The 288,358-nt window shown below is 43.1% G+C and overlaps 2 long non-coding RNA genes across 2 annotated transcripts; both read right to left on the bottom strand.

The window, feature by feature from the left end:
- Positions 1-116,105: 116,105 nt before the first annotated feature.
- LOC141110049 (uncharacterized) lies at positions 116,106-124,370 on the bottom strand. The gene is made up of 3 exons (XR_012236223.1): positions 124,252-124,370; positions 116,308-116,482; positions 116,106-116,209 (listed from the first exon to the last, which is right to left on the bottom strand). It is a non-coding gene; the product is annotated as an uncharacterized lncRNA (long non-coding RNA).
- Positions 124,371-127,613: 3,243 nt separating this feature from the next.
- Positions 127,614-226,870, bottom strand: LOC141110048 (uncharacterized). The gene is made up of 3 exons (XR_012236222.1): positions 226,774-226,870; positions 131,652-131,745; positions 127,614-130,396 (listed from the first exon to the last, which is right to left on the bottom strand). It is a non-coding gene; the product is annotated as an uncharacterized lncRNA (long non-coding RNA).
- Positions 226,871-288,358: the final 61,488 nt, after the last annotated feature.

Here is a 288,358-nt window from a genome sequence, read left to right as displayed (position 1 = left end):
GATCCATATACATTCAGCTATGGATGAGCAGAAACTAGAACCAGAAGCTGAATGTCTATATCAGCTTTTTTCAACCAGGGTGCCTTGAGGTTTCTTCAGGGTTGCCTTGGCAAAATGGCTAAAAATCGACAAAAAATTGCATACAAGCCGGCGGGTGTATAAAGACTTCCTTATAGTTACACAAAGCCACAGGTTTTCATTGTGCACCATTACGACCTTCTACCTGCTGACCAATGAAATCATCAGTTGATAAGGAGGATGAAGTGTGATGAAGAAAAACTGAGGGAGAAGAGAAACATTGGAATACTAGTCAGTACTAGTATGCAAAAGTGTATTTGCTTTGGAAGAATAAATCACCTCAAACCTTGGGATGTCGCATTATGTAAAACTATTAGAGTAGTTTTTACATTTTAGAATGGGGTGCCTCAAGACTATTCATAATTTTGGAGGGTGCCTTGAGATTGTCCATAATTTTAAAGGGTGCCTTGACTGAAAAAAAGGTTGAGAAACACTGCTCTATATGTAAAGGAAATTCAAATGGATGAAATGAGGCTAAGTTGATACAATGTTACTTGAAGGCTGAATCAAGTGCACATACAGCCTGCAAAACACACAGGTCACAAATGTATCCAATGCTGTACACAGAGGTCCTGTATCTGTATTTACAAGCAACCTGTCAACAATGAAAGTGGCTCACTGTGTATCAAATCATTACTTGGAAAGTCTCAGAAACACAGCACGTCTACACAGCTGTCATTACATAGTGAAAGCAAACTGCAATGAGCATGTGAACAGGCACAGACAGCAATGGCAGATTTATCTGAATGCCGGACTTTCAGTCCATTTGCCAGGATATCATGTAGCAGGTTTCTCTCACTACTATATACTGTATGATAGCCTCCTTCCACTTTCAAGGAAGTTAAGGAAGCAGTGGGTCCTACCACTCACAACGTCCTTACCAACCAATGACATTACCTTGCCCCATTCATTTACTGGCCATAACTACCTGGCCATGTAAACAAAGCCGCCAAGATAGTTTAAAGAAGAAGCAATCAAGCAAAAATCAATAATAAAAAAAAACAGTGTCCCTTCAAAAACTGTCGCAAGATCCTTATCTTATCATGCAGCCTGAGTAGCCAGGAAAGTGTAGATAAGCATGTGGCCCTCCTCTTGTGATCCATACCAACAACATGGGGGGGGGACCTTGCCATGTTTGGTCATTGACTTCACCCAGGAGACCCCGCCCCTTCGTTTACACTATCATCTACCAGAGCTGTCATTCGCAGGCAGCAGTCATTGAGATCAGATAGTGTCTGTGAGTTTTGTTAGTTTTTTTAGTAGACATTGCTCATTGCTATTAATGTGGGTTTGCATTGATGGTTGATGTGATTAACGACGGGGTACTTTTTTTTTTTTCTATTAAAGAACTTCTCAAAAAAATGTGTGTTTGTTTTGCTTTTTACTTTTTTTTTTGTGAATAAATACTATGTACTTGAAGATTATGATTGCCCCCCCCCCCCCTTCTCATCTGAAGACCTCCACAACCACCCAACCAGGGTTGCAGGGAGGAGGCCCTCCTCCCCCAACTTCATTTCATTTTTTTGCGTGAGGTTTCCAATTAACATCTATACTAGATCTAGAATAAAGGTCTGTAAGACCCCTTTCACACTGGAGGTGTTTTTCAGGAGTATTAGCGCTAAAAATAGCGCATGTAAAGCGCCTGAAAAACGCCTCATCTGCAATCCCAGTGTGAAAGCCAGAGTGCTTTGACACTGGGGCACTGCGCTGGCAGGACCTCCAAAAAAGTCCTGCAAGCAGCTTATTTGAGGCACTTTAGGAGCAGTGTATACACCACTCCTAAAGCGGCCCTGCCCATTGAAATTAATGGGCAGCTCTGCTGAAGCACCTGCAAAGCACCTGTAAAGCGCCTCTCCTGTCACTCCAGTGTGAAAGCCGAGTGCTTTCACACTGGAGCGGTGCGCTTGCGGGAGATTAAGGGCCCTTTCACACTGGGGCGAGTGTTGGAGGTAAAGCGCCCCTATTTTTGCGGCGATTTGCTGTTGTTTTTGTGGCGCTTTTTGGCCACTAGCAGGGCGGCAGCAGCACTTTGATGGCACTGCCCATTGATTTCAATGGGCAGGGGAGCTTTAGGAGCGGTGTATACACCACTCTTAAAAAGTGCCTCAAAGATGCTGCTTGCAGGACTGCCCTTGGGCTTTCACACTGGACTGACAGGAGAGGTGCTTTACAGGCGCTATTTTTAGCGCTATTGTGCCTGTAATGTGCCTCATTGTGAATGTAGCCTAAAAAAAGTCCTGCAAACAGCATCTTTGGGGTGCTTTAGGAGCAGTCACTTGGCGATCCCAAGCCTGCCTTCAACTGAATCCAGGTACATTTGAATCATCCTTATTGCTGATCTCCCCCAGGCTCTTTCAGTCACATCAATGTTTTGGGTCAGCTTCCTGACAAAATTAGGCCATGTCTGCCAGGGTCTATGGGCATGGCTACTTGTTGTCTCTTTTAGGGGTGTGTGTAGTAGTGTAACAATACAAGAGGACAATTGTCAACCTAGAGCAGGAAATTATGCTATTCTATCCTTCTGTAAGCAGATCACAGATTACCAATACAACTGTGATCAGTATTAAATAGAGCTGTGGAAATTAACGACTAATTCCTCGATTAATCGTTCATTTTTTGATCGATCAAAATTCTTTTGATCGGTACTCACCTCTCCGCCGGCTTCCGGGTCTTCAGGGAGTTCCGTTGGATATCCGGTGATGTTATGGACATCGACGTCACCGGACTCCTCCCCCCTTCCCCAGTCATTGATGGTGCCCACGCTGGGACAATGGTAAAGTAATGGAATACAACAGGCGCCTGACCTAAAAAGCTTCGACCGAGTGGGCGTGTCCGCGAATTGCAGAGGTGTGGCTGCGAGGCGGTTTTGTGATTGGCCGGACACGCCCCATGCTGATGATACCTAACCCTTGCTCTAAATAAACAAGCATTGGAAGGCATTATGAAGGTGAGTGTGTTGTCTGTACTGGACAGGTCAATTGTGGAGGAGGAATTGTGGTGATTTAAAGTATATATACAGCTTGAATCTGTATTTTAGTTTTAGATTAGGTCATGCAGAGAGAAAACACCTCTCGGTTTAAGCTTTGCCTTGTGCATCCCAGTGTGGAGCTTTCATTTCACTTCCTGTCCCAGAGACAAACGGGAGGTGAAATGGCATTCCCATTTTAGATGGTTGTCAACAGGACTGGTATACCCATTGGAGGCATTACCCAGATAGCAAGCAATTGAGCTGCAAGTTTGAAAATGTCTTGTTAAAGTGGAGGTCCACCCTAAAAACAAATTTAACATTAAAAGACCCCTTAAAATTTTTTTTTAAAGTTTTTTTTTTTAAAGTGTTAAGTCATGGATTGTAGAAACTAACTAGTGTCGGGTGATTGTATATAGTGTATACCACATTTACCACTGACTAATGCAAAATTGCAATGCAAGGAGATCAGCTAAAAGTAGTTGGATCTGTATGTGTGTTATAATTAATCAAAATTTTTAATCAGTAACAGCCCTAGTATTAAAAGTATATCCCCCTCCAAAGTACTGTATTTGTCAGAGTTTTGGAAATGACATAGGTGTGCATAGTGGCTGATCAAAAGCACTGTTTCCATTGTTGTGTACAGTTTCTAAGAAAAACAGTACTGGTGTATACTGTATGTAGGCTATAAACTAGTTTTACAATACTCTGTGCGGTCTTGATCATATGGTCATTATGACAGCTATGGCATTTTGATCAAAATGCAAATTGTCAGGCTTTTCATGCAAATAAATGTACAGCTTGCAAAAGCCTTGCCAGCCCTAAAATTGCAATGTGACCATATTTAACCACCTCCAGTCCAGGCCAATTCTGACATTCCTCTTATACATATAAAAATCTGGTATTTTTGCTAACCTGCAAATTTAATTTTAGCATACAGGGGGGAGATGCAGGCAGAATCTGCAATTTTAGCTTCTTGTCCTATTAAAGCCCAGGAACGGATCAATAGTGAATTAAATATTTTTACCTGCCAGTTCTGTTTGTTTAGGCAGCTAAGAACAGGCTACATTTTTTTTTTGTAAGACACGATATACTTATATTAAGAAGTATAGACTTATATCAGATGAATGTAAAGAATTTCACTTTCGTATCGTCAAACTGCATGCAATAGTCAATAACAGGCACCTATAAATTATGCTCATACATATTCCATAAAGTGCCCTTAATATTTTCATATCCGTTCACAAGCATATTGAATTTGTTTACTTGTGTATTTTGGTCTGTGTCACCAATATATCCCATCCTCTGCAAGCGAGACTAAATGTATCTAATATTAACTGAATATATGCAGGTCTAATGGGGAGCAGACATTAAGAACAAAATAAATAAAAGAAACCAGGGATTGTGAGGATTGAAGGGAAGCAACAAACTGTCTTTTTTGTGGAGCACTTCTCGGATATGAGGATCCAGGTTTGCAGTATGCATAGAGATAACATCAAAAGTTCTTTCATCTACTAATCCGTAGGGGAGATGGGGACAATACCGAGGATGCAAGCAGCCCAGAGAAATGTGCCACTCTGTGTCCTCCTGGGATAATACCAAGGTGTATTTCGGAGTGTAACCCTCAGGGGACAGATAGTGATCCTTTTTCCAAGTTATCTCATTTTATATTCCTCATACTGTGCTCCTCTCATTTTTCAGATGCTCTGGACTCAGAACTGCATGTGCAAATATTTACGAAGAAAAATGGACATAAAAATAGAAAGGAACAAAATCCGCACATCATTTAAACTGTTTGCAAGTAAGGTGAAAGCTCTAACATTTTCCAATATTTTCCATATAATGAGGAATGTACTGAGCTGATACTTCCAATTACATTGGAATCATAATTGCATTATTAGAGAAAAAAGTGCAAACTTGTCACATTAAAGTTGTAAAGGTAATAGGAAGTTAAGACCAAATGCATTTTTATTTATAATAAGGTATTAGTGTATTAGTAGATTTTTTTTATTTACAATGATTTTATTGAAGTTTTGCATCAATTTTAACACTAACACAATCTTTCACCTAAAGTGGAGTTCCCACTGTTATTTTTATTTTTTTTTTCCATATCTTTTATAATGCTTGATTAGAGCACTCACATTTGCCTGATTAATCGGCACTCGATTGCCGATTTTATAGAGGAATATATCTTATATTCCTGTTTCTTGTCAGTTTCCATAGTGCTTGTGGGCATGTGAAGCCCACAAGCATTATCTTCTGGGCTCTGGTGCAGCTGAGCGACCAGCATGCACTGCCCATTCTCGCTCATGCGTAGTATATACGGTGCAGCGCCTTACACTTCTGACGTTGCCATCACAACTAGCGTCATCGTCGGAAGTGTCCATCCCCGTTGTGATGGCAACAAAGCCCTCAGCGCTGCCCAGTGACGAGGGAAATGACAAAATGACGTCAGGCGCCTTGGTAAGGAAGAGGCAGATTATGAGGGACCCCCTAGCAACAGACCTGAAAAGGTGAGTAAAAAAAAAAAAAATTTTTTTTCCAAAGGTTGTTATTTATATTTAATGCAGCTGAATATTGTAAAAAAAATTATGTCTGGAACTCCGCTATAAAAAAGTCTTTTTTTTAATTTTTTTTTATTTTCTAGATTCATACTTACCTAGATGGATGCAGCATCAGACCGATGCTGCATCTGCCCCCTGCCATCTCTGCACTGAGAACCGAGCCATCGAACACTGCTGATGGCTTGTTTCTCTCACTTCACCAAGCAGAGAGCTTCTGCCTGTCAATCAGCAGCTCTCCTGCTCTGTTCCTCCAAGCTCAACGGAGCGCTGAGCTGTGGAGGGGCGGGGAGCGGCCATCTCAGCCTCTCAGCGTCACCCTGAGAGGCTGAGACTGCCATCAGTCCAGGCAGCTGGCAGATCCAGGCTTCCCAAGCCGTGATGACGTGGTGCCTGGACTGATTCCAGTGACTTCAGACTGATCTCCGCTCAAAACGAATTGCACTCCTGTGGCCGTTAGGAGAAGCCCAGCCTAAAAAGCTCAGGCTGGATTTCTCCTTTATTCTTCAGTTATGTGTCTCTCTATTCGTAAATAAATCTACCACATTCTACATTATCATAGAGAGGCCCGCATACACATTTATAGTCTCCCATAAGGGGAAAAATTCTTAAACATCTCCTCCTCCATAAACCCAACCCCCAACCACTCAGGGAATAGAGAAAAAAAAAAGGGGGGGGGATAATGAATTCATTCTCTCTCTCTCTCTCAGACAGTTGCAAGCCCCATCCTCTTTATTAGCACCACTGTCAGCACCACCTATTTTACTGAGCAAGTGCAGAAGTTACCCTCTTTACTCATTTCAGTTCAACTGAGTAAGCTCCTGGATTTTTTCATATTTCAAGAATTCCTGCCATCATTCCTATTTTTTTTTCATGTCCACCTGGTAGTATTGACTGTTTCCTCCTAACTCTCAGGTTCACAGCAGAACATGGTGTAAGAAAGGCTGGTTCCAGGCATGTCTCCCGCACTGTACGTGAACTCGCTGCCCTTGCGGTCTGCATGCAGGTGCCATGTATTGTTAATGGCACCCCAAACACAGATTCCAAATGGGCTGCGGTACTGTGTGGTTTGGTGCCATGCATTTTGAAAAAGTAGTTCAAACAGTTCAGCTATCAAATTGCATCACACAGGAATGCTCAGGGATCTGCAGCCTCTAATAACTCTTCAGCAGCTAATAAAAAAAATATTTCAGTTTTGAATGGACTGACCCATTAACATTTTTGGCTGCAAATACAAAAAGCAAGGATTGTGCCTTGGAAATGTAACAGTAAAATGACCTTTATCAACCTTCTCCTACTTACCGGCCTCACAAATGATCTAATATCTAGATGAGCACTTTACCAATCAAGAGAAAGAAAAAAAATGACAGAACAGAAGTTTAAAAAAAACCCATTCAGATGACCCATAAAAGAAAAAAAAAGGTAACACAGACATTGTAGTTGTCAGACATTTGTCATTTTTTATTTTTTTTTTCATGTAAACCTGCATCTTTGAATTGCATCAGAAACCACCTGCAAAACTAATCAAGGGAGCCAGTTCAAATCCAGCCAATGGAATTTGTTAAAATGGCTGGGATAGAAAAGTGTCTATAGACATGCCAATCTTTGCCCGATCCTGCTAAAGCCAATCATTGCATATCTTTCGGTTTATCTCTCTGCATTCTATACCTCCTTATTTTTTATTTTTCCTTCCACTTCCTTTTCCAACACTGGTCTGATGTGTTCTCAAAAACAAAATAGGGCTTTCACCAGGTAAGGATCTTATCAAGAAAGGAAACTAAGACAATAACACAAAATACTGAAAGTGGAACTTCATTTTTCTTAAAATAATCTATTGTTGAAAATAAAAAGAGCAGCTTTAGCTGCAATGCTCACATTCAATATAGAGCTGTCCCCTTCAATGCTTCTTCTCTTGCCGTAGTTGCCTACCAGCCTGTTTGCACCCACTGAAGGTGAATTCTGAACTGATCTGCTGCTACTTTCATATACTGTACATTGTAATGATAAATACTAGCGTTGCATCGGTGCCGATACTAAGCATTTGCACAAGTACTTGTACTCGTGCAAATGCTCCAATATCACAACTGATACTTTCAAGCTGGCCACAGCATATTTTTAAAAAGAGTAAGGTGCGATTTTGAGCATGGTTCAGGTGTGATTTCCATTGTCATTTGACAATTCGCACCTGAATCACTAAACAAAGTCGGGGCGGAGGGGCTGAAATCCTGCTGCCAAAACCGGCACAGCAAATAAGTGTAGTGAAGTAAATAAGTTAAAAACGTAACTAAAAATAGGTATTTTTAATTGGTATCGGCGAGTACTTGAAAAAAGTATCAGTACTCTTACTCGGTCTAAAAAAACTGGTATCAGTGCCTCCCGAATAAATACCTGTACTTATGCTGCCTTATTTTCTCCTGGGCTCTCCAGGGCTGCTCCTTTTTCATGTTGCAAGCACTTCTCATACTAAAGTGAGCATTCCTAATGCTTGTCACTATATAGATACAAATAGTATTTATCATGTTTGTATAGCCTAAACAACCTTCATCATGTTTTTTTCCAAAAACATCTGCCTTAGGCCCCTTTCACACTTATACGACTTCAAAGTCGCGCGATTTTACAGCGATTTCGCCGCGTTTTGGGAGCAGTACTACTTTGTACGACTTTGCCACATTTTTGGCATTAACAAATGAAAACATACAGTAGTTGGTATGAATCATAAGGGGGAACTCCACGCCAAGTTTTAAATAAAAAAACTGGTGTGGGTTCCCCCCCAGGGGCATACCAGGCCCTTAGGTCTGGTATGGATTGTAAGGGGAACCCCCTACACCGAAAAATCGGCATGGGGGTCCCCCCAAAATCCATACCAGACCCTTATCCGAGCACGCAGCCCGGCCGGTCAGGAATGGGAGTGGGGACGAGCTAGCGCCCCCCCCCCCTCCTGGACCGTACCAGGCCGCATGCCCTTAACATGGGGGGCGCCCTGCGGGCCCCCCCACCCCAAAGCACCTTGTCCCCATGTTGATGAGGACAAGGGCCTCTTCCCGACAACCCTGGCCGTTGGTTGACGGGGTCTGCGGGCGGGGGGCTTATCGGAATCCGGGAGCCCCCTTTAATAAGGGAGCCCCCAGATCCCGGCCCCCCACCCTATGTGAATGAGTATGGGGTACATGGTACCCCTACCCATTCACTTAGGCAAAAAAGTGTCAATAAAAAACACAGTACACAGGTTTTTAAAGTAATTTATTAGGCAGCTCCGGGATCTTCTTCCGACTTCGGGGGTCCTCTTCCGACTTCGGATAAGGGTCTGTTATGGATTTTGGGGGGTACCCCACGCCGATTTTTCGGCGTAGGGGGTTCCCCTTAGATCCATACCAGACCTAAGGGCCTGGTATGCCCCTGGGGGGGGGGGCCCACGCCGTTTTTTTCATTTAAAACTTGGCGCGGCGTTCCCCCTCAGGATTCATACCAGACAGCTGTCAGCACTGCCTGTCGCTCATCGCGAAAGGAAAAAAAAGTTTTCCTTTCCCGATCAGTGAGCCAGGCTTGTGCTTACAAAGTCATACTGAAGTCGTGTCTATATTATTCAGGCACGACTTGCATGCTACTTCAGGGTTTAACATTGAGGTCTATGGAGTACAACTCGCATAGAAGTTGGACCAAAGTAGTGCAGGGACTACTTTCAAGTCGGCACGACTTAAAGTCGTGCCAATATGAATGGTAGTCATTGAAAATCATGGAGAATGACTTGTCATACGATTTTGCAGTACAAAATCGTGGGACAAGTCGTATAAGTGTGAAAGGGGCCTTAGGCTCGGTTCACACTGCTGCGCTGTGAATTTGTTCAGTTTTTTGTCCTGTGTGAGGTGCAAATTTACCGCAAATTTACAGCGATTTTACCACGATTTTACCGCAAATTTCCGGAGTTGGACATAGCTGTGATTTATATTCTAGCCAATGGAATCATAATGTAAAAAAACAAAAAGGTGTCAACTTCCTGTGTACTTCCTGGTTTTTGTGGAGAGTACTGTGGTGGAATTCGCACATATGTGAACCATCAGTGCGATTCAAGAATGAATCACATTAATGTCTATGGAGACTAAATTCGCAACGCAACGCAGTAAACTCGCACAAGACCCTTTTTTTTTTATTGCATCGCATTCGTAGAGGAATCGCAACGCATTTATTTGAATGACCGTCATTGAAAACAATGACTTTAGGGATGACATGCCAATTTAAAGTGTTTTTGACGCATCACATTCGTTATGAACTCGCATCAGTGTGAACCGGGCCTTAACCACTTCAGCCCCGGAAGAATTTACCCCCTTCCTGACCAGAGCACTTTTTACAATTTGGCACTGCGTCGCTTTAACTGCTAAATCCGCGGTCATGCAATGCTGTACCCAAACGAAATTTACGTCCTTTTCTTCCCACAAATAGAGCATTCTTTTCATGGTATTTGATCACCTCTGCGGTTTTTATTTTTTGCGCTATAAACGGAAAAAGACCGAAAATTTTGAAAAAAAATGATATTTTCTACTTTTTGTTATTAAAAAAATCCAATAAACTCAATTTTAGACATACATTTAGGCCAAAATGTATTCGGCCACATGTCTTTGGTAAAAAAAATGTCAATAAGCGTATATTTATTGGTTTGCGCAAAAGTTATAGCGTCTACAAACTAGGGTACATTTTCTGGAATTTACACAGCTTTTAGTTTATGACTGCCTATGTCATTTCTTGAGGTGCTAAAATGGCAGGGCTGTACAACCCCCCCCCCCCCCCAAATGACCCAATTTTGGAAAGTAGACACCCCAAGGAAATTGCTGAGAGGCATGTTGAGCCCATTGAATATTATTTTTTTATGTCCCAAGTGATTGAATAATGACAAAAAAAAAAAAATTACAAAAAGTTGTCACTAAATGATATATTGCTCACACAGGCCATAGGCATATGTGGAATTGCACCCCCGTACGGGACCCCGAAAACCAATCACCGCCTTCAGGATTTCTAAGGGTGTAAATTTTTGATTTCACTCCTCACTACCTATCACAGTTTTGAAGGCCATAAAATTCCAAGATAGCATAACCCCCCTCCCCCCCCCAAATGACCCCATTTTGGAAAGTAGACACCCCAAGCTATTTGCTGAGAGGCATGGTGAGTATTTTGCAGTTCTCGTTTGTTTTTGAAAATGAAGAAAGACAAGAAAACATTTTTTTTTTCTTTTTTCAATTTTCAAAACTTTGTGACAAAAAGTGAGGTCTGCAAAATACTCACTATACCTCTCAGCAAATAGCTTGGGGTGTCTACTTTCCAAAATAGGGTCATTTGGGGGGGGGGTTTGTGCCACCTGGGCATTCCATGGCCTCCGAAACTGTGATAGGCAGTAAAGAGTGATCAAATCAAAAATTTACGCCCTTAGAAAGCCTGAAGGCGGTGCTTGGTTTTTGGGGTCTCGTACGCGGCTAGGCTCCCAAAAAGTCTCACACATGTGGTATCCCCGTACCCAGGAGAAGCAACAAAATGTATTTTGGGGTGTAAATTCACATATTCCCATGGCATGTTTGAGCAATATATCATTTAGTGACAACTTTGTAAAAAAAAAAAAAAGAAAAAAATGTCTTTTTCCCGCAACTTGTGTCACAATATAAAATATTCCATGGACTCGACATGGAAATAGCTTGGGGTGTCTACTTTCCAAAATGGGGTCATTTGGGGGGTTTTGAACTATCCTGGCATTTTATGCACAACATTTAGAAGCTTATGTCACACATCACCCACTCTTCTAACCGCTTGAAGACAAAGCCCTTACTGACACTTTTTGTTTACATGAAAAAATTATTTTTTTTTGCAAGAAAATTACTTTGAACCCCCAAACATTATACATTTTTTTAAAGCAAATGCCCTACAGATTAAAATGGTGGGTGTTTCATATTTTTTTTTTCACACAGTATTTGCGCAGCGATTTTTCAAACACATTTTTGGGGGAAAAAAACACACTTTTTAAAATTTTAATGCACTAAAACACACTATATTACCCAAATGTTTGATGGAATAAAAAAGATGATCTTAGGCTGAGTACATGGATACCAAACATGACATGCTTTAAAATTGCGAACAAACGTGCAGTGGTGACAAACTAAATACATTTTTAAAAGCCTTTAAAAGCCGTTACAGTTTACCACTTTAGATTTACAGAGGAGATCTACTGCTAAAATTACTGCCCTCGATCTGACCTTCATGGTGATACCTCACATGCATGGTGCAATTGCTGTTTACATTCGACGCCAGACCAACGCTTGCGTTCCCCTTTGCGCGAGAGCAGGGGGGGCAGGGGTGCTTTTTTTTTTTTCTTTATTTTTTTTTGCTTTTTTATCTTATTTTTAAACTGTTCCTTTCATATTTTTTTTAATCATTTTTATTGTTATCTCAGGGAATGTAAATATCCCCTATGATAGCAATAGGTAGTGACAGGTACTCTTTTTTGAAAAAATTGGGGTCTATTAGATCCTAGATCTCTCCTCTGCCCTCAAAGCATCTGACCACACCAAGATCGGTGTGATAAAATGCTTTCCCAATTTCCCAATGGCGCTGTTTACATCCGGCGAAATCGAAGTCATGAAATGCTCGTAGCTTCTGGTTTCTTAGGCCATAGAGATGTTTGGAACCACTCTGCTCTCTGATCAGCTCTATGGTCAGCTGGCTCAATCACCGGCTGCATACTCAGGTTCACTGTTTGGACAGGAGAGCCAGAGAAAAACATGGAAGACGGTGGGGGGGGGGGCATTCCCTCCCACTGCTTGTAAAAGCAGTCTAGAGGCTAATTAGCTGCTAGGCTTGCTTTTACATGAAAGCTGACCGCTGGCTGAAAAGAATTATACCAAGATGATACCTAAACCTGCAGGCATCTTTCTGGTATAACCACTCAAAGTCCAGCAACATACCAGTACGTTGCTGGTCCTTGTTGGGCATATATTGTAATCTTTTTTTTTTTCATGCAGCCTCTGGGCTGAACGAAAAAAAGAGATTAATCGGTGGGTATGCCCACCATTAGAATACCTCCCTTCATCCATGCATACATGCACCATTTATATATGCCGAAGCATGGGGGCATCCGCCCCAAAAGTTAGGAGCAAATCGCTCCTCCGCACCCATGCTTCGGCATATATCACCTCCGCTGGAGTCACGGCTTTTTATATCGTGGGAGCAAACGCTGTTGCTGTCAAGATAAATAAATCCGCGCTGCAGCTGAATGGTGTACCCGAACGCAACAAAATGGTTAACAATAAAACACAGTAAACAGTAAAGTATAAAAAAATCGCATACCTGAAAAGCAAACTTGATAAAACATAATAACAATAAAACATTGCAGAATAGAATATAGTAAAAAAGAGCAGAACAATAGAGAGAGAATAGAGAGAGAGAGAACAATAAAACGACAACTATTTTTGTTATTTTTATTTTATATATTTTTTTGTGTGTTTTTTTTTTTTTTTACACTTTTTTTTGTAACTGTAACCGGTTCCAGGTTCGGGTCTCTCAAAATGCGATGGCATCTTGGGAGACCCTGTGAAAGTGTGCCTAGTCTGTGCTATGCTGTACCCTACGCTAATACTCAACTAGTGTATAGTAGCGTTCAAAACATTCACCAATGCAAAGACCAGGATTGTCAGGACAGGAGGGACAATAATAGCGGGTGTCATGCCTATATGCGCGCTTGCTGCAGACACAACATCTTTTTTGGGGGGGATCGTTGGGTAGGGGTACTCGCGAGGACATAAAGAAAATGCCTCTCATGCAGCCGACTGCATTTGGTTGGGGATTTGAATGGGGGAAGTACGGGTGCTGCAGAAGTGGTGGGTTCCCAATTAGGATTGGCGAATGCAGCAGGAAGGGCATTATGGGCACGACGGGCCTGTGCTTGTCTTCTTCTTGGTGGCAGCGGGACACTACATGTGCTTGCCACCTCACCAGTTTGAACTGCACTTATGGGACTCGCCACATCACCAAATGTTACTGCAGTGCTGGTTTGACTATGCCCGGGGTGTACTAGGATGCTGGTGCTTGCCAGTTCACCAAAATGCTACCAAAAAAACTGTTAGCGATCGCAGGGATCAGGCCTGACTCTGCGAACGCTGCAGTTATGTGTTTAGTGTTTTGTAAGTGACAGTGATCGATCGATACTGCACTTGGGTGGGCTGGGCTGGGCCGGGTGGAGGGGCAAAACGCAGGTGTTAGCAGGTATCTGGGCTGATCCCGCTAACACTGCGTTTTTGGGAACCCTAAACTGCTGGGGACGCTAGTATAGATCTGATCGGATCAGATATTGATCCGTTCAGATACTATACCACTAAGGGAGGTGTATGCTGCGTGCGTGGGTGTTAGTGGTACTGTCGCTAACCTGACACTGCCTGGGGCGACACAGACCCTATCTGACCCTAAAACCTAACTTATATCACCGCCGGGCAATTAGGGGGCTAAACCTTTATTAGGTAATAAACGGCGGGTGCCCTGACACTATAAAAAATTAACTAACCAGCATCACCCGTAACACTTATACGGTGATCACTGGTGAAAGGGTTAACTAGGGGGCAATCAAGGGGTTAAAACCGTTATTAGGTAGTATATGGGGGTCCCTGACGCTATAAAACACTGACGGCGAACCTATATATTTACCTCCCTAACTAGCATCACCAGTGACACTAATACAGCGATCAGAAATACGATCGCTTAGTGACACTGGAGACAGGGGGTGATCAAGGGGTTAAAACTTTATTAGGGGGGGTTAGGAGGGTATCCTAGACCTAAAGGGGGCTAACACTAACTGCCCTAACACACTAACTGTCACAAATTGACAGCAATGCAGTAATCAGAAAAAAAAAAAAACTGCTTGGTGTCACTGTGACAGGGGGGGGGGGGGGGGCGGGGTGATTAGGGGGTGATCGAGGGGTGATTGGGGGGTGTAAAGTGTGCCTGGTGTGTTTTACTGTGTGTGTTGTGTTGTGCACTCACATCGATGTCTTCTCTCCTTGGCGCCGTAACGGAAAATACCGAGCCGAGGAGCGATAACATCACTTCCTCTGCCGCTGTTTACTATACAGCAGCAGAGGAAGATTGTCATTGGCTGGGAGCGATCGCGAGGGGGTGGCCACGAATGGATGGCCTCCGCCTCAGCACGGATCGCTCGGGGACAGAAGCCGACCACCTTGTACACCGGGGGGGGGTCCGATCGTTACTTTGCCTGCCCGTGCCATTCTGCCACAGTATATCTGCGTGAGGCGGTCGGCAAGTAGTTAAGGAAAACTTGCACTTTTCCCATTTAGGACACAGCTACATGTTTGCAGTAATATTCTAACATATACATGTACACGTCTTTTTTTTTGTGCTTTTATCTCCTTTATGAATCTACTCAGTGGCTTTAGCCAAAGATAATACCTAGTACTTTCAGGTAGAGAGGAGCATTGGACAGAAACCATGCGGCAGTACTGGGCTAGAAAAATTGTTAATAATTACATTATTTAGGGCTCATTCAGATGGGCAATGAGCCCTCTTCTCCAGGCAGGGTTGCATTTTGTTGCATCTGCATCCACCACGGAGCTACATACAGGCAGCCCATAGAAGTGAATAGTGATACAGTGGCCACACGAATACAGTTGCATGTCAAAATTAGACATGCAGGCAGGAGCAGGTGCACAGATCTGAACACATACACTGTGCATTCAGATCCATGAACCTGCTCTGGCTCACCTGCGCACTGGTCCGAGGTGGATGCAGATGCTGCAGCAAAATGTGGCTCTGTGCAGAGGACGGGGCTCATCACTCATCTGAATGAGTCTTTGTAATGGTCATAATTCCTATCGAAAAGGCAGTTTTGCATCAGATCAATAATAGATCAATTTGGTTTACTTTGCTGTGAGTCCATTTAAGCCTTTATTCTATTCTATTCTACTAAACCCTGAAGAAGTAGGAGTTTAGTGAGACAGTATAACAAACAATTTAAGGCACTTGAACAGTGCTGGGTCAGTCAATACTGTCACATCGAGAGACAAAAACTCTGTGTGAGCTATAGCACCGGTGACCCACTCCCAGCAGTTGAATAGATAACAAGGGAATAAAAAGATGTTGTGGGGAGTGCTATATTAGGATAAACCTGCTTTGTAGTCCTCCAACATGATAACTTTACCCACTTCAATACCAGACACCTTCACCCCCTTCCTGCCCAGGTCAATTTTTAGATTTCAGTGCTGTCACACTTCGAATGACAATTCAGTCATGCAGCACTGTACTACTAAACAAAATGCCTACTATAATGTACAAAATTCTCTTAAGCTGGCAAGTAATTTGGGCCCAGACTTGTCTGCTGGGCTACCCAAGAGTTTATTGGCTTCCTCTGAGAGAGACTCAAAGTCTATTTCCTCCTCAAGGAAGCTAGTCATAGCTATATATTGGACCCAGGCTCGGTCACTAGTACACACAGATTCTTCAAAAATGACTACTAAACAAAATGCTTACTATGATGTACAAAATTCTCTTAATCTGGCAAGTAATTTTACTTAAAAGACAAGAAACGGGGGTGTGCATGCTCACGCACCAGTGGCCAATAAGAGAGAATCAACCGTTGTTGGTTTTGAAGTATATGATGGGAAGGTAGAAGCAAATGAGTGTATGTGTATACTTATAGGATGGGAAGTGTATTAATTATGTAGGAGAGAAGAAGATAGAAAAATACCCCAATGATGCTAATAAGCTATTCTTTTATCCCTATGATATAGAAGTATACAGTAAATAATCACCATCTATAGGGAGGCCTCCTCAGACAATTTGACTGGCCAAATATGTGGTATGGTGTCATGCATCCAAGCCACTCGTTGACACTCGAGCTGACAGGAAGCACCGAGATGCAGAGTCGCACAAGTGCCTGGCGGGAGCGCTGACCCTGGAGCTGGATCGGAGCACTCGGCCGGGCTGTAGAGATGTCCGTAGGAATCCCAGAGCAGTGGCAGGCAGGTAGCTGGAGCGAGTAGACAACCGGTCCCCACAGGCAGAAGTGCAGATGCCGCAAAAGGGATGGTGGCACCCTCGAGGCTGAAGAGAAGGCAGGTACAGGCAGGCCGGGTCATACATAAACGGGCATGTCAGGAACAGGGGCTGAAGCAGAAGCGGAATCAGATTACAGGCCAGGTCATCAACAGGCTGGCAGCAGAGTGGCAGAAGGAGCAGCTAGTTGCAGCGTGGAGGACAAGCAGGGGTCGGATGCAGGCAGGAAACAGGAACGTCAGGAAGCAAGCCGAGTCACAACAGGAACGGAAATCAGGTAAGTAATTGCAGGATACACAGGGAACGCTGTAGAGCAGACAGCACTGAGTCTGGAAACTGGCTGAGCTCAAATAGCCTGTTTGGGCGGCAAAAGCTCTCACAGGGTGTGTGCGCACCAATGGCATCCTGACAGGGGCAGAGGTAACAGGTCATCTTCTTCTGCAGCCATCTTGGGTGCTGGCATGCCCTTCCGATAGGCAGAGGCAACAGGTCGTCTTCTTCGGCAGCCATCTTGGGTGCTGGCATGCCCTTCCTGACACTGCCCCCCCAAAGGGCAGCCTCCGGATGCCCAACTTGGCTCACTTGTCAGGATGGGAGTTCTTAAAAGCTTGAACCACGTTTCGGGCATCGATATTACCTTCAGGTTCCCAGGGAGTTGTCCTCTGGCCCATACCCTTTCCATTTTATCAGGAACTGGATCTGATTTCTTCTCTTCCTGAAGTCTAAGATTGTTTCCACCTTAAACTCTTCCTCCCCGTCAATAATTACAGGTTCAGTTTCCACGAGGGACAGGCCAGTTTCAAATGAGTTGCTAGCCACACTTGGTCATCAGGGTTCAAGATCAATTCTCCCCTTCTTTTCCTGTCAAAAACTTCCTTATTGTATGCCTGTGTTTTGGCCATTGTTTCCTGTAGCAGTTTGTTATTGGCATTGAAGAAATTTATAGTTTCGGAAACAGCTGGTACAGGGGAATCTGGAATTGTATTAGACAAAAAAGAAGGGTGGAAACCGTAGTTTGCAAAAAATGGAGATTGCTTTGTAGCAGAGTGTACTGAATTGTTATAAGAAAACTCGGCCAGGGGAAGCAGAGAAGCCCAATCGTCTTGAGAAAATGAGGAGAAACAAACATCGCAGGTACTGTTCGAGGGTTTGATTAGTCCTCTCTGTCTGCCCATTCGTTTGTGGGTGATAAATGAAAGCTCAATCCCGAGTGAATCACATAAGGCTCTCCAGAATCTGGATGTAAACTGCACCCCACGGTCGGACACAATATTGGCCGGAATCCCGTGAAGCCTTATGATCTCCTTGACAAAGGTTTGAGCTGTTTCTCGAGCAGATGGTGTGCCCTTAATGGGCAGGAAGTGTGCCATCTTAGATAGTCTATCGAAAACTACAAAAATGGTGTTATGGCCCTCAGATGGGGGGAGTTCTACAATAAAATATATTGAGATCATCTTCCAAGGTCTACTGGAGACAGGTAAGGGTTTTAGCAGACCCCAGGGTCTGGATCTGCTGGTTTTATTGCGGATGCAAGTGGTGCAAGATTCCCCATATTTCCTACAATCTTTTTCCACCCCAGGCCACCAAAATGTCAGTTATACTAATTCAGTTGTCTTGCCAATGCCAAAGTGACCTGCCAGCACATGATCATGGCACATCGCCCCAGGATGGCCATTCGGAGGTCTTTCGGCACAAAGACCTTAACTTCGTGCCAAAGTAGCCCATCCTTTGCCAGTCGAGAGACCCCGGCTGGTGAAGGGTTCTTCACTAGAGTTTGTTTAATTTGTTTTATTAACTCTCCTTGAAGTAACAAGAAGTTCCCAGGGGATAGAATGGTATCTGGAGATGAGATTTCTTCAGATTTGCTGAACATGCGTGATAGCGCATCAGGTTTTGTATCCTTGGATCCGGGCCTGAACGTTAAGTGAAAAGTGAATCTAGAAAAGAATAATGCACACCTGGCTTGTCGGGGTTTCAATCTTTTTGCTGTTCTTAAATACTCAAGGTTCTTATGATCAGTATAGATCAAGATTGGCTGTGCGGCCCCCTCTAGCAGGTACCTCCATTCCTCCAGGGCGGCTTTGATGGCCAAAAGTTCACGGTCCCCGACATCATAGTTCCTTTCAGCATTTGACAGCTTGTGGGAAAAAAAAAGCAACTGGATGCAGTAGAGCCTTAGCTCCCTGCCTTTCAGATAATATTGCTCCGACCGCTGTTTCTGAGGCATCTACTTCCAAGACGTAGGGCAGAGCTGGGTCAGGGTGTTTCAGGACAGATGCAGATGTGAAAAGTCTTTTTAGGGTGTCAAAAGCTTTCTGAGAGAATCTTGTACCTTGTAATGGGGGATATGATTGCAGAAAAATTTCTGATGAATTTTCGATAAAAATTTGCAAACCCCACGAAACGTTGGACACCCTTCTTATCACTGGGAGCAGGCCAATCCAGGATGGCCATAACCTTCTGGGGATCCATCTGGATGCCTTCGGTGGAAACGATTAAACCCAAGAATTGAATGCTTTGGAGTTCAAATACACATTTCTCTGGTTTTGCATAAAGTCCGTGTTGTCTAAGGCGACTCAATACATTCTTGACGTGACTACGGTGGTGCTCTAGAGAGGGAGAGAAGATTAGTATATCATCAAGATAAACAACAACAAATACATCCAGGAAATCTCAGAAGACATCGTTGATAAAGTGCTGAAAGGTAGCGGGGACATTGCAAAGTCCAAAGGGCATCACGAGGTATTCGAAATGCCCAAACCGTGTACGAAACGCCATCTTCCATTCATCCTCCTCTTGTATGCGAACCAGGTTATAAGCACCCCGAAGATCCAATTTTGTGAAAATGGTGGCCGTACCGAGTCGCTGGAATAATTCAGGCACAAGTGGAAGAGGGTAATGGTTTTTTACAGTGACCTTATTAAGTTCACGGTAGTCCACAGAGGGCCGTAATGAGTGGTCTTTTTTTTCTACAAAAGAAGATCCCGCACTGTCAGGAGACGTGGAAGGACGAATGAACCCCTTTTTAAGGTTTTCATCAATGTAGTCTTTCAAAGCAACAAGTTCAGATTCAGATAGAGGAAAGATCCTGCCAAAAGGAACTTTAACCCCAGGGAGGAGCTCAATTGGACAGTCATAGGCCCTGTAAAGAGGAAGCGTTTCTGCCCCCTTTTTGCTGAAAACGTCCAAAAAGTCGTGATATGCTACTGGGACAACTTGGTGGGCTTTAGACTCCACATTGATACACAGCAGGGGAGATTGGTTCTGATGATTCTCTTGCCAGCAATGCTGAAGGCAATAGGGAGAAAGAAACTTGATTTCTTCTGTAACCCAGTTAATGTGAGGGTTATGAGCTTTTAACCAAGGCATACCCAGAATGATTGAGAACAGAGGGGAGGCGATGGCATCTAGGTGTAGAAGCTCTTGATGGTTCTTGGCAATGGTGGTAGATAATTTCATGAGTAACCAATCCAGATTTAAAGGTGGATCTGTATGCCAGATGTACAGAGAGTCTCTGAGCCTTGGGTAGTAGAGGAATGTCATGTTTGGCAGCAAAAGCTAAATCTTTGAAACAGCTGCAAGCTCCAGAATCAATTATAGCAGGAGTCTGGATAATTCCTCCTGGGAGCTGCAACAAAATGGGAAGAGCAAGATGAGTTGTTGGGTAGAGATGGAGGAGAAGCGGATGTAACTGAGAGGCACTTACGGATTTGTCCTGATCCTCCACAGTACAGGCAATGATTTAGCTGGCATCTGCGAGAGAAGGGCAGAGGAGGCCAAGCTGCATGGGTTCAGGTGCGTCTGAAGCGGATGCGGCAGAAGCAGGTGAAGTGGGACTGAAAGAACCAGGCACTGAACCCAGAGTCCCAACTCCTGAAAAGTTCCACGGAGAACGCAACAAGTTCAGAGCCTTCCACAACACATGCAAACTCTATTTTGCGCTACAACCACGCACCTTCTCCCTGGAAGCCACCAAGGTTGCATCCATACTGGGCGTGACTGGTCGGTGGCTCGTTCTGACCTACATTCCCTTAGGCGGCGGTCAATCTGGATTGACAAATTTATAAGTGTCTCCAAGGTGGAAGGGACACCTGTTTGTCCTAGCTCGTCCTTGAGATGATCAGAAAGGCCCATGCGGAACTGGTAACGCAGGGCAGCATTGTTCCAGCTGGTGTCGGAACTCCAGTGCCTAAATTCAGAAACATAGTCCTCCACGGCCCTGTGACCCTGCTGAAGCATGTAAAGAGCAGCTTTCACAGTAGCGGCTTGCTGGGGGTCTTCATATAACTGGGCCATGGCTCCAAAAGAAGAGGCTAAGTCCCTCAGTGATGTGGCCTTTTGTTCAAGGAGCCTGTGGGCCCAGGCCTGCGGTTCCCCCAGAAGCAAGGAAATGACAAACCCAACCTTGGTGGCTTCCAGGGAGAAGGTGCGTGGTTGTAGCGCAAAATAGAGTTTGCATGTGTTGCGGAAGGCTCTGAACTTGTTGCGTTCTCCGTGGAACTTTTCAGGAGTTGGGACTCTGGGTTCAGGTGGTAGCATGACGACTGCAGGGGCTGCTGGCATCCCAGAAGTGGAAGGTGCTTGAGCAGGAGCAGAGGCAGACAAGGTCTTTATTTGGCCTTCCAGCTGGGTATAACCCTGTTGTAAGTCCTTTACGGCTTGTGTTAATCCGGCTAGGTGTTGGCAGAGTTCCTCCATAGGGGAGGGTCCTCGCACAGGCTCAGACATGGCTGTCTGCTACTGTCACGTACCCAGTGATGGAGCCTGATATGCAGAGGATGGCCTTTCTTACAACTCTGACTTGGAGCCTCTGATAGAGCTGACAGGAAGCACTGAGATGCAGAGTCGCACAAGTGCCTGGCGGGATCGCTGAACCCTAGAGCTGGATCGGAGCACTCGGCCGGGCTGTAGAGGTGTCCGTAGGAATCCCAGAGCAGTGGTAGGCAGGTAGCTGGAGCGAGTAGACAACCTGTCCCACAGGTAGAAGTGCAGATGCAGCAGAAGGGATGGTGGCACCCTCGAGGCTGAAGAGAAGGCAGGTACAGGCAGGCAGGGTCATACACAAACGGGCAGGTCAGGAACAGAGGCTGAAGCAGAAGCAGAATTAGATTACAGGCCAGATTGTCAACAGGCTGGTAGCGGAGTGGCAGAAGGAGCAGGCAGGTACGGAGTGGAGGACAAGCCGGGGTCAGATGCAGGCAGGAAACAGGAACGTCAGGAAGCAAGCCGGGTCATAACAGGAACAGAAGTCAGGTAAGCAATTGTAGGATACACAGGGAACACTGTAGAGCAGACAGCACTGAGTCTGGAAACTGGCTAGTTTAAATAGCCTGTTTGGGTGGCAAAAGCACACCAATGGCATCCTGACAGGGGCAGAGGTAACAGGTCAACTTCTTCTGCAGCCATCTTGGGTGCTGGCATGCCCTTCCTGACAGGCAGAGGCAACAGGTCATCTTCTTCTTCAGGAGCCATCTTGGGTGCTGGCATGCCCTTCCTGACATTATCTCTACATGTTTCGCTCACTAAATGAGCTTCATCAGGAATACCGGATAAAACACCAAAGTCAAAATAATGGGACAAACATATAAGGTCCATGGTGATGAAAGAAAAATATCAACCAATTGTTTGGTCACCCTGTACTTAGACCATTATGAGAAAAATGGCAACCAATGCATCTATGTGTAGTGATGTCATGACGTGCATAATGTCACTGCACAGTTACATCATCACACAATCACGCATTGGCGTTCGCACATGCGCAAATGAGAAATCGCTAGTGTTTAGGCAATATTTGTCCTAAACATCAAGTGAAGCTGGATTGCTCCTCAGTCCATCTTGGGGATGAAGGACAAAGTAACCCTGATCATGGAGCCAAGGAACCAAGCAGCCTGATATTCTCCAGGCCTGGAAATATTGATTCATTTAACCCCAGTGGCGGGGGGTCTCAGGCATCGCCCAGGGTGACTCACATTGGGGGGTGTCATGCACAGCCCAGGGACCCCAGGTGCATGTGGGGCCCTGGCATTTTCCCTGTCATTGCAGCTTTGTAAAAAGTTGATCGGATCAGCAGAGAGCCCAGCAGTGTGGGGGCGGCTGTCTGTAACACCCCCCTGTCATCTCATCAAGCCGGAGGTGGTGGGTGGGGTTGGAGTGTGGCTGCCTCTTCCACTCCTCCTACAGACTCCTCTCCTCAGGCTGACCCCCTCCCGCAGCTAAAGAAGAAGAGGAGGAAAGACCACAGCAGCCCAGCAATCTTCTGACATGCTGTAACTGACTGAGCAGTGCACACTGTCACTACATGCAGACCCAGCCTGGCACTATATATCACCCTGACCTGGCACTATATATCACCTAGACATGTGCGCCATCAATAAATTTGTTTCGTTTCGTTCCGTTCCATTTCGTATTAGCCGTTAATTTGTATTTCGTAATTTGTGTCCGAAATTCAATTTGGATTCGTACGAACTTCAAATTTTCCTTAGGTTCATTAACTTTTCGTAACAATTACTAACGTTCGTGATGCATTTAAAGAGCAAAAAATACCTTTCTCAATATGGCAGTCGTCGGACTCATTATGCTCATTATGAGGGGCTCCCACCATTCCTGTGCTGTGCTGACTTCCTCCTGGGGCTGTACCCCTGCTGTGCTCATTATGAGGGGCTCCCACCATCCCTGTGCTGTGCTGACTTCCTGGGTTTGTACCCCTGCTGTGCTCATTATGAGGGGGCTCCTACCATCCCTGTGCTGTGCTGACTTCCTGGGTTCGTACCCCTGCTGTGCTCATTATGAGGGGGCTCCCACCATCCCTGTGCTGTGATGACTTCCTGAGTTTCTACCCCTGCTGTGCTCACAATGAGGGGTTCCCACCATCCCTGTACTGTGCTGACTTCCTCCTGGGGCTGTACCCCTGCTGTGCTCATTATGAGGGGCTTCCACCATCCCCGTGCTGTGCTGACTTCCTCCTGGGGCTGTACCCCTGCTGTGCTAATTATGAGGGGCTCCCACCATCCCCGTGCTGCGCTGACTTCCTCCTGGGGCTGTACCCCTGCTGTGCTCATTATGAGGGGCTTCCACCATCCCCGTGCTGTGCTGACTTCCTCCTGGGGCTGTACCCCTGCTGTGCTAATTATGAGGGTCTCCCACCATCCCTGTGCTGTGCTGCCTTCCTCCTGGGGCTGTACCCCTGCTGTGCTAATTATGAGGGGCTCCCACCATCCCTGTGCTGTGCTGACTTCCTCCTGGGGCTGTACCCCTGCTGTGCTCATTATGAGGGGCTCCCACCATCCCTGTGCTGTGCTGACTTCCTGGATTTGTACCCCTGCTGTGCTAATTATGAGGGGCTCCCACCATCCCTGTGCTGTGCTCATTATGAGGGGCTCCCACCATCCCTGTGCTGCGCTCTGTATGAACAGACGATCTGTTTGTTCTCCCCTCAGAGAACCGGAAACTATGTGTTTACACACACAGATCCTGGGTTCTCGGTGTGCCCCGAGCGATCGAGGGAGCCCGGCGGTGATCGCGACCACCGGGTACTCGCATGGGCTCCGTGGGCAAGCAGGTGGCACGCCTGCTCCTCCGGTGACGTGCATGCGCCCCCTAGTGGCCACCTATGGTACTGACGTACCATGATGGCGCTTCACACAGCTGAGCCATGTTGCTGCAGTACGACTGCAGCAGCTGGTCGGCATACAGTTAAGCTGGCAAGTAATTTTACTAAAAAGACAAGAAAAAGGGGTGTGCATGCCCACGCACCAAGGGCCAATAAGAGATAATCAACCTTTGTTGGTTATGAAGTATATCATGGAAAGGGGAGTACAAATACAAGTGTGTCTTGCCTACAGTCAAGCATGGTGGTTGGAGTGTCATGATCTGGGGCTGCATGAGTGCTGCCGGAACTGAGGAGCTACAGTTCATTGAGGGAACCAGGAATGCCAACATGTACTGTGACATATTGAAGCAGAGCATGATCCCCTCCCTTCAGAGACTGGGCTGCAGGGCAGTATTCCAACACTTTAACGACCCCAAACACACCTCCAAGATGACCACTGCCTTGCTAAAGAAGCTAAGGGTAAAGGTGATGGACTTGTCAAGCATGTCTCCAGGCCTAAATCCTATTGAGCATCTGTGGGGAATCCTCAAACGGAAGGTGGAGGAGCACAAGGTCGCTAACTTCCACCAGCTCTGTGATGTTGTCATGGCGGAGTGGTATCCTGTGAAGCTCTAGTGAATTCCATGCCCAAGAAGGTTAAGGCAATGCTGGAAAATAATGGTGGCCACACAAAATATTGACACTTTGGGCCCAATTTGGACATTTTCACTTAGGGGGTGTACTCACTTTTGTTGCTAGCGGTTTAGACATTAATGGCTGTGTGTTGAGTTATTTTGAGGGGACAGCAAATTTACACTGTTATACAAGCTGTGCACTCACTACTTTACATTGTAGCAAAGTGTCATTTCTTCAGTGTTTATCACATGAAAAGATATAATAAAATATTTACAAAAATGTGAGGGGTGTACTCACTTTTGTGAGATACTGTAGGTATAGGGTGTGGCTTCAAGGTTTCACTAGCCACTATACTGTATTCCTAATATATTGGACGGTCTTTCGTGACACCTGCAACACTTTGGATACATTTTAACATTTGTAGCCGCACTCTATGTGTAGATATAATAGCTACAACAGATGTGCTTCTGCCATTCCCATTCTAGGTCTGATGTATTTCCCTGTACCTTTAAATCCAGGGTGTTTAGAGCAATTTAAACCTTCAGAATGAGTGGAGCCAATTCTGGGGATGGAAATCCAATGGCACTTTTCAGATTCCTGTGTATTTTTCATTTATTTTTCAATCTGCTGGTGAGTGAGAATACTTCACAGGAGGTTATCAAATGTGTCAGGTTTACACATCAGTTCACTTTGGGTATAATAAATCAGAAGGAAATTCTCCGAGCAGCAAGTTAGATACCGACCGACTAAGAAAAAAAAAAAGAGTGAAAGAAGCAGCAGACGGAAAGACAATGTTTTATCTCCCTCTCTAAATATACAAGAAAAATAAAGGACTATAGAGAGGATATTGGTTTGTATCTGATGTAGGATGCTCTGACTGTGATTTATCAGGATTGGCTCACCTACTGTATAGAGTGTTAACCCTACACCATCTAATTCACAAGCCATAAGTGCTTACTGCCTACCACCCTACTGCAGTCACAGTGCAATGTGATCGGAGCGAGTCTAGATTATTGCAAGTAGGCATCAAGAGCAATTTAGTTATCTAAAGAGAGTCAATCTGCCTACTAAACTGCAGACCTTTATCCGAAAATGCAGTCCGGCAGGTCAGGAAACGTGAGGGGACGAGCGAGCGCCCCCCCTGCTCCTGAACTATACAAGGCCACACGCCCTCAACATAGGGGAGGTGCTTTGGGGCAGGGGGGCAAACGCCCCTCCCCCTCGTGTGAATGAGTATGGCCTACCCATTCACCAAAAAAGTGTAAAACATGAGTAAAAACACTACATAAGTTTTTGACAAGTCCTCTCTTAACCCTTTCATGACTAAGCCTATTTTTGACATTTGGTGTTTACAAGTTAAAATCCGTATTTATTGCATTATATATAATTTTTTAGCAGAGAATCTAGAGAATAAAATGGCGATTGTTGCAATATTTTATGTCACACGGTATTTGCAGTGTGTTTTAAACGCAACTTTTTGGGAAAAGGGACACTTTCATGAATTTTAAAAAACGAAACAGTAAAGTTAGCCCAATTTTTTTGTATAATGTGAAAGATGATGTTACGCTGAGTAAATAGATACCAAACATGTCATGCTTTATAATTGCACGCACTCGTGGAATGGCGACAAACTACGGTACCTAAAAATCTCCATAGGCGGCACTTTTAATTTTTTTTACGGTTACCAGGTTAGAGTTACAGAGGAGGTCTAGTGCTAGAATTATTGCTCTCACTCTGACGATCGCGGCGATACCTCACATGTGTGATTTGAACACTATTTACATATGCGGGCGCGACTTCCGTATGCGTTTTCTTTGCTGTGCGAGCTTGCGGGGACAAGGGCGCTTTAAACATTTTTTTTCTTATTTATTATATTTTTATATTAATAAATTGTGTTTGAAAAAAAAAATGGTCACTGTTATTGAGGATGGAGCAAAGTGGACAGGAGAGGGGGTGAAGCCAGGTGGCAGGGATGGAGGCAAGTGGGGGGGGATAGAGCCAGGTGGACAGGAGGGGGGGGTGCAGCTAGGTGGACAGATGGAGCCAGGTGGACAAGAGGGGGGGTGCATGCAGCCAGGTGGAGGGATGGAGCCAGGTGGACAGGAGAGGGGGTGCATGCAGCCAGGTGGAGGGATGGAGCCAGGTGGACAGGAGAGGGGGTGCAGACAGCCAGGTGGAGGGATGGAGCCAGGTGGACAGGAGGGGGGATGCAGCCAGGTGGAGAGATGGGGACAGGAGGGCGGTGCAGGCAGCCAGGTGGAGGAATGGAGCCAGGAGGGGGGGTGCAGACAAGTGGAAGGGGGTCACACACCAGTGATAACATCTGATTAGAAGCCTTTATCCCCAGCGCTTCCCCCCACCACCTGACAAGTTCTTACCTTGGGGCACTTCTTTCCAGCTCCCTCCACATGTAAAGCAGTGGGCAGCAGTGGGTGTCACCAGTCCCAAGATCAGGAAATGGGGTCTCCTACAGGCTGTGACCCCATCCAATCAGCTGATCATTGAGTTCCATCCCCGGGCTCCGGTGGCCAGCTGCGAAGAGGCTGGGTAAGTAGGGCGGGCTGCAGGAGCAGCTTTGCTTTGGGCTCTTCCAGAAGAAGTGGCCCAGTGGCCTTGGCCCAGCGTGTGTCCCATGGTGGCCAGTCTGGACCTGGGTGGATCCATCCCAGATGTCTCTGTACACAATGTTGCCCACCCGGCTCCTCCAATGTCTGCACATCACCCAGGGAGGGAGGTGGGGCAGGCAGAGAGCTGACACCCATGGCTGCTGGACATCAGCATGGCTGCCCCTGGGTCCTGGGGAAGGTGGGGGGGGTCTACCTGCTCCTTCTTGCCGCCCAGTGACTCTGCAGCCAGCCAGATGGAGCTGCAGGAGCCACCTCCCGCTACACTCCGCACTGCCACCATCCGCCAGTGGAGAACGATCCTCTGGAGGGGACCCAGTGGCTGTGGCTGTGCCCCTAGGCAGCAATTCACCCTAGGCAGCCGCCTAGTTCGCTTAGTGGGAGCGCCAGCCCTGTGTGACACATAAACATTCTAGCAGTCAAAGATAAAAATAACTATACCAACTATACGAAGATTATTTAAGCCGGCCATACACTGAGCAAATTTCAACCACAGGTTGCAGGAAAGAAATTTGCTTGATTCCCTCATCAACACAGACAGTGTTGATGCAGGCATCACTCCTGCCAGGCTATTGTCTTGTGATTGTAGCGCTACCCCTGTGAGAGTCGCTCACAGATTCTGTACCCCACTGGTTGCCTTGACCTTGCAAGTCCTCCAACACCTCTGACACTCTGGGTTCTGACATTCTCGTTGTAAACAAAGGAACTTAAAGGTACACACATGCAAAGTAAATCAGTTAGATTTGTTTACTGACAGATTAATGGCAAATTAATTCAGCAACAGAGAATTTGTAACATATAGGAGATAAGATACGGTTAATAAGCTTGATGGCAAATCTAATTAAGAAAATAGAACATGTTAAAAACATTTAACCAGCTAAACTTATCCCTGAATAGGGTCTATGGATACAGGCCTAAAAGTGTAGAGGAATGATTAGACTTCCATCAGACCTCTCCCTTTAAACCTCTGACACCACAGCCCCAATAATGTATAAACTCTGAATTCAAATTAAGCAAATAACTCTAGAGTCCTTATCCCTATTCTCCAATAAGTATAGTCCTTGGTTGCTGTGTGGGCCTAGGTAGGCACCAAAGGTTCTTATCCCGTGTGTGTGTGTGTGTGTGTGTGGTATTCTGTAGTCCTTTGAAGTAAACGACTTGCATCTTCAGCTAGCTCTTTAGGGTAGGCACATGTCCTGGCAAGTAATATGAACACTAGATTCTCTCAGTGTGGAATAAAGTGTAGCAAGGATCCCCTTACGGGCTTGGTGAAATGAATAAGGCAACGGGTCTGCATGCAGCATCCTTTGTTGTAAAGAGAATGTTCTAGTGCCAGTCCCAGCAACCTTCTGGAGAATAGTATGAAGACACTGCAGAAGGCCCCTGCAAAGTCTGGCTCACAGGACAGTGCTCAACCCCGCGTCGCACCGCGCTACCGTTCAGCTGTATAGAATGTGATGAGGGTGGCCAACAGGCTGCCATTGAATGATCAGATGTTGCTGGCAACGGATGCACCAGCACCGGCTTGCGATGACTCTCTCTTCGTAGCACAGGCCACAACCTGGCCACAGAACCATCTACTGTCCGAGTCACTGCCTGAAGATCCAGGCTGTGGCCCCAAGAGAGCAGTCCCCGCACAGGCTTCATATTACCTCTCCCAGCATTCTGTTCTCCTTCTCCAGCCGGCTGGTACTTGAAGTCCATGGCAGTCGGATTTCAGTGTAAACCTGGCTCTTCGGACTAGATCCTTTGCTCCAATCTGCATTCAGAACATAACAACTAGGGATGAGCCGAACACCCCCCTGTTCGGTTCGCACTAGAACATGCGAACAGGAAAAAAGTTTGTTCGAACACGCAAACACTGTTAAAGTCTATGGGTCATGAACATGTATAATCAAAAGTGCTAATTTTAAAGGCTTATATGCAAGTTATTGTCATAAAAAGTGTTTGGGGACCTGGGTCCTGCCCCAGGGGACATAGATCAATGCAAAAAAAAAAAAACTTTTAAAAACGGCCGTTTTTTCCAGGAGCAGTGATTTTAATAATGCTTAAAGTCAAATAAAAGTGTAATATCCCTTTAAATTTCATAGCTGGGGGGTGTCTATAGTATGCCTGTAAAAGGGGTGCATGTTTTCCGTGTTTAGAACAGTCTGACAGTAAAATGACATTTCAAAGGAAAAAAGCCATTTAAAACTACTCGCGGCTATTGCATTGCAGGTCCGACAATACACACAGAAGTTAATTGATAAAAACGGCATGGGAATTCCCCACAGGGGAACCCCCGAACTAAAAATTTAAAAAAAAAATGACGTGGGGGTCCCCCTAAATTCCATACCAGGCCCTTCAGGTCTGGTATGTATTTTAAGGGGAACCTCGCGTAAAAAAAAAAAAAAACGGCGTCGGGTCCCCCCAAAAATCCATACCAGACCCTTATCCGAGCATGCAACCTGGCAAGTCGCAGGAAAAGAGAGGGGGGATGAGAGAGCGCCCCCCCCCGAACCGTACCAGGCCACATGCCCTCAACATTGGGAGGGTGCTTTGGGGTAGCCCCCCCCAAAAACACCTTGTCCCCATGTTGATGAGGACAAGGGCCTCATCCCCACAACCCTGGCCGGTGGTTGTGGGGGTCTGCGGGCGGGGGGCTTATCTGAATCTGGAAGCCCCCTTCAACAAGGGGACCCCCAGATCCCGGCCCCCCCTGTGTGAAATGGTAAGGGTGTACAAAAGTACCCCTACCATTTCACTAAAAAACTGTCAAAAATGTTAAAAATTACAAGAGACAGTTTTTGACAATTCCTTTATTTAAATGCTTCTTCTTTCTTCTATCTTCCTTCATCTTCTTCTTCTTCTGGCTCTTCTGGTTCTTCCTCCGGCATTCTCGTCCAGCATCTCCTCCGCGGCGTCTTCTATCTTCTTCTCCTCGGGCCGCTCCGCACCCATGGCATGGGGGGAGGCTCCCGCTCTTCTCTTCATCTTCTTCACTGCTTCATCTTCTTCTCCGGGCCGCTCCGCATCCATGCTGGCATGGAGGGAGGCTCCCGCTGTGTGACGCTTCTCCTCTTCTGACGGTTCTTAAATAACAGGGGGCGGGGCCACCCGGTGACCCTGCCCCCCTCTGACGCACGGTGACTTGACGGGACTTCCCTGTGACGTCACAGGGAATGCCACAGGGAAGTCCCGTCATGTCCTGTGCGTCAGAGGGGGGCGGGGTCACCGGGTGGCCCCGTCCTCCTTTATTTAAGAACCGTCAGAAGAGGAGACGCCGTCACACTGCGGGAGCCTCCCTCCATGCCAGCATGGATGCGGAGCGGCCCGGAGAAGAAGATGAAGAAGAGAAGAAGATGAAGAAGAAGATGAAGAAGAGAAGAAGATGAAGAGAAGAGCGGGAGCCTCCCCCCATGCCATGGGTGCGGAGCAGCCCGAGGAGAAGAAGATAGAAGACGCCGCGGAGGAGATGCTGGACGAGAACGCCGGAGGAAGAACCAGAAGAGCCAGAAGAACCAGAAGATGAAGGAAGATAGAAGAAAGAAGAAAGAAGAAGCATTTAAATAAAGGAATTGTCAAAAACTGTCACATTTTTGAAATGGTAGGGGTACTTTTGTACCCCCTTACCATTTCACACAGGGGGGAGGGCCGGGATCTGTGGGGCCCCTTGTTAAAGGGGGCTTCCAGATTCCGATAAGCCCCCCGCCCGCATACCCCCACAACCACCGGCCAGGGTTGTGAGGATGAGGCCCTTGTCCTCATCAACATGGGGACAAGGAGTTTTGGGGGGCTACCCCAAAGCACCCTCCCAATGCTGAGGGCATGTGGCCTGGTACGGTTTCCTGCGGCCTGCCAGGTTGCGTGCTCGGATAAGGGTCTGGTATGGATTTTTGGGGGGACCCCACGCCGTTTTTTTTTTTTTTTGGCATGGGGTTCCCCTTAAAATCCATACCAGACCTGAAGGGCCTGGTATGGAATTTAGGGGGACCCCCACGTCATTTTTTTTTTTTTAATTTTGGTTCGGGGTTCCCCTGTGGGGAATTCCCATGCCGTTTTTATCAATGAACTTCTATGTGTATCGTCGGACCGGCAATGCAATAGCCGCGAGTAGTTTTAAATGGCTTTTTTCCTTTAAAATGTCATTTTGCTGTCAGACTGTTCTAAACACGGGAAACATGCGCCCCTTTACAGGCATACTATAGACACCCCCCAGCTACGAAATTTAAAGGGATATTACACTTTTATTGTTTGACTTTAAGCATTATTAAAATCACTGCTCCTGAAAAAACGGCCGTTTTTAAAACTTTTTTTTGCATTGATCCATGTCCCCTGGGGCAGGACCCAGGTCCCCAAACACTTTTTATGACAATAACTTGCATATAAGCCTTTAAAATTATTTCTCCCATAGACTTTTAAAGGGTGTTCCGCGGCATTCGAATTTGCCACGAACACCCCAAATTGTTCGCTGTTTGGCGAACTTGCAAACAGCCAATGTTCGAGTCGAACATGAGTTCGACTCAAACTCGAAGCTCCTCCCTAATGACAACATAGGATCCAGGCTGAACACTAGAGTGAACAACCGCGCTGTAGCAGGTGCTGCAGAGTGTCCCCTGATAGCGCAGGCAATCTTTGCCAGCTCCTGGCTACATGATTATTGCTGGTGGCAATAGCAGCTGCTAGTGATAATCGCAGGTAAAACCTGGCATGCTGCTTGTACCCAAGTTTATAGATCGATCAACTTAGTGTATTCAGGCTGCCCATACACAGTTCGAATCTCAGCCAGTTCCTGCTGAACTTCGAACCGTTTCTGGCCTGCGTTGGTATAAACACATCAGACTAGCAAATTCTGATAAGCTACAGTATATAGGAAAGGAAAAAAGTCTCTATTCACAAATTCTTACCTTGATAATAGTATGAGTTGCTTTCTAATAGATGATTTACACATTATTTTCCTACTAGAGTGTTGATAGCCTGGTGATTGGGGTATAACATTCTGAAATGCACATGGGGTCTCTAAGGACTCTTTCAAATGAGCTTTCCAATCATGTCCACCTTTCAGTTTTTCTGGCAGATCTGAGCATAAGCTCCATGCAGATCTTTGAGCAGGCAGAGGACTGCGTCCTTTTCCATTTTTCTGAACTTAAACATGACACATCGGGTGTAGCCTGGTGTAAACTGACACATTTCCAAGATGGGGCCGTCAGTCTCCTATCAGTCTCCAAAAATTAAATGGACATAGATGTTGCAAAACTGACTTCCATCCCGTTCAGCTCCAATTCAGCAGGGGATCTGCTTATGGATCATCTGCACAATGAAGAGTAGAGTTCCCATCTGAAAGGATGCTAATAGTGGAAAGTTATTGTCCATTCACACCAGATGCTGTGTTGCTACACAATTGACTGCTGGGCAGTGCTAGGTGATGCCTTGCGCTGTGCTGTGGTGTGCTGAATTATTAATTGTTTTTATATGTGAGAAGCAATAAACAAGGCCGCGACCATTATTAATCCAGTTTGGTGTGTCTAGTGTTCTTTGTATGTTTGGAATTTATGCTGCCGATCGTTCCATGTTATATCACTTCTGCTTTCAACATGAAATGGATCATCATTTTCACACCTGCAAATCACGTAGTGTTTCCATATTGTTGTCCAACCCCTGTATGTTTGTAGGCCTTCTTGTCATGGCCAACGTGAAACAAATTTCCTCTGATTACCTGACAAAATAAATAATTCCTCAGATAGAGACACGGTAGTTTGAGTAAACATTGTCACCCTGGAGCAGGAAGTTTTTGTAAGCATAACAAGTAAAATAAATTATCTTTACTTTGGACTGTCCTAAGTCTGGATGGCTGCTAATTAGTGCAAAAATTATAACTGCTTTGATGCCAGATCCAATACACAGTGCTATAATTTTGGAGCTACAGGGTTGAAGAGCTATGGCTGTATTGTGCCTTGTATTCTTTTCACATGTGTTCTGTGAATGGACAAGAGGAGATCCTGTTCATCAGGGCCTCCTCTTCCCTTGTCTTTTCATAAAATGCCTTGCATTCTGTGAAAAAGAATACAAGGCTTTTTCTGAATGGCCAAGGGAAAAGGAATGGGAGGACAATCAATGACAGCCCTTCACTGTCACAGCAGCAGCTCTTCATCCCTGCAGTCTAGCACTGTATATGGGATCTGGCATCAGAGCAGCTATGATTTTTGTAGTAATTAGCAGCCACCAGGATCTAGGATAGTCTTAGCTAAAAATAACCTAATACATTTGTGCTGTTTACAAAAAAAAAAAATCTTAGAGTTCAGCTTTAATCTGCTTCCATTTCGCTTTCATTGGTTCTTTTCCCATCAAGCTAAATAGCACTTTAAAAAGTTTCTCTTTTCACCACACGCTTTTTTTACAACTCCGTGACCTTATCATTGGGTCTCTGTGCTTCTCTATGCAGTGCTCTGCACAGGAGAGGGACGGCTCTGTGTCCCAAGCCCACCCTTTTTTGAAGCCTATTAGAGCCCCTGGCTCTAATTACATGCTTCAAAGAAAAGAAAAAACCCCATTGGAATCCATGCGTCCAGTACCCAGCATATAGATTAGAGGGCCGGCGCATGGATGGGGGGCGGGGGGGGGGGGGCAGCGGCCGCCACTGGTTGATAGACTGGGTGGGAAAAGTGCTGTACATTGCTTCCTGAATCACAGTATTTTGTCTTATTACTTTTTCAATAGCTGTCAGCCCTGATGCAGGCAGCGGGCCATCTCTTGCAATGCCTTGATGGGTGGGTGCAAGTGTGGAGGAGTATCAGACTGCATTTACATTGCACTGTAATCCAGGTACACTAAGGCTAGATGATGATGGGTGTCCACCAGCCACAAAATAGGACAGACTGACTTAATGCAGCGCTTAATGCACACTTAGAGAAGCTACCAGTGTGCAGTACAAACAGAGTAAACAATTCTAAGTGCAGGAGAGGAGCCTGTATAACTGTGCATGACTGAATGTAAGGCTGAAGGACAGCTTTAAAGTGGTAGTAAAGGCTGAAGGTTTTTACCTTCATGCATTCTATGCATGAAGGTAAAAAAAACCTTCTGTGTGCTGCTCCCCCACAACTCCCCCAATAATTACCTGAGCCCTCTTTCAATTCAGCGATGTGTACGGGGCCTCGGCTGTTCCGGGTCTCTCTCTCCTCATTGGCTGACACAGCAGCGGGGGACATTGTCAATCACAGCCAGTGAGCCAATAAGAGGAGAGCAGGGGGTGGGGCCGAACCACGGCTCTATGTGTCTTATGGACGCATTAAGTAGGGCTCAGGAGCGAGCATGCACCAGTGCCTCCATAGCAAGTGGCTTGCTATTGGGAACACTGATCAAGAGAGAGGAGCGCCCAAGGATCAGGGCTGCTCTGTGCACAGAGCAGGTAAGTATGGCATGTTTTGTTTTTTTTGTTTTGTTTTTTTAAATAACAAAGTGTGAAGCTTTAATATCACTTTAATATATAATTTTACAGCTTTTGCAGGTTTGCAGCTGATTGAGTACGTTAGTCTGCATCTTGAGCAGCAAATAACATTTTCTAAAGCCACCATCTTCGGAATGCTTCACAATTATTTTAACGTAAGTATAGTATTGTGGCAGCTCTGAACAAGTAACAAATCCACAGTATATAAACAAACCATTTACTATAGGGTTCTCTTTAAACAGGCAAGCAAGATCGTCCTCACTTGGTCACCTCCGAGACTTTGAAACCACTAGCAGCAAAAATGTAATCCTTTTAGCAGAGAATAAGCAGCATAATGTTTTTACATTGCTATTTCTAAAGAGAGAGTAGTGTTTTGTTCATAAGGATTTGGCATGTAAATTATAAACCACAGCAATTTGTTACACTATATGGCCAGTAGAAGCAAAGCAGATTTGCTAAAAACTGTTACACGGATAAAAATGTCCTTTCTATTGGTTATTTAAAGCTTGAAAATGCACTATTCACCACAGATGTAAATTCGTTTAACCACTTAGAGACTGGACTGTTTCACCGCCTTCTTTCCCAGGCCATATATTCAAAATAATTTTTTATAATGTTTTTTAGAGAGATAGAGCTTTCTTTGGTGGTATTAAATCACGTCAGTTTTTTTTTATTTTTTGCTGTATAAAAGGAAAAAAAGGCCGAACATTTAGTGGAAAAAAAGAAAAAGTTTTTTTTTAGTTTCTTTTATACAATTTTGCAGACAGGCAAAATGTATTCTACTACTTTTTTACTTGGTGTAAAAAAAAATCAGTGTATATTTAATCTGTGTGAAAGTTATAGCGTCTGCAAGCTATGGTATATGTTTGAAAATAGATCAATCTTAAAGTGGTTGTAAAGACGGAAGGTTATTTTATCTTCATGCATTCTATTCATAGCAGCCCCCTAATACTTACTTGAGGTCCATCTCTATCCAGCGATGTGCACGAGTGGCTCCCACTGCTGTCAATGAAAGTCAGTTAGCCAATAAGGAGAGAGAGGGGGCGGGGCCAAACCACGGCTCCGTGTCTGAATGGGTGCCCCCATAGCCAGCTGCTGGCTGTGGGGGCACTCAACAGGAAGGAGGGGCCAGAAGTACCGAAGAGGAACCCGAGAAGAGGAGGATCCAGGCTGCTCTGTGCAAAACCACTGCACAGAGCAGGTAAGTATAACATGTTTGTTATTTTTAAAGAAAAAAAAAAAAGAAGAAGAGAGACTTTAGTATCACTTTAAAAGAAACAGGGTGGGGGGCGCCTCTCTAAGTGTAGTATTAAAACAGTATCATTTATTGCACAAGATTAAAAACACTTACAAGATATAATTTGGAGTAATGCTCGTCATAAGTATGTAGTCCTGGCAGTTCTACTGCATCCCACAGGCTCCTCGCACGATCCGGGTAGCTGGGAAAAGTTCTGGTGTGATGTTGTGCTGAATAGATGTGCATTCAGGAAAACCAGGAAGTAGTCAGCTCCATGCTGACCAGCTTGAACCAGAAGAGGAAATTATGTCACCAGCAGGGGGCGGAAGGAAGGGGTCAGGACTGTCTCTATGGAATGAAAGGCTACGCGCTCGGAGCTCACAGCTCCTTCTAATGGCCTGTTCTTCTCTGGAGGAGAGCATCATTAAATACACCCTCCTGGGCATGACGTCCGCAGCCGTAGAACTACAATGGTCAGGAGACTAAAGGCAACGGGATGAAAGAATTTTGGGAAAATAGTAGATTATAAACAGTTGGGCTTACAAAGGTTGACAGCTGCTGCAAAACAGAGCACAGATTTCACTAAAAAAGGCCAAAATCAAACTAAGGCTCGGCTTCCACTAGTGCAACCTATCATAGGGACTTCCCTATGACTTCCAATGAACACCGTTCACATCTGTGCAACTTCAAGTTGCAGCAACTTCAATGCAGTCCCTGCACTACTCTGGTCCCACTTTGAGGTCCATAGACTCCAAAAATACACAGGCACTGTCCACAGTCGCATCACAATCGCAGCAAAATCTTGATAAAAAAATGCGGGAAAATTGTGCGACTTTCAGGTCGCAACAGTGGAAACCCAGCCCAAGGGTGCACGATCTGAATATCAATATTAAAAAAAAAATATAACAGATAGATAGATAGATATTCTAGGGCTGTTACTGATTAAAATTTTCGTGTTCGATTAATCGATTTAATTTTAATCGACTAATTTTGATGAATTATAACACACATACAACTACTTTTAGCTGATTTAGCACCGTTGTTATGGCAACGGCCAAAGCCGGACATAGCGGTTCATGGCTAGGACGTCACACGTCATAAACTCAGCCTTACCGTGCCCATAATCGCAGCCTCACTGTAGTCAGTGCCTGTGCCTGGATTACACAGTCTGCAGGCATCTCCCGCTGTGTGTCTTTGAGCTGAGTGTGAAAACTTTGGCCGCGCTGTGAGAAAAGTCCCACCCTCCTCCTAGATCAGCTCGTGTGATAGACAGAACACTGCGTCTATCACACAAGCTGATCTAGGAGGAGGGTGGGACTTTTCTCACAGCGTGGCCAAAGTTTTCACACTCAGCTCTGAGACACACAGCGGGAGATGCCCGCAGACTGTGTATGACATATAGTGAAGGAGGAGGAGGGAGCGGAGCGCTGCCCTGCAGCCCCACAGCTTGGCCCAAAGCGGCCCCAGGGCAGGCAGCCTACCGATCAAAAAAAATAACAATTAATTGCTAATTTCCGCAGCCATAATTATAATATATATATATATATATATATATATATATATATATATATATATATATATATATATATATATACACACACACACATACATACATACATACACACACACACACACACATTAAAAATTTGTGTGAAAATGAATATGTAAGAATGACATTATGTATAGAATTCATATATTTGTAAAAGAAACATCATAAAATGTATTTTTGTATACTGCATGACCACAAATATGCAGATCCGTACCAATGTATGCTTGTGAGAGATATGTATTATTGTATACTGTATGACCACACAAATGCAGATACACACCAATGTATGTATGGGTGAGATGGTTACTTACAATCCCACTACCCCCAACCACAGACTACGATATCCAAATTTGAAGATGATGACCATACAGTTCTACTGTAAAAAATGAAATAGTATTAAAAAAGCTGGTATCTACGTACATGTATTATAACAGAGTATGTATCTCAATCTCTTTTTAAGCCCCCCTGGCAAAAGAGTACTTAAAGAGTATATCCAGAAGATCTCCTGCTGGCACAGCCATTTAAAATGCTCCGCAGCAGGAAGATCTCTGGAGATGGCCTCAATCACCCAGACCTGTAGATCCACAGTGGATTTTTTGTGATCCTTCAGCAAGTGTCTGGGGACACTCTGTTTGTCGCATCCCTGCACAATGAATCGTCTATGTTTACCAAATCGGTGGCGTAAGGGAAGATTTTAACAGTCTTCTATCCAGCATCATAAAAAGAAAACACTGAGGAAAGGAAGAAGAGGGGGCAGGGGAAGAAACAAAAAGGAGGAAAAATGTGGAGACTGTGAAAACCTTCAACCTCTCCTCCCATAATTGAACCCCCCAAGAGGTATCTTTATTAAGCAAAGGCTTAACTTTTGCATCAACACCAATCCCAATCCTTTGACACTTTTTAAAGATCTGAATACAATTTCATGATTGCCACAGAAAAATGGAAAACATTCTTATTAAACACTGGCCAAATTTTATTGGAAGGCCCCCTTCTTGGCTCGTCCCTTATGCAGACACCCACAGTGTCCTATCGTAGGGCTAAAAACATCAAAAGCCAATTAGCACCCAGCAGAATTCATAAGTCATTCTACCGACAGGCATGTTCCAATGCCAGAAAAAACTATGCCTTATGTGCAAATTTGTTCATCATGGGCAACAAACTTTCACCACAAAAGGAAAGACATATAACATCAAAGAATTCTATAATTGCTCCAGTGAGTATGTCACATACTGCCTGACATGTCCTTGTGGTCTCCTGTATGTAGGAAGGACCATCCGTCCCTTATGCCAACGATTTGGTAAACTGGTAAAGATTCATTGAGCAGGGATGCAACAAACAGAGTGTCCCCAGACACTTTCTGAAGGATCACAAAAAATCCACTGTGGGTCTACAGATCTGGGTGATTGAGGCCATCTCCAGAGACCTTTCTGCTGCGAAGCGTTTTAAATGGCTGCGCCAGCAGAAGATCTTCTGAATATACTCTTTAAGTACTCTCTTGGCAGGGGGGCTTAACAAAGAGATTCAGATACATTCTCTGTTATAATACATGTACGTAGATACCAGCTTTTTTAATACCATTTCATTTTTTTACAGTAGAACTGTACGGTCATCATCTTCAAATTTGGATATCGTTGGGTCCCTATTCTGCGGTTGAGGGTGGTGGGATTGTAAGTAAACATCTCACACATACATTCAATGGTACGTACCTGCATATGTGTGGTCATGCAGTATACAAAAGATACATTTTATGATGTCTCTTGTACAAATATATGAATTCTGTAAATAATGTCATTCTTACATATTAATTTGATAGATAGATAGATAGATAGATAGATAGATAGATAGATAGATAGATAGATAGATAGATAGGATTGGGGGTGACAAGCCGGCTCAGACAGTTCAGTCAACTTAAAAGGCTTTGTTTAGCAAAAAGCAACAGAGAATTGACAAGTTTTGTCTTGATAGGCAGTTCTAACAACACAAAAACTCTTCTTAGCAGTATAAGACAGTCCTTTTAAATAATGCTCAGCATCCCAGCCACAGCATATAACATAGCAAAGTCCCAGTTCAGGCAAGTTCACCCAGCAGGATCAAGTCATAGGTAACAGGGGTCCTTCCAGCTTCAATCTCCTTTCAGCTTTGATAGCTCAACAGCCATCTCTCTCCAAACACACTTCTCCTCTCTGACATTTTAAACTCAGCTGGCAATAAGCAGGTCTGAAGGGGAAGTACCTGCCCTCTTCAATCAACCCCTTCTAAACCCTGCCCCAGGCTGATGCTCCACAATATATATATATGTATGTGTGGGTCTGTTTATATGTATGTATATATTTTTAATATATTCCAGCCTTTAAATATATGATTAAAACATTTTTAATAGATTTTTTAATATTGATATTCAGATCGTGCACCCTTGGGCTGGGTTTCCACTGTTGCTACCTGAAAGTTGCATGATTGCCTTGATTTCTTAGGGTCTATGGACCTCGAGTCGCATCAAAGTGAGGACAGAGTCGCTGCAACTTGAAGTCACACAGATGTGAATGGTGCTCGCTGGTAGTCATGGGGAACGACTTGTCGTGCAAGTTTGCAGTCCCAAGTCGCATGATAGGTTGAACTAGTGGAAGCCGAACCTTAGTTTGATTTTTGGTCTTTTTTAGCTCAATATGTGCTCTGTTTTGCATCAACTGTTAACCTTTGTAAGCCCAACTATTTATAATCTACTATTTTTCCGAAATTCCTTCATTCCATTGCCTTTGGTCTCCCGACCGTTGTAGTTCTATGGCTGCAGACGTCATGCCCAGGAGTGTGTATTTAATGATGCTCTCCTCCAGAGAACAACAGGCCAGTAGAAGGAGCTGTGAGCTCCGAGCGTGTAGCCTTTCATTCCACAAAGACAGTCCTGACCCCTTCCTCTCGCCCCCTGCTGGTGACATAATTTCCTCTTCCGGTTCAAGCTGGTCAGCATGGAGCTGACTACTTCCTGGTTTTCCTGAATGTACAGCTATTCAGCACAACATCACACCAGAACATTTCCCAGCTACCCGGATCGTGCGAGGAGCCTGTGGGATGCAGTAGAACTGCCAGGACTACATACTTATGAGGAGCATTACTCCAAATTATATCTTGTAAGTGTTTTTAATCTTGTGCAATAAATGATATTGTTTTAATACTACACTTAGAGAGCCGCTCCCCCTCACCTTGTTTCTTTTATATGTTTTGCAGAGTTGCTGGACACACTCTGAGGATGGCTGCCTCTTTTTAAATCACCCCATTACCGTGGTTCAACTTTGTTTTTACCCAAAGACTGACTAATCAAATGTACATTATTACAAACGAAGGGTATTGCCTCCTGGAGCACCAGATACCCAATTTGCCTTCACTTTAGTATTACTTTAATGTACTGATTGCCTAGCTCATTTCTTAAGGCCCTAAAGTGCCAGGACAGTACAAATACCCCCACTCCCCCATGACCCCTTTTGGAATGTACACAGCCCAAGGTATTTGGTAAGAGGGAGTAATTTTTTGCCATTTTTTTTAAGTTTTGGAAAATCAAGAAATTAAATAAAATGTGTTTTTTTGTTTTTTTTTTTTTCTCAAAGCTGTCATTTTAAGTTAAGTTACATTTCTCACCTACAGCATAGACATGCTAACAATTACACCCCCAAAAAACATTCTGCTACTCCTGAGTATGGGGATACCACATGTGTGAGACTTTTTCAACACCTAACCACATAGAGGGGCCCAAAATCCAAGGAGCCCCTTCAGGTTTTCTTGGAATATAAACTACACATTTAATTTCCTGATTGCCCATAGCATTTTCTGAGGCCCTGGAGCACCAGGACAGTGGAAACATCTGTGAATACTCATACGGGTAAACAGCCTCGCACAGGGTATGCATTGATATGTCCTGTGTGAACAAGGCCTTATGGTGATAATGGGACTGGTGCGCTGGTGTTCAGGGACATTGTGACTGGCTGCACTGATGTGGGTATGTAAGGGTTTGTTTACACTTGCAGTTGAAGGGGCGGTAAAACCCTGTGAGTTGCATTTTTACTGGTCTTTAACAGCTCCCCTCTTAGTTGGGAAGGTAGTGGCTGAGGGTATACATGTGTCACAGCAGAAATGATACCCCCTGCCATGCTCACTTCACCTCCACCCCTGGGAGGGAGGTATTTAAAAAAAAAATTATTTATTTATTTTATTTATTATTAATTTATTTTTCATTCATACAAAAAGCAGAAGTGTCCTAATCTGTCTTGATCCAAGCATCCCCTTATCCCTTGTGTAAGAGCACTTGGACTGGAAGTGGCAGGGACAGAACTAGAAGCCTATCAGGCTGTGCTACATATAGCAACAGTGTTGAGCCTAAATGCCCTGGGTTTGGTTCGAATAGGGTTTGGCAATCTGGAAAGAAGTTTGAATGCCAAACTCCGCTGAAATCAATGGAAGCCAAATCTGTTGCACTAAAATGCCAATTTTCTGGACTAATATGTAAGGAGGTGTCAAAAATTGGATGGGGAGTGAGCACTGCCTTGGGGAACATTTACTAATTGAAAAAAACTTTTTTTTACAAATCCATTCAGCCAGTAGCAGTGACTTTTTAAATGCCTAAAGTGCACATTTTAAAAAAGAAAGTTGTAACCTAGAAATAAAGACATCCAAAGATTTGAAAAGTCCCTTGTTAAAAAAATAAAATCCCCCAAAATGTCCATTGTAAATCCATTATCAATCATGATGCCCCCTAACTTGCCCCAAAAAAAAACAAAAATCTGATGGTATGGCACCCCTAATGGATCACGGCGGTACATATAGCCAAATGACAGCTCCCCGAGCTATATAAGGGAAAGGAGGAGATAGTGGTGATATCATTGACCAATAATGGCCATGCTTGTGACACCACAGTGTGCCTTTAAGCCCAACTTTTGTAAAACAAATACCTTTTCCTGCAGTGGGGCTGAGAACACACTGCAAGGATTAACTGCTTATTTCTGTCTAGAGAACAGGGAAAGCACTTTTACTTACTTGATCTTTTATTCCACTGGCAGATAGCCCTCCCCTACACTTTAGCAGTGGAATACCCATCAGTATCCTCATCTTCAGTGCTGGGCTGTGGGCCCTGCAACCTTCTTGATGACATAAGAGAATATTAGGCCATCAGATCATAGGGAAATAAAGCTGTAGAGACTGGTCTAGCAGTGAAGGGTAACCTGCAAGAGCAGAGGATCAGGTAAGCAAAACTGCTGCCCATTAGGCATACACAAGCACTTTACCCTTGCAGTGCTGGCACAGCCTTTTTATATTTCCCAGAATCCAGCTTTAACTCTAATGCAGCGTACACATGGTCGGAGCTTTTGGACGGATAATCCAACCGTGTGTATGCCCCATCGGACTTTTTCTGTCGGCATTTCCGACGGACTTATATAGAGAACATGCCCTAAATTTTTCTGTTGGAAAGAGCTTGTCCCATTGGCAGGTCCGACCATGTGTACGCGGCATAAGAGAGAGTTCTTTTAGGGCTATTTCACACTTGTGTTGGAGTGCGGTGCCCTCTGAAGAGTGATCAGCGATTCGGATTGCATTTCAGAGAGCATTTGACAGGCAATGAGAAGGCGTTATATCACCTCCTCACCACCTGATTTACCATATAATGCTGCTTTACTGCGATTTCTTGCTTTTCACATGGTTGCAACGCGGCCCCATTGAACTCAGCAACCAGAGGGTGGTAAAACTGCAGCTCAGCCACCTGTTTGTACTGCCTGTCTGAAAGAGACTTTCCAGAGAACGTTGTGTACCGTCCTAGCTATGCTGCACAGCAGAAGTGTATGAATTAAATAGTGTCTGAACAGAACTATAAATCTTTTGACATATAAGTTAATTCACAAATGTTTATTTTAACTGTGTTTAACTGTATGTCTGGAGTTCAGTTTCGAACTTGCAATCATGTGAAAGAGCAACCCCTTTACACCCCTTAGGGTGTAATATTTTATATGTGTAGCGCTACTCTTGTAGAAGCCACAGGATTACTGTCCAGGCCTTCCCCTTAGGCTTTGCCTCACACAGCCAGGCATGCAGGCTCATTCACAAGTTTCTTCAATGACCGGTGTGTTGTTTTTGTTGTTTTTATTTTTGGAGAACTTGAATATGGTTAAAATAAGTAGGTGGGATGCTCAAAAAATAAGAACTACGTACACTTGAGGTATTTTTCCACTTGAGGTATTCTTCAGGATAAGCTATATGAAAGTCTGCATTTGTATCAAACAGTAGCTTTTAGGTAGTAGTAGTAGTAACTGTACATCTCTTTCTTAGAGCCACAAGAACAGAGTCCCTTTAAGTAGAGATTAGCTGGACAAAGCTTTTTCAGGACACCAGCCAGTATACCCTTTAAATACAGTATCTCACAAAAGTGAGTACACCCCTCACATTTTTGTAAATATTTTATTCTATCTTTTCATGTGACAACACTGAAGAAATGGCACTTTGCTACAATGTAAAGTAGTGAGTGTACAGCTTGTATAACAGTATAAATTTGCTGTCCCCTCAAAATAACTCAACACACAGCCATTAATGTCTAAACCGCTGGCAACAAAAGTGAGTACACCCCTAAGTGAAAATGTCCAAATTGGCCCCAAAGTTTCAATATTTTGTGTGGCCACCATTTTTTTCCAGCACTGCCTTAACCCTTTTGGGCATGGAGTTCACCAGAGTTTCACAGGTTGCCACTGGAGCCCTCTTCCACTCCTCCATTATCACAGAGCTGGTGGATGTTAGAGACCTTGCGCTCCTCCATCTTCCATTTGAGGATGCCCCACAGATGCTCAATAGGGTTTAGATCTGGAGACATGCTTGGCCAGTCCATCACCTTTACCCTCAGCTTCTTTAGCAAGGCAGTGGTCGTCTTGGAGGTGTGTTTGGGGTCGTTATCATCTTGGAATACTGCCCTGCGGCCCAGTCTCTGAAGGGAGGGGATCGTGCTCTGCTTCAGTCACAGTACATGTTGGCATTCATGGTTCCCTCAATAAACTGTAGCTCCCCAGTGCCGACAGCACTCATGCAGCCCCAGACCATGACACTCCCACCACCATGCTTTGTACTCCTCACCTGGTTGCCGCCACACACGCTTGACACCATCTGAACCAAAAAAGTTTATCTTGGTCTAATCAGACCACAGGACATGGTTCCAATAATCCATGTCCTTTCTTGTGCATCATCTTTAGAAGAGGCTTCCTTCTGGGATGACAGCCATGCAGACCAATTTGATGCAGTGTGCAGCGTATGGTCTGAGCATTGACAGGCTGACCCCCCACCCCTTCAACTTCTGCAGCAATGCTGGCAGTACTCATACGTCTATTTCCCAAAGACAACCTCTGAAAATGACGCTGAGCACGTGCACTCAACTTCTTTGGTCGACCATGGCGAGGCCTGGTCTGAGTGGAACCTGTCCTGTTTAACCGCTGTATCTTGGCCACCATGCTGCAGCTCAGTTTCAGGGTTTTGGCAATCTTCTAATAGCCTAGGTCATCTTTATGTAGAGCAGTGGTTCTCAACTCCAGTCCTCGGGACCCATAAATAGGCCAGATTTTAAGTATTACCTTGGGGAGTTGCAGACTAGAATACTGCAATCACTGAGCAGCAAATGATATCACCTGTGATGTATTTCAGCTATCTTGCAAACCTGGCCTGTTGGTGGGCCCTGAGGACTGGAGTTGAGAACCACTGATGTAGAGCAACAATTCTTTTTTTCAGATCCTCAGAGAGTTCTTTGCCATGAGGTGCCATGTTGAACATCCAGTGACCAGTATGAGAGAGTGAGAGAGCGATAACACCAAATTTAACACACACCTGCTCCCCCCCACTCACACCTGAGACCTTGTAACACTAACAAGTCACATGACACCAGGGAAGGAAAATGGCTAATTGGGCCCAATTTGAACATTTTCACTTGTACTCGCTTTTGTTGTCAGCAGTTTAGACATTAATGGCTGTGTGTTGAATTATTTTGAGTGGACAGCACATTTACACTATTATACAAGCTGTACACTCTCTACTGTGCATTGTAGTAAAGTGTCATTTCTTCAGTGTTGTCACATGAAAAGATATAATAAAATATTTACAAAAATGTGAGGGGTGTACACACTTTTGTGAGATACTGTAGATCCAAGCTGACTTTCTAGAGGGGTGGCAAAAGCACAGAGGTCTCCAAGATCATTCAGAGTGTCTGTACTCACACAAATCCCAAGGAACAGCTGGTTGCCTCCTTCCAACTTCCAAACAACACCTTACACCAGTAATGCCAGACTAGATCTTCTGTGGACAGCCTCCCCTCAGTCAACTTTCTTTAGCACCGGGGTCTAAGCATCTAGGCCCTCAGGTCACCCTCCTGAGGCCTCACAACAGCAGACATAACAGCAGTGCCTGAGAGGGCAGCGTGCCCCCCAGGCTGGACTAATCCTCTCAAGGAAAAGACCCAGAGCTCAGTGTGCTCACATAATATATACAGTCTCCCAGCATACCATCAGACCCTGCCTCTCTGGGATAGGCCAGGGCTGTTTCAATATTCATGCTTCCATCTGCATAGCTCCACACCTATCACCTAGAAACTCACCAAGTTCTCTAGAAGCAGAGGGAGCTCTTAAACCAGACTGACAGCAGCTGAGCACACTAAGCAGACCTAACTAGCAAATTGCAGTTTCACTGAGTAAAATGAGCAACTATACTTTTATCTTACAAACAATTACAGCCACACTGTCTACAGTGTGGTGACTAAATTTACCTATCAAAAACACACACTGATTCTAACTATCTAATTCCTAGCACTTATCTAGGATGGTATTACATCTGTAACCATTTGTGAGTAGGTAACAAGTGATTGCTCTGTATTTTAGCTAAGAGGTTATCATTGAGGGGTTAAAATGCTCCAAAGAATGCCTTCAAAATACAACATGTAGTATGACAGTTTTATGTTAATAAGAAGCCCAATATGCATGAATAGTGTGGCTATCGAAATGAAATGGTTGTTGACGGGGTTTTAACCTTCTGTTAAACATACAGAGAAAGCAGAGCATCTGCTGTAAAGTAATCTACATTATTATTTCTGGTGTTACAAAGCTTTCTGGCTACCAGACAATCTCTACCTCCTTTGCATTTTGAGTTTATAGTTGAAAAAATCAATTATCTGCGAAATAATTTGCCACGCTTGCAAACCTGTATAGGGTCATTTAAAATATAAAATACTGGTCAAGCCAACCAAGCAGCAGTGGGAGTAATTGCTAAACTCTTCTGGAATCATAGCAAATTTCCATATTGCTTCCTGCAATCAATAGAAAACATATACAATGCCCTAATGCCAGCAAAAAAAGCAAATGTTTCTGTTACAAAAGATGTGAGAAGCTGCCCTGCTAAGGCATCATCTTTGCTCCTACCTCATGTCAGGTCTCTAATCTTCGAGTCAAAAACCTTTAGCATACATGAAATATCAACACCACTACAGACATATACTTTGCTATTGTTATCTGGGATGGAGTCTTAAGAAACGGAAAAGTTACTAGGAGTGAGCTTCTTTCATGATGCTTTAAAACTTCATAAAGCCAGAAAGTGTCAGCCTTTCATATCAGTTAAAGCTTTAAGGCCTAAGTCACACAAGCAATCCTGCCATCAGCAACAACTAAACAGGATTGCTAAAGAGGGCAATATAAAACTCTCACCTGTTGACAGTTGTTAAGGCTGGTACACACGGCTGAATATCGGTCAGTCAGTTCAACAGAAACCGTCCAACATTCGGCCAGTGTGTACAGCAGCCTGTCCGGCTTCTGTTGAACATACATGCTGAAAAAACAGCAGGTGATCAGCATCAGATCAGCGCTTGCAGCCAATGATTGCAAGCGCAGACCAGTGTGTTCTGGCGGAGGGGGTGGTCCGCCCCTCATTTAGTGATGTAGGGATGGAGTTAGTGCCCCTTTATATGTAGTTGTGGGTGGGGCCCAATGTAGTTGGAGTGTGGGATCATGACACCCCTGATCTGCATGATGTAGGTCTGTGTGCTAAGTAGAAAGAGAGAGATAGCCCTCTGCAGGGCTGAACTACCAGGGTATCCAGAGGAGGATACATAGGGGGAAGAAGGAGAAACCTTGCCACCCATGACCTTTACCTATCAGGTCATGTGGCTTGGTGGCCTATGTAAGAAGTACCCTATAAGTGGAGAGTGAGGAACATCAAAAGTGATCATTTTTGAATTTAGCCTTGTAAAAAAAATAAAAATTTAGAGGGTGTCAAGCAGTGTCATCCGATACGACTTGAATGTCTGAAACGCTCATTAATGTTATAGATGCATTAATGCATGTCAAAAGCTGTCTTTATAGCATAAAATTCAATAGCCTTAGGTCAAATTCAATAGCCTTAGTGAGATTTACCCTCACTGCCTGTCCTGATGATGATTACACCAGGCAGAAAGTCAAGGAAATCTGCAAGAGCAACACAGGCAGAACTTTTTGGATCTATCACTCTAAAGAGTTATTATTCTTGAGTGTTACTCATATTTATTTGAAGTGAAATCTATGCAGAATTATTGAAGATATTGGTAAACACAACAGGAGGCATGAGTCTGTAATAGAAAGTCTTGCGAGCAATTAAAAAACAATCTGAGTAAAATATGCAAGCAGCAAGTAACACACTCCCAGATAAAAGTGCAAATAAACTCAAAACAAATAATGCTGCGCTAGTGATAATAAATGTATCCAACCACTTATGCCGCGTACACACGGTCGGACTTTCCGAAGTAAAATGTGCGATCGGAGCTTGTTGTCGGAAATTCCGACCGTGTGTGGGCTCCATTGGACAGTTTCCATCGGAATTTCCATCGCACAAAATTTGAGATCTGGTTCTCAAATTTTCCGACAACAAAATCCGTTCGCATAAATTCCGATCGTGTGTACACAATTCTGATGCACAAAGTGCCACGCATGCTCAGAATCAAGCAGAAGAGCCACACTGGCTATTGAACTTCATTTTTCTTGGCTCGTCGTAAGTGTTGTACGTCACCGCGTTCTTGACGTTCGGAATTTCTGACAAGAATTGTGTGACCGTGTGTTAGCAAGACAAGTTTGAGCCAACATCCGTCTGAAAAAATCCATTGATTTTGTTGTCGGAATGTCTGATCAATGTCCGATCGTGTGTATGCGGCATAAGTGTATCAATTCTCCTGTGCAAATATGAATGAAAACATAATAACATGTGATTCTGGTGGTAGGGGACTCAATTCTTAGAAGGACAGAGAGGGCAATCTGTAACAAAGACCTGAAGCGCCAAACCTTATGTTGTCTACTGGGACCTCGGGTTCGGCACATCACGGATCTGGTGGACAGATTAATGGGTGGGGCTGGGGAAGACCCAGCTGTCATGCTGCACGTTGGCACCAAAAACAAAGTTAGAGGTAGATGGAGTGTCCTAAAGAACGATTTTAGGGACTTGGGAGCTAAATTGAGGAAAATTACCTGCAAGGTAGTATTCTCAGGAATACTACCGGTACATCGAGCCACACCAGAAAGGCACAGGGAGATTAGGGAAGTAAACAAGTGGCTGAAGAGCTGTTGTAGTAAGGAGTTTGGGTTCCTGGAGGACTGGGCTGACTTCTCAGTCGATCACCAGTACTATAAAAGGGGACGGACTGCACCTAAATGAGGAGGGTGCAAATCAACTGGGAGTAAAGATAGCCAAAAAGTTAGAAGGGTTTTTAAACTAGGCGATGGGGGGAGGGCCCAGAGGTAGAGATAGTCAGCGTGGAATATATTCCAGAGGGTAGTATTGGGGGCATTAGTGGTAGGTTGACTAAAGCACATAAACCCAAGGTAAGTATAGTAACAAGTCCTAGTTGCAATCTCGGAACACCCAATAAGAGGATAGTCTGCGAGTCTAAACTACGTGGCATGTTCACCACTGCCAGGAGCCTGGCAGACAAGATGGGTGAACTAGAGATACTGTTGTACAGGGAGGATTTGGATTTTGTGGGAATTTCAGAGACCTGGTTCAACAGCTCTCATGATTAGCTGGCAACCATTCAAGGGTTTACCCTTTATCGCAGGGATAGAAAGGGTAAGAAAGGGGGAGGGACATGCCTATATATCAAGAATAATGTACAAGTGAATGTGAGAGATGACATCACTAAGGGGACTAGGGAGGAGGTGGAATCCTTATGTGTAGAGCTCCAAAGGGATGAAGCTAAGGGGAAAATATTACTGGGAGTATGCTATAGGTCCCCTAACCTGAGGGAGGAGGGGGAGACAGATCTCCTATCACAAGCTGGATTAGCAGCAAGGATGGGAAGTGTTATCATAATGGGTGATTTTAATTATCCAGACATAGACTGGGCGAGAGGGAACCACAAATTCGTCTAAGGCTTGCCAGTTCCTAAATGTCTTGCAGGACAATTTCATGGTTCAGATGGTAGACGCACCAACTAGAAATAAAGTGTTACTGGATCTACTGATGACCAACAATACAGACCTGATCACGGATGTGGAAATACGGGGCAATTTAGGAAATAGTGATCACAGGTCAATTGGCTTCAGTATAAATCACACAAATAGGAAACATTTTTGTAAGGGGAATACAAACACACTGAATTTCAAAAGAGCCAACTTCCCTAAGCTACGAACCTTGTTAGAAGGCATGATTTGGGATAAAATCTTAGGAACAAAGAACACGAGGATAGATGGGTATGCTTTAAAAGCATATTAAATAAGGGCATTAGCCAATGCATCCCATTGGGTAATAAATTTAAAAGAGCGAGCAAAAGTCCTGGATGGCTTAACTCTAATGTAAAAATGCATATAAAAGCAAAGGAGAAGACCTTCAAAGAATACAAGGTTGAGGGATTATCATCAGCATTCAAACTCTATAAAGAATGCAACAAGAAATGTAAGGGTGCAATTAGGGCGGCTAAGACACAAAAGACACATAGCGGAGGAGAGCAAACAAAATCCCAAGAAATGATTTAAGTATGTAAACAGTAAAAAAGGGAGGACAGACCATATTGGCCCCATAAATAATGAGGAAGGACATCTGGTTACAAAGGATGGGGAGATGGGGAAGGTATTGAATTGATTTTTCGCCCCAGTCTTCACGAGGGAATCAGGGGGCTTCAGTAACCAAAACTGCAGTGTTTATCCTTATGACACATCACAGGAAGCACCTCCATGGTTAACAGAAGACAGAATTAGATTTAGACTTGGGAAACTTAACATTAATAAATCACTGGGACAAGATGGCTTGCATCCGAGGGTACTTAGGGAACTCAGTTAAGTAATTGCCAGACCATTGTTCCTTATTTTTATTGACAGTCTACTGATGGTACCAGGTGATTGGAGAAAAGCACCAATATTTAAAAAGGGCCCAAAATACATCCCTGGGAATTACAGACCAGTTATCCTAACATCAATAGTATGCAAGCTCTTGGAGGGGATGATAAGGGACTATATACAAGATTTTAGTAACAAGAACGGTATCATTAGCAGTAATCAGCATGGATTCATGAAGAATCGCTCTTGCCAAACCAATTTTTAACCTTTTATGAGGGGGTGAGTTGCCAGAAAGGAAGGGCCATAGACGTGGAGTATCTGGATTTTGCAAAGGCATTTGACACAGTTCCCCATAAACATTTACTGTACAAGATATGGTCCGTTGGCACAGACCATAGGGTGAGTACATGGATTGAAAACTGGCTACAAGGGCGAGTTCAGAGGGTGGTGATAAATGGGGAGATAAATGGGGAGTACTCGGAATGGTCAGAGGTGGGTAGTGGGGTCCCACAGGGTTCTGTGCTGGGACCAATCCTATTTATTTTGTTCATAAATGACCTGGAGGATGGGGAAAAACAGTTCAATCTCTGTATTTGCAGATAATACTAAGCTAAGCAGGGCAATAATTTCTCCGCAGGATGTGGAAACCTTGCAAAAGATCTGAACAAATTAATGGGGTGAGCAACTACATGGCAAATGAGGTTTAATGTAGAAAAATGTAAAATAATGCATTTGGGTGGCAAAAATATGAATGCAATCTATACTCTGGGGGGGGAGAAATCTAGGATGGAAAATACCTGGGGGTCCTAGTAGATGATAGGCTCAGCAATAGCATGTAATGCCAAGCTGCTGGTAACAAAGCAAACAGAATATTGGCATGCATTAAAAAGGGGATCAACTCCAGAGATAAAATGATAATTTTCCCTCTCTACAAGACTCTGGTCCGGCCGCACCTAGAGTATGCTGTCCAGTTCTGGGAACCAGTCCTCAGAAAGGATGTACTGGAAATAGAGCGAGTACAAAGAAGGGCAACTAAGCTAATAAAGGGTCAGGAGGATATTAGTTATGAGGAAAGGTTGCGAGCACTGAACTTATTCTCTTTGGAGAAAAGGCACTTGAGAGGGGATATGATTTACCTTTCTAAATACCATACTGGTGACCCCGCAATAGGGATAAAACTTTTTCGCGGAAGGGAGTTTAACAAGACACGTGGCCACTCATTAAAACTAGAAGAAAAGAGGTTTAACCTTAAGTTATGTAGAGGGTTCTTTACTGTAAGAGTGGCAAGGGTGTGGAATTCCCTTCCACAGGTGGTGGTCTAAGCGGGGAGCATCGATAGTTTCAAAAAACTATTAGATAAGCAGCTGAATGACCACAACATACAGGGATATACAATGTAATACTGACATATAATCACACACACAGGATGGAGTTGTGTCTTTTTTCAACCTCACCTACTATAACATAACTATAACTATAACAAATCCCATGCTTGAGTGCAATCACATATTTAATTAATGAAAATGTCAGAAAAAGATTGTAACTTGTTGAGTCTTCACAAATCCTAAAAAATCTGTGCTTTGTATCTATTCACCTCAGTGCTCCCCCATAAGAAATGTTCTCACCTCACAGACTGTAACCTCACACTTAAGTTTGGTCAAATTGGGCTTTTTAGTCACCCCGGACTAACAGCTCATGCTTTCCTCCTCATTGCTCCATTGATGTGCCTCCATTATGACTTGATATATATGAGATTAAAAAAGGCTCCACATAGTGCTTATATTGTTTTTAAACAATATTCAATTTATTAAAAAATGTGCATAGAACTCACATTTAAAAGGTGCTCCAGCGCACCAACTGTATACAGCGTATATCATATAAAACCATGATGCTGCAGCTATTTCGTGCTTCTCTGTGAAAGATGCAAAAGTGTCTTGCCAAACAAATCTGCCCCTCCCCTACGCGTTACATTACAGGGTCTCGTGACTCATCAGGGGGATTCCTAAAACAGTTTTATTATTATTGTATATTCACATGTTATTATATTGGCACTCATATTAGCACAGGAGTATTGATACACTAAGTGGTTGGATACATTTATTATCACTAGCAAAGCATTATTTGTTTTAAGCATGAGTCTGTACTTTTTCCTACAAGGAGACTTGCAAGGGACGTGTGTGTGTGTGTGTGTCGGGTAATATAGCTAAACATCTTAGTAAAAAGTGTAAAGTAAGAACTATGTACAAATGCAAACAGTGAATGTTTCTTTTCAGGCATTGCCTTGTATGACTTCTCATGCCATCATAATATGATCTACAGCTGTCATTTAAGTCAAACTGTTCCTCCAAATGTAGTAAGAGATGTCCATTTCATGCAGTGCGTCAGAAATGCTACTGATCCATTGTCAGCAGTTGCCAATCACCATTTCTTTAATCCAGAATACACTTTTGTTGTTCTCTCAGATGGGAGACATGATGTATGGGTGTCATCTACATCAATGTCTTGTTCTGATAATCCACCTGAATCAGTAGAAACAACACGTTGTTACATCTCAAAACACTTGTCAGTTGAGCTAAAGTACTATATGCATTTTAATATGGCATGTAGTTCAACATACCATAGCAGGATTCACACATGGAATAACATTCTATTATAGCCAAGTACACATGCTTTTTAAAGTGAAGGTGTGCTTGGACCATGAAAAGCATCTTAACAAGTTTACTTTAATGGTGGCCTAAGTGTATCTACTTTATATTCACTTGCCTGCTGCTTTGTTTAGTCACTGGGAGCAAGAGGGATTAGGTACGTGAAAGATTTTGGTACATGTAATCTCCAGGTCTTGGGTTTACACAGAGAAGAGTACTCTCTGCCCATGTAGAAGTGTTGGATGCCTAAGTGGGCAACTTGTAGGTGGGGCCTAAGTTAAGTACCTTGTTTGGGAGGGATTACCCCCACACAGAATGTGATGTACTGAGGTATGTTAAATAAATCTTGAGTAGCCTTCTTAGTGCAACAGATCAATAATTCTTTGGCATTTGATAAAAAATACCGCAAATAATCAACCTTAGCATATGTCAAAATGTATTATTGGAGGACAGCTACGGGGGACAGTGTCCCTTGGCAGAATACCTAAGGAGTGATTTCAGCACTCTGCACTAGCTCCATGCTACTGCACCAGCCATCAGAATGGAAGTACTGATGAGGGAGCCTTCCTTGAAAAATATATGTGCAATCTCTATTACATGATGTAAAACCATTGTAACAACTTAATAAATAAATACATATTGATTCAAATACATGAAGTGACAACTCGATAAATTAAAAAATATATATATATATATTCAAATGTGTATAAATTAAATGTCAAACCAAAAATTCATAATCCACAAATCATCCAGAACTGGTACTGTATAATTTTCCAGCACTCGTAGTGCCTCTCAAAGTGCTCCACCACCTTTAAGTGCACAAACTCCTTATCAGAGATGTCAGACCTCTATGCTATAGAAGGTCAATATACACACTCAACACACTCTCAAGGGCTCCTTGATCAGTACATTTGACTCAGAGAAAGGAATACAAACTCCATGGCTCAGTATCAACAAAACCAAATGGTTTATTAAGCAAAGATACTCATAAGACTTTAAAAACATACCGAATCCAGCACACTACCCCACAACGCCACCTGACCCGAGGCGTGTGTGATGACGTCACAAGTAAATTCTTCCCACAATGTTTCATGTTGGAACACATATTTGGGAGACAGAGTAATTTAATAGAGACTGCACATCTATTTTTCACTATAAGCTTGATATATCTTGTATTCAGGTATTGGGTTGCTATACTCTTTGACAATTGAGTTTTTTCTGACACAGATGCAAATGGTTGAGCAATAAATGTTGGTTTAACTTTGCTGTGCTTTCCCTGTTCAACTTTCCATATGCTGGACACTGTCCCTCACAAGTGGTCCAACCTCTTGTGAAAATATGCCAAAATTACATGAGTTCCCTCTATTTAAATGGTTCCCTCACCCAAGATGGCCGCCAAGTCTCCTGAGAGTTCTGTGTCCAATCAGACAAATTCTCCTCTTGAGGCACTGGGCAAAATCTCCAAAGGGACCAATTCCTCTATAAAACAATGGCATAAGGCTACCCACAGGTGAAAAGACTAACTGCCTACAAACCGCTAAGCACAACCATAGTCATGTGGAAACAAGGGGAGTGAGTCACATGTTCCCCCATACCTGGAAGTACATGGTAAATTTCTACACAGCTAAATGGATTGAGAGAAAGTAAGGTGCCGATAGTGGGTCTGCAATTGTATCAAAGCTGTTGCTTTGCCTTACATGGGCCAAGCAAAGGTTCACTGTATGGATTAAGGATTTGAATACTTAAAATAGTTTCTGATTATGTTGGACCAAAACTGAGTTCCGCATACATTTTTCCCTTCACTTAATATAATTGTACCTTAAATGTTTATAATCTATTTGATAAATTTTGAAAGGAGATAAACACTTTTGTGCAATATAGCCTTCTGACAACACTGAAGTGTAAGGCCTGTTTCACATAGGCTTTAGCTTGTATAAGAGCAGTGAACTGCAAGCTTTTAGCAAGCTTTGTTGAAGCTTTTAGGCTGGGTTCACACCATCGCAAATTGGATGTAGGCTCCCCGCATCTAATCTGTAATAGCATGGGATTTTGACCACCTCTCTGTGGAGCCGGTTCACATATCTCCGCAGCAGGTCTGTTGTGATTTGCACAAAAATGCTGTGCATCTTTTGGTCCATTCCAGGTCCGAATTCTGCCCAAATTTCGGGCTGAAATCGAACCTGAAACGGTGAACCAGGATGCACCAGACCTCTGCTGAGAGTCGCATGTGGCTCATATGTGAACCCAGCCTGAGGCTTCATTTAGAAGGGAAACAAGTCCACCAAATGTGACACACTTAGGCAAAAGTGCAGCAAATGCCCCGCAACCACGTGCAATGCATGTGGCTGCAGCTCATTTGTTGGCAAAAATGGGGTTAAAACAGGCGATGAGAAGGCGTCGCATCACTTCCTCACTGCCTGTCATTTGCTTCTGAAGCACAATCCGAATGCGAATCATGGTTCAAAGGAAAGCTAGATTTAGACGCGCATAAACCAATCATTATACGCTTATTGGGATTTTTTTTACCAAAAATACAGTATTTAGCTGAATACATATTGGCCTAAATTGATGAAGTACGGTAATTCATTTTTAATGGATATGTTTTATAGCATAAAGTAAAATATATATATAAATATATATATATATATATATATATATATATATATATATATATATATATATATATATTTTACTTTATGCTATAAAACATATCCATTAAAAATTTTTTTTTTTTTTAAATTGTCGCTCTTTTTTTGTTTCTACCGCAAGAAATAAAAACCGCAGAGGTGATCAAATATCACCAAAATAAAGCTCTATTTGTGTGAAAAAAAAGAACATCAATTTTATTTGGTTACAGCATTGCACGACCACACAATTGTCAGTTAAATTAACCACTTCAATACGGGGCACTTATACGCCTTACTGCCCAGACCAATTTTCAGCTTTCAGTGCTGTCGCAGTTTGAATGACAATTGCGCGGTCATACAACACTGTACCCAAGCTAAGTTTTTATCATTTTTTTCCCACAAATAGAGCTTTCTTTTGGTGGTATTTGATCACCTCTGTGGTTTTTATTTTTTGCTAAACAAATAAAAAAAGACAGAAAATTTTGAAAAAAATAAAAATAATAGTTTTGCTTTTGTTTCTGTTAAAAAAATTTTGCAAATAAGTAAGTTTTCTCTTTCACTGATGGGCACTGATAAGGCAAAACTGACAGGCACTGATATGGCGGCACCGATGAGGTGGCACAGATAAACGGGCACTGACGATGGGCACTGATATGCGGCACTGATGGGTGGCACTGATATGCAGCACTGATGGGCATTGGTAGGCGGCACTGATGGGCACTCATGGGTGGCACTGGGTGGCACTGGTTGGCACTGATGGGCACTGATAGGCGACACTGATGGGCACTGAAAGGCGGCACTGCTGGGCACTGATAGGGTGGCACTGATAGGCAGCACTGATAGGCGGCACTGGTGAGCACTGATAGGCACTGATACGTGGCACTGATTTGAGGCACTGATAGGCATCCCTGGTGGCACTGGCAGTGGTAGGCATTGGAGTGGGCAATGATTGTCAGCTGCCTGTGCACATATTGGTATTTCCCTGGGGGTCTAGGGGGCATACCTGGTGGTCCAGTGTGGTGGCCATCCTGGTGGTCCTGGGTGGGATCCGAGGGGGGCTGTGCTGATAAACAATCAGCACAGACCCCCCTGTCAGGAGAGCAGCCGATCGTCTCTCCTCTACTCACGCCTGTCAGACGCGAGTGAGGAAAAGCCGATCACCGCTCTTCCTATTTACATCGTGATCAGCCGTGATTGGACACAGACTGACACCCCGCAACAACGGTCGCCGCGATGCGCGCCCCCGGGGGGCGAGCAGCGGCTCATTATCCTGATCACGTCATATGACGTCTGGGCAGGATAATGAAACCACTTTGCCGCCCTCATTTTGCTATATTGCGGGCGGCAAGTGGTTAATGCAGTGCCGTATCGCAAAAAATGGCCTGGTCATTAAGGGGGTAAAACCTTCCAGGGCTGAAGTGATTAAAGTACCAATCAGCTTCAGTTTGTTCATGTTGAACACAGATCCTAGTGGGAGTGTTGATTGCCATTTTAAGCAGGCTTCAGTGTTACTTGTTGAAAGCCTGCTGAAGCTTATTAGCAGCTTGTTTAAAGTGACAATCAGCACTCCCATTAAAATCTGTGTATAAAATATACACACGACCGGAGTCTACTCTGACGGGCTTTCCAATGGAGTTTCGCTGAAACGGACTTGCCTACACACGATCACACCAAAGTCTGTTCGTTTAGAAAGCGATGACGTACGACGGGACTTGAAAAAGGAAGTTCAATAGCCAGTAGCCAGTAGCTGCCCTTGCGTCGTTTTTGGTCCATCGGACTAGCATACAGATGAGCGGTTTTCCCGATAGGGATTGAGTCCGTCGGAAAGATTTGAAGATGTTCTATTTCTAGATCCATCAGAATTTCAGAAAGAAAGAGTCCGATGAAGCCCACACACGATCGGAATGTCTGACAGAATGATTCCATCTGACCTTTTCTGAAGGGTCTGGTATGGATTTCGAGGGGGACCCCATGCCATTTTTTTTTTAATTTTGGCGCGGGGTTCCCCTTAATATCCATACCAGACCTGAAGGGCCTGGTATGGAATTTGGGGGGACCCCCACGCAATTTTTAAAAAAATTTTGGTTCGGGGTTCCCCTTAATATTCATACCAGACACAAAGGGCCTGGTAATGGACTTTGGGGGAATCCCATGTCATTTTTTTCAATGACTTTTATGTGTATTGCAGAGACCCACCAATTCATTAATGGCCGCGTGTACTTTTAAATGACTTTTTTCCTTTAGAAATGTCATTTTGCTGTAGGACTGTTCTAAACATGGGAAACATGCGCTACTTTGCATACTATAGACACGCCCCAGGTACAAAATTTAAAGGAATATTTCACTTTTATTGTTTCACTTTAAGCATTATTAAAATCACTGCTCCCGAAAAAATGGCCGTTTTTAAAACTTTTTTTTGCATTGATACATGTCCCCTGGGGCAGGACCCAGGTCCCCAAACACTTTTTATAACAATACCATGTATATAAGCCTTTAAAATTAGCACTTCTGATTATTCATGTTCGTGTCCCATAGACTTTAATGGTGTTCACGTGTTGGAATTTTTTGCCTGTTCGCATGTTCTGCTGCGAACCGAACCGGGGGGTGTTCGGCTCATCCCTACCCTTTATTAGCTTTGTTGCCCTTCTTTGTACTTGCTCCATTTCCAGTACATCCTTCCTGAGGACTGGTGCCCAGAACTGGACAGCATACTCTAGGTGCGGCTGGACCAGAGTCTTGTAGAGTGGGAGAATTATGCCTTTATCCCTGGAGTTAATCCCTTTTTTTATGCATGCCAATATTCTGTTTGCTTTATTAGCAGCAGCTTGGCATTGCATGCCATTGCTGAGTGTATCATCTACTAGGACCCCAGGTCCTTTTCCATCCTAAATTCCCCCAGAGGTTCTCCCCCTAGTGAGTAGATTGCATCCATATTTTTGCCACCAAATGCATTGTTTTAAATTTTTCTACATTAAACCTCATTTGCCATGTAGTTGCCCACCCCATGAATTTGTTCAGATCTTCTTGTAAGGTTAGCACATCCTGCGGAGAAGTTATTGCCCTGCTTAGCTTAGTATCGTCTGCAAATACAGAGATTGAACTGTTTACCCCATCCTCCAGGTATAAACAAATTAAATAGGAATGGTCCCAGCACAGAACCCTGTGGGACCCCACTACCCACCCCTGACCATTCCGAGTATTCCATATTTATCACCACCCCCTGAACACGCCCTTTTAGCCAGTTTTCAATCCATGTACCCTATGATCCATGCCAACGGACCTTATTTTGTACAGTAAACGTTTATAGGGTATTGTGTCAAATACTTTTGCAAAATCCAGATACACCACAACTACGGGCCTTCCTTTCTCTAGATTGCAACTCACCTCCTCATAGAAGGTTAATAGATTGGTTTGGCAAGAACGATTCTTTATGAATCCATTGATTACTGATAATGATTTTCATTACTAATATCTTGTATCTAGTCCCTTATCATCCCCTCCAAGAGCTTGCATACTATTGATGTTAGGCTAACTGGTCTGCAATTCCCAGGGATGTATTTTGGGCCCTTTTTTAAATATTGTACCATTCCAGTCAGTAGACTGTCAGTAAACATTAGGAACAATGGTCTGGCAATTACTTGACTGAGTTCCCCAAGTACCCTCGGGTGAAAGCCATCTGGTCCCGGTGATTTATTAATGTTTATTTTCCCAAGTCTAATTTTAATTCTGTCCTCTGTTAGCCATGAGGGTGCTTGATGTGTCACAAGGATCAACACTGTAGTTTTGGTTACTGAAGCCTCCCGATTCCCTCATGAAGACTGAGGAGAAGAATAAATTTAATACCTTCGCCATCCCCCCATCCTTTGTAACCAGATGTCCTTCCTCATTATGTATGGGGCCAATATGGTCTGTCCTCTCTTTTTTACTGTTTACATACTTAAAGAATTTCTCAGGATTTTTTTGCTCTCCTCCGCTATGTGCCTTTTGTGTTCTATCTTAGCCGCCCTAATTGCACCCTTACATTTCTTGTTTCATTCTTTATAAAGATTGAATGCTGATGATGATCCCTAAACCTTGTATTTTTGAAGGCCTCTTTTGCTTTTATATGCATTTTTACATTGGCCTTAAGCCATCCAGGACTTTTGTTTGCTCTTTTAAATTTATTACCCAATGGGTTGCACTGGCTAATGCCCTTATTTAATATGCTCTTAAAGCGAACCCATCTCTCCTCTGTGTTCTTTGTTCCTAAAATTTATCCCAATGTATATCTTCTAGCAAGGTTCGTAGTTTAAGGAAGTTGGCTCTTTTGAAATTCAGTGTCTTTGTATTTCCCCTATGTTTCCTATTTGTGTGATTTATACTGAAGCCAGTTGACCTGTGATCACTGTTTCCTAAATTTCCCCATATTCCCACATCTGTATGTATTGTTCCACATCTGTCTGTATTGTTGGTAATCAGTAGATCTAGTAACGCTTTATTTCAGACTGTATCCCCAATAGCACAATATAACCCCAGACACAATTGTATTCTCCCAAAAGTAAAATATTACAGCTGAACAGGACCATTTAAAGAGGAAGTAAACCCTAATGGGTTTTGCTTCCTCTTTGTTTCCCTGCAAAGGTAAAGCATAATGGGCTACTATGCATTGCATAGTAGCCCATTACGTGTCACTTACCTGACACAGGAGCCTGCAATGTCTTTGATTTCCTCACTGGCAGCGAGCATCCATTCTTCACCCCTCTTCCTTCCGGGGCCACGAACTCTGGCTCTGTTACTGGCCGGAGTCGTGTGACGTCACTCCCGAGGATGCGTGCAGGAGCCGCCAGTCACTGCATGACCCCAGCTTGAAAGGGCACAGCGTGTCCATGAGCATGAGCCGAATACATCGGCTCATGCACAGAAGAACTCATCGTATGGAGAAATAGTAAATGTCTCCTAAATCGTGTAGGTTTAGGATATATTTCAAGCACCTACAGGTAAGCCTTAATCTAGGCTTACCTGTAGGAGAAAGTGGTCTGTAAGGGTTTACAACCACTTTAAAGGTTCCTAATAGGAACCTTTAATAGGACCCTAATAGGACCCAATAACATATTCCCCTCAAACAAGACCATATTCCCTCAAAAATATATTATTACCTCACCAACTTGACCTTATTTCCCTTCCCCCTTGCCTGCCACATTTGTTGTATTTATTAAATGGAAAATGTGACAGCTGGCACATTGTCAAAGTACAGTAAGCTGCTTTACACAGGTTTAACACACAGAGAATCAAGCATAATAAAAAAAAAAAACACAGACAGCTCTAGTCTGGTACTAGCCTGGCATACTAGGCATTGGGGTTGTGATTTGCAAGTCCATTTTGCTGCATTCACAACAGAGATTGTTGAGTAAGCCATAATGCAGAGGTTTCAAATTCAATGCATATGCAAAGAAAACTGCTGGGATACACAGCAATGCTCTGCACTGAATTGCACATGTTTTCATTCATTGCAGCCTAAAAAATACAAGATATTAAAGTAAAATCCACATAAAAACTTCAGTACATGTTCCATAAAGCACATGAAATAGTAAATGATAACTAGAATTAGCTTTGATTTTTATGCTCATTTAATGTGTGGAAGAAGCAGAATACTCACTCGTAGTGGTACAGCTGACATTTGTTTTAGGTATAAACAGCCAACTTTAACTTCTGAGAAGTCATATCAAAACTACCCACGCAATATCAGCAACCAAGGAGCTGGTTCCTCTCCAGATCTGATAAATTGGGTCTAAGATACAGTGGCCCAGGGGATCCAGGAAGATAGTTAGGTTAGGAAGAGACCTAAATATCTTGCCAGCATGAATTGGCGGATTTAGGAACAGTCTTTGCCAAGGACTCTGCGAGCCAATCTGGGCAATCTTGAGATTTCTTTGGATGAGAAACAGGTTGAGGTATTTCAGTATTATGATACATGGTGAGTTAATCATATATTTTCAGACATGTGTTTTATGTAAAAATGTGTTAATGTAGACCGAAGCGGATAAGTTAGGCATGTATAATTTGCAAGCTGGATTTAAAAATGTAGCACCTACAGTAAGCTGTCCAGTAATGAAATGAATAGAACGGGTGTATAATTACTATACCAGCTCATACATCAACACATTGCAATGACTTCTGAAGTGCTCTGGGGCCCTGAAAGTGAGTAAAGGCCTTCAGAAAACTAAAGGTTATCATCAGCTTGAAAGGAATGCAGAGCCTTTTTTTTTTAACTCTGCAGTAGTCTAAATCATGTAAATATGTGGTCAGCTCTATCCTTACAGTATGTTTGAATTTCTTAGACGTCCCCTTAGTGTTTAGAGAAGGGACTCATTAAAGGAGTTGTAAACCCTTGTGGTTTTTCACCTTAATGCATTCTTTGCATTAAGGTGAAAAACCTCCCGTGCTGCAGCTGCCCCTCAGAGACCCCCTTTTTATTGCCTGAACCTGATCATTCCAGCGACGAGGATGAGCAGAGCAGCTCCAGCCATTGTCTCTGGTCTTCATTGGATAGATTGATAGCATCAGGAGCCATTGGCTCCCGCTGCTGTCGATCAAATCCTGTGACATGGGAGCCGGGGGCGCGGCCATGTCCTGCTGCCTGTGTCAATTGACGCAGCAGCAGGACTCAGGAGAGCATCTGCACGAGTGCCCCCATGGAAAGCGACTCTCTGTTGGGGCACTCAATGAAGAGGAGGATCCAAGAGGGCCGCCAGGGGACCCCAGAAAAGGAGGTAAGTATAACATATTTGTTATTAAAAAAACAAACAAAAAAACAAACCTTTACAATCACTTTAAGATAAAAAATGAAGTACTTGGGGGCGTGGCTAGCGCGCAAGGAAAGTGGACTTTTGACTCTAGAGATTCATCCTGCAGAGAAGGAACACTATCTCCAGCGACGAGCTCAGGATTCACTCTTCTCTAGGAATGAGCTTCGAGTTTGAGTTGAACCCATGTTCGACTCGAACATCTCCAGTTCGACGAATTGCGAAGGTTATGGGCCGTTCGCGCCAAATTCGAGTGGCGCCTCATGGCCGGACAATTCACTGCGGCATCGCAGTGCATTGCTGGCTGATGATTGGCCAAGCATGCACTATGACCCGCATGCTTGGCCAATCACAGCGCCGTCTGTACAGAGAGCCGTAATTGGCCAAAGCCAGGGTGGTTTTTGAAAATTATGGCTCAGGGGGTTAGTACACACCCCAAACTATATAAGGCCGCCTGCGTGGCGGCCTTGTGTAGTGTGTTGCGGCGGCGGAGAGATAGACAGAGACAGTGTCATTTGATTTAAGTTAGAGTAGGCAGGCAAGTCAGTTAGCTGCACTTACAGTGTATTGTTTACATTAATATGTGTATATATATATATATATATATATATATATATATATATACTGTATTCAGTTTAGCTAGATCCTTTCCTGTTATTCTCTTTCTACTGACAGGCAGGTGTTTTTACAGTATTTACAGCTACCTGAAGAAAATTGCTGGTGTATTTCTGATCCTATTAGTACCACAGGCAGGCAGCTGCAGTATTTTCAGTTAGTGTATTGCATCCTCTGCACAGTGTGCACCTGAAGACAATTGCTGTTGTTCTGATCCTATTAATACCACAGGAAGGCAGCTGCAGTATTTACAGTTAGTGTAGTGCGTCCTCTACACAGTGTGCACCTAAGGCTACCTGAAGACAATTGCTGTTGTTCTGATCCTATTAATACCACAGACAGGCAGCTGCAGTATTTACAGTTAGTGTACTCTGTCCTCTGCACAGTGTGCACCTAAAGCTACCTGAAGACAATTGCTGTTGTTCTGATCCTATTAATACCACAGGCAGGCAGCTGAAGTATTAACAGTTACTGTACTGTGCCTCTGCACAGTGTGCACCTAAAGCTACCTGAAGAAAATTGGTGGTTTTCTTCTGATCCTATTAATACCACAGGAAGGCAGCTGCAGTATTTATAGTTAGTGTAGTGCGTCCTCTGCACAGTGTGCACCTAAAGCTACCTGAAGACAATTGCTGTTGTTCTGATCCTATTAATACCACAGGCAGGCAGCTGCAGTATTTACAGTTAGTGTACTGTGTCCTCTGCACAGTGTGCACCTAAAGCTACCTGAAGAAAATTGGTGGTTTTCTTCTGATCCTATTAATACCACAGGAAGGCAGCTGCAGTATTTATAGTTAGTGTAGTGCGTCCTCTGCACAGTGTGCACCTAAAGCTACCTGAAGAAAATTGCTGTTGTTCTGATCCTATCAATACCACAGGCAGGCAGCTGCAGTATTTACAGTTAGTGTAGTGCGTCCTCTGCACAGTGTGCACCTAAAGCTACCTGAAGACAATTGGAGTTGTTTTGATCCTATTAATACCACAGGCAGGCAGCTGCAGTATTTACAGTTAGTGTACTGTGTCCTCTGCACAGTGTGCACCTAAAGCTACCTGAAGAAAATTGGTGGTGTCCTTCTGATCCTATTAGTACCACAGGCAGGCAGCTGCAGTATTTACAGTTAGTGTAGTGCATCCTCTGCACAGTGTGCACCTGAAGCTAACTGAAGACAATCGCTGTTCTGATCCTATTACCACAGGCAGGCAGCTGCAGTATTTACAGTTAGTGTACTGTGTCCTCTGCACAGTGTGCACCAAAAGCTACCTGAAGACAATTGCTGTTGTTATGATCTTATTAGTACCACAGGCAGGCAGCTGCAGTATTTACAGTTAGTGTACTGTGTCCTCTGCACAGTGTGCACCTAAAGCTACCTGAAGACAACTGCTGTTGTTCTGATCCTATTAATACCACAGGCAGGCAGCTGCAGTATTTACAGTTAGTGTACTGTGTCCTCTGCACAGTGTGCACCTAAAGCTACCTGAAGAAAATTGGTGGTGTTCTTCTGATCCTATTAGTACCACAGGCAGGCAGTTGCAGTATCTACAGTTAGTGTACTGAGTCCTCTGCACAGTGTAAATATAAAGATACCTGAAGAAAATTGCTGGTGTTCTTCTGATCCTATTAGTACCACAGGCAGGCAGCTGCAGTATTTACAGTTAGTGTAGTGCGTCCTCTGCACAGTGTGCACCTAAAGCTACCTGAAGACAATTGCAGTTGTTTTGATCCTATTAATACCACAGGCAGGCAGCTGCAGTATTTACAGTTAGAGTACTGTGTCCTCTGCACAGTGTGCACTTAAAGCTACCTGAAGAAAATTGGTGGTGTTCTTCTGATCCTATTAGTACCATAGGCAGGCAGCTGCAGCATTTACAGTTAGTGTAGTGCGTCCTCTGCACAGTGTGCACCTAAAGCTACCTGAAGACAATTGCTGTTGTTCTGATCCTATTAATACCACAGGCAGTTGCAATATCTACAGTTAGTGTACTGTGTCCTCTGCACAGTGTAAATCCAAAGCTACCTGAAGAAAATTGCTGGTGTTCTTCTGATCCTATTAGTACCACAGGCAGGCAGCTGCAGTATTTACAGTTAGTGTAGTGCGTCCTCTGCACAGTGTGCATCTGAAGCTACCTGAAGACAATTGCTGTTGTTCTGTTCCTATTAATACCACAGGCAGGCAGCTACAGTATTTACAGTTAGTGTACTGTGTCCTCTGCACAGTGTGCACCTAAAACTACCTGAAGAAAATTGGTGGTGTTCTTCTGATCCTATTAGTACCACAGGCAAGCAGCTAAGGTATTTACAGTTAGTGTGCTGTGTCCTCTGCACAGTGTGCACCTAAAGCTACCTGAAGAAAATTGGTGGTGTTCTTCTGATCCTATTAGTACCACAGGCAGGCAGCTGCAGTACTTACAGTTAGTGTACTGTGTCCTCTGCACAGTGTGCACCTAAAGCTACCTGAAAACAATTGCTGTTGTTTTGATCCTATTAATACCACAGGCAGCTGAAGTATTAACAGTTAGTGTACTGTGTCCTCTGCACAGTGTGCACCTAAAGCTACCTGAAGACAATTGCTGGTGTTCTCATACTAATAATACTACAGGCAGGCAGTTGATTCTGCTAGCTGCAGTATCAGTATGTATATATATATATATATATATATATATATATATATATATATATATATATATATATATACACACATCCTAGCTTTGTGCAGCTACATCTCACTGCAGGCCATTAGTATGTCTGGAAGGCCAACAAGGGGAGGCATACAGTCACAAGCCAATAAAAGAGGGCAAGCAGAACCTGTGTCTAGAGGCAACAATGCTGGTCGTGGAGACGGTGCATCCTCATCAGCACATGGCCATGGGACACACTTCTCCTTTTTTCAGCAGTTGGCCGCATTGAGCCGCAACATGCAGAAGACTTGGTAGAGTGGATGACCTAGCCGTCCTCATCCGTTTTGAAGCCTCCGATGATGGTACCCAGCTAGAGGAAGGCAGTACCGTGAGCCCAGAGAGAGGGGGTGCCCAAGAAGGACAGCAATCTGGCAGTCATGATCCCCCAGCTGCAGCATACTGCCAGCTTTTCTCCAGTGATGAAGAGGGAGGGGATGATGAGGTCACTGACTCCACGTGGGTGCCTGATAGGAGAGAGGAGGAGGAGGAGGCACATCTCCAACGAGGCAGGATGCCCTCCAGGGGGCAGTACACCAATTGCATCACACCGCAGAGCTCTGCATGTGTAGGGCACTGCTGTCTCTGCGCATTATTCCAAAAGTTCTTTGGTGTGGGCCTTTTTTGAGACAAGTGCATCAGATCCCACCACTGCTATTTGCAACATATGTCTCAAGTGTATCTCGCGTGGCTAAAACATCAACTGCTTGGGCACCACATGCTTGACCAGACATATGTCGACCTGCCATGCAGTTCGTTGGCAAGCGTACCTAAAAGACCCACACCAAAGAACAAAGAGGACCTCTCCTTGCTTCTAATCAGCTGGGATCTCCAACCCCACTATACCTTCAGTCCTCTCTGAAACCTGCACTGAGAGGAATGAAGGTGTAGAATTAGGTGTGTCACAGCCAAGTACTTGCGGGCAATCTGCATCGGTGCACCAACGTCAGATTGTACCAGGCAAATTTCCCTGCCCCAGCTGCTGCAGCGCAGAAAGAAGTTCGCTCCCAGCCATCCACATGCCCAGCGGTTGAATGCTAGCTTGGCTGAATTGCTAGCATTTCAACTGCTGCCTTTTCAGTTGGTAGACTCTGCCCCTTCTGTGAGTTTGTGGAATGTGCGGTTCCTCAGTGGCAGGTTCCCAAACGCCACTTTTTCTCATCGAAGGCAATTCCGGCTCTCTACCAGCATGTGGAAGGCAATGTCTTGGCCTCGCTGGACAGGGCAGTCAGCGGTAAGGTGCATATTACCGCTGACTCATGGTCCAGCAGGCATGGACAGGGACGTTATCTATCTTTCAATGCACACTGGGTGACTCTTCTGGCAGCTGGGAAGGATGCAGGACAGGGTGCAGTAGTTTTGGAGATTGTTCCTCCACCATGCCTCCAAAATTCTACTAGTGGTGATTCTGCCACACCTCTCTCCTCCACCCCCTCCTCTTCTTCTTCCTCCATGGCCTCTTCCTGTGCTGATTTGTCCTCAGAACCAGCGGTGCTCTATAGGCGTTCAAGGGGCTACGCAAGCACGCAGGCAAAAAGATGCCATGCGGTGCTTGAGCTGGTATGCTTGAGGGACAGGAGCCACACTGGGGCAGAGATTCTGTCAGCTCTGCAGGGGCAGGTTCAGAGGTTAAGCCAGGTATGGTGGTTTGCGACAATGGCACCAACCTCCTCTCCGCCCTCCGACAGGGACAACTGACCCATGTGCCCTGTTTGGCTCACATCCTTAACCTGGTGGTGCAGCGGTTCTTGGGCAGGTACCCGGGCTTACAGGATGTCCTGAAGCAGGCCAGGAAAGTCTGTGTGCATTTCCGTAGGTCATATAATGCCAGTGCTCGGCTGGCTGACCTCCAAAAGGAATTTAACCTGCCCAAGAACTGCCTAATCTGTGACATGCCCACCAGGTGGAACTCATTGTTGGTCATGCTGCAGCAGCTGCACATGCAGCAGAAGGCCATCAATGAGTACCTATGCGACTATGGCACCAGGACAGGGTCAGGGGAGCTTGTTTTTTTTCCCCACACCAGTGGGCTATGATTAGGGATGCATGCACTGTCCTGTCACCATTTGAGGAGGCCACGAGGATGGTGAGCAATGACAGTGCATGCATCAGTAACACTGCCCCTCTTGTCCACCTGTTGGAGCACATGCTGAATGGAATAATGGGCAGGGCACTTGAGGCAGAACAGAGGGAGGAAGAGGAGGACTTGCTTACCTATTAAGGCCCCCTTTATCCAGACAGTGTTCCTACGTGCCCGCCGATCACACAGGAAGAGGAGGAGGATTGTGTCAGCATGGAGGTGGAGCCTGGCACTCAGCATTAGCAGCAGTCTTCAAGGGATCATTTACAGTCTGTAGAAACCCATGGACTTGTACATGGCTGGGAGGAGGTGGCTGCGGATCATGTCGCCCTTAGTGACCCAGAGGACTCTGGACCGAATGCCTCAGCAAACCTACGCTGCATGGCCTCCCTGATCCTGCAAAGCCTGAGGAAGGATCCTCATATTCGTGGTATCAAGGGGAGGGATGATTACTGGCTGGCAACCCTCCTTGATCCATGTTACAAGGGTAAGGTTGCGGACTTTATCTTGCCGTCGCAGAGGGAGCAGAGGATGAAACATCTTCGGGAGGCCTTGCAGAAAGGTTTGTGCAACGTGTTTCCAGAGCCTGGGAGGTTACAATTTCCTGGTCCTCCTGGACAACGTGTTGCTGAGGCTTTGGTCAGTCACAGAAAGAGCAGTGGAGAAGGTGGCCGTCTGACCGATGCGTTCAGACAATTTTTTAGTCTGCAGCCCCAAGGTCTGATCGGTTCCAACAACCATCTCCAACATCTGATTCATATGGTGCAGGATTACCTAGGGACAAGATCAGACTTGGAGACCTTTCCCACCGAAAATCCTCTAGGTTACTGGGTCTTGAGGATGGATCACTGGCCAGAGCTTGCACAGTATGCAATTGAGCTACTGGCCTATCCTGCATCCAACGTTCTTTCAGAGCGCACATTCAGTGCTGCTGGAGGCTTTGTAACCGATCATAGGGTGCACCTGTCCACCGAATCGGTCGATTTGCTGACCTTTATAAAAATTAATCAGTCTTGGATCACCAGCTACCAAGCACCTGATGCTGATATAACCAATTGATTTTTTTTTTAATGTGAGATCCCTTCAAGATTGCCTATGCTGATGTTGAGTGACTATCCTGTTATGCTAAGTGACAATCCTCTTCCACCTCAATTTTCATGCTGATAGCTTGTAAGAACATTTTTGATTCTGGGCACCGCCACCAGTGGCCAAGGCCCATTTTTTTCAGCCCCTGTTTAACAGGGGCGTGTGATTACAATTTTTGATGCAATACTTTACATAGTTACATAGTAGGTGTGGTTGAAAAAAGACACAAGTCCATCAAGTCCAACCTATGTGTGTGATTATGTGTCAGTATTACATTACATATCCCTGTATATTGCGGTCATTCAGGTGATTATCTAATAGTTTCTTGAAGCTATCAATGCTCCCCGCTGAGACCACCGCCTGTGGAAGGGAATTCCACATCCTTGCCGCTCTTACAGTAAAGAACCCTCTACGTAGTTTAAGGTTAAACCTCTTTTCTTCTCATTGTAATGAGTGGCCACGAGTCTTATTAAACTCTCCTCTGCGAAAAAGTTTTATCCCTATTGTGGGGTCACCAGTACAGTATTTGTAAATTGAAATCATATCCCCTCTCAAGCGTCTCTTCTCCAGAGAGAATAAGTTCAGTGCTCGCAACCTTTCCTCATAACTAAGATCCTCCAGACCCTTTATTAGCTTTGTTGCCCTTCTTTGTACTCGCTCCATTTCCAGTACGTCCCTCCTGAGGACTGGTGCCCAGAACTGGACAGCATACTCCAGGTGCGGCCGGACCAGAGTCTTGTAGAGCGGGAGAATTATCGTTTTATCTCTGCAGTTGATCTCCCTTTTAATGCATGCCAATATTCTGTTTGCTTTATTAGCAGCAGCTTGGCATTGCATGCCATTGCTGAGCCTATCATCCACTAGGACCCCCAAGTCCTTTTCCATCCTAGATTCCCCCAGAGGTTCTCCCCCCAGTGTATAGATTGCATTCATATTTTTGCCACCCAAATGCATTATTTTACATTTTTCTACATTGAACCTCATTTGCCATGTAGTCGCCCACCCCATTAATTTGTTCAGGTCTTTTTGCAGGATTTCCACATCCTGCGGAGAAGTTATTGCCCTGCTTAGCTTAGTATCGTCTGCAAATACAGAGATTGAACTGTTTATCCCATCCTCCAGGTCGTTTATGAACAAATTAAATAGGATTGGTCCCAGCACAGAACCCTGGGGAACCCCACTACCCACCCCTGACCATTCTGAGTACTCCCCATTTATCACCACCCTCTGAACACGCCCTTGTAGCCAGTTTTCAATCCATGTACTCACCCTATGGTCCATTCCAACGCACCTTATTTTGTACAGTAAACGTTTATGGGGAACTGTGTCAAATGCTTTCGCAAAATCCAGATACACCACGTCTACGGGCCTTCCTTTATCTAGATGGCAACTCACCTCCTCATAGAAGGTTAATAGATTGGTTTGGCAAGAACGATTCTTCATGAATCCATGCTGATTACTGCTAATGATATCATTCTTATTACTAAAATCTTGTATATAGTCCCTTATCATCCCCTCCAAGAGTTTACATACTATCGATGCTAGGCTAACTGGTCTGTAATTCCCAGGGATGTTTTTTGGGCCCTTTTTTAAATATTGGTGCTACATTGGCTTTTCTCCAATCAGCTGGTACCATTCCAGTCAATAGACTGTCTGTAAAAATTAGGAACAACGGTCTGGCAATCACCTGACTGAGTTCCCTAAGTACCCTCGGATGCAAGCCATCTGGTCCCGGTGATTTATTAATGTTAAGTTTCTCAGGTCTAATTTTAACTTTGCAGCAGGGCTTATTCCTGCACTCCAACTAGAGTATCTGTGAGGGGTTGCAGTGTTGTGGCACCAGCACCAGTGCCCAAGGCCCACATTTTCAGCCCCTGTTTAACAGGGGTGTATAATAACAATTTTTGATGCAATACTTTGCAGCAGGGCTCATTCCTGCACTCCAACTATAGCATCTGTGAGGGGTTGCAGTGTTGTGGCACCAGTGCCTAAGGCCCAATTTTTCTGCCCCTGTTCAACAGGGACATGTAATTACAATTCTAATCTAATGATCTGATCTAATATTTCACAGCACGGCCCATTCCTGCGCCCACCAAGAGTAACTGTGAGGGCTTACAGTGTTGTGGCAACACCAACACCTAAGGCCCCAGTTTCTGTAGAGTATATAGGGCAGGCCCCTACTTTCACACATCCAACTTACAAACGACTCCTACTTGCAAACGAAAGGAAACAACAGGAAGTGAGATGAAATCTACCCCTAGGAAGGGAAATTCTCTCCTATAAGAGTTAATATGGGAAAAACGTGTCTCCTCTTCACTGATGCTTTATCACCAATCCTTGTTTCACTAAAAACCCCAAATTTTCAATAAACATTTGTCATTGGGACAGAAAGTGAGGTGAAATCTTCTGAAGAGGTGCACAGACAGCAAAACAAATGTTACAGGGGTGATAACTCTTCCCTATGTTTTCCAAAAAGCTTAAAAATAGATTTTTTGGCTGGAGCTACACTTTAAAAATGTACCAGTTACAGTTACCACTTTACAGGCATACTAAAGACACTCCCCCAGGTACCATATTTAAAAGAATATTTTACTTTTCTTTTTCACTTTAAGCATCATTAAAATCACTGCTCCCGAAAAAACGTCCGTTTTAAAAACTTTTTTTTTGCATTGATACATGTCCCCTGGGGCAGGACCCAGGTCCCCAAACCCTTTTTAGGACAATAACTTGCATATTAGCATTTAAAATTAGCACTTTTGAATTTGAATGTTCGAGTCCCATAGACCTTAATGGGGTTCTAAAGTTTGCGCAAATTTTCGGTCCGTTCGCAGGTTCTGGTGCGAACCGAACCGGGGTATGTTTAGCTCATACCTACTCTTCACCCTAGATGAGGCAGTTTGCTCCCCGATCACCCAAGCAACATACCCTGCAGGAAAAGGGACTTTTCCCAGCCCAAGAAGCTTACAGCCTTCTTTCACCAGGCGGCCGGTGAGCCTAAGCAAAATGGTGCCGCATCACATACCTCCACAAGAGGCGGCCAACAGATACCAATTCTGACAACCATCCTGTTGGTTCTGGGCACAAAGGTTCTCTGTTTACCTCCCTCTCTCCTGCAGCATCTACACCACTACAGCCCTGCTAAGTCCAGAATCAGAGGGACACGGTGGGTGAGTTTTCTCTTTTTTCTGACTCTTGCAATATCACCAGAGAATTACCAGACTATCCTGTTATTCCCAGCTACTTGCCAACCTGTCTGAGAAACTGCACTAAACGGCATGCTAGTATTCCTCAGAGGAACTCTCCTTGCTGATATTATGCAGCTTACCAAGCACTTCACTGGAGAGATACAGGCTATTGGCAAAAGGGTTTACCATATAGAAACTAAAATGGATGAGTTTGCCTATACTATTAATGACCTTGTAGATGCTCATGATGACAATATGGAGGAGCATACCTGGTTTAAGGCTAAGCTGACAGACCTGGAGGATCGCTCCAGAAGAAACAACTTAAAAATCAGGGGGATCCCAGAATCTGTGAAACCTCGGGAGCTCCACCAATATGCTAGAAAACCCTTTAAAGCAATGATCCCTGAACTCACAGACTCTGACATGATAGTTGTCAGAAACCATGAATCAGACTAAGACAGAAGTACAGTTAAATCACACTTGTTTAATAATAATAATAAAAAAAAAGTTAAACAGAGTAAACGTAGTCAAAACATAGCCAGAGTTCAGGAACCGGAACGGATAGTCAGACAAGCCAAAACATCAGGGAGCCAGAGATGAGCATAGTAGAACAGCAAGCAGGATCTGGAGCCAGAAGGAATGTCAGCCAAGCAAGTCTTTTAACAGGAACACAGGAGAGCGTCTCTAGAGATGTGACCAAGGCGAAGGCATAGATCATCTGGACTGGACGGCTTAAAGTGGATGTAAACCCGAATTTTTTTTTTTATGTCATAATATAGAGTATAAGATTTCCTATCATTTGAGCCCAGTCTTGCCACACAGAGTTAATCCAGCTCTGAGCAATCCTCTTTTATTGTTCAGTGAGATAAATCTTGACAAACAGAGAAAAACTTTGTCAAATCCTCCCCCTTGCTGTGAGTGACAGGTGATTTTCATATCTCGTGCACTAGCCTAAGACATGCATTGTTTTCTAATTCCCACCCCCACTCCTTTCTTTAGCAGCTATGGATTGGCTCACACCTCAGCATGATTTGGCATCCTGAAGTCATGTGGTTACTTTCCTGTCTTTTCACTGGATGTTAGAGATCATAGCAGAAGTTCAGTGTAAGAAATATACACAGGAGAAAATGCATATTGACAAGGGGAGTGTAGAGGTGGGCGGGGAGTCTACTGACATCACAACTCCACCCACCGAGCTCCAGACAACAGACCCACCCACAGAATCTGCAGTTTTTTGGCTCTCATAACAGACAGAGGGGAGACATTTGACAGGTAAATATACATGCAGGAGGCATTTATATCCTTATAGATAACCCCTATGGCAGTAGTTTAGAAAGGATGACATTGGGTTTACATCCACTTTAAGTAGGCAGGACTGACAAGCAGGATATCGTCAACAGGTGAGTCACTGTGGAGAGATAGGAGCTAGCAATTAGCTGACAGCTGAGCGGCCAGCTTAGAGAAGGTAGGGCTGGGCCCAGCCCTGACAATAATAGATAGAATTCACCGTATATCCAAGCCATAATTCATCCCTGAGCATGTACCCAGAGATGTGCTCATGCGCATTCATTTTTACCATGTGAGGGAGCAGCTTCTAATCACTTCTCGCAACTTGGGTACTCTCCCATCTCCGTATGAGCATTTGCATTTTTTTGCAGATCTATTATAATCGGACTTTGGTGTGATTGTTTGTAGGCAAGTCTGTTTGTTCGTAAAGTCCGTCGGAAGTCCGTCGGACCAGTCCGGTCGAAAAGTCCTAGCAAAAAAATGGGGTTAGCCTGGATCAACCACCAAAATTATTGGATGTGAGTATTTGCATATGTCAGGCAATCAACCACATAAAAATGCGGGATACCATAAGGGGATGCCCTAATTGCATACAAGAAAAAAACTAAGGCACTGTCTGGAAAAAGCAAGCCAAATTTTATTAAACACAATAAGTAATAGACACCAAACAATTAAATACTACAAAAAGGTCTTACAGGCGGGCCATGGTAAGTACCTAACACAGACCATAGAAATTAAAAAATGACGACGTTGTCGTTAAAAACAGGGGAGCCACGGCTATGCATACCACATACACACACCATTCACCACTCATACTCCGATGATAAGATTCAAAGCAGCAAAGCAGCTGTTGGTGAAATTTGTGAATCACTCTTCAGAGGCGTGGTATAACGGGAGTTGTGGGTAATTGTGGATGGAGAGGGTAATGGAAGTCCATATATCGGGCTAGTAGTACCCAGTAAAGGGAACAGCAATTGAACTAGGCAATTGGGTAATGACCCAAGGCACACAGCAAGGCGAGACGGCAAGGTTTAAACAGATCAATGCAAGTAAGCAGATTAGCAGCAGTATAGAAAGCAGCAGCAAGCAGGGGTAGGGGGTTATGAGCGGCAATGGAGAGGCATATAAACAGTCATAGCAATGGTACTTCTCTCACCACCCGATCAGTGACCAACGTCCGCAGACCGCCGTGCTCAGCCCCAGGTTCTGGCTTGGAATATCAGTCCATACAATGCCATCTTCCTGCTAGAGAAACAGTGTCCACCCTGCGCTGTATTTGCCGTATAGTGAAGGCTGTTGAAGCGCCGGTCGTCAGCTGTTCGATCCCAGCTGTTCTTCCATCCACAGCGTTTGCACGTGGTTCCGGAGTAGCATGCTGACATCGCGTGCTGACGCGTTTCACCAGCCAATGACCGCTGGTTTCTTCAGAGCCAAACGACAACGTTGTAATTTTTAAATTTCTATGGTCTGTGTTAGGTACTTACCATGGCCCACCTGCAATACCTTTTTGTAGTATTTAATTGTGTAGTGTCTATTACTTATTGTGTTTAATAAAATTTGGCTTGCTTTTTCCAGACAGTGCCTTGGGGTTTCTTTGCCCTCTTGAGAGATATCTATTCTCTTTTTTTCCGGTCGAAAAGTCCACTCGTGTGTACGCGGCATAAGTCTCTGAGAAATCACATAATAAATTACAAATGGGGAAACCTGACCAAATGCCTTGTCTTCAGGAATGGGGACACTCATGTCATTTACACTCTGGAGAAAGGGTTGCAGCGCCTGAGGTCCTGGGGAATCCTAGATAACCCTGCATCATCTGATAGAGGAAATCGCACTCCTACCCATCTTTCTCTAGAATGGCAATAAGTGCCTTCAGCCATATCACCAACCATTTTAGTCGTTTAATCTACTATACAGCTTTACATCAATCTTATCTTCCTAGCCTGCTTAAGGAAATCTTCCTGCTAGCAAACTTTTAATCCGATTGCCTTTTGCAGTTCTTACTGCACATAGATCATCGATCTACCATTTTATGTCTAGTTCATTGACCATTGTTTACCTACCAGTTTATATGTTCTTTTCTGTCTTATTTTTCTTTGTCTATGAGTCAACCACAACTTCACAAGCATGGACATCAAACCTGTGTCCACCATACTCTACAATGATCGTCATCACTACTATAAGTCTTTGCATGCTATCATCCAGCCAAACTACATTCAATACGTGAGTAGCCCAGCATCTGATCTCAGCATACACAAGTACTTTTACCATGTCAATTAACTCACTTTCGATCAATGCTAAAGGGTTAAATCACCCAGTTAAACGCTCCTTCTTCTGGGCCAAAGCTCTTAAACACCATTCTAAAATACTATGTACGCAAGAAACACACTTCCATCAGTTAGCCCCTCCAAAATGTACGCACGCTTCCTTTCCCCACATCTTTTCTGCCTCCATCCCAACAAAAACGAGGGGAGTACTAATCACAATTTGCGACACTACCGCTTTCCTTTTGGTCGAGCAATTTATTGACCCAGGAGGAAGATTTGTTATACTAATATGCGATTTAAACTCAACAAGGTACACGCTAGTAAATCTGTATGCACCCAAGAAACATCAGATTAACTTTCTAAACCGATTACAAAAAAAAGTAGCTAAGATCAAGCAAGGACATTAGAAAACACAAACACACATAAAGCACTGGTGTAACTTTCAGTGCCTGATTATAAAAAATAGTGGAAGGACATGCATAAGTATACTGTTTCATCAATAGCAACAATAAAAATATACTGTAGAGGTAAACATTTAATAAAAATTAAAAAAAAAAAAAAGTTTTTGTTAAAAAATCGATCGCTCAAAGTCCTGAAATGAACAAGTAGAACATAGAGTTCTAGGGGGTGCACCAGGGGTGGATCCAGAGTCTAGTCTCGGGAGGGGCACTGCCAGAAAATATATTTTTTTGGGGTACATCTATCGGGGAAATGGCTGGTGTTGGCGCTTCAATCATCACGGCACCATGGTTGTTATGGTGTCAGGATGATTGAAGCGCATTATTACTATTATTACATTGTTATAGAAAATTAAATAGTTTAACTCACCATAATGCAGAATCAGTGGGAGCCCCGAGTGTGTCACTTGCCATGTCACCTGTCACCAGATGCATATTGTCACTTGCCACGTCGCCTGCCACATGTTGTGGATTGTCACTTGCCACGTCGCCTGTCACCAGATGCAGATTGTCACTTGGCACGTTGCGGATTGTCACTTGCCATGTCACTTGCCACGTCGCCTGCCACATGTTGCGGATTGTCACTTGCCACGTCACCTGTCACCAGATGCAGATTGTCACTTGCCACGTCGCCTGCCACATGTTGCGGATTGTCACTTGCCACGTCGCCTGTCACCAGATGCAGATTGTCTCTTGCCACGTCGCCTGCCACATGTTGCGGATTGTCACTTGCCATGTCGCTTGTCACTTGCCACGTCGCCTGTCACCAGATGCAGATTGTCACTTGCCACGTCGCCTGCCACATGTTGCGGATTGTCACTTGCCACGTCGCCTGTCACCAGATGCAGATTGTCACTTGCCACGTCGCCTGCCACGTTGCGGATTGTCACTTGCATGTCACTTGCCACGTCGCCTGCCACATGTTGCAGATTGTCACTTGCCATGTCGCCTGTCACCAGATGCAGATTGTCACTTGCCACCTGCTAAGGTGGTCTCTTGTGTCCCAGAGACAGGCAGCAGAGAGATGCTGTAATCTCTCTGCTGCCGCAGCTGCCTGCATGGTGGGGGGGAACTGCAGGGATGCAGGGCGGGCGGTGAGACTCAGAGATGATGTCATCTCTCTGCTCCCCCGCCCGCCTGCTCCCTGATTGGCCAGCAGCCGCTCACAAACACATGTCAGCGGTGGCTCTGTCACCTATGGAGCCGCCCGGCGGCTCTTTTACTCACGGAGCCGCCCAGCGGCTCTCTCTCTCACGGAGCCGCCCGGCGGCTCTTTTACTCACAGAGCCGCCCAGCGGCTCTTTTACTCACGGAGCCGCCCAGCGACTCTTTTACTCACGGAGCCGCCCAGCGGCTCTTTCTCTCACGGAGCTGCCCAGCGGCTCTTTTACTCACGGAGCCGCCCAGCGGCTCTCTCTCTCACGGAGCCGCCCGGCGACTCTTTTACTCATGGAGCCGCCCAGCGGCTCTCTCTCTCACGGAGCTGCCCGGCGGCTCTTTTACTCACGGAGCCGCCCGGCGGCTCTTTTACTCACAGAGCCGCCCGGCGGCTCTCTCACAGTGACACTCACCTGCATTTCTCGGAGGGGGCAATTGCCCCATTGCCCCCCCCCGGATCCGTCCCTGGGGTGCACCCCTGTCAACTCTGTGTCTCTGAAACAAATGCTGCAAAGGGAGCGAGGCTGCTTCAGGCGCGGTCTGGGGGACCCGACCACTATGGTAAAAGGAAGGCAAAAAAGTAATCATTAGTGGAATCAAGGCTGGGGTCCTAGAGAAGCGCTAGGCAAATCCTAGTGCAGCATTATTTTATTTGAATAAAATGCAAATTGTTGACAGTATAAGGTGCACTTGCATAGTGTTAGTGAGAGTAGGTGTTTCCAGATCCAGCATCACAGAAGATCCGCCGGGGTGTCCCTGTGGAAGGGTCCCTGAGAGCCGTGTGTCAGTGGGAAGCTGAAGCCTCGAGGGACCTGTGGAGGACGCCGGCTGTTTAACTCTGTGTAGAAGTGTTCCGGAGCTGTAAGAGTGGTAAGCTGCCTACCACTGTGTCTGGTCAAGCTTCCTGTTGTCACACGGTGCTCATGGACCCTTCCACAGGGACACCCCTGGCGACTCTTCTGTAATGCTGAATCTGGAAAGCACCTACCCTCACTAGTACTGTGTAAGTGCACCTTATACTATCAACAATTTGTATTTTAATTAAATAAAATAATGCTGCACTAGGATTTGCCTAGCGCTTCTCTTACATTTTGAAGATCAGTCAAGGAGCCTTGCTAGTGTTACCTTGGACCCTAGCCTTGATTCCACTAATACACCCAGACGCTCTACACCCTCGTTGCAACCCCTCCTAGGTCAAAATGATCTCTACGATGTATGGTGATGTCTCCACACGTCTGAAAAAGATTTCACCTTTTTTTCTCTGTGGCCCACACTACCTACTCAAGGATCAATTTGTTCCTAGTGGACAAGTGGCTTCTGCAAAAGATTCAGGATGCTTCCATACATTACATAACATGGTCAGATCATGCCCTTATATCTATGAGAATTACTGACTCCCGTGCTCCTCAATCCACATTCCTATGGAGAACTAATTGTACCCTACTGAACACCAAAGACTTCAAGGCCACAATGGAAAAGAACCTCCTAGAATTATTTCAGTTCAATGAAATGTCCATCACCGATCCATTTGTACTATGGAACTCTCAAGTCTTTTATGCAGGGGATATTTGTTTAATTGGGAGCTAGGGCTAAGAGAAAGAGTCAGCAGCACATAGACCACTTACTATTAGAAATAGAACAGTACAAAACAACAAATAAACAAATAAATCCAATCCTGATCAAGCCATAAGCACCAAACTTACTAACCTACGAAGAGACCTCCGCAATCTCCTATTGGAGAATTTTGAAAAACAATCTAAATACTTGAAAATTACCTACTATACTGTACCTGTGGTATTAAGGCAAACAAACTACTTGCCAGACAACTACAAGGTTACAGAACCAAGGCTAAAATATCTATCTTATGCCATCCTATTACCAAAAAAGTCCTGAACCCGCAAGAAATTGCTGATGCTTTTAGCTGCTATTCCAGCTTCTTGTACAATCTCCATGAGGACCCTATGACCCTGCAGCCATCACTAGATGACATAACACACTTCTTAGATAAAATGAATTTACCCTCTCTGTCACCTACCCAATTGGGAAACCTAAATGCCCCTTTAACATTAGCAGAACTAACTAAAGCAATTAACTCCCTCCCCAGCAATAAATCACCAGGCCCAGATGGGTATAGTGGGGAATATTTTAAAACATTTAAAACTATACTGGCAGCATTCTTAGTCAAAGTGTTCAATACTGCTGCAACCTCTTTCTCTTTTCTCTAAGAAATGTTGAAAGCTGTGATAGTTACATTGCCAAAACCTGGGAAGAATCCCGACACCCCGCAAAACTTTAGGACTATTTCATTGTTGAATAATAACCTAAAATTCTATGCACAATTAATAGCTTTTAGACTTGTGGTCATTCTGCCCACCTTGATACACCCAGGCCAATCCGGCTTCACCAAAGGTAGACAGACTTATGACACCACAAGAAGGGTTGTCAATGTTATCCACTATGCTAAGATGTCCAAATCGCCTTCTCTGCTTCTGGCTTTAGACGCAGAGAAGGCGTTTGATTACATCCACTGGACTTACCTTGACGAGGTTCTGAAGAAATTTAGTTTTTCTTGACACATACTTTCCTCAATTTTAGCGTTATATACTTGCCCCTCAGCCCAAGTGCTTTCAGAGAGTATGCTATCTCAACCCTTCCTAATTACAAACAGGACTAGACAGGGCTGCCCCCTGTCTCCATTAATCTTCAATCTTTTAATGGAACCCCTCGCCCCGTATATACGTTCCCACCCCAATATCACCAACTTTAAAACTGGCAGTCATGTCCTTTTCATCAGCTTATTTGCTGACGATATCATATTGATGCTAACAACAAACGTTACAACCTCATTGGGCACAGTCCAGGATGCTCTGCAGCTATTCCACACTTTTTCTTATTATAAGGTTAACTCATCTAAATCGTGTGTGTATGTATGTGTATGTATGTGTATATATATATAAAAACTTTCCTTATTTTTGGAAAGAGGAAGGCATTTCCAAACTGGGGACTACTCTTACTAGCTCAACCAAATCTTTGTTTAATGCAAATTATGCCCCTCTTTTACAAAAGGTACGTAACTAGTTGTCCCATATATCCAACTTTGAACTTTCCTGGTCTGGCCACCTTGTAGCTTTTGAAATGATGGTTTTGCCTCAATTAATTTATATCTTCAGGACATTACCGATAGTGGTTCCAGATTCTTTCTTTAAATCCCTACAAGCCATTGTTATTAACTATGTGTGGAAAAATAAAAGAGCACAATGTGCCTTCAACAAACTTATTAAGCACAGAAAGCTCCTACTGTGAAGAAACCTTTCCATATTTGGAGATTACAGTAAATCTCTTTTCCTCCAGACGTAAAGAGTGCCCCCTTGTCCTCTGTGATGACCTTAAAGCGAATAACTCAACACCAAGTTCACTATATGGATCACTTATGCATTTATACATGTTGATCATATCTCCCCTTAACCACTTCAGCCCCGGACCATTATGCTGCCTACGGACCAGAGGACTTTTTCCAATTTGGCACTGCGTCATTTTAACTGCTAATTGCGCGGCCATGCAATGCTGTACCCAAACGAAATTTGCGTCCTTTTCTTCCCACAAATAGAGCTTTCTTTTGATGGTATTTGATCACCTCTGCCGTTTTTATTTTTTGTGCTATAAACGGAAAAATACCGAAAATTTTGAAAAAAAATGATATTTTCTACTGTTTGTTATAAAAAAAATCCAATAAACTCAATTTTAGTCATAGGTTTAGGCCAAAATGTATTCGGCCACATGTCTTTGGTAAAAAAAAAGTCAATAAGCGTATATTTATTGATTTGGGCAAAAGTTATAGCGTCTACAAACTAGGGTACATTTTCTGGAATTTAGTTTATGACTGCCTATTAGACATGTGCACACTGAAATATTTTGTTTCGGAATTTCGTTTTCGTCTGAAAAATAAATTTATTTAGTTACTCCCGAAATTCGTTTTTATTAATTGCGTTTTTCGTTAAAAATTGCATTTGTCCGAAAATCCAAATTAAGGTTGAATCTGTCATTGAAGGCTTATGGTGTCTGTCGAATGTTCAAAGAAGATTCGACGGAGCAGCTAAACTGTACGACGCCGTATAGTTTACCTGCTCCGTCGAATCTTCTTAGAACTTTCAACAGACACCATAAGCCAAAGTACGTGTGTACTTAGTTCTAGCTATTTTACTGCTCCTCCTCTTTGGTTACAATCAGCCAATAACATTCATCATCATCATTATTTTTATTTATCTTTTCTCCCCTACGTCGAATCTTTTCTCCCCTACGTCGAATCTTTTCTCCCCTGCGTCAAATCTTTTCTCTCTATATCGAATCTTTTCTATGTAGAATAATCTTGGACTAATAGAGTTAAGGTTAGGCACATTCGACCACAGGTTTGATGGACACAGATTGTTATTGTCATCATCATGTTGAATCTCCTATCTATATCGAACTGTTGTAGCAACGAAAACAAAAATAAAGCATTTGTTTATGTCGGATCTTTCGTTTTTCGGATTCTGCACTTTCGTTATCGTTTGTTAAAACGATAACGAAAGTGCATTCGGACGAAAACGAATGCACATGTCTACTGCCTATGTAATTTCTTGAGGTGCTAAAATGGCAGGGCAGTACAAAACCCCCCCAAATGACCCCATTTTGGAAAGTAGACACCCCAAGGAAATTGCTGAGAGGCATGTTGAACCCATTGAATATTTATTTTTTTTTGTCCCAAGTGATTGAATAATGACAAAAAAAAATAAATAATTACAAAAAGTTGTCACTAAATGATATATTGCTCACAAAATTTACACCCTTGAGTATTTTGCAGCTCTCATTTGTTTTTGAAAATTAAGAAAGACAAAAAAAACATTTTTTTTTTCTTTTTTCAATTTTCAAAACTTTGTGACAAAAAGTGAGGTCTGCAATACTCACTATACCTCTCAGCAAATAGTTTGGGGTGTCTACTTTCCAAAATGGGGTCATTTGGGGGGTTTTTGAACTGTCCTGGCATTTTATGCACAACATCTAGAAGCTTATGTCACACATCACTCTTCTAACCACTTGAAGACAAAGCCCTTTCTGACACTTTTTGTTTACATGAAAACATTTTTTTTTTTTGCAAGAAAATTACTTTGAACCCCCAAACATTATATATTTTTAAAGCAAATGCCCTACAGATTAAAATGGTTAGTGTTTCATTTTTTTTTTCACACAGTATTTGCGCAGCGATTTTTCAAACGCATTTTTTGGGGAAAAAACACACTTTTTTAATTTTAATGCACTGAAACACACTATATTGCCCAAATGTTTGATGAAATAAAAAAGATGATCTTAGGCCGAGTACATGGATACCAAACATGACATGCTGTAAAATTGCGCACAAATGTGCAGTGGCGACAAACTAAATCCATTTTTAAAAGCCTTTAAAAGCCTTTACAGGTTACCACTTTAGATGATTTACAGAGGAGGTCTATTACTAAAATTACTGCCCTCGATCTGACGTTCGCGGTGACACCTCACATGCATGGGGACAGGGGTGCTTTTTTTTTTTTTTTTTTTTTTGCTTTATTATTTTTTTGCTTTTTAATCTTATTTTTAAACTGTTCCTTTCATTTTTTTTTTTTTTTTATCATTTTTATTGTTATGTCAGGGAATGTAAATATCCCCTATGATAGCAATAGGTAGTGACAGGTACTCTTTTTTGAAAAAATTGGGGTCTATTAGACCCTAGATCTCTCCTCTGCCCTCAAAGCATCTGACCACACCAAGATCTGTGTGATAAAATGCTTTCCCAATTTCCCAATGGCGCTGTTTACATCCGGCGAAATCTAAGTCATGAAATGCTTGTAGCTTCCGGTTTCTTAGGCCATAGAGATGTTTGGAGCCACTCTGGTCTCTGATCAGCTCTATGGTCAGCTGGCTGAATCACCGGCTGCATTCTCAGGTTCCCTGTTGAGACAGGAGAGCCAGAAAAAAACACGGAAGATGGTGGGGGGGGGGGCATTCCCTCCAACAGCTTGTAAAAAAAAGTCTAGAGGCTAATTAGCCACTAGGATTGCTTTTACATGAAAGCCGACCGCTGGCTGAAAAGAATGATACCAAGATGATACCTAAACCTGCAGGCATCATTCTGGTATAACCACTCAAAGTCATGAATGGCGTACCTGAAGACAAAAAAATGGTTAACAATAAAACACAGTAAACAGTAAAGTATAAAAAATTGCATACCTGAAAAGCAAACATGATAAAACATAATAACAATAAAACATTGCAGAATAGAATACAGTAAAAAAGAGCAGAACAATAGAGAGAGAATAGAGAGAGAGAGAACAATAAAACTACAACTATTTTTTTTTTATTTTATATATATATATATATATATATATATTTTTTTTTTACACTTTTTTTTTGTAACTAACTTTTATAACTGTAACCGGTTCCAGGTTCGGGTCTCTCAAAATGCGATGGCATCTTGGGAGACCCTGTGAAAGTGTGCCTAGTCTGTGCAATGCTGTACCCTACGCTAATACTCAACTAGTGAATGGTAGCGTTCAAAACATTCACCAATGCAAAGACCAGGATTGTCAGGACAGGAGGGACAATAATAGCGGGTGTCACGCCTATATCCGCGCTTGCTGCAGACACGACATCTTTTTTGGGGGGGTTCGTTGTGTAGGGGTACTCGGGAGGACATAAAGAAAATGCCTCTCATGCAGCCGACTGCATTTGGTTGGGGATGTGAATGGGGGAAGTACGGGCGCTGCAGAAGTGGTGGGTTCCCAATTAGGATTGGCGAATGCAGCAGGAAGGGCACTATGGGCACGACGGGCCTGTGTTTGTCTTCTTCTTGGTGGCAGCGGGACACTACCTGTGCTTGCCACCTCACCAGCTTGAACTGCACTTATGGGACTCGCCACGTCACCAAGTGTTACTGCAGTGCTGGTTTGACTACGACCGGGGTGTACTAGGCCACTGGTGCTTGCCAGTTCACCAAAACGCTACCAAAAAAACTGTTAGCGATCGCAGGGATCAGGCCTGACTCTGCGAACACTGCAGTTATGCGTTTAGTGTTTTGTAAGTGACAGTGATCGATCAATACTGTACTTGGGTGGGCTGGGCTGGGCCAGGCGGAGGGGCAAAACACAGGTGATAGCAGGTATCTGGGCTGATCCCGCTAACACTGCATTTTTGGGAACCCTAAACTGCTGGGGATGCTATTATAGATCTGATTGGATCAGGTATTGATCCGTACAGATACTATACCACTAAGGGAGGCGTATGCTGCGTGCGTGGGTGTTAGCAGTACTGGCGCTAATCTGACGCTGCCTGGGGCGACGCATATCACCGCTGGGCGATCAGGGGGCTAGACCTTTATTCGGTAATAAACGGCAGGTGCCCTGACACTATAAAAAATAAACAAACTAACCAGCGTCACCCGTAACAGTTATATGGTGATCAGTGGTGAAAGGGTTAACTAGGGAGCAATCAAGGGGTTAAAACATTTATTAGGTAGTATATGGGGGTCCCTGTCGCTATAAAACGCTGACGGCGAACCTAAATATTTACCTCCCTAACTAGAGTCACCAGCGACACTAATACAGCGATCAGAAAAATCACAAACTGACACCATGCAGTAATCAGAAAAAAAAAAAAAACTGCTTGGTGTCAGTGTGACAGGGGGGGGGGGGGTCGGGGGTGTAATGTATGCCTGGCGAGTTCTACTGTATGTGTGTGTTTGTGTAACTCACATTGCAGTCTTCTCTCCTCGACGCCGGAACAGAAAATACCGAGCCGAGGAGAGATGACATCATTTCCTTTGCTGCTGTTTAGCATACAGCAGCAAAGGAATGATTTGATTGGCTGGCGGCGATCGCGAGGGGGGGGCCACAAACGCATGGTCTCCCCCTCATCTCTGATCGCCGCTGGTCAGAAGTGGACCGCCTCGGGCACCGGGGGGGGGGTCCCCCGCCCGCGGGAGGCAGATCACGTATATGTACGTGATTCTGCCTGCCCATGCCACCTTGCCGACGTACATCGGCGTGAGGCGGCCTTAAGTGGTCAATCTCCTCTTCTCAAGAGAGAATAAATTCAGTTCCTCTAATCCTTTCTCAAAGCTGAGCTCCTCCATACCTCTCATCAGTTTGGTTGCTCTTCTCTGCACTTTCTCCAGTTCCCCAATTTCCTTTTTGTGAGCTGGTGCCCCAAATAGTACTGCATATTCCACATGAGGTCTTACTCATAGGCGCACAGCCTATTGCATTAGGGTGTGCACCCCAAAGCTCAAACACACATGCGTGTATGTATATATATATATATATATATATATATATATATATATATATATACTATATTTTCAAAAGTATTGGGATGCCTGCCTTTACATGCACATGAACTTTAATGGCATCCCAGTCTGAGTCCGTAGGGTTCAATATTGAGTTGGCCCACCCTTTACAGCTATAACAGCTTCAACTCTTCTGGGAAGGCTGTCCACAAGGTTTAGGAGTGTGTCTATGGGAATGTTTGACCATTCTTCCAGAAGCACATTTGTGAGGTCAGGCACTGATGTTGGACAAGAAGGCCTGGCTCACAGTCTCCGCTCTAATTCATCCAAAAGGTGTTCTATTGGGCTGAGGTAAGGACTCTGTGCAGGCCAGTGAAGTTCCTCCACCCCAAACTCGCTCATCGCTTTGTGCACTGGTCCAAACTATTTATTTGGTGGAGGGGGGATTATGGTGTGGGGTTGTTTTTCATGGTTTGGGCTTGGCCCCTTAGTTCAAGTGAAGGGAACTCTTAAAGGATCACTAAAGATATATATATATATATTTTTTTTTTAAATAACAAACATGTTATACTTACCTTCATTGTGCAGCTCGTTTTGCACAGAGTGGCCCCGAGCCTGCTCTTCTGGGGTCCCTCGGCGGCTGTCTCGGCTCCCCTTCGCAAGGACTCAACACCTTCATGCAAGCTCCCTTGCATGGAGTTGTGTGCTTGCGGGCGCGCTCCCGTTATACAGCCGGTGGCCAACGCCACTCACTGTATCACTCGGCCCCGCCCCTGGCGCGCCGCGTCATTGGATGTGATTGACAGCAACGTGAGCCAATGGCTTCGCTGCTTTCAATCCATCCACTGTAACCAATCAACGGTTGAGGCTGAGCGGCGAAGAGGATGTCGGGGGCGAGCGCGGGACTTTCGAGGGGTCAGGTAAGTAAGACGGGGGGCTGGGGGGGCCGGTATTGTCAGATGTTTTTTCACCTTAATGCATAGAATGCATTAAGGTGAAAAAACTTTTACCTTTACAACCCCTTTAAGGTGTCAGCGTACCAAGACATTTTGGACAATTTCATGCTCCCAACTTTGTGGGAACAGTTTGCGGATGGCCCCTTCCTGTTCCAACATGACTGCACACCAGTGCACAAAGCAAGATCCATAAAGACGTGGACTTAGTAGAGGTGGTGGAAAATTAACTTCAGGTGCAAAAATTTACATTATAATAGTAAGTAAATTATATAAAATGAAGTGTAACCATCTAAAAAATAAAAAATTCAAACTACTAAAATGGTGTGAACCTCCCAACTAAAAAAAAATGTTGCCCTTGAAGTTAATTTGTATTGCAATTATCTGTAGCGGGGTTTCCACCATCCCTGCTAAGTTTAAAAAAAAATTGTATATCTTATTCTCATTTTGATGTGCATTACATGTGAAATCACATATCACTGGAATTATTGCACTTGAATTTAATCTGTATAGCAAATATTTATAGAAGGCGTTTCCACCATCCCTGCTAAGTTTTATTTCTTATGTCTTTTTTCAGTTTGATGTGTATTATATGTGATGTTACATATCACTGAGACCAGTATTGTGGTAATATTGACGTTTATTGAGATTTACATACATTAGAGGGTTCCACCATTATTGTTAATTTATTGATTATTAAGTTAGAGCAGCAACTTTTTTTTTGTGGTGTGGGAACATTTAACAGTGCTTAGCAGCAAGCCTTTTACTGACACTTTTTTTATTTTACCTCCAGTAGTTTATTGTAAATAGTAGTGTTGTGATTACCTATTATTAATGATCGGCATGTGGCATTAATAAACATCAACAGATTTTAGTTGTGCCCCACCAGGCCAGCTCCCCATGGACAATGTGTCTGGCTGCTGAGTTCATCTTCCCATCCCTGCACTGATGGGCACTGATTGGCAGCACTGATGGGCACTGATTGACGGCACTGATGGGCACTGATTGGCAGCACTGATGGGCACTGATAGGTGGCACTGATTGAGAGCACTGATGGGCACTGATAGGTGCCACTGATTTGCAGCAATGATGGCCACTGATAGGCGGTACTGGTGGGCAGCACTGATTGGCAGCACTGATGGGCACTGATTGGTGGCACTCATCGGCAACAATGATTGTCACTGTTTGGCAGTACTGATTGTCACTGTAAGGCGGCATTGATTGGCACTAATAGAAAGCACCGATTGGCATCACTGATTGGCACTGATAGGCAGCATTGATGGGCACTGATAGGCAGCACTGATGGGCTCTGATTGGCACTGATAGGTGGCACTGATTGGCAGCACTGATTGGCACTGATAGGTGGCACTGATAGGCAGCACTGATTGGCACTGATAGGCAGCAATAATGGCACTGATAGACTGCACTGATTGGCACTGATAGGCAGCACTGATTGGCACTGATAGGCAGCACTGATTGGCAGCATGATGGGTACTAATTGGCAGCACTGATGGACACTGATGGGCACTAATAGGTGGCGCTGATGGCATTGATATGCAGCACTGATGGGCACTGATTGGCAGCACTTATGGGTATTGATAGGCGGCACTGATAGGGAGCACTGATGGGCACTAATTGACACTGATAGGCAGCACTGATTGGTAGCACTGATGGGCACTGATCGGAGGCACTGATTGGTAGCACTTATGGGCACTGATAGGTGGCACTGATTGGTAGCACTGATGATCACTGATAGGTGGCACTAATTTGTAGGTCTGATGGACACTGAACTGATAGGCATCACTGATGGGCAATTATTGGTGGCACTGATGGGCATGGATATGCAGCACTGATGGGCACTGATTGGCAGCACTGATTGAAAGCACTGATGGGCACTAATTGGCAGCACTGATGGGCACTGAGAGGCAGCACTGATGGGCACTGATTTGCACTGATTGGCACTGATAGGCAGCACTGATGGGCACTGATTGGCACTAATAGATGGCACTGATTGGCACTGATAGGCAACACTGATGGGCACTGATTGGCATGAATACGTGGCACTGATTGGAACTGATAGGCAGCACTCATTGGCACTAATATGTGGCATTGGTTGGCACTGATAGGCATCACTGATGGACACTGATAGGTGGCACCGATGGACATTGATATGGAACACTGATGGGCACTGCTAGGTGGTACTAATTGGAAGCACTGATAGGCACTGATAGGCAGCACTGATGGGCACTGATTGGCGGCACTAATAGGCAGCACTGATGGGCACTGATTAGCGGCACTGATAGGCAGCATTGATGGGCACTGATTGGAAACACTAGCACTGACAGAGGAGAGGGGGAGTTCACGTGCAGCTGATAGCCCCGATAGCCCGCACTGCCTGTGAAAGTTTCTCATTGAGCACACAGTGAAACCTGCCAGAGCCACTCGGTGTGTGAAACTGTCAGCTAATGTAACTACTTACAGGGAGAGAGAGTAGCTATCAAACACCAGCCAATGATTGCGCTGCTTAAGAAAGGAGGCGGAGCCACATACACGTGGCGGCCCTCCCAGACCCCATCCCATTGGCGGATGCTTGATAGCTGCTCGGTCCTGCCCACTCCTGACCGCTGAGTTGTGACAGCTGATTTCTCTCCCTGCAAGTAGTTACATTAGCTGACAGTTTCACACACCGAGCGGCTCTGGCAGGTTTCACTGTCGGCTCAATGAGAAACTTTCACAGGCAGCGCGGGCTACACACTCTTGGAAGCACCTTTAACAGCAGCCCAGATCGCTGGAGACAGCTGGCATGTAGCTACACTAACATGCATTGGGGTGTTTAGGGTGTGACCAGGCACATCCGGCACACTCAGTACGCACACCTGTGGTCTTACTAATGATCTGTACAGAGGCAAAATGATTTCTCTCTCTCTGCAGTCCATACCTCTTTTGATACAAGAAAGTATTTCGCTTTTACTGTGTTCAAAACTGAAAACAGAAACAAATATAAAAACCATATGTTGCAAATGTAAACATAATCACCAAAGTAACAGATGTGATATATCAAGGTAAAAATGATGGATATACACCAATAACTCTTTACGGATGTTAATAACTAGTGTCCATCATATTAAATCTTTTGGAAAAAAATAATTTTTTTCCTTGTTAAAAATGCATTTTTTGTAAAACTGGATAAAATCCAAAATGCTTAAGTCAGAAGTCACTAAAAAAATCGTATAATATCACCCAGGTGATAGCGTGTTCCACCACACATGTGGTTTACTTTTTAACGTGTCCATGTTGTAAGCAATATGTTGAAAGGACCACTCAGTCACTACTAGGATTGGGGAACATATTGCTAATATTTAAAAAAGGGCATAGTCTTTCAAAACATTATGCCTTACGGCATAATAAGGACCCATCCAGTTTGATGGTAATAGGAATAGGGAAATATTAACCACTGGAGAAGTGGAAAAAGAAATGAAACAGATCTTTGATTTAAAATCATATGCCCCATCAGTAACAGCTAAAATAGGTAGATATTAGCTGTGAGATGTTTATAGATTTTATTTATAAATTAGATTTTTAATCATTTTATAGATTTTATTTTATCTTGCTATTTCATTTATATGATAACATAAATATTAATCGCTTCTAATGATTGTGGTCTGGATTCCAAGTCACCAGGAAGTATATAGAGATGTATTACATCCTTTTCACCACTAGGGGAAAGATTTATATGTAATGAAACATCCCCCCCCCCCCTTTTTTTAAATTATATTCTATAGTAGAGAGGTGTGTGTGTGGGGGGGGGATAAGTGTAAGATAATTATTACCCTGCACAAGTACCAAAGAGAACATGTACAAGACTAGACCAAGATTTACTGGGACTTTACATGTACCTTGCAGGGTTTATCAAATGCACAAACCAAGGATATTTAAAAGAAAAATAAACAACATTTTATTCTATATATACAGAAAATTAGATAAAAAGAGTTAGAGACAAAACTGGTTAAAAAAACAGTTACAGTTAAATTGTCCAGCGCTGTCAGTAGAGAGAGCTGTAATTGGCCAAAGCCAATGTGGCTTTGGCCAATTATGGCTCAGGGGGTTTAGAACACGCCCCACACTATATAAGGCTGCCTGCACGGCGGCCCTGTGTAGTGTGTTCTGGCGTGCTGAGAGATAGAGAGAGTGACAGTGTCATTTCATTTGAGTTAGCTAGATTAGGCAGGACAGTCAGTCAGTTAGCTGTACTTACAGTGTATTGTGTGTGTGTGTATATATATATATATATATATATATATATATATATATATATATATGCATCCCAGGTCTTGCGTGTATATATATATATATATATATATACTGTATTCAGTTATATATATATATAGATATATATATATATATATCTATATATATATACTGTATTCAGTTTAGCTAGATCCGTTCCTGTTATCTTCCTACAGACAGGCAGGCTTGTCTTGTTATACCTGAAGAAAATTGCTGGTGTTCTTTTGATCCTATTAGTACCACAGTCAGGCAGCTAGACTACTTACAGTTAGTGTAGTGCGTCCTCCTCACAGTGTTCATCTAAAACTACAAGTTAGTGTAGTGCGACCTCTGCACAGTGTTCAGCTAAAGCTACAAGTTAGTGTACTGCGTCCTCCTCACAGTGTTCAGCTAAAACTACAAGTTAGTGTAGTGCGACCTCTGCACAGTGTTCAGCTAAAGCTACAGGTTAGTGTAGTGCGTCCTCCTCACAGTGTTCAGCTAAAACTACAAGTTTGTGTAGTGCGACCTCTGCACAGTGTTCAGCTAAAGCTACAAGTTAGTGTAGTGCGTCCTCCTCACAGTGTTCAGCTAAAACTACAAGTTAGTGTAGTGCGACCTCTGCACAGTGTTCAGCTAAAGCTACAAGTTAGTGTAGTGCATCCTCCTCACAGTGTTCAGCTAAAACTACAAGTTAGTGTAGTGCGACCTCTGCACAGTGTTCAGCTAAAGCTACAAGTTAGTGTAGTGCGTCCTCCTCACAGTGTTCAGCTAAAACTACAAGTTATTTTTTTGCGAGCTCGGCACAGTGTTCAGCTAAAGCTACCTGTAGAAGGTTGGTGGTGTTTTCCTGATCCTATCACTACCGCAGGCAGCTAAATAAGCTACAAGTTAGTTTTTTGCGAGCTCTGCACAGTGTTCACCTAAAGCTACCTGTAGAAGGTTGGTGGTGTTTTCCTGATTCTATCACTACCGCAGGCGGCTAAATAAGCTACAAGTTATTTTTTTGCGAGCTCTGCACAGTGTTCACCTAAAGCTACCTGTAGAAGGTTGGTGGTGTTTTCCTGATCCTATCACTACCGCAGGCAGCTAAATAAGCTACAAGTTCGTTTTTTGCGAGCTCTGCACAGTGTTCACCTAAAGCTACCTGTAGAAGGTTGGTGGTGTTTTCCTGATCCTATCACTACCGCAGGCAGCTAAATAAGCTACAAGTTCGTTTTTTGCGAGCTATGCACAGTGTTCAGCTAAAGCTACCTGTAGAAAGTTGGTGGTGTTCTCATACTACAGGCAGGCAGTTGATTTTGCTAGCTGCAGTATCAGTATATATATATATATATATATATATATATCCCAGCTTAGTGCAGGCCATTAGTATGTCTGGAAGGCCAACAAGGAGAGGCAGACAGTCACAAGCCAATAAAAGAGGGCAAGCAGGCTCTGTGTCTAGAGGCAACAGGTCGTGGAGAGGTGCATCCTCATCAGCGCGTGGCCATGGGCCCCCCTAGTCTTTTTTTCGGCAACTGGCCGTTTTGAGCCGCAACATGCGGAAGACTTGGTCGAGTGGATGACCAAGACGTCCTCATCCTCCTCATCCTCTCTCACCCATACTCAGGGTACTTTGTCTGGCAAAGCAGCTGCCAACGCGGCCTCTTCCCTCGGCTCAATGGCATCAGTGACTCCTTCCCTAGCCCCACCATGTCCTCCTGAGGAGTCCCTCGAACTGTTTGACCACAGTGTTGGGTACATGCTCCAGGAGGATGCCCAGCGTTTGGAAGGCTCTGATGATGATACTGAGCTAGATGAAGGCAGTAACGTGAGCACGGACAGAGGGGGTGCCCAAGAAGGACAGCAATCTGGCAGTCATGCTCCCCCTGCTGCAGCATACTGCCAGGTTTGCTCCAGTGATGAGGAGGGCGGGGATGATGAGGTCACTTGCTCAACGTGGGTGCCTGATAGGAGAGAGGAGGAGGAGGAGGAGGCACATCACCAATGAGACAGGATGCCCTCCAGGGGCCAGCCTAAGGGCAGCACACTGACTGCATCACACCCCAAAGCTCCGCATGTGCAGGGCGCTGCAGGCTCTGCATGTTATTCAAAAAGTTCTTTGGTGTGGGCCTTTTTTGAGACGAGTGCATCAGATCACACCGCTGCTATTTGCAACATATGTCTCAAGCGTATCTCGCGTGGCCAAAACATCTCCCGTTTGGGCACCACATGCTTGACCAGCCATATGTTGACCTGCCATGCAGTTCGTTGGCAAGCGTATCTAAAAGACCCACACCAAAGAACAAAGAGGACCTCTTCTTGTTCCTCATCAGCTGAGATCTCCAATCCCACTATACCTTCAGTCCTCTCTGAGACCTGCACTGAGAGGAATGAAGGTGTAGAATTAGGTGTGTCACAGCCAAGTACTTGTGGGCAATCTGCTTTCGGTACACCGACGTCAAATTGTACCAGGCAAATTTCCCTGCCCCAGCTGCTGCACCGCCGAAAGAAGTTCGCTCTCAGCCATCCACATGCCCAGTGGTTGAATGCTAGCTTGGCAAAATTGCTAGCACTTCAACTGCTGCCTTTTCAGTTGGTAGACTCTGCCCCCTTCCGTGAGTTTGTGGAATGTGTGGTTCCTCAGTGGCAGGTACCCAAACGCCACTTTTTCTCACAGAAGGCGATTCCGGCTCTCTACTGGCATGTGGAAGGCAATGTCCATGCCTTGCTGGACAGGGCGGTCAGCGGTAAGGTGCATATTACCGCTGACTCATGGTCCAGCATGCATGGACAGGGACATTACCTAAGTTTCACCGCGCATTGGGTGACTCTGCTGGCAGCTGGGAAGGATGCAGGACAAGGTGCAGTAGTGTTGGAGGTTGTTCTGCCACCACGCCTCCAAAATGCCACTACTAATGATTGTGACACACCTCTCTCCTCCACCCCCTCCTCTTCTTCTTCCTCCATGGCCTCTTCCTGTGCTTTGTCCTCGGAACCAGCGGTGCTCCGTAGGCGTTCAAGGGGCTACGCAAGTACGCAGGCCAAAAGATGCCATGCGGTGCTTGAGCTGGTGTGCTTGGGGGACAGGAGCCACACTGGGGCAGAGGTTCTGTCAGCTCTGCAGGGGCAGGTTCAGAGGTGGTTGACGCCACGCCAACTTAAGGCAGGAATGGTGGTTTGCGACAATGGCACCAACCTCCTCTCTGCCCTCCGACAGGGACAAATGACCCATGTGCCCTGTTTGGCTCATGTCCTTAACTTGGTGGTGCATCAGTTCTTGGGCAGGTACCCAGGCTTACAGGATGTCCTGAGGCAGGCCAGGAAAGTCTGTGTGCATTTCTGCCGGTCATATAATGCCAGTGCTCAGCTAGCGGACCTCCAAAAGGAGTTTAACCTGCCCAAGAACTGCCTAAACTGTGACATGCCCACCAGGTGGAACTCAACGCTGGCCATGCTGCAGCGGCTGCACACGCAGCAGAGGGCCATCAATGAGTACCTGTGCGACTATGGCACCAGTGACACTGTCCCCCTTGTCCACCTGTTGGAGCACACGCTGCGAGGAATAATGGACAGGGCACTTGAGGCAGAACAGAGGCAGGAAGAGGAGGACTTCCTTAGCTCTTAAGGCCCCCTTTATCCAGACAGTGTTCCTGCGTGCCCGCCGATCACACAGGAAGAGGACGAGGAGGAGGAGGAGGAGGATTGTGTCAGTATGGAGGTGGAGCCTGGCACTCAGCATCAGCAGCAGTCTTTAAGGGATCAGTCCCAAGAAACACATGGACTTGTACGTGGCTGGGAGGAGGTGGCTGCAGACCATGTCGTCCTTAGTGACCCAGAGGACTCTGGACCGCATGCCTCAGCAAACCTATGCTGCATGGCCTCCCTGATCCTGCAAAGCCTGTGTAAGGATCGTCGTATTCATGGTATCAAGGAGAAGGACCAATACTGGCTGGCAACCCTCCTTGATCCACGTTACAAGGGTAAGGTTGCGGACCTTATCTTGCCATCGCAGAGGGAGCAGAGGATGAAACATCTTCGGGAGGCCTTGCAGAAAGGTCTGTGCAATGCGTTCCCAGAGACTGGGAGGTTACAAACTCCTTTTTCTGGACAACGTGTTGCTGAGGCTTCGGTCAGTCAAAGGAGCGGTGGAGAAGGTGGCCGTCTGACCGATGTGTTCAGACAATTTTTTAGTCCGCAGCCCCAAGGTATGATCGGTTCCAGCAACCATTGCCAGCGTCTGTTTTACATGGTGCAGGAATACCTAGGGGCAAGATCACTGGCCAGAGCTTGCACAGTATGCAATTGAGCTACTGGCCTGTCCTGCATCCAGCGTTCTTTCGGAACGCACATTCAGTGCTGCTTGAGGCTTTGTAACCGATCACAGGGTGCATCTGTCCACCGACTCGGTCGATCGACTGACCTTCATAAAAATGAATTAGTCTTGGATCACCACCAGCTGCCAAGCACCTGATGCTGATGTAACCGAATAATTTTTTTTAGAAATCTCAGATCCCTTCAAAGACTGACTATGCTGATGCTGAGTGACTATCCTGAGTAATTATCCTCTTCCTCCTCAATGATCACGCTGATAGCTTGTAAGAACATTTTTGGTTCTGGGCGCTGCCACCAGTGCCTAAGGCCCAATTTTTCAGCCCCTGTGTAGCCTCCCTGGGAGTTTTCCCGAGTGTGGCTCGGGGTTAAAATTCAGCACCATTAGCGGTAACCCCGAGCCACACTCGGGATTACATTGCAGGATCCTGGTGCCTCCTTACTTACCTTGTCCCCGGGATCCTGCGATGTCCCCCGCAGTGTCCGCGGGCTGTGTCCTCCTCCGAAGCCTCTCCTTGCCAGGCTCCGTTCCCTGCGAGCCTCGCGACGCACGGGGGCGGAGCCTGGCGGCAAATTAAAAAAAAAGTAAAAATCATAACACATACAGTACTGTAATCTTACAGATTACAGTACTGTATGAAATTATTTCACATCCCTTTTGTCCCCAGTGCTTTGGCCCATGCCCTGCATGCAGTTTTACATGATATACACAGTTCTTTCTGCCTGGAAACTGGAGATTGTCCATAGCAACCAAAAAGTGTACCTTTACGTCAAAAGTGGCTTTAGACCAGCTAGAAAACAGCGATAGTAAATTAGAACACTTGCAGAATTGAGCGATAGTGAATCGCGGGGAAATTTATTTTATTACTATTTATTTTTATTTTTTTTAATTATTTATTTTTATTTATTATAATTTATGTTTTTGTGTTTCAAACTTTATCATACCCGGGATATCTACTAGACTCTGGTTTGGACAGATTTAAGTGCGTTATTGTTAAGATTTACAGACCTACAATATAAAACGCCAAATTTCCATGCAAAATAATTGTACCACTTTCAGCACCTAAAATCCGAAAGAATCGTACCGCCAGGGAGGTTAACAGGGGTGTGTAATTACAATTTTTGATGCAATACTTTTCAGCAGGGCTCGTTCTTGCGTTCCAACTAGAGTATCTGTGAGGGGTTGTAGTTTTGTGGCACCAGCACCAGTGCCTAAGGCCCAATTTTTCAGCCCCTGTTTAACAGGGGTGTGTAATTACAATTTTTGATGCAATACTTTGCAGCAGGGCTCGTTTCTGCATTCCAACTAGAGTATTTGTGAGGGGTTGCAGTGTTGTGGCACCAGCACCAGTGGCTAAGGCCCAATTTTTCAGCCCCTTTTTAACAGGGGCGTGTAATTACAATTTTTGATGCAATACTTTGCAGCAGGGCTCGTTTCTGCATTCCAACTAGAGTATCTGTGAGGGGTTGCAGTGTTGTGGCACCAGCACCAGTGCCTAAGGCCCAATTTTTCAGCCCCTTTTTAACAGGGGCGTTTAATTACAATTTTTGATGCAATACTTTGCAGCAGGGCTCGTTCCTGCATTCCAACTAGAGTATCTGTGAGGGGTTGCAGTGTTGTGGCACCAGTGCCTAAGGCCAAATTTTTCAGCCCCTGTTTAACAGGGGCGTGTAATTACAATATTTGATGCAATACTTTGCAGCAGGGCTCGTTTCTGCGTTCCATCTAGAGTATCTGTGAGGGGTTGCAGTGTTGTGGCACCAGCACCAGTGCCTAAGGCCCAATTTTTCAGCCCCTGTTCAACAGGGGCATGTAATTACAATTCTTGATCTAATATTTCACAGCAGGTCCCTGTGAGGTCTTACAGTGTTGTGGCCACAACAACACCTAAGGCCCAAATTTCTGCTGAGTATATAGGGCAGGCCCCTACTTTCAAACATCCAACTTACAAACGACTCCTACTTGCAAACGGAAGGAGACAACAGGAAGTGAGATGAAATCTACCCCTAGGAACGGAAATTCTCTCCTGTAAGAGTTAATATGGGAAAAACTTTTCTGCTTTCCACTGATGCTTTATAACCAATCCTTGTTTCACAAAAAAACCCACATTTTCAAAAAACATTTGTCATTGGGACAAAAAGTGAGGTGAAATCAACTGTCACAAATATCACAGGGGTGATAACCCTTCCCTATGTTTTCCAAAAAGCTTAAAATAGATTTTTTGGCTGGAGCTAAACACGCTAAAAATGTACCAGTTCAAAATTACAAACAGATTCTACTTAACAACAAACCCACAATCCCTGTCTTGTTTGCAACGCCTGTATACTGCTGTTCAGAGTACAGAGCCTGTATACTGCTGTTTCCTTTTTTAATTTGGGTGCGGGGTTCCCCTTAATATCCATACAAGACCCAAAGGGCCTGGTAATGGACTGGGGGGGTACCCATGCCGTTTGTCTCACTGATTTTCATCCATATTGCCAGGACCCGACATAGCCCCGGAAGGTTTTACCCCCTTCCTGACCAGAGCACTTTTTACAATTCGGCACTGCGTCGCTTTAACTGCTAATTGCGCGGTCATGCAATGCTGTACCCAAACGAAATTTGCGTCCTTTTCTTCCCACAAATAGAGCTTTCTTTTGATGGTATTTGATCACCTCTGCCGTTTTTATTTTTTGCGCTATACACGGAAAAAGACCGAAAATTTTGAAAAAAAATGATATTTTCTAATTTTTGTTCTAAAAAAAATCCAATAAACTCAATTTTAGTCATACATTTAGGCCAAAATGTATTCGGCCACATGTCTTTGGTAAAAAAAATGTCAATAAGTGTATATTTATTGGTTTGCGCAAAAGTTATAGCGCCTACAAACTAGGGTACATTTTCTGGAATTTACACAGCCTTTAATTTATGACTGCCTATGTCGTTTCTTGAGGTGCTAAAATGGCAGGGCAGTACAAAACCCCCACAAATGACCCCATTTTGGAAAGTAGACACCCCAAGGAAATTGCTGAGAGGCATGTTGAGCCCATTGAATATTCATTTTTTTTGTCCCAAGTGATTGAATAATGACAAAAAAAAATAAAAAATTACAAAAAGTTGTCACTAAATGATATATTGCTCACACAGGCCATGGGCATATGTGGAATTGCACCCCAAAATACATTTAGCTGCTTCTCCTGAGTATGAGGATACCACATGTGTGGGACTTTTTGGGAGCCTAGCCGCGTACGGGGCCCCGAAAACCAATCACTGCCTTCAGGATTTCTAAGGGCGTACATTTTTGATTTTACTCCTCACTACCTATCACAGTTTTGAAGGCCATAAAATGCCCAGATGGCATAAACCCCCCCCAAATGACCCCATTTTGGAAAGTAGACACCCCAAGCTATTTGCTTTGAGGCATGTTGAGTCCATGGAATGTTTTATATTTTGACACAAGTTGCGGGAATGTGACAAATTTTTTTTTTTTTTTTTGCACAAAGTTGTCACTTAATGATATATTGCTCACACAGGCCATGGGCATATGTGGAATTGCACCCCAAAATACATTTAGCTACTTCTCCTGAGTACGGGGATACCACATGTGTGGGACTTTTTGGGAGCCTAGCCGCGTACGGGGCCCCGAAAACCAATCACCGCCTTCAGGATTTCTAAGGGTGTAAATTTTGATTTCACTCTTCACTGCCTATCACAGTTTTGGAGGCCATGGAATGCCCAGGTGGCACAACCCCCCCCCCCCCCAAATGACCCCATTTTGGAAAGTAGACACCCCAAGCTATTTGCTGAGAGACATGGTTAATATTTTTCAGCTCTCATTTGTTTTTGAAAATAAAGAAAGACGAGAAAAAACATTTTTTTTTTTCTTTTTTCAATTTTCAAAACTTTGTGACAAAAAGTGAGGTCTGCAAAATACTCACTATACCTCTCATCAAATAGCTTGGGGTGTCTACTTTCCAAAATGGGGTCATTTGGGGGGGGGGGGGTTTGCCACCTGGGCATTCCATGGCCTCCGAAACTGTGATAGGCAGTGAAGAGTGAAATCAAAAATTTACGGCCTTAGAAAGCCTGAAGGCGGTGCTTGGTTTTTGGGGTCCAGTACGCGGCTAGGCTCCCAAAAAGTCTTACACATGTGGTATCCCCGTACTCAGGAGAAGCAACAGAATGCATTTTGGGGTGTAATTTCACATATTCCCATGGCATGTTTGAGCAATATATCATTTAGTGACAACTTTGCGCAAAAAAAAATTAAAAAAATAAAAAATTGTCTCTTTCCCGCAACTTGTGTCACAATATAAAATATTCCATGGACTCGACATGCCTCTCAGCAAATAGCTTGGGGTGTGTACTTTCCAAAATTGGGTCATTTGGGGGGGTTTTGAACTGTCCTGGCATTTTATGCACAACATTTAGAAGCTTATGTCACACATCACCCACTCTTCTAACCACTTGAAGACAAAGCCCTTTCTGACACTTTTTGATTACATAAAAAAATTATTTTTTTTTGCAAGAAAATTACTTTGAACCCCCAAACATTATATATTTTTTTAAAGCAAATGCCCTACAGATTAAAATGGTGGGTGTTTCATTTTTTTTTTCACACAGTATTTGCGCAGCGATTTTTCAAACGCATTTTTTGGGGAAAAAACACACTTTTTTAAATTTTAATGCACTAAAACACACTATATTGCCCAAATGTTTGATGAAATAAAAAAGATGATCTTAGGCCGAGTACATGGATACCAAACAAGACATGCTTTAAAATTGCGCACAAACGTGCAGTGGCGACAAACTAAATACATTTTTAAAAGCCTTTAAAAGCCTTTACAGGTTACCACTTTAGATTTACAGAGGAGTTCTACTGCTAAAATTACGGCCCTCGATCTGATGTTCATGGTGATACCTCACATGCATGGTGCAATTGCTGTTTACATTTGACGCCAGACCAACGCTTGCGTTCGCCTTAGCGCGAGAGCAGGGGGGACAGGGGTGCTTTTTTTTTTTTTTTTTTTTTTTTTTTTCTTTATTATTATTATTATTTTTTTTATCTTATTTTAAAACTGTTCCTTTCATTTTTTTTTTTTAAATCATTTTTATTGTTATCTCAGGTAATGTAAATATCCCCTATCATAGCAATAGGTAGTGACAGGTACTCTTTTTTGAAAAAATTGGGGTCTATTAGACCCTAGATTTCTCCTCTGCCCTCAAAGCATCTGACCACACCAAGATCGGTGTGATAAAATGCTTTCCCAATTTCCCAATGGCGCTGTTTACATCCGGCGAAATCTAAGTCATAAAATGCTCGTAGCTTCCGGTTTCTTAGGCCATAGAGATGATTGGAGCCACTCTGGTCTCTGATCAGCTCTATGGTCAGCTGGCTGAATCACCGGCTGCATTCTCAGGTTCCCTGTTGAGACAGGAGAGCCAGAGAAAAACACGGAAGACGTTGGGGGGGGGGGCATTCCCTCCCACTGCTTGTAAAAGCAGTCTAGAGGCCAATTAGCCGCTAGGATTGCTTTTACATGAAAGCCGACCGCTGGCTGAAAAGAATGATACCAAGATGATACCTAAACCTGCAGGCATCATTCTGGTATAACCACTCAAAGTCGTGAATGGCGTACCTGAAGACAAAAAAATGGTTAACAATAAAGCACAGTAAACGGTAAAGTATAAAAAATTGCATACCTGAAAAGCAAACATGATAAAACATAATAACAATAAAACATTGCAGAATAGAATACAGTAAAAAAGAGCAGAACAATAGAGAGAATAGAGAGAGAAAGAACAATAAAACGACAACTATTATTTTTTATTTTATATTTTTGTTCGTGTTTTTTTTTTTTTTTTTACACTTATTTTTTGTAACTAACTGTTATAACTGTAACCGGTTCCAGGTTCGGGTCTCTCAAAATGCGATGGCATCTTGGGAGACCCTGTGAAAGTGTGCCTAGTCTGTGCAATGCTGTACCCTACGCTAATACTCAACTAGTGTATGGTAGCGTTCAAAACATTCACCAATGCAAAGACCAGGATTGTCAGGACAGGAGAGACAATAATAGCGGGTGTCACGCCTATATCCGCGCTTGCTACAGACACAACATCTTTTTTGGGGGGGTTCGTTGGGTAGGGGTACTCGGGAGGACATAAAGAAAATGCCTCTCATGCAGCCGACTGTATTTGGTTGGGGATGTGAATGGGGGGAAGTACGGGCGCTGCAGAAGTGGTGGGTTCCCAATTAGGATTGGCGAATGCAGCAGGAAGGGCATTATGGGCACGACGGGCCTGTGTTTGTCTTTTTGGTGGCAGCGGGACACTACTTGTGCTTGCCACCTCACCAGCTTGAACTGCACTTATGGGACTCGCCACGTCACCAAGTGTTACTGCAGTGCGGGTTTGACTACGACCGGGGTGTACTAGGCCGCTGGTGCTTGCCAGTTCACCAAAACACTACAAAAAAAACTGTTAGCGATCGCAGGGATCAGGCCTGACTCTGCGAACGCTGCAGTTATGCGTTTAGTGTTTTGTAAGTGTCAGTGATCGATCGATACTGCACTTGGGTGGGCTGGGCTGGGCCGGGCGGAGGGGCAAAACGCAGGTGCTAGCAGGTATCTGGGCTGATCCCGCTAACACTGCGTTTGTGGGAACCCTAAACTGCTGGGGACGCCAGTATAGATCTGATCGGTTCAGATATTGATCCGTTCAGATACTATACCACTAAGGGAGGTGTACGGTGCGTGCTTGGGTGTTAGCGGTACTGGCGCTAACCTGACGCTGCCTGGGGCTGGTGCTTGCCAGTTCACCAAAACGCTACCAAGAAAACTGTTAGAGATCGCAGGGATCAGGCCTGACTCTGTGAACGCTGCAGTTATTTGTTTAGTGTTTTGTAAGTGACAGTGATCGATCGATACTGCACTTGGGTGGGCTGGGCTGGGCTGGGCCGGGCGGGGAAAAACGCAGGTGCTAGCAGGTATCTGGGCTGATCCCGCTAACACTGCGTTTGTGGGAACCCTAAACTGCTGGGGACGCTAGTATAGATCTGATCAGATCAGATATTGATCCGATCAGATACTATACCACCAAGGGAGGTGTACGGTGCGTGCGTGGGTGTTAGCGGTACTGGCGCTAACCTGACGTTGCCTGGGGCTGGTGCTTGCCAGTTCACCAAAACGCTACCAAAAAAACTGTTAGCGATTGCAGGGATCAGGCCTGACTCTGCGAACGCTGCAGTTATGCGTTTAGTGTTTTGTAAGTGACAGTGATCGATTGATACTGCACTTGGGTGGGCTGGGCTGGGCCGGGCGGAGGGGCAAAACGCAGGTGCTAACAGGTATCTGTGCTGATCCCGCTAACACTGCGTGTTTGGGAACCCTAAACTGCTGGGGACGCTAGTATAGATCTGATCGGATCAGATATTGATCCGTTCAGATACTATACCACTAAGGGAGGTGTACGGTGCATGCTTGGGTGTTAGCGGTGCTGGCGCTAACCTGACGCTGCCTGGGGCTGGTGCTTGCCAGTTCACCAAAACGCTACCAAGAACACTGTTAGCGATCGCAGGGATCAGGCCTGACTCTGCGAACGCTGCAGTTATTTGTTTAGTGTTTTGTAAGTGACAGTGATCGATCGATACTGCACTTGGGTGGGCTGGGCTGGGCTGGGCCGGGCGGAGGGGAAAAACACAGGTGCTAGCGGGTATCTGGGCTGATCCCGCTAACACTGCGTTTTTGGGAACCCTAAACTGCTGGGGACGCTAGTATAGATCTGATCGGATTAGATAGGTGTTATCCTAGATTCTGAACTCTCCTTTCAGCCCCACATCCAATCACTTTCCAAAGCTTGCCGCCTCAACCTCCGCAACATCTCTAAACTACGTCCCTTTCTAACCAGTGAAACTACAAAGCTCCTGATTCACTCCCTGGTTATCTCTCGCCTTGACTACTGCAACTCACTCCTCATTGGCTTACCTTTAAATAGACTATCCCCCCTTCAGTCCATCATGAATGCTGCTGCCAGACTCATCCACCTTACAAACCGATCAGTGTCTGCTACCCCTCTCTGCCAATCCCTCCATTGGCTACCACTCGCCCAACGAATTAAATTCAAAATACTAACAATAAGTTACAAAGCCATCCACAACTGTGCCCCCAGCTACATCACTAACCTAGTCTCAAAATACCAACCTAAACGCCATCTCCGTTCCTCCCAAGATCTCCTGCTCTCTAGCTTCCTCATCACCTCCTCCCATATCCGCCTCCAGGACTTCTCCCGAGCCTCACCCATCCTCTGGAATTCCCTACCCCAATCTGTCAGACTGTCTCCAAATTTATCCACTTTTAGGCGATCCCTGAAGACTTTCCTCTTCAGAGAAGCCTATCCTGCCTCCATCTAACAACTGCATTATTTTCTCCATTAGCTCATCCCCCACAGCTATTACCCTTTTGTATAACTTGACCCTCCCTCCTAGATTGTAAGCTCTAACGAGCAGGGCCCTCTGATTCCTCCTGTATTGAATTGTATTGTACTTGTACTGTCTGCCCTAATGTTGTTGTAAAGCGCTGCGTAAACTGTCGGCGCTATATAAATCCTGTATAATAATAATAATAATAATATACCACTAAGGGAGGCGTATGCTGCGTGCGTGGGTGTTAGTGGTACTGGCGCTAATCTGACGCTGCCTGGGGCGACGCATATCACTGCCGGGCGATCAGGGGGCTAAACCTTTATTCGGTAATAAACGGCGGGTGCCCTGACACTATAAAAAATAAACGAACTAACCAGCGTCACCCGTAACACTTATACGGTGATCAGTGGTGAAAGGGTTAACTAGGGGGCAATCAAGGGGTTAAAACATTTATTAGATAGTATATGGGGGTCCCTGACGCTATAAAATGCTGACGGCGAACCTAAATATTTACCTCCCTAACTAGCGTCACCAGCGACACTAATACAGCGATCAGAAAAATGATCGCTTAGCGACACTGGTGACAGGGAGTGATCAAGGGGTTAAAACTTTATTAGGGGGGGTTAGGGGGGTACCCTAGACCTAAAGGGGGCTACCACTCACTGCCCTAACACTGTAACTGTCACAAACTGACACCAATCAGTAATCAGAAAAAAAAAAAAAATACTGCTTGGTGTCAGTTTGTGACGGGGGGGGTGGTTGGGGGGGGGTCGGGGGGGATCGGGGTGTTTTATGTGCCTGGCATGTTCTACTGTGTGTGTGTAGTGTTTTGTGCACTTACATGTCTTCTCTCCTCGGCGCTGGAACGGAAACTGCCAAGCCGAGGAGAGATGACATCACATCCTCTGCCTGTGTGAAACTACACACAGGCAGGGGAGGATTCCGATTGGCTGGGAGCGATCGCGAGGGGGGGGCCACGATCGGATGGTCTCCCCCTCGCCTCCCAACGCTCCCAGTCAAATGCTGACTGCCGCTGGCACCGGGGGGGGGGGTCCGATTGGACCCCCCGCCCGCGGGAGGCAGATCACATACAGGTACGTGATTCTGCCTGCCCGTGCCATTCTGCCGACGTATATCTACGTTAGGCGGTCGGCAAGTGGTTAAAGCCGCAAGCAGTTTTAAATGACTTTTATTCCTTTAAAAATGACATTTTGTGCAGTAACTGTTCTAATATTGGGAAACACACGCCACTTTACAGGCATACTATAGACACCCCCCAGGTACAATATTTAAAGGAATATTTCACTTTTTTTTTTTTTTTTTACTTTAAGCATTAAAATCACTGCTCCCGAAAAAACGGACGTTTTTAAAAGTTTTTTTTGCATTGATACATGTCCCCTGGGGCAGGACCCGGGTCCCCAAACCCTTTTTAGGACAATACCATGAAAATTAGCCTTTAAAATGAGCACTTTTGATTTCGAACATTCGAGTCCCATAGACGTCAATGGGGTTCTAACGTTCGTGCGAATTTTCGGTCCGTTCGCATGGTTCTGGTGCAAACTGAATTCAACTAATATGAGCAGGCACAATCCTGCAAAAGCGGTATTTGACTATCTTTCCCAGGAATAAGGTCAAATAGATCTGGTAAGCAGATCACTTATCCAGTCACATTGGGTGTTGTTCGCCTGTCTGGTGAAGGAATATTCATTATCTGTCGGAAGATATCATCACAATTGGGAGATTAGGGTTTTTTCATTGTTATATGTGGACTGTTCCTTAAGACATTCACCGATTCACAGTTTGTTGTTATTTTGGATGGACTTCACTGATCTATGTTCAGGTGGACAATTTGTGAATACATTTTTATATACTTTTGTTGCTAAGATTGAATTTCTAGGATACTTCACTGTTTGGTTTAGATCACTTACTAGTTGATGATCACAACGCCCCCTACCCTCACATATTTTTACACAATACTGGCTTTGTGACGCTTTCAAGGCAACGAAGATGGGCAGGTAGGGTGTCAACCTGGACAGTCCTTTCCCACTTCAAACGTGCTCCTATCTTGATCAGGGCACCCCTAATTACTGGCTTGTGGGCTTCCCAAACCACAAATGGGTTATCCACTGAACCCTTGTTTAAGGAAAAATATTCCGAGAGGGCAGCTTCCAATGTTTGACGGACTTCGGGGGATTGGAAAAGGGCCTCATTAAGACGCCAGGATGGAGGACTTCGAATGGTGTGGCCCATTTGTAAGGTAAGGTGTATTGGAGCATGGTCTGACAGAAGTATGTCTCCAATCTGGGTCAATTGACCCTCGGGAGCTCTCTATGAGGAATCAGGAGATAGTCCAAGCGGGAATAGGTTCGATGTGCGGAGGAGAAAAAGGAGTAATCCCTGTCGTGCGAATGTGAAAGACGCCAAGGGTCGATAAGTTGTAAAAGGTGGAGTTCTGCCTTTAGGCAGGAATATGAAAGATGAGACACACCCCTAGATACATCCAAGGCTGGGTCCATGGCAAATTTTAGATCTCCACTGAAGATCAGGACCCCCTCCTGAAACTCCAAAAGCGGGATATAATTTATTTAAATACATAAAATGTGACAGACCTAGCCAGGACAGAGGCTTTTGGAGGGGACTGAATGCTAGCCTCTTGCCTATCGATCATGGGCCCTGGCATTTGGGGGAACGGTGCTCTTTGTGAGCTGTATGCCTGGGGACCCTTGAGGTGGTGTTACTTTGGATTCAGGTCCATATCCCCCCAAGACACACACAGACTCTGGGAACCCTGTATATGCCATATTATAAATAGTGACTGATTCATGATGATGGGGCTCATAGAAGATGCTGATGTCATCAACTCCAGCCACCTGTCTGTTATCTGCTATAATGTGCTTATTGTAAATACGTCTAGTGTGGGCTCTAAGAGTCTTTCACCCATTGTTGTTTGTGTTAATTAACTCTGCTATTGTGAGAAGGTTTTCCGTGTTTCTATTTATGATAATGTTGATTGTGTTTTCTGAGCTAAAAGATGGAAAGTCTGTCCTAAAGGTCATGTCTCTGGGTCACCTAGTCTGGGTAGATGATTTAGTAAACTAGCTCATGTTAATTAGGTTTCTGGTTACAGGTGTATTGTTAGGGTAATATGAGCAGGAGGTAGGAACCTCCTCTTTAACTGTATATAAAGATAAACAGATAAACAAGTATTGTCTTGTTTTGTGCTTGTGAGCGGTTGGAATATCTGATATCTATATTCAGACTGGGAGGAAGCGGTATATGACAAAAGCACTCAAGCGGAGTGTGTGACATTTCGTTACATGACTAAATTCACCTGTAAAATGTTGGTGACCAGCTTGATGGAGATTTTAGCCTGGGGAGCCCGTGGGGATTCGCTTTGCATCCTCTCAGCAAAAAGGGGGGAATTCACATATATTGATGATGATTTGTATAATCATGGTGAGATTGGCAACTATATCTAGTGAAGAAGCTAGAGTTTAGAATTTAGAAAAGGGGAAAAGAGGGGGGGGGGGACAAGGGGGGGGGGAGAGGGGGGAAGACCTTTTAAAGACTTGTTATACACCTCACACTCAGTCCATGTTGTGGATTAAAACAAAAGGAAGGCGTGTAATGTGTAAAACTTAGGGTTTTATTGAGCTCAGTATTGCTTCTCCAACAAAGTAATCAAGCATTAGAGAGGGGATAATCCAACCGCGGAATCAACAGCAGACCCAGACAATAGTCACGGCACGGCACAGCTCCTTCTCCTTCTGACGCGCTTCCCCATAAAAAAGGCTACGTCTGGGAATGGAGGAACTTATAGTATATACTTGAACTCACCCTACGATCAGGCAGCATTAATAATGCCATTATTGTGTCCTGTGTCCGGCCATCTTATCACCCGATGAATATGCAGTGTTGACATCCACCATCGGGTCACCCTCTATGTATGTGTTCATTCAGAGACAGTGTGTAAGTGGCATAGATTACAATTATGTAGTTAAAAATTCTGTAAAGGTCCTGAAGAAACTAATTGTCGTGAAATGCGTCAACCTATTGGGGTATTCCAGCAACTGTTATGGCAGCAAAGAGATCTGCGAATGGAAACAACACATATGGCCTACATTGTTTGAAATGGATTACTTCTCATGTTATTTTAAGAGTGATTTTAACTTTTGAGTACATTTTCTATTATTTTGATATATTTATGTGTCTGTCCTTTCTAGTACCAGTAAAGTCTGACATGATTAAAATGTTTACAGGCTTCAAGATGTCCATTTAAATGACCTGTCAGCACACTCAGCCTATCCCCTTGAGAATGTCCGTTTGGATGAAACATACAGAGTTTGTGCTGATGTCACCCGCTGCTGGAGCCAGTACTAGCGGCATAGTTTATGGAGTTTTATGTGATTCTTATCTGTTACATTGTAAGTAGAATTACAACTTTTTAGGAAATATTTCTGACGTTATGCTATAGAGGGTTGTTATGGGTTTTCCTTTGCTGGACACAGGCATACCCAACCTTTAAGTACACAATGGGACCAGAGCATGTATGTAAAATGAAAATGTACTTAAAGTGAAGCAATACCTTTTTTCACTTCTGGGGTGTCAGGGGCTGTAGTGGGGGTGTCAGGGGCTGTAGAGGAGGGTCAGGGACTGTAGTGGGGGAGTCAGGGAGTGTGTTTTCAAGTAGCAAGGGAATCTAAACTATCAGTGTACGGATTACTCAGCTGCAACCTTAGCTTGAGAGACACTTTACATACACTCGCGGGTATGTCCGTACTTGCAAGTGTATGTAAAGTGAGTGTACTTAAAGCAGGGTATGCCTGTAATATCTTTGGAGAGGAAGAGTATTGGACAGCCTTTCAGCCTTCTGTCAGCATATCTGTGATCCAGGAGTGGATAAAGTTAACATAGCAAGTCCGCACACCTCTATTCGCTGAATTGACCGCCTATAATTTGGAGTCTCCACTGTTGGTAAGAGGCTGTGTGTGACAGGTTAATAGGGAATCTGTCAGGAAAGAGGCAAGTACCAGTCTCGCCAATATCGCTGCCCTCCTTTGCACATGCGTGGTAAAGCGGCACTCCGGCGCATCCCTGGGCACAATACAGCGAAACAGCTAATGAGCGTGCGTAATTCGGCTAAACGGCTAATGTTTGCGTGCACTTCAGCGAAACGGCTAATGCGCGTGTGCGATTCAGCGGAACGGCGAACGCGTGTATGCAATAGCACGCACAAAATGAGCCTCCCACTGGCCTATAAAAGCCACTTTGTGCCATGACCAGATTGCTGGTTTGTCTTTCAGCTCCCCGTGTGTTTCCTGCTTGTATCCTGATTCTTGATTACCTGTTGTGACCCGGATTGACCTTGACCTGCTCTGATCTCTACCTGCATCTGACCCTTGGCTTGCCTCCCTGACTTCTCCACTTGCTTACTGTGTTTGACCCTCGGCCTGTCTACAGATATTGCTTCCTGTCTCCAGTGATTGACCCTCAGCCTGCTCCTGGACTTTGCTACTGTCTTCAGTGCTCGACCCCTGGCTTGCTCACAGACTTTGCTTCCAGTTACCTGTGTTTGACCCTCGGCCTGTTTTACGGACTTTGCTATCAATCTTCAGTACTAAGTCATCAGCCTGCTGACAGACCTGCTAACAGTCCTTTGCACTAGACTGTTTTTGCACTAGACTGTTTTTGCCTATCTAGAGACTCTTACTAGTCAACGGTGTTTGACCCCCGGCCTGTTGTTGGATCAGCTGTTCATCCTCCTTCTTGAGCTTCAGCATCTTCCAGTCCTGCACAGCTGTCTCCCTGTCGCTGACCTTCACGCAAGACCTGCCCAGCCTGCTGGTGACTCATGCCTCTTTGTGCTCTTCACCCCGTGTACCATCTGCAGGAGTGGACTGCGCTTAGTCGCAAGAGGTTACCGCTCTCAGCATCTCGGCCTTGCTGAGTACCCTTATCTGACAGAATCACAGGGAAATACACAAACGTTTGTGGATGGACTTTTTTAATTTCTTACATGTGGATTGTGGTGAATTTAATGTTGTTTACCGGGTGCTCGGTTTCGGCACATCGCGGATCGGGTGGACAGATTATTGGGTGGGGCTGGGGAGGACCCAGATGTCATGGTACACGTTGGCACCAATCACAATGTGAGAGGAAGGTGGAGAGTCCTAAAAAGTGATTTCAGGGACTTAGGGAATAGATTGAGGAGAAGAACCTCCAAGGTGGTTTTCTCTGAAATAGAACCTGTGCCTTGAGCCACACCATAGAGGCAGCGGGAGATTAGGGAACTGAACAAGTGGCTGAGAAACTGGTGTAGGAAAGAGGGGTTTGGGTTCCTGGAGAATAGGGCTGACTTCGCAGTCGGTTAACGGTTCTTTAGTAAGGATGGGGTGCACCTTAATGGGGATGGTACAGCTCTATTGAGAAGAAAGATGGTCACAAAGTTAGAGGGGCTTTTAAACTAGATGTTGTGGGGGAGGGATAACCGGCAGTGAGCATAGGACAGAGGGGATTAGTGGAGACACTAGTGGTATTATATCTGTAACATCTAATCTCAGGGTTAAGGGGTTACCAATTCAAAAACAAAGCCTGAGAAATCAAATGGAAATTAAAATATGCATCAATACAAAACTCAGGGGAATGTTCACAAATGCCAGGAGCCTAGTCAATAAAATGGAGGACCTGGAGCTGCTACTACATGAGGAGGATGTGGGCTTCATGGAAATATCAGAAACTTGGTTTGACAGCTCACATGACTGGCTGGCAAACATCCAGGGGTATTCTTTGTATTGGAGGGACAGGGAGGGTAGGAGAGGGGGAAGGGTGTGTCTATATATCAGGAAAAAAAGAAGGGTAGAAGAGTGGAATGACATCAGTGATGGGGCAAGGGGGGAGGTGGAGTCCGTATGGGTGGAACTCCAAAGGGTGGAAGTAAGCTGGAAATTACTAGTGGGGGTATGTTACAGACCCCCTAACCTGAAGGAAGAGGTGGCGTTGGATCTCCTTTCACAATTAAAAATGGCAGCAAGACAGGGAAATGTCAATTTCCCTGTCTTTCCTTGGGGGACTTCAACTATCTCGACATTAACTGGGAGGAAGGGACATCCCCCTCATTAAAGGCCCACCATTTCTTAAATGTTCTACAGGACAGCTTCATGTCCCAGTTGGTGGATTCCCCGACCTAGGATTAGCGCATTGCTAGATCTTTTAATTACAAATGATACAGATCTTATTGCAGATTTGGAAATATGGGACACCTTGGGAACTAGCAAGCACAAGATTATTACATTCGACATAAATCATAGGAAAGGGAGGCATGAGGGGAGTACTAATACACTATATTTCAAAAGAGAAAACTTTTCTAAACTGCACTCAATGCTGCAGGATATTAAGTGGGACCAAATCCTTGAAACGTTGAACACAGAGGAAAAATAGGAATGCTTTAGGAATACATTAATTAAATGTATCACCAAGTGCATTCCAAGGGGTAATAAATATAGAAGAACAAAGGTTAAACCTGGGTGGCTAAACCAAAAAGTAAAATGTCAAATGAAGGACAAAAAAAATGGCCTTTAAAAAGTACACAGTGGAGGGGTCAGTGTCAGCATTCAAACAATACAAGGAATGCAATGTGAAGTGTAAGAACGCAATCAGGGCGGCTAAAAAAAAAATTGAGAAACACATAGCGGAGTAGAGTAAAAATAATCCCAAGATGTTTTTTAAATATATTAGTAAAAGGCAAGGACGGAACACAAAGTCCCCATAAAGGACAAAGAAGGGAAGGTGGTTACAGATGACAAGAAGAAGGCAGCTGTGCTAAATGCTTTCTTCTCCTCTGTCTTCACACAGGAAAGGGAGGGGTATACCGACCATGACAGTATTGCTAATAACACACCACATGATCTACCCTTATGGCTGACAGAGGCTGGAATCCAGAAATGATTAGAGAAGCCTAACATAAATAAATCACAGGGACCAGGTGGCTTACACCCGAGAGTCCTTAATGAACTCAGCCAGGCTATAGCCAGACTGTTATTCCTAATCTTCATGGACAGCTTACTGACAGGATTGGTACCAGCTGATTTGCAGAAAGTCCATGTGGTACCATATTCAAAAAAATGGCAGAGATCTATTCCTGGGAACTACAGGCAGGTCAGTCTAACGTCAGTAGTTTGGAAACTATTTGAGGGAACCATATCCAAGAATTTGCTGATGAAAACAGTATCATTAGCAGTAATCAGCACAGGTTTACGAAAGGTCGCTCTTGCCAAACCAACCTATTAACATTCTATGAGGAAGTGAGCTGCCATCCAGACAAAGGTAGGACAGTGGATGTGTTGTATCTAGGTTTTGCGAAAGCATTTGATAAATCCCCCCACAAACGCTTAATCTGCAAGCTGAGGTCTGTAGGCATGGACCACAAAACTGGCTACGGGGGCATGTCCAAAGGGCTGATGTAAATAACGTATATTCAGAATGGTCTAGAGTGGTTAGTGGTGTACCCCAGGGCTCTGTCCTGGCACCAGGGCTTTTTTCAGGGGGAACTTGGTGGAACTCAGTTCCACCACCTCTGGCTCAGACCCTCTGCTCCCTGCCCACCACTATCACTTGTAAACACAAAAGTCCAGTTTCTGTGTTTACAAGTGACAGCTCTGCACTCTGTGTGTAATGCAATCCTGGTATTTAATGACCTTTAAGACCCTCCTACTGGTCGTTAAATTTGATTGACCACACAAACTATATGATGTGATTTGGAGGGTGTGTGTAGGGGGGTCGTGGTTGAGTTCCAGCACCTATTGTTTGAGAAAAAAAGCCCTGCCTGGCACCAATTCTAAATAGCTTGGTTTCAGTGTTTGCTGACGACACAAAAATATGCAGGGCAATAACAACACAGCAGGATATAGAAACTTTACAAGAGAACCTAAATAAATTAATGGAATGGGCTACTACATGGCAAATGAAGTTTAATACTGGTAAATGTAAGGTAGTGTAATGCACTTGGGGGTAAAAATATAAACGCAAGTTACTCTTTAGGGAGAGAATCTCTAGAGACTTCCAGGATGAAGAAGGATCTAGGGGTCCTAGAAGAAGACAGACTGAGCAATAGCATGCAGTGTCAAGCTGTGGCTTCCAAAGCCAGCGGAATATTAGCATGCATTAAAAAGGGAATTTACTCCAGGGACAAAACGATTATTCTGCCACTTTATAAAACATCTGGAGTATTCCGTCCCAATTCTGGTCACCAATACTCAGAAGGAAAAGGGATGTGCTAGAGCTGGAGAAAGTCCAGAGAAGGGCAACTAAATTAATATGGGGTCTGGAGGGCCTCACTTATGAGGAATGACTGACTACTAGGGATGAGCTTCGAGGTCGAGTCAAACTCATGTTCGACTCGAACATCGGCTGTTAGCAAGTTCGCCGAATAGTGAACAATTTGGGGTGTTCGTGGCAAATTCAAAAGCCGCGGAACACCCTTTAAAAGTCTATGGGAGAAATCAAAATTGCTAATTTTAAAGTCTTATATGCATGGTATTGTCATAAAAAGTGTTTGGGGACCTGGGTCCTGGCCCTTCCATACCAGGTCCTTCGTGTTGAATTATTTATAAAATATTATTAGCAAAAACTCATCAATGTGGTCTTTTGTAAAACTCTCAAGTATCTTCCTGACTATAGAAGTTAAACTACCAGGTCTATACTTATTTTGTAAAGATGTTGATCCCTTTTTAAATATAGGCACCACATTGGCACCTTGCGCCAACATTATAGTACAGTGTGTATATATATATATATATATATATATATATATATATACAGTATCTCAGAAACGTGAGTACACCCCTCAATTTTTTGGAAATATGTTATTATATCTTTTCATGTGACAACACTGAAGAAATTACACTTTGCTACAATGTAAAGTAGTGAGTGTACAGCTTGTATAACAGTTTAAATTTGCTGTCCCCTCAAAATAACTCAATACACAGCCATTAATGTCTAAACCGCTGGCAACAAAAATGAGTACAACCCTAAGTAAAAGTGTCTAAATTGGGCCCAATTAGCCATTTCCCTCCCTGGTGTCATGTGACTCAATAGTGTTACAAGGTCTCAGATGTGAATGGCGAGCAGGTGTGTTAAATTTGGTGTTATCGCTCTCACTCTCACATACTGGTCACTGGAAGTTCAACATGGCACCTCATGGCAAAGAACTCTCTCAGGATCTGAAAAAAAGAATTGTTGCTCTACATAAAGATGGCCTAAGCTATAAGAAGATTTCCAAGACCCTGAAACTGAGCTACAGCATGGTGGCCAGGACCATACTGCAGTTTAACAGGACAGGTTCCACTCAGAACAAGCCTCGTCATGGTCGACCAAAGAAGTTGAGTACATGTGCTTAGCATCATATCTAGAGGTTGTCTTTGGGAAATAGATGTATGAGTACTGCCAGCATTGCTGCAGCGGTTGAAGGGGTGGGGGGTGGGGGGAGCCTGTCAGTGCTCAGACCATCAAATTTGTCTGCATGGCTGTCACCCCAGAAGGAAGCCACTTCTAAAGATGATGCACAAGAAAGACCGCAAACAGTTTGATGAAAACAAGCAGACTATGGACTTAGATTACTGGAACCATATCCTATGGTCTGATGAGACCAAGATAAACTTATTCGGTTCAGATGGTGTTAAGCATGTGTGGCAGCAACCAGGTGAGGAGTACAAAGACAAGTGTGTCTTGCCTACAGTGAAGCATGGTGGTGGGAGTGTCATGGTCTGGGGCTGCATGAGTGCTGCAGGCACTGGGGAGCTACAGTTCATTGAGGGAACCATGAATGCCAACATGTACTGTGGCATACTGAAGCAGAGCATGATCCCCTCCATTCTGAGACTGGGCCATAGGGGAGTATTCCAACATGATAACGACCCCAAACACACCTCCAAGATGACCAGTGCCTTGCTAAAGAAGCTGAGGGTAAAGGTGATGGACTGACCAAGCATGTCTCCAGACCTAAACCCTATTGAGCATCTTCAAAATGAGGGTGGAGGAGCGCAAGGTCTCTAACATCCACCAGCTCCGTGATGTTGTCATGGAGGAGTGGAAGAGGACTCCAGTGGCAACCTGTGAAGCTCTGGTGAACTCCATGCCCAAGAGGGTAAAAGCAGTGCTGGAAAATAATGGGGCCACACAAAATATTGACGCTTTGGGCCCAATTTGGACATTTTCACTTAGGGTTTACTCACTTTTGTTACCAGTGGTTTAGACATTAATGGCTGTGTGTTGAGTTATTTTGAGGGAACAGCAAATTAACACTGTTATACAAGCTGTGCACTCACTACTTTACATTGTAGCAAAGTGTCATTTCCTCAGTGTTGTCACATGAAAAAATATCATAAAATATTTTCAAAAACGTTAGGGGTGTACATATTTTATTCATACGTAACACCATGCCGGGGATAATAAAAGCGGAACAGTGTATAAGCACCGTGTTGTGTGAATTATTCATATACGCTGTCTCCTATGCATAGAGATATATTTGGGTATGAAGCAACGGAATTGGCCGATGGTAAGGTAATTATAATTAGATAATAAGATAATAGTCAGGACTAGTGTTTAAAGGTGAAAATGCACCTTTCAGCTGGTTTTCTCTCCCACCACCTTTTTCATTAACTAATAAAAAGGGCCTTGCGGTGGCTTCTGTCTCTGTGTTTTGGCATTTTCAGCACTGCCATTAAAGGCCAATTTTTACCCACCCAAACCTAAAACCTGTAACCCCAACTTTTTAACAAAAACATCTGCCTGTGCTTTGTGTCTCTACATTCAAGCTTTTTTGAGTTGCCTTTGGCAAATTTTTACCCACCCCATGTAAGAGCTGAAGCTCTAATTTTATGAAGTACAGTAGATACCCTCTAACTATCATAGGGGGACTGTAAGGACTACTCGATGATACATAATACCAATTCAAATTAAAAGGATTACTTTATTATGCAAAAATAATAAAAACAAGTGCGGCTAAAGTATAGCAGTTTGCACATATAGTAAATTCCAATATTGCATATTCGTGATGGATTATACAGTAGTAGCGGAAAGGTAGCTGACGTGTTTTGAAGCCACCTTCTTCTTCCGAGGTGCCCCAAGCAGGTATATATAATAATCTATGATTAGAAAATGTGATAAACAACATTAATAGAAGACATGTGCCATGAAACAGAGTCAAAACAATATAATGTACTAGATCACGGTTGATACTGACCTATAGGTGCATAAAGGCTATACATGTACAGCCGCTGAATAAAAGTTTTAAAACCAGATTGATGACATTCCGAAGGTCCGACAAACAACGGGCGATGGGGAGCACCCCCAGTCCACAGACCCCCAACCAACTCACTGGGGCAGCGGCTAAGTACCCCCGAGGTGCTCAGATGTGACTGCCAAAGGGAAAAAAGTAAACACATACATATATAGTGATAATATATCTGTATCACAGGAATAGAAAGTGGTCAGGAGAGCCATACACTTACATGGTCCAAAATTATGGCTAATATATACAAGTTATTTACAGAGCAGAGTGGAGAGTTCAACCAAAACAGGTATGGGAATGAGATTCATCTAACAGACACATTTGTATCTAAAAATAGTGATAATAGAGGAACAAAGTAATTTCAGAAAAAGTACAACAGAAAATTATAAGGCTGTATGAACACAACAAAGTCATAACAAAGTAACCAAAGCTTGTATAAACAAGCCTAAACAAAAGTATTCCCATACCTGTATATGGTGGAAGGTATATATCACTGCATGGAAGCCATATAATGGGCACAATCACAGATCAAAGAAGTTGTAAACCTCCAAAACCCCCCCAACAAAAAAAAAACTGCAAGACAAAGGCATAATGAGCTAGTATGCATCGCATACTAGCTCGTTATGAAATACCTATACCTACCTTAGAATGATGCACTGGATCGGCGCCGACACACTGCTCACACGGCTGACATGTTTCCCGAAGTTACTTCTGGGTTCATGGGCTGTGATTTTCCGGAACCGCGATTATGTCACTCCTGCGCATGCGCACGGGTGCCGCCGGTCACAGCATGGGCCCTGAACGGTGCAAGTTTAGGAGATGTTTACAGTACATATGGGTAAGCCTTATTATAGGCTTACCTATAGGTTTAATTAAAGAGGAAGACTTTACTTCCTTTAATAAGGCCCGAGCTGAATTGAAATCTGACCAATCAAAACTGCACTGCATGGAAGACATGTAATGAGCACCAGCATTTTGTCACCTTTTTTGTCACTTCCAAATCTATATTTGAGTCTTTTGAGGTTTCATGCAAACATGTCTATTTCCAATCAAAAAAGAAGACTTTTGTTCCGACCTTAAAAAAAGGAAACAATTATAGTGAGGCTACAACGTCTGTCATTCTACCAAGTGATTCCTAGTATCAACAATTGTTCTCCACCAAGTTACTGTGGAAATTCTAAGGATCTTCAACATAGTGAACCACAATACTATCACCATAGGGTGAGTACATGGATTGAAAACTAGCTACAAGGGTGAGTTCAGAGGGTGGTGATAAATGGGAATACTCGGAGGTGGGAAGTGGAGTCCCCCCGAGTTCTGTGCTGGGACCAATTTTGTTTAATTTGTTCATAAACAACCTGGAGGATGGTATAAACAGCTCAATCTCTGTATTTATGGACGACACTAAGCTAAGCAGGGCAATAACTTCTCCGCAGGATGTGGAAAACCTTGCAAGAAGATCTGAACGAATTGGTGGGGTGGGCAACTACATGGCAAATGAGGTTTAATGTAAAATAACGCATTTGGGTGGCAAAATATGAATGCAATCTACTCACTAGGGGGGGCCTCTGGGGAAATCTAGGCTGGAAAAGGACCTGGGGGTCCTAGTAGACGACAGGCTCAGCAATAGCATGCAATGCCAAGCTGCTGCTAACAAAGCAAACAGAATACTGGCATGCATTACAAAGGGGATTAACTCCAGGGATAAAGCGATAATTCTCCCACTCTACAAGACTTTGGTCCGGCCGCACCTAGAGTATGCTGTCCAGTTCTGAACACCAGTCCTCAGGAAGGATGTACTGGAAATGGAGCGAGTACAAAGAAGGGCAACAAAGCTAATAAAGGGTCTGGAGGATCTTAGTTATAAGGAAAGGTTGTGAGCACTGAACTTATTCTCTCTGGAGAAGAGACGCTTGAGAGGGGATATGATTTCAATTTACAAATACCATACTAGTGACCCCACAATAGGGATAAATAAATAGGGAGTTTAATAAAACACATGGCCACTTGCTAAAAATTAGAAGAAAAGAGGTATAACCTTGAACTGCGTAGAGGGTTCTTTACTGTAATAGGGCGTACACACGGTCGGACTTTGTTCGGGCATTCCGACAACAAAATCCTAGGATTTTTTCCGACGGATGTTGGCTCAAACTTGTTTTGTCTACACACGGTCGCACAAAGTTGTCGGAAAATCCGATCGTTCTAAACGCAGTGACGTAAAACACGTACGTCGGGACTATAAACGGGGCAGTGGCCAATAGCTTTCATCTCTTTATTTATTCTGAGCATGCGTGGCACTTTGTCCGTCGGATTTGTGTACACACGATCGGAATTTCCGACAACAGATTTTGTTGTCGGAAAATTTTATCTCCTGCTCTCCAACTTTGTGTGTCGGAAAATCCGATGGAAAATGTCCGATGGAACCCACACACAGTCGGAATTTCCGACAACACGCTCCGATCGGACATTGTCCATCGTAAAATCCGACTGTGTGTACGGGGCATAAGAGCGGCAAGGATGTGGAATTCCCTTCCACAGGGCGGTGGTTGGACTTGATGGACTTTGTCTTTTTTCAACCTCACCTACTATGTAACTATTGACAAACAACTGTTACTATTACTTTCTATTATTACTAATATAAAGGATTTCTCTTTATGTTATTTTATTTTATTTCTGTTTTCATTCTTTGTTCTTTTTCTTGTTCTATGTTTCATTGTAGATCTCCTATACAGATGAATCGATTATATTAACAGTTAAATCCAAATTGCTCATACATGCTTCCACTATAAATGAATAATTTGGTAATAGTTACATATTTACATATATGCTAATGTGATTAAAATTGCATGATATCAATAGCAGTAAAACATTGGTAGTGGGTTAGATACAAGCTATGTAAATTTACCCCTTTCTGTTTCTGTTAGGCTTGTAAATTGCAAATTTTCAATAAAAATATTTGGGGAAAAAAAAAAAACAAGTAAAAAACAAACAACAAAAAAACACACATGTTGCTGCTAAAGCTACCTAACAAATACTCTTTTTAATTAAAATAATCAAATATTGGACTGGAGTGCTGCTGTTAAAAATAAATTAATTTCACAAACAAATTTGTCATTTCTCACCCAACCAGGGCTATAGGTTTAACTGTTAACTTTTATAGCAAAATAGCTTTAATATTCGCTGTGCATTTATAATACACTGTATTCATACTGCATATATACTGTATACTGTACATGTAACTTGTATCTCAGAATTTAGGCCTGCTTGTGCTCTTACATTCAAAGGTGATGCCACAGACTAATTGTTTCCTACCCAAACCTAAGGGCTGTAGCTCTATTTTTATAGGAAACCATCTGCCTGTGCCTTATGTATCAATATTTCTACCTGTTTGTGCTTCCATCAGACTGGTGCCATTATCCACCCAAACCTAATTCCTGTACCTTACAATTTTATAGAAATTCAGTTGCTTTGTACCTCTAGACTTGTTTGTGTTGCCATTAACTGTTGCTGCCACTGACCACTTTCTACTCAACCATAACTAAGGATTGCAGTTCTAAATGTTTCATTTTTAATATTTTAACAATTTGGAAAATGAGGGTGGGTGGTGAGGGAAATGTAAAATGCTCATATGAAATGTTTTAATGCACAGTGAGTTACATTTTTTAAATAATAAGAGCTTGCTTTAGCACTTTAGTTAAGTGCTGGGAGGGGAGTTCATGCCTCATGTTAGGGGATAATTTATGTTATACTTTGAACTGGGGATTAGGTTGTTAAAATGGAACTAAACAAAAAATGAATAGGTGGTAGAAATTTCTGGCAGAGGAGACATGCAAAGTTACCAGCAGTTGTCCAATGTCTGAAGAGCATTACAAAAAGATGGCAATTTAACTAACCTTTGCAGTAAGGTAAAAAAAAAACTTTCATGATGCAGTGCTAAATCCAAATTCAATGCTATAAACCAATACATAAAGAAATAAATATAATGCACTATACAATCCATGCACAGAAACAGTAGAATTATTAGTAGTCTGTGATTACTAGTGTTAAATCACAAGTGGTATTAGTGCAAAACCATGTGAAGTGAAAAGAAAAAGTCTAAACAACAATCTGTACTGAATGGCCACTTATGTGACAATTATATGTTGCTGGAAGTGTCCTCACACTCCTACCTCCTGTTGAAAAATGCATGCACCCACCACCAAGTGACACCGTATCTTACTGGACAGTATGGAACAATTTTCTGCCAGCGTTAGTTGTTTGCCAAAAAATAAAAATTGTGGTGCATACCCATAGTGAAGTATATAAAAATAAAATTTCTTAAAACATCACTTAGGAACACCAATTAAAGAGGAAGTAAACTTCCATCTTTAAGTTTACTTATAGGTAAGCCTATAATAAGGCTTACCTATAGGTAGTGTAAATACCTCCTAAACGTGCTCCATTTAGGAGATATTTTGTTTACATGCAGCCAGTGACATTACCTGCGCATGCGCTCTGAAGGAACGGCCGCCTGTGCTATTTTTTCAGATCCCTGTGCCATGACCGGTGGCTCGCGCGAGTGACGTCATTGCGGCTCTGACGAGTCACAGAGTCGGAGTCCCCCAACACAGAAGAAAGACCGGGTGAAGATGGACACGGTCTCCAGAGGTGACATTGGGGGTTATTTACTAAAGGCAACTCCACTTTGCACTGCAAGTGCACTTGGAAGTAAAGTCACTGTACATCCGAGGGAGACATGCAAGGAAAATAAAAAAACAGCATTTTAGCTTGCACATGATTGGATGCAGCAGACCTTCCACTCATTTCAGATCTACCCCTTAAATTTAGAGCGACTGAACTTCCAAGTGCACTTACAAGTGGAGTTACCTTTCGTAAATAACCCCCATTGCATCGTTGGAAGGCTTCATTTTGAGGTAAGTTTCACACAGAGGTGGTTATTTACTAAAGGCAAATCCACTTTGCACTACAAGTGCAAACTGCACTTGAAATTTCACTGGAAGTGCACATGGAAGTGCAGTCTCTGTAGATCTGAGGGGGACATGCAAGGAAAACAAAAAGCAGCATTTTAGCTTGCACATGATTGGATAATAAAATCAGCAGAGCTTTCTCTCATTTCGGATCTACCCCTCAGGTTTACAGCAACTGCACTTCCAAGTGCACTTTCAGTGCAATTTCAAGTGCACTTTGCACTTGTAGTTTGCACTTGTAGTGCAAAGTGGATTTGCCTTTCGTAAATAACCCCAATGTGCTAGTATGCAATGCATACTAGCACATTATGCCATTATGCCTTTGCCTTGCAGGTAAGAAAAGTGCAGCAGTTTACAACCTTTTTAAGAAAAAAAATAAAAAATAAAAAAAAATAAATAAATATATATATATATATATATATATATATATATATATATATATATATATATATATACAGTGGGACACTTAAAAAGATGAGAGAGGCCTGTAATTGTCATCATAGGTATACCTCAACTATGAGAGACAAAATGTGGAAACAATTCCAGACAATCACATTGTCTGATTTTTGAAAGAATTTATTTGCAAATTATGGTGGAAAATAAGTATTTTGTCAATATCAAAAGTTTGTCTCAATACTTTGTTATATATCCTTTGTTGGCAATGACAGAGGTCAAACGTTTTCTGTAAGTCTTCACAAGGTTGTCACACATTGTTGCTGGTATGTTGGCCCATTCCTATCTCACAAACGTGAGTACACCCCTCACATTTTTGTAAATATTTTATTATATTATATTTTATCACATATTATATGTGACAACACTGAAGAAATGACACTTTGCTACAATGTAAAGTAGTGAGTGCACAGCTTGTATAACAGTGTAAATTTGCTGTCCCCTCAACACAACTCAACACACAACCAATAATGTCTAAACCACTGGCAACAAAAGTGAGTACACCCCTAAGTGAAAATGTCCAAATTGGGCCCAAAGTGTCAATATTTTGTGTGGCCACCATTATTTTCCAGCACTGCCTTAACACTCTTGGGCATGAAGTTCACCAGAGCTTCACAGGTTGCCACTAGAGTCCTCTTCCACTCCTTCATGACGACATCAGGGAGCTGGTGGATGTTGGAGACCTTGCGCTCCTCCATGTTCCGTTTGAGGATGCCCCACAGATGCCAAATAGGGTTTAGGTCTGGAGACATGCTTGGCCAGTCCATCACCTTTACCCTCAGCTTCTTTAGCAAGGCAGTGGTCATCTTGGAGGCATGTTTTGGGTCGTTATGCTGGAATACAGCCCTGCGGCCCAGTCTCAGAATGGAGGGAATCATGCTCTGCTTCAGTATGTCACAGTACATGTTGACATTCATGGTCCCCTCAATGAACTGTAGCTCCCCATTGCCAGCAGCACTCATGCAGCCCCAGACCATGACACTCCCACCACTATGCTTGACTGTAGGCAAGACACACTTGTCTTTGTACTCCTCATCCGGTTTGCCGCCACACACGCTTGAAACCATCTGAACCAAATAAGTTTATCTTGTTCTCATCAGACCACAGGACATGGTTCCAGTAATCCATGTCCTTAGTCTTCTTGTCTTCAGCAAACTGTTTGCGGGCTCTCTTGTATATCATCTTTAGAAGCTCCCTTCTGTGACGACAGCCATGCAGACCAATTTGATGCAGTGTGCGGTATATGGTCTGAGCACTGACAGGCTGACCCCCCCCCACCTCTTCAACCTCTGCAGCAATGCTGGTAGCACTCATATGTCTATTTCCCAAAGACAACCTCTGGATATGATGCTGAGCATGTGCACTCAACTTCATTGGTTAACCATGGGGGGGGGGCGGGGGGCTGTTCTGAGTGGAACCTGTCCTGTTAAACCACTGTATTGTCTTTGCCACCACTCTGCAGCTCAGTTTCAGGGTCTTGGCAATCTTCTTATAGCCTAGGCTTTAGGTAGAGCAATATTTTTTTTTTCAGATCCTTAGAGAGTTCTTTGCCATGAGGTGCCATGTTGAACTTCCAGTGACCACCCTGAGAGAGTGAGAGTGATAACACCAAATTTAATGCACCTGCTCCCCATTTACACCTGAGACATGGAGGGTTATTTACGTAAGGCAAATCCACTTTGCACTACAAGTGCTGACTACAAGTGAAAAGTGCACTTGAAATTGCACTGAAAGTGCACCTGGAAGTGCAGTCACTGTAGATCTGAGGGGGACATGCAAGAGAAATAAAAAACAGCATTTTAGCTTGCACATGATTGGATGATAAACTCAGCAGAGCTTCCCCTCATTTCAGATCTACACCTCAGATTTACAGCGACTGAACTTCCAAGTGCACTTTCAGTGCAATTTCAAGTGCACTTTGCACTTGTAGTTTGCACTTGTAGTGCAAAGTGGATTTCCCTTTCGTAAATAACCCCCATTGCAACACTAATGAGTTACATGACAACCGGGGAGGGAAAATGGCTAACTGGGCCCAATTTGGACATTTTCACTTAGGGGTGTACTCACTTTTGTTGCCAGCGGTTTAGACATTAATGGCTGTGTGTTGAGTTATTTTGAGGGAACAGCAAATTTACACTGTTATACAAGCTGTACACTTACTACTTTACATTGTAGCAAAGTGCCATGCCATTTCTCATCATTGTGAGATACTGTGTATATATATATATATATATATATATATATATATATATATATATATATATATATATATATATATATATAAACGGGCGCAACTGCTATGAGACAATGTGTATAGCGAGCTAAAAACAGGGCTCCAAAGCCGCACATACCAAGCAAATATGACAACTAGTGTCACTTCCGGTATAGCAGGCTAAATTAGCTGTGCCGGGCAGTAAGGTGCACATGGAAGGGAAATGCACAACACAAACAGACAAAAAGTTCCCAGCACACTTACCAGCTGGAAAGAGGGTACTTCCACGCTACCACTATAGAGGAAATGAAAATAGATAAATAGTGCAACTACTGCAAACAATGATAGGTGAATTCAAAACCAAAAATAATGTGATATGCTGTAAATGGTGCTGCGCTGTTGAAAACTAAGTAATAAACTACAAAAACTATGTGAAATAGTTTTGTAGTTTTTGTAGCTTATTTACTTAGTTTTCAACAGCACAGCACCATTTACAGCATATCATTTACCAGCTAGCCTGCAAAAAGACCCAGTTGACCCTGTCTAGCAATTCAACATAAAAACAGAAGTTTTAGTTGCACACATTTGTAAATATGTGGAAGCTACAGTGCTTACATCAAGGCTCCTCTGTATACTGTAGTCCTAACTCTATAACTCAAAGTGGAAGTATACCTGTATATATCAGGTTTGCCTGGAGGGAGCCACTGCTCCTTAAAGGCACAGGGACACATTGGATGCCCAAGAAAGGCACAATGGCAGTTAAAGGCATCTAATATGTCCCCATGCCAAATCCCGCAAACAAGCTATACAAAAAGATAGCAACCACCCTGATTTATAACTAGCCTTTGCAGTAAGCCTCGGTTCACACTGGGACGACTTGTCAGGCGACCTAGGTCGCCTGACAAGTAGCGTCCCGTTCAGTACAATGAAACCGTTCTAAGGGGAGCGACGCAAGTCACGTACGACTTCGGGGGCGACTTGGGGCGACTTGCATAGACTTCTATACAGAAGTCGTTTTGCAAGTCGCCCGGGCAGTCGTGTGCAGGTCGCCTCGGTGAGGCGACCTGCAAGTCGTGCCGTCTCTGGTGTGAACCGAGGCTTAAGTGCACATGGAAGGGCAATGCACATCACAAACAGATACAAATTCCCCAACACACAGGATTGCAATCAAAATTTAATGCATATAAACAACACCACCAACCTGCTGTAGCACTGTTAACTAAATTATCAGTTAGACTCTAAATGAAAGAAATATTGCTTATCCAAGAAACAGCAGGTCTGAGGCTTTGTGAATAATATATCCCAAAACTGCAATATATACATTATTATTTTTGCAGCTGCTGTTTCTCTTAAAATAATTGAATGTTGTTGCTTCTATTGATCTCACGAGATTATCAGTTTTATTAATTTATAAGTTAAACATTGAATTCAAGACATAGAAGAGTGTTCTATAAGTAATGTAGATATGATATATAGACAAATACAGAAAAAGTGCATAAGTGGGCTCTATTGGTTTGTTCCAAGAATTCTGAGAGCATCTGCTTTGAAAGTAGCAGAAAAAATCCACATTAAATTGCTTTCTAAGAAAGGGCTTACTCTTAAGAAGATTGATTATAGGAGTGTGTTGAGTTTTATGCAGTGCAGATTCAAGAGGTGAATATGAAGTGAACTAAGAACAATCTTTAGATGTTTGAAGGTAACATATCTGTATATTATTCAATGAGTAAATCCTGAAATATGAAAAAGGATAGAACTATAGCTATACGGTATATATGTTATATATATATCCGCATATACAAGGGCATTTTAAACCATATCACTTTATTTAGGTCAGCAGATGAATGTTGTTGGTAAACATGATTCGTTTTTAGGAATCAAAGTGTTCTTTGATTACAATTCTAGTGTGGAGTCAAGTCTCCAATATAGTTAATACAAAACTATGCTTTACCTGTAGATCAATTAGTAAAAAGCTTTTTGTACAAAAATGATCTTTCAAGGCAAGCAAAATGGTAAAAAGCTGTCTTAGCTGAACGCAAAGGTCAAGGATTGCTATTTTTTAAAAGCTGAAGTATAAAGAAGAGAATATTCTATAGCTTTGTGGTCTTTGATTACAATTTTAGTGTGGAGTCGGAAATCTCCCAGATAGTTATACAAGACTATGCTTTAGGTGTAATGTAATTAGTTAAAAGCTTTTTGTGCAAAAATGATCTTTCGAGGCAAGTAAAATGGTAAAAAGCTGCCTAAACTGAACGCAAAGGTCAAGGATTATTATTGTTGAAAAGCTAAAGAATGAAGAAGAAGAAAATGTAAAGCTCTGAAGAAGAGAAATTAAATTGTCTACATTATAGGACATATATGGAACCAAGAGTCACAAGATGAGGAAAGGAAGGACATTTCTGTGCTCTTACTATAAAAGCAGTTAGTCCATAAGCAACTATTTATCAGCACTGGTTAGACTAAAGTATCTTAGTCCCTGTCTTAGTCTTTTTCCCTGTCCCTGAGTTTTGACATCTTTCCAAAAACTACCATGTCTCAGTGAAGGATACCACACTACTCCAATGCCCCAGGTAGAGTATTACATTCTCAAAGATATTCTTACTAGTAATGGGGACATACTGTATGTGACCATTGATGACATTTTGGCAAGGCCAGTACAAGGGGTGCATGGGAGGGGCGACTGCCCTGGACGGTGTCCTAATCTGAGGGGAGGGAGGGTGCACTGGGAGCTTCAGTAGCTGCTCTTGCCTCAGGAGGAGTGACTGTGTATTCACCGCATATCTACTGATTACCAGACTCATCCAGCTCTGCCTTATCTCTGTTAATTACTGCTACTAATGATCACTCTCTCCTCCAGCAAGCCACACTCCCGCCCTCAACTTGCTCTCCTTCCTGGGTCACTTCACCTTCTTCCCTGTTACACCTACTATGGTCTGGCTCATCTCCGCTCCACCCGTCTACACCTCTCCCTACCTTTCCTGCGTGATCACACAGTAAGTCAGCACCGATCCTCCTCACTCCTCTGCCTTGTTCATTTTTTCCCCTTCTCCTTCTCTTATTTGCTATCCTCTCCATAAATCTTCACTACACTTATCATGCAGTCTCCTTTCTCAGTTTAGCATTCCACATACAGATCTTACACCCTTTCCATCCCAGTTTGCTTTTAGCTCTCGTTATTGTCCTGTCCCCACCATGCAGCCTAGCACAGTCTCTGCACTCCATCACTTTGCTCTTCTTTAGCACATACTTTTACCACCCCAACCTCCTCACCGATTCTCTCTTTTCTTATCTCTTAGCCCCTGTTCAAATTGGAGCAATTTGCCATGCAATTTGACAAGTCACATACTATTGCCTGCAATGGCAGTGTTCAAACCAATGTGACGCCGACTTTGTGGTGCCGCATCAATTTGAAAAAGTAGTACATGCACTACTTTTGCAATTTAGGGTGCGACTTCAATAGACATCTGTGCATGAAGCCACACAGATATCTTCAAAGTCACAACCCAAAGTTGCACTGAGATGCGGCTTTAAAATTGTGCGATTTCAGGTGAAGTCATGCAGTTTTAAAGCCACAGTCAATGTGAACAGGGTCTAATAGCAGGTTCACACTTGCTGTGCTGTGATTTGGCCACAGCGTGATTTGTATATGCAGTTTACCCACAGTTTTAGGTGCACTCCCATTCAATTCTATTAGACTGTTTTCATGAAAGCAAATCACAGTCTTGCATGCTGCATCTTTAATGCGCAATCAGAAAACACACAGTCCAATAGAATTCATCAGGAGCACACCTAAAACTGCAGGTAAATCACACATACAATCGCATTGTGGTCAAACCACAGCGCACTAGTGTGAACCCGCTTTTGGGCTAGGTTCACACGCTTGCATGTCATGATCATGCACAAAATTGTGGTTTTCTTGACAAACACAGAAGCGCACTGTCCTTTAGTAGATGCACAGCAGTGCCTTTGATAGTTAAAGGCACCCCCACACATCTGCTAACGCACACATTTTCACACACACCAAACCACATGGTGCTGCAGCAGCATGTGTTTTGATGCAGGACATTTTTAGAAAAGGGTCATGGACTTCTTTTCCACATTTCCAAATTGACACCACCAACGACTACCCCATACTGTATGTGTGCACCCATTACTCTCAGGTTGCTGCAGTGCAACACTGTAAGTACTATTATAGTGCATGTCACAAACACTACAGACCTTACACCACTATTAGGGTCATTTCATACAGGCAGTCCACCCAATGGACTCCGCTTTACTCAGCGGGGGATCGTTCCACTGAGCCCCGCTGAGCAGGCGAATGACAGGTCTGTCTCCACTCACTGTGCTGAGATGGACCTGTCAGAGACCCGCTCTCCTCTATGGGGAGATCGGATGAAAATGGACCGCCTGGCTGTTTTCATCCGATTGCCAGATGGGTGGAAAATAGGGTTTCCATCCGCCTGGATTTCACGGACAGTATCGTAGAAGTGGGTGTCAGCGGACATGTCACCGCTGACATCTGCCGCACCAGAGGAGTGAATGGAGGTTCCGACCAGGTCCGCCTGAAAAACTGACAGACGGACCTGATCGGAAAGCCTGTGTGAAAGGGGCTCAAGTCCGAACCCGGGGGGGCGGGGGGCACACTTTGCCATCTTTGCCCTGGGCGCTGGATGATCTTGTCCCAGCACTGCATTTTGGGTAATGCTTTCTTCAGCGAAAGAAAGGCAACAGCTCAGTGAATTCTCCTCAACACACTGAACTATCTGACACCTGTAAACATTCCTTTTACTTCTTTCTCCCTGCCTTCAGACTTCTGACTGATTGGGAAAAAAGTATGCTATATGCAGCAATCTGCAACTAAACATTTCCACCATTACTGTCAGGTCACAGAACATCTCAAGAATCTCTAAAACCTCTTTGTTTTAACATTGCTAAAAAATTAACCACTTCCACACTGTGTGTCCCAATACCATATTTAGTTTGCATTTGTGCCCATTACTTACATCTATCACTGGCAAACATTATAGTTAAGATACAGTGCCTGCATTAACTGGGGAACATACATAGTAATGATTGAATCAGGAGATCAGACAATTCAAAAAATCGAAGCACTTGGATTCATGAATTTTATACTATTTCACAGACTGGACTATCCGCAAATGTATACGCAAGCCAAAAAAAAAAAGCCCTGCAAGTTACTGATTTCCCAATTTGCTAACTGATTAATAAAATTAAAGCCCTGAACATACTACATAAACATATGGATAGCACTATACATTCCCTATAGGGAATATCTTGCAGGGCTCTTCAACAGTGAGAACAGCATCTACACATATACTGTAAACTCAGGCACGATGTAACAGTATCTTCTTAAACCAGCACAATATTGAGGGTTCCCAATGTGCAACGGGGCTATAAAGCTGGAATGTAATCTTTTTCTTTATTGCTTTAAGCCAGCCATAACATTGGTTATTGCTAGAAGCTAAAGCTGTTGGCAATAATCGCATGAAAGATCACACAGGTTGGTGGTATCCAAGTTGATCAATCGATCAACTTGGGTACACTCAGCCTGCCCATACATGGTTTGCATCTCCTGGAACCTTTCAATGGGCCTTATATAATAAAGGCAAAAACCTATAAAAATATAATGCTCTTAAGCAGATGCATGGACTACCATTATCTCTTAATGGCAGCCTCATGCATTCACAATGTGGCGCTCTTCTGGGTGTGTGAACCGCATGGTGCAGCAGCACCATGTACTTTCATGCTGCTGTGGTTTTAAAAAAGAGTTGGGGACTTGTTTCTCTTTCATAGGGTACAGTAATCTATTTAAATAAATAGGCCATTGTACCTATCTTCATTCAAAAGGGACTATTTATTACTATACCACTGGTCAGTGTAATTTAAAGTCTGTAAATATTGGGGCCCTTGAGTTCCACATTGGAGATATCAATCTATGGGAAAGTACTTATAATCCAAAAGTAAACACAATACTCTCGCCTTACAAAAAAACTCCTTGAAGATAGTGACATGAACAACAGTAGCACATTATGGTAGCCAATAGGACTTTCAGCAAACCAATCTATAGTGAAATCCTCCTGGGTTGCAGCCCAATTCTAGCTTCATTCTCCCAGGGTAAAAGCATTGCTAATGAGTGCAGTCAGGTCGAGGCAGCCTGCCAGGCTGAATGGGGGTCCATTCTCTCTGAGTCTCTGCAACGCATGGCCCTTTTACTGGAACACTCTGGACACTGCAACAACTAGACTCTAGGACAACTGGACACTGCAGTAAGAGCATAGCTCAACACTTGTAGCCTTGGGGGGTTCTTTAGCCCACACCCAGAACAGCACAGCATGTTTCGCCCATAGATCAGGTTTCTTCAGGGGGGCTGTCTTTTGGAAGTACAGGCCTTCTAAAATAGACAAATGAACAAACAACATATACAAAAAATAGTAAGTGACTGAATACTAGTAGAAGATATATTATATATATATATATTACATATTTTGAAAAGCTGAGGTGAAAGCAAAATATTAAAAAAATATTATATATATATTATCGGGATTTTTTATCATGCTGTCTTGTTGAACATCGTAAAAGCAGTATTGTTCATGCCTGTGTCTTTTGTTTTTATATATATTTTTTGTTTTGCTCCTCAAAATAAGAAATAAATCTCCTTTTATTGAATATATTTGATGATATTTTTTCACCTTCAAAAATCCCTACCCCATCTTCCTACCGTTTCTATGTTTATCTGTACAGGGTTGCACAGGTGTTCTCTGCCTCCTTGTGCAGGCAGTCCCATTGATGTCATTTGGGATGTAGCAATTGCATGAACAGAGCCATTGCTCCCAATTTGACATCCATGTGGGTCTGGCTGCATGTCCCTGAGCTTACACTGTCTGCGTTAGGGGTTGTGCTCCCACACCCACATGGATGTCAGATTGGGAGCAGCCGCTATGCCTGTGCATCCCGTGCAGGTAAAGGCAAGAGTATATACTTTAGTACTCCCCTTGTGAATAATGCTTTCGTAGCAATTTAGCAGGAATTTTGTAAGTTTTATTGTAATTGTGTGCAATAATGATTTTAGTGTATTTTTTGTGAAAATAGTGATTTGATGAATATTTGCGCAATTATTGCGAGGCCCAAAAATCAGTAGCACTTTTTTTTATTCTATAGTTCATGTGCTTTCAGAAAATGTAAAGCTGTAAGTGAAAAATACCAGTACGTTGCTGATCCTTGTTGACCATATATTGTAATGTTCTTTTTTCTTTCATGCAGCCTGTAGGCTGAATGAAAAAAGAGATTTATCGTGGGTATGCCCACCATTAGAATACTGCCCTGCATCCACCCACTTCTATGGATGGGCACACATGCACCATTTTTTAGTCGCTTATTTACATATCGTGAGAGCAAATGCTGTTGCTGTCAAGATAAATAAATCAGTGCTGCAGCTGAATGGCGTACCTGAAAAGCAAACAATGGTAACAATAAAACATTAACTCAATAAAACAACAACAATTTGTGCCAAAAAAAGTAAAAAATATATGCCAAAGTATGGGGGCAATCAGCCCCTAATGTTAGGGGCAAATCACCCCTTCACCCCTGCCCCCATGCTTCGGCATATATGCTCATTTTTTTTTTTTTAACTGTGGTTGTGAAATCACCTCTTATAGCGCTGAAGTTGCTGATTTACGTAATGTGAGAGCAAACGCTGTTGCTGTGAAGATAAATAAATCAGCGCTGCAGCTCAATGCGTACCTGAAAAGAAAATAATGGTTAACAATAAAACACAGTAAAGTATAAAACAATTGCAAAGCAAACATGATAAAACATAGTAACAATAAAACATTGCAGTTAAAAAATACAGTAAAACAGAGCAGAACAATAGAGTGAGAACAATAGAGAGGGAACAATAAAACAACTATTTTGGGCAGGCTCTGGTCTGGCTGCACCTGGAGTATGCTATCCAGTTCTGGGCACCAGTCCTCAGGAAGGATGTACTGGAAATGGAGCGAGTACAAAGAAGGGCAACAACGCTAATAAAGGGTCTGGAGGATCTTAGTTATGAGAAAAGGTTGCAAGCACTGAACTTATTCTCTCTGGAGAAGAGACGCTTGAGAGGGGATATGATTTCAATTTACAAATACTGTACTGGTGACCCCACAATAGGGATAAAACTTTTTCGCAGAAGAGAGTTTAATAAGACTCGTGGCCACTCATTACAATTAGAAGAAAAGAGGTTTAACCTTAAACTGCGTAGAGGGTTCTTTACTGTAAGAGCGGCAAGGATGTGGAATTCCCTTCCACAGGCGGTGGTCTCAGCGGAGAGCATTGTTAGCTTCAAGAAACTATTAGATAATCACCTGAATGACCGCAACATACAGGGATATATAATGTAATACTGACACATAATCACACACATAGGTTGGACTTGATGGACTTGTGTCTTTTTTCAACCTCACCTACTATGTAACTATGTAACTATGTAAAAAGGTAACCTCCGGATTTAGTGTATTTTCAATAAAAATAGCAATTTGATGAACATTTGAATACTTATTGTGTGGCCCAAAAAATCTGTAGCATTTTTATTTTCTACAGGTCATGTACTTTCAGAAAATGGAAAGCTGTAAGTGAAAGCTGTAAGTGAAAAATAGTAACCTCCAGCTTTTTGGAGTAAATTGTCTTTTTTTTCTGTTTTGCGCACCATCAGTTTTCATCATATCAGTAGTGCCTTCTTTTTATTCTACTGACCATGTGCTTTCAGAAGTTATATGGTTTGGGGGGGTCTTTTACAAACTCTGAAAGCTGTAAGTGAAAAATTAAAACCTCCAGATTTTTTGAGAAATGTTTGCTTACGTTGATTTTCACCATTTTACAAAAAGGCGCAACTTAAAATTTACAAATATTTGTTATTTATTAACTTAATACAGGTTTAGCTTTTATATTTAGTAGGAATTTTTCAGGAATTTTGTAAAATGTGCCGTGTTTGTATCTGCTAATAATTATTTTATCATTGGGCCTTAAAAATCAGTAGCACCTTCTTTTTCTTCTAATGGTCATGTGCTTTCAGAAAATATATGGCTTGAGGAATCTTTTATAAACTCTGTAAGCGAAAAATGAAAACCTCCAGACTTTTAGAGAAATTTGGATATTTACATTTTTGCGTATGTTTGATTTTCACCATTTTCAAAAGGGCCCTATTTAAAATGTACAAATATTTGTTATTAAATCACTACAGGTTATTCTTTTATATTTAGTAGGAATTTAGCTGGAGTTTTGTAAAATTTGCTGTGTTTAAAATGCTAATAATATATATATATATATTTTTTTTTGCAAAAATGTTGTTTGATAAACATCTACAAAAATACCGCAGGGCCTTTAAAATCAGTAGCACCTTCTTTTTATTGTATTGATCATGTGCTTTCAGAAAATATATGGTTAGGTGGGTCTTTTACAAACTCTGAATGCTTTAAGGGAAAAATAATAAAGCAATGGAAAAATTGCAAAAATGGTCCAGACAGCACGGAGCCTGGCAGCGAAAGGGTTAAATACATCAAGGGGGTGAAAGGGATTCTGGAGGGCAGTTTTTTTCAATAGGAAACCAAAATCAAGAACATGGGGACATGACCACAAACTAACTTGAGGAAAGTTCAAAACTATGTTAGAAAGCTATGTTAGAAAGTATTATTCTACTGAAAGGGTTTTACTGGCTCTTATCCTTGATTGATGGGAGACGTATTTGTATTGATTTGGTCATTTGTTCTTGGTTTAAAATGTGGCCTCTGATGAGCTGGAGTTCTAAGGAAAAAACCCTCCTAATTTTTTTCCCCTCAACTCCCCTCTTGGTTTCTCCATTTATCCGAGAAGGAAATAATGGGAATTATTTAGAATCTCTGGAATTTTTCATCAACATTGCTAGCCTCGGGTAGGCTTTTCTGCCTTATTTTCTGGATTAATGGACTTTTGATATTGATTATTCACTGTTTCTCCCCTTAGATGGACTATTAGTGGGCATCTGTTTATACAGATATATCTCTCTCTATGGTTACACCAATTGATTAATCCCTATGACTCTGGAGCCTTTACAAGCTTTTAAATTTACTTATTGAATATACAGGTAATTAATTGACCTAAGTCTTGTTGTCACTCGATCCTAAGAGCAATAGCAGGCGCGACGCCAGAGCCGATGCACGTGGCCGGCAGCTACAATGTCCGCCGGCCACCAATGATCGCTCCACAGAGAGCCGGAATGGGGATCTATCAATGTAATCCCCGTTCTCACAGGGGAGTAGAGAGAGATCGCCTGTTCCTAGTGAGAGGAACATCGATCTCTCACTACTCCCAGTCAGTCCACTCCCCCCACAGTTGGAAACACCTCCCTAGGGAACACTTAACCCCTTGATCATCCCCTAGTGTTAACCCCTTCCCTGCCAGTGTCATTTATACAGTAATCAGTGGCTATTTTTAGCATTGATTGCTGTATAAGTGTCGCCGGTTTCAAAAAAATGTCAAAAGAGTCTGATTTGTCCGCCGCAATGTCACAGTCCTGCTAAAAATCGCTGATCACCACCATTACTAGTAAAAATATCCCCTATTTTGTAGACACTTACAGACACTATAACTTTTGCACAAAGAAAGCAACATAAACAGCCTGAGCGCTGGACATTTTATATGTTGCTTTCTGGTATGATCTGTTTTCACCAATTACAGTTTGTCTAGCAGCACGGGATATTACTATTATGTTTATTGTAGTTTCTAGTTTCCTGTTTCATCCCTGTATATGCATTAATAATTTTTGAATGGATGGTACAGGCTATACATCTATTTTATATGTTTGTTACATTCTCTGGGTGACCTACCACTGGCGCTAGGTTACTCTTCTCTATAACTTTTGCACAAACCAATCAATATACGCTTATTGCAATTTTTTTTACCAAAAATATGTAGAAGAATACATATTGGCCTAAACTGATGAAGATTTTTAAATTTTTTTTGGATATTTCTTATAGCAAAAAGTTTAAAATATTTGGTAAAATGCCTAAAAAAAGACACACATATAGGCATCGTGCACACAGCTATAGTACAATTGCTGATCGTAAATGCAGGATCTTGGTGGCAGAAAGACTGCATGAAAAAACACAAATATGGTTTAACCCCTTGCCGATCAGCACACGATGATGTACATCGGACCAATGGCACATCTGGGCAAATGGGCATAGAGGTACGTCCCTTTTAAATCGCAGCATTGTGGGCCGGAGCGCGCGCCCGCCGCATTCTCTGTTACAGTGCCCACGGGTCCCGCAAACTCAATGTCTGCCGTGGGCCCACGATTGTGTCACGGAGCGGCAAAACGGGGAGATGTAAACAAGGCATTTCCCTGTTCTGCCTAGCAACACGACAGAGATCTACTGCTCCCTGTCATCGGGAGCAGTGATCTCTGTCATGTTGTTGTGAGCACATCCCCCACAGTTAGAATCACTCTCTAGGACACACTTAACCCCTTGATCGCCCCCTAGTGTTTTAACCCCTTCCCTGCCAGTGTCATTTACACAGTACTCAGTGCATTTTTATAGCACTGATCGCTGTATAAATGACAATGGTCCCAAAATAGTGTCAAAAGTGTCCGATGTGTCTGCCATAATGTTGCAGTCATGATAAAAATCACCATTACTAATAAAAAAATAATAATAATAAAAATGCCATAAATCTATCCCCTATTTTTTTTTATAATCTTTATTTAACCAAACAATTTTACAAAAAGTTTTTTTTTTCTACATATATAAATTCAAATTTTATCTGTAGTATAATACTATCATTTTCTAATTATATTTTTAGATCCTGATTCAGTCATAAATTCCTATAAACTATCCTCTTATTGTATCACCGAATATCTTCACTTGTATATACCACAGGTTTTGAATAAAACACTTCGCCACTCATTAATATTAATCCTAACATCAAAGCATTCCCACCTCACGCACACTACACAAAAAAAAAAAAAAACAACACAAAAAAGAAACCCCTCTCTCCCCCCACCCCCCTAAAATTCCCTCTACTGTATATCGTCAATGAGGCCCTATACTCTCCCCAAGCTTGCCAAGAAGTTATAATCTGTTTTTTTTTTGTTTTTTTTAGTCCAACTTCCAACACCATCCTCTCTTCCAATGAACGCATCTCGCCCAGCTCGCACTCCCATTCTTCTATAGAAGGCTTTATTCTACTTTTCCACTTTCCACTTCCTGGCTATGATTGTGTGAGCTGCTGTTAGAAAATGTTTGAGAATAAGAAGTGTGTGAGCAATTAATTTGCCTCGCACACCAATGGGAGCGTGACAGTTAGAAAATATATTTTAAAAGCCCAAAGCAACAAGCAGTTTTGAAATTGTTGCAATATAATTGGTTCATGAGGTCACATGGTTACAACTGCCAGGGCACGAGCTAATAGTAGTCATTTAAATTTAAAATAATCTCCGCAACAGTTTCAGTCGGCGCTCAGCAGGAAAAGAAGAAGCTTAGAGAGATGACTTCCTGGCCACTTACTATGAAATCTTTACTGTGTCAGCTGCTTGAAAGGGCTGGATCATCTGATGGGATGGGGATGAATGGATGCATCGCTGCCTGGCTATGGCTCCTCCACATACTGCAATCCCACAGGCTTCATCATCGCTGGCTTCATCAGCACTAGGGATGAGTCGAACACCCCCCTGTTCGGTTCGCACCAGAACATGCGAACAGGCAAAAAATTTGTTCGAACACGCGAACACCGTTAAAGTCTATGGGACACGAACATGAATAATCAAAAGTGCTAATTTTAAAGGCTTATATGCAAGTTATTGTCATAAAAAGTGTTTGGGGACCTGGGTCTTGCCCCAGGGGACATGGATCAATGCAAAAAAAAGTTTTAAAAACGGCTGTTTTTTCAGGAGCAGTGATTTTAATAATGCTTAAAGTGAAACAATAAAAGTATAAAATTCCTTTAAATTTCGTACCTGGGGGGTGTCTATAGTATACCTGTAAAGGGGCGCATGTTTCGTTTAGAACAGTCTGACAGCAAAATGACATTTCAAAGGAAAAAAAGTAATTTAAAACTACTTGCGGCTATTAATGAATTGCCGGTCTGACAATACACATAAAAGTTAATTGATAAAAACTGCATGGGAATTCCCCACAGGGGAACCCCGAAACCAAAATGTAAAAAAAAATGATGTGGGGGTCCCTCTAAATTCCATACCAGGCCCTTCAGGTCTGGTATGGATATTAAGGGGAACCCCGGCCAAAAATTTTTTTAAAAATGGCGTGGGGTCCCCCTCAAAATCTATACCAGACCCTTCAGGTCTGGTATGGATTTTAAGGGGTGCCCCGTGCAAAAATTTTTTTAAAAAATGGCGTGGGGTCTCCCCAAAAATCCATACCAGACCCTTATCCAAGCACGCAACCTGGCAGGCCGCAGGAAAAGAGGGGGGACGAGAGAGCGCCCCCCCTCTGAACCATACCAGGCCACATGCCCTCAACATTGACAGTTTTTAACAATTCCTTTATTTAAATGCTTCTTCTTTCTTCTACCTTCTTTCTGCTATCTTCTATCTTCTATCGTTCTTCGGTTTCTTCCTCCATCTTCTTCTTCTTCTGGTTCTTCTGGTTCTTCCTCCGGTGTTCTCATCCAGCATCTTCCTCCATGGTGCCGGGGTCTTCTTCCCTTCGTCTTCTGGGCCGCTCCGCATCCAGCATGATGGGATGGGAGGCTCCCGCTGTGTGACGCTTCTCCTCTTCTGACGGTTCTTATTTAATGGAGGGCGGGCCACCCGGTGACCCCGCCCCCTCTGATGCACGGGGACTTCCCTGTTGCATTCCCCGTGACGTCAGAGGGGGGCAGACAGGGAAGTCACTGTGCGTCAGAGGGAGCGGGGTCACCGGGTAGCCCCGCCCTCCGTTATATAAGAACCGTCAGAAGAGGAGAAGCGCCACACAGCGGGTGCCTCCCATCCCATCATGATGGATGCGGAGCGGCCCAGAAGATGAAGGGAAGAAGATGCCAGCACCGCGGAGGAAGATGTCGGATGAGAACACCAGAGGAAGAATCAGAAGAACCAGAAGAAGAAGGAGATGGAGGAAGAAACCGAAGAAAGAAGATAGAAGAAAGAAGAAGCATTTAAATAAAGGAATTGTCAAAAACTGTCTCTTGTCATTTTTAACATTTTTGACACTTTTTTTTTGTGAAATGGTAGGGGTACTTTTGTACCCCCTTACCATTTCACACAGGGGGGAGGACCGGGATCTGGGGGTCCCCTTGTTAAAGGGGGGCTTCAAGATTCTGATAAGCCCCCCACCCGCAGACCCCCACAACCACTGGACAAGGGTTGTGGGGATGAGGCCCTTGTCCCCATCAACATGGGAACAAGGTGTTTTGAGGGGCTACCCCAAAGCACCCTCCCAATGTTGAGGGCATGTGGCCTGGTACGGTTCAGGAGGGGGGGCCGCTCTCTCACCCCCCTCTTTTCCTGTGGCCTGCCAGGTTGCGTGCTCGGATAAGGGTCTGGTATGGATTTTTGGGGAGACCCCACGCCATTTTTTTAAAAAATGTTGGCGTGGGGTTTCCCTTAAAATCCATACCAGACCTGAAGGGCCTGGTATGGAATTTAGGGGGACCCCCACATAATTTTTTTTAAATTTTGGTTCGGGGTTACCCTGTGGGGAATTCCCATGCCTTTTTTATCAATGAACTTTTATGTGTATTGTCAGACCGGCAATTCATTAATAGCCGCGAGTAGTTTTAAATTACTTTTTCTCCTTTGAAATGTCATTTTGCTGTCAGACTGTTCTAAACACGGGAAACATGCGCCCCTTTACAGGCATACTATAGACACCCTCCAGGTATGAAAATTTAAAGGGATATTACACTTTTATTGTTTCACTTTAAGCATTATTAAAATCACTGCTCCTGAAAAAACGGCCGTTTTTAAAACTTTTTTTTGCATTGATCCATGTCCCCTGGGGCAGGACCCAGGTCCCCAAACACTTTTTATGACAATAACTTGCATATAAGCCTTTAAAATTAGCACTTTTGATTTCTCCCATAGACTTTTAAAGGGTGTTCCGTGGCTTTCGAATTTGCCCCAAACACCCCAAATTGTTCACTGTTCAGCGAACTGGCGAACATCCGATGTTCGAGTCGAACATGAGTTCGACTCAAACTCGAAGCTCATCCCTAATCAGCACTTACAGTGCCTTCTCTGATGGCTACACATCTCCTCTGTGCCCCGAAGGATTTCTCCAGCCCTGCTGTGTTATCTTCCTGTTCCGAGCTTCCTCCTGTGGCTCCGCCTGCTGCCTTCTCTGACGTCTTCCCTGTTCCTTCACTGAGCCAATAGCAGGCTGGCAAATCTTATGTCGGTGCGGTCCTAGCTCCTGCTCCTTCTCACAGTAAAAGAGACCTCATTGCTTTGACTCTCCATCACTTCCCAGGCAACATTCATCTGGTAAGCGCTGTTCTCAGGCTGCCCAAAGGAAGAAAACATTATCTGTGCTGCATAATAGTACTGTCTCCCCTCATTTGGAGACTTTTTCTTTAGATGAGTCTGTTCCTGCTTTACCTGATGTGTCACATAATACTGGGAAAAATTACACTGTCATTGATCATAGTGGTCATTCACTGACACTTGCTACTAATTGTTCTGCTGATGTTGATAATGTATCTATTAGTATTCCAGTGTTCCAGTTCTAATGTACCTGCTGTAAATAAACTGCTGACTGCCTCCTCTAATAGGACAGGTGAGTGTGATGATATACAGCTACTTTTGCAATTAGTGCGTTCATTGTCTTCATTGCAAAATCCTGTCAGTGCGCCACCTACCCCTGTTCACACAGTTGATGCTAATGTTGTTGGTGTTTGGTTGGGTACTTTTACTGTTGACCAACCTGCAGTGTCTCAGGTATCTTCGTACCCGCATACTGTGCCAATAACTACTCCTGCAATTTCTCTATCAGTCCCTGAGAGTTGTTTTAACGAGGCCCTGTCGTGCGAACTTTCGCCTTTAGTTTTCCATTTGAGTAATTCTGTTAAAGAAAGAATTTTGAAGGGAGAATATATCGATATTTTATCCCTTTTGCTTTCTTTTAAAGATAATCGTATGGAAAAGGGAGATTTTGATAAGAATGACGATGACAAGCGTAAAACAGTGCCTCGTAGCTTTAACAATTGGTTACAGGCATTTTGTATCTTTGCAAGTGTCATGGGAGAAAAACATCCTGAACGCTGTTGTGGATTGTTCCAGCATGTGAAAATTATTTTAGAGGCTTATAAGAACTTTAATGGTCTTGCATGGTTCTTTTATGACAAATCATTTCATCAGAAACTTGCGGTTCACAAGACATTAAAATGGGGGATGAAAGATGTGGGGCTGTGGCTGAATTTGCTACTCCCTCAAAAACAATTCACCAAACCTTCTGCTCCTCCTACTGATTCATTTCGGCGTGGTGTTTGTTTTGGCTTCAATGAGGGTCAATGTAAATGGCCCAATTCCTGCAAATATAAGAACGAATGTGCTTATTGTGCTGGCAATCATGCAGCATTGCGTTGTTTTAAAAGGTTAATTTCTAACAATTAATCTCAGAATACTGATGTTTTTCGAAAAAGCAATAACGCCAGTGAACATAACAAACATGTTACTGTGGCTACGCATTTGGCCAAATCGACAAATGGTGGCCCTGTTGTTTAGCGGTTTTTCAGATGGTTTACCTTTGCCATCTTTTTCGGGTTCGGGGTGTTTGCTTCATGCTAATCTACCATCTGTTCGAAAGCATGCTGATGTAGTAGCTGATAAAATTTTGAAAGAGGTTCAGGATGGACGTGTAGCTGGCCCTTTTGCTTCGCCTCCTTTTTCCAATTTTAGATTTCGCCATTGGGCATTATACCTAAAAAGGATCACAATTCTTTCCGTCTCATCCACCATTTATCCTATCTAGACAGAATGTCGCTTAATGATAGCATAGATCATTCTCTCTGTACAGTATCTTATACATCTTTTGACAATGCTTTAGATAAGATCAGCAAAATTGGTAAGGGTGCGTTGTTTATCAAAGGCAGATATAAAATCTGCATTCAGGTTACTGCCTATCCATCCCAAAGCTTTTAATTCTTTGGGTTTCTATTTAGATGGTGGATTTTATTATGACAAATGCCTCCCTATGGGTTGCTCACTTTCATGTCGCTATTTTGAGACATTCTCAACTTTTTTGGAATGAGTGGTATCCTTTCAAACTGGGTCATCTAATTTGATTCACTATTTGGATGATTTCTTGCTTATGGGACCCCCAGATTCTTTGTACTGCTTCTACTTATTGGGAGAATTTCAAGTAGTGTGTAGAAATGTTGACGTCCCTTTAGCCCCTGAAAAAACAGTGTATCCAACCACTTGCCTTGAATTTTTGGGCATTTCTATAGATAACGTTGACATGGTTTTTCGGTTGCCTGTAGAAAAAGTTAAAAAAATGTTGGATCTAGTTTCTTTTGTTCTTTCTAAACCGAAAGTTACCTTAAAAACCTTACAGTCGCTGTTGGGATTGTTGGCTTTCGCCTCCAGAGTTATCCTTATGGGTAGGGTCTTCTCTAAGCGTTTGTATAGGTCTGTTTCGGGTGTTTCCTCTCGTTTTTACTTTATACGTATTACTGCAGATTTGAAAGAAGATTTAATAATTTGGCAAAAATTTTTATTACATTTTAATGGTTGTACATTATGGCAAGCACTTTTTTGCTCTATGTCTACTCTCGATTTATGGACTGATGCTTCTGGGGCTATTGGTTATGGTCTTTTTTGGCAAGGGCGTTGGTCGGCTGATCATTGGCCTCAATCTTGGCATGAACAGGGTTTGACTAAAATTATTGTTCTTTTGGAACTATTTCCTATATTAGTTGCCCTGGAATTGTGGGGTCCTTATTTTAGAAATCGTAGGATTTTATTCCATTCAGATAACAAAGGAGTGGTTTATGCAATTAATTGCCTCTCATCCAAGTCTTTACCTGTTCTTACTATATTGAGGCAAATAGTATTGAAATGTTTACAATTGAATATTTGGCTAAAGGCTCAATTTGTTCCAGGAGTAGATGACATTATTGCTGACCTATTGTCCCATTTTCACTTGCAGCGATTTCGGCTTCTGGTTCCGGAAGCAGATGAATAAGGTTGCCGGTGTCCGCCACATTTATGGAACCTGCTTTAACTGCTGTGGCTTCTTCTATTCAAAATTCCATTGCACCTTCCACGTGGGCAAGTTATCAAGCTGCGTGGTTCTCTTGGTGCTCATATTTGAGCAATATAGGTTATGGTCCTTCTCAATTCTCTGAACCGCTTGTTCTGTCTTTTTTGGATTCTTTATTGGCACGTTGCTATTCGTATACCCATGTAACAAAAATTTTGGCCGGCATTTCCTTTTCTCTTAAATTGAGGGGTTTTCATTCTTGTACAGAATTCTTTTCAGTGAAACAAGCACTGAAGGGATATCGTAAACGCACTATGGTTTCGGACTCAAGGTTGCCAATTACTGCAGACATTCTATTTAGTTTATGTGAGTCTACTAGTTCTGTTTGCTTCTCTTCATATGAATCGCTACTGTTCAGAGTATCTTTTAGTCTCTGTTTTTTTGGTGCATTTCGCATCTCCGGATTGCTTCCTCTTAAAAATGGAGATCCCTCTGGCATTTTATTTTCTGATTTGAAACTGAGTAATGGCTTATTGCAGATTTTCTTAAAAAAGAGTAAAACTGACCAATTGGGTCGTGGGCGTTGGATTACACTTTGGTATCTTAGCAACTCTCCAATTTGTCCAGTTTTCTTGGTACACCAATCTTTACGGTATAGGCCGTCTAGTGAAAGCCACCTGTTGATTCATGCACCTGGCTTAACTCTCACCCATTTTCAATTCCAATCAGTACTAAAAAAATGCTTGCAATTTCTCAATTTACATCACTTAAATATTACATCCCATTCATTCTGTATTGGGGCTGCTACAGAAGCTTCTAATCTGGGTTTATCTGAGAGTTGTATTAAAGGTATAGGGGGTTGTCAGTCTTCTTGCTATCGTTCATATGTTAGACCTCACTTTTGTTTTTCATTTACAGATTCACTATGCCATGTTTGGATTGTAGGTCACTCATATATCCATTGGGCTCATCAACGTGCTTCTGAGAGAGTCTACAGTTCTAATTTGGGACTTTGGACTGATCAATTTAGACTTTGGTGGTTTGGTAAAGGAGTATGTCTTGGTTTGAATTGCGCAAAGCATTGTCATACTTGTACTTACACTGTCCTCCCCCTATCCTCATTTTTCATTTATCCGGCAATGATATAGGTCACCGCAAAATGCTGGATATTATATATCAGATTAAATTTGATTTGTTCCATATTCATTAAATTTTGCCCAATACCATCCTATTTTTTTTCTGAAATAATTACTAGATTGCAGTGGTTGTTAGTTCCTGAGTTTAAACAATTTGATAAAATCAGGAAACGTATCAACCGAGCGATTTCGAAGTTTATGCCTTCAATTAATGGCTTGTCTTTTCGCCATGTTGACCTAGAAGGGGGTTTGAGAGGTTTTTACAGAGAAGATAATGTGCATTTGTCTGCAATTGCACTGGATATTTTTTTTGGAGTCTTGTATTGAATTGGCCGCGGTTCGGGTGGGGTGCCAGGCTCGTTTAGTTTGAGCCTGGCTTGTGGGACAGTTGTTTTTGGTTAAAATGGTTATAACTTGAGCTGTAATGGCTGAGTTATCATATATGGTTTTTAAGATGTGTATACATTATATAATAAATTTTGGTTTGGTGTGAAAATATTTGGTGAAAATGTCATGAATGTAATGTAATGTATGTTATGATATTGGTTTCAAGATCAAATAATTTATTGCCAATAATAAAGGGCCGTGGCCAATTTCAATCCGTTAAAAGTATGTCTAGTGTTTTTCATAAGTATATTATTAAAGGGTATTATATGGATTATTTAAATACGGTCTATGATCCCATAAGAGGTGTACGAGCAATTAATTTGCCTCGCACACCAATGGGAGCGTGACAGTTAGAAAATATATTTTAAAACCCCATAGCAACAAGCCATTTTGAAATTGTTGCAATATAATTGGTTCATGAGGTCACATGGTTACAACTGCCAGGGCACGAGCTAATAGTAGTCATTTAAATTTAAAATAATCTGCGCAACAGTTTCAGTCGGCGCTCAGCAGGAGAAGAAGAAGCTCCCCACCCTCCCTCCCTTGTCACGGTCCTTGTTATGTGGCATCCGTCCCTTTCTGATACATGAGAGGGGACAGTTTTTTTTGGTTTAAAATGGTTATAACTCGAGCTGTAATGGCTGCGTTATTATATATGGTTTTTAAGATGTGTATACATTATATAATACATTTTGGTTTGGTGTGAAAATATTTGGTGAAAATGACATGAATGTAATGTATGTTATGATATTGGTTTAACCACCTCAATACAGGGCACTTTCACCCCCTTCCTGCCCAAGCCATTTTTCAGTTTTCAGCGCTGTCACTGTTGAATGACAATTGAGCGGTCATGTTACACTGCACCCAAATGAAATTGTTTCCCCACAAATAGAGCTTTCTTTTGGTGGTATTTGATCACCTCTGTGGTTTTTATTTATTGCGCTATAAACAAAAGAAGAGGGACAATTTTGAAAAAACACAATATTTTTTACTTTTTGCTATAATAAATATCCAATTTTTTTTTTTTTTTTTTAACAAATTTTTTCCTCAGTTTAGGCCGATATGTATTCTTCTACATATTTTTGGTAAAAAAAATCGCGATAAGCGTATATTGATCGGTTTGCCCAAAAGTTATAGCGTCTACAAAATAGGGGATAGATTTATAGCATTTTTATTTATTTATTTTTTACTAGTAATGGTGGTGATCTGCGATTTTTATTGTGACTGCGATATTGCAGCGGACATATCGGACACTTTTGACACATTTTTGGTACCATTCACATTTATACAGCGATCCGTGCTATAAAAATGCATTGATTACTGTGTGAATGTGACTGTCAGGGAAGGGGTTAACACTAGGGGGCGATCGAGGGGTTAATGTATGACCTAGGGAGGTGATTCTAACTGTGGGGGGAGGGGACTGACTGGGGGAGGTGACCGATCGGTGTCCCTATGTACAAGGGACACACCATCAGTCTCCTCTCCTCTCTGACAGGACGTGGATCTGTGTTTACATGCACAGATCCACGGTCCTGCTCTGTTACCCGGCAATTGCGGGTGCCCGGCGGACATCGTGGCCACCGGGCACGTGCAGCGGGTCCTGAGCGATGCAGCGGGCACGCGCGCGCCCCCTAGTGGCCCGGGAGGGCGATCACGTCATATGACGTCCGCCCAGAACAAGAGATGCCTTGTCCCGCTGTCATATGATGGTGGGCGGTGGCTTAGTGGTTAAAGATCAAATAATTTATTGCCAATAATAAAGAGACGCGGCCAATTTCAATCCATTAAAAGTATGTCTAGTGTTTTTCATAAATATATTATTAAAGGGTATTATATGGATTATTTAAATACTGTCTAAGATCCCATACCCTTTTTTATGCTTTTCACCGAACCTGGGATTATTGAAAGTACTGCTATAAATATATCAGGCTGTAAATTCATTCCTGTCACTGCCATATATACTCTAAAAAAAATTTTTCCAGAAAGTCTGGACCCCCCGGCAATAGTACCAAATGTGCGACAATGTACCCTTTGCCCCCCGCCATCTCCAACAAATGCCCTCATTATCCGACTTTATCTTATGCATGTCCACAGAACATCTATACCATCTTGCTAATATCTTAAAATTTCTCTATTGTTGTCTATAGGAGATTGATAGCTTATGTATTAGCTTAATTGCCTTTTCCCATTTTGCTTTGGGGATAGTTATCCCCAAGACTTCCTCCCATTTTTTTAATATATGTTGCCTCATGTTCCTTATTATTTGAAATTAAATATCTATAAATCTTGGATAGCGTATGCATTGGTTTTTGCTCCTGAAGGAGCAATTTTTACAGTTCTGTAAGTGGTCTGTCCAATACCGCCTCTTTTGCCAAGGAGAGGATGTACTTCTGAAGCTGTCGATACTGCATCCAATTTGTTTTATATTCCATACCTAAAGCCTCTATCAGGAGAAGTCTATTCCCTTCCATTGTCTCTACTATCCTAGTATCCTCCTTTCTCTGCCATTTAAAGTAAGTCCTAACTTCCATTGCTGGTGGGAATTCTGGATTAATAAATAGAGGGGTCATTGGACCTCAATAAGTGGACCCTAGTCCCCGTTTCAGTATTCCATCCCATACTTTCAATGTTGAAGCAACCAGGAGGGGCAAATCACCTTCAGACAATCGTCTTTCCTTTACTATCCATGGTAATGATTTCAGTTTTATGGCTGCGACCTCTTCCTCCAGTTATACCCATTGCTAACTATCTGCATTATGAAACCAGTCCACAATCCTAGTTATAAATACTGATTTAAGATAAGTTGATAAGTCTGGGAGGGCCAATCCTCCATCTTGTTTTAATTTAGTTAATACTTCTCTGCTAATTCTAGCAGCTTTACCTGCCCAAATGAAGCTCCCAATGGCCTTGTGTAATTGGATCAGAATATTTGTTGAGGGAAATATTGGGATAGTCTGAAATATGTAAAGTATCTTGGGCAATATGTCCATTTTTATAATACTTATATTACCCATCCAAGAGAATATTCACTTATCATATTGTTGGAGTGTTTTTATAACAGAAGGTAATTAAATTCCTGGATCCCTCCCAAATCCCTAGGGATGTATGTTCCAAGGTATTTAAGTGCATCTGCTTGCCATTTAAAAGAAATTTTTTTTTTTAGTAATTCCACAGTATTACTTGATAATGTAATACTAAGAGCTTCTGATTTTAAAACACCATCCCACCCTATCAAACACCTTCTCGGCATCTATTGCCAGGAGGCGGGATGGAATGGTGTGTCTCCGGGCATATTCCACTAGTGACAAAGTCTTCAGGGTGTTATCTCTTGCCTCTAGTCCTTTTATAAATCCCACTTGATCTAAATGTATATATGTAGGTATTATCGGACTAATTCTATTAGCAATGATTTTTGAGTATATTTTGAGATCGATATTTGTCACCGAGAAAGGTCGATAGTTGCCACATAAAGTAGGAATCTTCTCGGGCTTAGGTATCAATGAGATAAAGGCCTGCATACCCTGTGTGACAAAGGGCTGTGAGGCAGACACTGAATTAAATGTCCGCTTCATAATAGGGACTAATAAGTCCTTAAAAATGTTATAAAATCACGGGGTAAAGCCATCTGGCCCTGTTGCCGATAGAGTTGGCAAAGCTGTATCTTTTATAAATTGATGAATTCTCTGCTGGAATTTTTCCAGATCATTCTCTGCTAACTGATTTGGGATATTATATGATCTAGTGTAAAAGGTATGGAATGCTTTCAGGATCCCCTTTGGGTCATAAGCTTTTGCCTGTTTCCCCTTTGGGTCATAAGCTTTGGCCTGTTTCCGTTTTATTTTTAAGCATTTGCTTATGTTGTGTTTCCAATTTCGATGTTTCCTTAAGGAGCTCAGCTATTCTATTCCTTTTTGCTTTTTTTAATCTAGATCGTGTTTTATAAATGGACCCCGCACTACACATTTCAGAGCTTCCCACTAAATAGATAAGTAGGTAGTATCCCTTATATGATCTTTTGTGAAATTCAAAATTGCTTCCTTGATCTCTACTACACAAGCCTCATCAAATAATAGGTTATCATTTAACTTCCTAAAACCTCTGCTACCATTCCCATTAGATACTGCTATCACCAAAAATATAGGCATGTGATCCGACGAAATCGCACTGCCTATATCAGGGGAAGAGGTCGCCGTCGTTGCCAGCTGATTAGTCAGAAAATAATCAAGTCTGTGATAGGTGTCATGGACTTTTGAGTGGAACGTATATTCCTGCTCTAGTGGGTGAAAAGCCCTCCATAGATCAACGAACTGATGCTTCTCCATCATGTCTTTAAATTTCTTTTTATCCCTACTCTTCTGAGACCTTGGAGGTGTAGTGGTGTCCATATCCTGGTCAAAGCCAAATTAAGATCTCCACCTATTATTGTTACCCCTTCTGCTCTCTCCATAAGATCTGTTAGCAGGGGTGTTCCTACTTTGATTTGTTCATAATTAGGTAGGTATACATTAATAAGAGTGTATTTTTTACCATATATGACAAGTTTTACTAATAATGCTCTTCCGTCTCTATTCCTCCAACTTTCCACTACCTGATGAGGTATTGACTGGTGTATTGCTATGGAGACTCCCCTAGATTTTGAATATGAAAAGGAATCATGGTACCAAGTTGTATAGAATCTGTTCTGTATATTAGGTGTATGGTCTGCCCGAAAATGTGTCTCCTAAAACAGGGCAATGCCAACCTTTTGTTTATGGAGAGAGTATAGGATCTGTGATCTTTTTATTGCAGAATTTAAACCTCTAACTTTGTAAGTGCAAAATTTTATCGTCCCCATGAGGGAAAAAACAAAAACAAAACAAAAAAAATGTTCTCACTCGACAGTCAAACTCACCACGCAACCCGATTCTCTCACTGCCTACTCGATTCCCTAGAATCAATCTTAATTAGTAAGTTCCCTAATTTGGGGGATAAAGGGGTTTACCCTAGACATTGATATTGTGCTGCTTCTGGGATTTATCCCCTATTTTGTAGACGCTATTACTTTTGTGCATACCAATCAATATACGCTAATTGCAAATTTTCTTTACCAAAAATGTGTACAAGATTACATATCTGCCTAAACTGAGGAATAAATTAGTTTTTTTTTAAATATATTTTTTGGGGATATTTATTATAGCAAAAAGTAAAATATATTGCTTTTTTTTCAAAATTGTCGCTTTTTCTTTGTTTATAGTGCAAAAAATAAAAAACGCAGAGGTGATCAAATACCACCAAAAGAAAGCTCTATTTGTGAGGAAAAAGGGACATAAATTTTGTTTGGGTGCAATGTCGCACGACCGCGCAATTGTCAGTTAAAGCAACGCAGTGCCATATTGCAAAAAGTGCCCTAGTCAGGAAGGGGGTAAATCCTTCCGGGGTTGAAGTGGTTAAACATGTACATGCATGTTTAAGGGTAAAAGTCTTACCTTTTTTTTTGCCAGCTAAGATCTAAATTCTGCATACATGCATAAACACACACACGCATACATTTACATGCATTTTTGTAAAAAACTGGCCCCAGACGCAGATTTTTTGAATTCTGAATTTACAGGTCTGAAAGCAGCACAGTTTTACTCATCTTTATGCACTGAGTGGGCCCATAGTGAACTGCATTAAAAAAAAAAAAACTCTACTGATGAAAAAGTGATTTTATTTACAGCTGTGTGCATGAACCCATAATGGCACAGAGTACATTAAATGATAAAATGCATGCTATTCTGAGGAAGTATGGAAATATGTTTCAGACTACTGTACCATACAAGCAGTGGTGAATTTCAGTTTTGTGCTGCCGTAGGCAAAAATTTGTTCCACCCCTTCCTGTTTAAGATCCACTCCTTCATCTGTAAACTCCACTCCTTCCTCTTTAGGTTCCACCTCTTCCTATTAGCGCTCCCCCTCTTCAGAGGAGGGGGGGAGAGAGGGGGGGAGAGAGAGGGGAGAGAGAGGGGGTGAGAGAGAGGGGTGAAAAAGAGGGGAGTGAGAGAGAGGGAAGTGAGAGGGAGAGGGGGTGAGAGAGAGAGGGGGGGTGAGAAAAAGAGAGGGAGGGGGGGAAAGTGATGGGTGAAGAGAGGGATGTGAGAGAAGGGGATGGGAGAAGGGGAGTGAGATAAGAGAGAGGGGGTGAGAGAGAAGGGGGTGAGATACGGGTGAGGGAGAATGAGAGGGGGAAGAGAGGTGGGATAAGAGAAAGAGAGAGGGAGTAGAAGAGGTGGGGGGAGAGAAAGAAGGGGGTTGAGAGAGAGAGAGAGAGGGGCTCCTCTATCCCCCCATACTACACCAGAAGGGTTCTGCACCCCCCCCCTCAAAAAGAAAACTACAACAGGATCTCACCTTCCCGCAGCCCACCAGCTCCTTCATACATTGTAAAGAAAAGAGTATGAAATGGGAAGTAAGGGTATATTTGCAGAAGTGGAATTACTAATGAAACACTTGTGTCAAAAGCCCCAAGTGACAGTTAGCACCTTCTGAATGACAACCTAAACAATCTGCAGCCTCTGTCAGAAAATCTGTGAGATTCAATAAGTTCAATAAGTGCATCCCAGCTTAACACTTGTCTTATATGGTTTGTAGAGCACTGCAACCTGAGCCAATGTCATCCAAAGAAATGTAAAAGCTACCTGTTCATGAGTGGAAAATGTAGATTAATGGTGCAAGTGAACAGATGATATCTTTCAACCAGCTCCAAGCTTGGGAGCTTGCAGAATAACCTCAAGGCAAACATGCAGTAGAAAGTGAATGAGTTTTTAAAGCCAAATATGACCCTGAAAGTAAATTCCATAGATACAGCACAGGATGGTTATGAAGAGATTCTCACAAAAGTATGGTAAATACTATGATGCCACTTTTGCTCTAGTTGCAAAACAAAGTACTTTTAGAACCTTGTCGACTACAGTGACCCAACAGAATATGTTTATGAAACATTATGACATCAGAACAGCTTTTCTCAATCGTGACATTGAACAGGAGTTGTACCTGACACAACCAGAAGGATATATATAAGAGCTGGCAAAGAATATCTTGCTTATAAGTTACATAGATTATTGTACATATATAAACAATCATCAAGTGCTTGAAAAGTGAATAAGTATTGTTAGATGAAGGGATGAACTAAAGCCGATCCATGTCTATACTCTAAACATACATATGGGAAGTGGATGTACAGTATCTGGCACTCTATTTTGATGGTTCGATTATTGTTACAAATGGATGAGGAAATTGCAGAAATGAGCACAGTGCTCAATAAGCACTTTGAAAATAATGATTCAGGATATGTCTCCTATAAGCTATGTATTCAAATACAGCATGAGAAATATTGAAGTTTTCCATCAAATCAAAGTTTGAAAACTGATGCAGTCCTTAAACAGTTTGGCGTAGCAGAATGCACAGGTGTATGCACACAAATGGATTCAAATACAGAATAGGAAAAATGATATATAAATATATACGCTGCGCTTTCAAATATACTCTTCACATTATATATATGTGATAACCAAAGTGCAAATATGCGTGTGAATCACACACCGTGATACATCCAGTAACTAGTGATTGTAAAAAGTGACAATAGTGCAACAAATAGTTATAAATACTTAAAAATGAACATATAAATGAAAATAAATAATCACACTAGTAAAAAGTGCTATAACGTGCATCCATATGGTGATTGGTTGTATCAAAATTATTGTTCATAAAATCATATAGTGTTTATAAAATCATATAGTGTTCATAAAAATATATAGTGGACTCAATCCACTAAAACATATAGATGAATAAAAAGTGCTTCTATGTGCATATGTGTCATCCAATTATTTGGGCGGCACAGTGGTGTAGTGGTAGCACTCTTGCCTAGCAGTAAGAAGGGTCACTGGTTTGAATCCCAACCACAACACTACCTGCTTGGAGTTTGCATGTTCTCCCTGTGTCTGCGTGGGTTTCCTCTGGGCACTCTGGTTTCCTCCCGCACTCCAAAGACATGCTGGTAGGTTAATTGGATCCTGTCTAAATTGTCCCTAGTATGTATGAATGTGAGTTAGGGACCTTAGATTTTAAGCTCCTTGAGGGCAGGGACTGATGTGAATGTACAATATTTTGTAAAGCACTGCGTAAATTGACAGTGCTATATAAGTACCTGAAATAAATAAAATAAAATAAATTTCAATTCAAAAGTGCTTCTAAAGTCCATGCGATTTGGAAACTGCTGTGTAGATAATCCAAAGCAAGCCACAGTGATCACACTCAGGTGCTCCCCCCTAGGTATTAAACGCTCACCTCTAAGCGTGTGACTTTGCACATAAGCTTAGTCAATACACGCCTGTGAACCACCTCTGGGGCTCTGCAGGTTTAACCAGACTCCTGGACCCCTTAGCACTATACCTGAGTGAAAAAGGACTGGATGGTGTAATAACGTTTTAACAGTTTATTAATCACATAAAACCCCACTATGGGGTACTCACTTAGTATAGGCACGTTAGTGCGCCACTCTGCATCAGGCAAACAGCAAACAGCATGTAAAGATACCGGATCGATATTGGGATGGTGTGGGGTTCTTTCCTGACAGGTCACCTGCTGAACGTCTGTCCTGTCCCCTCCCCAGGAAAAATGTTAGTTTCACGTAAAATTAAAGTTCTAAAATTTATGTGTAGCACAAATGGCCCTCTCCAAACAGGACATTGCACTAAACCTGCAGGTAAATAGGAGAACCAGAACCTTCGCTAAGTGGAAAAAGTGGTTTGATAATAAAGTTTGCACTGCCTCTACCCAGGACAGGGCCTCTGTGAACAGGGGGAATTCCCTTCCTGGGAGATTAATCAGTAAAATAAAAAATGTAATTGGGAGTAGAAGAGCTACTGCAACCAGCATATAACATTAACCATAAATATTATATATAGATGCACAATAAAAAAAAAATATAAAAAGAGATTAACCACTTCCTGACCAGCCGCCGCAGTTATACTGCGGCAGGTTGGCTCCCGTGGGCGAGCCATTGTAGCTATACGTCAGCTCGCTTTCAGACCACTCTTGGGTGCTCGAGCGCCGCCAGAGCCGATGCGCGTGCCCAGCGGTCACGATGACCGATGAGCACCCGCGATCACTCCACACAGAGACAGAACGGAAATCTGTCAATGTAAACTGACAGATCTCCATGCTGTCAGAGGAGAGGAGACTGATCTGTTGTTCATACTAAGTATGAACAAAGATCGAAAGAGTAAGATAATACGGCGCTCTCTGGATACAACAATAATAAGACAGTGGGGGGGCAATCAGGTATCTATTGGGGATGGTTGGGCCATATAAAAATACAAACTATGGCCATAAAACAGTATAACAGTGGTTTAAGGACAGTGTTAACCACGGTATTGTAAACAGTAACAAAACACTATTGTTAAAATCAATATTAAAACCAATATAAAGAACGATATTGTAGGAAACTGTCCACAGGGGGCTGCCAGTTCAGAGTGAGAATGCAGAAGAACTCTGGAATAGATGAGATACAAAAAGAACAGCACTCTCTAAGTGCAGTATATAAGCTGGTTCAATCAGTGAAATGGTTTGAAAACACTCACAAAAGTGAGGGAACAATGGGCATGAAATATCATCCGCTCCCGACGGCTGGGTGAGAGTGGGGGAGGTCCGGTATGGATGTGGCAGTGGCTGTGTCTCCTGGATCCGATCCATGCCCATTGTTCCTTCACTTTTGTGAGTGTTTTTAAACCATTTCACTGATTAAACCAGCTTATATACTGCACTTAGAGGGCGCTGTTCTTTTTGTTTCTCATTAACAAAGATCGGTCTCCTCACCCAGGCAGTCCCCCCCCCCCCACAGTTACAAACACTCCCAAGGACTCACAGTTAACCCCTTGATAGCCCCCCACTGTTAACCCCTTCCCTGCCAGTGTCATTTATACAGTAATCAGTGCATTTTTATAGAACTGATCGCTGTATAAATGACAATGGTTCCAAAAAAGTGTCAAAAGTGTCCCATCTGTCCCCCACAATGTTGCAGTCCCAATAAAAGTCGCAGATCGCCGCCATTACTAGTAAAAAAAAATAATAATAAAAATGCCATAAATATAGCCCCTATTTTGTAGACGCTATAACTTTTGCGCAAACCAATTAATATACCCTTTTTGCAAATTTTTTTTTTTAACAAAAATATGTAGATATACATATTGGCCTAAACTGAGGAAGAAATGTGTTTTTTTTTTGGGGGGGGGGGGGGGGGGGTATTTATTATAGCAAACTGTAAAAAATATTTTTTTTTCAAAATTGTTGCTCTTTTTTTGTTTATAGCACAAAAAAATAAAAAATCGCAGAGGTGATCAATTACCACCATAAGAAAGCTCTATTTGTGGGGAAAAAGTCACACGCCCGCGCAATTGTCAGTTAAAACGACGCAGTGCCGAATTGCAAAAAATGGCCTGGTCATTAAGGGGGCAAATCTTCCGAGGCTGTGGTTAATAACAGTACAAACTTCCAATGTGCAAATAAGTATTATCAGCAAAAGGAGCAACTAGAGTCCTGGTGCACATATACCCAGATATATATATACTGTATGTATTACTAGAGATACCTCCAGATGAATGTTGCAACAAGATCCAGTTGCAGGGGCCCTTGAGGATGATCATGATGTGGCGCTTGACTTGGTGTCGGAGACTTGAAAACAAGTCTGTGGTGATGAGGACACCATTTAGACATTATTCAACAAGCCTGAAATGCAGCTTTTCACCAACAGAAACCATTGTGTGGCAAAATATCTACTCTGCACTTACTCTCTAGTAGCATCTAATCTGTCATGCAACCGGACTTCTAACTACAAAAAGTGGTTGTCAAATGCCTAATCTGGCTTTAGCCTGTTTATTGAGCCCTGAGCTGAAACTAGCTAAAGAATCCCAGACCAGAAGGGGCAAGGTTAACTAAAATAACAGGAACTGTATATGAACTAAATTGTAAGTTTACCTACTAATATACTGGAAGGTGAACACTACACACATACAGTAATGGAGACCTAGCTATCTGGCACTGTGCTTTGGAGATAATAACAATAGGAGATACTTTGTCTGCCAGATAGATTCAAAAATGCACTCAAGAAGCTATGGGCAGCTGCAGTTAAACTTTTTAAACATAGGAATATTTGAATACTGGTCTCTGCTTCTGGTCTGGGTGAAATACAGCAACAGATGTTTTGTGTGTAAGGTTATGTGACTCAGTTCCTCTCTCTCCTTCTTGTAACTTCCTCCTTCTGGGGTTTTTAACCCAGCCCCACAGAGACAAGAAATGATGTACATAAATAGCTCACAGCACAGCCACAAATACAGACAGTAGAAGGCAGTAGATCCCTACAGAGGTCATCTTTAAAAAGTCTGACAGAGCAAAATACAAAGGTGTATGCACAATGAAACCAGCTTACCAAAATTTGGAAAAATATCTTCTCCCTAAAAATGGACTGTACAGACAAGCAGTGGAGGCACTTTTATACACTGCAACAATTACATATCCAGATAGAGATGCTGACATGGCACTGACCTGATGTGTATGTAAACCTCGGAAAAGGGACTGGGATGCTATTAAAAGAGTTGTTCATTACCTAAAACAGACTGAAGAAATGAACCTGAAATTATTTGTAAAGGGTGTCCAAGAACTCAAAGGATGCATGAACTCAGATTGAGCAGGTTATCCTAATCTTCACAAATATACAAGTGGTTATTTGTTCCAATTAGTCAATAGCCTGATATCTTGGTCCAGCAAAAAGCAAATAACAATGGCATTATCTACTACAGAAGCTGATTACATATTCGGAGCTTATGCTTGTCAAGAAGCCTTTTGATTGCAGCAGCTACTTGAAGAACTTAGAGGGCCATTGTTCCAGCAAAGAGTTTTATATAAGGACAATCAAGGATGCATAAAGCTTGCAAAGAGTGAAAAGATCAATGCAAGAACCAAGTACATTGATATCAAGTTCCATTACCTCGGAGACGTAGTAGAAAAAAATTGTGATTCTGCTTATTACATCTCTTTAAACTTTGGCAAAACCATTACTAAAGCCAATATTTGAAGAACTCAGAAAGAAGATGGGACTTACAGTAGGTGCAACAACCATTCTCATATACTGTATTATTTTGTGTTTTGTTGTTCTGCTGCTAGGCGGTAGTATTCTTGCATGGTCTTTAATGGTCTTTCTTGTGGAATTATGTGATTATGATGTTTTTTCCTGTCTCTATGTTTCTTCCTGTTGATTTCCAAAATCACCATATTGACTGGTAAGAGTCATATCTGCAACATCTTTTAAACAGGTGTCTTCCACGGTTTTAGCAGCATAGAGATAAAAAAAATGTCCTCATTATTACTGTGGCACCAATGTTTCTATGAGCACACAGTAATGTTCACATACAATAGATAATTATTTGTGACAGCTGCCATTAATTATTGATTGCAGTAAAATGGATAAAACCTGTTATATTCTCCAAGTGTCATGAGTATTGTTGTTCTGAAAAGATCAGGATATGTGCAGTCATTTCTATGCACAAGCATGCTGTGCATGATATAAAAAGTAAAATCACAATAATATTTTACGGCTCAGCATTCGAATAATGGGTGTTATGCTCTGAGAGTTTTATCAAGCAACTTTTGTAATATTCTTAGTAATTGCAATATTCTTTGTAATTGCTTGTATTCTGATGAAAATGTTTGATTTGATTTATTTGAACTGCCAGTGTACATATGGCATTTACATACTGCTGAATGATTAAACAGTAGTGATATGCACGACATTATATGTTCAGAAATGCACAACAACTTCCTAAGGAGTTCAGGTGGGTAAATGGAGCAATACATTGTAGGTTATTAAATTCTTCTTACTATTCCTTCAATTCAGAAAACCTAAAACTTGAGCTTGAATTGGAAAATCATAGGTTTGCTTTAGGCGTTATAGAAGAGGAGTAAAGTAATAGGTGTTCTCTTGGAGGATAGGTTCAGTGTGAGGGATAGTTGGAAGTTTTAAATAGAACTACAGGAAAAAAAAACTGTATTTAGACTTTTGCTTAATTCCAAATAAGTTACCTCTAAAGCTGTATTTATATTATGTCTGGATGGCTACTGGGTATGGAACAAAACCTGATATGATCTTCTTGTGCTGTGGCTGATAGGTCTGTAGGCAAGTGCAGTCTGTATCCTCCACTGCAGTTGGCGCCCGACCGGAGCAGCATCACAGTCTGGAGAGGAAGTCTGGGGGGAACTCCGTTTATCTATTCCTGGTTCCTGGAGGCAGCGTTCCGGTTGGCTGTGCTGCATCCAGATGACCCTAGGTGGCCATCTTACCTCAGCAGAGCCTTTTTAGGCCCCTGTTCCCCAAGTTTTGGCATGCATTTGTATGTGGGTAGTGTAGGGACAGGTTCCCCATCTATCAGTATTAGCGGTAGGGAGAGTTTCCAGACGAGAAGGCAAAGCTTAGGGATTGCAATTGCCTTGGACATCTTCCCGCTTGGGTACAAGACGACCAGGCCACATTCTGCTCCCCTAGACAGATACGGCTGATACCTGCTCCGCTACACACTGCTGATATTTGTGAGTGCTCCCAGTTCGGTCCACTCCCAGCAGGTTTGATGTGAACTGTTTGTCTTGACTACAATCCAAGTTTTCCCCATTCTGCAATACAAGTTCTGCCTTTGCTACCATGCAAGTTATACTGATTGCACCTGGACTGTGTGTGAATTATTACAGCCACACCACGCTGCACCCACCCACAGGTCTGTTTATTTAAGAATAAATGATAACGCCATTCATTCTCCCTTTCTTTCCCATCCTCATTGCTAAAATGTCTCGTATTGTGTTCTCAGAATAGAACCCCTTATATTAGACATTTTAGGAATGGAGAAAGGTCAAGTGTAAAGGGAGTGTGGACGTCACAATTCTTCACTCTACTGGGGATGGGGTTTGGCCCACTGTATAATTCAACCCACACTTTGCATGCTCAGTGTTTGAAGTCTGGTTAAATTATTTGGCCAGTTTACCAGCCCAAACCAGCAGAAGCAACTGGAAGTAATTCTTTTATTGGAAGTATTACTGTCACTAATAAATGCATACTTGTAGACAGGTGCAGGTTTCCCTCTGTCCAGTAGGTGGCATTGTGCTAATATACAGATGGAGTGGAGCCTGTTAGGGTATATATCCACCATGTGGATGCAGATGTGGATGTAGTAAATCATACTAGACCCTTATCCTATATAGTGAATTATGTCTTCAACATGAGGAGATTGCCTTCTGAAAAAAACACATCATCAATTCTGGTCCTACTGACTGCTCTCTACAAATGACAGTTCCCAGGCTCACAGCATAACATACACAAAGAGACAGGGTATCCCGGGGTAATTAATTGACATAATATGTATGTGACCATATTCTGTCAATGATATCATCTGGGATATTCTTCTACCTTGTTTACATTCTGATGCTGACTGGGGAGCAGTGACTTGTGGTGAGTCTATGTCAGGAGACCATCCGGTATCATTCACCATGATTGATGTGGATGTACATCTCTAGAAGACATAACTGACAATGGATTTACATTGCGGAGCTTTTTTTTTTTTTTTTTTTTTAAAGAGGACTTTGCCAAAGGTGTGCATGTTTATTTTGCTTTTTTTTTTTACTTTTTTCAAAACGAGTAACCAGGGGTACTTACTTATTCACATATGGGGGGCCTGCTATCTGGGAGCTGTCTTATTTTAAATAGTGGTTGCAGAATCTTATTAGCCCCCCTTTTCCCAAAATCTCTAAAATCAGGAAGTCAGGCCCATGGAAAACAAATCGTTGGCCTTATCAACAGAAGGTCATCCAGTTTCCAGGGCAAAGATGCCAAACTATGCCCCCCCCCCCCCCCCCCAACTACTCAACATTCATGTATGATCCTCTTCCACACACTGTTAACCGCACTATCGCAGTCCCCTTATAAGTCACTGATCACCACCATTACTACTATAAAAATAAATAAATAAAAATTCCAGTATATATCCCATAGTTTGTAGCCAGTACAACTTTCACGCAAACCAATTAGTATACCCTTATTGGGATTTTTTTTTTACAAAAGACATGTAGAAGAATCCATTTTGGCCAAAATATATTAAAGGGGTTGTAAAGGGTTTTTCTTTTTTTTTTTTAAATAGCAAACATGTCATACTTACTTCCTCTGTTCAAGGGTTTTCTACATAGCGGTCCTGATCCTCCTCTTCTGGGGTCCCTCAGGGGCGCTTGTGGCTCCTCCTCTTCATCGAGTGCCCCCACAGAGAGACGCTTTTCATAGGGGCACTCATGCGGGCGTGCTCCTGAGTCCTGCTGCTGCGTCCATTGACATAGACAGCAGGACTCGGCCCCACCCCCGGCTCCCGTTTCACTGGATTTGATTGACAGCAGCAGGAGCCAATTGCTCCTGCTGCTACAAATGGCTCCTCCTGCTATTGATCTATCCATTGAGGACCCGAGACAGCAGCTGGAGCTGCTGTGCTTGTCCCCATCAATGGAAAGATCGGGTTCAGGTAAGAAAAAGCGGGACTCTGGGGGGCAGCTGCACTACCGAAGGTTTTTCACCTTAGAATGCCTTAAGGTAAAGAACCTTGAGGGTTTACAACCCCTTTAAGAGAGATGATTTTTTAAAAATTTTATTGGATATGTTTTATAGCAGAAAGTAAAAAATATTAGTTTTTTTTTAATTTCAGTCTTTTTTCATTTATATAATAAAAAATAAAAAACCCAGAGGTGATCAAATACCACCAAAAGAAAGCTCTATTTGTATAAAAAAAAAAGATATACATTTTGTTTGGGTACAGCATTGCATGACCGTGGAATTGTCAGCTAAAGTAGTGCAGTGCGGAACAGCAAAAGATGGCCTTTTCATGAAGGAGGAAATCTCCTGGAGCTGAAGTTATTATAAAAAAAAAACCTTTTAGTGAATACTATAGTGCTAAATGTGTTGGTAAAATAATGCACCAATTATTGACAATGTGTAATGTACAGTAGGTACTGTCTGTGTGGTTTACAATGCAATGCAATGTAATCAGTACAAACCTAAGGCGTCGTTCACTTGGTGTACTAAAGTGTGCATCTGTGGAGGGCTGTGTTGAACCATACGCTGATACGCAAGTGTTTTGTTCATCCCCATGCATGCAGTCCCATTGATGTCAATTGGGATGCAGCGGCACTAACATAGGCGCTTCTCCCAATCTGACATCCATGTGGGGCAGGTGCACAGCCCTGAACGCACACTGTCTGTCTGCATTGATGTCAGATTGGGAGCGGCATCTGTGTCCATGCAGCTGCTGCATCCCAATTAACATGAATGGGACTGCATGCACAGGGATTCATGGAACATCTGTGCATCCCTAAGTGAGTAAACACAACCTGCTACAGGTGTACACTTTACTACACCCTATATGGCCAAAGCTAAGCATAGCCAATGAAGCATTTGTGCATAGCTGTTAGTGCTAAAGCGCCGCTCATTTTTGCAGCACCTTTGTAGCGCTTTTCGGCCACAGAAGGGGTTAGAAGTGCCTGTGTTGCGGCACTCCTGTAGCGCTTTTTAGGCGCTTTGGATGTGCTGCCCATTCATTTCAATGGGCAGAGCATTTTGAGAGTGCTGTATACAGCACTCCCAAACCACCCCAAAAATGCTGTTTGCAGGTCTTTTCCTAACGTCCCGCAAGCGCACCGCCCCAGTGTGAAAAGTCACACTGAAATTAATAGGAGGCGGTTTTCAGGCGTTATTTAGAGGCTATTTCTAGCGCTAAAATGCCTGAAACTGGCCTAAAGTAACAAACACACAGGCTATATATGGAGTTGTTGTTATCCCAAGTAGTAGCCTAGAGGATATGTTCTTTATATATTTAGCAACATTAAATAAAGAGAACATGTATTATTTGTTAAACAAACCAAGTGAATGTTTTATTAAAAAAAAAATATATAAGGTAAATGAAGCTACATAATTTGTTGGTTTGTGTGATTAAAATGGTAATGAATAAGCTTGAAGAGAGAAACATGAAAAACAAAACTGAACGTGCATTTATCAAAAACAAAACTTAATTAAATAGCGAATGAGCTTTATAAAAAGACACTGCTGTGTATTAATAAACACTGCTTTGTTAATATATACTTGTCATACTGTTTTGAAAAAAAAGTCTAATTTTAATAATAGGGCCTATTTGCAATGTACAGTTATTGTTTTTAAAGAACTCCAAAAAAAAACAAAAAAAAAAAAAAACAATGAGTTACTTGTATAGCCTAATGAGGTCACTTGAAAGAGAAAATTCTATTCTCTTCTGCTGTCTCACTTTGTACATACCTGGAGGGGGGGGGGGGTTTACAAAGGGTTACACAGGAACTGTTCACACAAAATATGCACAGTTTACCAAGCAATTGCATTTGTAATTTATGTGTCTATGAGAGAAAAAGTTCAAATGCAATGTATTAATTTCACACTTGTTTAAAAAAAAGAAAACACAGGGCTGAAATTATTGCATTTTGAATGGGCAAAGTAAACTTTACTGTCAACTCTGCAGAAAGTAATGAATCTTCCTCTGTATAGGTCAGATTTTCCAAAGAATGTTCTGCTGATAAACACAATAGGGCCTTCTCAAAGCAGAAGTCACCTGCATGCCTCAAGACTATGCCAATACATAGAGAGACATTTATCAATTCTGTTTCATGGCTAGGCAATACTAAACAGGAGCAGCAAAACAGATTTATTATAATTAGGCAGCTTCATTCATAAATGACCCCTCAGCTGCTCTAAGCTAGCACTGTGCCAAGATAAAACCAGCTCCTGACCATTTCTTAATGATGCATTTTGAGTGCAAATCTTTCTCAACCTCATGAAAATCTGTCTAAAAAGCTGCTTGATAAATGCCCCTCATGCTGATTTAAGATATCTCTACCATGGTTTAAACTGATTTAGTGGATGGTCTATCATTTCCTTTAAAGTGAATCTGTGGCCAGGCTATGGAAATTCAAGTATTTACATGTTTACATGTTCCTAAAACAACCATGTCACTGATAAAAAATGATCCAAGTGTTGCACTACCCCGCTGAATTGTTTTGTGGTTTTTCTGCACAGATAACACATCTCACTCACATCTCACTCACCCAGCACTTACTGACACACCCTGAGTTATTTCAAAGGATTTATTAGGCCAAGCATAGCCTGAAAGAAGAGAGAATTAGCAAGTACAGTAAAACCTTGGTTTGAGAGTGTTTTGCAAGACAAGAATTTTTTTTTATTATAAAATTTGACTTGATAAATGAGCGATGTCTTAATATACAAGTAGCGTCATGTCACAACTGAGTATGAAAGAAAAGAGAGGTGCCTCTAAGTGTAGCAATATGGTTAACGAACGTACAACAGTTAGCAACTCACATGGTTGATGCAGGCATCCGGAGTAAAGCTGTCCACATAGACCATCCTCTGCACCACCATCAACGTCATCCCTTCCACGCTGCCCTCCATGAGTGCTTCAAGCCTCACTTTCAGATCGTTCTACTGCAGGGTAGTCTTCCCGGTCACGATTGCAGACTGACAACGGTGAGAGCCAGCCGTGCGGAGGATGGTCTATGTGGACAGCTTTACCCAGGACGCCTGCATACCTAAATGTGCCTGTTTTAATCATCAACCATGTGAGTTGCTAAATTTTGTACCTTTATTAAATGTTACCATAGTGCTACACTTAGAGGCGCCTCTCTTCTCTTTTATACTCTGTAGCACCTTCTGGATTTTCCTTCTAATCCCTTTGTGGAGGCTGACATTTGTGGATGAACATTTTATGGTTACACAATCGATCACATTGCTATAATCTTTTTATATGGACTATAAACTGAAGGACTTATGAATAAATGGTTGTGGAACAAATCATCTGAGTTTCCATTATTTCCTAAGGAGACATTTGCGTTGATATACGAGTGCTTTGGATTACAAGCATGTTTCCAGAACAAAGTATGCTTGCAATCCAAGGTCTTACTGTATATTTATACAAACAATCAATAGGACAATAACATTACTCTGGAAGATTACACCTGCAGAATTCTAACAGTAAGACCCCTTTCACAATGGGGCATTTTTTGGGCTTTTTTCAAGCGCTTTAGCAGTAAAAAAGCGCCTTCATGTTGACCTCAGATGCCTGCCTGCGCCTTCCTACCAGTTTGGGGACAGGGTCTGGCTGTCATCTCACAACCTCCAACTTGTGTTCCCTCTCTGAAGTTCGCACCTCGGTTTATTGAGCCTTGCCGTATTCTTTGCAGGATTAACCCAGTGGCTTACGCATGAGACCTTCCTTCTAATATGCGCATCTCAAATGTATTTCATGTCTTTTTATTAAAACCTTTGGTCTGCAACCGCTTTACCACCTCAGTGCCTCGTCCTCACCCTGCACATGTTGAGAACCATGAGGAGTATGAAGTACAGTGCACTATTGACTCCCGGAGGTTCCTTGGGCGCATACAGTACCTGGTGCATTGGAAAGGGTACAGGAACGCTCTTGGGTCTCATCCTCGGACGTACATGCCCCTGTCCTCCTCCCCCTTGATTTCCATAGACGTTTTCCCTTCAAGCCTGGTGGTCCCCCAAGGGGGAGGGATCATTGAGGAGGGGGTACTGTCAGGGCTTGCTTTAATAAGCAGTTTTCAGCTTTACCTTGTCTCTGTCACTGTGAGGGCTGGGCTCAGCCTTTCCTTCTCAAGGCTGGTCACTCAGCTGTCATGTAATTGCCAGCTCCTTTTCTGCACAGTGACTCATCTGTTGATGATCCTGCTCGTCAGTCCTGCCTATTTAAGCCGTCTAGCCTAGATGATATCTGCCTTCGCCTTTGTCACATCTCTAGAGACGCTCTCCTGTGTTCCTGTTAAAGACTTGCTTGGTTGACATCCCTTCTGGCTCCAGATCCTGCTTGATCCTGACGTTTTGGCTTGTCTGACTATCTGTTCCGGTTCCTGAACTCTGGCTATGTTTTGACTATGTTTACTCTCTTTACCTTTTTATTACTATTATTATTAAACAAGTGTGATTTAACTGTACTTCATCTCAGTCTGATTCAAGGTTTCTGACAGTCACTAAATTGAGTGAAATCTGTCCTTGCGAACAAAGAAGGAAATATTTAACGTGTCCTACTGCTGGCACCACTAAATGCCACTCTCTATAAAATAAATTGTTGCCTGAAGTCTTCCAGGAGCTTTATTCTCCAGATCCCCTGCTGTGCACAGTGATTTCTCCCACAGACCCCCTGCATAGGTACTTCTTCTTTTTATAGGTTCTGTCCCTGTCTCCCAATTGTGCTCTTGCATCATCACCTTGTCACATGGGCTTCTGAGGGAGAAAACAAATTAATGTTTCATCACACATTGCACAGGCCCAGTACACTATTGTCAGCATCACATGAAACCTGGCTAGGAAATGCCATGAAGCCATTGCTGTTGTACAAGCATGCAGACAGTACATGAGTACCGAGAGGCTGGAGGAGATCAGTAGCACTGGGATGCAACAAAGGATTAAAAGAAGAGTAATTTATTAACAAAAATGATACTTGTTTTTGATACAGAGTGATCTAGCAAATCCCACATCTTAAAGTTAGGGTTCACATCTACTTAGCATAATTGTGTTTTTTTTTTTTTAATCCATCTCTATTTCAGGTGTTTAAAAAAAAAAACACTAGAAATGTGCTTTAAGTAAGCCCTTACATTGCACAATTGTTGAGAAATCTAAACAAGATTGGGAAGAGATCATAAAATTAGATTGACACATGTGTGCCGATGTAAGGCTAGCCATTAATGGACATCTAAATGCTTGAGAAGATTAGTTTATTTCTGATGTCATAGAGGACAGTAACAAGTGTCTCAGGTAGTCAATCACTTGTAATCACATAGCTCTACAACTTCTCTATTGAATTCCTAGAGTAGAATCAAATATATCCTTCTAGTAGTATAGTAGCCTTTCCAGGCAATTCATTCCTTTTTAGAGAAGGTTGTAATTTTTCTAAAACTAGCAATACACACTAGAAAACAGGTATGAAATATTACATGAATAATGGAATACATTTCAATAGAAAACGATGTGCTATTCACACTTCTGAAAATATGAACATTTTAAAATATTAAAGAAAAACTACAACTCCTTTGGGGGGAGCAGAATATTTAGGACTATATGCAGATTATATTATTCTATATATGGGAGATGCGCAGAACACGTTGGTGGAGGCGATGAGAATAATACATATCTTTGAGAATTACTTGGGTTATAGGATCAATTGGCAGAAATCAGTTTTAATGACCCTACAACAAGACATAGAAATAGACTGGTCATACTCTCCACTTAAAGTATAACTAACGGCAAAACTTTTTTTTTAAATTATAGATAGAGTGGAGAGGTATACAAATGCTTGTCAGTTTTTATTCCTGTCTGTGTCCCCATTAGGGATGTTCGCCCTCTCAATTTGTCCTGTTTACCATTATCATTTCATGTAAAAGTAAAAGAAAACCCCAAATTTTGGGTTGTCCCCAGAAAAGTAATAGAGGGAGTCTTTCAATGGGGACACTAGTTCTAGTAACCTAGGGGTTCCCAAGGAATTACCTTAATTTGCTGGGTTTTCTGTTCACTTCCTATTTGGCTATGGGGCAGGAAGTGAAGGGAAATCTGAAAGTGAAAGGGAAATGGGACACAGGTGGCAAAGAAAAAATCTGACAGGGGCTATAACCCTCCCTTGCTCTATCCAAAATTAAAAAAAAAGTTTTGCCTATAGTTTTACTTTAAGGTGGTAGATTAATTTAACCGCTTACGGACCACCCGCCGTCATTTTACGTTGCTACTTTGAAGAGGAATACAGTTGTTATGGCAGAAGCTAGCTGCCATAACCCCGGTATCCTCTTCTTTAGCGTGCGGTCCGCTTCAAGATAAAAGTGGTCTATGCAGAGGATTCGCCACAAGATCACTTTTATCGGCAGCGGGAGTGGGCCCCACACTTCCTGCCGCTCTCCGGTGCCCTCCGCCGCTTACCAGAGCCATCGGCAGCGGTGGAGGAGATCGTGTCCTGTCCCTGGCTTGGCATGGAGACGAGGGGAAGATGGCCCCCACCCGTCTCCATACCACTCCAGGGCGGAAGCAACGTCAAAACGTCACTTCCGCCTATAGCTCTTAAAAGGGACTTTTTTTTTTCTTTATAGGACATACATTTTTTTTTTTCTATTGCATTTTAGTGTAAATATGAGATCTGAGGTCTTTTTGACCCCAGATCTCATATTTAAGAGGTCCTGTCATGCTTTTTTCTATTACAAGGGATTTTTACATTCCTTTCAATAGGAATAAGAGTGACACATTTTTTTTTTTTTAAAGAACAGTGTAAAAAAATAAAAAATAAAAGGTGAAATAAATAAGAAAAAAAATAAATACATTTTTAAATGCACCCCGTCCCGCCGAGCTCGCGTGCAGAAGCGAACGCATGTGAGCAACGCCCGCATATAAAAACAGTGTTCAAACCACACATGTGAGGTATCGCCGAGATCGGTAGAACAAGAGAAATAATTCTAGCCCTAAACTTCCTCTGTAAGTCTTAAAATGCAACCTGTGACATGTTGGGTATCAATTTAATCGGCGTAACATTATCTTTCACAATATAAAAAAAAAAATTGGGCTAACTTTACTGATGTCATATTTTTTAACTCAAAAAAGTGTATTTTTTCCAAAAAAAGTGCACTTGCAAGATCGCTGCGCAAATACAGTGTGACAGAAAGTATTGCAACAACCGCCATTTTATTCTCTAGGGTGTTAGAAAAAAAATAAAAGATAATGTTTGGGGTTCTAAGTAATTTTCTAGCAAAAAAAATCTATGTTTAACTTGTAAACAGTGGTGGTGCGTCCATAAGAGCGCACAGGCACCGCCCCCTCTCTCCAGCCACCCCTCTAGCACCAATAGATAGATTCATGCATTGCATGAATCTATCTATGGCTGCTGCTGCCACTCCCTTTTCAGGCACCCGGCCCCCTTTCGGGTTTTTTTTAAGCACCTGATTAGAGCCATAGGCTTAAATAGGCGTCAAAAAAGGTGACCTGAGAGCGCCATGCTGGGTGCTTGCAGGTCACACAACTGTGTTAGAAAAGCAAATTAATGTTTGCTTTCCTAACACTAAACCGCCTCTCAGCCAATCAGGTGCTCGGATCTGTTATCCGTCACCTGATTGGCTGAAACAACAGGCACTGGGATTGGACACCTGATAGGCGTCCAATCATGGCAGAGGACGAGAGAAGACATCGAGGAGCTGTCCCACCACCACCGAGGCAGGGTAAGTACAGACAGCGGGCAGGGGGGCACGCTGGCAGCATTTGATATGGCACAGTGGCTGCGTTTGATGGGGCACAGTGAGGCTGCATTTGATGGGGCACAGCGAGGCTGCATTTGATGGGGCACAGTGAGGCTGCATTTGATGGGCACAGTGAGGCTGCATTTGATGGGCACAGTGAGGCTGCATTTGATGGGGCACAGTGAGGCTGCATTTGATGGGGCATAGCGAGGCTGCATTTGATGGGGCACAGTAAGGCTGCATTTGATGGGCACAGTGAGGCTGCATTTCATGGGCACAGTGGCTGCATTTGATGGGCACAGTGGCTGCATATGATGTCACAGTGGCTGCATATGATGGGCACAGTGGCTGCATTCGATGCGGCAACGTTTTTGCATTTGATGGGCACAGTGGCTGCATAAGATGGGCACAGTGGCTGTATTTGATGGGGTACAGTAGCTGTATTTGATGGGGCACAGTGACAGCATTTGATGGCACAGTAGCAGCATTTGGTGGCACAGTGGCAGCATTTGATATGGCACTGTGGCTGCATTTGATGGGCACAGTGGCTGTGTTTGATGGGCACAGTGGCTGCGTTTGATGGCACAGTGGCGGCAATTGATGGGCACAATGGCTGTGTTTGATGGGCACAGTGGCTGTGTTTGATGGGCACAGTGGCTGTGTTTGATGGTACAGTGGCTGTGTTTGATGGTACAGTGGCAGCAATTGATGGGCACAGTGGCTGTGTTTTATGGCACAGTGGCTGCGTTTGAAGGTTTTTTTTTTCTGAATTTTTCAGTTTGTTTGCGCCCCCCCCCAAAAAAAAAAAAAAATTTTGAGCACCAGGTGCCACTACTCAGAAAGAGGTTCAGTCCTTAAGTGGTTAAATACTTATTAAAATATATCACCTTACAACCAAAACAATTCCCGGTAGCCAATATGAACCCTTTAATGGAATATATTAAGAATAAATTGGCAATATGGAGGCTATTACATATATCAGTGGTGGGAAGACTTAGCTTAATTAAGATAGTCTTACTGCCGAAATGTTAATATGTGTTCTTGCATTCACCAGTTATTATCCCCAAGCTATTATTTCAAAAGCTACACTCTCAATTTATAAGATTCATCTGGGCTAAGGGTAATTTTCATCTGTGAAACAGAACCATCAACACGTGTGTAGAACCTTATTTGACCATATGTCACAACAGCAGGCAAGCTCCACCCAGACTTAATTGCAGAAATGTTTTCAGAGTTCTTGTTAGTTTTGCCAGAAGTAGTTAATTTGAGTATCCGCATACTTTTGGCCATGCAGTGAAGCTTATAACAAAAGATTATAGATAATTTGATGGAAAATATGATTCAGCATTAAGAAACTGTAAATGACTTAGGAGATAATTGATACGGATGTGTCATTTCAGTTTCAGGGATGACTCTCCAGTAATGCCTTAAAGTGTATCAAAACACTAACCCAAAATGTAATATATTACAGCCTACCAGTCCTTATATAAGGTGGATGCATTTGATTTAATTGTTCAAGCTTTTTCCCTTTATTTTCACCTGGCAATCCTACCAGTTACACACTTTTTGTCCTATGGTGACTCCTCCCACTGTTCTGTATTTATAAATGAACAGCATTGTTATCCTATACTGATTTGGACTACAAAATACCCCCTCTCTCATTTTCATAACTTAGGGGGCAGTGGTTTGTAGTCCACAGAGGTGAACTGGGCTGGGCTGCTACCATTGCTTGAGATTTCAGAGTACGTGAAATTATGAGCTCACTGGATTTCTGGTGTTTACCTAACAAGGTAGCTAACCCAGAGTAATTGGCTGTATAGAAACTTTACATATCTGTCAGGTACCATGCTCCTGTAAAGGAATAGACACTTCTACAGCCGCAGCACTGATCAGTTTATTTTTTTTTATAATATTTATTGTATTTTTCTCATAGGACAAGTCATATAGAACATAAAGAGAAAAGAAAATCAAATTTTACAGTTGACAGATGATCGATAAAAGCATAATATGTACTAGAGTAATACAGATTATAACCATCACATAATAAGAGTAACATAGAGATAAACTTATAAAATTGCTCTCACGTTTCTTGCTCCAGGGTTGCACTCACGCCATGCAAGCCTGGTGGTAACCCATGGCGTATTAGAGGCGTGGATGAAAATAATAAGAGTATCACCCAAGTCATATCATGTGAATGATAGTTAGCTGGTCCAATGGTTCCCATAAGCATATAGCACTTTCTAAAAGCAAGCCTGATCAGTGTATTCTGACAGTGAAGGAGTCCCCTCTGTCAGAATACAATAACACAGTGGAGAGGATTACTCCATTCACCTACTCTGTGTAGATAGGGCAATCCATTCAGTTTTTTATATTTTTGATCAGCCCGTTGGCTGAATGAAAAAACTGATCCATGTATGGACAGCCTTAGTGAAGGAGTAGGAACTGCTCACTTAGCAAAGTGAACGTTCATTTCAGTTAGTAAAAGCTGTGTTCACTTTTAATGCCTAATCACGTGCCAGGGTAAGTAAGCAGGGTAATTGTAAGCTATTGGATGAATAAAGTGAACACAATTTAACTTTGTTTATTTGTGAATAAAATGTTTAAAAAGTGATCATTCACTTTGCACAGCCTTTTCTTTTAATAATTCAACCCCAATGTGTGAATGAAATCAAAACAAAGCATTCCTTTTGTGGCTGATATCCTAATAATTGTTCAGTAGTTATAAAGGGTCCTAGTAGTAAAAAAATATTCTCTGCCTCTAGAGAATAATCTACTGTACAAATCTCTTTAAATACAACAACAAATGTTTGGAAAAATATTTGCTCACTCAAAGTTCCTATACTTTTTTCTTTATCATCACTGTGAGGCACTATCAGGGATTGGTAGCTTTTTGGTATCATGTTTTATTTCTTTCCTTTTCATGGTGTTTCCTTTCATTGGTGATATCTAAGTTATTCCAATTGGGTTCTAGGGACACTCTCTTTATTAGTATGTTGGACCCACATTTTGTTATTTAGACTAGTCACTATTCAGCATTTATACATATATATGTAAAATATATATTTTAGGTCCCAATACTACCCTTGGGTCCATCGTTGGTTTCTGTGGCCTTTTTGGACACACCATCTTTGCCCCTCTTTGTCTGTTGGACCTCTAGGGCCCACCTACAGCACTCCCGGGGCAGACATCCTTAGTAGAATTGTAAGGGTCTGATAATGTTGAGTTTTATATATATATATATATATATATATATATATATATATATATATATATATATATATATAAAATATCACTTTAAGAATTTGTAATACACTTTCTTGCTTCTTGTTAGACAGAGTCTTCAGTCTGGTGACCTTCACCACCAGATAAGAAGCAACAGTTTACTCCCTTTTTTGCTCAGAGAAATGGACCGTCATATCTAGCTGGTCTGAACCAGTACCGTCATGGCGGCGCCCATGTTTTCTTTCGCTTTCTATCAGTCTCATGATGTAACCACCCATTTAACTGTTTCCTTGCTACTAAAAAAGATACGAATGCTGATTGGGCTAAACTATACGATCACACCTATAACACGCCTAGAACTTATGCATATTCATATGTATATATTGTTAAACTTGATGTTTGTACAGCAGAAACACTTTCACTTTCGCTCGCTTATAGTAGCCAAGAACTGTGTTGTATTTCTCCACTGCAGTGAATAAAAATCACCTACTTATATTATCTTAAGATCTGGATCTACTATCTCATCTGAATGATTTGTTTGAAGACCCCTAAATCAGACTTAACAGAATGGTGCCGTGACTCGGATACAGTCCAGTGGGCTCCCAGCCAGAGAGACACTAAACTCATGTTGAGCAGACAAGTGGCCATGGTAAGAAACTGTTGTTCTTACTTATTCTGCTCTCTGTGGCGAGTAATTCGTCGGTGTCTGGGGTCCATTGGCTGAAGGAGTCTTATGATGTTGAACAGATGGTGAGATTAAGGTAAAATTAAGTGTAAATTAGAGTTATGTTGATGTTACACAGTTTGACATAAATAACTCCTTTACTTTACCTGTTGAAGAAATAATAGAGCCGATAATAATTATCAATGTTGATGTTTTGTTTCTATGCTTGGAGTGTCAATAGATTTATGAGACCTGTGAGAAGATCTGACCAGAGGACTGTAGTAGTGAGCCTGTGTGGCGAGTAATGCCTATGTGGCAAATGTACAGGCCTGTGTGGCCATGTGTAATAAAGTGCCATTTGACGGCTACTGTGTGTAGCCCAGGAGAAATTTTGGGTGATGACCCACATGTTTTGTAAGTAGAGACTCAAGAGTGAGGAGACCAGAAGGAGTTATGATCGATTTGGGTTTCTGTGTATGTTAAATTTTATGGCAGATTGACAAAGTTGGACAAAGTGATTAAATGTGTACAATATTGGATTTTCAAAAGTATGAAATGTGATGAAACTTTAACTAGTTATGAACCGTCACAGTTTTTATAATGCATATTACTAAAGGATCTAGCAAAAGAGAATTAGACCAGGCATTGGAAGTGTTATCTAGATGTTTGAGAAGCATAAAAATAATGCTACGCATGTATGATTGTAAGATTTTGCTGCGAGAAGGCTGCTTGTAGATTCCTCAACTCCAACCTTTTGTATTTCTGTGTAAGAAAGGAGTGAGGTGCCCCCCCTTCATATTCCTAAAAGGTAGCCATGATTATTGTCACGGGCATGGCCAGAGCGGAGGCTGTTGGAGAGGACTGTGTGCAAGCCTGTTGCCCACCGATTATGGGCCCTAGCATTTGGGGGAATGGTGCTCTCTGTGAGCGGTATGCCTGGGGACCCTGGGGTTGGTGTTACTTTGGATTCAGCTCCATGTCCCCTCAAAACACACGGACTCTGGAACCCGTTATATGCCATATTAGAATGATAAGACTGAATTATACTGTTGGGACACATCCTGTGAGGAGATGCTAATGTCATCATCTCCACTCACCTGTCTGATGTCAGCTATAATGGGTTTAATGTAAATAAGTTTAGTCTAGGTTCTAAAGGTATTCAACTCATTGTTGTTTGTTCTAATTAACCCTGTGTTGATGTTTTTGGTAATGTGTGTTAATTGAATGAGCTGATCACATTGTCCTCTATACAATTTAGGAGACGGGACGACTCCTATTGGAGCTCATGTTAATTAGGTTAATTAGGTTATGTTTGTATTGTTAATTGTAATTAGCTCCAGCTATTGTGTTTATATTCCTGTGTGAAGCTCGGTGACCACAAGTCTGGGCAAAAGGTCATGTCTCAGCCACCTAGGCTGTATAAAGGATGAGATAATTAGCTCATGTTAATTAGGTTATGTTTGTATTGTTAGAGTAATCTTCGCCTGTGTATATAAGACTGTATTCTGGTTCTGAATAAAGGGAGTTCATGGTAGCAGTGAAGCAAGTGTCGCCTTGTCTTGATGCTCAGAGAGGTTGGAATATCTGTTATCTGTATACAGACTGGGAGGAAGTGGTATATGACGGAAGCACTCAAGCGGAGTGTGGGGCGTTCCGTGACATTGGTGGCAAGCAGCGGGAAAGCTTCCTGAAGTCTGGGACATCCAAACTTCCATCTGGATCCAAGGTCCAGATAGCAGAAGAGGAGGGGTACAGATACCAGCCGCCATGGATGAGGAATTCAGAAGGAGGTTGCGAGAGATGCAGATACAGCACAGAGGACCAGTATCGGAGCAGGTCCTGCTGGGATGGTGTGATTCTATACGCAGCAAACTCTGGAAGGAAGCGCTAGCCCGTGAGCAGCGACACCAGGGAAAAGTTCTCCCCTCCATCGAGGAAAGGTACTGGTCGCAGTACGGACTGCGGGTGCGGTTTTTGGGAGAAAAACCACACAAGAAGCAGACAGCTGAATTAAGCAGGCTGGTCTGGGCAGAGATGAAGCTGGATGAGAGCTACAGAGCCCTCCGGTGGCATGTATCTCAAGCATGTCCCTGGATAGCGGATGACAGCCCAACGGAAGGCTTAAGCTACGGCGGCTTGGGACTGTTGTTTGTGAAGCTGACAGGGGACCCTAACTTTGGGAGTGATTTGGAGCGGCGGGTGGACGAAATCATGGATTTCAGAGAAGGGCTACTGAACATTTCGGAAGTGCACTGGGCACAGGAAGATTTGGAGTTTCTGGCCGTTCAGGAATGGGAGCTAGAGATCGCCTACAGACGGCTGCTAGACATTGCTCAGTGCCAGGGCTGGGCTCCCTTTGCCTGGGACTATCGGGAAATACCAGCTGACAACCCTGAAATCCTGGCTGAAGAGTCGGCAATGTGGAAGAGCGATAGTGTGCTTTGCCAACCTGCCCCCACAGCTATGGAGGCGGAGGTCTTATGGCGGATGCAGCAAGTGCTGACTGACCTTGATGATCCTGTTTCTGCATGGGATGATCTTGGATGGAGGAATGTGCCTGTCCAGCAGCATGCCAGAGAATCTGCAGTGGAAAATCTGGAGATTGCCATCCCCAAAACTGAAGTGCTGACAACAGGGCAGAGCTCTGCTAACCTCTGCCCAGCACTGATGGCATCTTCTGAGTTCCACGGACAGGAGATGGTGAACCTCTATCCACAGACACCAGTTATAGAGGTAGAGGATTTAATAGACTTTTCTGCTGAGGAAGAACAACCTGATGAGCCTCCAGCAGAAGAGCTGCTATCAGGGCCAAAGTTCACTGTGTTCTGCCCAGCACCAACAGTGGCTTCAGCCTTCCTGAGAGAAGAGGTAGTCAGCCTTTCTCCCACAACACTGACAGGGACATGTGATTTTCTGCCAGCAGCATCTATGGAGTTAAAACAAACTTATCCAGCTGAAGATCTGGTAACTGAACAGAGGGTCCAAGACCTCTGTCCCACACTTTTACCAATTCCAGAGACTGGGGATTTAATAGATGTTTCTGTAGAGGAGGAACCACCTGGCAAACCCCCAGCAGAAGTGCTGGCAACCGGACAGAGGGTCCAAGACCTCTGCCCCACACCTGCAGCAATTGTGGAGGCCCAAGGTGAGGAGGTGGCAGTCTATCGCGAGCTGCAGATCAGGATCCAAGGAGAGAATGCAGTCATCACCTCACAACTGCAGCTTGATCTGGTGTCGGTTGATGGGGCTTCAGTCCCCACCTGTATACCCCAGGGATGCTGGGCAGTCGGCCCAGATCCCCAACAGCAGGATGGAGTGAGCCCAGTCCCCCTGTCTTCTCTCCAGCGGCAGAAAGGATTCCAGGGAGAAGGGCCAGTCCGGGCCTCTCCCCAGCGGCAGATATGTTCTCTGAGAGAGGCAGAGGATGGCTGGGTGAGTAATGCACTGTTTGGGATGATTTGTTTGGGGTACTGTGTGGGTACAGGCAGTAGAGGACTGGAGCTGTGGACTAACTTCGGAGTCAACCCGTCTGGGGTCTCCTCCTGTGTTAGTCTCCTGCCGAAAGGGGAGAAATGTCACGGGCATGGCCAGAGCGGAGGCTGTTGGAGAGGACTGTGTGCAAGCCTGTTGCCCACCGATTATGGGCCCTAGCATTTGGGGGAATGGTGCTCTCTGTGAGCTGTATGCCTGGGGACCCTGGGGTTGGTGTTACTTTGGATTCAGCTCCATGTCCCCCCAAAACACACGGACTCTGGAACCCGTTATATGCCATATTAGAATGATAAGACTGAATTATACTGTTGGGACACATCCTGTGAGGAGATGCTAATGTCATCATCTCCACTCACCTGTCTGATGTCAGCTATAATGGGTTTAATGTAAATAAGTTTAGTCTAGGTTCTAAAGGTATTCAACTCATTGTTGTTTGTTCTAATTAACCCTGTGTTGATGTTTATGGTAATGTGTGTTAATTGAATGAGCTGATCACATTGTCCTCTATACAATTTAGGAGACGGGACGACTCCTATTGGAGCTCATGTTAATTAGGTTAATTAGGTTATGTTTGTATTGTTAATTGTAATTAGCTCCAGCTATTGTGTTTATATTCCTGTGTGAAGCTCGGTGACCACAAGTCTGGGCAAAAGGTCATGTCTCAGCCACCTAGGCTGTATAAAGGATGAGATAATTAGCTCATGTTAATTAGGTTACGTTTGTATTGTTAGAGTAATCTTCGCCTGTGTATATAAGACTGTATTCTGGTTCTGAATAAAGGGAGTTCATGGTAGCAGTGAAGCAAGTGTCGCCTTGTCTTGATGCTCAGAGAGGTTGGAATATCTGTTATCTGTATACAGACTGGGAGGAAGTGGTATATGACGGAAGCACTCAAGCGGAGTGTGGGGCGTTCCGTGACAATTATTAATTATTAATATGTAATCATTTAAATTTTTAGTTCTCCATTCTAGCCTACTGAGCGTGAAAAGGGAAAAGGTTCCACACACTGATAAGACCGGGTTGATTTAGTGTTTTAGCATGCCAGAATATTAAAGGAAGCATATGCCAGAAGTTATCAGAAGGTTATTGATGATTTAAAGCAGTAGAAAGAAAACATGAAGGTGAATTGCACTATAAAGTAAGTGAACAGAATGTTTTAGAATTATTATCAAGTGACTTGATCAATGTGAGACAAGAAAAGGCTGAGGATGTTTTTGATTACTTTAAACATGTCTAGGCCATGTCAGAGACAGTGGGAGTGGATCTGGCTGACCGCACTAATGTTACTGCCATAGGTTGTAAGAATGCTGTTGTGATGGGTCTCAGAGAAGCAATATGGAAACGGTTGATGGCAGCAAAACCAGAATGAAAAGGATCTGAATGGTCTTTGCTGAGAGAAGTGTGCAGCAGCATTGAGGCTCAGGAAGAAGAAAGAAAAGAGAAAAGGCTGAATGCTTTTGTAGTCCAAAATGATGGTCAAGAATAGAGGTCGACCGATATGGGTTTTTCTCTGGCCGATGCCGATGCCGATATTTAGAAATCGCGGTGGCCGATGGCCGATATGTGATGCCGATTTTTTTGGGCTGATATATTTGGCCGATTTTTTTTTTCCTTTCTTTTTTCCCTTCATCTCATAAAATCTAACAGTTAGACCCCTTTCACACTGGGGCGTTTTTCAGGCGCTTTTGGGCTAAAAATAGCACCTGTAAAGTGCCTGTAAAACGGCTCCCCTGCAGTCTCAGTGTGAGATCCCGAGTGCTTTCACACTGAGGCGATGCGCTGGCAGGATGTAAAAAAAAGTCCTGCAAACGGCATCTTTGGAGCGGTGTATACCGCTGCTCCACCACTCCTGCCCATTGAAATGAATGCGCACTGCTGCCGAAGCGCCTGCAAAGCGTTTTGGCAGCGGCGCTTCAGGGGCGCATTTAACCCCTTCCTCGGCCGCTAGCTGGGTTATAAGCGCCCCGCTAGCAGCCGAATAGCGCCTCTAAAATGACGGTAAAGCGCCGCTAAAACTAGCAGCGTTTTACCATCAACGCCTGCCCGCTCCAGTGTGAAAGCAACCTTAAGTAATACAGAAATTTTTTTTCATTTAAACATTAAACAAAACAAACCTTCAATCAGTTCACTTGTATGTATAATTTAGATTAAAAACCTAAAAAAAAAAAAAAAAAAAAAAAAAACCTATCTTAAATAATAAATACACAAAAACAGGTAATCAAAACTTTTGGACGAAAAAAAATGGGCTAACTTTACTGCTTATTTTTTTTTTTTTAATTCATTACTGTATTTTTTTTTTTAATTGCGTTTGAAAGACCGCTGCGCAAATACCGTGTGACATAAAATATTGCAACAATCACCATTTTATTCCCTAGGGTCTCTGCTAAAAAAATATATATAATGTTTGGGGGTTCTAAGTGATTTTCTAGCAGAAAATACAGGATTTTTACTTGTAAGCAACAAGTATCAGAAAAGATTTAGTCTTTAAATGGTTAAACTGAAAACTTCTCCACGGAGTTCAGTCTATTGATAAAAAGAACCTGAAAGAGATACAAATGTATCTTCTTATCAGACTTGGCAGGCTGCCCAGAGGAGGGGAGAATCCTCTCCACAGATAACTTAGGGAAACTTGCATTAACTTCTATTACAGAAGTCATTTGCAAGTCACGGCTGAAGTTATAATCGGCCTTTTTTATCAGCACAATCGGCCGATGCCGATTAAGTAAAAAACGCCAAATATCGGCCGATATATCGGCCGGCCGATATATCGGTCGACCTCTAGTCAAGAAGCTGTTTCTCAGAAACCAGAAAATGCAGATTGCCTGACAGACGTAGCAGAAGAAAGAGGGAGATGGTGATAAATGACTAGTAAAGCAGCATGAACTTTTTGAGTACACAGAAGTTTTTCTAATTTTCTAACATTACGCTTTCTACAACTAAGTGATCAGGACATTTCATGCTTAGTCAATTCTGGCTCTGCCTGGACTATAATTCAAAAGTCTGCCTACCAAAAGACTTCCCCCTTACATCTGGGCCACTAGCAGTTGGAGTGGGAGGGAAATCTACCCCTCTCAAGGAAACGCCCCCCCATACAATTTGGAATTGGAAGCCACAATATGTTTCATAAGCTGCTTGTCTCTGACACTGTACCATGCAACCTATTGGGAAGAGACCTACTGACTTACTTACAAACCTGTGTACAGTATACACCCAACAGAGTAGAAGTACATGTTGGAGAATTAGATGAAGAAATTATATGTGGATTGCTAGCAATTGAAGTAGAGCAAGAGATTGAAGTTAATATTCCACCTGAAATTGTTGCTCAAATACCTGATATTCTCTGGGCCAAGGGAAAATATGATGTAGGACTTCTGGTTAAAGTCAAAATAAAAGCAGGAGCTCAAATCCCACGCATACCACAATATCCACTGTCACCAGATCAACTCGCTGGTGTAAGAATTACTTGAAGCAGGTGTCATAAGGAAAGCAGAAAGTAGAGCACAGACACAATTGTTTCCTGTGAAGAAAAAGGTCAAAAAGGGAAGCTATGCTTTAGAACGGATATAATGAAGAAATTTGCAAATTAAATCTTGAAAAGAGCAAGGACAAAACATTTGTCATCAGCAATGCTGAGCAAGTATGAAGCAATGCTGCTTGAATTAGGAGAAATAGAAGTGAAAAGATATACTACAATTAATCCTGCCAGCTTTTAGCTATAGAGAGAAGAAGACCTCGAAGAGGAGGGTGACCACATCTGCTTAAAACATATGGAAGAAGAAATACAGCAAATCTCCACAGTAAAGGACACTCCTTTTGAAAATTCTGATCTGATCCTGTTTGCAGAGGGTTCACGACTGTACAAAGATGGAGTCCCAGGAATGGCATATGCGGTGATAACATTGGAGGAAGTGATTGAGACCCAACTACTCCCTTTATCGCTTTCAGCGCAGGTTGCCAAAGTGGAAGCACTCACCAGAGTCTGTGAGGTTGCAAAAGATCAAACAGTCAACATCTACATTGATAGCAAGTATGCTCTCAAATTAGTCCATGGTTATGGATCCATAAGGAAGAACAAAAGATTCACAACTGCTGCAGAAGAACTAAATAAAGAACTAGAAATATGTTCAAGAGCTTTTTGAAGCAGTCACCCTCCCAAAGGAAGTAGCCACCCTGAAGGTCAAGGCACATACTGGAGGACAACCCATGGAAGAAAAAGGAAACTAATTGGTTGATCCTTCTGCCAGGAAGACTGCTGAATGAAATGAAATGAAAAGCAATCATGACCCTAATCACTGATTTTGCAAAGGGATAAGAAGCCAGTAAAAGATTGAAGAAAAAGAAGAGAACAAATACTCAAATTAAAAGAACTGATTAAGAAATTGCAAGAATCTGCACCTGATGATGGTAATGAAATCATGGAAAGGGACAGAGCAAAGAAGAACCAAGAAGGACTTTTGTGCAAGGAAAATGGAATATGTGCCCCACCTCAAACGGAGAAGATGATCATGCAAATAGCCCATGGCCTGAGTCATGTAGGCCCTAAGGCAATGGAGAGAAACATAAGCATGGGCAGCACAGTGGTGTAGTGGGTAGCACTCTCGCCTAGCAGTAAGAAGGGTAGCTGGTTCAAATCCCAACCATGATACTACCTGCCTGGAGTTTGCATGTTCTCCCTGTGCCTGCGTGGGTTTCCGCTGGGTACTCCGGTTTCCTCCCACACTCCAAAGGACATGCTGATAGGTTAATTGGCTGCTGTCTAAATTGGCCCTAGTATATGAATGTGAGTTAGGGACCTTAGATTGTAAGCTCCTTGAGGGTAGGGACTGATGTGAATGTACAATGTATATGTAAAGCGCTGCGTAAATTGACAGTGCTATATAAGTGCCTTAAATAAATAAAAATAAATAAATAAAATAAAATAAGCAAGGCTGGATGGTTTATTCGATACTCCAGAAATGCATATCAAGACTTTGTTGAGGGATGCATAATCTGTGCTACAATAACCCAAGAAAACAGACCACAGTCACACAAAGACATTTGGCCAAGCCACTTTTCCTTTTCCAAAGACTTCAGCTTGATTAAATCCAATCGCCCATATCAGGCCAATAGCAATATGTTTTGTTGTGTGTAGACATGTTTTCAAGCTGAATAAAAGCCTGCCTGGTGGCTAAAGCAAATGCCAAGACAACAGCAAAGAAGCTCCTTTCCGAATTAATATGCAGCTTTGGAGTCCCTGAAACCATAGAGAGTGACAGAGGAACACATTTCACTGGACAGATCATACAAATTATAAGCAAGGACTTGGCAATTGAGCAGGCCTTCCATGCCCCTATCATCCTCAGAGTTCAGGGAAGGTAGAAAAAAAATATAGTGAATCATTAAAGACAGGTTAGCTAAATTAATGCAGGAAAAGAGAAGATGGGTCAGTAAAGAAACAATGGCCAGGACCTGTTGCCTCTGGCTCTTTACAGCATCAGAACTACCCCTACTTATAGGTCAGAGGACTTGAGCCCTTATGAAATTTTGTTGGGGCCCACTGAGGCAGGGTTGTATTTTCCACTTCAGACTGCTGTAATATATAATGAATATGTTTTGTTATGTAATTGTCTAATACAAGTAACTGACTGCAATGCACATGTTTGTTTTTAATTCAATTCCAGATCAAGTAACTGGAACACTTGATTTACAGCCAGGTGATTGGGCCCTAGTAAAATAACATATGAAAGTATCTTTGGGACCAAAGTTTGAAGGACCCTTCCAAGTGCTCCTGACAAATGCTACAGCTGTAAAGTGACGTGTTTATACGCCAGCCATTGCAAGAAAGTACAGCTAATTTCGAAAGATGAGTAAACTACGGTTATGCCTTTGCTTGATCTTAGCAGTCAAGGCTAAGAAAAATCACCTGTACAAATTAAACATGCTAAAAAGCATAAGGAGTAATTTGAGTAATTACTAGATATGTTCACATAGACCAGACAGTTCAAAAAAAGGCACACAACTGGTACCCATTTACTTCCATTTTTGAGTTTAAGCCATACAAAGCTGCCCAAAAATACTAGTATGTCTAGAAACACCACAAATGTTCTATTATTGTGAAAATACATTTTATGTTAAATATAACTTAAGGCCTTTGGGAATATCCCCTTGTTTAGTAAGGGAAAGAGGTATACAATGTGACATTATGATAGGAAATATGACAAACCCAGATTACACTTTGTTTAGAAATGGTACATTTTCATGGATTCAACAGATATTTTTTGTCCTCATAGGAATCATTGTTATAGGATTGCTTGTTTATTTGTTTTTTTCAGGTGTGCTAAATGTGAAATACAAGGATTACTACAATGGCAGTTAGAACTGAGGAAGATGACCCCAAGGAAGAGATAGGGTTGTATCAAATAGTCAGATTAGCAGATTTGTATGATGCCGAGATGGGTGATACGAATGAGTAAAAGATATATATCCACGTACACCCTAAGAAGAACTTTACTCCACATAGATGTGAAATAGTACTGTGGACCCCCTGGTATCTACTAGGTAGGGAAGATATGGTAGTGACCCCTCCACGGGGGTCAAGAGGAGGGAAATGAGTAGAATTATAGGGGTCTGATAATGTTGAGTTTTATATATATATTTATATATGTATATAGAATATCACTTTAAGAATTTGTAATATACTTTCTTGCTTCTTGTTAGACAGAGTTTTTAGTCTATGATGATCTTCACCGCCAGATAAGAAGCAACAGTTTACTCCCTTTTTTGCTCAGAGAAATGGACAGTCTTATCTATCTGGTCTGAAACAGTACCGTCATGGGCAGCGCCCATGTTTTCTTTCGCTTTTTATCAGTCACAGGATGTACCCACCCATTTAACTGTTTCCTTGCTACTAAGAAGATATGAATGCTGATTGGACTAAACTATACGATCACACCTATAACACGCCTAGAACTTATGCATATTCATACGTATATATTGTTAAACTTGATGTTTGTATGGCAGAAACACTTTCACGTTTGCTCGCTTATAGTAGCCAAGAACTGTGTTGTATTTCTCCACTGCAGTGAATAAAAAGCACCTATTTATATTATCTTAAGATCTGGATCTACTATCTCATCCGAATGATTTGTTTGAAGACCTCTAAATCGGATTTAACAGTGTTTTGTCATAAAATCTGCTATCACCCTCTGGCAGATATATATATACACACACACAAGTCCATTTATTATTACACAATTTGAATCTTTTTTTTTTTTTACTTCAAATGCAGTAGCATTCTCATGAAATGAATAAATGTTCATGAAACATGTTAGAGATGTGTGATGTGCTTTATTTACTTACTGGAATTGTATGAAAACATCCTTGAAAGCAATTTGGTGGGAAATGCAGTTATTATTCTTCGTGATGTCATCATGAATGTAGAGAATGTTGGAATAGATCAAATCAGTTTGCTGTTTTTAACCTTTTTTCCTCCTATGTATATAAGAGATTCTTTTTTATGTTTTGTACATCAATAAATTGTTATTTTACATCTAATTTATTTTGTTGTCGGTGATGTACCTTGTTAAAGTTCCACGAGCAGTTCAATTTTTGCTGGTATTTTTTTTCCTTTTAATGTCACTTTTTTATCAACTGTTTATTTTTTTTTTAAATAAAGCTGAGAAGTCATTATCTATATTGCCTTGTCAGTCACTGCAGGCTTAGTAACATTTTAGGTACTTTTTTTGCTTGGAACTGGAAATATTATATATTTATTTTATTTTTTTTATTATTATTATTATTCATTGGCTCCATTACTTGGGTTATACTCTAATGCAGTGTGGCAGCAATTCAAGGATGGTTTAGAAAAGGTCAGGTTGAGATAGATACCCATTTTCAGTAATTGGGATGACCAGCAAATTTATGTCAAGGATTAAGGCCATTTTCTAAAACAGCAACCCAGGACCCCTTTACAGTGTGTTTACCCACACATTGCCGGACAAATAATTTCTTCTTTACACAATGTGTGACAGAATCATTTACAGAAATTTACTGCACGGTACTGTCAAGGCACCAGCACAAATGACCCTAACTACCCTGATGTCAGATAAGCAAAGTGACTCATTCTTAACATGATTTTTAAAAAAGGCAACTAAAATACATTTGCTGCTGGATTTAATCAGTGTAAGAGGATTGCATTGGCTTTGTAAACGTCAAAATTCATAAAGGATAGTAAATGCTTAATAATTTGGCAATACATTAACATGTTAAGTACAGAATTAGTATAAAAGCCTTATGTAAACCAGTAGCGTTTAAAGCTGATATTTAAACTGTGACAAGTAGCTACAACTCTCTACAGCAAAATTAGTAATTATGGTGTGCAAAGTGTAGTAACTCACAGCAACCTAATCAAATTTACCAAAGCATTAATCTAGAGCGGGGGTCAGCAACCTGTAGATCATGATCTACCAGTAGATCGCAGACAGCTGACTGGTAGATCACGGTCTGGGCTTGTTGACCCGCCCTCCCAGAACATCAAATGAAGTGCAATGCAGAGGGACTACCTGTAAAATTGGAGCTGTAGTAGGGTGTAAGAGCCACATAAGCTGATGCCTCCTCTGTAGTGCTGGCTCCTGCCCCGTGCAGAATAATACCAACTGCACTCCATCTCAGGAGGCGATATGTTGCCTCCTTACCACCTGATTTAAACCTGTGACTGCGACATGGTAGTATGGCAATTAGAGGATTAAATCAGATGTGAGGAGGCGACACTGTGCCCGGTGATCTTTGACTTCTCCCATATTGTTCAGGTAGATTTCCACCACTTTAAGGTTGCCTACCCCTGAATCTAGAGTAATTAGAAAAAAGCTATGTAAACTCATTTTTTTTTCGAAACTAATTTGTATATCATGTATATTATTGTATATTATTGTACATGTGTATATCATTGTATATCATGCTCATGATGAATATAAATGACTAAATAAAATATGTAAACTATCTGATAAAACTTTTGTCTTCTGGTCCACAGTTTTTTTTTTCAAACAGCTATTCAGTAAGAATGAATCTGATATGGGCCTCATTTTATTTAGTTTATTTTGTTTTGTTCTACATTTTCATTTTCATTCTTGATAAACCCCCTCTGCAACCAGATAAAGAAAAAATATTCAAAAAACATGCAATCACTCTTTATGATAAGACATCCTCTGACCACCTGATCAGATTCCGCCAGTTTAAGTGTGACCACCAGCAGGAGGATGTTTCCATGTGAAGGAAAGGAGTTATCTGCTCATCCCTAAATGAGTAACTCCTACTATTTGACCTTGTTATAATATTTTCCCATTGATGATAGTAGCAAATGATAAAATGATACTTTGGGGTTGATTTATTAAAACTGGAAAGTGCAAAAAATGGTGCAGCTGTGCATGTACATGTTTAAATAAAGGGTTCACCTTTTGGGAAAAAATAATAAATGCAGATTTTTTTTTGCAGGAAAAAAATATGCATTTTTTATTTTTAACCTAAGAAGGATGGAAAGAATTGCACCTGTGATCATAGGATCAGGGGTGCAATGCTAGACTCCTGTAGACAAGCCCTGCAGGCTGCAGTTGCTAAAATAGGTTACATGTTCCATCCACATGTTCCAAAAGGTGAACTTATCCTTTAACCACTTGCTGACCGCCCCATAGAGCGTGCCACCCTCAGATAGTTCCCACTGTGATTTTTCACAGCAACTCTGGTCCGGAGCTGAGGCAGGAATAACCCAAGCTAGGTCAAGGGAACCGACAAGGTGCAGGCCGGGTTGTCACAGTGCAATTCACAGAAAAATGAGTGATGTACATGCAAATAGCTGCAACAATCTGCCTTTATATATATTGTATCCCAAAAGACTTATCTGAATTTTTAACAGTTGAGAAACCTCTCACCCCAACCTTTTACTCATTACCCAAAGTACACAAAAACAAAACTGATTCGCCAGGGAGTTACTGCATTATTCAAAATGCCAGCTCCTTAGTCGATGACTTTTTAAGATCACATGTTAAATCACTCCCCTTGTATTTAAAAGACACATGCTATCTATTTTGGATGGTATAGAAGTGACACCTGAAGCCATTCTTGTGTCAATTGATGTTGGATTATCGTATTCGAATATTCCACATGACAAAGGCCTGAAAATAGTAGAGAGCTTCCTCTATGAAAGAGGTATTGATCAATATGATTATAATTGTTTCATCTTGGGCATTTTGACATTTATTTTGACTCACAATGTTTGTTCTCAATGGCTCCCACTTCCTCCAGGTGCAAGGTATGGCAATGGGGGCTAAGTGTGCCTGTGTGTACTTGGGGGGTGGGAGCATTGGCTTTACTGTTTTGAAGGCTTTCATTGGATTACTTCATGTTAATACATTTAACTTAAATTTTAAGTTTTCCTCTGATTTACAACAAATCTCCTTTTTTGGACCTTGTAATATATAAACGTCCAGATAATCATATTGCCCCCAGACTATACCATAAACCTACAGCTACTATTGCCATTTTTCAGTCCCCGAGTTACGAACATTCGAGCTACAAACATCCGAGTTACGAATGACTCCTACTTACAAACTGAGGTGGTGTGACGTCACTGCCGGCCACTTGTGCTTCACGCTGGTCCTGGATACTGCTGAGCAGCCATCTTGCAGTGCTAGACATATCCCACACTGCAGTACTGCATGGCCACAAGAGCCCCAACTAACACAACTGCATCCCCAGAAATGCTTGGAACATCCCACATCACTGCACATGCTGGAGTTACAAATTTGATTTAAGAACAAACCTACAGTCCCTATTTTGTTCATAAACCGGGGACCACCTGTACATGCACAAAGCAGACATCTCTGACATGTCATCCAAGGTATTTCTGTTGGTCATTATAGTAGAACCAGAAGAAATTGTTTGGAAACTCAGGTTTTTGAGAAAGAAGCAGCAGAATTACATAATTATTTTCTAAAAAGAGCCACAAAACATTAAAACGGGCCTACCATAGGCCCCATGATTTATTAATGTTCTAAGGAGACAATCAAGACACTTGATCTTTTACTAGATTTATCACTACATATAATGGACAAGCTACAGAAATTCAAAACATTTTCAAGAGACACTGGCACATCGTAGCCTCCCTGGCGGTTTTCCCGAGTGTGGCTCGGGGTTAAAATTCAGGACCATTAGCGGTAACCCCGAGCCACACTCGGGATCGCATTGCAGGATCCTGGGGCAGCGTTACTTACCTTGTGCCCGGGATCCTGCGATGTCACCCGCAGTGTCCGAGGGCTCCGTCCTCCTCTGAAGCCTCTCCGTGCCAGGCTCCGTTCCCTGCGAGCGGCGCGTCGCACGGGGGCGGAGCCTGGTGGCAAATTAAAAAAAAAGTAAAAATCATAACACATACAGTACTGTAATCTTACAGATTACAGTACTGTATGAAATGATTTCACATCCCTTTTGTCCCCAGTGCTTTGGCCCATGCCCTGCATGCAGTTTTATGTGATATACACTGTTTTTTCTGCCTGGAAACTGGAGATTGTCCATAGCAACCAAAAAGTGTCCCTTTACGTCAAAAGTGGCTTTAGACCAGCTAGAAAACAGCGATAGTAAATTAGAACACTTGCAGAATTGAGCGATAGTGAATTGTGGGGAAATTTATTTTATTACTATTTTTTTAAATTTTTTTTTATTATTTATTTTTATTTATTATATTATAATTTATGTTTTTGTGTTTCAAACTTTATCATACCCGGGATATCTACTAGACTCTGGTTTGGACAGATTTAAGTGTGTTATTGTTAAGATTTACAGACCTACAATATAAAACGCCAAATTTCCATGCAAAATAATTGTACCGCTTTCAGCACCTAAAATCCGAAATAATCATACCGCCAGGGTGGTTAACCAATGATGATATACTACATCACTTGGTCACTGGTTGACCGCCCTAGAGTTATGTTCAAACAAGATACATTTATCAGAGATATAGTGATCTCAAGCCACTATTCTATAGGTAACAAAAAAGACCCTTGTATGAAACTCCCTCTGGGTCATAAGTGTGCCCACAGGGTGTGCCAGATGTGCTGATCCTAATCACCTGTTATTTCACCAAAACCCTCTAATGGGGCTCCTAAAATTGTAAACATTTAAAAAAAATAATAAAATAATAAAAATAAAAACTACTGACACCGTCCACTGCCCTACTGACATCAATCTCTGCCCTAATGACACCAGCCTCTTCTCTACTGACACAGTATGTACACATGCACACACATATGCGTTTGAGCTTTGGGGTGCACACTCTAATGCAATAGGCTGTGCACACCTATGCTCTGTGTACCTTCCAATGTGGCAATTGTGCCTACAGTAAATTTATAGCTGACAGATAAGGATGGGCAGAACACCCCCTGGTTCGGTTCGCAGTAGAACGCCCGCAGAGGGGAAATGTTCCAACCCGATTGGCGAACCCCATTGAAGTCTATGGGAGTCAAACAGGAAAAATCAAACGTACCTGTTTTGAAGGCTTATATGTAAGTAATTGGACATAAAAGGGGTATGGGGGTCTGGCTACTGCACTGGGGGACATGTATCATATATATATATATATATATATATATATATATATATATATATATATATATATATATATATATATATATTCATTTCCCTCCCCCCGATACAGGACTTTTGCCAATACTTTGTCCTCTATGTCAATGGTTACTTTAGAGTCCTGATACTCGCAATTTTTGCATTATTTTGTATATTAAATGTCATGCAATTTTGGTGCTTTCGGGCTATTTGTTATTGATCCGCCACTTTGAGATGTATACTATCATGTGCAGTGGCTGGCTCTTTTGAAGCCCCTCTTCCTTCTTCCTGCTTCCCCTCTTCAGACTTCCGCATCCGACAGAGGTGTAATGTTGTGATGTCATTTCTGGAGCCAGCGGCATTACGCCACTTCTGCCGCCAGCCGGAAAAACACCCTAGCAGGGAGGAATGCTCCGCTAGTGAGAGCAAGCTGGAACAAAGTACAATAACGGTCCCACCCCCTATGGATATATATAGCGGTGTCACACTAACAGTATGTGTGACCACCATTTTGCATTCTCCTTCATACTGGTTTGACCATCATGTGAGGCTTGGGGAATTTAATACAAATAAAATAGTCATACTCTGTGTGACTCTATGTACGCAGTGACCAATTACAATCTTTTATAGAAATTTTTATATGTATTTACCCCTAGTTTGGTGATTCGTTGCTGGTGCTGGTGACTATTGACTCCTCACATGATATCTCATGTAACACCAATCTACACAAATCCACTGATGTGTTTTTCCTAAGCATTTTGTATCTGTTATACAATACTACCACATACAGTATCTCACAAAAGTGAGTACACCCCTCACTTTTTTGTGAATATTTTATTATATATTTTCATGTGACAACACTGAAGAAATGCCACTTTGCTACAATGTAAAGTAGTGAGTGTACAGCTTGTATAACAGTGTAAATTTGTTGTCCCCTCAAAATAACTCAACACACAGACATTAATGTCTAAGCAACAAAGGTGAGTACACCCCTAAGTGAAAATGTCCAAATTGGGCCCAAAGTGTAAATATTTTGTGTGGCCACCATTATTTTCCAGCACTGCCTTAACCCTCTTGGGAATGGAGTTCACCAGAGCTTCACAGGTTGCCACTGGAGTCCTCTTCCACTCCTCCATGACAACATCACAGAGTTGGGGGATGTTAGGGACCTTGCACACCTCCACCTTACATTTAAGGAAGCCCCCCAGATGCTCAATAGGGTTTAGGTCTGGAGAAAAATTTGGCCAGTCCATCACCTTTACCCTCATCTTCTTTAGCAAGGCAGTGGTCATCTTTGAGGCATCTTTGGGGTCGTTATCATGTTGGAATACTGCCCTGTGGCCCGAAGTGTATTGGTGTCACTGGTCCCCAAAAAGTGTCACTAAGGATCATATTTGTCTGCCGCAATGTTGCAGTCCTGCTAAAAAAACGCAGATCACCACCCTTACCAGTAAACGCAATAAAGAAAAATTAAAAGTCCTTAAATCTATCCTCTATTTTGTAGATGCTATAACTTTTGCGCAAACCATTATATATACGCTTATTGGGATTTCTTTTAACAAAAATATGTAGACTACATATGGCCTAAATTTATATAGACATTTCTTTTTTTTTCTTTTTTTTTGGATATGTATTATAGCAGAAAAGCAGAGGTGACCAAAAGAAAGTTCTATTTGTGGGAAATAAAGGACATCAATTTTGTTTGGGTACAACGTTGAACGCCCGTGCAATTGTCAGTTAAAGCAACACAACAAAACCAAAAAACATAAATGTATTTATTGGGATTTTATGTGATAGACCAACACAAAGTGGCACATAATTGTGAAGTGGAAGGAAAATGATAAATGGTTTTCAAAGTTTTTTTACAAATAAATATCTGAAAAGTGTGGCGTGCATTTGTATTCAGCCCCCTTCGCTCTGATACCCCTAACTAAATTCTAGTGGAAATAATTGCTTTCAGAAGTCACCTAATTAGTAAATAGAGTGCACCTGTGTGTAATTTAATCTCAGCATAAATACAGCTGTTCTGTGACGCCCTCAGGGGTTTGTTAAAGAACCATAGTGAACAAACAGCATCATGAAGGCCAAGGAACACACCAGACAGGTCAGGGATAAAGTTGTGGAGAAGTTTATAGTAGGGTTATGTTGTAAAAAAATATCCCAAGCTTTGAACATCTCATGGGGCACTGTTTAATCCATCATTCAAAAATGGAAAGAGTATGGCACTACAAACCTAACAAGACATGGCCATCCACCTAAACTGACAGGCCGGGCAAGGAGAGCATTATTCAGAGAAAAAGCCAAGAGCCCCATGGTAACTCTGGAGGAGCTGCAGAGATCCACAGCTCAAGTGGAAGAAGCTGTCCACAGGACAAATATTAGTCATGCACTCCACAAATCTGGCCTTTATAGTGGCAAAAAGAAAGCCATTGTTGAAAGAAAGCCATAAGAAGTCCCATTTGCACTTCGCAAAAAGCCATGTGGGGGACAAAATTTTTGGCCTAACAAAACGCTATGTGTGGCAGAAAACTAACACTGCACATCACCCTGAACACACCATCCCCACCATGAAACATGGAGGTGGCAGCATCATGTTGTGGGGATGCTTTTCGTCAGCAGGGACAGGGAAGCTTATCAGAGTTGATGGGAGGATGGATGGAGCCAAACACAGGGCATTCTTACAGAAAACCTGTTAAAATCTGCAAAAGACCTGAGACTGGAGTGGAGGTTCACCTTCCATCAGGACAACAACCCTAAACATATAGCTAGAGCTACAATTGAATGGTTTAGATCAAAGCTTATTAATGTATTAGAATGGCCTAGTCAAAGTCCAGACCTAAATCCAATTGAGAATCTGTGTCAAGACTAAAAAATTGCTGTTCACAGACCCTCTCCAGACTTGCAGCTGTAATTGCAGCGAAAGGTAGTTCTACAAAGTATTGACTCCGTGGGGATTACAAATCCACACCATACTTTGAACATATTTATTTGTAAAACATTTTGAAAACCATTTATCCTATTTCTTCCACCTGAAAAGGCACTGTGTGTGTATACATATATATATATATATATATATATATATATATATATATATATATATATATGTATGTATATATATATATGTATGTGTATATATATATATAGATAGATCTATCTATCTATCTATCTATCTATCTATCTATCTATCTATCCGGTATATATATATCTATATATCTATATATCTATATATATATATAACTGTATATGTAGGCAGGTGCTTGGCTAAGAATGGGAGAAACTCTGGCTGCAGCTGCTTTCTGTAGCAACAGCCACATCAGCAAGAGAAGGGAGCTGCTGAGCAGGAAGAGTGCTGCCTGAGTCAGCACTGAACTGTGAGAACTGTAGTCCAGAGGGGAGGTTCTACTGTAACCAGGAGCTTTTGAACTGCATATCCCAGAGATTGCTAGGAGGTGGGGAAAGAGCTGCATTTTGCATTTTATGCACCATCCCTGCTGCATATCGGCGGCCTAAGTGGGATCCAGAGTGCTGAGCTTGGAGGTGCTGAACGCCAGAGTCACCTGGGTGCAGCGCAGAGAGTGGACTAGTCTCTGTGTGTAACCAAATAGTGAGCTGCAATGTTGCTGGGACTGGTGAGCTACTGCTGTGGGGATTCACTAACCACTGGTAGAGAGACTGAGCCCTTTAGGAGCTGGCCATACAGGCATCTAGTAGCCTTATTCCAGCCTGAAGGCTTGACTGGGACTATTTTTATGTGCACCAACAGTACAACTGGGCCACAACGCTAGCTGGCTGAGGAGTAAGGACTGAAGACTGCCCTTTTACATCTGCTACACAGAGACCTTTAACTATTGCTTATGCTAAGAGGTACCTCTTGCTCTCTCATTGCACCATATCCTAGACATTTTCTTAGAGTGCACTCTATTTAGAGTGCAGACTATTTATAGTATTGTTATTCACATTGCAGGTAATGATTACATGCACTGTTTATTGCTGACTTTGCTGATTTATGTGTCAATTCAAGTCTAGTAATATAGAACTCGATTCTAAGTTAGTTTGGTATAGTGATTATACTGTCTAGGAGATTGTATCTGAACCTACCTTCTGTGTGTTAATTTATGCTCAAACCACCATTTATTCTAACCCGTACCAATGTATATACTTATAGTATTTCACAAAAGTGAGTACACCCCTCACATTTTTTTTTTGTAAATATTTTCTTCTGTCTATTCATGTGACAACACTGAAGAAATGACCCTTTGCTACAATGTAAAGTAGTGAGTGTACAGCTTGTATAACAGTGTAAATTTGCTGTCCCCTCAAAATAACTCAACACACAGCCATTAATGTCTAAACCGCTGGCAACTAAAGTGAGTACACCCCTAAGTGAGAATGTCCAAATTGGGCCCAAAGTGTCAATATTTTGTGTGGCCACAATTATTTTCCAGCACTGCCTTAACCCTCTTGGTCATGGAGTTCACCAGAGCTTCACAGGTTGCCACTGGAGTCCTCTTCCACTTCTCCATGACGACATCACAGAGCTGGTGGATGTTAGAGACCTTGCGCTCCTCCACCTTCCATTTGAGGATGCCCCACAGATGCTCAATAGGGTTTAGGTCTGGAGACATGCTTGGCCAGTCCATCACCTTTACCCTCAGCTTCTTTAGCAAGGCAGTGGTCATCTTGGAGGTGTGTTTGGGGTCATTATCATGTTGGAATACTGCCCTGTGGCCCAGTTTCTGAAGGGAGGGGATAATGCTCTGCTTCAGTATGTCACAGTACTTGTTGGCATTCATGGTTCCCTCAAGGAACTGTAGCCCCCCAGTGCCGGCAGCACTCATGCAGCCCCAGACCATGACACTCCCACCACCATGCTTGACTGTAGACAAGACACACTTGTCTTTGTACTCCACACCTGGCTGCCACCACACATGCTTGACACCATCTGAACCAAATAAGTTTATCTTGTTCTCATCAGACCACAGGACATGGTTCCAGTAATCCATGTCCTTAGCCTGCTTGTCCTCAGCAAACTGTTTGTGGGCTCTCTTTTGTATCATCTTTAGAAGAAGCTCCCTTCTGTGACAACAGCCATGCAGACCAATTTGATGCAGTGCGCGGCGTATGGTCTGAGTAGTGACAGGCTGACCCCCCACCCCTTCAACCTCTGCAGCAATGCTGGCAGCACTCATATGTCTATTTCCCAAAGACAACCCCTGGATATGATGCTGAGCATGTGCACTCAATTTCTTTGGTCGACCATGGCGAGGCCTGTTCTGAGTGGAACTTGTCCTGTTAAACTGCTGTATGGTCTTGGCCACCATGCTGCAGCTCAGTTTCAGGGTCTTGGCAATCTTTTTATAGCCTATGCCATCTTTATGTAGAACAACAATTCTTTTTTCAGATTCTCAGAGAGTTCTTTGCCATGAGGTGCCATGCTGAACCTCCAGTGACCAGTATGAGAGAGTGAGAGCGATAACACGAAATTTAACACACCTGCTCCCCATTCACACCTGAGACCCTGTAACACTAACGAGTCACATGACACAGGGGAGGGAAAATGGATAATTGGGCCCAATTTGGACATTTTCACTTAGGGGTATACTCACTTTTGTTGCCAGCAGTTTAGACATTAATGGCTGTGTGTTGAGTTATTTTGAGGGGACAGCAAATTTACACTGTTATACAAGCTGTACACTGATTACTTACATTGTAGCAAAGTGTCATTTCTTCAGTGTTGTCACATGAAAAGATAGAATAAAATATTTACAAAAATGTGAGGGGTGTACTCACTTTTGTGAGATACTGTATATATATATATAGTTATACACACAGTGTTTTCCTTCTTTATCCCTTAGCTTTTTAGCTCAAGGGAACAAATAAACACACAGTTAGCATTAGCTGCTTGCTAAATTCCAAAAAGACCATACAATTTAGTATGAGTTTTTATTATCCCATGCAACCATATACAGCAGGCTTCTCACACACTGCCTTGCTTCTGGGCAAGACTTCAGCCACTTGCTGGGGACTCAGAAGGACAGTGCTCAGAACCAAGGAATGCTTGGAATGCATCTTCCTGGGCTCAGATTCAAGGCCTTTTAGAAGGTTAGGAAGCTAGAAATTATAGGGATTTAGTTAGTGAGGCAGCCAGGTGCAGACGGTGAATGCCAAGATATGGATTTGAAGCACTCTGCAGTTATATTGTATACCATAATTCCGTTTAATAGCAGCTTTTTATGTGTCATTGAATGTATTTTAATAGGTCCTTGTTTTTGTACACACTTTTTAGAAAAAAATGGAGAAGACATTTAACAGGAAATAGGAATGTATCTTCCTAACGGGGGGGGGGCACAGACAGCAATAAAACCTGACAGGAGGTCAAACCACTCAACACTCAATATAAATGCAGAATCAGAAGACAAATAAAACAGCAAATCTAAAGCAGCTAAAAATATGACTTCCCTGGGACACATTGAAGAATTACCATTAGTGATGTTGTTTCTTGGGACTCGTTTACAGAAAGACTGCCATACATCCTAATCTCTTGCTGCCTATGTAAGGTACATGTGCTGCGGCAAAGAGGGTGAGCTTTAACTATCACATGCTGCACATATACATCCCTGAGCAGTTTCTGTGATGAGAGTATGCTTACTGCATGCTCCTCATACAGTTACTGAGCTGTCATAGAGCTCCCGGTATAGAGTAATGATAGGTGTCACGGGCATGGCCAGAGCGGAGGCTGTTGGAGAGGACTGTGTGCAAGCCTGTTGCCCACCGATTATGGGCCCTAGCATTTGAGGTGAATGAGAAATCCAGTCTGAACTGTATTAATCGGACTCAGTCATGTATATATTGTATGGGGACTCCTTACTGTATATTTGTGTCCCTGAAGAGGGAGGGGGAATTCCTCCAGCAGCCCCCTGCTGATAAGACTGATTCATTCTGTTGGGACACATCCTGTGAGGAGATGCTGGTGTTATCAACATGTGTTTATGTTAATTGAGAGAGCTGATCACATTAGCCACCAGCCCTGGCTAATAGACGAATGGTCTAGGCTGAGGAGGGGGGAGATTGTTGTTTGTATTGTTAATTGTATTAATGTGTGAAGCTCGGTGCCCACAAGACTGTCATCTGGTCTGGGTACATTTTGTAGTAAATTAGGTCATGTTAATTAGGTTAGCTTTGAGTCATACCTGCTGTATAAAGGTCTGTGAGATCTCAAAATAAAGTTAGTTCTGATGTACTCCAAGACTGGTGTTGTCTAGTTCTTGGGGTTCCTATAGCCAGATCCATTGGACTCGTGTTCCAGAACTTAGGAAGCGGTATATGACGGAAGCACTCAAGCGGAGTGTGGGGCGTTCCGTGACATTGGTGGCAAGCAGCGGGAAAGCTTCCTGAAGTCTGGGACATCCAAACTTCCATCTGGATCCAAGGTCCAGATAGCAGAAGAGGAGAGGTACAGATACCAGCCGCCATGGATGAGGAATTCAGAAGGAGGTTGCGAGAGATGCAGATACAGCACAGAGGACCAGTATCGGAGCAGGTCCTGCTGGGATGGTGTGATTCTATTCGCTGCAAACTCTGGAAGGAAGCGCTAGCCCGTGAGCAGCGACACCAGGGAAAAGTTCTCCCCTCCATCGAGGAAAGGTACTGGTCGCAGTACGGACTGCGGGTGCGGTTTTTGGGAGAAAAACCACACAAGAAGCAGACAGCTGAATTAAGCAGGCTGGTCTGGGCAGAGATGAAGCTGGATGAGAGCTACAGAGCCCTCCGGTGGCATGTATCCCAAGCATGTCCCTGGATAGCGGATGACAGCCCAACGGAAGGCTTAAGCTACGGCGGCTTGGGACTGTTGTTTGTGAAGCTGACAGGGGACCCTAACTTTGGGAGTGATTTGGAACGGCGGGTGGACGAAATCATGGATTTCAGAGAAGGGCTACTGAACATTTCGGAAGTGCACTGGGCACAGGAAGATTTGGAGTTTCTGGCCGTTCAGGAATGGGAGCTAGAGATCGCCTACAGACGGCTGCTAGACATTGCTCAGTGCCAGGGCTGGGCTCCCTTTGCCTGGGACTATCAGGAAATACCAGCTGACAACCCTGAAATCCTGGCTGAAGAGTCGGCAATGTGGCAGAGCGATAGTGTGCTTTGCCAACCTGCCCCCGCAGCTATGGAGGCGGAGGTCTTATGGCGGATGCAGCAAGTGCTGACTGACCTTGATGATCCTGTTTCTGCATGGGATGATCTTGGATGGAGGAATGTGCCTGTCCAGCAGCATGCCAGAGAATCTGCAGTGGAAAATCTGGGGATTGCCATCCCCAAAACTGAAGTGCTGACAACAGAGCAGAGCTCTGCTAACCTCTGCCCAGCACTGATGGCATCTTCTGAGTTCCACGGACAGGAGATGGTGAACCTCTATCCACAGACACCAGTTATAGAGGTAGAGGATTTAATAGACTTTTCTGCTGAGGAAGAACAACCTGATGAGCCTCCAGCAGAAGAGCTGCTATCAGGGCCAAAGTTCACTGTGCTCTGCCCAGCACCAACAGTGGCTTCAGCCTTCCTGAGAGAAGAGGTAGTCAGCCTTTCTCCCACAACAATGACAGGGACATGTGATTTTCTGCCAGCAGCATCTATGGAGTTAAAACAAACTTCTCCAGCTGAAGATCTGGTAACTGAACAGAGGGTCCAAGACCTCTGTCCCACACTTTTACCAATTCCAGAGACTGGGGATTTAATAGACGTTTCTGTAGAGGAGGAACCACCTGGCAAACCCCCAGCAGAAGTGCTGGCAACCGGACAGAGGGTCCAAGACCTCTGCCCCACACCTGCAGCAATTGTGGAGGCCCAAGGTGAGGAGGTTGCAGTCTATCGCGAGCTGCAGATCAGGATCCAAGGAGAGAATGCAGTCATCACCTCACAACTGCAGCTTGATCTGGTGTCGGTTGATGGGGCTTCAGTCCCCACCTGTATACCCCAGGGATGCTGGGCAGTCGGCCCGGATCCCCAACAGCAGGATGGAGTGAGCCCAGACACCCTGTCTTCTCTCCAGCGGCAGAAAGGATTCCAGGGAGAAGGGCCAGTCTGGGCCTCTCCCCAGCGGCAGATATGTTCTCTGAGAGAGGCAGAGGATGGCTGGGTGAGTAATGCACTGTTTGGGATAATTTGTTTGGGGTACTGTGTGGGTACAGGCAGTAGAGGACTGGAGCTGTTTACTAACTTCGGAGTCAACCCGTCTGGGGTCTCCTCCTGTGTTAGTCTCCTGCCGAAAGGGGAGAAATGTCACGGGCATGGCCAGAGCGGAGGCTGTTGGAGAGGACTGTGTGCAAGCCTGTTGCCCACCGATTATGGGCCCTAGCATTTGAGGTGAATGAGAAATCCAGTCTGAACTGTATTAATCGGACTCAGTCATGTATATATTGTATGGGGACTCCTTACTGTATATTTGTGTCCCTGAAGAGGGAGGGGGGATTCCTCCAGCAGCCCCCTGCTGATAAGACTGATTCATTCTGTTGGGACACATCCTGTGAGGAGATGCTGGTGTTATCAACATGTGTTTATGTTAATTGAGAGAGCTGATCACATTAGCCACCAGCCCTGGCTAATAGACGAATGGTCTAGGCTGAGGAGGGGGGAGATTGTTGTTTGTATTGTTAATTGTATTAATGTGTGAAGCTCGGTGCCCACAAGACTGTCATCTGGTCTGGGTACATTTTGTAGTAAATTAGGTCATGTTAATTAGGTTAGCTTTGAGTCATACCTGCTGTATAAAGGTCTGTGAGATCTCAAAATAAAGTTAGTTCTGATGTACTCCAAGACTGGTGTTGTCTAGTTCTTGGGGTTCCTATAGCCAGATCCATTGGACTCGTGTTCCAGAACTTAGGAAGCGGTATATGACGGAAGCACTCAAGCGGAGTGTGGGGCGTTCCGTGACAATAGGCATCTGAACATGTGACCACTGTGACAGCCAATTACAGTGGTCATGTGATTGCGCAGTCCTTCCCGATCCTGGGAATAAAAGGGATCTACTAATTTCATTTCATTGATTTGTTTCGGAACTCGTTTAGTTTTGTTTAATTATTTTCTAACGAACTCCAAATGTTCAGAATTATTCAAACTCTGATCGGTCAAAAAATGATCGACCGATTCAAATTCTCTGTGAAGAATAGCTGGTGGTTAAGGAGAGGGCCGGGAAGCTGGCTGCCACATCCTTAAAGCGGGGGTCCACCTATCTATCGTTTTTTTTTTTTTGAGTTAATTCACAAACTTTTCTTCTCAGCATTACATACTCACATATTGTGTGTAATATGTCCGCCTGTGTCAGATTTTGTCGGAAAGAATAACTTATATTATTCACTGCAGGCGGTTTCCATCTTCATTGTGGGCATTTGAAGCCCACAAGCATTTATTTCCTGGATGTGGTGAATGCTGTGCTCCCAGCATTCACTGCTCATTCCCGCACATGCTCAGTGGCATCCTGGGAAGCCTGAGACTAGCTCCCAGGAGTCTGGGAGAGGCTAGAAACACGCCTACTCCCACGGGAGGAGAACCAGGAAGTGCAAAGAAGAATAGAAAAATAAAAGGTAATTACGGCGATTTAAATTTTTTTAAACGGCATGTCAGCATCTAGGCAAGGAAGAGAATACATACAGATATTGTTCAAAATTTGGGTGGAACCCCGCTTTAACAACCGATGACTCATCACCTGTCAGCGGGCTTCTCTGCTGACAGCTGAATGTAAACAAAATTGGCAGCAAACTCCAGGGCAAAATAGAGTATGGGATAAATCCAATCCCCAAAATCCATACCAGACCCATATGCAAGTTTGCAACCCGGCAGGCCAAGAAAGGAGGGGGGACAAGCGAGCGCTCCCTCTTGAACCATATCAGGCCACATGCCCTCAACATTGGGTGGTGCTTTGGGGCAGGGGGGCTCTGATGTTGATGGGGAAAAGGGCCTGTTCCCCACAACCCTGGCCCGGTGGTTAGGGGGTGCAGGGGGGGGACTTATCAGAATCTGGAGGGCCCCTTTAACAAGGGAGCCCCCTGATCTGGCCCTCTACTATGTGAATGAGTATGGGGTGCATAGTACACCTATTCATTCACCAAAAAAGAAGTCAAAGTTTATCAAAAACACAACACCAGTTTTTGACCATTCCTTTAATAATAAAACAATAAAAACACCAACCTGAACGTCAAAAAAAAAAAAAAAATAACATTGCATGCCGAACACGACTGCTCCTGTCCAGGGACATAGCCCAATGATAGGTAAACATAGGGCCGGAGGTTACCCGGAGACGTAACCGGATGACCCTGCCCCCCATGTCTACCTCTTATTGTGTCATTATGGGGCAGGATTACCAGGTAACATCAAAAGGCCCCATGTTTTTCTGCCATTTGGAAATTGCACTCGTCAAATGAGAGGTAGACATGGGGCGGAGTCACCTGGTTATGTCACTGGGTAACCCACCCCTATGTTAACTTGTCCTGGATAGGAACAGTCATACTTGACGGGCAACATTTTTTATTTTTTCCGTTCGGGTCAGTGTTTTTATGCTTTTAAGAAAAAAAAGAACTTGTCAAAAGCTGGTGTTGTTTTTTTTTATTAACCTTTGAGCCTTTTTTGGTAGTATGTACCCCTACTCATTCACATGGGGCTGGCTGTGATCTAGGTGCCCCCTTGTTAAAGAGGATTCCAGATTCCTATAAGCCAACCTGTATGCAGACCCCTGCAACCACCGGGCCAGGGTTGTGGGGATGAAGCCCTTGTCCCCATCAACATGGAGACAAGGTGCTTTGGGTAGGGGAGCCCTCCTGCCATGTACTCCGTGCCCGCGATTTAAAGGGGGCGTACCTGTACGCCCATTTGCCTAGCCATGCCATTGTGGTGACGTACACCGTTGTGCGCTGGTCGGCTAGTGGTTAATGGTACTTAGGGTCTATGTACAAAACAATAGTTGTGCTCAAGTCTTAAGCATCAAGTGTCTGTCATACTGTTTATAATATGATTTACTCATATGATCGTCAGCTCAATTTAGTGTCCATAATGCTGTATTTTCCTGAAATAACAAAAAAAATTACTGCATTATGACCACTAGGTGGAGCCGACAATCATAGGAGATAATCATATTATAATCAATACTGCAGGTATTCAGGATGTCCATACAAATGCTTAAAAGATAAAACACTGCTGAGATATATGTTAAACAACTTTGTCATGTGTTTTTAAATAGAATTGGCACAGAATACCCTGAAATGCTATAAAAATGGTAGTAAATGACCTGAAATGTGAAAAGGTTTATTCATATTAAGCACTTAACTGAAAAGCGACAGATTCCAACCCTTCTCTACCGCATCCAAAATAAAAAACAAAGTTTATCTGGAGTCGGAATTAAAATAAATAAAAGGAGATACAGTAGATTAATTGTGGTATATGCTCTATATGAGACTACTTTTTTATTTTTTTATTTTTTTATTTTGCATAGTTCTGATATGAGCTCCATCTCTGCTCATCTATACTATGTAAGATTGGGTTCAGTGTGCGCCATCAGGCAACCAAAGTTCATTACATAATAAGTGGCTTGTAGTTGAAAACATTCACTCTTACATCAGGTTGTTCCAAAATCATCACCGGTGAAATTCCATGATACTCAGTATTGATTAAATCGGCAAAAATCAGCATTTAAATTTCCATAATCCTTATTACATAATCAGTAGTCATATTGTTCTAAAGAAAGGTGGCATTTGATTGGTTATTGCATGTTTCACACCTCCATTTCTCTCTGCATTGCTTTATTAAGGGAAATCTTTACTGAATGTTGAACCTCTTATGCTGTGTACACACGACCGGACTTTCGACGGACTGAATCACGTCGGACTTTTTGACGGACTTTTCGACGGTCTTCCGTCGAATCGGACTTGTCTACACACAATCACACCAAAGTCTGACGGATTCGACCGTGATGACATACGACCGGACTAAAATAAGGAAGTTCATAGCCAGTAGCCAATAGCTGCCCTAGCGTCGGTTTTCGCCCATCAGACTAGCATACAGACAAACTGATTTTTTTGACCGGACTTGAGTCTGTCGGAAAGATTTGAAACATGTTCTAAATCTAAAATCTGTCACATTTTCGACAGAAAAGGTCAGCTGCAGGTCCGATGAAGCCCACACACGGTTGAATTGTCCGACAGATTTGTTCCATCGGACAAGTTTGGTCGAAAAGTCCGGTCGTGTGTACACAGCATAAGAGTATGTCCAAATCATAGGGTCCCATAGCAAAATTTAGATGGGCCCCAGCAACCTCCCTGCTGTCACTGATTACAATGTGAAGTATGACTGTATTGCAGGGAGATAGCAGGAGATATGTTAACATAAGCAGTACATTACTAGAGACCAGAGCTGTGGACAGATGTTGTCAGGGAGGAAGGGGGACAACAGTTCAAATTAACCTTTACCCTCAATTTTACAGCTATATTCTGTTCTCAGTAACCCAACAGTCTTGTTTAGCATTTCAGTGTGCAGTAAATTATAAGCCCTCTAATTCCTTCCATAGCCACAGGAAGAAAGTGCTGAAAGAGGTTGTCTAAGGGCTCCTTTACACTTGCTTCGGCTTCAACACACATTAACGTCTAGTTTACACCTACTTCAAAACATGGCTTCGGACAAGCTTTGTTAAAGCTTTCTGAATGCCAGTCAAAGCTCCTGTCACTAAATAAAATGGTTAGCTTACATTCCTGTTTACGCCTTGATTTTGCTTTCCTTTGCTTCAGCTTCGCTTCAAAAATTATACCCGATGTCACTTTAGTTGTGCTTCAAATCATCTTCAAAGCCTCTATAGAAGTCTCTGTCAAAGCTCACTTGAAGCCCCACTGAAGCCTCATCGAAGCCCCATGAAGCTTGACCAAAGCCTCATTGAAGCTCCACCAAAGCCTCATCGAAGCCCCACTGAAGCCCCACCAAAGCCTCATCGAGGCCCCACAAAGCCTCACCAAAGCCTCATTGAAGCCCCATCAAAGGTCCATCGAAGATCCACAAAAAACTAATTGAAGCCCCACCGAAGCCTCATTGAAGTCCCACTGAAGTCCCACCAAAGCCTCATCGAGGCCCCACAAACCCTCACTAAAGCCTCATTGAAGCCCCACCAAAGGCTCATCGAAACTCCACCAAAGCCTCATAGAAGTCCCACCAAAGGCTCATCGAAGCTCCACCAAAGCTTCTTCGAAGCCCCACCAAAGCTTCATTGAAGCCCCACCGAAGCACCAAGTAAAAGCAAGGTGTAAACAGGACTGTAGGCTAACCATTTTATTTAGTGACAGGAGCTTTTTACTGGCATTCAGAGAGCATTAACAAAGCGTGTCCGAAGCCTTGTTTTGAAGCAAGTGTAAACTAGCCCTAATAGTAAGTAAAAAAAAAAAAACAAGAGTTGTAGTAGCAATAATAATGACCATCACAATATTTTTTACTATGACATAAGTGTTAGTACTCACAGTTACCCTAAAACCACAATGCAATTGCCTTTAAACTGTGGATTTGTTTCAGAACTACAAACAGCTACAGTATCTTGTCAGTTTTAACCTTATAACCTTAACCACTTGATTTACCCCCCTTCATGACCAGGCCAATTTTTGTGATACAACACTGCGTTACTATACCTGACAACTGCGCAGTTGTGCAACACTGTACCCAATCAAATTTATGTCCCTTTTTCCCACAAATAGAGCTTTCTTTTGGTGGTATTTGATCACCTCTGCATTTCATATTTTTTGCACTATAAACAAAAAAAGACTGACAATTTAAAAAAAAAAAAAAAAAAACTATATTTTTATATTTTTTGCTATAAAACATATCCAATAAAAAATGTAAAAAATTGAATTTCTTGACAAATTTAGGCCAATATGTATTCTGCTACATGTTTTTTGGTAAAAAAAAAAATCCCATTAAATGTATATTGATTGATTTGCTCAAAAGTTATAGTGTTTACAAACTATGGGACATATAGACAGGAATTTTTATTTCTTTATTTTTTTTTACTAGTAATGGCAACGATCAGTGACTTATAACTGGACTGCAATATTGCGGGCACTAACTGACACTTTTGACACTTTTTGGGAACCAGTGACACTAATACAGTGATCACTGCTAAAAATGTGCACTGTCACTGTACTAATGACACTGGCTAGGAAAGGGTTAAACATTTAGCGCAATCAAAGGGTTAAATGTGTGCTTAGCCAGTGTTTTGATGTACTGTGTGAGGTGCTTTTACTAAGGCGGGTAATGGATTGTATTCCCTGCTTTGCAAGGAAATAAAAAATCTATTACTTCCCCGCTTACTGGACAGGGCTCCACCTTGTTTATGTAGACAGGGCTCTGTCCTGTGTGAATTCCCGATGATCGACGGGTGCTGGCGGTAATCCATTGGCCGGCACCAGCTGATTGACATCTGCTGTATTTAATCACAGCACGGCCAGGCCACCAGTGGCGTGCACGCGCCCCCTACCCGGAAGTGCCGGATTACGTACCTAGTACATGATCTGGCACAGATGTTATATGGTTGGCAATCAGTTGGCAATCGGTTAAAGTAGTTATAAAGCCTGAACGTTTTTTACCTTCATGCATTTTATGCATGAAGGTAAAAAACCTTCCGTGTGCAGCTCCCCCCCGCAGCCCCCCCCCCCCCTATACTTATCTGAGCCTGATTCTGATCCAGCAATGAGCATGAGAGTGTCTGCTTTTCCGGCTCTCTGCCTCCTCATTGGATCAGATTAGTTCAATCACAGCCAGTGAGGAGGGAGTGGAGGCGGGGCAGAGCCTCATTGTATGTGTCTCAGAAGGGGGCACAGGAGCGAGCACGCACAAGTGCCCCATAGCACGCGGCTTGCTATGGGGATACTCCGCAGGAGGGAGGAACCCAGAGCGCCAGCGGGGGGACCCAGGAAGGGGGGATCGGGCTGCTCTGTGCAAAAACCTTTGTGTGCAAGGATGGGTGATGTGTGCTGCAGCCTATCTACCTCTGTATGCAGAGCATCTTTGGGACTACATCTCCCATGGTTCTCTGCAGCTGTCATGTTATAGCCTCCATGCTGCTCAGAGAGGGAGGGGGGAATTCACTCATAGCTGCTCCTGTCAGCAGCTCAGCCCACAGCACAGATGTTCTTTACACATAGAGCCCATTGGCAGGGAGGGTGAAGGAGGAGAGCGGACACAAGAGTGCACTGCTAGCTCCTCCAGCCTGCAATATGAATGGAGGATGTGGGCAGAAAGGGCAGGCACAGTCAGCACTCTTGATGTGTGAATATGACAGGTTCAGCAGATCATATTAACCCCCACCGCATTGGAAGATTACAGTGATGGTGAGGGGATCAAAGGAGGGAGATTTCGACTAATGAAGGAGCCAGCAGCAGTAATGTCCCTTGTGCTGATATTCTTTTTTTTTTTACGAAACTTATGCTTTAAAGCCTAAATCAACTAATGTGGTTATATATTATACATTAATTGCATAATATATTAATTAAAATACATTTTAAATGCAGCCAGTGAACTTGAACCTGTCCTGATGTCAGCCATTTTGCAATTATCTGTACAGCAAATAAAACTGGGAGAGGGAAGGACAACATTAATTCCACAGTCAGGTGTACGGTATGTACACCTGACACCATTTCCGCTGAAAAGGAACCTGTTGATAGGAAGAGAGGGACAAAAGGGAAGACTCATTAGTATTCTGCTGCTCCTTTAGAAAGACTGGGGGCAGGAAGGTGACTATGCTGTTTTGTTTAACTACTGTACAGTTACAGTGACTGTACTGTCTGGCTGGGCATTGTATATCCCAGGGCTGGTTGGACAACATTACACATTCTTTCTCTGGAAACAAATACACACACACACACTAATATACACAAAGTTTGGACTGAACTTTGGTTTTTCCGATATTCAGACGAATGCTTGAACTTTGGTTGTTTGGGTCTTGAGGAGCTTGAACTTTAACCTCTTCAGCCCCCAGTCCACGGGAGCCATGCATTATATATATAGCAGAGGTATTTCTACCATTTCTAAGTTTGACAGCTTTTTGATGTCACTAGTTCCTAAGGAAGCCTTAGGTGCTTGCCCTCTCAGTGTCCCTAGCAACCACTCAGGGTGCCAGGGAATCCCCACTCATTTTAAGCAAAGGGGTAGCAGTAATGTCACTGCCCACATATAGCCATTGACCCTATTTGGGCAATGGCATTGACCAAATATAACCATGGCCATATTTCATCAATGATGTCACCACTATCTTCTCACCACTATACAGTATAACCTATTCTATGCTTCTAGTATTATTCTAGTATTCTAGTATTATTATAATGCAACTCCTGCTAAAGAACTATGGTATATGGTGATAGGCGGTTATACTGGAAAAAACATTGATCATGGTTCTCATGCTGCAATTACAGAAAGAAAAAATGCGGTTATCTCCAAGAACCTCTTACAGCAGTGACTAGTAGAGCATGGTAAGTTGGTATACCTACCTAATCTCTTAGAAGAATGACCTCTAACTGAATGAATTCTCTCACACACTCCGGATGCTTGGATAGACTTAGATGCAGGATGACAAATGTGCTTGTCAGAGGGTTATAGCAACAAACATAGACTAGAGTTCAGATACAAGGCAAAATAATCTTTATTTGTATGAAACAATAGGAAAGCAGTGCACCCTGAACCTGCAGATACAGACCTGAGGCTACTAAACTAACTTGGGTTCCAACTGACTATACTTTGCAGTGGAGCTTCGATAAGACCTATGTGCTTATCAAATATTCCTTACATTTAAATAAAAAGTTCACATTATTAACAGTTGCAACAGAACAAGATCAATGTAATATATATATTTTTTTATAAACACTTACAGATATAGCTGAACACAACCTTACAGGAAGGAAATTCTAAAATGAGCGTGCATTTTTGTAACCCGTGGATCTTAAGCTATTGTGAAAATTTAGTTGATCTGTGGCGCAGTGTTCTGATCTTTGTTGAGGGCGCATTTAAAGATCAGTCTAGTGTTGTTGTATTGTAATTATACTGTTTGCCCTTATGTTGTAAAGCACTGCGTAAACTGTTGACACTATATAAATCCTGTATAAAAATAAAAATTGAGGTAAAAAAACCTTCTGGGTGCAGCTCCCCCTCATCCCCCCTTATACTTATCTGAGCCCCATCTCGATCCAGTGATGTGCATGAGAGCAGCGACTCTCCCAGATTTCTTTCTCCTCCTTGGCTCACACTGCAGCAGTAGCCATTGGCTCATGCCTCTGTGAATTATAGCCAGTGTGCCAATGAGGAGAGAGTGGGGGGAAGGGCTGATCCACACTCTGTGTGCGAATGTACACACAGAGCGTGGCTCACAAGCTCTCAAAGCAAGAGACTTGCTATGGGGGCACTCAGTTAGGAGGGGGGTGCAGAACCATCGGTGGGGGATCAAAAAATAAGAGGATTGAGGCTGCTCTGTACAAAACCATTGCACAAAGCGGGTAACTATAGCTTGTTTGTTTTTTGGGGTTTTTTTTTTGTTAATTATTTCCTTTAGAATCACTTTAAAAGGAGCCTAGCACCTGAAGACCTTACTTACCGTAAAGTAGCTAACTGCACCTACCTACATATAGCTTAGGTCAGTTATTATTTATTACCAGTACTTTCCGTATATAGGGCCGCCAATATATGCAGGGCTGTACATATATTATACATCACATCAGACCTTACTTACCGTAAAGTAGCTAACTGCACCTGCCTACATATAGCTTAGGTCAGTTATTATTTATTACCAGTACTTTCCGTATATAGGGCCGCCAATATATGCAGGGCTGTACATATATTATACATCACATCAGTCCTTCACTTCCAGGAGCTTTCAATCTAAGGTCCCCAACTCACATTCATACATACACATACTAGGGCCAATTTAGACAGGAGCTAATCAACCTATCAGCATGTCTTTGGAGTGGGAGAGGAAACCGGAGTACCCGGAGGAAACCCACGCAGGCACAGGGAGAACATACAAACTCCAGGCAGGTAGTGCCGTGGTTGAGATTTGAAGTGATAACGCTAGTACTGCTAGGTGGAAGTGCCAACCACTTAGCCACTGTGCTGCCCAGTTGAAATTGTTTCCCCATTCAGGAAGGTCCAAACTGGCACATAATACAGAGACCTATATTTCCACAATAGCTACCAGTTTCCCCAAAAATGTATTAAACCATTAACCATTTTGGAGTAGTAAAGCTACTGATGGCAGACAGCTTGATTGAAAGGTTAAGACTCTTGAAAAATGTAGGATTGCTCTAAAAAAGCAAAGGCTGTCTTGCTTGGGAGTGTGCAATGTGCAAGTGGACCAGTAACCCCAAAACAATAATGGCAGCTTTTGTCATTTAGAATTTTTAGCATGGGCCATTCTTATTTTGGGAAAATATAGTAATGAGAAGGAAGTTCAGACCCACCATGTAAAGACTGTATAATATAAATTCTCTCTAAAAAAGAATCTACAGGATCACTAATTTTATTGGAGGTGAATGTACCCAGTTAAGGCCTAAGTGTAGCCAAAATAAAAAATTGAAAATTCAGCACAAGGGATATAACTTACAATTAGTAGGATGCATCTCTTGTGCTGAAGCCTCTTCTGCAAGGAAAAAACCTCCTGAGTCCATGCTCCCCTCACCCAACAGCCTTAATCTTCTATAAACTGAGGATCAGACCTTTCAGTCATCTGCCCATCCCTCATTCATAGATCCTGTTTAATTTATAGAAGCTGTAGTACAGTTTCTATGAATGGAGCAGCTGGGTAGAAAAGACAGACACCATTGAAGATAGCCTGTGGCAGCCCCTTAGTTCTATTAACCCTCACAATGAAACTAATAGCGAAGGGGGTGGAAGAAGGATATCAACTAGGAGAAGGTTATCAACTAACAGAAGAGGCATCAGCACAAGAGACACATCCTAGTGACTGCAAGTTATGTTCCTTGTGTTGATTTTTCTGTTTTATATTTTGGTTGAAAATAGACTTTAAGTGGGGTGATAAAAGTGAAGTTACTCACAAAAGGTAAGCTCTTTCAGCAGCTGGTTTAATCACTTATTGAGCATGCGGCTTCTTTGTCTTTTAATCCTTGCCTATGTTCCAGTATAAGCAGGTGCTATGACCACTGCCCCAGGTTTCCTGTTTTAAAGTGGCTCCTTCCTCTTGGAGTATCCTATGGAGTCACATTTGAAATCAGGGACTACAGTTGTGTCTCCCCCCACTTTGTTCCTCCATAAAAACACACAGTCTCGTAGCCTAGAATGGCAAGGCACTCCCCTGCTATTCCTTCCTTCTCCCCCCTCCCTTCTATAAGCTAACAGAGTGGCTGGAGACTGAACTGTCCACTGTTATTATTATTATTATTATACAAGATTTATATAGGGCCAACAGTTTACGCAGCGCTTTACAATATAAAAGGGAGACGATTCAGTTATAATACAATAAAATACAAGAGGATTAAGAGGGCCCTGCTCAGAAGAGCTTACAATCTAATAAGGTGGGGCTGGTGGTACAAAAGGTTGTAACTGTGGGGAATGAGCTGATGGAAGTGGTAAAAGATAAGTTAAAGATGCGATAGGCTTTCCTGAAGAGATGAGTTTTCAGGGATCGCTTGAAGGTAGCAAGAGTAGGGGATAGCCGGACAGGTGGAGGTAGTGAGTTCCAGAGGATGGGAGAGGCTCTGGAGAAATCCAGAGCCGAGCATAAGATGACCAACTAATAAGGGGGTATTTTGTCGCAGTAAGTGGGCTTAAGCGCTATTTAGCAATATGGTGTGACCAAATCCCCATATTTTTTGATAATGCTTTTTGAAAATGTCTAGGTGTTTTAAATAAGCCTTGCTGGAGGTAAATGTCATTTTGCATGTGTGCGCTGTAATATTTTGTTCTGTTGTATGGTCTTATGGCTGCACCATCTTTAATGCATCTTTTAGGGTGTGCCCCCCAAAAATCTTGTTTGAGCATGGGAGGAGGAGATGAGAGAGCTTGAGAGTAGGAGGTCTTGAGAAGAGCGGAGAGGACGATTTGGGTGATATTTGGAGACAAGATTAGTGATGTAGCTCGGGGCAGAGTTGTGGATGGCTTTGTATGTTGTGGTTAGTATTCTGAATTTAATTTGCTGGGTGATTGGGAGCCAGTGTAGGGATTTGAGGAGAGGGTTGGCAGACACTGAGCGGTTTCCTGTCAAGACCAGAAGTTCTGGGAAGCAGCAATGAGGGAATCGTAGCCAACAGCATTGAAAGTTGTAAGCTGCAAGTGTTGGGGTAAGAATTTTACCAAATACTTTTTTGGGGGAGGCTTATTAAAAAAAAAAAAAAAACAGAGGGTTTAATACTAATTTAAGTTCAATTACATTCCAAAGAGAAATTGCAATACAATCCCCTTTATTGTCATTTTTTTTTACATTGTTCCCTGACACAAACCACACTATACTACACTCCTACTATATACAGGTAAATTTGTTTTTCCCTTTGCAATGGATATAATTACCTTTCAAGTTAAGCTTCAGGAAACCAAGATTAGTGTGGGCAGTTTTACCTTCCTCAAGCTGGAAAAGTTAGTTGATCTGTCTACAAAGCAATCACCAACATTCACCTAGTAACGCAGAATTATACACTTTAGCTGTTCCTCATTTTAGGTTTATATAAAGTTACTAAATGCTGTAATCAGCAACCTTCTTTTATGTGCAAAGGGAACAAATTTACTTCTTTCAAATGTTTCTAATCCGCCTGATCTTAGATTTCTAGCATTTTTTTGAGATAGAAGAACAGCTTAAGTATTTATCCTTAACCATTCTATATTTGACCTGGCAACAGAAGTCAACGCAGGAGAGAAGGTTACATATATTTTAGGACACCAACAAACACCCAAGAGCAGTCGGATTGCTTATGTGTCACTTTTACCCACAAGGAGGGTGCACAGACATGACAGCTCAGCTTGGTTAAAGAATGTCTATGTCCACGGAAATGGGTGAGAGAGGAGATAATCAGCTCTAGGCTCACAGAAAGCTGGCTCCTCCTTTCAGTGCATCCTATCCCTAGCCTGGCACAGCAGTGAGCACTGGAAGAGCAGGGCAGAGAGCAGTGACTGAGAGTCACTGCTCTCCGCTTTGAGCAGAATGAGAGCTGAGTGATCAGCAGTCGTTTGATTGCTCAGTACGTGGTCTTAGGGCCAATGTGGGACACCTGCAGCATGGAAATGAGTATGTAGATTTATTTTTATTATTATTTAAGCCCATACTTCTTGACTATTAGCCTTGTAATCTATTTTTCATTAAATTGTTTCTTACTGTGATTTTATGTCATTCATGAGCTCCAGAACATCCCCCCCCCCCACCACACACACACTTAATTTGCTTGGAATGAACAGTGCAGGTTAGTTATGATAATGTGCACTGCTCTATGCACACTACATAGCCTGTAGTCCATAGTTCATAGTTCAGGAGCGAGCAAGAGATGGTATCTACATTCCTATATTTTTCCTATATATTTTTAACATGGGTTCCTATGGAAGACGTTCACATCAATGCACTTTTGTGCCTCCGCGTTTTTAGAAAGGGTCAGGGACTTTTTTAAATGCAGAATGGTGCTTTTTTGGTTCAATAGACTTCAATGGAGAAGCTGCATAAAAAACACAATTTTGACATGATTTGCCTTTTTTAACCACTTACAGACCGCAAGTTTTGCCCCTTAATCGCTTGCCGACCAGCCATTGTCATTATACTGCAGCAGGTCGACACGATCTCGTGAGGCCTCGTAGCTGTATGTCGGCTCCTTTAAGCGGGACAGCAGCACTGTGAGGGTGCCGATGCGCATGGCCGGCAGTCGCTATGACCACCGGACACACGCGTATGCGGGCACAAGAGCCAGAACAGGGACATGAGTGTGTAAACACACAAATCCCTGTTCTGTGAGCTGTGGAGAGACAGATTGTGAGTTCCTACTAGCTAGGAACAGCGATCTGTCATCTCCTATAGTCAGTTCCATCCCCCCACAGTTAGAACACACACATAGGGAACACAGTTAACCCCTTGATCACCCCCTAGTGTTAACCCTTTCCTTGCCAGTGACATTTACACAGTAATCATCTTCATAGCACTAATCGCTGTATAATAGTCAATGGCCCCAAAAATATGTCAAAAGTGTCCGATGTGTCCGCCATAATGTCGCAGTCCCGATAAAAATCGCAGATCACCACCATTACTAGTAAAAAAAAATAATAATAAAAAAAAATGCTATAAATCTATTACCTATTTTGTAGACGCTAAAACTTCTGCCAAAACCAATCACTATACGCTTATTGCGATTTTTATTACCAAAAATATGTTGAAGAATACATATCGGCCTAAACTGAGGAAAAAATTAGCTTTTTAAAAAAAAAATTGGGAATATTTATTATAGCAAAAGGTACAAAATATTGTGTTTTTTTCAAAATTGTCGCTCTTTTTTTGTTTATGGTGCAAATACCACCAAGAGAAAGCTCTATTTGTGGGAAAAAAGGACGTCAATTCTGTTTGACCAGGCCATTTTTTGTGATACAGCACTGCGTCGCTTCAACTGACAATTGTGCAGGCATGCGATACTGTATCCAAACAGAATAGACATCCTTTTTTTCCCACAAATAGAGCTTTCTTTTGGTGGTATTTGATCACCTCTGTGGTTTTTATTTTTTGCGTTACAAACAAAAAAGCACAACAATTTTGAAAAAAAAAAACAATATTTTTTACTTTTTGCTATATTAAATATCCCAAAAAATAAATAAAAGAAACTAATTTCTTCATCAGTTTAGGGCAATATGTATTCTTCTACATATTTCTGGTAAAAAGAATCGCAATAAGCGTATATTGATTGGTTTGCGCAAAAGTTATTTTGTCTACAAAATAAGGGATAGTTTTATGGCATTTTATTTATTTATTCATTTTTTTGACTAGTAATGGCGGCGATCTCCGATTTTTAGCAGGACTGCGACATTGCGGCAGACAGATCGGACACTTTTGACACTTTTTGGGGCAATACAAATGCACTGATTACTGTGTAAATGTCACTGGAAGGGAAGGGGTTAACACTAGGGGGCGATCAAGGGGTTAAATGTGTTCCCTGGGAGGTGTTTCTGACTGTGGGGGGGATGGGACTGACTGGAAGAGGTGAGATCGCTGTTCCTAATCACAAGGAACAGCAGATCTCTCTCTACTCCCCTGTCAGAATGGGGATCTGTCTGTTTACATTGACAGATCCCCGTTCTGGCTTTCTTTCCCGCGATCACGGGTGGCCGACAGACATCACGGCCTCTGGCTACACGCATTGGGTCCTCCTCCGCGCAGCGGGTGCGAGCGCCTGTTATGGCTCTTACAGGAGCTGGCGTACACCTACGGCGATTTGCAAGAACGAATCGACCTGCCGTAGTATAATGATGGCGGCTGGTTAATCTGCCCAACAACAAATGTTCCTAAAAAAAAAAAGCATAAAAAAGCAAAATGCAAATCATGGCAAAAACACAACAAAATCACAGTACAATGCAAAAAACACTGCAGAATCGCTCAAAAGCAAACTGCATAGGTGAGAATGGAAACTTAAAGTTGTTTGCTTGACCTGCTGCCCCTCCTCATCTATGACTCTGCTGACTTTGCATCTCATTCTGTTTATAATCATGTGCAATCTTCATGACAGGCTTTGGAAATGTTATTATTATTATTTTCTTTTTTTTTTTCTTTCACTCATTTTCTTATTTTTGTTCAACACTCATGTTACATAGTTACATAGTAGGTGAGGTTGAAAAAAGACACAAGTCCATCAAGTCCAACCTATGTTCTCTTTTTTATGTAATTATTTTAACACTCTCAATACTATTGACTGTTTGGTTGATATGATAAGCTTCTTATGTTCTTTCTGGCACTGATGAAGGGGGCACGTAGACCCCAGAAACGCGTTGGTTATTTCTTGATCTGTACTCCTGACCTTTAATGAAATAATGTTGTATTTTGACCTCTTATCAGTGGTGTGGAGCTTAAATTTCAACCCTTCTTATATTTCCTTGGAAAGTACTTCGCTGTTTATAAATTCTGCACTTTGAACAGATGTGGAAAAGAGAAGACTGCTGATTGACAGATATAACTTACTGAGGAGGATTTGTTTCCCCTCTGTGTATTACTTGAGGAAAGTCCCTTCACTGGGGTGTATGAAAGGGTTACAACCACTTTAAAGTGAATGTAGGGGTTCGGTTTTAAAAAAAAATAAATAACAAACATATCGTAAAAAATAAAAAAAATAAATAACAAACATATCATACTTACACTGTGCAGCTGTGGTCCTCCACGCATCAGATAACCCACTGGGAGAAGCGTTCTCCCGGGGGGGTTACCTTGCGGGCGCGCGCCTGAGTCCAGCACTCGGCGTCCATAGAGGCCGAATGCAGGACTTGGCCCTTCCCCCCCGGCTCGCGCGTCATTGGATTTGATTGACAGCAGTGGGAGCCAATGGCTGTGCTGCTATCAATCTATCTAATCAAGAGCCGAGAACCCTGGGCAAAGAGACAGCGTGTCCCCGTGGGTCAAGTTCTAGGGCTCAGGTAAGTAAAACGGGGGGGGGGGGGGGGGGGTTGGGGGTGCTGGAAGGCCGGTCACTGCCAGGTGCATCTTAATGCATAGGATGTATTAGGTGAAAAAACACAAGCCTTTACAACCCCTTTCATTATGCATCCCTGGCTCTCCCAGAATAATCCAAAATGGAGGTGTACACTGCACCATGACAACCTTGTGAAGAATACTAGACTAAACAATACGAAATACAAGACTTTGTTTACAGTTTATGTACAATCATTAGCACTAGAGCAGGGATTAATGATTCTGTCGTCTAGACATAAGTTTGCTTTAAATTCAATTAGGTTTAACACTGAATATTGAAAGACAAAGGTGTAATGCCTTGCAAGTCTCAGAATGTATATCTTTTGCTGCCTATAGACGGATGGACATCTAAAGCAAAGTATACTTAATTTCTTTGTTTATTTTCCTAATGTTTAACAACAGAATCCCCATGGCGTTCTCTCTCATACAAGCAGTAAATCAGTTTTACTGTTCCATGACTTACTTTTATTGCATTAGAACATCTCATGCTGATGGGCTGATGACTTCATAAGATAATAATAATAATAATAGACTGCCACTTTATGTGCCGTTCATCTTTTTTTTTTCTCCCCACAGCTTAATTTATTTAAGATCATATATAAAACATACAGTTTATTACATTTCGGCAGTATGATACTGTTGTGTTGTTTAACAATAGGATTTGTAAAGATGAATACAGTAGTCTTATTTCTAAAACGCTTGTGCTGATACAACCCCAGAGAAGCAAACCTTTCATGTAACTTAGGAATTTATCTTGTTACTGAATGCAGTTTTTATTTGTCAAAATTTTTGCCTGTCTGAAGGTTGGCAGGCATTTACATGGCAGCGGGTCCAGTGACTTATAGTGATGTCAGATCGGTGTTTCATGAAGTCCATGAGAACCTCTCTACTTAGTAAACTTGGCAGACTGTAACGTATTAAGTTATTTTCAGCACAGAGTGAGAACTGTATATAGCTTTCAGTGTATAAACACCTGTCTGGTATTGGCCTGTTATTTAGTACCCTCTGCTGGTAAAATCAGGTATCACAGCATTTACAATGTGACGTAATGATGTCCTTTACATACATCATTTAAGGTGATGACAGTTTTAAATCACCTATATAATTGCAGATTAATAATGACAGTCCCTGGTGATTTTAAATCCTTAGTGATTTTATGTGCTTAACTGTTATTCAAATAGCCTCTTCAGAAGCAGCTATTCATTGATATGTTGCTTTGTGATCTAACAGATGTCCTTTACGTGATCTCTCTAGAGTTAAGAGTAGGGATGGACCGAACGCCCCCCGATTTGGTTCGCACCAGAACATACCGAACAGGCCAAAAATTTGGCAGAACACATGAACACCGTTAAAGTATATGGAACACGAACATGAATAATCAAAAGTGCTCATTTTAAAGGCTTATATGCAAGTTATTGTCATAAAAAGTGTTTGGGGACCTGGGTCCTGCCCCAGGGGACATGTATCAATTAAAAAAAAAAGTTTTAAAAATGGCCTTTTTTTCGGGAGCAGTGATTTTAATAATCCTTAAAGTGAAACAATAAAAGTGAAATATTCCTTTAAATTTCGTACCTCGGGGTGTCTAAAGTATGGCTGTAAAGTGGCGTATTTTTCCCGTGTTTAGAACAGTCCCTGCACAAAATGACATTACTAAAGGAAAAAAAGTCATTTAAAAGTACTCGCGGCTATAATGAATTGTCGGTCCTAGTATGAATATTAAGGGGAACCCCAAACCAAAGTTAAAAAAAGAAATTGCGTGGGGGTCCCCCCAAATTCCATACCAGGCCCTTTAGGTCTGGTATGGATTTTAAAGGGAACCCCGCGCCAAAATAAAAAAATCGTGTGGGGGTCCCCCCAGAAATCCATACTAGACCCTTATTCAAGCACGCAACCTGGCAGGCCGCAGGAAAAGAGGGGGGACGAGAGAGCGCCCCCCTCCAGAACTGCACCAGGCCATATGCCCTCAACATGGGGAGGGTGCTTTGGGGTAGCCCCCAAAGCACCTTGTCCCCATGTTGATGGGGACAAGGGCCTCATCCCCACAACCCTTGCCCGGTGGTTGTGGGGGCCTGCGGGTGGGTGGCTTATCGGAATATGGAAGCCCCCTTTAACAAGGGGCCCCCAGATCCCGGCCTCCCCCCTATGTGAAATGGTAACGGGGTACAAAAGTACCCCTACCATTTCACAAAAAAAGTGTCAAAATGGTACAAAAGAAAAGACAAAACTTGGGACAAGTACTTTATTAAAAAATAAAAAAATAAAAATGTCCCACGAAGTCCATTCATCTTCTTTTCTTGCTCTGCGAGGACGCGTCATATGGCGGGTCGGTCGCGGCTTTGTTTTCTTTTTTCTTTTTTCAGTCCGTCGGGGGCTACCCCAAAGCATCCTCCCCATGTTGAAGACATGTGGCCTGGTATGGTTCAGCAGGGGGGGTGCTCTCTCATCCCCCCTCTTTTCCTGTGGCCTGCCAGGTTGCATGCTCGGATAAGGGTCTGGTATGGATTTTTGGGGGGACCCCCACGCCATTTTTATTAAACTTTGGAGCAGGGTTCCCCTTAAAATCCATACCAGACCTGAAGGGCCTGGTATGGAATTTGGGGGGACCCCCACGCAATTTTTTTTTTAATGTTGGTTCGGGGTTCCCCTTATATTTATACCAGACCCAAAGGGCCTGGTAATGGACTGGGGGAATCCCCTGCCGTTTTTTCAATGACTTTTTTCTATTGCCGGGACAATTCATTATAGCCGCGAGTACTTTTAAATGACTTTTTTTCCTTTAGAAATGTTATTTTGTGCAGGGACTGTTCTAAACACGGGAAAATGTGCCACTTTACAGGCATACTATAGACACCCCCCAGGTATGAAATAAAAAGGAATATTTCACTTTTATTGTTTCACTTTAAGCATTATTAAAATCACTGTCCCCGAAAAAACGGCCGTTTTTAAAACTTTTTTTTGCACATGTCTCCTGGGGCAGGACCCAGGTCTCCCAAACACTTTTTATGACAATAACTTGCAAATAAGCTTTTAAAATGAACACTTTTGATCTTTCATGTTAATGTCCCATAGACTTTAACGGTGTTCCGGCGGCTTTTGAATTTGCCCCAAATATTGCATATTGTTCGGTGTTCTGCAGAACACCCGAACATCCAAAGTTTGGCCCAAACTTATGCTCGGGCCGAACTGTTCACCCATATCTAGTTAAGAGATACCTAATCTGATAATGCAAACTACAGGCCCCTACACCTTGTACACATTAGTGTTTTTTCTTCTCAGCTACCCAGATGATGAATACAAAAAGTCAATAACTACGTATTTAAAGAAACCCTATTGCAAGACTATTCATTTCAAAAACATCTTTCCCATAACCTTATATGGCCATTTAAGAAATGTTATGTTTCCTGTAAAAGCCTCTCCAGACTGCAGCTGGGCACCTCCATCCTGGGTGTAATATCAGCAACCCCAGTAGCCTAATAGCTGTCATTCAATTGATAACATGTAACATTCCCATTTGCTATTCCCCGGAGAAAAAATGTTATGTAGGAAGTTGGGGGGAGGGGTAGAGTAGCTTAGCCAGCCAGTATTTATATACTTTAAGAAGAGGATAGTCAAATTTGCTAGCAAATTCAAAGGCACGTTGCAAGTCATTATTGGAAAGAAAAAACACTGCAAGTGAGCATTTAAAATACTCTATTTTTTGTGCTTTTACCTTAGATTTTTTGAAATATCTAAAAAAGTGAATTGTGCTTAAACAGTACCCTAAAATATATATTTTTTTATCTGGAATTCCTTTGGAAAAGTAGTAATGTACTTCCTGGCATGTTTGCCATAGCATTATAGCAGTGTGAGTTCTAAGGCACTGCCACCCCTGGTTGCTAGTCTCAGGATATTTGGAGTGGAATTTGGTAATGTCACTATTGTGCTGCTCACTGTTTTCTTTGCTGGAATCTCTGACATGAGGAAGCAAAATCCTGCCTTTACTAAGATGAGCACCTGCACACAGAGACACAGTGCAGAACAAGATATGGTCTGTAAAGTCTGTAATGGGGAAAAGATCAGCTACAAGAGACCACAGGCTCTACTGATCTTTTCCCCATTACAGACTTTACAGACCATTATTTGCCATCTTCTTGCCTTTTTGGGCTCAGCTTTTATAGTTCATTTTTTTTAAGGGAATTCAAAGATGTGCTTTATATACATTATATATATATTTTTTTACATTGATGCTATTGATGGTTAACCCCCAGACAAAGCTCTTGACTCCTTTTCATGTGTTTACCTGTCTATCCTTTTCTGCTTTGCTGGAGAGTCATGTTGTTTATTGAGCTCAAAAGCTCAAGCTGAAATTTACACATGGATACACCCCCCTCCCTTCAGACCACTTAATATGGGATTTTAGGCAGATACACAGTGCTTGGAAGAGAACATTTTCTGCTATTTTCTACCTAAAAAACCCATAGTGCCATGTATTAATGTTTATTCGTTAACAAAGATTTAATGCACAAATAGTCCTCAGTTGCATGTTCAGACCTGTTATTGGAGTGCTCAGCAGAGGGAAGATATCCAGCATCAACTTCCTTGGCAATGCTAGGAGATTACAAAGAAAAGGCAATGCTGGAAGACTTCAAAATAAGAAATGTATTATGCTCATCTGTTACATGAAGCCGCGGGATAAGTATAAACCATCTCATTCAATTTATAAAAGTACTTTCTCCTTAAAAATTGATCTTACAATTCCCATATGTGAAAAGGTGAAAAGGTGAGTTAATATATACACACACATACATTATACATATACACTGTATATATAATACACAGATATAAAATGCGAGTCTCAAATTTAAATAAACTTGACCTAAAACCATTATAGTTTTCCCTTGAAAAAATGCTGCCAAATCATCCTCACTGAAAATTGCCACAAGCCATTCCACAATGGCTTGTGGTAATTGAGAATAAATAAAAATAAATCACGTAATTTAATTAAAGGAAGTTATCTTTACAATTAGTAGCATATAGTTACGTAGTTAATCTTCTTGAATAAAAAAAGTCCATTCAGTTAAACCAACTTAGGAAATAAACAAAAAAAAAAGACAACCCCCTGAAAAAAACAAAAAACAAAACACGCACACAAAAATAGAAAACCTCCATAAATACAATCCTATGCCCACAGTTGAATCAGAGAAAGGCAATAAAAAACAAACAATAAAGCACAATCTAATTTGATCCAACAGGGGGCAGGGGGGATTTCTTCCTGATCCCCCAACAGGCAATTGGATATTCCCTGGATAAACTTTACTTATAACTATTAGTATCTGGTTATAATATGTACAAAATCAAGACCTTTTTTAAAACAATCTACTGAGCTGGCCAGAACCAGTTCTGTGAAGAAGCCTTTCCGTATTTGGAGGTTAAAGGGGTTGTAAACACTCAAGGTTTTTCACCTTAATGCATTCTAAGCATTAAGCAAAAAAACCCTTCTGTAGTGTAGCTGCCCCCAAGAGCCCCCCTTTTACTTACCTCAATCCGGTCTTTACTGTGAAGAGAACAAGCACAGCAGCTCCAGCCCCTGTCTCGGGTTGTCACTGGATAGATTGATAGCAGCGGGAGCAATTTGCTCCCGCTGCTGTCAATCTATCCAGTGACACAGGAGGCGGGGGGGGCAGGGCCGAGTCCTGCTGTCTGTGTCAGTGGACACAGAAGCAGGACTTGGGAGCACGCCCACACAAGTGCCCCCATGAAATGGGACTCTCCGTGGGGGCACTCTAGAAGAGGAGGATCCAGGAGCACCGCTGGGGGAATCCAGAAAAGGAGGATCAGGACCACTCTATGCAAAACCCTTGCACAGAGGAGGTAAGTATGACATGTTTGTTATTTAAAAAAAAAAAACTAACCTTTACAACCCCTTTAAATCTCTTTTCCTCCAGACGTAAAGAGTGCCCCTGTCATGAAAAGGTTCACCCGTTGGTGGCGCTATCGGTCTCTTGGATCGCAGTACCAGTGTCCACCAGCAGGTGTCTTCCAACACCTAGGACCTGTAATAAGAGGACTCACCTGCTGGTGGCACTGTTGCATCCTTGGGCCGTAGTACCGGTGTCCACCAGCGGGTGTATTCCGGCAGTGTGGAGCAGATGGCACTCTTTGCACTCAGGTGTAACGTGAGGTCAATTACTGCAGTCTTATAAATACCCGACAAGCCCTCACATGCTTGCCTTGGTATCTTTCTCCTTGTGCCCTGACCTCGCTGCTTGTATCCTGACCTTGAGCCTGTTTCTGATCTGATCTGATCCGATCCCTATCCCGAACCCATCCTGGACCTGTCTCTCCTGTGTCCTGATTTCCTTGTTTCCCTGCCCTGCAGACTATCCATTCATCCTCTCCCTGTCCTGTTGGTGTCCCATCCTTACCCATCTGCTGACCTCCCTGTGTATGACCTTGGCCTGGCTTGTTTACGATTCCGGTATGTCCAGTTATTTGTACATATTATTTGAAGTTTGTGGGTCTGTGGTTGGTTTTGCACTGTTTATATTTCACTTATTTGTCACCTATTTAATAAACACCATTTCACTTACATACGTTTCTGGTTTCCTCTGTGCAGTCCACACAGTCTGGTCTACTAAATTCCTTGACAGTATACCAAGGCCATCCCTGACCAGACGTGGCTGCATGGAGGAACCATCCGGGTTCTTAGTTCTGCTAATATGGATTTCAATGAAATCATTTATTATTCCCTGCTGGCAGAAGATGATAGTGAATATTGTCACCAGATTTTAAAAGGGTGGACTAGTGACCAGCTGATGGAAACTATCCGATCAGCTCATTCCCTAGTGAATCAGGAGTATATGTCATTTGAAAATGCCCCTGATCCAGTTATGTGCAAAACCAGCCCTGTCATGCATTCCCGAAGGAAGCAATGATTTTTCTCCCCACTTCAATTATGGCCAAGTTGAATCCCTGGTATAGTTATTAGAAGATGATCCAGCCTTTGGTGCAATCCTTGGTTAGTCAGGCTGGGTGTGAATCAGTGTTTGTTCAACCTGTGCTACAGACATGGTCAGATCTCTTGCACTTAGCTAAGCCTCAACATTCCAGCCCTGCCATTAATCCCCTGCCTTCCCAAAAATCTATCTCCCCGTCACCTATGACAACCTCAGCTGCAGCCCAGTTTACTCAGCTCCCTGCCAAATACTATTACCCAGTCTCCAAGTGTAGCACCTATCCTGCCTTTAATCCACCTGCCTCTTCTCCTCCACCTGTAACAACCCCACAGAACCCTCCTCTAGCCACTGTTCCTTGGTCTTCCTTTTGCCCAGCTACATACTTTTCTTATGACCCTGCAGCTACGTACAAAACCGCAGTGGCTAAACCAAAAAAGAAACAAAAGTTCTTCCCGCTCCACACCATCCTGCCAGTAACCCAACCTGCCTCCACACCAACCAACCTGTTCCAGCCTGCGTTCATGCCAGCTAAACTTGATGACCCAACTAAACTTGTAAACTCAGTGCCTGCTATCCAGTCTGATGTGCCTGCTATCCAGTCTGATGTGCCTGTTTTCCAGCCTGATGTGCCTGCCTTCCAGCCTGATGTGCCTGCCTTCCATCCTGATGTACCTACCTTTCAGTCTGATGTGCCTGCTTTCCAATCTGATGTCTTGATGCCTGCCTTCCAGCCCAAAGTCTCGGTGCCTGCCATCCAGCCTGATGTGCTTACCTTCCAGTCAGATGTGTCCGCTTTCCAGTCTGATGTCTTGATGCCTGCCTTCCAGCCCAAAGTCTCGGTGCCTGCCTTCCAGCCTGATGCGCCTGCCTTCCAGCCTGATGTGCCTACCTTCCAGTCTGATGTGCCCGCTTTCCAGCCTGATGTGCCTGCTTTGCAGTCTAATGTGCCCGCTTCCCAGTCTGATGTCTCGTGCCTGCCTTCCAGCCCAAAGTCTCGGTGCCTGCCTTCCAGCCTGATGCACCTGCCTTTCAGCCTGATGTGCCTACCTTCCAGTCAGATGTGTCCGTTTTCCAGTCTGATGTCTTGATGCCTGCCTTCCAGCCTAATGTTCCTGCTTTCCAGTCTGATGTGCCCACCTTCCAGCCTGATGTCTTGATGCTTGCCTTCCAGCCGGATGTCTCGGTGCCTGCCTCCCAGCTTGATATATCTGCTTTCCAGTCTAATGTGCCCGCTTTCCAGCCTGATGTCCTGATGCCTGATGTCGAAGTCTCGGTGCCCGCTTTCCAGTCTGATGTGCCCACTTTCCAGTCTGACATACCCGCTTTCCAGTCTGATGTACTGATGCTTGCCTTCCAGCTTGATGTGCCCGCTTCTCAGTCTGAAGTGCCCGCTTTTCAGTCTGATGTGCCCGCTTTCCAGTCTGATGTGCCCGCCTTCCAGCCTGATGTCTCAGTGCCTGCCTTCCAGCTTGATGTCTCCACTTTCCAGTCTGATGTGCCCGCTTTCCAGTCTGATGGGCCCGCTTTCCAGTCTGATATGCCCGCTTTCCAGTCTGATGTGCTCGCTTTCCAGTCTGATCTCCTGATGCCTGCCTTCCAGCCCGAAGTCTTGGTGCATGCCTTCCAGTCTGATGTGCCCGCTTTGCGTTCTGATGTGCCTGCTTTCCCGTCTGATGTGCCCACCTTCCAGCCTGATGTCTCGGTGCTTGCCTTCCAGCCTGACGTCTCAGTGTCTGCCTTCCAGCTTGATGTCTCCACTTCCCCGTCTGATGTGCCCGCTTCTCAGTCTGATGTCCTGGTACCTGCCTTCCAGCCTGATGTCTCAGTGCCTGCCTTCCAGCTTGATGTCTCCACTTTCCAGTCTGATGTGCCCGCTTTCCAGTCTGATGGGCCCGCTTTCCAGTCTGATATGCCCGCTTTCCAGTCTGATGTGCTCGCTTTCCAGTCTGATCTCCTGATGCCTGCCTTCCAGCCCGAAGTCCTGGTGCATGCCTTCCAGTCTGATGTGCCCGCTTTGCGTTCTGATGTGCCTGCTTTCCCGTCTGATGTGCCCACCTTCCAGCCTGATGTCTCGGTGCTTGCCTTCCAGCCTGACGTCTCAGTGTCTGCCTTCCAGCTTGATGTCTCCACTTCCCCGTCTGATGTGCCCGCTTCTCAGTCTGATGTCCTGGTACCTGCCTTCCAGCCTGATGTCTCATTGCCTGCCTTCCAGCCTGGTGTCTCGTTGCCTGCCTTCCAGCCGGATGTCTTGATATTGGTGTGTCAGCCTGAAGTTTCGGTGCCCGTGTGTCAGCCTGAAGTTTCAGTGCCCGTGTGTCAGCCTGGAGTTTCGGTGCCCGTGTGTCAGCCTGAAGTTTCAGTGACCATTACCCAGTCTGCTGAACCAGTGCCCGTTACCCAGTCTGCTGAACCGGTGTCTATTAAGCCAGTGCCCGTTATTCGGCATGCCGGACCAGTGCCTGGTGTCCAGCTCGCTGAACCAGAGCCCGTTACCCAGCCCACTGGGCCGGGGCCCGTTACCCAGTTTGTTGAGCCGGTGCCTGTGATCCAGCCTGCCCTTACGGTGCTTGCTGTTTGGCCTGACGACCCAGAGCTTGCTGCCCAGCTCGACGACCCGGAGCTTGCTGCCCAGCTCGACGACCTGGAGCTTGCTGCCCAGCTCGACAACCCGGAGCTTGCTGCCTGCTCTGATGTGCCCGCTGTCTGCTCTGATGTGCCCGCTGTCTGCTCTGATGTGCCCGCTGTCTGGTTTGATGTATCCGCTGCCCTGTCTAAGGTGCCTGATGCCCAGCCTGAAGTACCCGATGCCTAGCCTGATGTGCCCTCATTTGTTGTTTGGTTTGAGGCCATAAACTTTGGACAATTTCATCTAGTTGGAGCATCCAGGGGCCGCTTATTTGAGGGGGGTACTGTCATGAAAACGTTCACCCATTGGTGGTGCTATCGGTCTCTTGGATCGCAGTACTAGTGTCCAGCGGGTGTCTTCCAACACCTAGGACCTGTAATAAGAGGACTCACCTGCTGGTGGCACTGTTGCATCTTTGGGCCGTAGTACCGGTGTCCACCAGCGGGTGTATTCCGGCAGTGTGGAGCAGATGGCACCCTCTGCGCTCAGGTGTAACGTGAGGTCAGTTACTGCAGTCTTATAAATACTCGGCAAGCCCTCACATGCTTGCCTTGGTATCTTTCTCCCTGTGCCCTGACCTCGCTGCTTGTATCCTGACCTTGAGCCTGTTTCTGTTCTGATCTGATCCGATCCCTATCCCAAACCCATCCTGGACCTGTCCCTCCTGTGTCCTGATTTCCTTGTATCCCTGCCCTGCAGACTATCCATCTATCCTCTCCCTGTCCTGTTGGTTTCCCATCCTTACCCATCTGCTGACCTCCCTGTGTATGACCTCGGCCTGGCTTGTTTACAATTCCGGTATCTCCAGTTATTTGTATATATTATTTGTAGTTTGTGGGTCTGTGGTTGGTTTTACACTGTTTATGTTTCACTTATTTGTCACCTATTTAATAAACACCATTTTCACTTACATACGTTTCTGGTTTCCTCTGTGCAGTCCACACAGTCTGGTCTACTAAATTCCTTGACAGCCCCCTTGGCCTCTGTCACAGCCTTAAGGTGAATAACTCTACACAGAGTTCACTATATGGACCCCATATGTATTTGTACATGTTGACCATATCCCCCTTAATCTCCTCTTCTCAAGAGAGAATACATTCAATTCCTCTAATCTTTCCTCATAGCTGAGCTCCTCCGTGCCTCTTATCAGTTTGGTTGCTCTTCTCTCCACTTTCTCCATTACCCCGATAATCTTTTTATGAACTGGACTCTCTGCAGTCCATACCCCTCTTAATATAAGAGAGGATTTTGTTTGCTTTGGAAAGCAGCTTGGCATTGCATGCTATTATTAAATTTGTATACAGTAGATTAGATAAATTCAAAAAAACATTGTTTGGATAGACTTTTAGTGTATTCTGAAGCTTATAGTGATTTTTTTCTATGTTATACATTTACTTTTCTTCCAATAGTACTGCAGGTGATCATTCTGGGACCCCATGTAAACATTTAGTTGTCAATATTTCTTTATTCATTTTACAAAGGAAATAAGTATATGGCCCAAACATTTAAATGACGACACCCCTAAATGAACAATATACATATAAAGGAAAGAGACCTCTATGTACAGCGTATGATTTAAAAACATTTTCTATTGTTTATGGTGGGTCACTCTTTAGATCAAGAAGTAACAAGGTGATAAACAAACTTGTAAACAAGTAACAGAGTAAATGTACATGCAATGTAAGCATACAAGCAAAGTATGCCAATCAATAGAGATTTGTTTTTCATAATGTTGATTTGTAGTATAATCAAACATTAGTACATTCAACACCATTCAAACATCCCGATCAGTGCAATCATTTCCACCATGGAACCATGCATATTTAGGGCCATAAGAGCAGCCTCTAGGTTGGAGGAGTAGGGTTATTGCATCTTTTAGATATTACCATATAATACTGTATGTAGACTATGCCTGGACTATGTATTTTTTGGCATGAGGGATTAAATAATTGATTCCAATATGGATCAGGGATAATCATTTGATGGGGATACTATTGCCTCAGTAAATTTTTGAGATTACCATGAAGATTTGGTTCCAAAGGGAACAGTGCCACAGTATGTGAAGATTGAGCCTGTAATCAGTCTCTAATATGGCAGAAAATTAGTAGGAGAAAATGTAGATATTTTGAACGGTGTGGTATATGATATTGTACAAAAGTAAAAGCCCCTTGACGCCAGACTCAGAATATTGAGAAAGAATGAACCTTACAATCTAAATGGATAAAGGCGGATTTATAGGTACTCAGTCAAGGGGAAGTTGCACTCAGTGAGGAGGGAGTCAATTGATTTCAGGGAAGAATCAACTTGTGATTGTAGCAATATGCCAGATTTCATGCAAGGATTTCGATTAAGGGTCCTTTCACATGGGCTTCTCCACTTGGCGGACTCGATCCACTGATCCCCGCTGAGCAGGCATATGACAGGTCTGTATTCACTTGCTGTGCTGAGACAGACCTGTCAGAGTCCCGCTCTTCTCTATGGGGAGATCAGATGAAAACAGACCACCTGTCCATTTTCATCTGATCCGTCAGATGGATGAAAAACAGGGTCACCATCCATCTGGATTTCACAAACAGGATCAGAACGGATAGCAGCAGTTGTTAGCGGACATTTCACTGCTTACATCCACCGCTCCATAGGAGTGAAGGGAGGCTCCAATCAGGTTCGCCTGAAAAACTGACAGGCGGAACTGATCGGAAAGTCCACGTGAAAGGGGCTTAAGGTTGGGAACAAGACTTTTGAGGGTTGTTTGTGAGACACTAAAGTATGCAGGGGCATCTCCAGCTTTCATATTTAGGGGGGGCACATGGGGGGGACAGGGACAAAAGTAGGGGGGCCAACTATAAAAACGCAATATTATATATTATATATTATATATATTTTATTTTTTCCCGAAGAATAGAATGCACTCCAGAGGTCTTGTTAGAAAGAGAGACGTTAGCCGAAGATTGCAGCTGCAGGCGGACACTTTTAAAGATTATTTAAAGTGTGTAATTGTTCTTTTAATGTTGGGCTAACATACATGCTCATAAATGCCGCCTATCAGTGCAGCTTATCAGTGCCCATTGATGCTGCCTATTAGTGATCAGTGCTCATCAGTGCCATCTATCAGTGCTCATCAAAGTAGCCTATCAGTGCCTATTAGTGCAGCATATCAGTGCTTATCAATGCCACCTATCAGTGCCTCCTCATCAGTGCTCAATCCCACCAATCAGTTTCCCTCTATTGACTCCTATCATTGCCCATTAGTACCTCCTATCAGTGCCCATTAGGGCGTGCAGAGAACACCCAACAGTGGGAGTGGCTCAAGAGAAATAGGTAAATTGAATCTGATAAATGTGCATAGAAACTAAAGTGCTTAGTGGTAATTCACTAAAATATTTTAAAAAACGATAACATGGAGAAAACAGCACACTGCAGTGTGAATAAACAAACACTTAGAGAAATACCTAAATATTAAATAGATGTGCTAATTCATGCCGATTTCATGCTGTGCAAAATAAATTAAAGTGCTGAGTGCAAACCAAGTGATACATACATAACTAGAATAAGTGAATAAAGTTGAAGCCATCAGATTAAATTCATTTATGAATTATGAACAAAAGCGGATCTCCTGATGGCTATTAACCACCATTTCATTGTTCCTCCACCAAAAATAAAGTGATGTGCAATAAAACAAGAGTTCATCTGGATATTTGAGATCTTTACACCCACTTTGGTGCACCGCCACCGCCACTACTGTGAGCATACAGGGCGCTACCAGAGTCTGCAGCCACAATACATAGGCCCAAACACACTTCATTGTAATCCGGCAGCACAATCCCACTCTGACTGGCTCCAAATGAATAACCTGCATTGCGATTTTCAAAGGCTCGCCAACTGACATCATCACATGGTAGCTGCAGTCATAATATATGCATGAAAAATAAAATCTACTATGGTGCATAAACCCTTTCAAAGATTATTTATTTGAAAGTGCAAGTATTGCACTTTCAAGTTTCAGTACAAACAAATGGCCACCTATAACTGGCCTTTGCAGCAAGGAGCACATGGAAGGGCAACGCATGCAAATCAAAACCAAAAGACATTGCCAGATCAACTTACTGACCAGCCTGCAACCAACCAAATGATCCTGTCTAACAGTGTGCATTTTGTTGATTGCTAAATGTTGATTGCTCTTCAGAGGGCAAAACTAGTGTGCATGAGTCAAAAGGGTTAAAGATGGAGCTAGCAGAGACAGGAAAGGGACAGAGCACACAGACCTGATGGATTCCTTTCTTCCTGTCACAGAAGTCTCTGTAATAAACATTATTTTTGCTGATATAAATCAATGTATGAGGTCTGTGTGTTCTGTCTTCTGATGCTGAGGATCTAACAGGCTGATAATTACAACATATATAAGAGTATGTTTTCCCCTTGTCCTGTCCCTCTATGGAGAACACTGCCTGCCCTAAACCTCACACCTATCACTCTACAAGCTGCTGCACTGTGCACACCCTTCTTCTCCCCTCCATGAAGAATGCATAAAAAGAGACTCACATGGGAGTTACAGAGCTGAAGGTTCTGGCTTCCTCTGGAGCTGCCTGAAATCAAAACACGGTGGCAGGGGAAGTGGGAGGGGTTGTAGCACAGGCACAGCCTGATTGGATAATACTGATCATGTGCTTAAAAGGATCCCTCCCTCCTTATGCTGCACGGGGCACAGGAATTAGATACTTTAGCCCTGCAACTAACATGTTGTTTGCCACCTCCATACACACAGGGGCGGGAGTGTCACTGGTAGCAGCACACCCAGGCTACACTAAATCTCTTCCCGAGGCAGCTGCTGATGGGGGTGCTATATGTGAAATTATGGGGGAGTTAAAGCACCCACCTGACACCACTCCTGTATCAGTGTTCCCAACAGCTCAGAGCCCCAGAGCCGGCATTGACAGTTCTCTCTCCCCTCCTTCCTCTCTCACACGGAATGATGAGAGAGGAGACACACAGCCGATCTGCTCCTTCTCCCCTCTCCTGTGTGTGTACCGTGGGAAGTGTGAGCTCATTGGCTTCACACTTGACTTCCCTGGAAGCACACACAAGAGGGGAGAAGGAGCAGATCAGCTGTGTGTCTCCTCTCTCATCATTCCGTGTGAGAGAGGAAGGAGGGGAGAGAGAACTGTCAATGCCGGCTCTGACGTCACTGGTTGCTAGATGCGAGGCGGCTCTAGTAACCAGTGGCTGGGAGTAGACTCAGGAGGTGGAGGAGGAGCCGGAACCAGCAATACGGCAGCTAAGTCTATACCTGTTCCCTGCATTCCCAGTGTCCATTTTTTTTAATGGGGGGGCACATAGGGGGGCACAGTATAATGTTGGGGGGGCCATGGCCCCCTCTAGCCCCCCCCCTAGTGACGCCACTGAAAGTATGAGGAATAGTATAAGTTGATGCCAAGCTGTGAGGGTGGCCTGTTAAGTTTGAGGGGGGATAGAGGAAGGTAGTTTAACAGCTAAAAGAGAAACTTGTGGATGTTTGGTTTGTACCGGGAATTTCCCATCTGTGCCCACACTTTCTCTGGATCTGGTCTCACTAATTTTTAATTTAATCAAGGAAAGTGGCTTGATAATAATGGCATAGATTATGAAGAGTCATTCGACTTGTAGGGATGGATTTGGTAAGAATTATACATTTGCATCTTGTTTTCATTTGCTTTTTGTTTTGCTCAAACAAATTAGTTATCACTAGACACCACACTATCCACTGTAGACATCTCAAGTTAGCTAAGTTTTAGGCTCTATCAGGAGGTTTGTGGAGCATTTTTTTAAATTTCAGCTCAAAAAAGGGGATGTAAGCAGGTAAGGTAAATCCCAAGGTATTTTTGGTGTTGGTGGTCCATGCATATAAAAATCATGATTTAAGAGATTCCTTTAGCCTAGGGGGAATGTGTGGAGTTAGTAATATTTGAAACTTTGTCCCATTAACTTAATAAAAATATACTTCTCCAAACATGTTTAGAGAGTATTGTATTGTAGTGGGGGAAATAGAAGGGAGGAAAAAGGAAAATTAACATAACATCATTAGCGAATAGATTGCTTTTATGTTGTGTGTTGTCTAGTCAGGCCTGAAATGTAGGGTATGTATGTGATCAACTGGGAAAACAGTTCCAAGATAAAGGCAACTATGATGATGGACAGGAAGCAACCTTGATGAGTGATTAGGAATTAAGTGGAGAGCATAAACAAAGCATAATGCCTTGCAGATTGGTTTGAATGCAGAGTTAAAAGAAACTTTAATATGTCATCCATGAAGCCAAAAACACAAGGACCTTGTTCCAGGAACTCCCCGTTTAGCCAATTGAACATGTTCTCTTCATTCAAGGCAAACAGCAAAGAAGGTATTCTGTGCAAGTTTATAGTATTAAATAATGTGCACTTGCAGTCTTTTAATGATATGGTTCAGAAATAGTTAGACAGAATAAAGGTGGATAAAGCACCTGGACCAGATGTCATACACCCACGGATCCTAAAAGAATTCAGCTCTGTCGTTTCAAAGCCATTGTTTCTAATTTTTAGGAACTATTTAATGACTTGAATATAACCACTGGATTGGCGTAAGGCCAATGTAGCGCCTATATTAAAAAAGGGTCAAAGTCTTTACCAAGTAATTATAGACCTGTTAGTTTAACTTCTATAGTTGCAAAGATACTGGAGAGTTTAATAAAAGACCACATAGATGAGTTCTTGCTGGAATAAAATATTTTAAGCAACAGACATCATGGAGTTGTCAGATAAAGTAGACAAACCTTAGATTTAGACTAAACCTTAGACAAAGGAATGGCTGTGGACATAGTATACTTGGATTTTGCAAAAGCATTTGACACAGTTCCCCACACACAGACAATGTGTAAGGTAAAGTCTATAGGCCTGGAAAAATCAGTTTGTAAATGGATAGAAAACTGTCTAAAAGACAGTATTCAGAGAGTAGTGGTTAATGATTCATACTCTGAATGGTCTAAGGTTATCAGTGGTGTACACCAATGTTCAGTATTGGAGCCCTTACTTTTTAATATATTTATAAATGATATAGGGTCTGGGATTATAAGTACCACTTCAGTCTTTGCAGATGACACCAGGCTATGCAGTAGAATAACATCGTTAGGCTTCATGTACACTACAGCTCCTAAACTTGAGTTTTTTAGCTCTTGGCATTTTTTTTTTACTTTTCCTTTTACTAGAGTCTAGGAGCTGCTGCGGTTAGGGGAGCTTCAACCTCCCTCTCCTGAGTGCGAAAGAATAGCATTCAGGACAGGAACGTTTTGACTACCAGAAAACACGAACCGTGGTGCATTTTCCCATGGGTGACGATCAAAGAAGCCTACCAGGATATCTCCCACTTACAAGCCGACCTCAATGCACTGTTGAATTGGGCAACTATGTGACAATGAGGTTTAATTTTGAATGTAAAGTTATGCACTTGGAGGCTAAGAATATGCATGCATCATATATACTAGGGAAGTACAACTGGGGGAGTTAATGGTGGAGAAGGATCTGGGTGTTCTGGTAGCTCATAGTCTTAATAATGGCATGGAATGCCAAGCTGAGGTTTCAAAAGCGAGCAAAATCCTTTTGTTGTATTTAGAGAGGTATGTACAGCAAAAATAGATATCATTATGCCCCTGTACAAATCATTAGTAAGACCTCATCTGGAATATTCAGTTCAGTTTTGGGCATCAATTCACAAAAATGATATTAGGGAATTGGAGAAAGTGCAGAAAAGGGCAACCAAACTGATAAGAAGCATGGAGAAGCTCAGCTAAGAAGAAAGATTAGCTGAACTGCATTTCTCTCTTGAGGAGAGGAGATTAAGGGGGATATGATCGACAAGTATAAATACATAAGTGGTCCATATAGTGAACTTGGTGTTGAGTTATTCACTTTAAGGTCATCACAGAGGACAAGGGGGCACTCTCTCTGTCTGGAGGAAAAGAGATTTAACCTTCAAATACGGAAAGGTTTCTTCATAGTAAGAGCTGTTAAAATGTGGAATAGACTCCCTCAAAAACTGGTTCTGGCTAGCTCAGTAGATTGCTTTAAAAAGGCCCAAATTCTTCCCTAAATGTACATAATATAACTGGATACTAACATTTATAGGTAAAGTTGATCCAGGGCAGTGGCATTGGGAGGGGGCCTGACCGGGGCTATAGCCCCAAATGGGCCCCCAAAAAAGCCCAGGGTCTCGTATTACCTGTTCAGAATTATTAGCTCCAAGTGCCACGGCCTGGGGTTAGCCGGGAACTCGAGGCTACATATCTCAGCAGTGTAAACATCTATCCAGCACATCCAGTGATTGGTGAGGAAGCTGAGGACGAATGGCTGCAATGAGAGTGAGAGTAAGTGGAGCTGTCAGTTCAAAGCTCTGAGATTTTAGGGATGGGTGCGGCCGATATGCGGGGCTCCACCCCCTGTTTTTTAGAAAGCCCATGCATAGACAAACAGCTGGCATGTATACATTGCTGCTGGCAGGGAAGGAAGGTGGCAGGGGGCAGGGCCAATTGTAATTACTCTAAGTGCACCCACAGCATGTATAATTCAGGTTTTTTTATAATTCAGGTTTGTTATACACCACTGAAGGTGCACATGCAGTAGTTACAATTGGTCCTGTCCCCTGCCACTTTCCACCCCGTCCCTACGTCACTACAATATAGCGTCTATGGGAAATCTTGGTTAGCTTGACATGGCACTGCTCCCGGTTTTTAACATTGGCATCTATGGGAAATCTTGTTCAGCTTGACATGGCACTGCTCCCGGCTTTTAACATCCAGAGATGTGGGGGCTGTGTAATGTAAAGGGTTCCAGAGGTGTCGCCCCATTAAAATGCTATAATTGGTGTTAAACTCACCTCAAGTTTTATTACACATTTTTACATTATACAAATTACTTATGCATTTGTTTGCAACAAAATCTTTCTTCGAAATAAATAAAAATCCCTCTTCCCCCCACCCTCTCCACCTCTAATCTCTCCCCTCTTTCAATCTTATGTAACCTATTTCTTCTTTCCCTCCATCCCACTAAATCCCCCAACCTATTTTTAACTTTTATTAATTAGGTCAGAATATCTGCTTGTGCTCTTAAATTCTATCCAACATTTCCATATATGTGTACACATTTCTATTTTGTCTTCCCCCATATGATACAACTCTTCCATATTATATACAAGGTATTCATACCCCTTGAAATTTTCCACATTTTGTCATGTTTCAAACATAAATGTATTTTATTGGGATTTTATGTGATAGACCAACCAACCCAAAGTGGCACATAATTGTGAAGTGGAATGAAAATGATAAACGGTTTTCAAATTTTTTTACAAATAAATATCTGAAAAGTGTGGCGTGCATTTGTATTCAACCCCCTTTACTCTGATTGCCCTAACTAAAATCTAGTGGAACCAACTGACTTCAGAAGTCACATAACTAGAAAAAAGAGTCCACCTGTGAGCAATTTATTATTGGTATAAATAGTTCTGTGAAGCCCTCAGAGATTTGTTAGAGAGCCTTAGTGAACAAACAGCATCATAAAGGACAAGGAACACATCAGACAGGGCAGGGATAAAGTTACATAGTTACATAGTTACACAGTTAGTCAGGTTGAAAAAAGACACAAGTCCATCTAGTTCAACCATAAAAATAAATAACTAAATACATAATAATATTAAACAGTCCCATATACCCAATTCTATACCCACAGTTAATCCAGAGGAAGGTGAAAAAACCCCAGCAAAGGATGATCCAATTTGCTACAGCAGAGGAAAAAATTCTTTCCTGACCCCCAAGAGGCAATCAGATTTTCCCTGGATCAACTTTACCTATAAATGTTAGTACCCAGTTATATTGTGCGTATTTAGGAAAGAATCCAGGCCTTTCTTAAAGCAATCTACTGAGCTGGCCAGAACCACCTCTGGAGGGAGTATATTCCACATTTTCACAGCTCTTAATGTGAAGAAACCTTTCCGTATTTGGAGATGAAATCTGTTGTAAAGAGTGCCACCTTGTCCTCTGTGTTGACTGTAAAGTGAATAACTCAACACCAAGTTCATTATATGGACCCCTTATATATTTGTACATGTTGATCATATCCCCCCTTAATCTCCTCTTCTTAAGAGAGAATAAATTCAGTTCCTCCAATCTTTCCTCATAGCTGAACTCCTCCATGCCTCTTATCAGTTTGGTTGCCTTTCTCTGCACTTTCTCCAGTTCCTCGATATCCTTTTTGAGAACTGGTGCCCAAAACTGCATATTCCAGATGAGGTCTTACTAATGATTTGTACAGGGGCAAAATGATATATCTCTCTCTCGAGTCCATACCTCTCTTAATGCAAGAAAGGACTTTGCTCACTTTGGAAGTTGCATTGGCATTGCATGTTATTATTGAGCTTATGATCTACCAAAACTCCCAAATCCTTCTTCACTATGGATCCCCCCAGTTGTACTCCCCCTAGTATGTATGATGCATGCATATTCTTAGCCCACAAGTGCATAACTTTACATTTATCAGCATTAAACCTCATCTGCCACATGTTCACCCAATTAGACAGTGCATTGAGGTTGACTTGTAAATTGGAGACATCCTGTAAGGATGTTATTTCACTGCATAGTTTGGGGCCTTCTGCAAAGACTGAAATGGTACTTTTAATCCCAGACCCTATATCATTTATAAAGATATTAAAAAGTAAGGGTTCCAACACTGAACCTTGGGGTACACCACTGATAACCTTAGACCCTTCAGAGTAAGAATCATTAACCACTACTCTCTGAATACTGTCTTTTAGCCAGTTTTCTATCCATTTACAAACTGATATTCCCAAGCCTGTAGACTTTACCTTACACATTAGCCGTGTGTGGGGAACTGTGTTATGGAGAAGTTTAAAGCAGGGTTAGGTTATAAAAAATATCCCAAGCTTTAAATATCTCACAGAGCACTGTTCAATCCATCATTCAAAAATAGAAAGAGTATGGCACAATTGCAAACCCCCAAGACATGGCTGTCCACCTAAACTGACAGGCAGGGCAAGGAGCGTATTAATCAGAGAAGCAGCCAAGAGGCCCATGGTAACTCTGGAGGAGCTGCACTGATCCACAGCTCAGATGGGAGAATCTGTCCACATGACCACTATTAGTGAACTCCACAAATCTGGCCTTTATGAAAAAGTGGCTTAAACTTTTTGCCACATTTATTAAATGGGGTATCACAGTTTTTTTATATTCTTTAATTGTAAGTTTGGTCAGGCATGTACTGGCCATTGGGACTACAGGGAGTTTCCCGGTGGGCCGATGGCTCAGTGGGCCGATTTCAGTGACAGTGGACCGCTGCCTCCCTCCGGTCCTCTGTCCCCCCCCCCCCCGCAGTGCTCACCTCCTCTCCCTGGCTAGTTATGCAGCACGCCTGAATACAGACATGATGCTCAGGAGTCAACACTGAGAAGCTCATCATACGATCTGGAAGGAGGGCGGCCTCACTTTCCTGCCTAATCTTGTCCCATTGGGGGGGGGGGCGCCAAACTGATTCTTTGCCCCAGGTGAAATAATGTCTAGCTTCCCCACTGGTACTGCCTATAAGAGAAATAATGTAGAACGGCTAATGGCTAGTGGGGGGGGGGGGCTTGGGTGGCAAGCCGGCATGGGAGAGACCTGTCAAAGTGGGCCAGTCTGGATGAAGTCCAGGGCCAAATTTTTGTCCCAGTCCAGCCCTGAGTTTAGTGTTGTGGAATAAATAGGTTTCAGGGTTTTTAGGCATATTCTATGAGCCTCTCCTATCCTCTGGAACCCACTACCTCCACTGGTCCAGCTATCCCCTACTTGCTACCTTCAGGCGATCCCTGAAAACTCATCTCTTCAGGAAAGCCTATCACGTCTCCAACTAATTGTCTACCACTTCCATCAGCTCATTCCCCACAGTTACAACCTTTTGTACCACCTGCCCCACCGTATAAGCTCTTCTGAGCAGGGCCCTCTTAATCCTCTTGTATTTTATTGTATTGTAACTGTATTGTCTCCTTTTATATTGTAAAGCGCTGCTTAAACTGTTGGCGCTATATAAATCTTGTATAATAATATAATAATAATAATAATAATAATATTCATTCCCGAAATTTCCTGAATCAGATGAATAATCTTCTGCCAGAATTCCTGTATGTTTGGACATTCCGACCATATATGTATCATTGTTCCTCTTAACTCACATCCCCTCCAGCATAACAGTGATTTTTCTGGTTGAAATGTATGTACTTTAGTGGGAGTTAAATACCATCTTGGTAAGCACTCATAGTTTATCTCTCTCATATTTATGTCTATCGCTGTCCCGTCTGCTAATTTCTATATTTTTTCTTTTTCTTGTTCGCTCCATTTTACGCCAAGCTCCACCTCCCATCTTCCCAAAAAGGGCTACGCCATTCTGTTGATAATTTTATAAATATGGGAGGTGCCGTGCCTCGGCACAATCTGTGTGCTAAGCATTTTTTCTAGTGGCAATACATTTTTACTTGATCTTATTGGTTGAAGTATAGTTTCAATATTTTTTATTAAGTTTTCATAAGAACAAAAGAAACAAAAAATACAAAAGCAATGATACCTTCTGCTGTAAAACATACTTAGAACACTCGAGAATTGACGAAATGTGTTATCATTCAAAGAGTGAAATTATTGTAGTATTGGAGCCAGGAAGGCCCCCCAGCCCCGACACCTCTTCTGGGAACAAACTGTGTCGTGGGCTGTTGGGCTTAACCTGCTCTCCACATCACTTACATGACATAGTGGGTATACCATAACATTGAAAATCTCTTTGGTTCCTCTGTAACCTTATATATTCAGATATATCATAACTGTAATATAGTGCTCAATTTGAGCAACGTAACTTTTGTATATAACAGGTACTTATTATCTAAGTCTAAGGTACAACAAATTCTGTAGACCACGAACATTGGTATCCTGCAAACGGTACAACATTAACAAAAAAAAGGATAAGATAAGGGGGGGGGGAGATATGGAAGCAAGGATATACATTAGCATCTTTGCAGGATTACTACTGTGGAGAGACCAGGGAGGTCCAAATTGACCAGTTGGAGAAGTATCTAGCAATACAACCATCTTTGAAGGCTAGTATTTTTTCATATTCTGAAATTGTGTTAACGTTTAAGATGAGCTCTCTCACGCTAGGGATTGCATTCATTTTCCAATTGCTTACCATCAAGGATCTAGCGGCAAATAAAATATGCATTGCTATAGATTTTACCATTATGGGGTATTCTGACATATTGATGCTCAGAATAGCTTTTTCAATATAAGGCTATGTAATGACCCCGTGGCCTTTGCTATCAGTTTGAAAACTTCTGCCCAGAACCCACGGAGGTGAGGACACGCCCAAACCATATTGGCCAGCATTCCGACCTGACCGAATCCCCTCCAGCAGAGATTTCAGTTGTTATCTGAAATTTAGCAACTATGTATGGGGTATAGTGCCATCTTGCGAGAAGTTTTTGTGCTAGTTCATCATAATTCGAGCACCTTGAGAATTGATGGTTGCATTTGATCGCATTCAACCATTGTTTTTCTGTGAAGACTTTACCTAATTCTTTTTCCCATTTAATTTGTGGATTGGTCTTGACATAGACCGACTTAAAGTTAAGTACAGTGGGGCAAAAAAGTATTTAGTCAGCCACCAATTGTGCAAGTTCTCCCACTTAAAAAAGATGAGAGAAGCCTGTAATTGTCATCATAGGTATACCTCAACTATGAGAGACAAAATGTGAAAACAAATCCAGACTAGGGATGAGCTTCGAGTTCGAGGCAAACTCATGTTCGACTCGAACATCGACTGTTCGCAAGTTCGCCGAACAGCGAACAATTTGGGGTGTTCATGGCAAATTCGAATGCCGCGGAACACCCTTTAAAAGTCTATGGGAGAAATCAAAAGTGCTAATTTTAAAGGCTTATATTCATGGTATTGTCATAAAAAGTGTTTGGGGACCTGGGTCCTGCCCCAGGGGACATGGATCAATGCAAAAAAAGTTTTAAAAACTGCAGTTTTTTAGGGAGCAGTGATTTTAATAATGCTTAAAGTGAAACAATAAAAGTGTAATATCCCTTTAAATTTCATACCTGGGGGGTATCTATTGTATGCCTGTAAAGGTGCGCATGTTTCCCATGTTAAGAACAGTCTGACACCAAAATGACATTTCAAAGGAAAAAAAGTCATTAAAACTACTCGCGGCTATTAATGAATTGCCGGTCTGACAATACACATAAAAGTTCATTGATAAAAATGGCATGGGAATTCCCCACAGGAGAACCCCGAACCAAAATTTAAAAAAAAATGACGTGGGGGTCCCCCTAAATTCCATACCAGGCCCTTTAGGTCTGGTATGGATATTAAGGGGAACCGCGGCCAAAATTGAAAAAAAAAAAATGGCGTGGGCTCCCCCTCAAAATCTATACCAGAGCCTTAAGGTCTGGTATGGATTTTAAGGGGAACCCAGTGCCAAAATTAAAAAAAAAAACGGTGTGGGGTCCCCCCAAAAATCCATACCAGACCCTTATCCGAGCACGCAACCTGGCAGGTCGCAGGAAAAGAGGGGGGGACGAGAGAGCGCCCCCCCCTGAACCGTACAAGGCCACATGCCCTCAACGTTGGGAGGGTGCTTTGGGGTAGTCCCCCAAAACACCTTGTCCCCATGTTGATGGGGACAAGGGCCTCATCCCCACAACCCTTGGCCGGTGGTTGTGGGGGTCTGCGGGCGGGGGGCTTATCGGAATCTGGAAGCCCCCTTTAACAAGGGGACCCCCAAATCCCGGCCCTCCCCCTGTGTGAAATGGTTTTGTACCCCTACCATTTCACTAAAAAGTGTCAAAAATGTTAAAAATGACAAGAGACAGTTTTTGACAATTCCTTTATTTAAATGCTTCTTCTTTCTTCTTTCTTCTATCTTCTATCTTCCTTTGGTTTCTTCCTCCATCTTCTTCTTCTTGTGGTTCTTCTGGTTCTTCCTCCGGTATTCTCCTCCGGCATCTTCCTCCGCGGCGTCGGCGTCTTCTTCCCTTCTTCTCTGGGCCGCTCCGCATCCATGATGGCATGGAGGGAGGCTCCCGCTGTGTGGCGCTTCTCTCTTCATCTTCTTCTCTTCATCTTCTTGTCTTCATCTTCGTTTTGGGCCGCTCCGCATTCATAATGGCATGGAGGGAGTCTCCCGCTGTGTGACACTTCTCCTCTTCTAAAGGTTCTTAAATAACGGGGGGGCGGAGGTGACCCCTCTGACGCACGGGGACTTGACGGGGACTTCCCCATGGCATTCCCCGTGACGTCACCTGGAATGCTACAGGGATGTCCGGTCAAGTCCCCGTGCGTCAGAGGGGGGCGGGGTCACCGGGTGTCCCTGCCCCCCATTATTTAAGAATCGTCAGAAGAGGAGAAGCATCACACAGCGGGAGCCTCCCTCCATGTCATCATGGATGCGGAGCGGCCCGAAAAGAAGATGAAGAGAAGAAGATAAAGAGAGAAGCATCACACAGCGGGAGCCTCCCTCCATGCCATCATGGTTACAAAGTGGCCCCAGGAGAAGCAGGGAAGAAGACGCAGACGCCGCAAAGAAAGATGCCGGACGAGAACACCGGAGAAAGAACCAGAAGAACCACAAGAAGAAGATGGAGGAAGAAACCGAAGAAAGATAGAAGAAAGAAGAAAGAAGAAGCATTTAAATAAAGGAATTGTTCTAAAACTGTCTCTTGTAATTTTTAACATCTTTGAGTTTTTTGTGAAATGGTAGGGGTACTTTTGTACCCCCTTACCATTTCACACGGGGGGGCCGGGATCTGGGGGTCCCCTTGTTAAAGGGGGCTTCCAGATTCCGATAAGCCCCCCGCCCGCAGACCCCCACAACCACCGGCCAAGGGTTGTGGGGATGAGGCCCTTGTCCTTATCAACATGGGGACAAGGTGTTTTGGGGGGCTACCCCCAAAGCACCCTCCCAATGTTGAGTGCATGTGACCTGGTTCAGGAGGGGGAGCGCTCTCTCATTCCCCCCTCTTTTCCTGCGGCCTGCCTGGTTGCGTGCTCAGATAAGGGTCTGGTATAGATTTTGGGGGGACCCCATGCCATTTTTTTTTTTTACATTTTGGCTGGGGTTCCCCTTAATATCCATACCAGACCTGAAGGGCCTGGTATGGAATTTAGGGGGTCCCCCCTGTCATTTTTTTTTTTAATTTTGGTTCGGGGTTCCCCTGTGGGGAATTCCCATGCCGTTTTTATCAATGAACTTTTATGTGTATTGTCGGACCGGCAATTCATTAATAGCCACGAGTAGTTTAAATGACTTTTTTTTCCTTTGAAATGTCATTTTGCTGTCAGACTGTTCTAAACACAGGAAACATGCGCCCCTTTACAGGCATACTATAGACACCCCCCAGGTACGAAATTTAAAGGGATATTACACTTTTATTGTTTCACTTTAAGCATTATTAATATCACTGCTCCCGAAAAAACAGCCGTTTTTAAAACTTTTTTTTGCATTGATCCTTGTCCCCTGGGGCAGGACCCAGGTCCCCAAACACTTTTTATGACAATAACTTGCATATAAGCCTTTAAAATTAGCACTTTTGATTATTCATGTTCGTGTCCCATAGACTCTAACGGTGTTTGCGTGTTCGAACAAATTTTTTGCCTGTTCGCAAGTTCTGGTGTGAACCGAACAGGGGGGTGTTCGGCTCATCCCTAATCCAGACAATCACATTGTCTGATTTTTGAAATAAGTTATTTGGAAATTATGGTGGAAAATAAGTATTTGGTCAATATTAAAAGTTCATCTCAATACTTTCTTATATATCCTTTGTTGGCAATGACAGAGGTCAAACGTTTTCTGTAAGTCTTCACAAGGTTGTCACACACTGTTGCTGGTATGTTGGCCCATTCTTCCATGCAGATCTCCTCTAGAGCAGTGACGTTTTGGGGCTGTCGCTGGGCAACACAGACTTTCAACTCCCTCCAAAGGTTTTCTATGGGGTTGAGATCTGGAAACTGGCTAGGCCACTCCAGGACCATGAAATGCTTCTTACGAAGCCACTCCTTCATTGCCCGGGCAGTGTGTTTTGGATCATTGTCATGCCGAAAGAACCAGCCACGTTTCATCTTCAATGCCCTTGTTGATGGGAGGAGGTTTGCACTCAAACTGTCACGATACATGGCCCCATTCATTCTTTCGTGTACACGGATCAGTCGTCATGTTCCCTTTGCAGAGAAACAGCCCCAAAGCATGATGTTACCACCCCCATGCTTCACGGTAGGTATGGTGTTCTTTGGTTGCAACTCAGCATTCTCTCCTCCAAACACGAGTTGTGTTTCTACCAAACAGTTCTACTATCTGACCACATGACATTCTCCCAATCCTCTTCTGGATCATCCAAATGCTCTCTAGCAAACCTCAGACGGGCCCGGACATGTACTGGCTTAAGCAGGGGGACACGTCTGGCACTGCAGGATCTGAGTCCCTGGCGGCATAGTGTTACTGATGGTAGCCTTTGTTACGTTGGTCCTAGATCTTTGCAGGTCATTCACTAGGTCCCCCCATGTGGTTCTGGGATTTTTGCTCACCGTTCTTGTGATCATTTTGACCCCACGGGGTGAGATCTTGCATGGAGCCCCAGATCGAGGGAGATTATCAGTGGTCTTGTATGTCTTCCATTTTCTAATTATTGCTCCCACAGTTGATTTCTTCACACCAAGCTGCTTGCCTATTGCAGATTCAGTCTTCCCAGTATGGTGCAGGTCTACAATTTTGTTTCTGGTGTCCTTCGACAGCTCTTTGGTCTTCACCATAGTGGAGTTTGGAGTGTGACTGTTTGAGGTTGTGGACAGGTGTCTTTTATACTGATAACACGTTCAAACAGGTGCCATTAATACAGGTAATGAGTGAAGGACAGCGGAGCCTCCTAAAGAAAAAGATACAGGTCTGTGAGAGACAGAAATCTTGCTTGTTTGTAGGTGACCAAGTACTTATTTTCCACCATAATTTGCAAATAAATTATTTAAAAAATCAGACAATGTGATTGTCTGGATTTGTTTCCACATTTTGTCTCTCATAGTTGAGGTATACCTATGATGACAATTACAGGCCTCTCTCATCTTTTTAGATGGGAGAACTTGCACAATTGGTGGCTGACTAAATACTTTTTTGCCCCACTGTAAGTCATATACCAGGGAGATACCTTTTGCTTTGGGGTTAGTAGAATTTAAGTGATTCCAAAGTGGTGTGGGGATTGGGAGATTGTTTGTGTTTAATTGTCTAAAGATGGATGCAATTTGAGAGTATGTTAGGAACTCAGAGGCCAGTATACTGAATTTGTTCTGTATGTCTGAAAATGTCATTAGTTTATCATCCTTTATAAGGTCTTTTAGATGGAGAGTTTCTCCTTTCATCCAGTGTCCCGGGGAGATGTTTGGAATTAACCAATTCAGGGATTTCAAAGGGATGGGGATCTTGGTAGATTGTACTTTGGAGTGTGTTACCCCTTTTAAGTATGACCATGCATGCAGAGAAGCCTGTATGGTAGGATGGTCTACCGATATATTGGACTTTGACATGTTTTGTGCTATCAGAAGGGACATTGTTAAAAGTAACATTTTATATGCCACTAGGCGGCCGCCCCATGAAATGTAGTGTTTCTGAATTTTTTATATTTCCTGTTGTAATTTTGAGATTAGTGGGTAATAATTTGCTTCGTATAGTTTTGAGATAGAGGAAGTCAGTTGGACCCCCAAGTAGGGGATGGAGTTAGAGGACCATGGGTATGGAAGGTCTCGTTGGATGGCTGATTTGGTGGGATTATCTATTGCTATTCCTAGAATGCTGGATTTCGAAGCATTGACCTTGTAGTATGATATCTTATTAAACTGAATAAGTGTCATGAGCAGCTCTGAGAGATAAATGTGGGTCAGACAATGTCAAAATGACATCGTCAGCGAAAAGTGAGATTCTGTGCTGTTGATTTCTGGAAGTAGTTCCTTGAATTACGGGGTGGGTTCTTATCTTTTTCGCTAGGGGTTCCATGACCAAAGAAAAAATCAAAGGGGACAATGGGCACCCCTGTCTAGTCCCGTTATTCTGAAATTTTTGGAGAACATAACTTCTGTGTATACATATGCTGAGGGAGATGAGTACAGTGCCCTAATGGCATTTTGAATTGGACCAGTTATGTTGAACATCTCTAAGACCATAGTCAAGTACCCCTAATGCACTCTGTCAAAGGCCTTCTCTGCGGCCAGTGTTAGAAGCAGAGAAGGCCTTTTTGATTTCTCAGCAGAATGTATAAGGTTAATCATTCTTCTGGTTGCGTTGTTCGCTTGACGGCCACTCATAAAGCCCACCTGATCTTGATTAATACGTTTCGGCAGTAGAGTGGACACTCTATTTGCAATTAATTTGGCATATAATTTGACATCAACGTTCAACAGTGATATGGGTCTGAAATTTTTTGGTGTTGTAGGTTCCTTGCCTGGTTTAGGCAGGGTAATTATTGTTGCTGTTAGCATTTCCGGTGGGAAAGAGGCTTTGGACATTGCGGCATCAAAGACTTGTTTTAAGTACGGTGATAGTTAATTTTGGAACAGCTGGTAGTATTCGGAAGAATATCCATCTGGACCAGGTGATTTATTGTGCGGCATATATCTAATTAATTTTTCAATTTCAGGGACTGTGAATGGTAGGTTCAGCGAGGATAGTTCTGTTTGGGAAAGTTTTGGAAGGTGAATTGAAGTAAGAAAATCAAAAATCACGTCATCCGAGGGTTGGTGTGTATCAGGATTGTCTTTAAGATTATACAAAGATTCTTTATAGTCGCTGAACGCGTCAGCAATTTTTTTAGGATTTGATACCGTTTTCCCTGTTTTGGGGTTTTTCATATGTTGAATTTTTTGTTTAATAATTTTATCTTTTAGCTGGTTTGCCAACAGTTTCCCCGCCTTGTTTCCACAACGGTAAGTATTAGCTTTTAAAGCACAAAGGCGGTTCTGCTGCTGGGAAATCAGGTGAGTACGTAGTTCCTGTCTAGCGTAAAATAACGAATCTCTAGTTTTTTGTGTTGTATTTTGTTTGTTGCTAGTTTCTGGTTTTTGAATTGTGGTTAACAAGTCATTGAGCCGCTTCTTCTGCTACCTCTTGAGTTTGCTAATCATTTGTATTAGCAACCCTCTTATATAGACCTTGTGCGCATTCCACAGTATGAAGGGATCATCCACCGATTGAGCATTGCGTTCAAAGTACTCCTGTAGAGCAGTTCTAATAGTTTTTAAATTTTCCAGTTGGGATAAAGTAAAGATATCGTTCCTCCATCTATTTGCTCTTGTTTCTGTGCCTTGATCCCCCACACTGATGGAAATAGGCGCATGGTCAGACCATGTTATAACATGAATATTCGACTTTACTATCTTTTGCAACATGAATTTATCTACCATAAACAAATCAATGCGCGAGTATGTGTGGTGCACATTAGAAAAAAAGGTAAAGTCCCTTTCAGAAGAGTGTTGGCATCTCCATACATCGAAAAGGTTGGAAGATGCAAGGAACTGAGATAAAGTTGCTCTTCTTTGTTGGGAGCGCATTGGGTTAGATAGGTCCAGTTCTTTGTCCGGTATTGCATTAAAATCACCAGTCAAAATGACATGCCCTTGTTTAATGGATTCCACTTTCTTCCAAATCCTCTTCAAAAAACGAAGTTGGCTTGTGTTTGGCAGATATAAGTTAACCAACGTGTATTTGGTTTTGAAGATTTCACAAATTAAGATAATGTACCTTCCAGATGCATCAAGGTGTGTTTCTAATTTAGTGAATGGGATAGAGTCTCTAATGGCTATAGCTACACCACCTTTCATTTTGGGGCCATTTGCTAGGAGCACATGAGGGTACCTTGGGTGGTGAAAGACTGGTAGTTTGTTAGAGACAAAGTGTGACTCTTGAAAACAAATAACATCACTCTTGAGTCTGATTGCTTCCTTCCAGGCCATTTGCCTTTTAAAAGGGCTGTTTAGTCCTTTCACATTGAAAGAAGTGTTTAATGCCATCTTGGAAATACAATATAAAAATTTACATACCGAGTTGAGGTGGTGAGTTAGGACAGTGTGACTGTCTGACACCTGGAGACGGTTATCCTGTTCTGATTTCAGCTGAAGCGTATGGCGTGAGTCCAAGTGTTGTGGCTCTGTAGACCTGTATGATCTTCTGTTACTATCTGTCTGTGTATATCCTGTGGGAGGAAGAGCTTTAGGAAAGGTAAGAAAAAGAAATAGTCTAAGGTTTAAAAAGTTGGCGATTCCGTTGGAACCTGTGCAGAAAAACAACCGCTAAAACTAGGGGGGAATATAAAGAGTAAACCAAAACTGTGTAGCATTCTCTGGGGCCATCAGGGGAGATATATGATGTAGCAAGTATGGGCAGGGATTTAGCCTGTTTCTGCATCATAGTTTGCCCTTGTGGAGGGTGGGGATCTGTACATGTTTTCGTTCATGTTTTGGGGTTCCATAATTTTCCATTCCTTCAGGAGTCGGAGGCCTTCCTTTATCGTGGTGATCACGAAAGACTCTCCATCTTTTGTCACCATTAGCTTAGCTGGGTATAACTATCTGTAGGGGATATGATGATTGTTTAGCGGTTTGGTGATAGTGACCAGTTGTCTGCGTTGCTGCATGGTGAATGCAGAAAGGTCTGTGAAGAAGGATAAGTCCTGCATCTCCTGTGGCATATTGTCACAGCGTCTAGCTGCAATTATGAATTGATCTTTAATGTAGTAAAAGTGTATGCGGACTATTGTATCCCTGGGTAGATGAGCTGGGATATTTTTTGGCTTTGGCAGTCTATGAATTCGGTTAATGAGAGGGTCCTCCAGCGGGGCTTCTGGGAGTGCCATTTTCATGAGATTGACAAAGTAATTTTTCAGGTCGGGGGGCTTGACCGATTCGGGAATTCCCCGGATTTTGACGTTGTTACGTCTTGATCTATCTTCTAAATACGCGAATTTGGTTTTAATTTGTACAATCTCATTGTCTCTGTCGTTCTGGGCATCAACCATGTCGTTGAATGTATTTGCAAACTCCCTCATTTTTTATTCAATGTGTGTTACTCTGTTGGACACTGCATTAACTTCTGATTTAAACTGCTGTGTGATAGCCAGTATATCAGCGTGCAGAGTAGTGCGTAGGGATACCAGCATATCCTTAAGGGTGGTGTCCATTACAGGCTGGTTTGATGTGGGGAAGTCAGTTATGGAGTCTTGTAATTCCCTGGTATCATCTAATGAAGAGTTAAATCCGCTTACCTCCTCAGTGTCTGCAGGTTCCATAGACATCTTTTGTCTGCTCTTTGCTTGGCTGGAGGACGCTGACGGAGGTGGGGAGTAGTTTTGATATCTTTGGCCGGGATTGTTGTTGCTGTGGCTATTTGGCATAGAGACCATTCCGTGCTGCTTGCTGTGGCTGCGTGTGTCCTCTCTCTGGCCACAGGCGCCATCTTGGCTGTGAGAGCGGCGCGGTAAAGTAAAAAAATTGGTAATTTTCCCTGTAATAGGGCACTGTTTTCTTCTGCGGGATGTCATCTGAGGGTTCACCCCCTCTTATTGCGCTGGTTTGTGGGCAAAAACTAAGGTGCTGGTCACTGTGGTTCCCCTTTCTGGCCCTGGATGAAGCGTAACTCTTTCAGTGTGCTGCCATCCGCGCCATCGGCTAGCCACACCCCCGAGGTAGTGACTGTATAAAGTGTGTTAATTGTCTGTATCTTAGCTCATTTATCAATAAAATATCCCTTTTATGTTTTAATTCCCATATTGTGCATATCACCCCTTCTTTCATAATATTTTTTAACTGTGCATTTTTCTTCCTAATCCATGCCCCAAATAATATTTCATTCCCTGGTGGGAAATAATTAGTTCACGCTCACTTCTGATTTTGGAAGGGGGCATTGTGTGATCAAATTTATCTTCAGGCTGAAGCCCCTGGTCTTTTTCCCACCTAGCAGCACCCCTGATCCAGGGAATATACGATTGCCTCTTGCAGGATCAGGAAGGATTTTTTTTCCCTGCTGGAGCAAATTGGATCATGCTTAGCTGGGGTTTTTTGCCTTCCAACAGTGGGTATAGGATTGTGTATATAGGATTGTATATATTTTTCCCCCTTTTATTGGTTGAACTAGATGGACTTGTGTCTTTTTTGACCATACTAACTATATAAATATGTAATGAACCTGACCTGATCTGGGGCAAATACGGTTAGGAGAACATTTATGACATTGTCTTGATACATTTATTTTAGCATAAATTGTAGTGCCAGAGTCTAACAAGAATATTGGCCTGTAACTGCTTTGCTCTGAGGGGTTCTTGTCTGATTTTGGAATTGTGACTATTAGTGCTTGTAGCATTATTTTTTTTTAAGAGAGAAAGCGACTTTTAGATGCTTGGTTAAAGATCTGTGTCAGATAGGGAGTTAATTTTAAATTGTTATCAGTACTCAATAGGAAAGAAGACAGTCCCAGGTGTCTTATTGGATGGGGGAAAGTCTATGATTTTAGTAATTTCCAATTAGGTAAATGGCAGTCTGTGTTTGAGATAGAGTGGGAAGCTTTAAAGATCAAAGGAAGTAATCAATCTTAGATATAGAGGATTGGGTTGTATTTGGGTCAGTTTTTAGATTGTAAAGAGTGCTATTGTATTCCCTAGAACCTTCTGCAATTTCTGCAGTTTTGTGTTTGGTTATAGGGACAATTAGGCAGGCTATCTTAGAGCTATTATATTAGGAGTGAAGTTTTTTGCTAGGTAGGCAGCTGTTTTGTTGTTCGAGGCATAGTGCTCAGCTTTGACATGTTTTACAGATTTATCATAGTTATAGAGGAAAGATTGTTTGTCTGTCCATAAAACAGTTGTAAACCCAAAAGCAACAATTATTATATTGCAGCTTACCAATTCTTAGATGTGATAGCCATATCTGGTATTCCAGCCTTGCTGGCGTCTTTCACAGCAAAAACTCTCCAGCAGAATTTATCAGTTTACATGGATGAGACAAACCACTTAACACTGACAGAGTGATTAAAATGATCAACTTTTATTTATGCAAAATCTTTATCCCAAAAGCAACAAAGTTGTTTGCTGTAACTGATTATGAAGCGTGGGCTGTAGTTTGGCTTCAATTTGTTAGTGGATCTAAATTTGCTAATACATTTAACACTCCTCCCCCCCCCCCCCGACTAACAACTGCTGTCTGCTGTGCCTCATTCCTCCAGAGTTGTGTCTCACAAGAGGTCTGTTACTGGCCAGATCACCAGGTGAAAACAGAGGGGGGAAAGCCAAAGAAAAGAAAACCGTGAAGTGGAGTGGACTAACAAGGGGAAGCACGCTGGCTTAGATCAGGCAGATGTAATGGAAAGATGCTTGCATGAGAGCTGCATGGTTTGGTCTATAACATGGAGGAGGGTAATTCATCCTTATTTTTGGACTCCTGCACCTCTGCTACTGGAAAGAAATTTGGACTTTCTTTTGTGCCACTTATACATTGTGTCAGCAGGCATGTGAAGGTTTTCCACATGCCTGGAGGTTCGGGGAATGCTGCAATGTTGCAGTGTAAGCTGAGGTCAGATGAAGCCCCCAAGTTATGCAGTCATCTTGTTCCCCTGCATGACACACCCAAATTCCATGTAAACCTTTAGTGATTCCATAGGTGTGCACAGCCTATTGCATTAGGGTGTGCCCCCGAAAGCTCCATATTTACCTGCCTCTTCCCCGCTCTCCATCCTTTAACAATGAGGGGAAGGGGGAGCAAGAGAGCACATGGGGGATCAGGTCAACAGAAGGAAGAGAAACAGGGAAAGGAGGGGTGGCATATATTAGTACCAATCCCCCTATATTTTCTTCCTGTGGCAGCTGAATGTTATCAAAAGGGAGAGGAGGAAAAGCCTACTTTCAGCTGCTGCAGGAGGAAAATACAGATCAGTTCCACAAAATTCCACCCCCGCCACCTCTCTTGTCCAGGTTCTGAGGGTCAGCAAAGAATGATTGCGGTTTACCTATCAGCTGCCCACCACTAACAGGTTGCCAAACCCAGGATTAGGGTGTGCCCAGGCACACCTGGCACACCCCTTGCGCACGCCTATGAGTGATTCCAAGCTGTCATACTTCTCCCCAACCTTTTCTCTTTTCTGTTAATCCCCTTTTCTCTCCCTTTTCTACTTTCATTTCTACATTTTCTTCCCCACCTTCCTCACTTTCTCTTCCTCCCTACTACACCATCCTTAATTATTAGTTATCCTTTAAACAGCACAGGTGTGTATACATGCCTTGTGTCAACAGTGGCCCCAAACAGCTTACCAAAGAGACAGTTTAACTCAGTGTCAGTGCTGACTGGTCTTCAGAAAGCTCCCAGTGAATTGACCTGTGCTCTGTTGACCTGCCTTTGGATCCTTCCCTGTACCCCTTTTTGGACCTCTGCTTATCCAGTTTCTGACCTGGGCTTTGTGTCAGACTCAGATCCTGCATGTGACTTAGTACTGCACTGCCCATTCTTAGCTGGCATTGACCTTTTTTGTGATTTTGCTACTGCTTCTGACTCAATTCTACATTACCCTTCGGGTGCCTGCTTTGGACTTCTATATGAGGTTCCTGCTGACTGCCTGTTGGTGACATCAGCAGACCCTGCTGTCCTGAATCCACTGCTAAGCCAAAGCTCTTTATTAACTTCTGTTGGAGCTTCCCGAAGCCCCAACAACTGCTCAACTGATACTCTTGCTTGCACATCCTGCTGGTTTCTCCAGCATCACTGGTCCAAAGTTCTCCTGTACCTTAGCACCACCTGTCTCACTTGCATGGACACTTGGGCTGGAGAGGCCATCTCTTATCAGGTATGTGAGAGCCAGTGTCCCATTGGGGGATATTTCCCCTCACTTCCTGTCCCTTAGACACAACAGAAAGGTAGAAATGTCTCCATTAGAAGACTTCCCCTACCTTTTGTTTTAGGGACAACTCAGAAATTTGGGATTTGGATTTCCACTTACCTTCTTTCCAGATAGCAATGGCCACAGGTACAAACAGAGCTGGGAGCTTCCCAAATTGAGACACAAACAACATTATAACATGTAGCAGAGGGTTTAACTCTTCACATTGTGATACATTTTAAAAAGTGGAAATTCTCCTCCATTTACATAAACATAACTCTAATGTGTGCCGAGGATAACCACATTTAATGCAAAGACAGGCCTGAATGCACAGTTAACTCCGCTTGACACTTGCCACATGTATAACCAGTTCATACTGAACTTAATAATTATAATAGATGTATTAATCTGAAAGCAGGTGTTTAGACTTTTATTAGAGGGAATTGTATCTGTGTTTAATAAGGCATGTTCAGCAGATGCCACCTTTCGCATAAACATATCCCACTCTCTTGCAGTATCATGACAAGTTTAAAATATGCTTATGATAAAAATTGCTAAAATGAGGCACATATATTAACCTTTTACCAGTATCGCACACCTTTAGGTTTTTTATTTATGTGCAAAAATGAAAAAAAAATCTCAGAAAATATCCAGCTTTAAGAATTTGTCAGTGAAATATCTCTGTAAGTTTGTTATCACTGTGTGAGCCTGTCCTGATAATAGTATTTGTTCATGGTAATATGATATTTATACTTGGTAATTAAACGCCTACAGTAGATGAGCAGATCAGCGATATAGGAACCTAAGTTAATTGGATAATTATGTTAATTACCATGTGTTGAATACCTGTCCTGATCTTTCTCTCTTGGGTACGCTATTAGAAAGAGGGTGTTACCTGTGTTCATTTACTAAATGTGTTTTTGTTGATGTGACTAATGCTAGTCACACCACGAATGTGCTGGTTGAGGCTCTGGAAAGGGTTACAGTTTGCATCAAGCAAGGTATTTTCTCGGCTGAATGTTTGTCTCACTGCAGGAAAAGAAAATACGCATACAGCGGCTGTAGTGCAGGGACACGTCCACTTCCAATGGCTTGGTTTGATTGACACATATTTCCATAGAAAAGGTTATTGCTGGCTCTCCCCCCAGCCTGCTTCCCCAGCGGGATCCCTCTTATTAACCTCGCCGATTGTACCTTTGAAAGGCTTTCTCCCTTCAGCTTTCTCTTTCCACGAAAGGGCTGGTGGAGAAGAAGGGAAGGGGGCCCTGTTGATGAAGCTTCATGCTGAGAATAACAAAGGTCACAGCCTATCCAGAGTTTGGCAGGTGCCAGAAAATCCATCTCCTGGGGAGGTTTCAGGCTCAGGCGAGGAGGTAGGAGTGGAGGACAAATCAGTGAGCGCATACTGCTGGCTCTCTGCAGAGAAGAAGACATGTGTCCAGGTGTAGGACGGTGCAGAGACATGAAAGGGGAGTTCACCGGCTGCACTGGAAAAGCTCAGTACTATTATGTAAACAGTACATAGCTGTCACACGGCATACACCGACCACCTGTACTCCGATCGATGAAACATACAGAAAAATGAGAGCCCCCCGTGGGTCCATCATGGCAGTTTGCTCCTTCATTACAATGGAGAACATATTTATTCTTTTTTTCATTAAATGCTCAGGAATGCATATTTATATTTATAGATCTATTATAAAGATTTATACATTTATTGGTTTCATGCTAAAAGAAAGGTACAGTTGTTGAAGGTGTTGTGTGATGATAGAAAGATGTTTTTATTGTGAAATTGTGTATGCTTTTTCATCTTTGGTAACATGATACACCTGTATCTAGGGTGTAACATGTTACCAAAGAGCACCTGCCTGCACCCCTCCAATCCCCCGCTGTGACAGTGGGCAGGGGATCTTCTCCCTGCACCCACTGTTACAATTTAAAAAGAGAATGGCCCACACAGCCACATTATTCATAGACCGTGATCTGTGAATGAATGAACTACAACTCAGCAGCATCTTGGAGCAGTGAAGGAGCGGTGTATACACCGCTCCTTCACCACTCCTGCCCATTGAAATCAATGGGGCATCAGCGCTTTGCGGTGGTTTTAACTCTTTCTCAGCCGCTAGAAGGGGGTAAAACCGCCCCGCTAGCGGCCGAATACCGCCGCTAAAACAACGGGAAAATGTCGCTAAAAATAGCGTAATTTTACAGCCGACGCCACCCCACCCCAGTGTGAAAGGGGCCTAAGGGAGAAATCAAAAGTGCTAATTTTAAAGGCTTATATGCTTGGTATTGTCATAAAAAGTGTTTGGGGACCCGGGTCTTGCCCCAGGGGACATGTATCAATGCAAAAAAAAGTTTTAAAAATGTCCATTTTTTCGGGAGCAGTGATTTTAATTTTTAATATTTTTTTTTTTTTTTTAATAATGCTTAAAGTGAAACAATAAAAGTGAAATATTCCTTTAAATTTCATACCTGGGGAGTGTCTATAGTATGCCTGTAAAGTGGCGCATGTTTCCCATGTTTAGAAAAGTCCCTGCACAAAATGACATTTCTAAAGGAAAAAAATCATTTAAAAGTACTTGTGGCTATAAAGAATTGTCAGGTCCGGCAATACAGATAAAAGTCATTGAAAAAATGGCATGGGATCCCCCAGTCCATTACCAGGCCCTTTGGGTCTGGTATGAATATGAAGGGGAACCATGAATATTAAGGGGAACCCCGAACCAATTTTTTTTTTTTAAATTGCGTGGGGGTCCCCCCAAATTCCATACCAGGCCCTTCAGGTCTGGTATGGATATTAAGGGGAACCCTGTGCCAAATTAAAAAAAAAAATGGCGTAGGAGTCCCCCTCAAAATCCATACCAGACCCTTCAGGTCTGGTATGGATTTAAAGGGGAACCCCACGCCGAAATTAAAAAAAAAAATGCCATGGGGGTCCCCCCAAAAATCCATACCAGACCCTTATCCGAGCACGCAACCTGACAGGCAGCAAGAAAAGAGGGGGGGGATGAGAGAGCAGCCCCCCTCCTGAACCGTTCTAGGCCACATGCCCTCAACATGGGTGTTTTTTTTCAATTACTTTTATCTGTATTGCCGGACCCGATAATTCATTATAGCCGCGAGTACTTTTAAATTACTTTTTTCCTTTAGAAATGTCATTTTGTGCAGGGACTGTTCTAAACACGGGAAACATGTGTCACTTTACAGGCATACTATAGACACCCCCCAGGTACGTAATTTAAAGGAATATTTCACTTTTATTGTTTCACTTTAAGCATTATTAAAATCACTGCTCCCCAAAAAACGGCCGTTTTTAAAACTTTTTTTTGCATTGATACATGTCCCATGGGGAAGGACCCAGGTCCAAAAACACTTTTTATGACAATAACTTGCATATTAACCCTTAAAATTAGCACTTTTGATTTTTCACGTTCGTGTCCCATAGTCTTTAACGGTATTCGCGTGTTCAAACAATTTTTTTGCCTGTTCGCATGTTCTGCTGCGAACCGAACCGGGGGGTGTTTGGCTCATCCCTATTTCTGACACAATAGACAGGATTCAGTCACTATTGAAAGTGAGCCTGTGCTTAGACTATGAACATTAAAGTGGTACTAAACTCTCCTAAGCAACATTAACTATTATTAATCCTTGTGCTGCCAGCATTAACAAACAGATAAGGTGTATTATATTTTCTTGTTTTAACCATATTTTTACATTTCTTTAGTTGCTTCCTGGTTTCTGGCCTAAGCCAAAATTATGTCGTACATCCCAGGAGTCTTCATTTTTTTTCATCTGGAAGAGGGGAGGAAGGTTATTTCAGCTAAGCAAAGCACACCCTTTTGCTTGCATGCCTGAGCTGAAGGTAGATGGATTCCATTAAGTAAATGAAAAAAGAGGATATGGGACTTTAAATGAGGACAGGGTAGTACCTCCATCCCGGGTTCAGAAAGATAAACAGGGAAGACATTGGGACTTTAAATGAGGCCGTTGGCAGGATGGAGTTAAAATAAAAGGTAAATTTATTGCATAGGCATCAAAAATACATAACACAATATGTGCATAGAAGGTTGCATGCGCATTCACGCTAAACAAAACCTGCATAAATATATGCTAATACAGAGGATAGCATGGTATCTGAGCAATAAATCAGAATTGACATACATCATAAAGGGAGTACATATACAACACTGGGAGGTACATGTTAGCATAATGTAAAGGGTACGTATAAAAGTATAATATCCTAAAAACATTGATCCGGATGAAATCATATTGAAACAAAAGTAGCTGCATCCATATTGCCCGACGCGTTTCTGTGAATAACACTTCTTCAGGGGCAGATGCAGTGAGGTATCTGTAAATAACAAAATGTGAAAACATCAACCAATGAGCTAAAAGCAACCAGAAAGGACAGCGAGTCGATTTCTGGATACTTACACTATGTACCTAGCTAAGGTGTGTCGTAGGGTAGGCACCGGGCTACAACGATCTGTTCTCCCCCGGAGCTGAGGCGGCGAGAGACCAAACGCAGGACAGGCATACATAGGCATCATCCCCAGAACACAGACCATCACCTCCAACAAAAAAGCAAAAACCAACACAAAGTCATCATGGATGTGTATCTGAAATGGATGGAAAGGTCCATTGAGATAAGCCAATGTAGTTGACAAAAAGAGTATAAAAAGTAAAGTATTACCAAAAAGGGGAACCACTGAATGTTACCTTAATGCGCTTGGGACAAAGGCTAACTAAAGCCATGGCGTCTGCACGTGTGCGGGGGTGAAGGCTGCGTCTGAGGGAGAAAGACAGGCGCCTAAAAATGCATGCCGCCTGCGTCCGCAGTGACCGCCAACGTCACGTAGGAGCCGACAATGCGTGAGGCGGGACTACAACCTGGGCGGTAGGGACCCGCCCAGGACTGACGTCACCACGTCCAGCTGGGTCGGATGGTTGGAAAAGGCGCGTACCTCCACCGCAACGCCAGCTAGTGACGTTGTGTGGAGGAGCGAGACGTGACGCCGATGCGCTGTGATCTGCCGCCCGATCTCCAAAGGGGGAGGGGGGGGCCGCGCAGAGCGCATCACAGCTCCGGGTTTGAAACAAAACACAGCCCGGGAATCAGACCCCACATACACTATGCCGGGATGTAACCATAATTCCCAGAGTTCCAGCAGCAATTGTATAGCAGGAAATTAAGTGTACCTGTAAACTGCTTCCATCCCTAATATATAGCGATGAAAAACTTGTAATGGGACTTTGAATGAGGCACAAGATAGTGCCTCCATCCCAGGTTAGGGGAGAAAAAAGAAGGAGCAAAAACATAAGGACTTAAGATGAGGCAGTTCACAGGGTATAGTACCGAATGTCGGTAAAATATGGCTTCCAGATGTATGTCGCATATAAAAATTGCTCATGCATACGCATAAAACATGGCCTAAACAATATGTTACAAAACAAAACTGTGTGTGTGGACCAAAAAGGTGCACCACACACAGGGCAACTCCAAGACCAGTTGGCAGGGGATAGTTGCCAGCTGCTGTCAACTGCCTCCATCCCTAATATAGCGAAAAAAGAGGATATGGGACTTTAAATGAGGACAGGGTAGTACCTCCATCCCGGGTTCAGAAAGATAAACAGGGAAGACATTGGGACTTTAAATGAGGCCGTTGGCAGGATGGAGTTAAAATAAAAGGTAAATTTATTGCATAGGCATCAAAAATACATAACACAATATGTGCATAGAAGGTTGCATGCGCATTCACGCTAAACAAAACCTGCATAAATATATGCTAATACAGAGGATAGCATGGTATCTGAGCAATAAATCAGAATTGACATACATCATAAAGGGAGTACATATACAACACTGGGAGGTACATGTTAGCATAATGTAAAGGGTACGTATAAAAGTATAATATCCTAAAAACATTGATCCGGATGAAATCATATTGAAACAAAAGTAGCTGCATCCATATTGCCCGACGCGTTTCTGTGAATAACACTTCTTCAGGGGCAGATGCAGTGAGGTATCTGTAAATAACAAAATGTGAAAACATCAACCAATGAGCTAAAAGCAACCAGAAAGGACAGCGAGTCGATTTCTGGATACTTACACTATGTACCTAGCTAAGGTGTGTCGTAGGGTAGGCACCGGGCTACAACGATCTGTTCTCCCCCGGAGCTGAGGCGGCCGCACTGCATCTGCCCCTGAAGAAGTGTTATTCACAGAAACGCGTCGGGCAATATGGATGCAGCTACTTTTGTTTCAATATGATTTCATCCGGATCAATGTTTTTAGGATATTATACTTTTATACGTACCCTTTACATTATGCTAACATGTACCTCCCAGTGTTGTATATGTACTCCCTTTATGATGTATGTCAATTCTGATTTATTGCTCAGATACCATGCTATCCTCTGTATTAGCATATATTTATGCAGGTTTTGTTTAGCGTGAATGCGCATGCAACCTTCTATGCACATATTGTGTTATGTATTTTTGATGCCTATGCAATAAATTTACCTTTTATTTTAACTCCATCCTGCCAACGGCCTCATTTAAAGTCCCAATGTCTTCCCTGTTTACCATTAAGTAAATGCTACATGAATAATCATCTGCCCTTACTCAGGATGGCTGCAGCTAGAAATGCTGGGGGGTCCAAGTGATTTCTGAACAAAATAAAGCATGGAGACATGGATGGGTGGCTAAGTTTGCTTTATATATTAAAATGAATTAAATATCATTTTCAGTTTGTGGTGCTTACATACAGTTAGGTTCTACTTTAAGCTGCACTTTGGGAAAACTGAACTTGGACAGAGGTACAGAGGTACAGGCACAGAGGTAAAAGGTTTCTTGTAGTTGGTGACCAGGTTTGCACACATCTCAGGAGGGATTCTGGTCCACTCTTCTTTACAGATCTTCTCTAAATCCTTAAGGTTTCTTGTCTGTCTCTTGACAACTCGAAGTTTCAGCTCCCTCCATAAGTTTTCTGTAGGATTAAGGTCTGGATACTGGCTAGGCCACTCCATGACCTTAATGTGCTTCTTCTTGAACCACTCCTTTGTTGCCTTGGCAGTATGTTTTGGGTCATTGTCATGCTGGACGACCCATCCACGACCCATCTTTAGTGTTCTGGCTGAGGGAAGAAGGTTTTCATCCAAGATTTTACAATACATAGCCTGGTCTACTGGCCCCTCAATGCGGCAAAGTTGACCTGTACCTTTAGCAGAGAAACAGCCCCAAAGCTTAATGTTTCCATCTCCGTGCTTGACTGTAGGGATGGTGTTCTTAGGATCATAGTCAGCATTTTTCTTCCTCCAAACATGGCGAGCCGAGTTACTGCCAAAGAGCTAAATTTTGTTCTCATCTGAGAAACAGCACTTTCTCCCAATCTCTCTAAATCATTTGTCATGTGCCTTCTTGAGGAAGGGGATTCGCTGTGTTTGGAGAAAGAAAAATGCTGAATATGACCCTAAGAACACCATCCCTACAGTCAAGCACGGAGATGGAAACATTAAGCTTTGGGGCTGTTTCTCTGCTAAAGGTACAGACTGACTTTGCTGCATTGAGGGGCCAATGGATGTGGCCATGTATTGTAAAATCTTGAACCTTCTTCCCAGAACACTGAAAGGGGGTCATGGATGGGTCTTTCAGCATGACAATGACCCAAAACATACCGCCAAGGCAACAAAGGAGTGGCTCAAGAAGAAGCACATAAAGATCATAGAGTGGCCTAGCCAGTCTCCAGACCTTAATCCTATAGAAAATGTAGAGCGGGAGCTGAAACTTCGAGTTGCCAAGTGACAGCCAAGAAAGCTTAAGGATTTAGAGAAGATCTGTAAAAAGAAGTGGACCAAAATCCCTCCTGAGATGTATGCAAACCTGGTCACCAACTACAAAAAACGTCTTACCTCTGTGCTTGCTAAAGGGTTTCTTCACCAAGTACTAAGTCATGTTTTGCTTGTGGATCAAATACTTATTTTACTCACTGAACTAATTTATAACATTTGTATTATATGTTTTTTTCTGGATTTTTGGTTGATATTCTGTATCTATAATTTTAAATACACTAATGATAAAAATTATAGACCCTTCATTTCTTTGTAAATGGGCAAACTTACAAAATCTGCAGGGGATCAAATAATTATTGCCCCCACTGGATCGAAAAAAAAAACAGAGTAGAGTCCCCCCCAAATCCATGCAAGACCCCCACGCCAAATTTTTAAGGAAAAACGGTATGGAGTCCCCCCAAAATCCTTACTAGACCCTTATCTGAGCATGCAGCCTGGCAGGCCAGGAAAGGAGTTGGGCAAGCAAGCGCCTCCCCTAAACCATACCAGGCCACATGCCATAAACATAGGGGGGCAAGGGTCTCTTCTTTAAGAAAGGGTGCCCCAAGATTCCGCCCTCTCCATGTGAATGAGTATGGGGTATATAATACATTCGTCGAAAGAGCATTTTTTTTCCAGGGAGTCGGCGGCGGCAGTGGCAGCGGGGGAAGACATCGTGATTGACGGAGTTACCACGGGGAACATTCTGTACTTATTACTAAACTGTTTTTTTTAGGTGAATGGGTAGGGGTATTATGTACTGCATACTCATTCACATGGAGGGGTGGGATCTGGGGGCCCCCTTGTTAAAGGGGGCTTCCAAATTGCACTAAGCCCCTAGCCCACAGACCCCAACAGCCACAGCCAGGGTTGTGGGGAAGAGACCCTCATCCCCATTAACATGGGAGCAAGATGCTTTGGGGTGGGGTGGCTCAGCCTAGCACCGACCCCCTCATGTTGAGGGCATGTGGCCTGGTATGATTCAGGAGGGGGGTGCTCGCTCTTCCCCCCTTTCCTGACTTGCCAGGCTGCATGCTCTGATAAGGGTCTAAGATGGATTTTGGGAGGATCCCATGCCACTTTTTTTTTTTTTATTTGGCGTGGGGTTTCCCCTCAAAATCCATACCAGAGTGAAGGGTCTCTTATGTTCTTGCAGGGGGGACCCCGCCATTCATTTATTTATTTTGGCATGGGGCCTGTCTTAGGAGTCCCCATTTACATCAGGGTCCCTGTCAGAGCCCCCTTACTGCAGAGACTGTCTTAGGAGCCCCCCTTAAATCTGGGTCCCTCTCAGTGCTCCTCTTACATCAGGGTCCCCATTAGATTCCACCTTGCTTCAGAGCCCCTTTTAATCAGATTCATTATCAGTGGTCCACCCTTACCTTGCTTACAGTGTGACTGTAGTCAGTATAGCTGCAAGATGGGAGCTGGAAGCCGGAGAGCAGGTATGGATGGAGGAAGTTATTTCCTCTTGTTGGAGCAAGAACATCATTGTTTTCTAGGACACCAGCAGTCCCAGCAACAAACTGACTGGATAATCACAGCACCGTGGGAGAAACCTGAACCTAGCTGCGGGCCGGATGCAATCTTGTAGCAGGCAGGATTTGGTCCATATATTACAAATGGTAGAAACCACCAACCCACGCAGGAGGAAACTGATGAATTAAATGATATATTTTTAGGAGCAGCACGTTATAAGGAAAGTGAAAAAAGAAAGAATAATTAACAAATTAATTACAAACCGTGCTCCCTCTAAAGTGCAAATAGTTAACAATCACAAAATTGTTACAAAATTTGTGTAGAGATCTCAAAAAGGTGAGAAATAATAAATGACTTTAAACTAAAGTCCAAAAAACAAAAATAACAAAAACAGGAAGCATTAAAGTGTTGAAAAGTCAAACAACGAAAGCACAAAATCCAGATTCAAAACAAATAGGTTCATTAATTGGTGTAAGTGTTCAAGACTTCTGGATAAATCCTCTTAATAATCGGCAAACATTAAGGGAACAGTAATCCACCACCATCAACGGCCACACAGCCTACTCACCAGATTGTGATGACTCCCATCACAGGAGTCAAAGGCGCTTCCAAGACATGCCAGAAAGCTTCATACGATCACGGCTTGGTCTAAGTGCTGGGAATCAGGAACAATGTGACTGTGTGGACTCTGGGTGGATGTGGATGGACCCTCAGATGGGGATTGGTCATAAAAAGACCGTTAATGCCATAGATGGGAAAAAAAACGACTGGAAAACTCCCATCATGAAGTATGCCAAAAATGTATTAAACAAGCTAAAAAACAGGCTAAAAAAAACGCATGGACCACATGTGGGTAAGTGCGGACAGTCAAACAGCGAACGCAGCTACGAGGCTGCGTAACGGCCGGAAGAAGCGTGTCACGTTCGGTATGTCCGACCGGTTTCATCAGTGCGTGCTGACTTCATCAGGGATTATACGTACGGACACGTCGCTTCCTTAAATTACAGACGCCAATCAAAGGTATCCAATCCAGTGCCGTCCCTCCTATTAAGCAGATTGACCATGATTGGGATAAGCTGGAAGACCATTAAATAAATAAATAAATGCAAGCTGCCATATTGTGGCCAAAAGGATTTTAAGAAGCACTGAGGTCAGTGTGAAACAACAGCGACACCTCCTGGGTTGGGACACTCTGTCTTTGTTGGCTGTCATTTGCTATTTTTGGAATAAAATTGTTGAAACATTCCTGTGGTGTGCAGTCATTTTTTTCTTCTTATTGATCACCGATGGCGAGCCATGGCTTGCACCCAGCGCATCCAGACTGTAGTGATTGCTCACCTGGAGCAGCATCTTCCTTCTTTGAATCTTAAGCGTATAGGATCTGGGGGATTTAACCAAGGATGTCATTGTAGCCATGGTTCTATTCTTAAACATACCTGACAGGATCCAGTTGTGTTCAGTTGTGGGTCCTGTTTACCATCCTTAAAGTGTGGTAAGCACACTCATGTTTAATGTGTAGTGCTGTAAATTTAACACGTATTGCAGTAAGCAGGCAATTCATTTAATTTAAAATGATTTGCCAAAGCTCTGCAGCATACTAAAAGTAAACCTGCAGCATTTTATATGCAATGCAGCACACCACTTTGTGTAGGTCCTATAGGGTGCCCAACTATGAAAAAATCATCCTCATAAAACCCCATTTTGAAGAAATCAGCAATTTGCATTATATTTTGGCCATCATTTACTCTTCTCTAGTGTACCCCAAAGTGGGAGCAAGCTAAAAATAAATGTATGTGTATTATTCAGTGACAAGTGCCTATCCCCGGTGTTTAGATTCCTTCTGTGTCCTTATCTTTTTAGATTCTGCAGATCAGCATTGATGCTTACATTTTACTGCAAGTCATGGCAGTGCTGTAACATATATTCTCACTTACAGTAATATTTTCTGATCTTCCTCGGGCTATTAAAAAAAGCCAGGATCCATCACAGTGAAATCTTATGCAACACAGAGATCTCCTGACCTTCAGTTCATTACATCGTGATCTCTGTGTGATGCCAAATTGCCATTGGGCGAATCTCCCGCAAGATGTTGGTGCTGTTGCTGAACAGTAATTGAGACTCTGAGTCACTCTGTTTAATTTGATGTACAGAAACAGTGCCTGTCAGCCTGGATCTGACCTTTCAAGATGTCCTTGTTTTCTAACCTGCTACAAGATGTTTAATAAGGTGTCTGTCTTAATCCTTTGTCACAAAACCTGTCCAGGTTTAAAGAATTCAGTGTCATTTTAACTGAGATACAAGGATTCCCAGGTTAAAAAAGCATGCTTAATAGTCCGTTCACACTAAATACCTCCACGGTAGATGACTAGAGATAGATAGATAGATAGATAGATAGATAGATAGATAGATAGATAGATAGATAGATAGATAGATAGATAGATAGATAGATAGATAGATGTAGGTACTGTATATGACATCTATTAAACCATTAAATGCTCTTTACAGCTCCTTAAAGGGGTTGTAAATCCTTGTGTTTTTTCACCTTAATGAATCCTATGCATTAAAGTGAAAAAACACCTGGCAGTCACCGCCCCCCCCCCAGCCCCTCGTTTTACTTACCTGAGCCCCTTCATCTCCTTGGCAGGGACGCTCTGTCCCTCTCTCCTTGGGGTCCCAGCTTTTGATTGGATAGATTGATAGCAACACAAACACCATTTGCTCCTGCTGCTGTCAATCAAATCCAATGACGCGAGTGCCGGGTGGGTGGGGCCGTGTCCAGCATTCGTGTCCGTGGACGCAAATGCTGGACTCTGGAGCGCACCCACAAGGTAACCCCCTTTGGGAGAGTGCTTCTCCTAGGGTGCGGGGAGGAGCCGTAAGAGCCGCCGAGAGACCCCAGAAGAGGCTGTTTGGGGCCACTTTGTGCAAAACGAGCTGCACAGTGGAGGTAAGTATGATATGTTTGTTATTTAAAAAAAATTAAAAACAATCCTTTACAATCACTTTAAGCTATTAGCTGTTACAGTCAGTTTTTTTTGCTGGCATTACATCTTATTTAAAAGATACAATGATACAAACAAAAGGGTAGAGACAGAGGGGAAAGAAAAGGATAGATACTAGAGGGAAAGGGTAAGATAGCCAGATGAATAAATAGCTAGGAAAAGGAGGAAGACAAAGAAGTTAAGAGTAAGAAGATAGATAGATAGATAGATAGACAGACAGACAGACAGACAGACAGACAGACAGACAGACAGATAGACAGACAGACAGATAGACAGACAGACAGACAGACAGATAGATAGATAGATAGACAGATAGATAGATAGACAGATAGATAGATAGACAGATAGATAGATAGACAGATAGATGGAAAATCAGGCCAGCACTGGTGATAAGCAAATCTATTTGCAAATAAGACAAATTGGCATTTTGGGACGGTTTTGATTTGCATAAACACATGTAGATAGATGATAGATAGATAGATAGATAGATAGATAGATAGATAGATAGATAGATAGATAGATAGATAGATAGATAGATAGATAGATAGATAGATAGATAGATAGATAGATAGATAGATACTGTATATTATATCCATTAAACCATAAAATACTCTTTGCAGCTCTTTACTCTATTAGCTATTGCAGTCTTTTATTACTGGCATTACATCTTATTTAAAAGATGCAATGATACAAACTTATTTAAAAGATGATTCATCTCTGCTTTTCGTAGATGCACTAATGGCATGAAAATGCTGGGAAATTAGTATTAAAAGGTAAGGTGGTGAGTGATGACACAAGATGCTACCAGGAATTTTTTTGTGACTTTACTAAGATTAGCTGAAATATTAGAGCTACTTGAAGTTATAGAGGCTTCAAGGTTACAGATGACTACACAACCTAAAACAGAGAACAGCAGAACAGGGAAATAGAACAGACAAGTGTTTTTTTCTGGATGTTGACAATACCATGCAAAAGGGCAGTTTTAGCACAAGATAAAGGGTGAACAGTGCCTAAAAAATGCACTACAGGTTCCAGCAATATGCTTGCAGATTTAAGCCTTGCATCTCACCACTCTGCTTAAGGGCTGGTTCACACTGCAGAGCAGCGGTTGGAGTGCAGTGCGATCTAAATGAGATCAGCACACTGATCATGCACTGAGCTCAGCAGTTCACAGTTTCTTTTTTTTTTTTTAAATGAACATTATGGAGATGTCACACAGACATCTCATGAAGTCCAATTGCCGGTGACGTGGTGCGAGGCATTGTGCCTGCGAACCAAGCATATAGGAGACAAGGCATTTTTTCCTTGCAGTGGGACTGTGCAGGTATAGCCACCCAACACAGTCCCACTGCATCTGGTGTGAACCTGCCCTAATACTTGCTTGTAAAGGAGAGCCCCAATCCTGGTTCAAACCGACACACTACTTGGGAGACCATTCAAACATACACCTGGTGTTTCAGGTCTAGGTACCTACATAGGCAACAAGCGAATCTACATCAACTTTAGCTCCATGCACACAATGTTTAGTCTGTAACAGAGTGCCTATTTACTCACCGAGCACAAATCCAGTTGCAGGCCTCTTTACCTCCTTTTTCCCCAACTCTGCTGTCCTAGTGGGGTGGTCCTTTGTTTTTGGGACTTGGATCCTTCCAGTTGTTTGCCTGTGCTACCAGAGCTATCCTGAACTTCACTGAAATGGATGGGTTTATGAAGAAATACACAAGTAAATGTTTATGTTATGAACTATGAGACTATGCTAGAGACTAGGTTTCGCAGCCATATATGAGCCTAGCTGAGTCACAGAGACATTGCTATGAAATGTCCATGTTAGTTCAGCTTTTATAATCTGTTTTGTGTTATTCTGCAATGTGTACATGCTCATTGCCATTGTGCCCTATTATGCATTAATAATTCTACTTTGCACCTGTTTAGCAAACTACAGATTACATTAACTCTACTGTATGTCTGATCATTCAGACAATTACCCATTCTGCTACAAACCCACCAATCAGGCCAGCACTGGTGATAAGCAAATCAATTTGCAAATAAGACAAATTGGCATTTTGGGACAGTTTTGATTTGCATAAACACAAGTATGCAGATTTGTCCTGTCTATAGAAAACCATATAATATATTAATCATGATTGTCTGAATTGCTGTGTGCTTTTCAGATAGATCTGTGCAAATTGCAAGTCCTCCTGACGCTACCATTACTAGACAGCACTGTGGCTCTTACAGGATAGGCAACACTAATCCTCTATCTGTCACCACACTGCTTCTAGCTCATGTGTTTAGCATCTAGGGATGAGCTGAACACCCCTCGGTTCGGTTCGCACCAGAACCTGCGAACGGACCGAAAATTCACACGAACCTTAGAACCCCATTGACGTCTATGGGACTCGAACGTTCTAAATCAAAAGTGCTCATTTTAAAGGCTAATTTACATGTTATTGTCCTAAAAAGGGTTTGGGGACCCGGGTCCTGCCCCAGGGAACATGTATCAATGCAAAAAAAACGTTTAAAAAACGCCGTTTTTTCGAGAGCAGTGATTTTAATGATGCTTAAAGTAAAAAAAAAGTGAAATATTCCTTTAAATATTGTACCTGGGGGGTGTCTATAGTATGCCTGTAAAGTGGCGCGTGTTTCCTGTGCTTAGAACAGTCCCTGCACAAAATGTCATTTTTAAAGAAAAAAAAGTAATTTAAAACTGCTTGCGGCTTTAATGTAATGTCGGGTCCTGGCAATATGGATGAAAATCAATGAGACAAACGGCATGGGTACCCCCCAGTCCATTACCAGGCCCTTTGGGAATTATATGGATATTAAGGGGAACCCCGCACCCAAATTAAAATAAGGAAAGGTGTGGGGCCACCAGGCCCTATATACTCTGAACAGCAGTAAACAGGCGGTGCAAACAAGACAGGGACTGTAGGTTTGTTGTTAAGTAGAATCTGTTTGTAATTTTGAACGGGTACATTTTTAACGTGTTTAGCACCAGCCAAAAAATCTTTTTTAAGCTTTTTGGAAAACATAGGGAAGGGTTATCACCCCTGTGACATTTGTTTTGCTGTCTGTCCTCCTCTTCAGAAGATTTCACCTCACTTTTTGTCCCAATGACAAATGTTTTTTGAAAATTTGGGGTTTTTTGTGGAACAAGGATTGGAAAGCATCAGTGGAAAGGAGAAATGTTTTTCCCATATTAACTCTTACAGGAGAGAATTTCCCTTCCTAGGGGTAGATTTCATCTCACTTCCTGTTGTCTCCTTCCGTTTGCAAGTAGGAGTCGTTTGTAAGTTAGATGTTTGAAAGTAGGGACCTGCCCTATATACTCAGCAGAAATTTGGGCCTTAGGTGTTGTTGTGGCCACAACACTGTAAGCCCTCTCAGGGCCCTGCTGTGAAATATTAGATCAAGAATTGTAATTACATGCCCCTGTTGAACAGGGGCTGAAAAATTAGGCCTTAGGCACTGGTGCTGGTGACACAACACTGCAACCCCTCACAGATACTCTAGTTGGAACGCAGGACCTAGCCCTGCTGCAAAGTATTGCATCAAAAATTGTTCTTACAAGCTATTAGCCTGATCATTGAGGAGGAAGAGGATAATTACTCAGGATAGTCACTCAGCATCAGCATAGGCAGTCTTTGAAGGAATCTGAGATTTCAAAAAAAATTATTCGGTTACATCAGCATCAGGTGCTTGGTAGCTGGTGGTGATCCAAGACTGATTCATTTTTATGAAGGTCAGTCGATCGACCGAGTCGGTGGACAGTGCCTGTGATCGGTTACAAAGCCTCCAGCAGCACTGAATGTGCGTTCCGAAAGAACGCTGGATGCAGGACAGGCCAGTAGCTCAATTGCATACTGTGCAAGCTCTGGCCAGTGATCCATCCTCAAGACCCAGTAACCCAGAGGATTTTCGGTGGGAAAGGTGTCCAAGTCAGATCTTGCCCCTAGGTATTCCTGCACCATGTAAAACAGATGCTGGCGATGGTTGCTGGAACCGATCATACCTTGGGGCTGCGGACCACAAAATTGTCTGAACGTATCGGTCAGACGGCCACCTTCTCCACCACTCCTTCTTTGACTGACCGAAGCCTCAGCAACACGTTGTCCAGAAACAGGAGTTTGTAACCTCCCAGTCTCTGGGAACGTTTTGCACAGACCTTTCTGCAAGGCCTCCCGAAGATGTTTCATCCTCTGCTCCCTCTGCGACGGCAAGATAAAGTCCGCAACCTTACCCTTGTAACGTGGATCAAGGAGGGTTGCCAGCCAGTATTGGTCCTTCTCCTTGATACAACAAATACAAGGATCCTTATGCAGGCTTTGCAGGATCAGGGAGGCCATGCAGCGTATGTTTGCTGAGGCATTTGGTCCGGAGTCCTCTGGGTCACTAAGGACGACATGGTCCGCAGCCACCTCCTCCCAGCCACGTACAAGTCCATGTGTTTCTTGGGACTGATCCCTTAAAGACTGCTGCTGATGCTGAGTGCCAGGCTCCACCTCCATACTGACACAATCTTCCTCCTCCTCCTCCTCCTCCTCTTCCTGTGTGATCGGCGGGCACGCAGGAACACTGTCTGAATAAAGGGGGCCTTGAGAGCTAAGGAAGTCCTCCTCTTCCTGCCTCTGTTCTGCCTCAAGTGCCCTGTCCATTATTCCATGCAGTGTGTTCTCCAACAGGTGGACAAGGGGGACAGTGTCACTAATGCATGCACTGTCACTGCTCACCATCCTCGTGGCCTCCTCAAATGGTGACAGGACAGTGCATGCATCCCTGATCATGGCCCACTGGTGTGGGGAAAAAAAACAAGCTCCACTGACCCTGTCCTGGTGCCATAGTCGCACAGGTATTCATTGATGGCCCTCTGCTGCATGTGCAGCCGCTGCAGCATGGCCAACGTTGAGTTACACCTGGTGGGCATGTCACAGATTAGGCGGTGCTTGGGCAGGTTAAACTCCTTTTGGAGGTCCGCCAGCCGAGCACTGGCATTATATGACCGTCGGAAATGCACACAGACTTTCCTGGCCTGCCTCAGGACATCCTGTAAGCCCGGGTACCTGCCCAAGAACCGCTGCACCACCAAGTTAAGGACGTGAGCCAAACAGGGCACGTGGGTCATTTGTCCCTGTTGGAGGGCAGAGAGGAGGTTGGTGCCATTGTCGCAAACCACCATTCCTGCCTTAAGTTGGCATGGCGTCAACTACCTCTGAACCTGCCCCTGCAGAGCTGACAGAACCTCTGCCCCAGTGTGGCTCCTGTCCCCCAAGCACACCAGCTCAAGCACCGCATGGCATCTTTTGGCCTGCGTACTTGCGTAGCCCCTTGAACGGCTACGGAGCACTGCTGGTTCCGAGGACAAAGCACGTGAAACTTAGGTAAGGTCCCTGTCCATGCCTGCTGGACCATGAGTCAGCGGTAATATGCACCTTACCGCTGACCACCCTGTCCAGCGAGGCATGGACATTGCCTTCCACATGCCGGTAGAGAGCCGGAATGGCCTTCCGTGAGAAAAAGTGGCGTTTAGGTACCTCCCACTGAGGAACCGCACATTCCACAAACTCATGGAAGGGGGCAGAGTCTACCAACTGAAAAGGCAGCAGTTGAAGTGCTAGCAATTTTGTCAAGCTAGCATTCAACCGCTGGGCATGTGGATGGCTGGGAGCAAACTTCTTTCGGCGGTGCAGCAGCTGGGGCAGGGAAATTTGCCTGGTACAATCTGACGTCGGTGTACCGAAAGCAGATTGCCCACAAGTACTTGGCTGTGACACACCTAATTCTACACCTTCATTCCTCTCAGTGCAGGTCTCAGAGAGGACTGAAGGTATAGTGGGGTTGGAGATCTCAGCTGATGAGGAGCAAGGAGAGGTCCTCTTTGTTCTTTGGTGTGGGTCTTTTAGATACGCTTGCCAATGAACTGCATGGCAGGTCAACATATGTCTGGTCAAGCATGTGGTACCCAAGCGGGAGATGTTTTGGCCACGCGAGATACGCTTGAGACATATGTTGCAAATAGCAGCGGTGCGATCTGATGCACTCGTCTCAAAAAAGGCCCACACCAAAGAACTTTTTGAACAATGCGCAGAGACTGCAGCGCCCTGCACATGTGGAGCTTTGGGGTGTGATGCAGTCAGTGTGCTGCCCTTAGGCTGGCCCCTGGAGGGCATCCTGTCTCGTTGGTGATGTGCAGCCTCCTCCTTCTCCTCCTCTCTCCTATCAGGCACCCACGTTGAGTCAGTGACCTCATCATCCCCTCCCTCCTCATCACTGGAGCAAACCTGGCAGTATGCTGCAGCAGGGGGAGCATGACTGCCAGATTGCTGTCCTTCTTGGGCACCCCCTCTGTCCATGCTCACGTTACTGCCTTCATCAAGCTCAGTATCATCATCAGAGCCTTCCAAGCGCTGGGCATCCTCCTGGAGCATGTACCCAACACTGTGGTCAAACAGTTCGAGGGTCTCCTCAGGAGGACATGGTGGGGCTAGGGAAGGAGTCACTGATGACATTGAGCCGAGGGAAGAGGCTTTGCTTTGCCAGACAAAGTACCCTGAGCATGGGTGAGAGAGGATGAGGAGGATGAGGACGGCTTGGTCATCCACTCGACCAAGTCTTCCACATGTTGCGGCTCAACACGGCCAGCTGCCGAAAAAAAGGCCAAGCATGTCCCATGGCCACGTGCTGATGAGGATGCACCATCCCCACGACCAGCACTAGACACAGAGCCTGCTTGCCCTCTTTTATTGGCTTGTGACTGTCTGCCTTCCAGACATACTAATGGCCTGTAGCTGCACTACACTGGGATATATATATATATATATATATATATATATATATATATATATATATATATATATATGTGTACTGATACTGCAGCTAGCAAAATCAACTGCCTGCCTGTAGTATGAGAACACCACCAACCTTTTACAGGTAGCTTTAGGTGAACACTGTGCAGAGCTCGCCAAAAAATAACTTGCAGCTTATTTAGCTGCTTGCGGTACTGATAGGATCAGGAAAACACCACCAACCTTCTACAGGTAGCTTTAGCTGAACACTGTGCAGAGCTTGCAAAAAAATAACTTGCAGCTTATTTAACTGCCTGCGGTAGTGATAGGATCAGGAAAACACCACCAACCTTCTACAGGTAGCTTTAGCTGAACACTGTGCAGAGCTCGCAAAAAAACTTGTAGGTTTAGCTGAACACTGTGAGGAGGACGCACCACACTAACTTGTAGTTTTAGCTGAACACTGTGAGCAGGACGCACTACACTAACTTGTAGCTTTAGATGAACACTGTGCAGAGGTCTCACTACACTAACTTGTAGTTTTAGCTGAACACTGTGAGTAGGACGCACTACACTAACTTGTAGTTTTAGATGAACACTGTGCAGAGGTCTCACTACACTAACTTGTAGTTTTAGCTGAACACTGTGAGCAGGACGCACTACACTAACTGTAAATAGTCTAGCTGCCTGACTGTGGTACTAATAGGATCAAAAGAACACCAGCAATTTTCTTCAGGTAGCTGTAAATACTGTAAAAAGACAAGCCTGCCTGTCAGTAGGAAGATAACAGGAACAGATCTAGCTAAACTGAATACAGTGTATATATATATATATATATATATATATATATATATGCAACACCTGGGATGCATATATATACACAATGCACTGTAAGTGCAGCTAACTCACTGATTGTCCTGCCTAATCTAGCTAACTCAAATGAAATGACACTGTCTCTCTGTCTATCTATGTATCTCAACGCCGGAACACACACTACACAGGGCCGCCGTGCAGGCGGCCTTATATAGTGTGGGGCGTGTTCTAAACCCCCTGAGCCATAATTGGCCAAAGCCATCCTGGCTTTAGCCAATTACAGCTCTCTCTACCGACGACGCTGTGATCGGCCAAACATGCGGGTCATAGTGCATGCTTGGGCAATCATCAGCCAGCAATGCACTGCGATGCCGCAGTGAATTATGGGCCGTGACGTGCCACACGAATTTGACGCGAACGGCCCATAACGTTCGGAATTCGACGAACGACCGAACAGCCAAACATGAAGCTCATCCCTATTAGCAACCAGACTTGCCATTTTCTACACTTAGAAACAGGAGGAGTTGCCTGTTTCTGCTCAGTTGTGCAGTAATACAAATCAAGGCAGGTATCTCCTACAAAATTGTTATACACCATTAATAAATGATAATGAAATGACAAGGGCAGCCTCTCTTGTATCTCCAGCTCGAGCACCCCCAGTCCTGAAGTTAGAACAGACAGCGCCAAGGAACAGGAGGCACGCAAGTGTCAGAAGGTGTTACTTGCAGAACCTTGAACTGTAGGACTATTGGACAGGAAAATCCAACACAGTGCGTGACCAGGAGCGGCAGCCAAGTGATCAGAACCAGGAGGAAAACCAGCAGAAGTTGAAGGGGGACTCCTGTTAAGATGCATGTTCATAGACGTTGTCTGAAGACGAAACGTGTCGGGTAAGACCCCACTGTCGCCACTTTTATCACAGCGCTGTTTTTTATGGATCTGCATGTGAGTGTATACCCATTTTAATAAAATTTTCAGTTTTATATGGATTTACACTATTTGGCCCTTCCTTCCTTCCTTTTTTTTTTTTATTTGTCACCGCCACCATTTGGTTTCCAACATCGCTCTGAGGGATATTACCTACGTGTCGGTTGCTCCATACCCCCTTGGTCTGGCATCGGTTTGAGGGATACAGCAACGCGAGAGTCATCTTACAAACACCGCTCCTCTGGGCCGCCTGCAGTCACTCACCACCTAAGCCTATCTGACCCTTCTCGGCGTATGCCCTGTTGGGTCCATCCAATCCGGTAAGCCTTTTCACTTTTGGTGGTGTTGTGCACGTCTCCATTCCAGATGGTTTATGAATTTGAAGTGTCCAGTTCCTGAAGATTTCCACCTCATTCGTTCCTCAGGAAGTCTCTTCTTTATTTGGAACTGTTAGTTTAATGTCCCCTACATTGGACTTTTCTATACCCTTATAGTGCTACACTTATTTTTGTCTCTTACTGTTATTACGCTTGTTGGTTGTGTTAGCTGCTTATCCCTTTTTGTGGCAGCGCGGAATCATTTTGTTCATATACCTCCAGTGATAACACCAACACAGCAGAATTTTCTCCTACCGACACAGACAGAGCAGCATTATTTTACTCAATCAGCACTAAGCATTTTTTTGCTTTCAGTGACACCACTGACACAGGGACAAATTTTATATCCAATAGCACCACTGATTCAGAAGCATTTTACTTCCAGTGACACCACAGATGCAGGGGCATTTTGATATCATACTGATGTTGAAGAATTTTTTCCTTCACTCCTTCACCACTATTAAGCCCCATATTTTACAGAGGGACAGTATGGGCATGGCTTTTAAACTTTCCAATTTACTGTGGCACTGTTTTAGCACATGCTGCAACATAGGTTTTGTAGCGGAACATTGCAAACTACTATTGATGCTGTCTTCTTACTCCTCCTGGTTTGTCATCTATGCCCTGGACACTGGATGACCTAGTCCTAATATTGCTCCTCACCACACAAACTTATCTATTTTTTTTCCAAGAGAAGAACTATTACAGACACTCAGTATTACCCGACAGAATTTGCTAACAGTAATTTCCCAGCTGCCATTTTTCAGTGCAGATTTTAATCAGATAAGATAATATTTGCTAAGACCTATGTATTGGGCTCAGCTGGATTTAGATGATCCTTCAGGGCCACCTAATTTACAGTTTTCTTGGTAAAAAGAAACGCGTAAGCCAAACACTGCTAGTTAGGATAAAGAGGAGTGCAAACATTGCATTCAAGAGAAAAATATGCATGGCAGATAAACAGGGAGATGACTTCTTCACAAATGGAAAGCCTTCCCAAAATATATCATCATCTATATATCATTCATTAATTTTTCCATAGTAAGGACTTCTTCCCATTGAAGATTCATTACCCCCTGCTTGGTCAGTGTCTAGAGCCAGTTTGCTTCTGGTCTTGCCTTTCAAATGTGTTTTTTCCATCTGGCTCATAAACTGGCTTTTGCTCCTAGATGTGTCACACAGTCCAGTCAGGCAGCTCTTTGATAAATTCTGTCAGCTTTTTTTTTTTTTTTTCTTGGTGATTTGTATTTAACTCCATCCTGCATCTTTTAACAAGAGGAGATGCCACGTGAGAGCGCGACTGTGTGCTCATTAGGAGGAGGGGAGCGCTTTGCGTTCATTCAGCCATATAAGGGATGGAGTTGAGCTGCCGCATCTCTTGTTTCTCAGGGGATTAAGAGGAACAGGAGCCCTCCCTCCCTACCTCTCTATTCTTATTAGCGTAGGACTGGTACTAAGCAGGATGGATAGAGCTGGGTGTGACAGTGTCCTTTTTCAGCTGGAGCTACACAACAAGCTCCTGTCCCCAAGATAACAAATGTGCCACATTATATCATACACCTGACATGTGCAATTTATGCAGCTAATTTCTACTCTACGACTGCCCTACCCCCATTCCGGAGCCAATTTATCTCCAAGTACTTTGGGTCAGGAGTGTTCAACTTGCATTTTGAAGCAAAAATAAGAAAGGAATCCATGTAGAAAATGGTTTGCTGTACTTGGGTGATAAAAGAATAATGTCATATTTTTTATTTTCTATTACATTTTCCATCTGTGGCAAGGTAGAAAAAATAAAAAAGAATGGAATTTTAGCAAAAGGCTTTATTTTCTGTGAATACCAATAAAAACTCAAAGGACTCGTCTAAAATTCTAGATACACTTGCAAACCTTAGATGACATTTTACTGTGCATTTAAAAGAATTCAGTAAAACGAATAATACTAGGAGGTTGAAAAAAGGAATTGCTTTTATGTACTTGATGTTTATGAGTTCCAGATGTCCCTGTTCTGTTTAGAATTAGTTACCAACAGCTGTATAGAGATCTGAAGTAAACAGAATGTAGAAGTGTCCACTATTGGGCTGAATGATGTTGTCTCTAGGGCTCATGAAAATGGGCACTTTTGCCCCATAACGAAAAACATGTCCCCAGAGGCACATGTGGCTCATACAGCCTGCAGCCAGCAGTCCTGTCAGTATGAATGACAGGCTGAAATATGTGGCAGCTACGCACTGTTCCAACTGGTACTTGCATCCAGGACCAAATGCCTTTAGGGGTGTATGCCCAAAGTGCAGAAATGTTGTGTTTTTTAGGTCTTCGAACATGAACACGAACATAGTTTACAAGTTAAAATCTCTTTTTTTTTGCTAGAAAATTACTTAGAACCCCAAACATTATATATATTTTTTTCTAACACCCTAGAGAATAAAATGGCGGTTGTTGTAATACTTTTTGTCACACCGTATTTGCACAGCGGTCTTACAAGCGCACTTTTTTTGGAAAACATATAATTTTTTGAATTAAAAAATAAGACAACAGTAAAGTTAGCCCAATTTTTTTTTATATTGTGAAAGATGATGGTACACTGAGTAAATTGATACCCAACATGTCACACTTCAAAATTGCGCCCGCTCGTGGAATGGCGACAAACTTTTACACTTAAAAATCTCCATTGGCAAAATAAAAAAAAATGAGGCAGCTACACGCTATTCCAACTGGTACTTGCATTCAGGACCAAATTCCTTCAGTGATGTATGCCCTAAGGCAAGAAATGTTGTGTTTATAGGTCTTTGAACATGAGTAACATTTGGAACAGCATACAACCACATATTTCAGCCTGTCATTGACTTTGCAGGCTGTATGGGACACCTGTGCTTCCCAGGCACTGGAATACATTTATCTTTTATGCTATGCGGGCAAAAGCGTCCAATGCATGAGCTGTAAAGCAACTACAGTGATCAGTTAAACATTTGTTAATTACCATATATACTCGAGTATAAGCCGAGTTTTTCAGCACATTTTTTTGTGCTGAAAATGCCCCCCTCGGCTTATACTCGAGTCTGTGTCCATCTACAGCCTCATGCGCCTGATCTCCCGGTGCTGTGACATGCAAGTCAGTCTAGTTGGTGGCCAGTGTAACAAATCCCTGCCTCCGCCTCCTCCTCGTCCCTCGTCCGTGACGGAACACTGATTCAGTTCTTCCAAGCAGTGAGTCAAAGTCCCGCCTATCACAGGCGAGGACGAGGAGGAGGTGGAGGCAGAGGCAGGGCTTTGTTACACTGCATGGCCATCGACTAGACTGACTGTAACAAAGCCCCGCCTCTGCCTCCACCTCCTCCTCGTCCTCGCCTGTGATAGGCGGGACTCTGACTCACTGCTTGGAAGAACTGAATCAGTGTTCCGTCATGGACGAGGAGGAGGAGGCGGAGGCGGGGCTTTGTTACACTGGCCGCCGATTAGACTGACTGCATGTCACAGCGCTGGAGATCAAGGTACTTGAGGAGGCAGTGAGATGAACACAGTGAGGAGGCAGGCAAATGGGCACAGTGAGGATAAATGTCATTCTTGAATGTGTGCGCTGTAATCTGTTTTGTACTGTTTGTTGGTCTTATAGCAGCACCATCTTGAATTTAAATGCATTTTAGGGTGTGCCCCCCAAATATGTTTTTGTATATTGTAATAGACCCTGACCCCTCCTCATTACCTCTTTATTAGTGGTCACCAGTGCATAGGAGGAATCCCTTCAGTTCTCCCACATAGAGGAGTTCAGCTCCCATTGTTGAGGCAAAGGATCTTCCATTCTATTACTAGAGTAGGACCCACTAATTCGGGGTACTTTGTTGCAGTAAGTGGGCTTAGCACTATATGACCATATAGTGTGACCAAACCCCCGTATATTTTTTATATTTTTAAATATGTTCAGGTGTTTTTAACTAGCCTTGCAGAATAAATGTCATTCTTGAATGTGTGCGCTGTAATCTGTTTTTTACGGTTTGTTGGCCTTATAGCAGCACCATCTTAAATTTAAATGCATTTTAGGGTGTGCCCCCCAAATATGTTTTTGCACGGAGTAATGGGGCACTTTAAAAAAAATAATAATTCTTATTTATTTTACTTTTATTTTTTATTTTTACACTGTCCCTTTATTTTTTTTATCTGTTTTATTCCTACTACAAGGAATGTAGACATCCCTTGTAATAGAAATAAGGATGGCAAGTCCTCTTTATTGAGAGATCTAGGGTCAAAAAGACCCCAAATCCATCATTTACCTTTTAAAGAATTTTTTTTTTTACTTTTGCTTTAAAAAAAAAAAAAAAATATTTACTATGGCCAGAGAACCAGAAGTGACAGCAGACAAGACGAGTGACATTGGATCGCTCCCAGGTTCCACAGATTGGTTGGGTAGACCTGGGAAAGACTGGTAAGCGGCAGAAGGGGGGGGGGGGGCAACGATTTAGGTGATGCCTAAAACTGATCCCGTTGGGAATCCGCCCACAGGACCACTTTTATCTGAAAGAGAATTAGCCGTAGTAAAATAAAAAATACTGGGGTTATGGCAGCAAGCTGCTGCCATAACCCCAATATTTAACGTCAAATGAATGACGTGCTTTTACTATGGGTTGATTACTAATTTTATATTACATTATGCATTTAAATGTTAAGGCTGGCATAGGTGACTCATCATGTAGCATGTTGATAGTTATATAGTTAGTCTGGCTGAAAAAAGACACAAGTTCATCTAGTTCAACCAATAGAAGGAAATAAAAAAAAAAATAAAAAAAAAAATATATATATATATATATATATATATATATATATATATATATATATATATATATATATACACTACACACACTATATTATGAAAAGTACTGGGACGCCTGCCTTTACTCGCATATGAACTTTAAAGTGACACTAAAGTTCTTTTTTTTTTTTAAATAATAAACATGCCATACCTACTTCCACTGTGCAGCTTTTTTTGTACAGAGTGGCCCCGATCCTGGTCTTCTGGGGTCCCTCGGCGGCTCTCTCGGCTCCTCCCTGCATTAGATAACACCCTGGGAGAAGCGCTCCCCGTGGGACAAGTTTGAGGTTTCATGTAAGTAAAACAGGGGGCTGGGGGCCAATCACTGCCAGTTGTTTTTTCACCTTAATGCGTAGGATGCATTAAGGTAAAAAAACACGAGCCTTTACAACCCCTTTAATGGCATCCCAGTCTTAGTCCGTAGGGTTCAATATTGAGTTGTCCCACCCTTTGCAGCTATAACAGCTTCAGCTCTTCTGGGAAGGCTGTCCACAAGGTTTAGGAGTGTGTCTATGGGAATGTTTGACCATTCTTCCAGAAGTGCATTTGTGAGATCAGGCACTGATGTGGACGAGAAGGCCTGGCTTGCAGTCTCCACTCTAATTTATCCCAAAGGTATTCTATCAGGTTGAGGTCATGACTCTGTGCAGGCCAGTCATGTTCCTCCACCCCAAATTCGCTCATGCATGTCTTTATGGACCTTGCTTTGCACACTGGTGCACACTCATGTTGGAACAGGAAGGGGCCATACCCAAACTGTTCCTACAAAGTTGGGAGCATGAATTTGTCAAAAATGTCCTGGTATGCTGACGCCCTTAAAGTTCCCTTCACTGGAACTAAGGGGCCAAGCCCAACCCCTGATAAACAACCCCCCACCATAATCCCCCCTCCACCAAATGATTTGGACCAGTGCACAAAGAAGCCTTTCCGTATTTGGAGATCAAATCTCTCATCCACACGTAAAGAGTGCCCCCTTGCCCTCTGTGATGACCCTAAAGTGAATAACTCACCACCAAGTTCATTATATGGTCCACTTATGCATTTATACATGTTGAACATATCCTGTCTTAATCTCTTCTTCTCAAGAGAAAATAAATTCAGTTCAGCTAATCGTTCCTCATAGCTAAGCTCTTATCAGTTTGGTTGCTCTTCTGTGCACTTTCTCCAGTTCTCCAATATCCTTTTTATGAAATGGTTCCCAAAACTGAACTGCATATTCCAGGTGAGGTCTTACTAATGATTTGTACAGGGGCAAAATTATCTCTCTCTCTTTTTCTGCAGTCCATGCCTCTCTTAATACACAAAAAGATTTTGCTCACTTTGGAAACTGCAGCCCGGCATTGCGTGCTATTATTAGGCTTACAGTGCCTTGAAAAAGTATTCAAACCCCTTGAAATTTTCCACATTTTTTCATGTTACAACCAAAAACGTAAATGTATTTTATTGGGATTTTATGTGATAGACCAACACAAAGTGGCACATAATTGTGAAGTGGAAGGAAAATGATAAATGTTTCAAAATGTTTTACAAATAAATATCTGAAAAGCGTGGCGTGCATTTGTATTCAGCCCCCTTTACTCTGATACCCCTAACTAAAATCTAGTGGAACCAATTGCCTTCAGAAATCACCTAATCAGTAAATAGAGTCCACCTGTGTGTAATTTAATCTCAATATAAATACAGCTGTTCTGTGAAGCTCTCAGAGGTTTGTTAAAGAACCTTAGTGAAAAAACAGCATCATGAAGGCCAAGGAACACACCAGACAGGTCAAGGATAAAGTTGTGGAGAAGTTTAAAGTAGGGTTAGGTTGTAAAAAAAATCCCAAGCTTTGAACATCTCACAGAGCACTCTTCAATCCATCATCCAAAAATCGAAAGAGTATGGCACAACGGCAAACCTACCAAGACATGGCTGTCCACCTAAACTGACAGACCAGGCAAGGAGAGCATTACTCAGAGAAGCTGCCAAGAGGCCCATGGTAACTCTGGAGGAGCTGCAGAGATCCACAACTCAGGTGGGAGAATCTGTCCACAGGACAACAAATCTGGCCTTTATGGAAGATTGGCAAGAAGAAAGCCATTGTTGAAAGAAAGTCTTAAGAAGTCCTGTTTGCAGTTTGCAAGAAGCCATGTGGAGGGCACAGCAAACATGTGGAAGAAGGTGCTGTGGTCAGATGAGACCAAAATTGAACTTTTCGGTCTAAAAAAAAAAAAAAATGCTACGTGTGGCAGAAAACTAACACTGCACATTACCCTGAACACACCATCCCCACGGTGAAACAGGGACAGGGAAGCTGGTCAGAGTTGATGGGATGATGGATGAAGCCAAATACAGGGCAATCTTAGAAGAAAACCGCATACACACGGTCGGAATTTCCGTCAAAAAAAGTGTGATGGGAGCTTTTGGTCTGATATTCCGACCGTGTGTATGCTCCATCCAACTTTTTCTGTCTGAATTTCTGCCAGCAAAAGATTGAGAGCTGGTTCTCTAGTTTTCCAACGGAAAAAGTTCTTGATGGAAATTCCGTTCGTCTGTATGCAATTCGGATGCACAAAAAACCACGCATGCTCGGAAACAATTTGACGCATGCTCAGAAGCATTGAACTTCATTTTCTCGGCTCGTCGTAGTGCTGTATGTCATCGCGTTCTTGACGGTCGAAAGTTCAGAGAACTTTTGTGTGACCGTGTGTATGCAAGCCAAGCTTAAGCGAAATTCCATCGAAAAAACCATCCAAGATTTTTCCGACAGAAATTCCGCTCATGTGTACGGGGCATTAGGGTCTGCAAAAGACTTGAGACTAGGGCAGAGGTTAACCTTCCAGCAGGATAATAACCCTAAACATACAGCCAGAGCTACAATGGAATGGTTTAGATCAAAGCATATTCACGTGTTAGAATGGCCCAGTCAAAGTCCAAACCTAAATCCAATTGAGAATCTGTGGCAAGACTTGAAAATTGCTGTTCACGGATGCTCTCCATTCAATCTGACAGAGCTTTAGCTATTTTGCAAAAAAAAAATGAGCAAAAATGTCACTCTCTACATGCGCAAAGCTGGTAGAGACTTACCAAAAAAGGCTTGCAGCTGTAATTGCAGCAAAAGGTGGTTCTACAAAGTTTTGACTCATGGCGGCTGAATACAAATGCACACTTTTCACATATTTATTTGTAAAAAAATTTGAAATCCATTTGTCATTTTCCTTCCACTTCATAATTATGTGCCACTTTGTGTTAGTCTATAACATAAAATCCCAATAAAAAACATTTACATTTTTGGTTGTAACATGACAAAATGTGGAAAATGTCAAGGGGTGTGAATACTTTTTCAAGGCACTGTATGATCTACCAGAACACCCAGATCCTTCTCCACGATTGACTCCCGCAGCTGTTCTTCTCCAAGTATGTATGATGCATGCATGTTTCTAGCCCCAAGTGCATAACTTTACATTTATCAAATTAAACCTAATTTGCCACACAGCTGCCCAATGAAATAATGCACTGAGGTCAGCTTGTAAGTTGGAGACATCCTGTAATGACGTTATTCCACTGCATAGCTTGGTATCATCTGCAAAGACTGAGATGGTACATTTATCCCAGTCCCTATATCATTTATAAATATATTAAAACTTGATGGTCCTAAAACTGAACCTTGGGGTACATCAGTGATAAGCTTAGACCATTCAGAGTAAGAATCATTAACCACTCTCTCTGAAATTGGTCTTTTAGCCAGTTTTCTATCCATTTACAAATGGATACATTTATATATAAATTTTTTACATTACATTTTTTTTCAAGCCTCTAAACTTTACCTTAAACATTAGCCATGTGTGGGAAAACAAATGTTTTGGCAAAATCTAAATATACTCTACATCCACAGCCATTCCTTTGTTCAAGGTTTTGCTTACCTCCTCATAAAAAGAAATCAGATTTGTCTGACAACTTTTGTCTTTCATGAACCCATGCTGTCTGTTACTTAGAATATTTTTTTCCAGCAAGAACTCATCTACTGTTTGTGTTTTTTTATTAAACTCTCCAGTATCTTCCCAACTAATAGATGTTAAACTAACAAGTCTATAGTTACTTGGTCTTTGGATCAAGACTTTGATTCCTTTTTAAATATTAATGATTTTTTATTTTTGGGTTTTGCCTTGCATATGATTGCATTTATTGAAGAAAACATAGATAAGAGAACAATTAACCTTGATAAGTAACCCTGTTGACTTCCTACAGTTGCTTTAGTCTTGTATGACAACCAAACTCAATCTATGACCACCTCTAGCACAGGGTATGAGAAGTTGACTTATAGGGGGCACATGGCGTTTAATCAAGATTCCTTGTCTACACACCCCCAAATGTGTTGTCTGTCTGTGTCAACAGAGCTCTGACATTCAGTTCCTTGTTGCTTCCTTTTCCAGCTGATAAATAGCGCTAAGCAATGCACACTGCCCCCCTCATTAGTCTTAATTGTGATGTGCGGGTTGTTAAAGAACAAACTGGAGGAGAGACGAGGAGACCCCTGCAAATAAAACAAAAGCTGAAAGGTGTTTATACTGCACTGACACTGACTGTACCTCTTCACTGACTACCAATGAAAGTCTCATCCTTTTAGAGCCCCATTAAGGCATATCTATGATCAAAATGTAAAATATGTAGCACCCTCCTAGTTTGGTAGGTTGATAGGTAAATTTAGTTGGCTCCCCTGTCAGCAGGGAGGGGTTAATTGTTCTGGGCTGTTCAGTGTCTCATAGGCTGCTGTTCTGTCAATTCCCCCTGTCTTCTGGATGTTTCCAGAAGTATAGTGGGTGGCAGAGCAGGACAGGCAGTCTGAATATTCATGGATCCCTAGAGAATCCCTGGGTACCGTAGGTGGTCGGGGAGTCCATAAATAGTCTGAGGCCTGGCAGGCAAGGAGCAGAGTCCAGGGTCCAGCCATGAGGAAAAGAACCCTGTGCTGGAGGCTCTGCCCCTGGGGCAGAGAGGAGAAGGAGAGAAGCCTAAGGAGTCCTGTGCAGCTGTTAAGGTCCCAGTTAGGCTTAGCTGGGGACCTTACCAGAAAGAGAGAAAGAGAGAGATAGACTGGGTCAGCTTTTGGATCAAAAAGCCAGGAGACCCGGCATGAGGAGGCTTCATTTTCTGGGACTGAGTAAGTACTTGATCCAGCTACTTAAAGGAAAAGTGACTGTGGAGTGTTTCACACTGCAAGTCAGGACGGGACGTAGCCAAGAGTTGTGTAAGACAACCAGGAGAGCTCCATATTTCAGAGACTGAGCTTACTACAGCCAGGTGCTGTACAAGACAGCTAGTAGTTATATTACTTTTACTACTACCAGAACAAAGTACATTGTAGCCTAAGTTGTGTGTGACACAGTTTGAAAGCTGTGCAGAGCAGCCAGAAGTTTTAGCAGTCCTCAGGTTCTACAGCTTCTCCTGTTTGGCGTATCCCAAGCTCCCATCCCTATCCAAATTCACCATTCCCCAATAAAAGCACTAAAAACAAAACCCCTAGACTGATTATTGAGCCTTCAGAAAAATGCTGAGAATGTCATGTGTCTGGCTGTGAGTTCTGTATTGGGTAAATAGGCCTAATTGCCAGTGGCTCTTGCAGGGGTAGCACTACACCTGACTAGGTTGGAGAATATTTATTGCAGATGTATATGCAAAAGAGATATGAACAACAGTAATGACACTGCAAACAGTAAAACAATACCAAGAAATATGCTTCAAATGGGTGAACAATAGCAAGAAATATACTGCAAAAACTAACAATTGGCATCTAGAGATCAACCCCCCAAACCCTATACTGGGGCAATCCTGACTAAGGAGAGCTACACAACCATAAAAGTTCAGCAGTCTGTATTATATCCTCTCTCTTCTGCTGGCCAGCTTGTTGGAGTCCAACTCTTTTGTTGGAGCACTCAGGATAATGTCCATTTAAGCACTGATAAAGACACTTGCTATGTGATACTTGCAGACAACACTGTTCTTCTGCTGTCAACGTGTAGTGGGATCTGGCCAGCAGCCTTGTGATAATGTCAATATTCCCATCGCATGTGTTCCTGGATTAGGCTCAGAAGAAACAAGTGCTGCAGCAACGTCCAGCTGGAAACTGGAACAACCAATCCACTTTCATTTTTTCCAGCACAGCACGGATCACAAATGTCATCCAGAAGTATATTTTTTATTGAAGAATGATCACATCACAACAAGAAAGGTGCAACGTTTCAGAGCCGCGCAGGACCTCTTCGTCAGGCATGTGAGGCCCGCAACCTCTCACCAACTCCTGTGGTAGCCGGTGATCTCCCCTTTGTTTCCTGTTGGGAGCACAACCGGTCAGTGTCCGCAGTGTCCTGCCCCTTGAACAGGGAGCAGGCTCTGTCAGCATCCGTGGCACTCTCCACTGTTCCATGATGTCTGGCACTGCTCCTCCCTCCCTCTCAGGTGCAGTGGTGAATGGCCTGCTGGCAGCCTAAAGCAGTGTTTCTCAACTCAAGTCCTCAAGGCTTTCCATTATTTTGCACAGGTGATTTGATCAGTTTCACTGCCTAATGGCCCGTACACACAATCCGAATATCGTATGAAAACAATCGTCCGAGGAAGGATCGTACGATTTTCGGATCATGTGTACACTACTTTCGACAGCCGATCACGACCGTGCATCCGATCTTATTCGAATGGGCATGCACGAAAATTTTCCTCGTACGATTCCAGATCGTATGATTTTCGGTTAGTCAGTATAGTTGTCGTCCAAAAATTCAATACAAAGACATTACAACACATGACATCACTTTCGATTTTCTTTTCTGTCGCACAAGAATTTTCGTGACTTTTTTTAGCTATTCAATTTCTACTTGCGACTATTAAGCGAAAACGATCGTACGATCGGTCGTACGATATTCGGATCGTGTGTACGGGCCATTAGTGATTACCACAGCCGTGTCATCTGAAGGAAATCCTGAAAACATGACCTGTTGGAGCACCTTTAGGACTAGAGTTGAGAAACACTGGCCTAAAACACACTCAGTCCTTTTGAATGTCCTCCACACTCTCCTTCTCCTCAGCTGGAGAACAACAATCACTCTTTCTATTCCTCTGCTCAGAGCTCCAATTAATAGGGGATCTATAGTCTACGAAGCCAGCACAGTCTGTAAAAAAAACTACACCTCTCACAGTTCCTTCCAGCAGTAATAGCAGTCCACATCATCTTCCTCTGTATACCTATTGGGTAGAGGACGAGCTTTAACACAGGCTGTACACCACTTGCTGTATGTCACTGATAAGAAACAAAAACCTCTCCAAAGAAGCATTTGACCACTATATCCCTGGCAAACATGAACAAGGGAAGCAGCAGACATAATGAGACTGCATCCACTACTCTCTGCTAACATTGCAGACCTTGACTACAGTTGCACACACTTGCCCAAAAAAAGCTAATTCTGATTCTAAGAACTGGTAAATCTTTTTTGTTTTTAGGTTTAAAGATAAGCCCCGGAACAGAGGAGCTTGAGTGGAGGGGCCGCATGACTGGGGGGGCGCTGTTGTTAGGTTCAACAGGAAGTCGTGGGCAGGAAGGGGAGTTTTTGGCTGTGGGGTTCAGAGCAGTACTTAGTCTTTTACTTAACACAAGGAAGGGGCGGGGCTTATCAGTCAGACCCATAGCGCAAGAGGTAACACACAGGCTAGTGTTTTGTGCTGTTACCTCTCCATGGAAAACTTAGACCGGATCCTCGAGCGACTCTGCTCTGTGGCCGTGGTTCACGGGCTGCAGTGGTTCGCTGCCCAACTGGCTGAGCTGCTACCGGAGTCGGGGGAGGGTATGTCGGGTCAGTCATTCCCCTCCTCCCACGCCGCGTGTCCGGAGGTCGCGGCCTCCGGCGTGCTTTAGTCCTGATGTAGCGCCAAGGGTGAGCCACCGATCAGGGAGCCTGATCCCAGACCCTCCACCACCCCGGGCCAAGCGCCATGTCCCAGCTCTGGCCGCAGGGGGTGGGAGGAATCCCCATCAGAGGCGGGGCCTGGCCAGGAAGGAGGAGTCCCCTTCCCCATCCAGGCACGCAGCGGCATTGGAGCAGGACCAGGCAGCACCACATGTGGGGCCTTCCACCCTGCGCGTTGCAGCCCGGCACAGAAGAACTGCTGGAGCAGGTGTGGGCTACTCCCCCAGGGTGGCCACTGCCATAGCAGGGGGAAGCAGAGGTCCAGCGGCTGAAGGCGGCAGCTGCTGGTAAGCAGAGGGCCCCGCGTGGGAGGTCGACGGTGGACAGCTGGGCCAGGAGGAGGGTCTCTGATGTTAATCCTGTTCGGGATCCCCTGGCCCCTTCGGCTTCTACAGCGTCCCCTGCTGGCCGGGTGGACCAGCGTTAGGAAGGAGAGTTGACTGATACTGACTCGGACGTGCCAGGACTGGCAGCGAGCCTGTCTGGGCCTGTACAGGGATCTGGAGTATTGGCTGGTCAGTCGGTTTCCCCTGGGCAGCCTGTTAAGTCCTCTTCTTTTTCTTCTCCTTTATCTACACCTGTGCCTATGTTGTCTGTGTCCCCCCCACCCCTTGCCCCCACCTCCTCTGGGGTTGCGGATGGGAATGGGCTGGTGTTGGTGCCGGTGGGTCAGCAGACTCCCTCGGTAGTAGCTGGGCGGCTGGGGTTCCCCCGTCGGTGGGAGGGCCTCTGCAGGTGAGTATTGGCGTGGGAGCGTGGGAGCCACCCCTCGTACAGCGGTGGGAACTTTGGAAGTGAGTTTGGGGGCGGGTTCTACTCCTCCAGAAGTGGTCGGTGCCTCCAAGGTGAGTTGGGGGGGGCGCCGCGGTGGGGTCGCTGAATGCAGATGGGATTCGGTTGGCGGACACAGCTCGCTGCAAGGTTTTTGTTTGTTACGAGGGCCCTCTGGGCGCTCACTTAAAAGCTGAGGTGAGGGAGAGGATCTGGAAGGGTGTCTAAGTGGAAATCTTTACTCTGCTGCCACTTGAGATGTTTAATTTGGATAAGGTTAAGCCAGACCAGAGCAAAAAGGAAGAGGAGGAAAAGAGGCGGTATCGTCTTATTCCGCGTACGTTTGCAAACTGGATGCAAGCTTTCAACATCTTAGCTAGCGTTATCAGGGAAAAGGTGCCAGAACATTGTTCGGCCCTATTCTGTTATCTCGATTCCATTAGTGAAGCCCAAAGGATGTATGGGGGGGTGGCTTGGCTGCGCTACGATGAGCAATTCCGGCAAAGGAAGGCAGTGAGACCAACATTGCGTTGGCATTACAAGGACATTGGTTTGTGGAAGAAGCTAATGACGCAAGCCAGAGTCGCGCCGCAGCCCTTTCATGGGGGGGCCGGGGGTGCCCAAGCCTCGTCACCATCGGCCAGTAAGCGCAAGGGGTTCTGTTGGCAGTTCAATGAGAGCACTTGCAAGTTTGGAGGATCATGTTGAAGGTGGAAAAAATGGCCCCATACGTAAGTCAGTATCCTAATAGGGAAGGGGCGCGGATGCTGTGGTTGGGCTTTAAGGAGGGTTTCCCGATTCCAAGTGAGTTGGCAGAAGTCCCTCCTGTTGCAGGCAACCTGTGGTCAGCATATGATCACCCAGATGTGGTTTCTAAGAAACTGCGGAAGTAGCATTGGGCAGGATGGCAGGTCCATTCGGGTACCACCATTGGAGAACTTGGTGGTATCACCGTTGGGGGTGGTACCCAAGCGTGAACCGAATCAGTTCCGGCTCATTCATCACCTCTCCTACCCGAAAGGTGGGTCGGTGAATGATGCAATTGATGCAGCGCTGTGCTCAGTGTCCTATGTCTCCTTTGATGAGGCGGTACGGTGGGTACAGCGGTTTGGTAGAGGGGCACTTATGGCAAAGACCGACATTGAGTTGGCCTTTTGTCTGTTGCTGGTTCATCCGGATAGCGTGCGTTTACTGGGTTGTTGTTGGCAGGAGGAATTTTTTGTGGATAGATGCCTCCCTATGGGTTGCGCTATATGCTGTTCTTTCTTTGAAGTGTTCAGCTCCTTTCTGGAATGGGTGGTCAGAGATCTATCGTGCCTTCATTCGATTTTGCACTATTTAGATGATTTTTGGTGATAGGCCCTCCAGACAATCGTTCCTGTCTGACTTTGCTGGCCACCATCCAGCACGTTTTTCATGTTTTTGGGGTACCATTGGCTCAGGACAAGACAGAAGGTCCAGTGCCAGTGTTGAAGTTTTTGGGTATCGTGACGGATACTGAGTGTATGGAGTGCTGGCTTCCAGGAGATAAGCTGGAGGATCTTGAGGCGTCAGTGGCATCGGTGCCTCGCCGCTCAAAGGTACAATTGCGGGAATTGCAGTCCTTTCTGGGGAAACTCAATTTTGCGTACTGCATTATGCCAATAGGAAGGGTGTTCTGCCAGCAGCTGACAGTTGCCACAGGTGGGGTCAAGGCACCGCATCATTTTGTTCATTTGGGTCGGGGTCAGGACCATAGGGACGATTTAGAGGTTTGGAAAAAAATTTTGGAGCAGTATAATGGGAGGTCTTTTTGGCTTGGACATGCGGTGCAGGCACAGGAACTGGAGCTATTCACGGATGCTGCAGGGTCCGTGGGTTTAGCAGCTTTCTTTCAAGGGAGGTGGTGTGCAGAGCGGTGACCGGAGGCATTGGCGGCTTCATCGTTGATAAAAAATTTGATGTTGTTGGAATTGTTCCCTATTGTGTTGGTGGTGGAGCTTTGGGGGCGGAGTTCAGATACCAGAGGGTTAGTTTTCATTATGATAACCTGGGGGTGGTTCAAGCAATTAATTCACTGATGGCGTCATCTTTGCCGGTGGTGCGTTTGTTGTTTCATTTGGTGTTACATTGTCTTATTTTGAACATTGTTATCTGTGCTGTGCATATCCCAGGAGTCGAGAATGAAGTGGCTGATGCACTTTCTCATTTACGGTGGGACACATTTCTGCAGTTGGCACCGGAGGCGGAGCGGATCGGGGTTCCGTTTCCCAGTTGTTTATGGGATCTTGTGATGGCACCATGATGGCGTTGGTTCGGCGGTCGGTAGTGGAATCCACTTGGAAGTAGTACGAGTGGGTTTGGCAGCAGTGGTACGAGTTGGTGAGTAGCATTGGTGGTTGTCATGGCACCGAGGATAGGCTCCATGCGTTGCTTTATTTTTTGGGGCGGAATTTCGAGGAGGGAATGTCAGTAGCTTCTTTGAATCGCAAGATGGCTGGGTTGGCCTTTATGTTCAAATTGGGAGGTGTAGAAGACGTGACTAAGAATTTCACTGTACGGAAGGCATTATGAAGGGTGTATAGGAAGGGGTGGGCGAAGCCTGATTCAAGGCGCCCGGTGTCATTGGGGATGTTAGAGGTTTTGACGGCGGTGTTACCTCAAGTGTGTTTCTCTTTAAGTTCAGCTGTTTAAGATGGCTTTTGTGGTGGCCTTTTTCAGGGCATTGAGGGTGGGTGAATTGGTAAGCCCATCTAAGTCGGTGGTTGGGGGGTTAGGCGTTTCGGACGTGTCAATTGGGGATGATTCGGTCATGCTGCTTATCCGCAAGTCAAAGACAGATCCTGTGGGAAAAGGGACCAGGGTAGTACTGGGGAGTGTTCTGGGCTGGGCGCTATGTCCAGGTACCAATTCGTGTCGGTGTTCAAGCTTGGAAGTGGGGGGTTTCTCTGTGTCGGATTATTCGTCCCATCCATTTCGAATTGAGGCTGCGACGGAAGCATCGCTGTGGGGTTTGAGTGATCAAATCCTGCAGCATATGGGGCTGGGGCATTGGGAATCTAATCGGTTTAGGTTATATGTTTGCCCTCACCTCCTGCAAAGGGGGGATGTCCTTTGTTGTTGTGTTTTCATGTTTGTGTTTATGTGGGCTGTCTTTCCGGAGTATGTGCATAATGGGTGTGTGGTGCCTGCTCCCTGGGTATATGTCTCCTTTGTTTCTTTCTTACATGCCCGGTGTGTCTGATGTGGATCCTGGGCCATTCTTATGTGCACTGGGGGGCAAAAAGGGCATTGGTCAGACCGGAAGAAAGACAGTTGGGTTTTCCCCGGGCTGAGGCTATGGTTCGGTGGATAGGGATCCCAGGGATGCTGTGGTCCAGGGTATTGCCGGAAATATAGCTTTATGCTCATCTGGACAGGCCTGCGGATGTGCTCCTGCTACATGTTGGGTCGATCTATGCCTCAGGGCCTCCATGGAGCTTATCAGAGGCGTGAAATGGGACTCTCTCTGTCTCCGGGTGTCCTTCCCGGATACGGTAATAGTATGGTTGGACATTATTCGGAGGGTGGCTTGGCGGGGGGCACAGTCAGTGGAACATGTAAACAAAGCCAGGAGGAAAGTGAATAAAGCGGTGGCAAAGTGTGTAGTCCGCAATGGGGGGCTGGTGGTGCTCAATTGCGAGTTTGAGAAAGACGTTGGCCTGGGGCTCTAGGACGGTCTACAACTGGCCTGGGACTCTAGGACGTTCTACAACTGGCCTTACGACTGTGGCGGGTTGCCCACGCGTAAGGAGTCACTGGTGGGCGTCTGTGGCAGGGGTCTCTGGTTCTTGAAGGTCGGAATGGTGGTGGTATATATATATATATATATATATATATATATATATATATATATATATGGATATATATATATATATATCTAATATATGGTGTGGTACGGGTTGGGCCCTATCTTGGTATGGGTACCTTCCCTATATGGTAAGATGGACTATTGGTCATCGAGCTGAAGGTGCAAGAAGGTGGTAAGCATTTGTCACTGAGCTGTATCGTTCGCGGCTAGGGGCCAGGATGCTGTGGTGGTGGTGATGGTCAGCCGATGAGATAGTGGTACCTTCTTTCAGGAACCTCAGATGTAGCAGTAACATTTTTTCAGTTATAAATATGTGTTTTGTATATATAATATATATATATATATATATATATATATATATATATATATATATATATATATATATATATAATATATACAAAACACATATTTATAACTGAAAATATATATATATATATATATATATAAGTTATTTTATATAATGTTGTTGTTTGGATTTAATAAAGGGGCCCTTGGTGGCCATTTAATCCAGACAGTGTTTCGTGTTTCATTGGGAAGGTAAGAGTAATTATGGTGGTAGGCAAGTGGGGGGTTTAAGGTATGGGCAGCTAACTTATCAGTCTTACACCAGTCATGCTTTAAATACAATACAATATACTTTGGATCTTTATCGGTTTGGACCTGCTATTTACTGTTTCTAAAAAGTGCTTTATCCACTGGTTTGTCGAAGTCAGATTCTTCCTTTCAACTTTTCTGTTTGATGTAGGAAATAAAATGAATCTGGTGATTACAAGCAGCATACACAGCTCTTTTATACTGCTGCTTTATACAACAGGCCTTTTGTGATCTATCTGTGATTTCATGTTGCAGGACTTTCCTTATTAAGCCCATGTCTCCTCCATGTTTATTGAATAACAAGGCTATGTAGTTTTACACGTCTGATGCTGATTTATGCCACCTAGGTTGAAGGTGGTATGTAAGGAGCTGACTGCCTAATGACGCGTCTAGATTTTTATAGTATCCAGAAATGGGAGTTTTCATGTCATGCATGTCAAGCACTCATCCCATACCCTGATTATATCTGACACATACAATATAGGCATCCTACAGTCACGCATGTTGTTATTCTGTACTATTTTGTTCCTGTATCTTTTTTTAACTTTCCTCCACTATTATTTTTCATCAACTTCTCCTTTTAATCAAGCACAATTCTTCTGACACTTGTGCCTCTCCATCGAATTGTCCGCTCTAGCTAATTTATTTCTGTTTTTATTACTTTCCATTGTTCCTGTTGGTTCACTTTTATGTGTTACTAATCTTGATAAACCAAATTAAAAGGATTTTATGTCAGAATAAACAACACTCATTGTGGAACCTGAGTCAAACTCATAGGGTCTATGCTCAATTTGCTAAACGACAATTAACATTGTATAATTCATGGTAAAATATAACATTGTGTTTTTCTAAAAAAGTTTTCAATGCACCAAAAAATGTTTGTAAAAAAAAAAGCATGTGTTATTACTTTGAAATGTGTGGTATTTATGTCATGAAATCACCCAGTATTTTATTTGCATGATGTTTAAAAGTGCGTCCACAGATTATGGCCACTCTTCTTCTTCTCCTTGTCCTCCTTTGCATGGCTTTGAATTCCCTCAAATTTGAATGAAATAGCTCAATTTC

The sequence above is a fragment of the Aquarana catesbeiana genome, linkage group LG10, assembly GCF_042186555.1.
Source record: "Aquarana catesbeiana isolate 2022-GZ linkage group LG10, ASM4218655v1, whole genome shotgun sequence".
Classification (NCBI taxonomy): Eukaryota; Metazoa; Chordata; class Amphibia; order Anura; family Ranidae; genus Aquarana; species Aquarana catesbeiana.
Note: the sequence above shows the minus strand (reverse complement) of the source record. Positions and strands in the feature narration are given on the sequence as shown.